The sequence below is a fragment of the Myotis myotis genome, unplaced genomic scaffold, assembly GCF_014108235.1.
Source record: "Myotis myotis isolate mMyoMyo1 unplaced genomic scaffold, mMyoMyo1.p scaffold_m19_p_12, whole genome shotgun sequence".
Lineage (NCBI taxonomy): Eukaryota > Metazoa > Chordata > Mammalia > Chiroptera > Vespertilionidae > Myotis > Myotis myotis.
In genome coordinates this window covers 4,409,409-4,615,099 of record NW_023416316.1, presented here as the reverse complement: position 1 = coordinate 4,615,099, position 205,691 = coordinate 4,409,409, and the positions used below count along the sequence as shown (strand labels likewise).

The 205,691-nt window shown below is 54.9% G+C and overlaps 11 protein-coding genes and 3 long non-coding RNA genes across 38 annotated transcripts; 7 read left to right on the top strand and 7 right to left on the bottom strand.

The window, feature by feature from the left end:
• The first annotated feature begins 246 nt into the window (after positions 1-246).
• On the top strand, positions 247-48,423 carry STXBP1 (syntaxin binding protein 1). 2 transcript variants are annotated; one of them, XM_036329596.1, is made up of 20 exons: positions 247-481; positions 19,708-19,757; positions 21,327-21,408; positions 22,580-22,656; positions 23,508-23,586; positions 24,707-24,810; positions 26,530-26,678; positions 28,222-28,306; positions 29,045-29,175; positions 30,156-30,263; positions 31,617-31,677; positions 33,452-33,517; positions 34,214-34,294; positions 35,750-35,888; positions 36,551-36,660; positions 38,079-38,180; positions 39,950-40,035; positions 40,619-40,773; positions 42,266-42,391; positions 46,499-48,423. In XM_036329596.1, the coding sequence occupies exons 1-19, from the start codon at positions 445-447 to the stop codon at positions 42,373-42,375; spliced, it is 1,812 nt and encodes a 603-aa protein (XP_036185489.1). In that variant the 5' UTR covers positions 247-444; the 3' UTR covers positions 42,376-42,391; positions 46,499-48,423. The 2 variants fall into 2 exon arrangements, with proteins under 2 accessions (XP_036185489.1, XP_036185490.1); XM_036329597.1 differs by lacking the exon at positions 42,266-42,391.
• On the bottom strand, positions 33,983-37,245 carry LOC118667038. The gene is made up of 3 exons (XR_004971136.1): positions 36,745-37,245; positions 35,698-35,916; positions 33,983-35,529 (listed from the first exon to the last, which is right to left on the bottom strand). It is a non-coding gene; the product is annotated as an uncharacterized LOC118667038 (long non-coding RNA).
• A 3,251-nt stretch (positions 48,424-51,674) lies between the features above and the next one.
• Positions 51,675-57,690, top strand: CFAP157 (cilia and flagella associated protein 157). The gene is made up of 9 exons (XM_036331461.1): positions 51,675-51,835; positions 53,281-53,552; positions 54,225-54,378; positions 55,074-55,341; positions 55,939-56,069; positions 56,292-56,514; positions 56,800-56,957; positions 57,115-57,307; positions 57,592-57,690. Exons 1-9 carry the CDS (start codon positions 51,675-51,677, stop codon positions 57,655-57,657), a joined length of 1,626 nt encoding a protein of 541 aa, XP_036187354.1. The 3' UTR covers positions 57,658-57,690.
• PTRH1 (peptidyl-tRNA hydrolase 1 homolog) lies at positions 57,558-59,371 on the bottom strand. The gene is made up of 5 exons (XM_036329593.1): positions 59,221-59,371; positions 58,644-58,863; positions 58,323-58,422; positions 58,134-58,179; positions 57,558-58,034 (listed from the first exon to the last, which is right to left on the bottom strand). Exons 1-5 carry the CDS (start codon positions 59,266-59,268, stop codon positions 57,852-57,854), a joined length of 597 nt encoding a protein of 198 aa, XP_036185486.1. The 5' UTR covers positions 59,269-59,371; the 3' UTR covers positions 57,558-57,851.
• A 104-nt stretch (positions 59,372-59,475) lies between these two features.
• On the top strand, positions 59,476-73,667 carry TTC16 (tetratricopeptide repeat domain 16). Its single transcript, XM_036329595.1, has 14 exons — positions 59,476-59,800; positions 60,845-60,990; positions 61,293-61,383; positions 61,513-61,656; positions 62,945-63,045; positions 63,606-63,735; positions 65,760-65,974; positions 66,574-66,818; positions 67,086-67,227; positions 68,816-68,981; positions 69,514-69,656; positions 69,813-69,981; positions 71,822-71,888; positions 72,884-73,667. The coding sequence occupies exons 1-14, from the start codon at positions 59,783-59,785 to the stop codon at positions 73,519-73,521; spliced, it is 2,415 nt and encodes an 804-aa protein (XP_036185488.1). The 5' UTR covers positions 59,476-59,782; the 3' UTR covers positions 73,522-73,667.
• Positions 73,600-79,554, bottom strand: TOR2A (torsin family 2 member A). Of its 2 annotated transcripts, XM_036329591.1 has the most exons (5): positions 77,862-78,392; positions 77,047-77,312; positions 75,398-75,573; positions 74,605-74,732; positions 73,600-74,361 (listed from the first exon to the last, which is right to left on the bottom strand). In XM_036329591.1, the coding sequence occupies exons 1-5, from the start codon at positions 78,025-78,027 to the stop codon at positions 74,117-74,119; spliced, it is 981 nt and encodes a 326-aa protein (XP_036185484.1). In that variant the 5' UTR covers positions 78,028-78,392; the 3' UTR covers positions 73,600-74,116. The 2 variants fall into 2 exon arrangements, with proteins under 2 accessions (XP_036185484.1, XP_036185485.1); XM_036329592.1 differs by lacking the exons at positions 73,600-74,361; positions 74,605-74,732; positions 77,047-77,312 and having other exon boundaries at positions 75,506-75,573; positions 77,862-79,554.
• Positions 79,555-79,690: 136 nt separating this feature from the next.
• Positions 79,691-108,256, bottom strand: SH2D3C (SH2 domain containing 3C). Of its 3 annotated transcripts, XM_036329588.1 has the most exons (12): positions 108,220-108,256; positions 105,755-106,229; positions 95,334-95,373; positions 89,368-89,496; positions 87,638-88,092; positions 86,341-86,465; positions 84,599-85,134; positions 83,285-83,400; positions 82,677-82,848; positions 81,811-81,922; positions 81,234-81,440; positions 79,691-80,298 (listed from the first exon to the last, which is right to left on the bottom strand). In XM_036329588.1, exons 1-12 carry the CDS (start codon positions 108,254-108,256, stop codon positions 80,123-80,125), a joined length of 2,580 nt encoding a protein of 859 aa, XP_036185481.1. In that variant the 3' UTR covers positions 79,691-80,122. The 3 variants fall into 3 exon arrangements, with proteins under 3 accessions (XP_036185481.1, XP_036185482.1, XP_036185483.1); XM_036329589.1 differs by lacking the exons at positions 105,755-106,229; positions 108,220-108,256 and adding an exon at positions 103,953-104,173 and having other exon boundaries at positions 80,123-80,298; XM_036329590.1 differs by lacking the exons at positions 95,334-95,373; positions 105,755-106,229; positions 108,220-108,256 and adding an exon at positions 92,118-92,302 and having other exon boundaries at positions 80,123-80,298.
• A 6,702-nt stretch (positions 108,257-114,958) lies between these two features.
• Positions 114,959-119,538, top strand: CDK9 (cyclin dependent kinase 9). The gene is made up of 7 exons (XM_036329587.1): positions 114,959-115,662; positions 116,124-116,205; positions 116,963-117,053; positions 117,414-117,580; positions 117,689-117,860; positions 118,018-118,166; positions 118,619-119,538. The coding sequence occupies exons 1-7, from the start codon at positions 115,223-115,225 to the stop codon at positions 118,982-118,984; spliced, it is 1,467 nt and encodes a 488-aa protein (XP_036185480.1). The 5' UTR covers positions 114,959-115,222; the 3' UTR covers positions 118,985-119,538.
• A 3,515-nt stretch (positions 119,539-123,053) lies between these two features.
• FPGS (folylpolyglutamate synthase) lies at positions 123,054-135,754 on the top strand. Of its 6 annotated transcripts, none has more exons than XM_036329582.1 (15): positions 123,054-123,397; positions 130,389-130,517; positions 130,616-130,669; positions 130,751-130,815; positions 131,204-131,330; positions 131,476-131,556; positions 131,670-131,731; positions 131,820-131,949; positions 132,239-132,316; positions 132,502-132,649; positions 132,768-132,857; positions 133,592-133,736; positions 133,885-133,969; positions 134,389-134,455; positions 135,260-135,754. In XM_036329582.1, exons 1-15 carry the CDS (start codon positions 123,278-123,280, stop codon positions 135,667-135,669), a joined length of 1,791 nt encoding a protein of 596 aa, XP_036185475.1. In that variant the 5' UTR covers positions 123,054-123,277; the 3' UTR covers positions 135,670-135,754. The 6 variants fall into 6 exon arrangements, with proteins under 6 accessions (XP_036185475.1, XP_036185478.1, XP_036185473.1 ...); XM_036329585.1 differs by lacking the exon at positions 123,054-123,397 and adding an exon at positions 129,205-129,395 and having other exon boundaries at positions 135,146-135,282; XM_036329580.1 differs by lacking the exon at positions 123,054-123,397 and adding an exon at positions 129,206-129,395.
• Positions 135,755-135,923: 169 nt separating this feature from the next.
• On the top strand, positions 135,924-141,294 carry LOC118667032. Its single transcript, XR_004971135.1, has 2 exons — positions 135,924-136,384; positions 140,478-141,294. It is a non-coding gene; the product is annotated as an uncharacterized LOC118667032 (long non-coding RNA).
• On the bottom strand, positions 136,466-166,065 carry ENG (endoglin). Of its 2 annotated transcripts, none has more exons than XM_036329579.1 (15): positions 165,648-166,065; positions 156,546-156,688; positions 147,653-147,793; positions 146,487-146,646; positions 145,715-145,880; positions 145,292-145,418; positions 144,664-144,844; positions 144,289-144,428; positions 140,877-141,014; positions 140,613-140,651; positions 139,795-139,911; positions 139,218-139,469; positions 138,464-138,515; positions 137,373-137,474; positions 136,466-137,246 (listed from the first exon to the last, which is right to left on the bottom strand). In XM_036329579.1, exons 1-15 carry the CDS (start codon positions 165,712-165,714, stop codon positions 137,122-137,124), a joined length of 1,950 nt encoding a protein of 649 aa, XP_036185472.1. In that variant the 5' UTR covers positions 165,715-166,065; the 3' UTR covers positions 136,466-137,121. The 2 variants fall into 2 exon arrangements, 1 of the variants encoding a protein (XP_036185472.1); XR_004971134.1 differs by having other exon boundaries at positions 137,210-137,246; positions 138,464-138,550.
• A 214-nt stretch (positions 166,066-166,279) lies between these two features.
• On the top strand, positions 166,280-173,319 carry LOC118667028. Its single transcript, XR_004971133.1, has 4 exons — positions 166,280-166,956; positions 168,146-168,268; positions 170,187-170,366; positions 171,528-173,319. It is a non-coding gene; the product is annotated as an uncharacterized LOC118667028 (long non-coding RNA).
• Positions 173,320-175,618: 2,299 nt separating this feature from the next.
• Positions 175,619-183,930, bottom strand: AK1 (adenylate kinase 1). 3 transcript variants are annotated; one of them, XM_036329577.1, is made up of 7 exons: positions 183,839-183,930; positions 181,079-181,115; positions 179,560-179,595; positions 179,223-179,386; positions 178,480-178,596; positions 176,112-176,303; positions 175,619-175,868 (listed from the first exon to the last, which is right to left on the bottom strand). In XM_036329577.1, the coding sequence occupies exons 2-7, from the start codon at positions 181,083-181,085 to the stop codon at positions 175,800-175,802; spliced, it is 585 nt and encodes a 194-aa protein (XP_036185470.1). In that variant the 5' UTR covers positions 181,086-181,115; positions 183,839-183,930; the 3' UTR covers positions 175,619-175,799. The 3 variants fall into 3 exon arrangements, with proteins under 3 accessions (XP_036185470.1, XP_036185468.1, XP_036185469.1); XM_036329575.1 differs by lacking the exons at positions 181,079-181,115; positions 183,839-183,930 and adding an exon at positions 181,929-182,148; XM_036329576.1 differs by lacking the exons at positions 181,079-181,115; positions 183,839-183,930 and adding an exon at positions 179,868-179,940.
• A 4,618-nt stretch (positions 183,931-188,548) lies between these two features.
• ST6GALNAC6 (ST6 N-acetylgalactosaminide alpha-2,6-sialyltransferase 6) lies at positions 188,549-203,923 on the bottom strand. Of its 13 annotated transcripts, none has more exons than XM_036329563.1 (8): positions 203,482-203,501; positions 198,210-198,394; positions 197,524-197,585; positions 196,599-196,689; positions 194,749-194,928; positions 193,783-194,189; positions 190,597-190,704; positions 188,549-189,918 (listed from the first exon to the last, which is right to left on the bottom strand). In XM_036329563.1, exons 2-8 carry the CDS (start codon positions 198,240-198,242, stop codon positions 189,528-189,530), a joined length of 1,272 nt encoding a protein of 423 aa, XP_036185456.1. In that variant the 5' UTR covers positions 198,243-198,394; positions 203,482-203,501; the 3' UTR covers positions 188,549-189,527. The 13 variants fall into 13 exon arrangements, with proteins under 13 accessions (XP_036185456.1, XP_036185455.1, XP_036185458.1 ...); XM_036329562.1 differs by lacking the exon at positions 203,482-203,501 and adding an exon at positions 199,467-199,609; XM_036329565.1 differs by lacking the exon at positions 203,482-203,501 and adding an exon at positions 199,513-199,534.
• Between the last annotated feature and the right edge of the window lie 1,768 nt (positions 203,924-205,691).

The following is a 205,691-nucleotide window of genomic DNA, read 5'->3' as shown; positions in this document are numbered from 1 at the left end:
GGATCCAGGTGCAGAGGCAGCCGAGGGGACTCTAGGACCCGGAGCTCCCGGAGCGCGCGCGAGCCGGGGGCGCGCGGCGCGTGAGGCCAGGGGGTGGGCGCGGCTCCCGCTCCAGCCAGAGGCCGCCTCGCGCCCAGCCGCATCTCGGAGGGCGGGGCCGAGCCCTCGGGCCGCAGTGCGATTGGCGCAGCCGCGTGGGTGACGCTAACGGCTGGCGCGAAGCCCCGCCCCCGGCCGGCCCCGCCCCCGCGCGCTCACGCCGGCGGATCGGCAGCCTCGCTCTGACTGGAGCGGCGCCCCCGCGCGGAGTCCGAGCATCAGTCGGTCCCGAGAGCGGCTTCGGGGCGGCAGGCTGCGGCCAGCGGTGCGCGCCGACCCGGGGAGCCGGCGGTGTCGGCGGGCGTCGCGTGAGGAGGCGCGCAGCCCGACGACTCGCGCAGCGCCATGGCACCCATCGGCCTCAAAGCCGTGGTCGGAGAGAGTAAGTGGAGTCGGGGTCTTCTCCGCGGGCGGGGCTGCGGCTGCCCTGGCGGAGCCGGGCGCCGTACCTGCCCAGCGCCCCGGGCCTGCGGACCGGCTGCTCGCCCCGCCCGGCCCGGCCCGGCCGGGGGCTTGCGGCAGGGAGGGCTCCGTTATTCCGGCACCGCCCTCCGAGGGCAGTCCCTCCGGCCTCCTGCTGCCGCGCCTGCTGCCCCGCTTCCCCCGCTCTCCCCATCCCCACTTCCACACCCTCCCCTCCCTCCCCTCGGCTCCCCTCCGCCCATCCCTCCCTTCATCCCCATCCCTTCCCTTCATCCCCATCCCTCCCTTGCCTCCACCCCTTCACCCCATCTCTCCCTTCACCCCCATTTCTCCTCTTCAGTCCTCCATTCCTTTCTCCTCCCTCTTCACCCCCGGCCCCCATCCCTCCCCCTTCGCCTCGCCTTTACCCTCTGCTGTTCATCACCCTCCCCTTCGGCACCTCATCACCCTCCCTTGCACCCCATTCTTCACCCCATCACCCCCCCCCCATTTCCCTACTCCCCTTCCTTGCTTTCTTTATCCCCAATCCCCCTGATTCCACTCCTTTTTCTTGCTCCAGTCCCTCCCTCTCTCCCACCCTCCTTCGTGAATCGTGACGAGCGAAATCCCAGCCTGTGTCCTCCCCCCCACCCCCCCCACCCCCGCTTCCTCCTCCTTCCCGGGGCGCCGGAGCCGCGGTCCCCGCCGCAGAGACCCACCTGGGAGCGGCTCCGCGCGCCCAGCCCGGCCACTGCGGGGAGCTGGAGACAAGCCCGTTTCCCCGAGGCCTGGCTCTGCGGGGCCGCGGCCACCTCTCTCCTCCTCCGCTCCCCGGGTCTTGGTTTCGAGGGCGGGAGGGTCTCAGGGTCCGGACCCTCCGGAATCCCACCCGCGGCGGGAGGGGCGGCCCTCTCCGCACCGCAGTCTGCAGGCTCCCCGTTGGCGCGGCTCAGCCCCTGCCTGGCTGCACGCTCCGGGCTGCACGATGCGGGAGGAAACGGTTGTTTATGCGTTTGGAGGAAAGGCTCCACGTACATGGGTGTTTGAAAACCGGTGGCGTTGAGTGCGGAGCCAGGGCTGATGTCGGTTATATTTGGAAAACGGAGTCCTGGGGCTACGATTGGTGCTGTGTAGACAAACAGTGCCTCCTCGGGATTCGGGCTGTTTCTTTTAACAAACACTGTGTAAGGATCGCTGTGGGGTTTGCTGCCTCTTTTGGAATTAAGAGAAAATCAAAACCGGGCTTTTCTCTGGAGGAGAGGATAAGAAAGGACATAGGATGAAAATGGTGGAGATTCGTTTCCCTTCCAATGATTCTCCTGTTGTAGCACACATTCTCTTCTACGCCAGAAGAAAATGGTTATAAAAACTGAACCCCAAATGAGCAAGCTTTTAAAGTGCCCACTATGATCCCTGCCTTCCCCTTGCAGTAAAGGTTCTGAATCACAGTGCACCTTCTATTTTCTAAGGCGACTCAAGGTGTTGAGGGCTGAAAGGGTCATAGGGATCCTGTAATGCTAACACCCTCACTGTAACTGTTGGGGGCGGGGGGGATGGAGGCTGAGTTGTTAAGTGACTTGCCAAAATCAGTGTTAATTAATTTTTAAAACCTGGTGTCTATTTCCTTGCAACATTGGTAAAAATAAATAAATAAATAAATAACTTTCTTCCTAATTCCAGATCTACCATTTACTTCCAGTTCCTTTATAAAGTGCTACGGGCCCTGGCCGGGTAGCTCAGTTGGTTATAGCATTGTCCCAACAAACCAAGGTTATGGGTTCAAGCCCTAGCCAGGGCACATATAAGAATCAACTGATGAATGCATAAACCAGTGCAACAACAAATTGATGTTTCTCTCCCCCCCCCCATGTCCCCCCTTCCTTTCTCTAAAATCAGTCGATAAAATAAATAAATAAGTGTTATGGAATAGGAAGAATGTGAATGTTACATTACTTCTTTCAAATGTTTTGAATACGGTGTTTTTAAAACAAAATCCTTAAGTATTATAGAAATCAGGGTTTTGCCTCCTTGCCACTGACTGGCCAAGACCTTGTTCATGCAGGTGGCTCCTTAGTCCTCCCCTCCCCTTCTTTTTTAGAAGCAAGCATAAAGGTAAAAATGAATCACTATGTAATATGGCCAAAATTTCTTTTCTGAAATAAAGCAAAGCCACCTTTTATGAAAATAAAACCAAACTAATTTTACATATAGTTGGGAATGTGTGAACAGTGTTTTATTCCTTTAACAATTGAGTTTGGTATACATTTTGGAAATAAATATTATTGTAATCCTTTGGCAATACCACAGGTTAATGCTGGCTCCTAATTTTGGATGAGGTTTCTAGCTTCCCCTTTTTCCTCTAAAAATAAAAGTGAAATAAAGTTTTTTTTAATACCAAAATGCACCACTTTATTTTTAAAATGTATTTTTATTGATTCCAGAGAGGAAGAGAAAGATAGAAACATCAATGATGAGAGAGAATCATTGATTGGCTGCCTCCTGCACGCCCCCTACTGGGGATGGAGCCCACAACCTGGGCATGTGCCCTTGACTGGAATCGAACCCGGGACCCTTCAGTCCCCAGACTGACGCTCTGTCCACTGAGCCAAACCACCTAGGTTAGAATGCACCACTTTAAATGTCATTGTCAAGCTTGGCATTCCAATATAAATTAAAAACTCATAGTCACTGTTTATCATATTTCCTCATTAATTTTCTTCTTAGGACTTAAAATGATCTGGAATGATCTTCTTCAGTGTTTTGTTTGGTTGTTTCATCCACTTGGAATGTCCAGTAGAGGAAGGTCTCCATCTGACTTGTTCACCACTGTGTCCCCTGCCAGGATTGGTGGCTGGCTCGTAGTCGGCAGGCAGTGAATGCTTACTGAATGAATGAATGAAGGATACGATGGAGAGCAAAATAAATGTAGGTTTGGCTTCTTGTCACATCTTTCTGAGTTGAGTTTTGGAATGCCAGTATGTACAGGCACAATAAAAGTAGAGGAGATGGGCCGACTTTAGTTGTTCATTCAATAAATGTTTGTTCAGAGCCTGTTGGGAATTATAGGGGAATGAAAGGTGACTAACATATGGGGCGCTGCCTTACTGTGTGACAGACTTAGACAGTCCTGAATTCTGAGGTGCTTTCCCTGCCCCAAGTTTTCCCTGTCACTTCCCAACACACTTAGGTATACTCTGTGTTTTGCACTTCTTTGTGTTGGTCTTGCCCTAGACCAGAAGTTTCTTTTTTTTCTTTTGGTTAATCCTCATCTGAGGATATTTTCCCATTGATTTTTAGAGAGAGTGGAAGGGAGGGGGAGAGATAGAGAGAGAAACATTGATGTGAGAGAGACACATCGATTGGCTGCTTCCCGCAAGCGCCAACCAGGGCCCTACCAGGGCCTGGGATGGACCAGGGCCAGGGCCTGCAACCAAGGTATATGCCCTTGACTGGAATTGAACCTGGGACCCTTCAGTCCTTGGGAGGCTAACGTTCTATTCTGTGAGCCAAAACGGCTAGGGCATGACCTTGCCTTATTTTTATGTCTATCTTTAGTGTTGTTTATTAGGTCTTGGTACTCAGTCAATATTGAATGAATGACTTAATCTTATGTATAGCAGTTCAGAGAATGGGCTCTGGAAACAGACTACCTGGGATAAAATTCTGATCTATCACTTATTAGCTGTGTGACTTTTGCAAATAATGGAACCTTTTTGTGCCTCAATTTCTTTATCTACAAAATGGGTAATAATAGCATCTACATTGTGGGTTCTATAGTATTAAATGATATAATGCAGGTACAGCATTTAACATAGTTCTTGGCATACAGTAAATTCAGTAAATATTATCATTATGAAAATATCCACAAAGAAGGTCAGTAGGAGTGTTACGGGATTTTGAGAAGAGACAGACTGCCTCTATCCTGTGGGGCCAGAGTTTGGGGGGAGGAAGTAGAGTCTCGAATATACTTCTTGAAAAGGTACAAACGAACTGGAAAATGGAAGAATGGGCCTGAAGAACATATGGACGATTTGTAATCTGAGCCAATTTCTTTTCCCATCCTATTAATTTATTTACATCTCCCCCCCCCCCCCATAAATGTGTTTTCTTCTGCTCGCTACAAAGAGATTGTACGAGAAAGGAGAGTGACATCTTTTGTGGAATTTATATATATTTTTTATGTTAATAGATTATGTTTCGATTATATAAATCCATGTTGTATAATCCAGAGCTTATTCCTGTTCCCTGAAGTTTTGTCAGTGTGTTACAAAGATGCAAGGATTACAAAATGTACTGTTCGTTTTTCTTTTTCTTTTTTAAATCATTTTACTTTAAAAAAATATTTTTTTATTTAGTTCAGAGAGGAAGATAGAGGGAGAGAGAGATAGAAACATCAATGAAGAGTGGAAATCATTGATTGGCTGCCTCCTGCATGCCCCCTACTGGGGACTGAGCCCACAACCCAGGCATGTGCCCTTGACCGGAATCAAACCCAGGACCCGTCAGTCCTCAGGCCGACGCTCTATTCACTGAGCCAAACCGGCTAGGGCCTGTTTGTTTTTCTTGTCATTTCCTAGCTGTTAGCAATTTCCCCTCATATTTGCTTATCAGAATCATATTTTTTTTAGAAAAGAATGTAGTTGCCATGTGTACATTAAACCCATACCTTTTTCAGATGGGGCCATGATTCATAGGATGTGTCACAAGTTGAGAAGACACCTCGATAGAAGCAGTCTTCATTCATTTCTTATACTTTTTTTTTTTTTAAAGAAACAGCAAGTATATTTTAAACTACATTAAGCATATGTTGCATTTTTCCATTTTAAAAATTAAGGTATAATTTACACACGGTAAAATTCACCCCTTTTAGTGAACAGTTCTTCACATTTCAGTCATTACACACGCATGTAACCACCACCGTAGGCGACCAAGAACACAGAGTGGAGAACCCGAGGACAGACTGCTGTCTGCACATCTCGAAGCTGGCAGATGTCTGTCTGGGCATCACCAGGCACACGGCAGAAACCCATCCACATTGCCGTCAAGACTGGATCGGAGCCCTAGTCGGTGCTCAGTGGTTAGAGCGTCAGCACGCAGACTGAAGGGTCTCAGGTTCGATTCTGGTTTAGGGCATGTACCTCAATCCCCAGCCCCCATAGGGGCATGTCTCTCACATCGATGTTTCTCTCTCTCTGTCTCTCCCCCTTCATTCCACTCTCTAAAAATTAATGGAAAAATGTCCTCGGGTAAGGATTAACTGGAGGAAAAAAGGAATTACAGAGGAATGACACAGAGCACTATATAATTACATATAAAGGGAGGCCTGGCATAAGACTGAGGAGATTAGAGAAAGCTTCCCTGTGGAAGTGACATTTAAGCTACTTGCTTTTAGTTCCAGTTTGCTGAGTTTTTGTTTTTAAAATCAGAACCAACTACTTTTTCAGTTTCTTTACAGATCCGATAGTTTTAAAAATTTAATATAACAATGGAATAGAATTAATTCTCATATTGATCAATCATTACACTTTTTAAATAAACTTTACTTGACAGTTATATATTGTTCTTTTTCTGGATCATTAAATTTTACTCTTTATTTTTGCATCTATATTCATTAACATTTGAGCCTTCTTGTTCTTTGAGCATTCCAAGGATGGTCCCATCTCAGGGCTTTGTCTTTGCTGTTCCTTGTGTCTGAAATGTTCTTCCTTCAGATATCTGCATGCTTGTTTCCTTAATTCCTGTAGGTCTCTGATCAAACACCACCTCACCAATGAGGTCTTTTTTTCGTACTTTATTTTATTTTATTTTTTTAATCCTCGCCTGAGGATATTTTTCCATTGATTTTTATTTATTTATTTATTTTTATATATTTTTTTAAAATATATTTTATTGATTTTTTACAGAGAGGAAGGGAGAGAGATAGAGAGTTAGAAACATCGATGAGAGAGAAACATCGATCAGCTGCCTCCTACACATCTCCTACTGGGGATGTGCCCGCAACCCAGGTACATGCCCTTGACCGGAATCGAACCTGGGACCTATCAGTCCACAGACCGACGCTGTATCCACTGAGCCAAACCGGTTTCGGCTCCATTGATTTTTAGAGAGAATGGAAGAGCGAGGGAAAGACAGAGAGAAATATCCATGTGAGAGAAACACATTGATTGGTTGCCTCCTGCAAGTGCCCTGACCAGGACCCGGGCAGGGATGGAGCCTGCAATCGAGGTACGTGCCCTTAAACGGAATGGACCCCAGAATGGAACTAGACCCTTCCGTCCGCAGGCCGATGCTCTGTCCACTGAGCCAAACCGGCTAGGGCTTGAGTACTTTATATAAAATGGCAACTTTCCTTGATTTCCCCCAGAATTTCCTATCCCCTTCCCATGCTGAATCGTCAAATCTCACATGTCATTCTCACTGGTTTGTTTGTTGATCCCGCCTCCACCGGCCAAATGTAAGCTCCGTGAGAGCTTAGCCTGTTCTGTTCATGCTGTGTCCCCTGCACCTGGAACAGTGCTGGTAATAGCGGGCCTCACTAAATATGTGGAGTGGACAGTTGAGCTCGGTATTATACATAATATTTCTTTCTCTCTTTTAAATCTGTTTTAGATCTTCAGCATCAGAATTTCTCCTTAAACTGATTGGGAAGGTCCCCATCTTTTTACATGTTCCAGAATAGATCAGATAACATGGAAATCCCTTCTTTGAATGTTAGAAATGATTTATCCATAAAACTGTTTGAATTTGTTGCTCTTAGGGGGGAAGAGGATAAATATTGGGCAGCCTTTTACATCTGTTTTATTATGATTTGTTTATTTAGGCTTTCTACTTCTCCTTGAGTCAGTTTTGGCAATTTATATTTCCTTAGAAAGAAGGCCTTTCAACTTAAAAATTTCAAATGTATTGACTAAATTAAATTTGTAGGATTTAAAAAAAATATTCTGCATCAGTAGTTGTGATCTCCTTTCTCAGCTACCCTACTTGTTATTATTTTATGAAAATACTTGCTAGAGACTTGTTTATTTTAATTGTTGTTGTTTTGTTTTGTTTTGTTTAAAAAAAACAGTTTCTTCCACCTATGTTGTGGGTATGTGTTCTTAATTAAATTCTAAATATTTGGTTAATTTTTTTCTTGTAATAAAAACATCAAAGGCTGAGTACAGCCGTGGTTAAATCCCATAGGTTTTATTCCCAACCCTCTGCCATAGTTTTTAATATGCCATATTCTTGCCATTTATTTCTAAATATAGTCTTTCTTTGTATTGAACTAGATGTTACTCTTATGGGGTGATAGTAGTTTAACTTGGGGCAAAATTTCTGTAAGAGGTGATTGGGGACTCAGGTATCATTCATGTGCTAACCATCAGATGTAAGGGAGCAAAGATCTGCCACAGAATCCAAAAAGGGCTTATTGAATATGCACTGAAATATTTCCCCTCTGGCTTTTTTTGGTACACAGCACCTCCTAGGCAAACAGGTATTTGGCAGCTAATGAAGTATTTTTTCCTTAGTGGAGTAGCCAGGCCAAACTTTATAGTTATCACTGGCAACTCAACAGCCATAAATTTTGAACCCTACTCCTGTGGTTGCCTATATGGGAAGTGCTGGGAGAGTCCCCAACTGGGTCCTATTCTTTGATTCCCTCAGTCAGTTGCTTCTGTGCAGGGCCATTGCTGTTGCTAGATAGGGCAAGGTATCTACGACTTCGTTTTAATTTCAGCAAGTATGAGTTTTACTTACATATTTCCCCCGTGCTCATTTAAAACTTTTTTTCTTAAGTTAGCAGGAAGCATTGTTGGGTATCGAGAAAAGTTCTAGACTAGAAGTCAGATTCCAGCTAACAGTCCCGGTTTTAGTGGCTGGGTGACCTAAATGTATTATTTTTTAAAATACATTTTTATTGATTTCAGAGAGGAAGGAAGAGGGAGAGAGAAATAGAAACATCAATGATGAGAGAGAATCATTGATTGGCTGCCTCCTGCACGCCCCCCACTGGGGATGGAGCCCACAGCCCAGGCATGTGCCCTTGACCGTAATTGAACCTGGGACCCTTCAGACCACAGGCCGACGCTCTATCCAAACCGGCTAGGGCTGGATGTATTATTTAACCTTTTTTTAAATTGAGGAGTCTAATCCCAGTATCGCAGAATTCTTTAAAGACTCACATAAAATAATATGCAAAAACATTGCTTGGGAAACAAGAAAGAGTCGCTATAAGGGGTTATTATTTTACAGATATAATTACAGAGATTAGTATACCTGCTCAAAGTTACTGAATAAATCATTAAAAGAATCAAGGAAATTAGTTACTTTTTTGATAGACACATAATCTAATAATCGCTTGACAACAGCCAGCTATTGGCTACTCTGATGCCCTTTGGGAAGGTTTGCATTGGTTAAAACAAAGTAATTTATTCTGATGTACACTGATCTGATCTTAATATACGCCTCTGGGGCACCGAAGCAAGAATAACCACTGATAGCTGAGATTGTAAGCTCTCACAGGCAGACTTCCAGTCGTCCTTCCTTTCTGTTTTTTGTATGCCACTGACATTTTGCTGTAAATGTCAATTAACGAATTATTTGGTCTAAGAGCTGACCTTGTAAGAAGTGAATGAGATATTAAGTATCACACTAGGAAAGCCTATTTTATTCTTGAGGGTGGAAATAGAGGTGGAGAAAAGTAGAGGAAAACAAATTTTAAAAAAATCAGTGGAGCGTGGCTGTGAAGATAATGGATTTGAGTCAGCGTCCCCAGCAGCCGCTCCTTGTCGGGAGGACTTCTCTGACAGAGAAACCCAGGCTGTGTATCCCGGCTCGTTTCCATTGAGCATGCCTGGGAGGGTTCTGGGACCAAACTTTCCTTCATTTGACCAGTATTCATGCAGCCTCTGGGCTGGGGCAGCAGATACAAAGCTTATGAGCAGACCTGGTCCTAGGGGGAGTTAGACAAGCGGGGCTGATACATCGGCATGAGGCCCCGAGGGGCGGATGGTGTGATGACTTTGCCCCACTGTCGTCTTGTTTCCAGTGTTGCCTTTGAGAAGTTGGAAGACATTTGTTTGCAGTGCCTTTGTATGTGGCCCATGCCTTCCCCTCTGAAACCTTCGATCTATCCCCAGAGTTCTGACTTTCATAGCAATTTGCCTTGGTATTTGCGTGTTCTTATCCATTGTGTTAGACCAGGGTCAGAACTTCTTTATTTTTTGCAAAGGGCCATGTAGTAAATACTTTAGCTTCTGAGGTCCAGGTATGATCTTTGCCACACATTCTTTTTTTTTTTTTTTTTTGGTCCTACCCCTTTAAAGTATAAAAGCCGTTCTTAGCTTATAGTGTACAAAACCAGTCTGCAGGCTGCATTTGGCCCATGGGCCGTAGTCTGTTAGACATGCAGTGGCCCTCTGCCGTCCGGCACCTGGCACTTCTTCAATAATTTCACTAATTTCTCTTGAGTTTCTCTTTATGCAATTCCTACTATTCAGATGTTATACCTCTTGGACTTGTCCTCTAATTTTATCTTTTCTCTTCAGTTATTTATCTCTTTGGCTCTTTGCCTCAGCTTTATCTTCCAGCCCTTCTATTTAATTTTAAGTTTCTGCTGTCAGGTTGTGTAAACATTCTAATAGCTCTTTTTAGTTTTCTTTTTTATAGCCCCTATTCTTGTTTCATGGGTGCGGTGTCTTCTTTGATCTCTCTCTCTCTCTCTCTCTTGAAAAATTTCTGCCTGGTCTGTTTCCTCCAGGTTTTACTTTCATCTCTACTCTCCATGTAGGAACTTTCCTCGAACGTGACCCACACCTGGCTGGCTGCTTGTGATTAGGAATGAGAGACATAGGCTGGTTGGGAGTGCTGACCTGGTGGGTGGCTCTGATCTGGGTGGGCCGTTTGTGGGGAATCTCCAATGTCAGTATCTTTAGATTTTCTTCTTGGGCTTGATTCCCCAGAGAAGTCTCTTTCCGGCTCCTGCCTGGGGGATAAAGGTCAAGCTGCCCCAATTCTGAGAGCTGAGTGGATGAAGAGGGTCCGGGACGGAGGGTAGCTCTCACAGTCCCCACATATGGTCGCGTAGGCCCTGTTGTCAGTATTAGACCTCGGTCCCCAGGCCAGGGACCCTCTGGACTCAAGAGGAAGGGTTGGTGTTCTGCTATGTTGGAAGGATGATCACCCAGGGAGGGGAAGTGGTAGAGTGGCCCTAGGATGTGACTGTTTTTCAAATACCTTTCTATCAACATGCCTGTGCCCCCTCCTGTTCTTTTAAGTCGCAGAGGCACCTGGCACTGCCAGTTCCCCAAGCTGGTGAGGGATTTTCTGTGCACGTTTGGTTGGTTTTCGTGGCCCTGGCTTAGGACTCCACTTCAGCTGGATCCTGCTTTCCTGGGCCTGCTAGGTCAGTTACCACACATTGTTACAGGAAAGAAGACCAGACTTGGAATTTTAAAATAAGGCTTTATCATTGATAAGAACTGTGTTCCCGGAAGGAAGGAGGGGAGTGGCTGCCAGCCAGAGGCGGGGACCACCACACCCTGGTTCCTTAACAGCAAAATGACTGGTTCTTTTGGCCACAGTGTTCCCTTCCCGCTGACAGGAGAGTGGAAACAGGCTGCTGGAGCTCTAGGGCCAATTGTCTGGGCAGCAAGCAAAAGTCCAAGTAAACAGAGACAGCTTGGAAAATACTTGGGACACCCCAAGTCCAGGAACTTCATTCTGAATGAGCTCACTAGCTCACTGGGAAGCAGGGAATCAAGTGAAGCCTAAAGGCATATACATCCCCAGTGGAGTGGTCCTGGGCATGGAACTCTTCACTAAATTATATCATTTGGAGAGAGGCTTCCCCAGTCAGTTCTCCACCACCCACCCATCCCCTAGCAGAAGGCAGAGCAAAACCATTGTCCCAGCACACATTCAGAGGGCAATATTCAAATGATCCCAGGTAAATGGGGGAGGGACAAAGAAGGCCCATCTACACACTGTCCTACAAAGAATGACCAGAGAGAATTGCCTCTGGTCTAGGTGATTTGAGCAGAAAAGAAAAAAAAATCTACACGGCATTTTGTAAAAGTTTGATGAGGAAAAACAACAGAAACATGGCATAAAGGCTCAGGTAAAGAATTTGTTTAAGTCACTCTCAAACATAAACATGACAGTCCGAGAGCTCACATGTCAGGTAATGTGAAAAATCAGAATGAAGTGGAAAATGGGCCAGCCAGGCCAACGAAATAGAAAACAAAAAGTGATAGCATGGCAGAAGTAACAAACCAATTTTAAAACATGCGAAGCAGAATATATCCTTTAGAGTATGGGAGGCCGACGAGGAAACCACCGGTCTGCATATCCAGTGAAAGTTCCTGCAATCTCAGCTATTTCTTTTGGACTTTCTGGTGGTTCTCCTCTTCTCAGAGCTCCGCCTTCTTCCCGGTGCGTTATCCTGACAAACCCAACCGGATGTTTCCTTTTCCTGGTATCTCGTTGTAACCAGTTACATGGGTTTGGGGAAAGGAAGCGGCCCTCCTGAAACCAGACCTTTGTGTGTGTTGGGGTGTGTGGGTGGGGGCCTGTGGAAGCTCCCCCGAGGTGTCACGTCAGTGCGACACCTCTAGACTGGCTGTACTGAAGGTTCCAGGTGGGGCTTGAGCCTTGTCATGCTTTGTGAGACTAAACCTTTCTTAATATCTCAGACCTGAAGCAGGCTAACTCTTAGAGCAGAACAGATTGGGCTGGTCAGAATCTTGGATTTCAACATAAGAGGGTTCCTACCAGCACGGTCATGGACAAGGCACTTGATCTCGCTCAGATTCACTTGCTTTATAAAGTTGATGAGGTCAGGGCTTCCCAGCCTCGGCACGATGGACACTTTGAGCCTGTGCGCTGTGAGATGTGTAGCGGCATCCCTGGCCCCTCCCCAGAACATGCCCATAGCACCCTCCAATTGTGACAATCAAAAACGTCTCCAGACATGGCCGAGTGTGCCCTTGTGGGCGGGGTAAGGTCACTCCCTATAGAGAACCACTGGGCTAGATGATCCTAAGTCCCCTGTCTGTTCTGGGTTTTGGGGATTGCATGAAACATTCCATTCTTTCCCCCGCTTTTCAAAGTGTAGTTTTCCTAACCCTTTAGTCCTTAGGGAAATTCACACTTAACTCAAGAAATGTCATTTGGAGCCATTAAATGCCACATCTGCCAATTTAAGATGCTGGCCACAGCTTGGGTTCCTGCCAAGATCATGGTAGATACTGATTCTTGGTCCCTACAGTTCAAGGCGGAATTACTGTGGTCATCATAGAGTGAGTGCGCTTAGGAGGCCGAGCTTTCTGCAGAGGAACAGATACAGGCTGACAACCAAATGGGCCATTCACAGCTGAGCTCTAATGTGTAGGGCCATGTGCTTGTTCCTTTAGTAACTGTAAAAGCTTCCCAAACGCCTGCCTATCTGGTATGAAAATGGGCCTCATTAGTGAGGCCTTTAAAAAAAAAGGCTTATTTGCAATAATAGTGCTTTCTGCCCTGGGACACTAATTGCCATTTTAGCGTTTTTTGGTTTTGTTTGGTCTCTTTGTTTCAAAGTATTAATATAACTCAATAGTTTTTGCTACCATAAGCTATTGATTTTAAGAAGATATAGATGTTTTTTGTTTTGATTGATGTTTCCATTTGCGTATTTTGGTAACTTCACAGCTCCTTTTACCCATGAACATCGTGTTGTAGGCAACCCCTGGAGAAGAAAACGGTTGCTTTGGTGCTGTCGCATCTAAAGTGCAGCTGGGAAGTCCTATTTCTAATCTCCTCTTGTCCCCAGTTTAAGATTTCCTTTATGATCAGAGTTCCAAGGTCCATGGGCTTTGCTTTAGACTTCCTAGCTCCTTAACCTTTGCCTCTAAACCAGTAGTTCTGAACCTTCTGGCCCTTTAAATACAGTTCCTCATGTTGTGACCCAACCATAAAATTATTTTCGTTGCTACTTCATAACTGTAATGTTGCTACTGTTATGAATCGTCATGTAAATATCTGATCTGCAGAATGGTCTTAGGCGACCCCTGTGAAAGGGTCGTTCGACCGTCAAAGGGGTCGAGACCCACAGGTTGAGAACTGCTGCTCTAAACCTTAGGAAGCAGAATAGGGAAAATTAGATAGAAAATGAGGAGTCATTTCAGTAACTCTATCCAGCATCTTTATGAGTCCGAGGTTAGGATTTGGTTTCTCGGAGATCAGGCATTTGTTTATCATCGCGCACTCCTCTCAAATCCTGGCAGCAGCCCAAGGCTGGTGTACAACATTGGACATTTGAGTCTTATACAGTCTCGGTGTGCTTACAAGGGCAGGGCATCAAGTCATCGTTCACCCATCCCTGCACAGTCTAAAGCTGTGACCATTGCAGACAGTGGGCCTCCTCCTTCCTCTCCCACTCCCCATTCCCGAAAGGTAACCCTGAATAGGAGCTTTGCCAGTTGCCATTCAACAGTATGCGGAGTGGGGCCCTGTTCTTGCCCTGTGGCTGGCAATTTGTGGTCTCAATTTTGGTCTCTCTGACTTCCACAAAGTCACACTTTAGATAGAAGTTTATAGGAAATTATAATTTTAGATAATGATATTTTATAGGAGTAGGTGAGGATACCTGTCTTCAGATGAAGACACAATGGAACAGTTTTATATCAAGCAAAACTGCATTTGTTTTTTGAGTTTGAAGGTTTTGTCTAAAATTCTCTGATGACTTTTAAAAAAACCAAACAGCTTTCTTGAGATACGAATCACACACCATACCATTCATCCATTTAAAGTATACAATTTTAGTGTAGTCACAGAATTGTGCACCCATCATAATTTTAGAATACCTTCATTACCCCAAAGAAACTCTGTACTCCTTAGATATAACCCCTAACTCTCCCCCGGCCCCAGGCAACTACTAATCTACTCTCTATCGCTATGGCTTTGCCTATTCTGGACATTTCATAATAATGGAATCACACGGGGGTGGGGGGTAGGGAGGCTCGGGGGGAGGTCAATGGGGGGGAAGGGGACATATGTATTACTATTTGTAATACCTTAAATAATAATAATAATAAAAAAAGGAATCACACAACATGTGGTCCTTTGTGGTTGGCTTCTTTGGCTTAGCATTTTTAAAGGTTCGTTCGTATGTAGCATGTGTAAGTACTTTATTCCTTTTTATGGCTGAATAGTATTTCATTACATGGATATATTTCATTTATTTATCCCTTCACCAGTTGATGAGCATTTGGGGTACCCTTTTTGGCCATAATTAATTGAAAGGGGGTGAGGTTCCAGGGTCCCAGCCCGGCACACACAGGTAACCAGTGCAGCCGTCTTCCTAGAAACTCTGTTGCCTTATCAAAGTCCGCTTGGTTTATTTGTCGTTATTTTGTATCTGCCGCCTCCCTAAATGCTTTTCTGTTTCTAATAGTTTTTCAGTTGATTCCATGATTTTCTACGGCAGATAGTCTGCATCTTTCTTACCATTATTCTATCTCATTTTGTTTGCCTGTCGTAGTGAAATTTCAGAACAATGTTAAGTGAGAGCGAATTAAAAATATAGTCCTGTGTGCCCATGCTGTGCCATGAAATGTGTTACCTTCTGTGGGCCCTGCCCGTGATTCACATTGATACATCTGTTCCTAAATAAACGGAGGTCACTGTCCGCTCCACAGGGGGAAGGATTCTCCTGTTCAATTTTGTATGATATGTACGGTTTATGTGCATTGGCGCATTGGCACCATTATTTCAAAGTGTATCCACATATGTATTGTGGGTCAGAGAAGTTTTAAAGTTTTTGGTGAAATACCCAGAGTTTGCTTTTAGATGCTTTTGTGATTATTTTAAAGCTGTATTTTTAGTATTTACTTCCTTTTAATAGGGCTTTTACATTATATGAAAATTTTCGATTGGTGGAAATGATATGTCATAGTTTTCTTGTCTGTATGAACAACATTTTTATAGTGATATTGTAATTGGTGCCTTTTGTTGAATGCCTCCTATGTGCCTGTAATAGGTATTTTATCTCATTAGTCTTCACAACAGGTCATTAGAGTATTATAATTTTTTTAAAAAATATTTGTATTGGTTTCAGAGAGGAAGGAAGAGGGAGAGAGAGATAGACACATCAGTGATGAGAGAGAATCATTGATTGGCTGCCTCCTGCACACCCCCTACTGGGGAATCGAGCCCACAACCAGGGCATGTGCCAGCAAATGCCTGAACCTGGATTTTCCCTAGTCCAGTGGTCAGCAAACCGTGGCTCTCGAGCCACATGCGGCTCTTTGGCCCCTTGAGTGTGGCTCTTCCACAAAATACCACGTGCGGGCACACACGTACAGTGCGATTGAAACTTCGTGGCCCATGTGCAGAAGTCGGTTTTTGGAAAGGAGATAGACAAAACAAGTATACAAGACGAGTGTGGATGGGAGAGTTGGAAGGGGTCGACCTCAGCGAACGTACCTCAATCAGATTGAGGACTTCTTTAGCAAAGGCCAGCTTAGGAGTACCCTAATTAAGTTAATAACAATGTATCTACCTATATAGTTTAAGTTTAAAAAATTTGGCTCTCAAAAGAAATTTCAGTCGTTGTACTGTTGATATTTGGCTCTGTTGACGAATGAGTTTGCCGCCCACTGCCCTAGTCTAACTGTAGTGCTTCCCTTGGCGTTCTTTCTTAATCGTGCGGGTGGGGAGGACCTCTGCCCGAGTAGTTAGCGTTCACCCTCACACCACCACGGTCTGTTCAGGAGGGTGCCTTTCCCAGGAGCTGCCATCGGGGCTGGGATAACTGCAGTCTCTGCTTCGGGTCGGTAAGAGGAGAGCAGCTGTGAGCTGAGTCCAGCGAAGGGAGGTGCTTCTCCTCCCAGCCTGAGGCCCCTGGCTCCTGGTGCACCTGTGCAGGGCAGCGAGGAGCTCTGGGGCCACAGAGCGGAGAATATTTGAATCCCCGTGGTTTTGATGACTTGGTGATGCTCACATTCCCCTCCAGCTTCCGGTTCATCTGATATTAGTCCTGCTTTTTCTGGTGTTGTGGAGTGCCCTGGGCTCAGGTGTCCTGATACGGGTCACTGCGGAAGGCGGTCATTGCCAAGGCTAAGGACAGGGCTTCACCAGGTGGGTAGGATTTGCAACTGTCGCTAGAGTCTGAGCTTTGGGACTCCAGCTGGTATATCGGGTGCACCTGAAGAGGTCCCAGATAATCTGAGCACCTGCTGTTTTTCTCAGGACTTATTGAGTTTGGGAGTCAGCTAGGATCTAGGGCAGTGGTTCTCAACCTTCTGGCCCTTTAAATACAGTTCCTCATGTTGTGACCCAACCATAAAATTATTTTCGTTGCTACTTCATAACTGTAATGTTGCTACTGTTATGATCGTAATGTAAATATCTGATATGCAGGATGGTCTTAGGCGACCCCTGTGAAAGGGTTATTCGACCGCCAAAGGGGTCGCGACCCACAGGTTGAGAACCTCTGACTAGGGTGTGGTTGAAGGAACCCACTTCCTTACCCCTTTGGCAGTGAGGGAAGCAGAGTCCACCAGGCCCATGGCCTCGTACTTATGGAGAAGTTGCAGCTCCCTGGTCTCTTTTGTCCCGTCTCCTTTGACCAGGTGCGTGGTGGAGTGATGTTTGGCTGTAGGAGCACGTGACTTGGCACACAGAAAGGAGACCAGCTGGCTGGACCAGAGTCAGAGGCTTTATTCTTTCTTTTCACACAAGAGAACTTACAGGGAGATAGACTGTGATCGGCAGCGGATTATTTGTGAGGAAGTAGCCCAAGCGACTTGACTCTCTTAATACTCAGATGGGCTCTAATCCTTGTTTCCTTTTTGGTCTTGGATCAGAAAATGTAGGGCAGGGTTGGAATTGGCTGATGACAATGCCCACGACAAGTTATGCCCCGAGAAGCTCAGAAATGGTCGGAAGGGTGGGTGTGGCAGCTGTCAGTCCGTCTTCACTACTTGTGATACTTGTTTTAATTTTTTTGATTCTACCTCTATCTTCCCTTATCAAAAAGTGACTTGAATTTAAAGCCAGTGAATGAAAATTAATTTTGTGTAGCAAAGAAAAAAGTATTAACCCTCAGTAATAAAATAAAGTCAAATGAAAACAGTGAAATATACCATTTTCTGCTGACACTTTAGCAAAGATTAAAAATAAGCACACCTCAAGTTATTACTTTATCAGTATGTTAATTTGGAAAGTACTGGTGAGGGTATAACGTACTGCTGAGGGTGTAAATTGTGCTTTTGCAAAATAATTCAGAAGAATTTATCAAGAGCCCAGAATATTTGTACTCTGCCTATTCATTCCATACCCAGAAAGCTCTCCTAACAGAATCACTTACATTATTTTTAGACCATTTTTCCTATTACAAAAAATAATATATACTCAATGCAGAAAGCTGGGGAGAACATAGGAAGACAAATTAGCAATCACAGATTAATCATAATCTTACTGCACAAAAATAACATTTTGGTATAACTTTCTCTAATTTTTCCTATTTTTGTATACTTTTAAAAAATAGTTGTAACATGTCCTTTCCCCCCGCTCTTAGCCATATATTTTGAGCAATTTCTCCCTCTGTTGTACTCACCTGGGGAAACCCTAACCCTAAACTAGTTGAAACCAACTCTTCTTTTCTTCCTGGCCTATACCTGGATAGGCGAACATTGTTTGAAAACACACATACACAAAACACAATTGAGCTGCCTGGTTTCACATTAAATTCATGGCCATGAACTCAAATTAGCCCTTAATACTGTCCAGAAGTGCTAAAACATCTCTAAATTCACTTTCCCAGACGTCAGGGAGATATTGGATACCCTCTGTCTTCAAACTTTCTATATATAAGACCACTCTGCCCCCTCTTAGCCAGGACTCATCTCCAGCAAGGAGACCCTCTCCTCTGCCGCCAGATCTTCAAGGTCTCCTCCCTGCTTCCCACTGGGGCCATGTGGTACCTGCCCTTGTTCACGCCTGGTGCTTAATGACTGGCCAACAGTGGCTACGCAACAAATGTTACTGCTTGAGTGAATGAGTGCATATATATAGTTCCTAGATCGTTATTCCTAATGAGTACATAGTATTCCATTGTACAAATGTAACCTAAATGACTTACCACTGCTCTATTACTTTATATATTTGTTTCAAATTTTTCATTCCACTGAAACATGGGAAATAATCTAAATGGCTATTGGACTATTATGGTTGCATTTTAAATCCTAGGAGGCATTTTTATTAACCTGGGGAAATGAGTTTGGTGACTGAAAAAAGCATAATTAAAATTTTATATATATATCATGATTTTAACTGTAAACGTGCAGAGAAAAAGCTAGTAGGAAATAACTAAAATGTTCATTAAGCATTTCAAGTTGACAGGATTACAGATTATTTTTCTTTTTTCTTTTTTTTAAGTAAACAAGTAACACACGATATTTTCTGTTTTCCAAGAGTACTGCAATGAGTGTGTTGTTATAATCAGGAAGACAGTTCTAAACATTTCAGAACACATTTACTGCACATCAGATTATTGCGAGTAGTCAAAGCAGAGTTAGGAACCACTGTGCTCTAGAGAAGGACCTACGTGTTTGAAACACACTTGCTAACAGGCCTGCTCACTCCCTGGGTTTAGAAAAGGTGGTAAAAGTGGCATTTCCTGTGAGACCTGCACGGCTGGGGACACTCAGGTGTCAAGGGGAATGATAGAGACTAAGCAAACACTCTTTGGGGACCTCAATTTTTAAAAGTGTAAAGTAGTCCTGAGACCAAAAGGTTTGAGAACCACCAAATTAAGGAAACAGGAAGAGAACTCTTTTTTGTTGTTGTTGTTAATCCTCACTGATTGTTGGAGAGAGTGGAACGGAGGGAGTGGGAGAGCGAGAGATGAAACGTTGATGTGAGAGGGACACATTGGTTGGTTGCCTCCCGCACATGTGGCCGGGGACCAAACCTGCATCCCAGGTGCCCTTGACTGGCAATCGAACTTGTGACCCTTTGGTTCACAGGCCAAAGCTGTACCACTGAGCAACACCGGCCAGGGCAGGGAGAAAACTCTTTACGGTGGGTTGAGTCTGGCTCAGTGAATAGACATTGAACAATGAGAACAAAGCCTGTGGGGAGAAAAATTACCGAGTCTAGTAGGCAGGAGTTGAAGTCCTTGAAATTACACTAAAGTTTCCTTTCTCCTTTTCTTCCTCCCTCTCTTTTGTCCTTTTTTAGAGATCATGCATGATGTGATAAAGAAGGTCAAGAAGAAGGGGGAGTGGAAGGTAAGCAGACAGTATAATTAAAGGCCTTAAAGGCGAGTTCATGTGGAAAGAACTACGGTGGGGAAAGTGTAGAGGCAGAGAGTGAAGACCTTTGTTGTGTCCAGAGAATAAAATTTTAAAAAGGTAATCTGCTTATGCCTCTCATTTGATAGGATCCTGGTTATGAAATCTCTTGGTCATAGAGCTTATCTGAAAGAGCACCTGCTGGGGCAGGTTCTCAGTGGAACTCTTATTCAAACAGAATCTTACCTGAAACCCGTATATAAGCAGGAGAGGGTGGAATTCTGCCCACTGTGGGAGGGAAAGGCAAGGCCCTTTGGCCGCTCTGGCAGCTTTACAGCATCTCCATGGAGCCCACACAACAGTGTGGAAAGCCCTCTTTTGGCCTGTCCCCATCTGTCAGTAACTACATGTTTATTCATGTAACTTTGAGAACAACGCTGGCCGTTTCACATGTAATGTACATGAAACAAGTATTTAAGTCAATCAAACTGATTGTGGCCTCAGTTCCTGGAGCGGGTGACGCGAGGAGCGGACAGCGTGCTGCCCTCCATTCAGGAAGTCGGCGTTTTAAGGGTCACTTGGTTGCCTGGGGCAGGGCCTTACACTGGCCAGGAGAGCATGCAGTCTCGCTTGAACTTCCCGTGCGCTATTGAAGTTTATTCCAACCACTCTTGCCTGCAAGTTTGCAAGTCCATCGGCTGGTAGCAGCAGAGGTGATGGCCCAAGCGGGTTTTGAAGTCTCCCCTGGACTTGCGAGACTGTGTTAGCAGCACTTCCCCCTCACCACCAGAGCGGGAGGCCATGCGGTGGGAACTCTCCATGCCCGTCTTTGTGGACCTGGGAGTTTTAAAGGGTCTCGAGGAAGCTGCTGCGTAGGCTGAAGCCTGGCCCTCATGCTGCAGCAGCGTGCTTTCTGGGCCACCTCGTGTCTGGCCTCTGTTACCTCCGTTTATATCATTAAAGGGGGAGAGGAGAACTAGCCTTGTTTTAACTGCATCCCCCTGTCCACCGTGCCGACTGGAGCTAGGAAAGGTTAGCTGAAGAATTGCAGGCGTGAAACGTTTAGACCCGATGGCACGTCTTCCTGAAGCACAGTCGGCTCCCGGATGACGTGTGTGCGGGTGGAGGTGCGTCCTGATGACATTGTAACAGCCCTCACCTTCCAGACTGTCCTTGTGACACGAGTGCTCCCCCTCCCTTAGGAAAAAGCTCTGCCCTGAGAAAAGACTCTCCAGCGTAGCTTCTGAGTGTGGGTGCTATAGAGTATTTTTATCTCTTTCTTTGCATTTTTATGAGTAATTGATCTCTTTATCATGAAAAATCAAAAGTTTAATATTTTTAAACTTATAAAGTTAAGTCAAGTCAGTAAGAGCAAGCTCTTAACTCCCAAGTTAGGTTAGCGTGGGGAAGAAAGCTAGCCTGCATTTCAGCTAACTTCCGCTGGCCCCAGGAAATACTGAATCTCAGTGCCCTGCCTTCTGGGCTCATGTTGAGGTCTGGCGCGGTGAGCCGATGACAAGAGCAGAAGGTGCCACACGGGTTGTGAGCTGGTCTCTCTGCTTCCAGGTGCTGGTGGTCGATCAGCTGAGCATGAGGATGCTCTCCTCCTGCTGTAAGATGACGGACATCATGACCGAGGGGATAACAAGTGAGCACACCGTTCTCTCTGCCCTTTAGTGAGGCCCAGGCCTTCCCCTGGTGCCAGCTTTCCTCCTCCCTATTCAGTATTACCTACTGGACTTTAGATTCTTCCACTGACCGGGGTGGTAAGACTGTAAGTTCCTGAGAGAGACCCAAGGCTTCTTGTTCATCACTGAATCCCTAAGCCACTGCTAGATGCTCATTAAATATCTGTTCAAGCAGTGGTTCTCAACCTTCTGGCCCTTTAAATACAGTTCCTCATGTTGTGACCCAATCATAAAATTATTTTCGTTGCTACTTCCTAACTGTAATGTTGCTACTGTTATGAATCGTAATGTAAATATCTGATATGCAGGATGGTCTTAGGCGACCCCTGTGAAAGGGTCTTTTGACCGCCAAAGGGGTCGCGACCCACAGATTGAGAACCGCTGTGTTAAAGGATGCCAAAAGGAAGGCTAAATCAAGGGAAAAGGCAGGCCATCCACTAGGGAAAAAATGGGCAAAAGACCTGAACAGGCACTTAAAAAAGAATAAATCCAAAATGGCCAATAAATACATGAAAAATTACTTGCCCACTTTAAGGGTCAGGGAACTACAATTGAAACCAGAGTGAAATATGGCTGTACACTCACCAGACTGGAATATTTAAACTCTGATACTGCCAAGTGACAGAGAGGATGTAGAAAAATGGGAACTCCTATATGACGGAGTGTCAGTTGGTACAGCTACTTTGGCAGTGTCTAGGAGAGTTGAAGTATTCTATGGTTAGATGTTTTGAGCTTACAAACTTATTTTCATTAATTTTTTAAAACTACATTTTTCTCTATCAAAGCATGGGAATTCTAAAGGAACTTGGAATTTGGGGTACAAATGAACAACAACAGCAACAAAACCTGAAGGAAGGGGCAAATTTTCCATTTTCAATCAGAGCAGCTCAAGGAATTTACTGAAACCGAAATGGGGAGTGGGAAATATTTAGTGTGATAAGGTTTCAGGTCTTCTAAAATCTTGAGCACGGTGGGACGGCGGAAAGTGGTGACTATCAGGAAGGGGCAGTGACGCCCCCGCTCCCAGGTTTTTATCTGCTTGTCTGAAGGCAGCCTGTGCCTGTCACTTCCAGTCTTGTGATGCCCAGTGGAGTTTTCTCACTCACGGTGGGCTGCTGTTTTGTTGTCTAGTTGTGGAAGACATCAACAAGTGCAGGGAGCCACTGCCCAGCCTGGAGGCTGTGTACCTCATCACTCCGTCAGAGAAGGTAAGTCCTCCCACCAGAAGAGCTTTGGCTAAGGTCACACGTGCTGGCGTGGCGTCTGCGCAGCCGTGTCTGCAGTTTCTGGGTTAAGCACGCATGTAACACACTGCTCTGCTTAACCATGCAATTCACAATCGGGGGTGGGAGAGGCAGAGAGGAGTGGAGAGAGCCTTACGCTTTCTGAAATACACCGCTGGCCAGAAAGCCAGTGCCAGGCCATTCAGCTTCCCCCTTGCACTCCCTCTCGGTAGGAACCCGCTTTATCTAGTTAGGGACCAGCCTTCCGAGCTTAGGTGTTTTATACTTTCAGGCGGAATTCATCAAGAGCCCATTAGTGTTCGGAATTGCCTGTCTTATCGTTTTGGAGGCTTGGTTCAAATCAGCATCCAGATAAGGTCCACCTCCTTGCTTTGGGCTAACAGTTGTCTTAGGCTTATCTCTCAGTCCATAAATTGCCCCCAGTTTTCACACTTTCTTTTCACTTGTAAAAGTTGGCTTATGAATGAGTTTCTGAAGATGCAATTACACTGCTAGAACTTCATCGGTGTGAATCTCCTAGAAGGTTTCTGACCAGTTTCCTCTTTTGTGGGTCTCTTCTTAGGAACCCATGTTATGGTGGCATCAAAGAACTGACACTGTCATTCTGGAATGATCTAAGAAGGCTTTTGTTCATCTAAACTCCCAAATAATCCTACTTGCAAATCCCCAAACATGAGTTAGAATTATACATTAAAAATCCCCTGCTATTTTTGTGCAAGTAGCTTGAACGCACTCTTGGATTTAATTTTGACCAGATATAGGCTCCATTTGCTTCTAGAATTGGATTCAGTTCCCTTTTTTATCCCTCTTCACAGTCTATCCGCTCCCTCATGAATGACTTTAAGGACCCACCGACTGCTAAGTACCGGGCTGCCCACGTCTTCTTCACTGACTGTGAGTACGGCTGTCAGATGCTGCCCCACCCTCCAGGGTAGCCTTTCTGCATGGCACGGCTGAGCCAGAGCCAAGCCAGGGCAACAGGGAAAAAATGGGTTGTTGCTGTGATTGTCCTGATCTTTTCTTTTCTTTCAGAAGAAAAATTGCATTAGAGACAAAAATAAGCACACCCACATGCAAACCCTGTAGCCAGTGCAGACCTTTCTGATGACAATAGCACCTCTTCTTAGGACTGAGCACAACGTCCCGGTGCCAGCCTCGGTGTTTCACCGTGTGGACTTCCAGATGTCACTAAAGTATAGTGTATGTCCATCCACTTTCCAGCCTCAAAGGTTTCACCTGGTCTTTATCTCAGCTAGACTGGCATCGTTGTCCTGGAGTCCGTTCTGTTATTTGTGTGCAAGGAGCCCGTGTGCTAACATCCTGGTCAATCTTTGTTAACAGCAGAGAGCTGAGTAAGGCGGGCTAGCTTAAGAGCGCACAACCCTAACAGGTTCCCTAGTGTTCTTCGAAGGAAAACTGGCAGAACTTACCCCTGAGAAAGTGGGGAAAGGTTCTGGCAAAAAATACTTTTATACCATTTGAACGTGGGTGACAAGAGAGAGCAGGTAGGCAGCATGTGTAACGATGAAACAAGAGTGCATTTCTGGGACCCTGCACTGTTTGGCCCAGGAGAGCCGCGTGAACTGTGGTTCCCCACCAAGTGGGTCTCCTGAGCGGCGGAGTTCCTTCGAGGGTCCAAGAAACACCAGCACCACATTGCCCAGTGGTTTGATTTTTCGTTATTTTCTTTTTCATGAGCATGTCGGATGCATGATGTTGTGTATATTGCAGGTCTTTTCCTGCAATATAAAAAAAATATTAAAAACAGTTGTTTTTTTATTAGCTGTCAGAATCTCAGTCTTTATTGCCCATTGTTTCTCTGTTGAGGGCCTTGTGGGTGTTTTTATACTCCTTTTATAGCCTAGAGGTAGTGGATATTTTAGGAAGGAATTAACTTTTTATTTCCTTTGTTAAAATGCTAATAACTGAAGAATCCACCAGACACGTGTGACTATTGAAATTAACCAGCAAATGAACAGGAAAACCTAGTTAGTGTCTTTTGTCATTCCTGCAGCTTGTCCAGATGCCTTGTTTAACGAGCTGGTAAAATCTCGAGCAGCCAAAGTCATCAAGACTCTGACGGAAATCAACATTGCGTTTCTCCCCTACGAGTCCCAGGTGAGGCTGGTAGGGAGCACATGGAACTCTGCATCCTTGTTATTCTGTCAGGAGCTCTGAGAGGGTGGGGTAGGGGTGCAGTACACAGAGTGGGGAGGGAAGGTGTCATATTCTGGAAGACAATGAGGGGTTGTGAGTGGATGTTTATGGAAAGAGGCGGTATTCCTGAGGGGTCTGCCCGGCCTTCATCTTACTCTGTATTTATTTCTGACCTTTTTAAAGCCTTTGTGTGCACTTCTCCTTGCTCCCAGCATTCACCCCAACTGGCTGAGTCCCGAATAACCAAAAGGTGGTCAATCCAAAAAGAGCATGGAAGGAGAGATGGGAAGGAATCAGACAACGCCCATCTGCTGTGAAGGAGACTGTTTCTATGTAGAGATAACCTCAGCCTGTCATGTGCTGAGCGAACAGATGGCAGCCTTCGTCATTAGCCCTTAACACTGCCAGTGCCAGGAGGGCGGCAGCAAGCCGCCTCCTTGGAAAACACAAAGTTGTTAAACCAGTAAAGGAGAAGCTGATTGTGAGAGGGCACAGAATGAATGTCTTAGTCTTTTAAGATTTTTAAAAATCTTCTGGCAAACAAAGAAATGAGATAACAGGACATTTATGCATTTTGTAGAGATAAAAAATGATTGTGGCATATGGCAGCAGTCGCCAACCTTTCGGACCTCACGGCCCACCAGTGGTCTGTGGAGCACCGGTTGGCGACCGCTAGCATATGGAATCTTTTTTTATTTTTGCATATGGAATCACCTGTTCTTAGCTAAGGAGGGATGGAAAAAGTACAGCATGAACATTTAAACACGGTCTCCTTCCCAGCTCACTTGGCCCAAAGCCCATTCCCTGAGGGCAGCACGTTTTTTCCTCTCTGTGAGCCCTGTCACCACCTGGATTGAATGCAATCCACCTTTAGCATGTTCCAGCACACCGTAGTGCATAGATTTTAAAAAGCAATACACTTCAAACACAGCCCTTCGCTTTTCTAGATGATCAGGGCGGTTCACATCATGAGATTCTGAGAAAATACTTAGCTGGTAGGCTAGGTGGTGTAAGAGAAAACTTTACACTTCCGAACTCTCCAAAGAAAAAGAAAAGTAGTTAGAACATACCCCTGAGGATACAAAATTATTCAATCAAAAAGCACCATTTGCACACAGTCACAGCACAATTTCTAGCTTATCCCTTATTTACTTAACCCTCTAATGGCCTCTGAGGTCTGACACTAGCCTCCTCTACTGCTCTCCTCCCGGACTCCTCATTGTTCATCAAACACACTTGCCTCAGGTTTTGGCACAGCCATCTCTCCGTGGGGAAGTCCCTGCTGGTGCGAGACTCTGCACCTCCTCAAGCCCTGTTCAAACGTCACCTTCTCCAGGAGGCCTTGTCCTGCCTGTCCAGCCCATCCGGGCATTCTTTCCCTGCTTTATTTTCTCATACACACACCAGTTTCTCACATGCCATACAACTTACTTTCATTCTGTTTATTGTTTGTTTACTGCCTGCCTTCCCTTCACGCACTCCACGAGGATGATCATGTTCTGGTCACGAATAGTTCCCATGTGTTTAGCACGGTGCCTGGCCCAGCAGACACCCAGCCCAGATCTGAAGGATAAATGAAAGCATGCTCTGTAGACTCGCTATCAGGTTTGGAGAAAATTCTGACGTTTAGCATCCTGGATGCAAACACTATACATGCGTGTATTTTTGCCTCCTCCTCAGGTGTATTCTCTGGACTCGGCTGACTCTTTCCAGAGCTTCTACAGTCCCCACAAGGCTCAGATGAAGAATCCTATACTAGAGCGCCTGGCAGAGCAGATCGCCACTCTGTGTGCCACGCTGAAGGAGTACCCCGCCGTGCGGTATCGTGGGTAAGAGCGCGCTCGGGAGAAACCGTCCCGACTCCTCTGGCCTTAACATTCCTTTGCCAGTTGTCTCAGGGTCAAGATTTGAGTGTCTCGCATTTATAATTATTCTTCCAGCGGTTTTGTCATTTTTTAAATTTTGTGAAATATAGTAATACATACAGAAAAGAGCATGAAATATATGTTCAGTTATGAGTAACTAAAATATGAACCCCTATGTAGTGGCCACCCAAGTTCCCTGTAGTTTTTCATCTCTTCCTAACCTTTAAAAACAAACATCATCTTTGCAGAAGATGTTTCAGAGTAAGGTAAAATAATTCTCTAAAGGACACAGTCAGGTTTTATAAAGTCATCCATGCATCACTTACCTGCTGTGTGCTAAGTGCTGGGGAGACTCCACCTGAGGGCACAGCCCTGATCCGGGCGGGCAGGGAACATCCCAGCAGATGGGCCATACCTGTGCACACCTGCAGTGTAAGCCCTGCGAGATATGACTAAGGGCAGACCAGCCAAGGGCCCTTTGGCCCTTCGAGCTGAGAGGATCAAGAACAGCTCAGACTAGAGGGGTCGTTTGAACTAGGTCTTGAAGGACAGGTTTGGATTTCAAAAGACCGATGAGGACCAGAGGGCCTTTTCTGTGGACAGTTGGCTTTGCCATTGGAATGAGCAAAAGCGTGGAGCTGGGGAAACCAAGGGCAAGTTTGAGGAGGATGGGCAGTCTAGCACAGTGTGTAGGGCAGGGCGAGATGGGGCCATTACTGGAGGCCTCCAATGCCAGCTTTGGGATTAGGTCTTTCAGTGGCTGTCCCCGGGAAACTTTTGGGGGGTTGAGGGGGGAGTGAACGCAGGAGTCAGGGGAGGAGAAACTGGAGCCAGAGGAGCTGAGGGCCTGAACCTGGAGTGCGGGGGTCAGTGTTCCACCCAGCCTGTTGCCTTTGTCTGCGGGACGTGTAGCCGTAGAATGACGCCTCCCTTGGTCTGCCCCAGCGTCTGACCCCTCTGTTGTTGGTGCTCCCTGACAAAAGCTGGAGATGGGGCCGAGGCCATCTCCCCTGACAGAGGAGTGGCGGGTTGGAGTTCATGCGTGGGAGGCTGGGCTGGGAGCAGAGGCGCTCAGCCTGAGCCTGGCCAGGTGGCGGGCAGCACACACTGTGTACAGCGGGTGGGGCCCCGGAAACGCTGTCGGGCTGAGCCCAGGGTAAGGTTCAGAGGTTCTCACTTGCTAGCAAACAAGACCCAAGGGGATTTGAGTCAAGGGAAGTGAGACTCAGGTGGGTCAGGCTCAGATGGCCGATCCCGGGGAAAGGACGGATGGTCAGGACCCTCTGCTGATGTGGGGCTGCTCATCGGAAGCTGCTTTTCACTCATTTCTGTTCCAGGAACAGAGCTAAATATTTGATTCTGTTTGTCCTTTTTAATGATACACGCATATGTGCCTATGTCCTCATTGTAAAAGAGCAATGCAGGTGAAACTCGCGTGCCCCCTGACCTGCCTGCACTGTCCTGCCTCTCTCCCGAGGCCCGTCACTGTGTCTCTCCTCCTCGGCAGGGAGTACAAGGACAATGCTCTGCTGGCCCAGCTAATCCAGGACAAGCTCGACGCCTACAAAGCCGATGACCCCACCATGGGCGAGGTAAGTGGCCGTGGACCATGGGATTCTCTCACCGGGTGATGTGAGTGCCGCTGTCCCTGCTCTTGGCCTCTGGTGACATGCTCAGCCCCTTGGGCAGGCCAATTGAGACTCTGGTCAGTGTAGCCAGGGCGACGACTCATTTCTGTTCTCCGGGATGACCCCAGATTTAGCACTGAAAGCCCTGCGTCCTGGGAACCCCCTCCGCAGAACAATGTCAACTCCAGAAAACTGACTTTGTGCAGATCTCACTAGTTTGCACATGTATTCGTGTGTGTGTGTGTGTGTGTGTGTGTGTGTGTGTGTGAGTTCTATTTAATTGTATCACATGTATAGATTCCTGTAAGCCCACTGCAGTCAAGGCACAGAGTTCTTGTCATCTCGGGTTTACAGCCACAAGTCCCAGGGCCTGGAACCCCTCGGCCCGGGCAGATGCCTGGTGGGCCACCCGTTTGTAGCTGAACCCAGTGGTGCTCTTCTTTGTGTGCTCACCTTGGACCAGCCACCGTTTCAGATCTGCTTCAAAGGACACTCGCTATGAAACAGACATCCTGGGTTCTCTCTCACACGGTGTGGACTGGTATTCTGGTCAAGCAGTAAAGGGACTGTGTTCCGTGCTATTTCAGTAGGTTTTGTCTCCGAGTTCACTTCCTGCTGCCCCTTTTACAGGAGGGCCATGCGTGGTGCAGAGCCAGCACTGTATGGAGTGCTTGTGAAAGTTCCCTGTGTCCTTCCTTCTAGGGCCCAGACAAGGCTCGCTCCCAGCTCCTGATCCTGGACCGCGGTTTCGACCCCAGTTCCCCTGTTCTTCATGAGCTGACCTTTCAGGCTATGAGTTACGATCTGCTGCCTATCGAGAATGATGTGTACAAGTAAGTATACCACCCGGAGGGACTGCAGCTTTGCAAACGAACCAGATACAACCTCGGACTTAGGGAAAGGGCGTCATCAATCCTAGGAGAAGTGGGTGTTTCCATATTCTTGTCAGTTAGCCTGCAAGCTTGTCTGTGAGTTCCCAAAATCCTCATGGCACTTCTAGCCAGGAACCCAGGCCCCTTTTGGGGAGAACAAAGACTTTAGTTTCCAGATCTGTAGTCTGCTCTCGTGTGAGTATGTCGTCGATTTGGGCATGTGTGCGTATCTTTTTCAGAGTTGAATCTTACTTGCAGATCATCAAATATGATGACAGATATATCCACAGGAGTTTCTTACCGAACTCATTTGCAGAGGAGCCGTTTCCTTCATTATAAACATTTTTCTTGGTAGCAATCATTAGAAATTCAGTTTCTAAAAACTAATCTTTATTTTTATGGAAACAGACTGCACTGCTCTCATGTCATTTACATTGATTATAAGGGTAGTGAATGAAGGTTCTGGAACTCTGAGCGGATCTCTGCTCTTCTCCTCTTGGCACCTGAGGTTCTTGCCTTCCTTCGATGTTCATGCTTCACAGGCGTCCTAGGCCGAGGGCCTGTGCCGGTCACTGCTGAAGGTGTCAGGCGCCCGCATTGGATGGTGCTCAGGCCCTTCGGAGAGAGGGACAAAGGGTGGCCTTTGTCTTTCCCTTGTAACTCGCCTATAACCTGACTTCACACCCCGAGCCACATGGCTCAGGTGGCGCTCACGTCAGCTGACCCTGAAGCATCTAAAACGGAACTCCGTGTCAGTTGACCTTGATTGGAGCTCTCTGCCCGAGGAATTGCAGCCATTAGTGCCCATTCCACAGACACCAGATGGTCATGGAGCTTGTAAAGTCATTCCTGGGGACATCTGTCTGCTGAGGACTGTGACCTCTTGTCTGTTGCAAACCAGAGGGGACTTGGATGGATTTTGTGGGCCCTCCCCTCTCTAGGTATGAGACGAGCGGCATCGGAGAGGCGCGGGTGAAGGAAGTGCTTCTGGACGAGGACGACGACCTCTGGATAACGCTGCGCCACAAGCACATCGCAGAGGTGTCCCAGTAAGAGCCCTCCCGCCCTCCTCCAGGGCGAAGCGTTTCTCTCTCCCTAAGGTGTTTCCAGTGTGCGTTCTGGGCAGCTGGGGTGGAGCGCATCAGCGATGAACTCGCTGCCTCAGCAAAGTGGCCAACATGCTAATCTCTGATGATAAATCCCTTCTGATCCCTGGCTAGGGCTCCACCAGCTTCAGGAAGTTAGAAAATTCATTCTGTGTTAGGGGGACTTTAGGATTTTGGAAAGCATTTGTACCTCTCAGCAAAATCCTATATAATAAAAGCCTAATATGGGAAGTGTCCCACCATTCAACCAGTCGCTATGCTGTACACTGATCACCAGGGGGCAGACGCTCCAACCGGTAGGTTAGCTTGCTGCTGGGGTCCGGCCAGGCAAGACAGGCTGGACACACCATGGAGCCCTCCTGTGGTCCCTCCCCAGCCCTGATCATGCACCAGTGGGGTCCCTCGGCCTAGCCTGTGACCTCTTGCAATCCGGGACCCCTTGGGGGATGTCGGAGAGCCAGTTTCAGCCCAATCCCTGCAGGCCAGGCCGAGGGACCCCACTGGTGCACAAATCCGTGCACTGGGCCTCTAGTGCTTTATAAACACTAAGTATGTAAAATGAGTTTGTTCCATTTAAAGGTCCAGACCCCACCATGCAGTTCTCTCTTGTGTAGCTGGTGTGTGATCTTCCTCTTCTGTGGTCATACCTAAAATTTCTGAGCAAGAACTGTCTCCACACACAGAACAGACTTTGCTCTGAAAATGTTTCAAAATGTTTCCAATATGTAAATGTTATAAGACCTTTAAACAATTCTGCTTTTGGAAAAAGACACATTCTGCCACATTGAGTCGGTGATATCCTCAGGAAATTCACAGGCAAGAGTGAGAAAATAATAGTCTTGGCTAGCTCTGCTATTGAGAAGTGGTCTCCACACTTTGGGGATCACTCAACTTTAGAAAATGTTGGTTCACATTTCCAGTATTTACATTTAATTAGCTTTATCTGTGAAGTAAAATACATGCTTTGTTGTACTAATGTGTATATTTTACAGCATATACAAAACATAAATTTGAAAAGGATGAAGTAAAATAAGCATAAGTAGATGTCCTAATATTTTCTTTTCTCTTCTGGAATCATCTCATGCACCCCACTCTGGAGAACCCTGGTTTAAAATATTAGCTAGAAAAACACTGTCTGTCTGTCTGTCTGTCTCAGAAAGTCACTTGAAATGTGTCCCTTATGACAGGAGAAGTCACCACATTTTCCTAAAGGAAGACTCTTGCATTATCCAATATCACTCATACAGAGGCACTTGGTGTTGCTTTGAGACTTAGCTACCTTCTTCTGTCTTCCAGGGAAGTCACCCGTTCTCTGAAAGATTTTTCTTCCAGCAAGAGAATGAACACGGGGGAGAAGGTGAGCCCACCCTGCTTTCTCCCCAGGAGCAGGGAGGACGCCTCCCCGGCATCAGGCTGGGGAGCTGGGGGCCATAGTCCTCCCTTCATCCGTGATCGTTTTGTCTTACTTCTGCATTCAAGACTGAGATCCAGACCCCGTCTTCTGATATTTATAGAGAGCTGCTTTTTGTTACTCTGTGGATCCATATTTGCTGTTTTGGATCATGATTCATTTTAAGCCAGAAGAACTGTGAAGCCTTTTTTAGCTTGTGAAGGAATTAGAATTCATGACCTAACTTTCCTGGGCCTCTCCTTATCCTGCTGTTTACAGAGGTGCTTACCCATCAGCAGAGGGAGATGAGCTCTGATTGTGCCACTCCCTGGCTTAAAACCGTTTATCGACTTCCGGTTCCCAGGAGAATCAAGCCCCACCTGCTGACACATCTGTGGAACCTGGGTCCTCAGGCTCCAGAGACTCTCTGGTCTCGGACATCTCTGTCTCCCTCCTTTTCCCACCGCCTTCCTCCAGCCGCACCTGAGCTCCTTGTCTGGGCCTTGCCTTGTGAAGTCCCAGTCCTTTGCTCAGGTGTCGTGTCTTTTTATTTTTAAAATGTTTTTAGTCCTAATTGGTTTGGCTCAGTGGATAGAGCGTCCGCCTGCAGACTAAAGGGTCCGGGGTTCGATTCCGGTCAAGGGCATGGCATGTACCTTGGTTGGGGGCACATCTCCAGTAGGGGGTGTGCAGGAGGCAGCTGACCAATGTTTCTCTCTCATCGATGTTTCTAACTCTATCCCTCTCCCTTCCTCTCTGTAAAAAATCAATAAAATATATTTTTAAAAATAAAATGTTTTTATTGATTTTTAGAGAAAGAGGGAGAGAGAGAAACATCAATGAAAAAGAAACATTGATCGACTGCCTCCTACATGCCCCCCTACTGGGGATTGAGCCTGCAACCTGGGTATGTGCCCTGACTGGGAATTGAACTGGTGAGCTCTTGGTGAATGTGACACACTCCATCCACTGAGCCACACCAGCCAGGTCGGGTGTTGTTTCTGGGGGAGGAGCAGGAACCTTCCCTGCTCCTCCCTAGACTGGTGCCGTGCCTCTACTCTGTGCACCACACTGACACCCTCAGAGAGCGCCAGGCCACGCAACGGGACAGTCCCTGCCAAACGTGAGCTCTTCAAGGCAAAAGTACTTGACATCCTTTTTTTTTTTTTTTTTGGTCCTTGTATGTCCAGCACCTGAAAGTGTCTGGAATGTAGTAGTAATTCAATAAATTCTTGTTGGATAAATGAGTGGGATTAGGTGGGTCGCACAGTTAGAGGGTAAGCAGACCCCTTTCACCTGTCAGGATGCAGATTCCAGCCTTTCACCTTCTCCCTACTGCCCCCTGTCTACTCAGCTGCAGCCTTTCAACATGAATGTGATGCCAAGAGAGCTTAAGCTGGGGATGCAGAGAGGCAGTGGATGGACAAAAACGTGTTCTTTCCTGGCAAGAGCTATGCTCTCAGTAACTGTCTAGTCCAACAAATAAAACATAACTGCTGGGCTCCGGAGTTCAGCTCTCCACCCATAAGACAGTCATGCTATTTGGGTCAATAATTATTTGAGCAGAAGCTTGGCAGTCTGAACACATATGATCTTGTGTGTAATGGATTCCTTTTGAGAGTTACAGAACACACTTGGGGCTTCGGTGCTGGCTGCTGTCCTGTCCTGCGCCCACCACACTTGCTCAGCCTCCTAGGTCAGGGCCACGGGCGTGAGACCCTCTGCTTTCCTTTCCTTACAGACCACCATGCGGGACCTGTCCCAGATGCTGAAGAAAATGCCCCAGTACCAGAAAGAGCTCAGCAAGGTATGGCGATCCAAAGTGACCGAGTGGGATCGTGAGTGTAATGAGCTTCAGAAAGGCGTCTCAGAGTCCTGGCACACTGACCGGTCCATTGACACCCACGGATCTTCAGTCATCTTCCATTCTTACTAGCCAAAAATGGGAGGCTGGGGTAGACAGCTTCTTTCCTAGGACTTTTCTCCTCTTCATCTTTTTCTCTTTATTCTTCCTTTTCCTCTTCCATCAACCTCGCCACGGGGCTGCCTGAGTGTCATCACAGCATGGCAGCTGGCTTCCCCGGAGTGAGTGAGCCGGGAGAGAGAGCTGGAAAGAAGTCACACGCCCTCCCGGTCCTGATGAGGGACATCACACATCACTTCCTCCGCACTGTTCCTTAGAAGCGAGTCACTAAATCCAGCCCACACTCAAGGAGGGGGAACTAAGCTCCTCCTCCTGGAGGGAGTAATATTGAAGAATTTGTGGGCATGTTGTACAGCCATCAGCCCACCCCATCCCACCCACGAAGGATTCCTCCTTCCTGTTGACCCTTTAAATGTGGTTTGTCCCTCTCTTGACACATAATGCCCTGCCTTGCAGTGGTTGTGTGCCGGCCTGCATGAGGCTGGTGATTCCTTGGTGTCTGGCCCAGTGTTTATGCATCCTAGGTAGGTGGCACACATATCAGCGAGTAATTCTTGATCACAAACTGCTTTTTCCTAGTATTCCACCCACCTGCATCTTGCCGAGGACTGCATGAAGCATTACCAAGGCACCGTGGACAAGCTCTGCCGGGTGGAGCAGGTAGGACCCTTTCCTTCTCTTCCTGCCATGACCACTTACCCAGCAGAAGTTTAACCTCTGACCTTGAACATCCTGCAGAATCATAGGAAATAGAGATGGGAAGGCCTACGGGATCGTGTGGTCTCACCTCGCGAGCCAGTGCCGCACACTCTCAAGGGTAGGGACTGGATGGTCTGGAAGGCCGTGCCGTGTGGATTTTGCATGTCTGGCTTTCCAGAGGTTCTGAGCCCTACAGGCGGGGCCGGCTGAGTTTATATCCGAATGCATTTCCTCCTGCTGCAGCCACAGCAGCTTTGGAGGCCTCTGGTAGTGCAGTAGCAGGTGGGGAACTTGCCCCCGCCTCACTGATCGCAGTTAGGGCTGGAAGGGTCAGAGTTTGGGATTTGAGTTGTGTCTCTGTCACGGATATGTTTGCTGTGCCCATTTCTCTCTGTATTTTCCTCATCTGCAGAGGGAAATGCAATGCTGCCATGACTTCTGGGAGTGTGGTGTGGTGTGGTGTGGGGTCAGTAAGCTAGCACTTAGTTCTTCCATTGTAATACCATGACCCAGCCAGGGGCAGCTTCTGGGGGGGGGAGAGAGCACTCAGCCATCCTGAGGCCTCAGCAGAAGGCCCGCTTCACAGTAAAAACAGCTCAAGTTCTCAGTGAGATGCTGAGGTTACATCTTCTGGTTTGATATGATGGGCTCAGCTTAGGTTTGAGAGACCTGCCCCGATTCATTGCCTCTTCGAATGGACGCAGCCCGGCTGAACCCGTCAGTTTCCCAGGGGATCTTGGCCGACACAGGCGTCCTCTCCGAAAGGCCTTCACCGCCAGAGGGTGGGTTATCTCTGCATCCGTAACAGCGCAGTCGGGATCATCCCTCGGAATTAAGTTGTTGCAGAATGCGCAGTAGTATTTGGTGAACTAGTTACATTTAATCTGCCTTTTGGAAAGTGTTAGAATCAGGTCCTGCTGAACAAACATCCGTGAGGCTGGTGGTGGGATTGAGAGGTGAAGGGGCCTAGGAGAGGTGCCCTGCCTTCCTCCCACCCAGACTGGGAAGAGGCCATGAACTTGAGGTCATAATTGTTATGAACTCCTGGGATCTTGAGGGGAAAAAAGGGAACCACAGAGGAAGTTGCAGCCACAACGGGACCAATAGTTCTTGATGGGCTGAGCCTGCTGCCCTGGCTCGAAGCTTCCCCTGAGGCTGGCACAGGTTCCCTGGCACCTCCTGAAGGGAACAGCGACCTGTAAACAAGGTGGCAAATCATTGAAAGTGAAACCTGGATGGTCTAGAAAGCGGTGCTAGTTGCCCGGGTGCTAGCTGGCGTCGTGAGAGTGGAAGTACCTGCTCAGGACCCTCCCCAACCCAGCACAGTCCCAGACATTACGGACCCGCAGTTTCCCAATAGTTACCGCCTATCCAGACTGTCACCAGAAGTGGGGCCAGCGTGGCGTGTTTCTGCAGGACCTGGCCATGGGCACGGATGCTGAAGGTGAGAAGATCAAGGACCCCATGAGAGCCATCGTCCCCATTCTGCTGGACGCAAATGTCAGCACTTACGACAAAATCCGCATCATCCTCCTCTACATCTTTCTCAAGAATGGTAGGAGTGGTGGGCACGAGGAGGGCAGCTGGGGGGACCAAGCAGGCGGAAGAGTGGTGTCAAAGGAGTGGAAGGGTATTTGACAGGAAGATCCCAGGGGCTTTTTACGTTTGGGGAAATGTAACACAGGCAAATCAGTTTCCACTGGAGGCTGTGCCCCAGTAGTTCTAGGGTTAACCCGTGGTCTGGGACTCATAACCGAGGGCCTAGGGCCTGTGGGGGGGCCCTTAAAGCAGGGAGCGTGTCTGCCAGACACCTTGAACTTGCACCACTCTTGTAGTCTGTGCCTTTAAATAACTGATTTTTATCCCATCATAGTTGCCCATATGTGTCCATTGTGCAAAAAGATGGGCACAGAGACTCCTGTCCATGTTGACCTTGATGTGGGCCCATGGTGGCCGGGGTGGCTGAGGAGCAGGAGACGAGGGAAACATAGACCCTGAGGGGCAATTGCCGATGGCCGCAGCCCGGCATGGGTGGTTAGCGTGGAACAGGAGTCCTGATCTTGTCCTCGCCTGACGGTAAAGTTGCTGCAATGAGCAGGTTAATTTCCAGCAATGCTAAGGAGAAGGGGCACTGTCCCCCTCCCGCCAGGCAGTGGGCTGGGCCTCTGAGTGTGCACTGTGCAGTGGCGGACGTGGTGACGGGTTTTGCTCTCTCAGGCATCACTGAGGAAAACCTGAACAAACTGATCCAGCACGCCCAGATCCCCCCGGAGGACAGCGAGATCATCACCAACATGGCGCACCTGGGCGTGCCCATCGTCACCGACGTAAGGGCCAGCCTTGCGCGGCCAGGGGGGCGGGGGGGGGGGGTGGGACTGGTGGGTCTTTTCTCTTCTCCCCTAACTACTTACTTAGGCAGCTTATGAGGCACACACTCAACACTGAGAAAGAGAGAGCAGGTAAAATCAGAGGAATAAAGATCCAAGATGAGTAACAGGGTTAGCGCCAGGAGCCGCGACGTGCACAGGCAGGCGTGGAGCACAGCGCCAAAGCTGAGCCGTGCTGTGGACCAGCCCACAGCAGGAGCCGCGCCTGCAGGTCGGCCTGGCTCTGCCTTTGGACACCAGACGCAGCTTCTTCCGTGAGAATCAACACTGCCACTGATCCAGGACCAAGTCAGGGCAGCTTGTCCGGGAGGCCCAGCCCCCAGTGGGCTCTAGGAGAGGCTGGGGGTGGGGGGCCCAGGATGAGGAAGAATCCTGAGCACTCTTCACAGCACCCTGCTAGGAGCCTCCAGGCAGGGACCCAGTGGGGGTTCCTTCCAAGCCACCAGACCAGAGGCCTGTAACTGGCATTTTTAGACCCATGTTCACAAGAGGGACCACAGTGAGAACGGAGACGATTCCTTCAGTACATCCTGTGCTGTTGAAACAAAATCAAAGAGTAAGTCTTACCCAGAGTAGTGTTTTCTCCTGGTGTTAGTCGACAGCAAAGTATTCTTTTTAACTACCTAGATTTTTTTTTTTAATTTGACCTGCATTTGCCATGACTTTAAAGAGCCAAGTTTGGCCCTGGCTGGTGTGGCTCAGTTGGTTGGGCATTGTCCCATGCACCAAAAGGTTGCCAGTTCGATTTCCATTCAGGGCATATGCAGGCCTGATCCCTGGTATGGGGCGCACAGGAGGCAACTGATAAATGTTTTGCTCTCACATCAGTGTTTCTCCTCTCTCTCCCTCTTCCTTCCTCTCTCTAGAAATCAATTTAAAATATTAAAAAATAAGCCCTAGCCAGTTTGGCTAAGCGGATAGTGGACCAAAAGGCCCCAGGTTCGATTCAGGTCAAGGGCATGTACCTTGATTGCAGGCTCCTCCCCGGCCTGGGCCCTGGTACAGGAGGCAACCAATCGATGTGTCTCTCTCACATCGATGTTTCTCTTTGTCTTTCCCGCTCTCCTCCACTCTCCCTAAAAATCAATGGGAAAATATCCTCAGGTGAGGACTGACAAAAAAATAAAAAATAAGAATAAAAAAATAAAATAAAATATTAAAAAAAGAGAAGAAAGAACCAACTTTGCTCCAGTTCCTAGAAGGGCATGTTTTTGGCTTTTCCAGGGAAAACACTCCCACTCGTTAGAGTTGGCTGTGCTGCTGTTCTGAAAGGAGGCCTTGGGAGAGGGTTTCCAGAGGCCAGCAGGGACCCCGGGGTCCACGTGGCCTGACAGTCTAATCTTTATGTTTGCATTCAGTCTACGTTGCGTCGCAGGAGCAAGCCAGAGCGGAAGGAGCGCATCAGCGAGCAGACCTACCAGCTGTCACGATGGACCCCGATTATTAAAGACATCATGGAGGTCAGTGCTGTGGGGTGGGTGGGGTGGAGACAGGCTCCAGGCCCAGGGCTCTTCACGTAAAGGCCTGATGCTTCCAGCTCCACCGCCTAGCAGGGGCAGTGACACCCAAAGGACTGGCTTCCGGAGCTCTCTCAGGCCTCATAGCATGTCTTGTCCTGGGGCTGGTGAAGAGCAGGCCCAACAGACGGCCAGGCACAGGTCCCAAGACCACGTGATTTCTAGGAAGCAGGAGGCAGAGATCCCTCAGTGGTACCGCACCCAGAGGAACCCAACAGATCACAGCACCAAAAGGTCCCATGAGTAGCGAGTTCCATACTGAGGTGTGGGTGGGCCTCTGGAATGTGAGCCCAGCCTGCCTCCCTTCTCCCACTTATCCCGCACCTCCGTCCTCCATGCCAACCAGAGAAGCCTCTTCCTTCAAAGCCCCCATCCCGTCTCACTGTGCCACCCACCACCCCACCTGGCCAACCCGCCCCACAGAGGCCGCCTGGACTCCAGGAGCCTATGTTAGGGGGGTTCTTTGAGCACGTATGCCGCTGGTTGTTTGGCTCATCTTTTTATACCTCGGTTCTATGCCCTCAACTGCTGCGTCCTCTGGCCCCATGCTTTGTGCATAGTAGGTGTTTCACGTTTGTTAGGCGCCCGTCCTTCCCATTTCTTCTTGTAGGTCAGGGAAGCCTGCATGGAATCCCACCTGCTAGATGTTGGGGGCGGGATTAGAGCTAATCTGTCCAATTCCTCACTTGACAGGCAGATGGGACTGGGGTCAGAGAATGAAGAGACTTGCTCAGGATCCCTTTGTTGACTCATAGCAGAGCAGGTGTTCGTACTGAATTGTACGTTAAAATAAATGTATTTTAAATATACACAGTGAGTCAGCTTCCTGTTTTTAAAACTCACGAACCAAAAGGCTGGGTGAACATGAGACATCTAGAAACCAAAGACAATTGTTGGCTTGCTGCAGAGATAAAGCCAACCCCTGTCTCATCCCTCCTTTGTTCTCTGCTCCCTTTTCTGCCCCTCCTTCCCGGACCTCCAGGGAGATGTGTACGCTTTGCGTGGTAACTGGTAGGGGGAGTGTAGGTTTCTAGGCAGCAGGAGGTAGGGAGCTGGGATCCACCCACCAGATAATTAGCCCCTTGGGCAACTGAGTGAAGGCTTTCTCCTGCCTGAGAGACTGCCTGTGCCTAGTGTCTACAAGACTGATGGTGTCAGGAATTTAGGGGACAGGATACAGCACAGTCTCACATAGAATGTAAAAGGGGGAGAAAAAAGAATTAATTGGAAGCGAAGCAAGAAAAATCAATGCAATTTTTAAAAATTTCTCTTAACGAGCAGACCTACAGACCAATCTCAGCACGCCGGCTGCTTCTGGAGCGCCCTCCACACGCACTGCCCTGGGCAGCGGCCGCGGCAGGAGCGGGAGCAGTCTGGATGCTGCAAGCCTGGTGTGGTTTTCACTGAGTGACGTGTTCGAACTCTGGCTTCCGCCAGCCCTTTTCTAGCAGGTGGCAGAGCCGACATCGGTCTCTTCTCTTTTTATATATTTGTGTGGATTTCAGAGGGCGCGAGAGGGGAGAGAGAGAGAAACATCCGTGATAAGAGAGAATCGTTGCTCGGCTGCCTCTTGCAGGCCCCGCACTGGGGATCGAGCCCACAACCCAGGCATGAGCCCTGACCCGAAACAAACCATGACCTTCTGGTTTATGGGTCGACGCACAACCACTGAGCCACACAGGCTGGGCCACATCAGTCCCTTTTCTTTCCAGGACACCATTGAGGACAAGCTCGATACCAAGCACTACCCTTACATCTCTACCCGCTCCTCTGCCTCCTTCAGCACCACCGCCGTCAGGTGAGACGCTCGAGCAGGCAGGCGGCAGTGAGGGGCTGGCCCTGGTGGCATGTCAGGTGCACAGCAGTCCCGTTGTGATACCGCGTGGCTGTGAGCCCCTCCCGCTGTGCTCATCGCAGCCAGGTGCAGGCCGGCCCTGACAGCGCCACCCGCCCACTCGGCCCTTCCTCTCAGTGCAGGAGGCCCTGGCCCAGTGAGGCATCGTGCACATTTGCTGTTCCTTTGGCTCTGCTGTTCCTGCTCACTGCCAGCAGAGTGCCCATTCACAGCTAGGAACGTGTACCCCTGGGGGTAGACTCCTGGATGAGCAGCACGCCGGAGGAGCTGCTGAACTTAGCATGTCAGACAGTAAAGCCGACCTGAGCCTGGCTGCTGCCTACATGTTTCTAAGAGACTGAAAGATGGCAGCAGGGTGCTCGTAACAATTCTGCTCCCGGCCCCACTGCGGTTCATTCACAACACTCACTACGCAGCCTCTCTGTGTCACTGTGTGCGGACGAACATGTACACGTGTCACGCAGGTATGAAGTGCAGGTACTTGAGTGCGGGTGAACATTATTAATCTCTCCCCTGCCCCCCTCAGCGCCCGCTATGGGCACTGGCATAAGAACAAGGCCCCGGGCGAGTACCGCAGTGGTCCCCGCCTCATCATCTTCATCCTGGGAGGCGTGAGCCTGAGCGAGATGCGCTGCGCCTACGAGGTGACCCAGGCCAACGGCAAGTGGGAAGTGCTGATAGGTGAGTGGGCCTGTTTCCCAGGGGGCGGGGCTGCTTCTCCGCACTGGGCTCCATTCCACGCTTTGGTGTCTCATTCTGTCCTCGACTCCACTGCCCCTGCCAGGCGTCATCTCTAGAGCTGTTCATGGTCGGCAAAAGCTAAGGGGCGAGGTTCCTTGTGTCTGCGTGTGGTGGGAGGGGCCTGACACAGACTCCAGCAGCCCAGGCCCACTTTCTGCTCTGCCCCTGCCTGTGGGTCACCTGGGCATGCGCCCCACCTCTCCAGGCTGCCATCGCCTTATCCAACCAAACAAGCTAAGAACACCCATTTACAGCCCAAACTAGACCTAAGGTGGGACTTGTCCGTGTCCTGGCATTGGGCCTCACACCGAGGTGCTCGGTAAAAAGAAGGTAAACTGACCCCCCTTACCTCTCCGTCAGAGATGGACAGACCAGACACGCGTGTGAGCAGATGCTGCCCGAGGCGTGCTGGCCTCTGCCCAGGGTTCCCCTCCGGCCCTACTACTTCCGGTCTCTCATACCCTGTCTGCGATTTCCTGATGGTTTTCCAGAAGAAAGGCAGCAACTCACAGGAGCTGACTCAATGCAGCGGCGGTGTTTCTCCTTACCATGCGTGTAGGCACGCCCACAGTTCTAGGGTTGGAAGACAGAGGGAGCTGAGAAAAATCTTGCTTTCTCCACGTTTTCCTCAGTCCCTCCTTTCCCTTAGCAAAATGGAGTGGCACTTGCCCGGATGCCTCTCGACAATAATTGGCAAGAGGCTATCAGCACATACTGCCTGGCCAGGTCCTGCCCTCTCTCCTTATCTCGACAAGACGAGTCAGCTTCGTGCCTCTCCTTTGCAGTGGCCAAGTCACGGTGCCTCCAGGCTCTCAGAGGAGCAGGTTCTACACACCAGTCACATGGTGTCCCTGGTGTCTCAAGATGGACCCAGAAGCACCATTCAGTGGGGAGATTGGACATTCTTCCTCCCGTCCCCGCTCCCTGGAGCTCCCCCGTGTGGTCACCATTTCTCCCTGTATTGTTCCTTCCCGTTCGTTATGTAGGCCCCCCCCCCCCCCCCCCCCGGGATGAAGCTCTCTGCTCCCTGCTTGCATATGTGTTGCATGCGTGTGTTGGATAATTCTTACCTCAAACACAGTTTTCCTGGGCAGAAGCTGTCAGAGCCGGGCTTGGGGGTAAATATCTTCGGCTTTGGCCCTGACCTGAGGTTCCCCATTGGGAGGTGGTATAACCTGGGGAGATGAAGTGACCTACAGATTTTTGGAGGGGTCTCGCTCAGACAGCCGATGTCCGCTGTGTGGCCTCACCTGCTTTTGTGCATGCCAGCCATCCTTGCAGTGCGTGTGCTGTGTGCGTGCCTGTGTGCGTGCGCGTGCTCGTGTGTCTTGCTTTCTCATATCTCACTGGCTGCATAAACGTAGGCCTAAGTTGGCATGTTCCTGTTCCGTACCTTTGTTCAAGCAGTCAGCTGGCCTCTGTTCTCCCGCAGGTTCTACTCATATTCTTACTCCCACCAAATTTCTCATGGACCTGAGACACCCCGACTTCAGGGAGTCCTCTAGGGTATCTTTTGAGGATCAGGCTCCAACAATGGAGTGAGAGCCAAAGAAACAAAGTAAAAGCAGCTTATTACAGAAAAGAAACTCTTCCTCTCTGAAGGGCTTTCTTTGATTATTCCGTCACTCTTTTTATTTTTTCTGTTTTTAGTTTATTATTTATTTGATTTTCCTTTAACAAGAAAATGCTTGCAGTTCTTAACACCGATTGAAAATGTGTCCGATGCTGCCTTCACCCATTGGCCACAGAGCCTCCGGGCCGGCCTGCGGGCTCTGTCCTGCCCTGGGTCCCCTGCTGCTCAGCCCACAGCACAGCCCCCGGGGTTTTAACCTGAGAATGAGAATAATGCTGTGAGCAGCCCTGCAGAGGGGTTGAGGGATGCCAGAGGGTCGCGCCCATGCCTGGTGCTCAGGGATGCGTTTGTGGGCACCAGGAAGAGAGCACCTTGTCCAGGTTGGGGCGTGGGGTGGGAACCTGAGCACGAGGCCGGCAGGCTTCCCAGGGACAGCCCTGGGTGCCCGGTTGTCGGGGAGGCTCTGCGGAGAGCATCAGAGTAGACTCCGAGTCAGTGGTAGTGAGACATGTAAATGCCGCTTTCCCGGACAGCACTTAGCCCGGGGAACAAGGGGTCACAGGCCACCATGTACTTGGTGAGCTCCCGCCCTCCCGCCAGCCACGGGAAGAGCTCCTGTCTCGTGTTCCTCTGGGGAAAGGGCACTCATTAGCCATTTGCTCTTTCAGTAACTGCTTTCATTTTAACCTCCTGTGATCCTTCCGAGAGTTGAGTAATCACCCTCCTCACCCACTGAAGCCCCTCGTGCTGAGAGCCTTTGGGTAGAAATCGCTCTCCCACCGCACTGCACCTGCTCTCAGTCCCCCAGGAACCTGCTTCTGTTCGGTAGATGATCCAGATTTTATTCTTGTCCTTGTCCCCTCCTCTCTCCTTCCGTTCTCCCTACATGCTGGGAACCTCCTCGGATGCGTTTAAATGGCAGACTGATCCAGAACTCCACTGGAACGTTACTCGGGCCTTAGCTTCACTGCCCGTTCTGTGATGAGGCCACAGTTTGTGTACCTGGCTTCATAGACTCCATTGACATGGGCCCTGAAAATGTCCCCTCCACCTGGGCTGAGCTGTGGCCCAGTGAGTCTTCAGAATGTGAGTCACCTTGAGCAGTGGGGAGACCTGGACTCCAGCCCCAGCTCTGCCACAAGGACCTGTGACTAGGTCATTCCCACTTCCTGGGCCACAGTGTATGGGCCACAGGGAGGCTGGACCATAGGGTCCCAAGGCTCCTCCTCAGATTGGTGACTGAAGCCATGCAGCCCTACCCATTCTCGGCTCCCTGTTAACCTCAGGGGAAAGCCATCAGCACCTTGGCTAGGAAACCTGGAAGGTTGATATGAAGGCGAGAAATAGCAGGGGGCTGTGAGCCAGGACACTGGGGCTGGCTATGGCCTGAGTACCTCCCATTCTGCCCAGGCTCCTTCCCAAGGAAAGCCAAACCTGTGGGCACTGAATTAACAGTCATTGTTTCAAAGCATTTTGGGAGGTGGGTAATCAGAATCAGAGCTTCTAGTTCTGTGTGCAGGTGGCAGGTGGGTGGATGGCATTTACTGCAAGGTGTGTTTTTTTAATTGATTTTGAGACAGAGAGAGAGAGAGAGAGAGAGAGAGAGAGAGAGAGAGAGAGAGAGATGGATTTGTTGCTCCACTTATGCATTCATCAGTTGATTCTTGTACGTGCCCTCACTGGGGGTAGAACCTGTAACCTTGTATATCAAAACGATGCTCTAACCAACTGAGTACCCGGCCAGTGAGAGAAGGGTTTTGTCCCAGCAGACATCTGTCTGCCCACAGCGCTCAGTCTTTCGGATGACTCTGTTCTTGGAGACCCCATTCACATTTCTCAACCTTCCAGTTATGTAGACTAAGAGGGACCCTCAGAGCAGTGGGACCCTCTTGCTGATCTAAAGGGCCTATGTGGTCAGCTACCTGTGAGTTCAAAGTGAGAACATTTGCAAATTGTGGTTTAAACCCACCCCACTCAATTAGCAATATTTGTGGTGGTAGAAAGCCTAACCAAGTATTAAAGCAATACAGATGATTGGGTGGTAAGAATGGGCACTCAGCTGCTCTGGGTCCTTTAAAGAGACCAGTGAGCGAGGGCCCAGCACCGTGCCTGGCACAGGGTCCTACAGGCCTCTCTAGTTGCCCAGTACTCTTGGTCCTGGGTGTTCTTCTTTCAGTCAAAGCCTGGGAACACCAGATGGTCAGTGATCAGATAATATCAGAAAATTCTAGAGCTGATGGATTCCTTAACCTCTTTTTGGCCTCCCACAAATCCTGAATTTGCAAGGAAGCAAGGGCAGGGGGAGCACTTTGGGACGGGTTAGGGATGGTTTTCTCTGGAACGAGTGTGCTGCGTTGTCTCAACCTAGGATGCCCTTGAGCTAACCCTGCACCCAGAGCCCAGGGCTGTCTTTCAGGGTGTAGACACACAGTCCGTGTGGATTGCAATTGGAAAGCCCTCATTCTCACAGCTGTTCACTGTTAGGAATTTGTAACATTTAAGTCCTGCTTCCCCATTTGTAGACAGTCTTTGACTTTCTTTAGGACGCGTGGTAAGATGGGTAGAGTCACAGAAATGTGCACTCTGGGGGACATGCTGCTGAAGCCTCTGTCACGTTTGCAGGAGGAGCCTCAGTGTGCAGGATAATGAGTCGGCTTTAGAGCTGGGGCCTGGGGCCTGCGGCCTGGGCATCACTTGGCATGATGGCAGTAGCTGCTCTGAGCAGTGACAGGTGCCTGGGACTTGCACTGCAGGGAATGGGGTGTCGGGAGGAACCCCTCACACCAGGGAAGGCTTTACGAGTTTGCTGCTGGTTTGACTGACCAGGAAGGTCCAAGGCCTGCAGCTCCAGCAGTCACAGGTCAGCTGAGCAAGTAGTGGTCAGAGGCACAGGGACGCTGGTGTGTGGGATCCCGCCCAGCAAGCCAGCCTGAGCCTTCTGTGCCTGCCCGCGCTCGGGCGGGGGTCTGGCATCCTGAGGTTTCTGCTCCCCTTGTCCCATGAAGGCCATGCCTGCACCCGCATCTCCAGGGAGGCACATTTTCAAGTACAGGTCTCTTTTGTTCGGTTCTTCTCTCCCACCAGGATCTTTCTTTGACGGCCACTGCTGCATGCGTGCAGGCCTCATGCTCACACACCAGCCACTTCTGTTCTGTTTGAGTATGTCCATGTCCAAACCACACGATCCATGCATCTTTTTTCACTGCACTTACTAGATCTCTCTCCTTATGAAAAGGACTTCATTTACTTTTATTTATTTATTATTTTGTGGTAGAAGTTATACCTAATTCCATTAGCTTAAATTTTTGCAAGCATTTCTAATCTCTTACAATGCACGGTCTCTATAAGGTAAGGCCTCAGGTCCCCGCCCTCTCCCTTTCACACCTGAGGTCCCGCCCACCACGGCAGTTCCAAGCATCTGCTCCCAGAGGTCAGTGGCTTCCCCCAGGGTGTTCTGCCTACCAACTGCCTCCCTACCAGGCACCATTCTTTCCACACACAGGCCCCGCATAGCCCCCGCCCCATTCCCAACCTTTCCCTGCCATGTGGTTTGGAATTCCTCTCCCTGCTTCACCTTGAGTTCAAAATGCAGCTGCCTCATGTCCTGCAGATGGCGCTGAGCCCTGAGGGGGAGGCCTGGGACCCTGCCTGAGCCAGAGGATTTTAAAAATAAATATATTTTTATTGATTTCAGAGAGGAAGGGAAAGGGAGAGAGAGATAGAAACATCAATGATGAGAGAGAATCATTGATCGGCTGCCTCCTGCATGCCCCCCACTGGGGATCGAGTCCACCACCCAGGCATATGCCCTTGACCGGAATTGAACCCGTGACCCTTCGGTCCACAGGCTGACGCTCTATCCACTGAGCCAAGCCAGCTAGGGCAACCAGAGGATGTTTTGTTTATCCCAGTCCCCAAATGTCTCCCAGCCCCAAATGTGACTTGGCCCCAAAGCCCAATCCCCAACCCTCTCCCTGCCTCCACTGACCACACCAGGGCGGGGCGGGGGAGTGGGTGCAGGTCTGGGAACCTCGAGGAGCAGGGAAGGAGGAAGCGTCCCGGCGAGCTCACTGTCTTCTCTGCCTCCCTCAGGATCCACGCAGATTCTCACCCCACAAAAACTGCTGGACACGCTGAAGAAACTGAATAAAACAGATGAAGAAATAAGCACTTAAAACAATAAGCTGCCCCTCCAAAAAGTGAACCCTCTTCCCCCCATGCTCCACAGCCCTGCCGCTGCCCACTGCCTGCAGTGGTTCCTTTGCTGACCCTCTGTCCCTCCCTGCCTCCCAGCTCTGCACGCCCTAGTCGGCGCTGTTGCCGCTGCGTTCTCGTGTTAATGATGCCCTCTTCTCTTTGAAACAAAAGAAAATAATGCATTGTGTTTTTTAAAAAGACTGTCTTCTATATGTGCCCTGAGAGGAGAGGTTCGTGTGTAAGTGGCGCGCTGCTGGAGAAGTTCTGGGACTGTTCAGATGAATGGACACCTCCTCCCCATTCGTTATGATTCCGTGACCTTGTACATAACCTGGTGCGACACGTGCAGATTGCCTGAGTGTGGGAAGGCGGGTGCTTGAGTGTTTTTAAGAACCTGTCTGGGTTGTTTCTGTTCTTATTGGGACTCAGATGTCTGTTCTGGGAGTATTTCAAACTGAGGCTCTCTCTGTCCACTCCGGTTCCCACGCCCCAGGGCCTGCTCTCATCGGGTAGTCGGGGCAGTGAGGCCCAGGTGGATCTTGGAGGCTGGAGCTGGAACCCACCTCTTTGCTTTCCTCAGTGGCCCATATCCCCAGTGCTGTGGCTGTGGCTGTGGGTGGGGGCTGGTGTTCAGCTTGTCACCGCGCCCTCCCTGGCTGCGTCCACAGCGCTGTGACCCTGAGGGAAGTCGCTCTGTGGTCTAAGTCACTGTGCCCAAACCAGTGAGGAGCAAGCTCCCCCTGGAGACCATGGTCTCCTGGAAAAGGGGTTAGGGCTGATCTTTTGACCAGAGAAGTTCGTTCTTAGTGGAGTCAGCCTGGGAGAGCTCAGGGGTCAGGAAGGGACTAGAACAGAGTGAGCTCTGCAGGACGCTGTCAGAGGGCCTTCCCTGTAGAGAGGGCCCGTCCCCTAAGACGTCCAATAGCCGGGATCATAGCCCAAGGGATGTATACAGACCGTTGCCCACTCAGATGACCCTCAGTGGAAGATACTTCCTGATATTTTATTTTTTGTAGTGCAGGGTCATATGTTGTTGTGCTTGTAGAGAAAAATGATCATTTTATTCCCTGTATAAAAACCTAGCTGTATAAAACTTAGCTCTAATGCAAAACTTAAAGAAGCAAATGCAGGCAGGATGTCTCATCATCCTCAAGACTCAGCAGTTCTCGTTCCTGGGAGTGAGCACACCGTTTGTTCTGCTGCTGTTGTCATGAAATATAATGACAGTGGAAGTCACAAAAATGTCCCCTGTCCAGCCCCCGCCACCCTTTTACTCCTGCAGACCGCGTGTATATTCCTGTCTCGTGATGTCGTTGCAAACGTGGTGTGTGCTAGTTTAACTCGCCCGCTCTCCTTTCAGAACATGTTCCTCGCCCGCCCAGTAGATGCCTGTGGTGTCCTCTCCTCACGGCTTGGAAACCTCTCTCCCCTTTGCACTCAGATTAGTTTGCAGGTCTGTCTCCCCTCTCCCCTTAAGACATCTTATTTCCTTAGGACAGAGCTGTAGGTACTTGCATTGGTTGGTTTCTTACTGTTACTGCTTGTTTTGTCCCCTCCCTGTGACCAATGCTCATGCTTCAGGACCTTGTTTGTTGAACATGTTGGTTTTCCTTTCTCTGTTATTTATAGAAACATAATTTATCAAAAGGATATTTTAAAAATCTAGTCTGTCTTGAAACTTGTTTACCTTGAAATTATCAGAATCTCAGTGTTTGAAAGTATTGAAGCACAAACATGTATCATCTCTGTACTGTTCTGTACTAAAGTACTTGAGTCTAATAAATGAATAATTCGGCGCCCATTCATGGTGTCCAAGGTGACTCTGGGCTGGTTTCACTGTGGGAAGTGGAAAGGAAGGCTTCTGCAATGGTCCATGGCAGAGGAGTCCAGCCACCCCAACCACGGCTTGGAGTCTCCTGGATCCAGGTCTCCGTTACTTGCATTAAGATCTGTAGCTGTTGCACATTTGGGGACAATCCGTGAAGCTTGTCTTGACCCCTAGCTGCAACAGCAAGCTACCTGTAGTTGATATGGTCCTTCCATCGCCCTATTTCTCTGTGTCTAGAATGTCTCCATCTCAGGGCCTGCAGGCTGGAGGTCTCCACCAGACCCTGCTCAGGTGCCTGTACAGCCATGTTGGTGTTACACCAGGCTTTTGTTCCTGGGAGGCAGAATGGCAGTGACAAGTCTGCTTGACAGACCTTGGCATCAAGCAGGCTTGGCTCAAATCCACATGACCTTGATGAGGAACTTTGTCCCCTCCTGTGAGTGATGCCTGTGGAAGAGTAATGCTGAGCTGAAGGATAATTTTGCTGGATATAGAATTCTTGGTTGACTGTTTTTTTCTTTCAGCACTTTCTCATTCTACTGCCTGTGTGGAAACTTAGATTTTCTTTTTTTAATTAAAAAAAAATATTACTCATTTTAGAGAGGAAGGGAGAGGGAGATAGAGATAGAAACATCAATGATGAGAGAGAATCATCAGTTGGCTGCCTCCTGCACATCCCCAACTAGGGACTGAGCGCGCAACCCAGGCATGTGTCCTGACTGGGAATTGAACCATGACCTTCTGATTCATAGGTGGATGCTCAACCATTGAGCCACACCAGTGGGCAGAGTTTCTTAAATGAATGTTTTCCCATTTTCTGTACGCCCTTAGAACAATTTCCAGACACTTTAAATAATTGTTTCTTTTTTTAAATGTTCAATTAACTTGTCTTGCTGAAGGGAAGGTGGATTGAGCTCCTTACTATGCTATTCGGAAAACCCTTCCACATGTGGTCTGACAGTAAGCAGATGTTTATGAGTGCCTACTGTGTGCCAACTTCCATCCTAGGCTCTAGGAATGCAGCCACAAACAAGGCAGACTGGGTCCTCATGAGCTCACACTAGTGGGCGGTAGTACTGTATCACACACACTCACACCCTGGATGAACAAATCTCTCTTATGTCATGTGTTCCATAGAGGTTGGCAAGATGTCAGGCATGTTTAATGATGCCTGCCCCCCCCCCCCCCCCCGTTGCCATTGGTCCTAGGCTTCCTTCCCTCCAGAGCCTTCCAGAGGTGGCAGTGCCCCAGCCCACCGGCCACTGCCCTGGACTGATGCTGCCGCCTACTGGGCTGTGTGCACTGCACCTGCTCCTCTCAGAACACCCAGATCACAAAGTCAGGAGGCCCTGGGCCCACCACCACCAGTCCCCAGTGTGGACACAGGTTAAGAAGCAGCAATGAGATGGTGTCACTGGGAAAGGTGATGACTAGAGACTCTCCAGGCAAACTCCAGAAAGGAGTATCCTTCAACCTGTAGCATTCCCTTCCCCACCCCCACCACCCAGAAGTCTGGCCGGAAAGTCCAGCTGGCCACTTGCTGTGTGACTGCAGCTGCTTTTATAAACCTGGCCCTGACCCCCAGGAGGAAGTACCGGCCCAAGAGCTGATACCTTCTGTGGGCTCTAGGCAGCCCATCAGCCTGGGGATTCAGAACTACCCCTGAGATGGGCCTCAGGTAAAAGGGCAGCAACCCGGGAGGCATGAGGAGGGAGAAGGCAGCTGGGGATTCAGGCACCATGGGGATCCTTTGCCTGGGCGGGGCTCTGTGGGGGAGCCTCCCACGTCAGTGAGGCAGCAATCTCCAGCTCGGGGGATGGCCATGGCTTTAAGCTGGAGGGCCAGTCCCTCTGCTGGCCCCAAGTTTTGGGCACTGGGTCAGGCCTCTCTCCCCTCTGGGATCTGTATTGCCCTGTTTGCAGTCCAGGGCAGACAAACTCAAGCCCACCTTTAACCAACCACTGCTCCAACCTGCCTCATTGCCAAAAATAAACACCCACCTCCCTGTTTCTGAACCTCCCTGTCCCCTGGCACCCACTGCAAGGATCCAGCCACTCAAACCAACCCCTAAGGCGGCAGTAATAGAGCTTCACCTTGTCTACCTTCAGACTTCCGGAGGGACTCTGTCACCTCTTGCTAAGTGCCAAGCCCTAGGACAACAGGGAGGAAGAGGACCTGCCCCGTCTCAGGAGTGCCTGGGCCACAAGCACTGGGTGAATACCACAGGCCTACAGGCATGGTCTCCAGGAGAGGGGAGGAGATGGGGCATGAGGGGCCAGCCGGGGCATCAGCCAGCTGGACACCTACCGTGCCCTCTTCTCCTCCTCCCCCCAGTCCAGGATGCTGCCACCCAAGGCAAAGCTACAGAGTACACCTTTATTTGCCGGGGTCAGCGTGGGACAAAGGGGCACTTTCCCCGAGCCGGGTGGAAAACTGAGCCAGCCTCTGGACAGGGACGTCCTGGGACCCCGTATGGGAGCCTCCTATATGAAACATCTATTTCTTTTTTAAAAATATATATTTTTTAATTGATTTCAGAAAGGAAGGGAGAGGGAGAGATAGAAACATCAATGATGAGAAAGAATCATTAATCAGCTGCCTCCTGTGCCCCACACCGGAGATCGAGCCCACAACCCAGGCACCTGGCCCGACCGGAATCGAACCGTGACCTCCCTCCCGCGTCCTAGGGCGATGCTCACTAAAACACCTGTCCTTACCGTGCCGCCTCCCCACCTGCTTGGGTGAGCCAAGAGGAGGATCCTGCTGTGTAGCTGCGTCACCAAAGAATTAAGCTGGTCTCAGGCCTCAGGGGAGGGGTTTCTTGGCCGGGGGCCTGGTGACCAGCTTCTTCTGGTCCTGGGGAGCTCTGGGGCAGCTGTCCCCTCTGATCAGCACCAAGGGGCAGGGTCGTGACTTCGAGGGCTCAGAACCACTGTAATATTTCTACATCACTTATTGCCACCTGGGGGAGAAGGGGTCTCCCCAGAGCCCAAGAGTGCCCTGAGAGCCTGGCATCCTGGTCTGGAGACACCAGGGCCTAGGAAACCCCAACCTAGAGCCTCTATGGAGGTGCTGTCAGCCTTGGAGGTGGAGACCATTCGCCAGTGCCCGCCTTGCCCAAAATAGGGCAGGGCCCCTTTAAGCCTTGTTTCATTCCTTCAGTTTGTTGCTATGTATGAGACCAACTTCCTTAGCAACCACCTGGTCTTTAAAGGAGTCCTGAGGTAGCGGTGGCTACCAGCCATGGCTCCCAAAAAGAAGGCAAAGAAGGGGGCCAAGGAGCTCGAGGCCAAGAAGAAAGGTGCCAAGAAGGAGCCCAACGTGGCCATGGATATGGTTTTGGCCCAGGAGCTACGGGAGTTCTACCACATCCAGATCCGAGACCTGGAGGACAGGCTGGCCCGGTGGGTGGGCGCCTAGAGGCTGGTCCTGCTGGGTCAGAAGCTCTGCCCAGAGTTGGCCACTGCGCAGGCTCAGCTGGGGATGGGTGTGTGTGTGTGTGTGCGCGTGCGTGTGCGTGTGTGCGTGTGTGCGTGTGCGCGTGTGTGTGTGTGTGTGTGTGTCCATTTTTCTTATTTTCAAACCAAGTTTCCTCCCAGTTAGGATGCACTGGCTCAGTCTCAGGGTCACCCTTAAAGGACCCTTTGGTGATGAGCAAGAACCCCACATGTTGCAGATAAGCTAACGTTGACTCCTCCATGTGTGCCAGGTGGGTCCTGTGCTGTGCTCACTGTGTCCCTGAAACAGAGCCAGGAGAGAGGTCTTCATGGCATCCCTATTGCACAGACGGAAGGTCTGAGGCTCAGGGCGGGGCAGAGGGGGCAGAATGGGAGCTCTGGCCCCCTGACTTCCCTCCACCAGGCTGCTTCCTTGCTCCACAAAGCAGGTCATTCGGGTCTGTACCCTGCAGGGCCCTGTATGCAGTAGCCGTTCAAAAGATGTTGGTTGGGTAAATTATGAAGTAAAACATCTTTCCAAATAACTTCACCAATTATTCCCTTGGAAACCAATAGGTCAATCATATGACACTCTTAAAAATTCACAAGCTTCCTTCAAGCTGAGACACTGGATCGAATGTATTTGGGGAAAATGTGTTTGGGAGACAGTATTGGGTGCTTACTATTTGCTAAGCTCCTATGCCAGGCCCCAAGAATATCATGGTGAAGGAGGTAAGAGGTTGGCCAGGTGGAGAAAACAGACACGTCAGGTCTTGACTGCCCAGTGAGACAAGGGCTCACCTACTAAAGGGCACCCCAGAGAGGGTCACAAATATGGCTCAGAGCCAAGAAGGCTCCACTGAGGAGGTAGCTAACTCAGTGGATGAAGGTAAGGAAGATAGCAGGTGCAAAGGCTAGGGAGGGCACAGAGCTGGTCGACTTGGGCAGTTAAGTGTTGTAGTTGAGCCTTGACTTTGAGGTCAGATTGACGAGAGTTCAAGTTCTGGTTTTGCCACTTACTAGGAGTTTATCCCTCTGAGCCTCCGTTTTCTCATCTGTCAAATGGCCATAATCATCATAGTACCCACTTCCTTATGGGCTATTGTGAGGATTCAGCAAATACACAGAGTACCTGCTATGTACCAGGCACAGTCCTAGGTGTTGGGGACACAGCTGTGAACACAAGAGAGAAAGGCTCTGCCCTCAGGGAACTTACATGCTAATGATGTGATGAAGGTAATGCACTAAGCAGACACTGGCTATGGTCATGAGTGCAGGTCAGGGGGAGATGAGGCTGGATTCTGACCATGAGGAACCTCAAATGCTCCTCTGTGAGAGGGTCTTGAGGAGGTTGGCCCAGTTGCAGGCCTGGCGTGCCCAGACCCCTGGAGCTCTGCCCTGCCTCACCTCAGGTACCAGCACAAGTGGGATGAGCTGGCCGTGCAGGAGAAGCTGTTCCGCCAGGAGTATGAGCAGCTGGCCAGCAATAAGAAGGAGATTGTGGCCTTCCTCAAGCGGACGCTCAACCAGCGGGTGGATGAGATCGCCGACCTCAACGAGCAGCTGCAAAGCCTGCAGCTGGCCAAGGAGATGGAGAAGGACGCCTTTGAAGCCCAGTTAGCCCAGGTGCGCCATGAGTTCCAGGAGACCAAGGACCAGCTCACCACGGAGAACATCATCATTGGTGAGGGGGCCTGGGTGCACCTGCCATGGAGACAGGGAATCCCAGACTCTGGCTCTGTGGGCTCAAGTCCTAGCTCTACCACTATCTCTACGGCCTTGGGCAAGCACTTCTCTCTGACCCTGTTCTCCCACCTGGGAAACGGGGATATGTCTACCTTGAATAACGACAGCGATGTGCTGCTTCCCACACATTATCTTCCATAGTTAATGTCCCAGCAATCCTGTGAGGCAGGAAGTGCTGTCTCCCCATTTGTAGGTAAGGGAGCACCTTAAGAAGGTGAAGTGTCTTGGCCAAGGTCACCCAGGTGGCAAGGGTTGTTTTGAGGCTTAATGACAGCATGAATGCCTGGCCCAGAGAAGGTGTTCAAATGAGTGGTGGTTATCACCATTGCCTTCATGAGACAGGAGTGGAGAGTGTCAAGGACAGCTTCTCAGAGGTGAAACCTGAACGAGTCTTGATAAGATTAGTGGAGGGGAAGAGAGAACTTTCCAGACTAAAGCAATAAAGGTGGGCAGGACTGGGTGTAGGGGTAGGGGTCTGGCCCTCCTGGATCAGGAACCATAAGGCAGGCAAGAGGAAGTGGGGGGGGGGGCATCACTCCAGGCCCTTGCTGCCCCTGGGACCTGCCCTCCCAGGCGGCCCCTCACCAGGCTATGCCCTGGGATGGGGCAGGGGGGAAGCTGGCAGCCCTGGAGGAGTTCCGGCAGCAGAAAGAGGATCTTTCGGAGAAGTTCACATTGCTGGAGGACCAGCTGCAGAAGCAGGAGTACGAGTACAAGGACTACATGTACAACCTGGAGAAGAAGTCGGTGCTGGACAGGGACAGGTGGGCAGGCCGGGTGCGGGAGCCTTCATGGGGGCGGGGGGGGGGGGGGGTAGGGCAGGCGCAGCCCAGTCCTCAGACCTCTGACTCACAGAATTCGGACTGGGGAGCCTGTGCTAGCTCACTGACTCCCCAACCTGAGCTCCCCGGGATCCCAGCAGAGTTATGGAGGGCGTGAGAAAGTAACCAAGCTCCCCAGCTCGTCCTCACATTGGCATTGGAGAATCCCTGAACTTCCTTTTGCCACGTTTTGTGACTTAAGTCATGTTTATTTCATAGCTAATACACTGATTTGGTTCATAATTCAAGGTACAAAGGGTGCCATAGCAGGTTGGCTCAGTGGATAGAGCATTGGCCTGTGGACTGAAGGGTCCCAGGTTTGATTCCAAAGGCACATGCCTGGGTTGTGGGCTCAATTCCCAGTAGGGGGTGTGCAGGAGGCATCCGATCAGTGATTCTCTCTCCTCATTGATGTTTCTCTCCCTCTCCCTTCCTCTCTGAAATCAATAAAAAAATATATGTTTTTTAAAAGGTACAAAGGGTCTACAGTGAGAAACCTCCTGCCCACAGCCCACCCCTCCTGGAGGGACGAGCAGAGAGGTGGCCCTAGGCACTCTGGGCACCTCCACATAGGAAGGGGTGCCTGAGGTCTGTGCCCACTCTGCCTGACCCCCTTCATTCCCACCCATCCCGAGTAGAGTGAAGAAGGAAATCATTCAGCGTGTGAACCAGGTGGCCACTGACTTCCACAAGATGGCCACTAGCCAGATGTGGGACACAACGAAGCAGGCCATCCTGGAGAACAACACTGTGACCCTGCAGCTGTCCAGGGTCTCCCAGCATGGCGTGCAGCTGCTGCGGGAGAATGACCAGCTCAAGAGCAACCAAGACAAGCTGTGCAAAGAGCTGGAGCTACTGCAGAACGCCAAGCAGGCCATGGCCAAGCACAGCAGAAACCACCGTAAGGTGTGCCTGCCAGGCCCTCATCACAGGGTGTTTGGCACCTAAAGCTGGAGGGAATCCTAGGGGCCCTGCCCTGAGGGCAAACACATGCTTGGCAAGGGTGTACCTGGCCTGGAGCCAAGTCCTGAGGGAGCAGCTGTGAGGGGACCAGCCCTACTTGTGGGGGGGCTCTAGGGTGCTGGCCCCAGCTCATTTTTTTTTTTCTTCTTAAATATATTTTTACTGATTTCAAGGAAGGGAGAGGAAGAGAGATAGAAACAACAATGATGAGAATCATTGATTGGCTGCCTCCTGCACGCCCCCTACTGGGGATCTAGCCGCAACTCAGGCATGTGCCCTTGACTGGAATCGAACCAGGGACCCTTCAGTCTACAGGCCGATGCTCTATCCACTGAGCCAAACCGGCTAGGGCAGCTCATTTTTCTTTATTTGATTTAAAGCCCCTATAACTTATTGAAGTGGAACCCACTCCCGGAGCGCTGGGGGCTCTGCTCAGCTGCTCTTCAGGGATGTGACCTCTCTGTGCCATGGGGTGAGCCCTGGCTGAACCTAGAGCTGGGGGTGCGGGGCTGGGGCATGGCCACCTGCTCGCACCCGCAGATCATCCTCATGCTGACGGAGAAGTGCCACAAGCAGCAGGAGGGCAGAGTGGAGGCTGATCAGATGCACTTCCTGCTGGGCGAACTGGAGCAGAAAGTCCTGCAGCTGCAGAAGGAGAAGGAGGCGCTGAGGTGGGGCGCGCGGTGGGCGGACAGTGGGAGTAGGCAGGAGCCCATCTCCTATGGCCACATGACGCAGGCCAGTGACTTCCTCTCTCTAGAAGGGCCTCGAGGCTTCCTGTCAAACGGCCTGAGGCCCGGGGCTGGATGAGGGACCCTGTGGGCTAACGAGCAATGGCAGGGCCCAACACCCTGGAGTAGGGAGGTGGCTGACTCATCGGGTCCCCCGGCCAGGAGCCAGAAAGCCCAGCTGAACCAGCAGCTGGCGCATCAGCACACCGAGGCAAAGCGGCTGCAGCAGGAGCTGGCCAAAGAGCAGAAGATGCGGGCGAGCCTGGCGACGACCCTGACCCACACCACCAACTTCCTACAGAACATTCTGCAGGTGAACCACAAGTGGGTGAAAGTGGGGGGGGGGGGTCGGCCCAGAGGTAACTGGGCCCACGGAGAAAGCCAAGCCAGGGCCAGACGCCCCAACTTTTCCCTGAGAGACTCCTGGCAAGTCTGCCCTTTTCTGAGTCTGCAATTCAAAGATCCCTTCAAGGTCTTGAAGAAACTGGATGGAGTCCTTCTCTGAGGCCCTGGAAGGCCTTGGGGCCTCAGTCTTCCCATTTGGAGAATGGGTATCCCACCACGGCCAGGGAACACTTTTTAAAACAGGCACTGGGGTTGGAGTTTCCCAGAGGTGGGTGTTGGGGCCACTATGGGCCTGCTCCCCATGGGCCACCCCCACTCCTACCAGCACCTGCAACCAGAGGAAGAGGACGGCAACTACGAGATAGTGTTCCAGTTGCACTGCAAGGAGATTCTGCGGCAGCTGCTGGCCATGCTCAGCTCAGGCGTGGTCCTAAGCCCCCCGATGATTGTGGGTCCCCACCAACATCACAGCCACCCGGACAGGTGAGTGGCCTTGTGTGACCTCAGAAGCAGCAGCTATAGGACTTGCCAAGGGCTGTCTCAGAGACCCTGGGCCAGAATTTGGGCTCCCCAAAGCCTTTCTGAACCTCAGCCTCCTCCTCTCTGAAATGGAGGTGATGACACCACCCCCTCCCCGCAGCCAGTCCAGCATCTCGCCACCTAAGACTGGGTTAATGCTCCAACGGCTGTCCGACCTCCAGACCTCCCAGCTGGCAGACCTGGGCCTGGTGCCTCGACAGGTCCGCATCTCACCCAACCCTGAGGACCTCAGGCTGCTCTCTCACTTCACTCGGATGAGATCATTCCAGGCACTCAGCAGCACTGAGGTGAGAGTGCCTGGGACCTCGATGACAGCCAGCCCTGGGTGCGATCATGGCTCAGTCACACTGCAGCTGTGTGGCCTTGGGGATGTGGCCAGACTTCTCTAAGCCTCCATTTCCCCATCTGTGAAATGGGCTGAAGAAAGGTGTGACAAGGTCTCAGTGGCCTAAGGCATGCCCACACAGCCCCTGGGCGGGGGGCTTGCTGGGTCCCTCCTCCACAGGCAGGAGGAGGGTAGGAACCCCCAGAGGAAGCTTCAGCTTCCGAGCAGGCATCTTTAATCTTACAGATCCAGACCTCGGAGTCTTCAAAAAAGATAAAAAAGCTTAGTCTTCCTGAAGTTTCCCTGTTTTCCAAGTAAGACACAGAGAGACGACCAACCCTCATTCCCAAAATGGACCAATCCAGCCACAGTCCCTTTTAATGCCAAGAAGCCTGGAGTAGTCCAGAGAAGAGTTCTATAAAAAGTGGATACCACAGGTTGGCATGGCACCTCTGTGGATGTGGCTGGGTATCTGGGCATGGCAGGTGAGCAGGCCGCTGTGGCCACTGGCGTCAGGTGTCTGACAAGGGCCCCTGGCTTCGCTCACGGATGTGGTCCAGGAGCAGGTCTGTGGCCCGCTCCAGCACTGGCAGCAGCAGTTCCTGCTCCGATGGGGAGAAGCAGCCCAGCACGTGTGCCTGCACGGCGTCAGGGTGCGTCGGGCGCCCGATGCCCACTCGCAGCCGTGGCATTGCCTGTGGGAGGAGCGGAGGGGCCCAGGCAGCTTTGGTGAGGAGTGTTGGGCCCCATTCCGAACAACCCGACCCAGAGCAGGACCAAGGGGGCGGACTCACATTGGAGTTGAGGCAGCAAATGCAGGAACGAACTCCATTATGGCCCCTTCGAGGGATAGGAGAGGGGCAGTCAGTGCTTCCCTGGGTCAGCCCCCTTCCCTCTCCCAGCTCGGCTGGGGTCAGCACCCCCACCCCACTCCAAATGGGAGGCCAACTTCCTGTCCCATCCCGACGTGCTCGGGGCCTCACCTGGCGCTTCCGCCCAGCTTCAGAGCCAGCTTCCCCAGGGGCTTGTCCAGGTCGTCGTGCACCAGGTAGACCTCCTCGGCAGTCAGCCCCAACAGCTCCGCTTGGCACAGGGAAACGGTGGCCCCGTTACCGCTGATCTGCCCGGGGGCGTTTCCCAACTCCCACCTCCCGTGAGAGGCCACAATTTAAAGAAACTGAGGCTCCCACAGTCCCCGAGGCCAGGCGGCAACTGGAACTCTGGAGGGGAACCGTGGCCGCAGCCCCGAGTCCCCTCTGGCCCCTCCGCCCGCCAGGCCGGCTCCCCCGGTGCCCTCCACTCACCGGCCCGGGCCACGCTGCGCCCGTTGGCATTCATGAGCCGCCGCGGCCGAAGCAGGACCAGCTGGGCATCCCCGAGCGCGGCCAGGGCGAGGTCGGCGGCGCAGCGGCGGTCCCGGGCCCAGCTCTCCGCCACGCCCAGCCGCCGCGCCAGCTGCCCCAGCACCGCCATCCCCACGCTGTGCCGCGTGCCGGGCAGCCTGGGGTTCCCCAGGCCGGCCACCTGCGGGCGGCACCAGGGACACTGAGGCCGACAGCTCCCGACCCCTCCATCTCACAATGCCCCCTGGAGCCCGAAGCAGGAGGAGGGTAACGCCAAGCAGCAGCGGAGCGGGGACGGGGCGCGAAGGGGGGGCCCGGAGACCCCGGAGCCTCCAGAAGGCTGGGCGGGCCGGACCGGCAGGGCGCGAGGCGCCGGGGCGGAGTTCCTGGGAGTTTGGAGCCCGTCGGAGTAGAGGACCCATTTCGAGATTTAAAACAACAACAGAGGCAAAGAATCCGGGGACTCTGTCGGGGAGACAGTGGCAAAACTGGAGCTCGGTCTCGGGACCCCCTACGTCGCCCCCCTAACTCCACTCACCAGCCACCGCTTCCCCGGGGGCCGGGGTTCCAAAACGCACCCGCTCATGGCCCGACTCGGCAGCAGCCCCGCCCGGCAGAGGCCCGGCGGCGGGCGGCGCGCTCCCACCCCGAAACAGCCCCGCCCCTGACGTCACCACCCCGCGGCCAATCGTGGTCGCCACCTGCCGCCAGCGTCCAATAGGCGGGCCACGGGGTCGCCACGCTTCTGAGGGGCGGAAGTGGCGGGGCAGTGGCCGCTCCGGGGCGCCCCCGCGCCTCCCGCGGGCCGGCGTTACCGCGTCCCGCTGCGGGCGTGGTGGGCCTCGCAGAGCCCTTGCTTGGTCTCCGGATCGGAGAAGGGAGCTTGCTCTGCCCCCGCTGTGGTCCCGCCTCGCTGTCGTCTCAGCCGCCCCCGCTAATAAAAGTTGGTTGCCCTTTTTCTGGCTCAAACAGCCCTTGGAATCTGGAGGCGTGGCCAGAGGGGCGGAGCCTGTGGGCGTCGTGGAGATGGTGCCTAGCAACGTCGAGGGAGGGCATAGAGGGAGCCAACTCAGTTCCACAGGTCACCCAGGAGGGACCTCATGACCGACCCCAAGCAGGTGCGGGAGAAGGCTACCGCCAGGGCAGGGGGTCGGCAGAGAAGTGACCAAGGCTGAGTTCGCAGGAAAGAGGACGGGAGAGGCAGGATCACTTGTGCAGTTCAAGAAAGTTCCAGGTCGCAGTGCGGGGAACAGGAGTTGGGACGTGTGGCCGGTGGAAGGTCCGAGGGGTGGCCGATGCTGGCGTCCTGGCCGCGATGGCATGGGCCCAGAGGAGAGGGCGAGAGAAGAGGAGGGAACTAAGGTCGTGAGGAAGTGGGACAGACAGGACTTGAGGACTGATGATGGGACATAGGTCTCTGGCTTCAGAGAAGGTGGACTTCCCGAGGCGGCAGAGCTAGAGCAGAAGTCAGGTGCAGTGCTCAGTTGGTCCTGCTGGGCCCGAGGATCACACAGGATATGCTAGGAGCTTCAGGCCGGCGAGGGGTGCGGGGAGCAGGGAGCGGGGAGCGGGGAGGTGGGGGGGGGGGGTGGCCTGAGCTGGAGGCATTAGAGTTTTGGGTGTGGCTGGAGGTGAGTGCTGAGGGGTACCAGGAGGAGAGCTGAGGACAGTGTGAGTATGAGAATCCTAAACCCTGGCCTTGACCATAGGAAAGGGAGAGGCAGGACTGGAGAGAGAGGTTATGGTTCTCAACCTTCTGGCCCTTTAAATACAGTTCTTCATGTTGTGACCCAACCATAAAATTATTTTTGTTGCTACTTCATAACTGTAATATGAAGTTATACCTCTCTGCCTGTGCCCCTTGCCCCCACAGCTACTGTTATGAATCATAATGTAAATATCTGATATGCAGGATGGTCTTAGGCGACCCCTGTGAAAAGGTCGTTCGACCGCCAAAGGGGTCGTGATCCACAGATTGAGAACCTCTGGGTTAGAACATCCCTCAGGGGAATGGGGCTGGGGTGCCACCAGACCTCAGGCTGTGCCTCCTACCAGGCCTCATTCCCACCTCTCCTCCTTCCTGTAAAATGCCTGATAAGCCTGTATAAGTGGAGTGGGGTCATCCGCGAGGCCTGCTCCAGCTTGCTGTCCATTGGTTCTAGGATTCGCCAGAGCTAAAGCCATGGGCGACTCCACTCCCCAAGGAGACCATACAGCGCATCTTCGGGACCAGCCAGGCGTTCCAAAGCTTTGATGAAATAAGACCAACACTCTCTGAAATAACAGTTCCTCTCAAAGTCAGGGAGTAGTGAGTGACTATCTTGCCCTAAGGTCCCTGGTTTCTATTCTGCACAGTAATTGACATGCTGTGCAGCTTTGGGCCAGTTACTCTCCCTCCCTGGGCTCCAGTGAACTCAACTGTATAATAGGGCTCATCTGCCTCAGTGAGTCAAAGGCTGCTACTGGCCTGGATGAGCTCCAAGAATCTCTGTCTACTCTTCTGTTCTCTCCACCCAAGTGCCTCCCACCCACTTGCACAGTCCCGGCCGTATGCCCTTGGGCCAGTCCAAGTCAGGGCCACCTCTCTGCCTGTGCCCCTTGCCCCCACAGCTACCACCGGGGCCACTGGTGCTTGGAGCGAGAAGACTGGGAGACAGCTGTGGTGTTCTTCTCCCGTGCCATCCACCTGGACCCCCAGCTGGTGAGGGGGAGGGTTTTGGGGGGCCCACCCAGTCTGTAGCACACACTTCCCCCTCACTGTCATGCCTTCCAGGTCCCTGGTCTCAGGGCCACCAAGCCCCTGCTGGTAACTCAGTCCCCTTTCCCGCAGGTCGAGTTCTACGCCTTAAGAGCCGAAGCCTACATCCAGCTCTGCGACTACTCCTCGGCTGTCCAGAACCTGCGGAGGGCCCACTCCTTCCAGCCGGAGAACACCCAGTTCCTGAAGCGCCTCACCTTGGTGCTTTACCTGCAGGTGCTGGGGCCGCCCAGGCCCACGCCAGGCGCACACCTCACACCCAGGCCCTTGGGCCTCCCCCCAGCTCTGGGGGCTCTCCTTGCTCCTGGGACTAGTTCTGACACTTCCCGGGGAGTTCCTTAGCCCTGTGTCTGTTCCCCACCTGCTGCCCCTCTCATGACCTCTCCCACCTCCCAAGTGGGCTTCCCACTAGGGCTGGTCAAGTTTAGTAACATCGTCCAATAGAACTTTCTGCAATAATGACAATGACCTGCTCGGCACTGTACAATCTGGTAGCCATTGGCCACGGGGAACTGTTGAGCCTTCGACATGTAGCAATTGTGACTGAGAAACTAATTTTTAAGTTGTGTTTCTTTTCAATTAAATTCATATAGCCACATGAAGCTGGTGGCTATAGTACTGGACAGTACAGACGTAGAATCTAGAGACTCTAAGCACTTAAAAGGGAATACCCATTTGCATTTTAAAAAAAAAAACACACCAATATTAAACCATAAATACCAACAAAGTCTTATTTTTTTCCATTTTGACAACTTCGATATCTTTTAAGCAGTTATTCAATTCTTGAAACAGCTGGGATATCCAAACCACATTCTTAATCTGTCTGTTAGGGTCCCGAGTCCCATACTAACACTTCCTGTGCCACCTTGGGGAAGTTACTTCACCTCTCTGAGCCTCCATTCTTTCATCTGAAAGGGGGATGCTAGTTCGTACCAGTGAGACTGTAAGTTCAGGTTCTTAACACAGGGCTTGGCACCTGGAGCCCTGGGCCAGGCTGGAGCCTGCTACTGTGGGCTCTGCTGTTCTGGCTCACCTCCCACGCTTTCTCTGTTTCTCTTTGTTCCTGTGTCTGTAGTGCTGGCTCTCTCCCTAGCTCTGTATCTCTTTCCATCTCTGTGTCTCTGACTCTTTTTTTTTTTTTTTTATAAATTTTATTGATTTTTTACAGAGAGGAAGGGAGAGGGATAGAGAGTTAGAAACATTGATGAGAGAGAAACATCAATCAGCTGCCTCCTGCACACCTCCTACTGGGGATGTGCCCGCAACCAAGGTACCTGCCCTTGACCGGAATCCAACCTAGGACCTTTCAGTCCACAGGCTGATGCTCTATCCACTGAGCCAAACCGGTTAGGGCTGTGTCTGACTCTTAAAGGCTCTCCAGATCTAGAGAGCTCTGAGCCTGTCTCTTGTCTCTCTTCTCTCCCACCCCAACGTTGCCCACCCCTCTCATGAGTGCTGCTGGGCTGGGGATGCACGCAGAAGGGACTGTCCCTCGTGTCCCCAGGGCCAGTGCCTGTTTGAACAGTGTGCTTTTGCGGATGCCCTGAATGTCTTCTCGCAAGCCTTCGAGCTCCAGCCTGAGAAACCCAGCTTCCGTTACCGATGGTGAGTGGCCCATTTGTGTCCTTGCCAGCCCCGGTTCTCCAGTAGCCCCTTCCTGGGCCTCTAGCACAGCAATTTGCAGCCGGTGTGCCGCAAGAACCTAAAACATGCAATACCTGAGTATTTAGTCAGGAGCACTGACCTCTTTTCCCTTAGGTTGTCAAATTTAAAAAATGACAACAGCCAACACAAAAATAGCCTTCCAGCCTGGCTGGCGTGGCTCAGTGGTTGGGTGTCAACCTATGAACCAGGAGGTCACGGTTGGATTCCAGGTCAGGGCACAGGCCTGGGTTGCAGGCTTCATCCCCAGTGTGGGGTGTGCAGGAGGCAGCCAATCAATAATTCTCTCTACTCATTGATGTTTCTATCTCCCTCTCCCTTCCTCTCTGAAATAAAAAATAAAAATATATTAAAAATAAAATAATAGCCTTCCAGTGAGAACAAATCAAAATATATTGTTTGGTGTGCTGCAGAGTTTTGGTCATTAGTTTATGTGTGCCATAAGCTGGAAAGGGTTGAAAATCGCTTCTCTGGTAGACAGCACCTCTGCCCTTTGCCCTCAGCATGGCCTGTCTCCTGGCCCTCAGACGATATCAGGACTGCCTCTCACTTGTCACCAAGGAGGTGGAGCATGACGCAACCAACGCTGACATCTACATCCTCCGAGCCAGGCTCTATAACTCCATGGGGAAGGTAAAATAGGGAAGGTGGGGAGGGGGTGGCCCTTCCCCCAGCACATCCCAAGATTATAGGAGGCTGCCAGCAGCCAGCAGCCACATCCCCTCAGTGCAGAGAGGATATGGTCCTCCCTGGGCAGATGCCCAGTCAAGTACTGTACCATTGATACTAAGCCCTGGCTCTGTGCCAGGCCTGGATTGGCCCCCGGAAACCACAAGAGACTTATGCCATCACCGCCATCACAGAACTCACAGCCCAGAGAGACATTCCTAAGCAGATAATTAGGTGAAGAATGACTTCGTGAGTCTATGAAACCATCAGAGATCCACTAGATAAAGAGGCCCTTCCTCCTTCCTTCCTTCCTTTCCTTATTTGTCTCAGTAAACATTTTCTAAGCACCCCAGCTGCTGGATTGCACAGGCTGGGCATGGGGACAGACAGTCGAGGGAACAACTTAGGGGCCAGGGAGACGAGTCACAAGGGAGGAGGGGAATTTAGGTATGTGAGGGTATCAGGCAGGGACTTGTGAACTCAGGACGACCTTGACTTCTTCCTGAGGACAGAAGGAGCCTCAAAAGGGTGTTCCTGGGGCAGTGGGCTTTAGAAAGATCCTTCTGGCTGCCAGAGGGAGTGTGAGCTGCAGGGGGCAAGTCAGGAGACCAGGGGCCTGGAGAAGAGGCTAGGTGCCATCCAGCAGAAGAGAAGGGGGCCAGGGGAAGGATGGGCAAGTAGGCAGCAGTTCCACCATCCTTGGAAGTCAGGACCAGAGACTGGGGGAGTGCAAGAGGGAAGGAAGGATCCAGAACAATGGCCGGTGTTCTGGCTTGGCCTGGTGCCTGGGAGCTGGGACACTCAGGAGGGGAAGGAACGGGGTGGGTGGGGCATCCTGGGGGTGGTGGGAAATGTGAGCCTCCCTGTACTGCGGCTTCTGTGATCAACAGTGAGTCAGTGGGAGAGTCTCCTTCAAAGGTAGGAGACTAGCAATTATTGATGATTGTTGACTGTTGGGATTTTAGCCGCTCCCATCACTTCAGCCCTTGCAATGCACATGCTAAGCACTTCACTCATTTTCATCTTTTTAAAAAGTGATTTGAGAGAGAGAGAGAGAGAGAGAGAGAGAGAGAGAGAGAGAGAGAGAGATTTGTTGTTCCACTTATTTATGCATTCATTGGTTGTTTCTTGTATGTGCCCTGACTGGGGATCAAACCCACAAGCTTGGCGTATCAGGACTACGCCCTAACCAACTGATCTACCCCGCCAGTACCTACTCATGTTTACCTTAAAGGCTCACAATAACTGTTTCAGTAGATGCAACCCCCTTGTCCTCTTTTTACAGGTGAAGATACAGGTCCAGAGGGGCTGGGTGACTTGCTCAGGGTCACACAGCCAGTTCTCAGTAACTATGCCCTTGAACCCAAGTCGGCCTACTTGGAAGTCCTTCCTATCTTTCCCCTCTCAACTTCCTGGTGTCCACTGTTTGCTCTGCTCACCCTCCCACCAATTACCTATAGGACATGGGGTGCCTCCCAAAACTGTGTTGACTGGCTGACAGACATGCTCATCCGGTAGAAGGTATTTGCCTGGGAATGTTTTCTGCTCATGCCCAGGCCTGAATCTGTTCTTGGCCAGAGTTATGTTGGGCTTAAAGGTCAAGGGAGCCAGGGAGGAAAGGATAAGAAGGCACAAGCGTCACAATCAGGAGGCCACATCCTCCTCCCACCTCAAGTGAGTTTCACAGAAGTCCTCCAAGGAGGCCGTCCTCCAAATCCCCTTCCATGGCAGAAACCAGCAAGGGCGACCCTCGCTCACCCGAGGTCCCATCTGGAGGGGCCAGTAGGGATGAGATTTTCCCACAAGGTTCCCTGCCTCCTTCAAGAGGCAGAACAGATGGAACAGCAAAGCGGGGGCACTGAGGATGGGTGGCATGGTGCCAGCCTACCCTGAGAAAGGCCCCTATAGCCAGGAGGTTGGCCTCCCCCCACTGGACAGGGTAAGGCTCAGCTTGGCTGTGCCCCTGATGCTACCCCTGGCCCCTGCAGCCCCACCTCTGCTATCAAGACCTGCACAGCGCCTTGGTATTGGATCCCAAGCACACACAGGCAAAGGTGCTGCTCAAGACGATGGTAGAGCAGTCCCAGAAGTCATACCGAGATGCCAGGATCCTAGCCGTGCAGGGCAAGCTGCAGCATGCAGTGCAGTGTGTGAACTGTGCCATCGATAACAACCCTCTGGACCCCAGCTTCTTCCTCTTCAGGTACTGGGTGGGGAGGTGCCAGGATAAGGTCCAGCTGTGTGGTCCCAGGAGGGCTCTTGAATCTATGTAGGCCTCAGTTCCCCATCTAACTGATATTAATCTTTCCCTACTCCCCATTGGGATCAAGGCAGCAGGGGAGGTGGTCTCCGCAGGCAGCAGCCTCAGTTAAGCAGGAATCCTGGACCCCAGGCCTGCTGAGCAGGTCATGCTGGGAGAATCAGCCTGGCTCAGTGGACAAGGCTTGGGTGTGAATGTGACCCCAACACGGACTCACCACAGGATTCAGGACCATTTAACTTCCTTGAGCCCGGGACTTCCCACATGAGCAGTGGAGGTGAAACACCTGTGCATGTACAGCCTGAGCATAGAGGCTGGCGTGCCCTTGGCTCCCAAAAAGAGAGAGGGAAGCTGCTTTTGAGAAAAAATGACTAGTGACTAGCAGGTTACCTGAGTAGCAATCCATGACCCATAGGCCAAACCTCCTGAGGGTTGGGGGAGCCGCCACCACCGCCTCCACGGGGCAAAAGGCCCAGAGCAGCAGCGGCTTGCCCAGCCACCCGTCAGCGCCCTGCTCTGGCCCTCATGTCCCTTCCCCGCAGGGGCACCATGTACCGCCGGCTCCGGGATTTTGATGGGGCGGTGGAGGACTTCCTGAAGGCGCTGGACATGATGAGCGAGCACCAGGAGGACATGGTGCGGCAGGCGCAGCGCCAGCTCCTGCTGGCCTACAACGACTTCGCCCTGCACTGCTACATGCAGGGCGCCTACCAGGAGGGCGTGCTGCTGCTCAACAAGGTCCTCAAGGACGAGCAGCGGGAGAAAGGCCTCTACATCAACCGCGGCGGTGAGAGGGGGGGGCAGCGGGTGGGCGCCTGAGGCCCCCGGGGAGGGAGGGAGGAAGGGAGAAGGGAAAGAGGAAACGGTTAAGAGTCTCAGTGTCCCACGGACACACGTGGGGAAACACTGCCTTCAAGAAACTGGCTACAGCCTACGGCCTGCTCAGAAATCAGGCAGCTGGGAGAGGTGGACCAGCCCCCAGTTTCAGGCCCCGCCCTCTGGGGGGTGGAGAAGGCTGAGCTAGGGTCCTGGACACTGGGGTGGGGGGCCCCAGATTGCTTCTTCCAGTTGGGCTACCTGAACTTTGCTGAGGCGGACTACCAGGAGGCGCTGACGCTGAGCCCGTCGGACGAGGGCGCCAACCTGCGCATGAGCCTGCTGCAGGAGAAGATGGGCTGCTGCGAGCACAGGAGCAGGTGCGCCGCGCTGGGGGCGGGGCCGCGGCGGGGCGGGGTCAAGTGCTGGGGGCGGGGCCTGGGGCAGGAAGCCGCCAGCTGGGATCCTCGGGTCAAAAAGTTCTCCCAGTGATGTCCCCTAAATATAGGTTTTAATGTCCATGTTTTTGCAAAAAATCCCTCACTGTTTTCTAAATATTATGGTAATTGTGCTTTTTATAAAAAACTTAAGGGTTTGATGATTTATAACTCAGAACATGGAAGTTCCTTATAATATCTACCTCCCAATGCCTCCCCACCCCCATAAGTTTGGTCAAGATTCCTCCAGATTGTTTCCTATGCATGCATTAACAGTTATTATCACTTTACAGAAGTGTTTTCATGCTAAATTGTGCTTTTTCACTTCCCATGGCATTACTATGGGACCATCTCATTCTCTTGCTCCTGCTTGCCTAGGGCTCCATTCTGTGGAGGAACCATAGAGGATCGCCTTTTATTCAGTTAGCTACTACACTGCTGCTGAACATTTAGGCTGCTTTCAGTTTTTTTTACTATAAATAATGCAGTAATGAGCACCACACATATGTTTTCATGCACTCATACCAGGAACACTATAGTTAGATTGCTGGAAGTTAAATTGTTCGATAAAAGAGTGTGAAAATTTAGCATTTTAAATAATGTCCAAATGTTCTCCAAAAACAGTGAACTAATATAAACTTTTCTCCCAGGAAAAGAGTCTTGGTTTCCCAGACCTCCCTAGTGTGAGGTAGTAAGACTATTTTTCAACTCTGCTAACCTAATAGGCAAAAAAACAACAAACTCTTTTGCACTTGATCTTGCATGTTTAAGTCGCTAGCGCAGTTGTGCAGCATCTTCTATGTGTTTATTGGTCGTTATGGCCTGCCCAAATCTTTTGCCCATTTACCTACTAAATTGCTCATTTAAAAATTTTTTTGTTAAAGGGTTCTTTGTGCCAATAAATTAATTAAAAAAAAACATTTAAAAAGAGTTTTTGTGTAGGTTAGGAAAATTAGTTTATCATCTGCCTTATGTAGCAAAATATATATGCTATTTATTGCTTTCCTTTGTGGTGGTCGTGGCTTGTGTGTGTGTGTGTGTGCACGCTTAATTTATTGATTTGAGAGAGTAACATTGATTTGTTGTCCCACTCATTTATGCATTCATTGGTTGATTCTTGTATGTGCCCGGATCAGGGATTGAACCAGCAATCTTGACATAGCAAGACGATGCGCTAACCAACTGAGCTACCCAGCCAGGGCTTCTTTGTGGTGTTTTTGCTACTCAGTAACTTAGGATTTAATCACAGTCAAATTATTTTTTTTTACTTTTAGCTGCTGGGTGTATGACATTCTCAGAAAGGACTTCCCTAATCTAAGATAAAAAGAGTGTCTACTCATGTTGGGGTTGTATACTAGCATTTGAGTGTTGGGTCCATCAAGAGCGTAGCCGGTAGAAGGAGAGTGGTGGGGCGTGGTGGCGGGGAGCAGATACCAGCCTGGTTTTCCCCACACTCCTCCGTGGGGCCGGAAGCTGCTATTTCCCACCCAGGTGGCTTCGCTCACTGCAGCCTGTGGCCGCTATTTTGTAGACAATTCCAGAAGGCAGAGAGCCACTTCACACTGGCCATCCAGCACAATCCCCAGATGGCTCAGAACTACCTGCACCGCGCCAGAAGCCGGCAGTTCATACAGAACATTTTTGGGGCCCGCCAGGACGTTGCAACTGCCCTGATCCTTGACCCTAAGCAACCAAAGGTGGGTTCCTCCTGGTGGCCTGGAGGGCGTCTGCAGAGTCAATACTCCTGGCCTCCTAATGATACTCCCTGCCCTAAAAAGAAATGTGGTTTCCTAGCAACTAGTATAAGCTGCTATGCCAGAGCATTTACTGTGTGCCAGGCACTGTTCTAACCTCTTCAGCTCGCATCACTCTAACCCTCTTCAGCCCCTAGGAGACAGGTAACGTTATCACCCGCCAATTTATAGACCAAGAGGGTAAGGCTCAGAGAAGCCAGTCCTCTTGTCCTAGGTCACACAGCTTAGAGCTTAGACCCTGATCTGTCTGGCTCCAGAGCCCTCGGCTAGACGCACTCTGTCAGTGTTTCCTCTCTGAATAGTTCCTTTTTCATGGTCTCCTCACAGTTCTGGGGCAAAACAGCCCTTTAAAGACAACAATTTGTAAATTCTCCCCTCTTCAGCCCTGCAAAGGGACTTTGCAAGGGCAGGGCAGCATCATACCACCGGCCCCTGCCCTGGCCCACACCTCGCTCTGGTCACCCCTTTCCTGCAGCTGCTCTCGCTGATAACCCACCTCTTCCCGGGCATGTCAGCGGAGGAGGTGCTTGGCAGCCATGTGGGCCTCCTGGCCAAGATGCAGCTGAGTCGAGTGGTAGAGAGCAGGATGAAGGATAATGTCTCTCAAGGCATCATGGGGTAAGCTCCTTGAGCAGGAGCCACAGGCCAGGAGTGGGAATGGCTGGGCTCAAGGCTCCTCTGGACCTGGCTGCCTCCTCAAGCCATTGTCCAGTCCTGGGGATGGTGGGTGGGGCAGGGAGACTTACCCCGTGCTCTGGGGCCCTGGCTGGGCAGGCAGCTCTATAAGCAAGAACTGGAGCGCCAGAAGGCCCGGGCCCTGCAGCTTTCGTGGAAGGAACAACAGGTTTTGCGGGAGACCAAACCTCAGAAGCTGGACTCCACGTCCCCGATCCTGCAGGAAGAGCCAGAACACCCAGAAGAGGCCGTGGATGCCAAGAAGGAGGTGAGTAGGCCAACAAGCAGGACCTGGAGCCCGTGAGGTCTGGTGAAGTGCACCGCAGGCCTGGCTCTGCCCCACTCAGCTGTGGGGACTTGCTGCTGTGAGATGCGGATGGTACCAGTCAGGGGACCCCCGGAGGGAGTGCACAGGAGGACATGGGCCCCGCACGGAGAGGCCTCCTCAAACCTTGCCCACACTCACCTTCATGCATGCTGATGTGTGCACTGGCCACTCAGGCCAGAGTTTTCTTAATTCTCCGATTCCTTTCTAAAAACTTGTACTGAGCCTGGCTGGCATGGCTCGGTGGGTGAGTGTTGACCCAGGAAGTCATGGTTCGATTCCTGGTCGGGGCACATGCCTGCATTGCAGGCTCGATCCCCAGTGTGGGGCATGCAGGAGGCAGCCGATCAATGATTCTTTCTCATCATTTATGTTTCTATCTCTCTCCCTTTCCCTTCCTCTCTGAAATACATATATTAAACTTGTATTGAGTGTAACATAGAAAAGGGTTCAAATCATAAAGGAACTGTTTGATGAATTTTCACAAACTGAATGCACCCATAGCATCATTACCCAGATCAAGAAAGAACACTCACAGCTCCCCAGAAGTCCCCAGGAGCCCCCTTCAAGGCCCCTCCCTCCGCCCAGCCCACCCCAGGAGGCTGTCCGGATCGCTCACACCACTCACACGGAAGATGAGCCTAGTGTTCAGGGACAGATCCGTGCGCCCTCCGGTCCCTGCTCCCTTCACTGAACCGCACCGGTGACATGCACCGGGCCGATGCTCACTCTCACTGCCATGGCGAGTCCCATCTACCCCACAATGTACCTACCCCCCGACTGCTGTTGGACAGCACGTCAATAGTGTCCCCAGGAAACCTCGCACAGGGGAAGTGAATGGGCTCCCTGAATCCCTTCCCATAAATGGAAAAGGCCAGCTCGCCCTTCTTCCAGGTCCCATTAGAATACAAAAGACAAAACGTTGGTCCCTGTGCCCCTGGAGTCGCTGTGTGCTCCCTCCCTCGGAGCTGTGAGCTGGCGCCTGTACGTTAGTGCTGTTCGTGCTCCGTACCCTGCCCAACCCCCCGGCCGCAGCTTCTCTCGGCGGAGGCCCTGGGCAGGCTGCTTGGGTGCTCAGGGCCTGATTCCTGGTCAGTGAAATGGTATTAGTGGCAGTATCCTCCCAGGTGTGTGGGGGGAGGAAGTGGGATACGACATGCAAAGCAGGCGAAGCTCCTCAGTCCCTCACTGGCCACTGCCCAGGGTACCGCACCTGGCAGTTTACAGAAGCCTGTGCCATACCTGAATTTACATGTTGCAGATGGGGAAACTGAGGCCCACGTGACCTCTTTTTTTATTGTTGTTGTTAATCCTCACCTGAGGATATTTTTTTGCATTGATTTTTAGAGAGTGGGAGGGAAGGGGAGAGACAGAGAGAGAGAAACATCAGTGTGAGAGAAACACAAGTGGTTGCCTCCCGCACATGCCCCGAGGGCCTGGGGTGGAGCCTGCAACCTAGGTACATGCCCTTGACTGGAAATGAACCCAAGACCCTTTAGTCCACAGACTGACACTCAAACCACTGAGCAAAACCAGCCAGGGCCCATGCAGCCTCTTGAACACTGCCTTGCTCACAGCAGCATGCCTCTCTAGGCTGGCCACTCCCCCTCCTGTCCAATCTTAGCCTCTGCATGTCCCTACCCAGCCCTAACCTGGGACCTCTGAGCAGCTCCCAGCTTAAGGGAACAGTCACTGAAGGCCCCAATGCCTGCTGGCCTTCCGGAGCTCAGCCGCTGGCCGGGGTGTCCTGCAGCCCCACTGCCTAGCCCGTCTCTTGCCCTAGGAGAAGCCGGAGAAGTCCCTGTCCGACAGCTACCCCGACCAGACCTCGTCAGTCTCCATGTTGGACTGTAAGTCCCTGGGGTCCCTTCTAGTCCTGAGTGAGCCAGAGCAGCAGAGTGAGCAAAGGTCCGGGTCAGAGACTCCCTGGCCTGGGTGAGAATGTGGGCTCTGCTGCCTACAGCTGTGCGGCTAAAGCAGGAGTATAATCCCACTTTGCAGGGGGCATGCTGAGCCCTCGGGGAGGCGATGCCTGCACAGGCCTGGGAGCGGCGTTCACTATGGGCACTTCACAGCTGCTGCCTGCTCCAGCCTCAAGCCCCCTCAGGCCCTTTCTCTCTCTGCCCTCTTGCCTCTCCCTAAAATAAGCTCACATGTGCATGTCCAAAGGGCTTTCACCCCCGATTCTGCCGAGCACCAGCATGGAAGGGACAAGATTCAAACACCCAGGAATGCCACTCCTAACAGAGTCCCGAGGGCAGGTGTGAGCAGTCCGGGGTCGGGATAGAAATGGTGGCCAGCCCTGGCCTTCCATTTAGTGCAGTTCAACAAGCCATTGAGTCCCAGGGCTGGGCTTGGCCACACACTGGTCACAGGCATGAACAGCCCAGTCCCCGCCCCGGGAGCTCTTGGTCCTGAAGGGAAGAAGGCGCGCAGATAGACAGATAACCAGGACAGTGTAGATGTGCACTGGAGGGCTGTGGGTGCACTTAGCCGCCTTTGGGGGACCAGTGGGGACTTCCAGGACCTGAAGGAGGGGTAGGGGAGGGTGGGGCAGGGCGAACTACAGGCTGTTGGTTGTGGCTGGAATGCAGAGGACAAGGAGCAGCCAGTACCATGGAAGCCAGATAGGCAAGTAGGACCCTCAGTATCTCCCCCTTATCTTACAGCCCTGGCCCACCTTCAGAGCGCAGGTTGCTGAGGGGGGCTGGGCTGGGCTGGCAGACCTTGCCCTTGGCCATGCAAGGCCTCTGGGATACAGGCAAGGGGGAGGCCTAGGAGCCTCCTTTTCCTGGAACTGCCTAGGAAGGTGGCCTGATGGGTGCTCTTGGCATGCTCTTCCCAGTCAGGACCCTGTCTGTCTCCGAGACGGAGACGTCCACCAGCTGTCAGGAATACAGGAGCACCTCGGCCACCCCTGTGCCCCTCACCTCTGATTCCTCACTGCTGAGGACGCAATCCTCAGACCTGGGAAAAGACAGGGAAGACTCAAGCCTGAACCTCAGCCCCACAGACAGGGGCCAGAGCCAGCTGTTCAGCAAGACCGAGGTCAAGAGGAGCCAGAGCCAGAAGCCAAGCAAGGAGAAGGCCACCCAGGGCCCAAGGCAAAGGCCCACCAAGACCAAGGCCACCCAGGGCCCAAGGCAAAGGCCCACCAAGACCGAGGCCACCCAGGGCCCAAGGCAGAGGCTCAGAAAGACCAAGGTGGTTCACAGGCGGAGCCCCATCAAGGCTGAGGGCACCCGGGGCCGGACCCGGGGACTGCTCCGAAGTTCCAGCAAGACCAAGAATGATGATGACCCAAGCTGGAGCCCCATCAACACGGAGGACACCCAGGGTGAGGGCCAGTGGCTCATCATGGCCAAGGTGCTCGAGAACTGGAACCAGAGCCCAAGTCCAGAATCCAGCAAGACTGATGTCATCCAGGACCAGAGCCAGAATCCCAGCCTTGGCAGTGTCACTGCTCTCCGAAGGGGCCACTGAGCCCCTCACTTCTTGCTGGAGATGGGAGCTATCCTACCACATTGGCATTCAGCGATTAGAAACCTCAGCCAACATTACTCTGGTCCCATGGCTAAGTTTATTGTATTTGTTCTCTTCTTTTACAAAATTAAAAGCATTAAAAACCAGGCCCAAGTGGCAGCTTGAGTCCCTTCACCCTTGGGGACTGAGAAGTCTCAGCCTGGCTTACAATACTGGGACAGGGTGTGGGGTATGGTAGCAGGGCAAGGGGCTCAGGGGAAAAGGCTGAGGAGGGAGGGAGCAGCCAGGAGCCACAGTCCCTGAGTTACAATTCACATTTAAGAAGGCTCAGGCTGCAGGGTGAGGTCAAGACTCACTGAGGTTCTGGGGTGACTAGCACTTTCCCCCGGGGCAGGAAGCCAAGGCCAAGATGTCCACAGACCAGCTAAGAGGCCCACCTGACCCTCTGTCTCATGGCCTAGCCAACACTTCTCCTCATCTTCAATTTGTGCTCTAGGTCCCACTCTCCAGGAGGTCAGGACAAGGGTCCCTCTGGCAAAGGCCCCACGGCTTTCCTGCACGGCCTGGCAGGTGGGGAGGACAGGATGCCAGAGAATCAGAGGAAGAAGGCAATTCGGGAAGCCACAGTCTTGCAGCCATTGGAGGAAAAGAGCTGCTCGTCCTCAGGGAAGAAGGTGGTGCTGTCCAGCACAGCCTGGATAACCTCGTCCCTTGGCTCCAGGCCCAGCTGGGCCAGCTCGTTGAGCACGCAGTGCCGCACATGGTGCCGCTGGAGCGGTAGGAAGGGCACCAGGACATCCAGGAGATGCTCTTCCATGATGCCCGAGCGCCAGAAGCCGTCTGCCGGAAGGGATGATAGGGAAAAGCAGCTGAGCTTCACAGAGCTGGGTTTCTACCCCCCAAAGGCCAGTGTAGGTACACTGTTCTCAGCCACCTTCCGGGCGAAGGGCTCAGGCAGGTTCTGGGACAGCCAGGAGCATAGAGCCTGGGCTGGGAAGTCCTGGGTCAGTGGGCAGAGCATCAGATCCCAGCCCGATGGACCTGGGTGTAAAGCCATCCCAGGGGGGGCTCCTGAGCACTCACGGTGGGGGTTGTCCAGCACAGCCTGGGCGATGACTGGCTCGAGCTCCTGCAGGCAGATCTCCTCGCGGTCCCGGCGGCTGCGCCATGCCTCCAGTACCACCTGGTTGATCTGCTCACCACCAGTGTTGCTAAAACCAGGGGGACCCGAGCCGAGACTCAGACAGTGGATTTGGCCCTGCTTCCCACATGCCACCTAACACAACCGGAGCCTGGGGGCCCCGCTCAGTGCCAGCAGGAGCCAAACCCACCAACACTTTCCACAGGAACCACTTCCCCTTTCCAGAGCGAGTCCACAACCAGGACCCCTAGAAATTCACCTGTAAATGCCATGCACCTTACAGTTTACAAAACACTTTTAAGTCCCATAAACTGACTTCCCCTCACCCAGCTTCTAGGACAGTGGGGCATTCATTTGGCCCTGCTGTTCAGAGAGGAGATGGGTGCTCAGAGAGGTGATGTAATTTGCCTGAGGAAACATAGCAAGGACTCTTGGAGGTGATACTAGAAGCCCAGTCTGTTTCTCCTGGGCCGGTGTCCTCCTGGCCACAAAAGAGGGAAAACTCTTGAGCTAGCAGCAGGGCTTCCACAAAGAAATGAGGACCAGGAAGCCTGAGCCTAGAATGGGCTTCGAGACTGTCAAAGGGGAAGCCAGCCACCTTGAAAGACACCATCAGGGGGTGAGGGGCTTTGGGAAAGTTTGATGGGGCCCTGGGGGACGGTATTCTGCTGGGGGACCACAGACCAAGACTGGATAGCTGAGGCCTCTAAGCATCCCCGTCACAGCGGCACCCACCTGATGAAGATGAAGATGGCTTTGCGATAGTTGGTCCCATACACAACCCAGGAGGAGCCCAGGAAAGGTTGTAGGACCTCCATCAGGCCTGGGGTCAGCTTGTCCATCTCATCGAAGAGGAAGAGGGAGCGGCCACAGACAGTGAGGTTCCCCTGGACCCAGCTCTTCAGATCCTTCTGCAGGAGAGAGGCAGGAGTGTGAGGGGGACTGGAGACACTCCCCCAGCCCCAGACTTCTTCCCAAGCAAGAATTAATCCCCTTCCCTGGAAGATACGGGCGCACAGCGAGCACCATCCCTTCATGGGACTGACGGCCAAACTGTGGCCCTGAGAGGGGCAGAGACTTGTCCAAGTTCAAACAGCAAGTGAGCAGGAGAACAGGGGCTCAAACCCAGGCCCGGCACCTTCGGGGCTCCCTCCCCGACACCTACTGCCTTCTATAAAAGGGAAGGCTCCCTCCTGCCCCGTGAACTTTCTTAGCAGTTTTGTTTTATGTTTTGTTGGGTGTTTTTTTTCCTCCTTATTTTTAAATATCTTTTTATTGATTTCAGAGAGGAAGGAAGAGGGAGAGAGAGATAGAAACATCCATGATGAGAGGGAATCATGGGTCGCTGCCTCCTGCAAGTCCCCCACTGGGAATCGAGCCCGAAATCCCGGCATGTGCCCTTGACCGGAATAGAACCTGGGACCTTTCAGTTCGCAGGCCCACGCTCTATCCACTGAGCCAGACCGGCTAGGGCAATGTTTTGTTGGTTTTTTTAAAACTGATTTTATTTTTTATTTTTTAATATATTTTATTGATTTTTTTACAGAGAGAAAGGGAGAGAGAAAGAGAGTTAGAAACATCGATGAGAGAGAAACATTGATCAGCTGCCTCCTGCACATCTCCCACTGGGGATATGCCCGCAACCCAGGTACATGCCCTTGACCGGAATCGAACCTGGGACCCTTCAGTCCGCAGGCCGACGCTCTATCCACTGAGCCAAACCGGTTTCGGCTAAAACTGATTTTAGAGAGGAAGGGAGAAGGAAAGAGAGAGAGAAACATCGATTGGCTGCCTCTTGCACGACCCCTACTGGGGATTAAGCCGCATAAGGCGTGTGCCATGTCAGGGAATTTAACCAGTGACTTTTTGGTGCAAGGGAGGAGTTCAACCAACTAAGCCACACCAGACAGGGCTCCCGGCAGTTGTGACAGTTAGTTCAGCCTGGAAAGTGCCTTGCCATCAATAACAACAACAACAGTAGTAGTGAAAATAATAATAGTAGCAATAACAGCTTGTAGTTACTAAGTACTTACTCTGAGCCTCAAGGTGGGGCTAAGTGCTTTTCAGAGAGAAGATAATGCAGACTGGCAAAGGTAAGTGCTCAATAATTAATACCTGTAATTCTATAATCTCATGTTCTTCAGAACAACCCTGGCAAGTAGACACCATTAATGCCTCACCCCCAAGAATTAAAGCGAGAACTCCCTGCCAGGTGGAATGGCATCGTCCCGAGCTCTGTTCGGGATGGGTCCTGAGGGCTGGCTCCCACCGACTGTGTGGCCTACAGCAAGTGAACCCCCCTCTCTGGGCGTAGGACTGCCTCCCTTCCTAGGGCATGGCATCCCTGATGCAGGGGGATATGGTCCAGGATGCAGCCAGCCTACCTTGTAGCGCTCCATGTGGCCGGGATGGGGGAAGTGGATGACGGGGGAAAAGTGGTGCACAAAGGGGCTGCGGAGGCCGCCCCGGAAGAGGTGGTGTGCCAGCAGGGCGCTGACATAGGACTTGCCAGTGCCTGTCCATCCGTGCAGGGAGAGCACCAGCGGCTTGGTGGGGGCCGGGTCCTGCACGAAGGCCTTCAGCGCCTTCACCACCAGCGCCTTGGCCAAGTGCTGGCCGGCCAGGTGCTGGGCCAGGTCACACTCCAGACCTAGGGCCACAAGAAGGACAGTGTCAGAGTTGAGGATACGCTCCCGCCGGAAGAGGTTCAAGGGGGAAGTGATGTCTGGAACCGGGTCTAGAGATCCCTATGGCCCGGGACGCTTTCACAAGGGATCGCCGGCTGCAGGAGTCACCCTCCGGCCTAATTCAGCTTGGCAGCGCCCCCTCCAGGCCTCCCTCTGAATTGCGCTCAGCCCTAAGTGGGTGCCAGCTGTCAACAGGGTCTGCCCCAGACCCCTCTGCCTATTCCCAAGGTCAGCCTCTCCCTCGGCGGCCATTCCCCTGGGGAGGCCTAGCCCTGCCCCGCGGCCCCGCTGTCAAAGGCCTCTCCATCCTGGCAGGGCTCTGCCTGGACCCAGACAAGCATCCCCTAACCTTGGCCCCAGGTCCCGAGCCCCAGGCTCTCCACACAGGACCCACTTCCGGCCCGGCCGTCCAGGAGTCTGGGGTCCTTCCGCCCCTCGGTTCCACCCTCAGGTCCAGTCCCGGAGTCCGTGGGGTCTCCGGTCGGCCCGCCCTCCACTCTCCCGCTCCTCACCCTGGAAGTCGGGCTGGAAATCACATTCGCAGAAGGTGCCGAAGCTGCAGCGCAATGACGTCAAGTCCCAGGCGGCGGCCGCGACCGAGACCGAGACCGAAACCAGCCCGAGCAGCCCGAGGAGGCGCGAGCCCCACGGCCGGCTGCCACGCGTCTCAGCCGCCATCCGGGCGAGGCCCGAGCTAGGTCTGGGGCCGCCAACCGCCTCTCCCGAGAACTACAGCTCCCGGCGTGCATCGCTCCGCGGCAGCCACCTCCCTTGGCCTACAACTCCCGGCGCCCCTCTCGCCCCTCTCAAAGGCCCGCCCAGTCATCCCGCTGCAGGACCGGAAGGTGGCCTCCAGGGGGAGCCCGCGAGCTGTCCAAGTCGGGATGGAGGGCCGCGTTTCCATAACCATGGTAACTAGGGGACCGTAGTAGTAGTTCCAAAAAAATAATAAGGAATTATGACCACAAGGGTAATGTAACAATTGTAGTGAAAACTTGTGTGGCACCTTACACCTTGTAAAGCGCCTTTTTCATGCTTTTTAAAAAATATGTGTTTATTGATTGCAGAAAGGAGGGGAGAGGGAGAGATAGAAACATCAATGATGAGAGAGAATTATTGATCAGCTGCCTCCTGCAAGCCCCACACTGGGGATCGAGCCCACAACCTGGGAATCAAACTGTGACCTCTTGGTTCATAGGTCGACGCTCAACCACTGAACCACTACAGCTGGGCCTTTCATGTTTAAGAATACTGATAGCTTTTGGTGAGCACCTACTGTGTGCCATTAGTATTAGGTACCTTATATATCCTGTGTGATAACAGTACCTATCATACAGAAAAATGGTGATATTTCAATGAGGTACAGGCACATAAAGTGTTTTGGATTAAAGTAATCAATAAATGACCATTGACAATCCATCATGCATAAAACATAGTGGTTCCTTACCTAGCAACTACTATGCGCTAACTGCCTCAACACCAATCCTAAGAGATTGATTCTGTTATCGTTCCCATTTTATTGAGGTAGAAATGGGAACCTGAAAGGTTAAGCCTGATGTCCATGGTTACTCAGCTAGTAAACAATAGAACTGAACCCAAGTCTGGCTGCCGCCAAAGATCTAATGCACTGTGTTACCCAGCCTCTCTGTCAAGGGATTCAGAACAGAAAGGACCCCATATGTTTCACACTCAGTGAATGGGCTCCCCAGAGTTCCATCCTGGCAGGGCTCTGCCTGGTCCACAGGGTCTATCCCTCCCACCTATAGAATCAAGACAACCGTGTTCATGTCCCTTTTCAAAGATTATCTACCCCACTCCACACACGCACACACACACACATACACACACACACACACACACACACACACACACACCACTTCTGAGGCCACCTTTCAAAGCCTGAAACTTAGTAGTTCCCGTTACTGAGGAGAGAAGACAACTCCAGTCAGGACACCCAAGTTCCAGCCTCCCTCATTCCACTGCTGTGACCCAGGTCACAGTTCTCGGGTTCTCAGAGAGGTAGATTCCTAGATTTCAAAAAGCCCTTCCATCCCACATATCTGGGATCCCTCACGGTGCATTTGGGGAACCTTTGCTATGGCTTCCTGGGGGCAGGGAATGGAGGAGGAGGGGGGCAGGTCAGAATTTCTCCCACTGCCTCCCCCACTGGCTGTGATTTCCTCCAGGCAGGGACTGGGGTTCAGCATTAGCAGTAACTCCGGCTCCTGGTACAATCTGGAATGTCCCAGGTGCTAAATAAATATTTGTGAAATGGATTTTTTCCCCTTTCGCCTGAGAAAAGATGCTTCCTTCCACCTTAGGGCCTCCTGGGAGACAGAAAAAAGAGACATAAAAGTTTATTATATGAAAGAAAGAGCATGGCTTCTGTACATCTATTTACAGAACGGAGACTTATTTACAGCCAGATGGAGGCCTTGGTGTCGGTGGGGAGCAGATGCCTGGAGGAGAGGGAGGAGGCGTGAGGAGCCTCCCATGGCTCAAACACAGGGCACCTGAGCAGGACGGGGAGAGGCAGAGCTGCAGGGAGGAACAGGGATCCTGGTTCTTCCTGAAGAGAGACCTGGTGAGCATGTAGCAGGTGGGACGGAGCCCAGAATCCACGCAGGACCCCGGGGGCGCAAGGGAAATCTTGGCGTGGAGTCCGGTACATTCTTGGGCTGGTCACAGTGTCCCTGGGGTGCTCTGGAGAAAGGTCTGTGCCCCTCTGTCCCGGATGCTGCCCGCAGCTGCAGAGGGGAAGGGTCCACGGGGGTCACAGCTCGCTGGAGCGGATGGCAGGCTCCAGTTTGTGGGACAGGGCGGTGAGAACCTTGTCAAACTTCTCATAGCGCCGGGCCTGGCTGCTGCTGGCGCCCTGACTGCCCCAGAGGAGGCGCATCTGGAACTCGGTGCTGAACACCTCCAGGAGCTCGGGCTGGGCCTGAAACCCTGCAAGGCGGGGCACAGGGGTTAGGGGACCACCACGCAGCTAGGGAGGCTGGGGCTCTCGCAGGAGCCACCACATCCCTCAGGGCCCCCTCCAAGGGACACCTCCCCCAGCTCTGCCAGGGATTCAGCAAGGTTTATTGATGGACATGGCCTCACAGTTTAGTACCTAGTCTTTGCCCTACTATTTACAACATATAATTTTAAAATGACTGGAAGATAAAATATTAATGTTAATGGGGGCGGTGGTGGACTTGAGTGCCTTTTCTTTTCCTTTTTGTGTTTTTCTGCAAGTTCCAAAATTTTTCCTAAGAAACGTATATACATTTTGTAAGTCAGTGCAAAAAACGTGTTTTTGTGGGGTTTTTTTTTCTTTCTGAAGAAGAAAAAGGAAAGACATGCACCGGAATGCTCACAGCATTTACCTCTGGGTAATTGTGGGTGACTTTTTTAGCTTGTTTTTGCTCGGCTTTCATTTCCAATTTGTCTATAGTAAACTTGTATGACTAAATAATGCCTAAAGCAGTAAAAGATGGATCGTCTGAAGACACTTTCTCTGCTCCTTTCATGAGAGTTCTACCTTTCGACTGGGCTAAGAGCTCCTGGAAGGCAGGGCAGGTCTGTCTCAGCCCCAGGCCCCTAGGCATAGCACTTTGCAAACAACCTTGTAAAGTGGGCCTGTTAGAACACCCACTTCACAGATGAGAAAACTGAGGCTCAGAGAAGCTAAGACACACAGCTCTGATGCTCTTTGAATCATCTGTGTCTACCTGGTGCCTGCCACTAACAATTGCTTGTTGAAATGATGAGTGAGGAAAAAAAGGGATGAGAAAAATGAGTCAGGGAGACAGGGCAGGAAGGAGGAGTGGAAAATGAGAATGAACATCTGAAGGGGAGAGCGAAGCAAGCGGAGGGAGGCCCAGGCCCGGAGGACTCACCCTGCAGCTTGGCCTCGGCGTTGGTGTGGTACAGGCCTCCGTGGTGCGCCACTGTGCGGGCAGCCTCCAGGTGGGCCAGCACCACCTCCACGCCGTGCTCCGTGCTGCCCCAGGGCTCCGGACCCTCGGCCGGGGCCGTGTCACACTCCAGCAGAGTGATGAGCGGCAGGACGTGAGGAAATGTGGTGTTGCTCAGCGGCGGGCCTTCTGCAAGGAGGGAGACAGCAGGCTCTTAGAGACCCTGGAGGGCCCCACTGCCCACTGTGGCCCCAGAAACTGAGACACAGAAGGGGAAAGGGCGGGGCCTGCCTGAGGTCCCAGAAAACCCCCGGGGCTCCTGACTCCTGGACAGACCTTCCTTTCAGATTCTTTCAACTAAATCTATCGCACCCTTGGCCCGGCCCCAAGGGCCACGCCTGGACGGGGCTGACAGTTGCCAGGTGCAGAGTGAGTGCAGGAATAGCTCGCATAGAGCTCAGTCAAGCTCTCATCATCTTCCACACCGGAAGGTCTTGCCGGGCCCAGAGAGGGTTGAAACCTGTGCAAGGTCACACAGCAACATGGGGGGGGGGGGTACCTTTGCCCTCATTGAGGCTCTTGAGAAACGGCTTGAGCTTCTTCTCGTAGAGGATGGCACCCTCCGTGTGTCGCTGTCGCAGAGTCATCCATGTCTGCTCCAGCCGGGCAATCTGGGGAGACCAGACTGTGAGCGACCAGCCAGGAAAGCAGCCAGCAAGGGCCACAGGCCGCCCTGCTGAGTGGATGCCCAGATGTGCGGTTATTATGATCACCATTCATGTATCAGGGACGGTGCTAAGTCCTCATGAAGCCCTCCCACAACCCATTTTACAGATGAGCAAACTAAGGCTCAGAGAAGGGAATGACTTGCCCAAGGTCATTCCAAAAATAAGTGGTAGAGCTGGGAGCTGAACCACGGCCTGCAGGACCCCATTGTTACTATTTACTAGGCAGGCATAGGAGAGGAAGTGCAGTGTGGATGAGGTTTGGGCTATGAAATTAAGACAGACCTGGTTCTAATCCCAACTTTTTCAGCCTCTGACTGTGTGACCTTAGGCAAGTACTGCTCTGCCTCAATTTCTCCATCAGTAAAATGGGGACAATAAAGACATTTACCTCGAGATTGTTTTGAGGAATCCGTGCTTGTAAAATACTTAGTGTAGCACTAGCACCCAGCGCACAGTAAGTGCTCACTAAATGACTGATACTCCTATATGCACCTCATGCATTTTACAGGTGGGAAGACTGAGGCCCAGAGAAGGGCAGACTTGGTGTTGGAGCAGGTCAGCACTTAGAGAACCCTCTCTTCCAGGTGCCCTTTCCCCAGTGCTGCTGAGTTCTTCCGGAATCACTACACAGCCATCCGAGGAAACCAGCCCAGGGCGACAGTCCCCCTGAGCCCGCTCTGCCAGGGCCCCTCCGTACCTGGGCCATATCCAGGGCGCCCATGACCGCAGCGAAGCTGAACATGTTGCCCATGGTCCCCCGAAGCTCGGCGGCCAGCTGGATGGTCTTGTGCAGAAGCGCTGCTCGCTCCTCAGCAGAGCCGGTGCAGCCCAGGATGTCCACAGCCAGCATGATGGACATGGTGTGGAACCTGTCGCAGACGCCAGGTCAGGGGGGCGGGACCAAGGGCGGGACCAGGGGTGGGGGGAGGGTTCCTGCCACTGCCAGGGGTTAGGCACCGAGTGGGTGGAGAGCAAAGCCCAAACTGGGAGGTAGTAGAGTCCACGAGGTCAGGGGGCGTGGCCAGAGTGAGAGAGCTGATGGGCGGAGCAAAGATTCATGGACTATGATTGGTCAGGAGGATGCAAAGGTGAATCCCTAAAGGACTGGGACTTTGAGAAACCAGAATTGCTTGGCGCCAAAGAATGACAAGTTGCACTTGGTCAGTGGGATAGGGGGCGTGGCCACAACCCCTGGGAGCCAGGCTGAGAGACTGTGATTGGCCAGTTGGCCAAAGCAAAAGGACGAGAGTCCCCCAGCATGGGGGCGGGGTGTGTGTGTTGGGATGTGGGGGGTGTTTCCCTTACCTTTCCAGCAGGTCTAGACGTAGCTGCCGGCCATGGGGGAGGGTGAGCAGCTCCATGCCCCAGCGGACTCCCATTAGGGTCTGCATCTCCTTGGTAACGCCCAGTATCCTAGCAACCTGCAAGGACGCCCAGAGGGCTGATTAATTTCCTGTCTTGGCTGGCCCAAGCCATCTGGGAGTCAGAAAGCTTTATCTAGGAGGGCAGCCTGACTGGGAGGCCGGATTTGAATTCCAGCTCTACTGCTAACCCTCCGCGGTGGAGCAAATGAGCCTTCTCTTCCTCATCTGCGAAATGAGGGATAAATGGGAAAATGCCCAGAGGTGCCTGACGTGTTAAATACTCAGTTAAGGTTAAGGACCAAGGACTGCCTTATTCCAGAAGGCCAACCTGAGTCCCAAGGAGAGAAAGGGTCAGTCCAATGTCACACACAGGGCCTAGAACCCAGGGCTGCTCCCTTCACACCTTAGTGCTCTTCATAGAACATCCCTGCACTCTCTCTTCTTGCTTCCTGAGCTTGGAGACCAGTGCGACCCAGTAACCAGTGCACTCCAAACTTCAGAGGGAGAAAGTGAGGTGCCGAGATAGCTGGGGTTCTGAGATGAGCAAAGATTCATTCACAGCAAACACTCTGGGCTCTGACAACTTACGGGCTCAGGTAATGAGTTTTGCTTATTTTGTCCACCAGGGGGTGTGGGGGCGGGGAATCGGGTCATTTACATTCCCTGGACCAGCCCCGGACTTTAGCCAGACTCAAACAGTGAAGTCAGACACCACTGGGTTTCAGGACTGCCCAGTTCTAGTGCCAAGCTGATATCTGGAGGAAGCAATATCTTGCTTTTTCCTTTTTTTAAGTCTCTATAAATTTATTTTTTAGCATTTCTATTGGTTTTGTTTGTTGTTGTTGTTTTAAGAGAGAGAGGAAGGGAGAGGAGAGAGAGAAGCATCCCTGTGAGAGTGAACCATCGACCAGCTGCCTCCTTCATGCCCCCCATCGGAACCAAACACAAAACCTGGGCATGGGCCCTGACCGGGAATCAACCCTTCAAACCTGCAACTCCTTGGTGCACAGAATGACACCCAACCAACTGAGCCCCACAGGCCAGGCCAACTTTTTTAAAAGGGGAAAATGGAGGCCCAGAGAGGCAAAGTGATCAGCCCAGAGTCACACAGCAAGTAAAGGACAGCCATGAAGCCAGAATCCAGGCCCACTGGCCATGTTTGGGGAATTTAGGGGCCAGCTCCTCACTACCCTGATCCCCGTCCTAAAACCAGGGGCCAGGGTGCTGCCCCGTCCCAGGTGCACCGAGCACCTACCAGGCAGTCAACCTTGGTGACATGCTGAGCCAACGTCCGGGCGTCCACCTCTGCCAGCAGCTCCTTGACCCTGCGCAGGAGGCCCACCTCCAGGGGCCGGTTATCCTTGGGGATCAGTAGTGACTGGAAGGTGGCTGGGTTGAAGGAAGAGGTGGCTTCTATGATGGGGACTGTGAAGGCCCTGCCCCAGTCCCCGTCGGGGGCCCCATTTTCTGACAGTTCCTTTAGCCTCTCTCCGTAGCTCTTGCCCTGCCGGCTGGAGGCCTCAGCTGCTGCCCACTCACGGCTGCCGCGGACAGGAGGCTGGAGCTGGCAGTAGTGGCCAGAGTCCGGGTCGCTGTAGCTGCTGAGCGATGGTGAGGGGGAGGCCTTGCAGAGGGTGTGGGAGGGACTGGCGTAAGGGCCCTTGTCCAACTCCCCAGGGGGCTTTGGGGCACTTCCGGGACACAGCTGGGGTTCGCTGGAGCGGCGGGTGACCGGGGAGGCGGGCAGCACTGTGGCCGTGGGGGCTGCGGGGGTGGCATGAACACGGGTCACTGCAGGGAGAGAAAAGGAGAGCACTGGTTACCATGGCTCCACCCAGGGCGGTGCCCCCACCCCCTTCCAGAAGGACAGCCTCCATCTACCCTACAGGGGGCACCCTGCTTCCAACACAGCCCAGGCCCAGCGGGCGCCAGCAAAAGGCACAGCCCTCAGAGAGGCTTGGCCATCACTGGCCCCCAGGGGTCTGCACACGCCCACCCTAAGCTGCAGCAGCCTTGGGGAAGCATGGGGCTGGGGGGGGGGGGGGGGATTTCAGCGACTCAGGGAAGCTAAGCACTTGCTGGAGTTCAGGGAGCCACGTGGAATTATTTCTCGGTGGATTAGTAATGATGGTTTAGTGAGTTCCTGTGTGCCAGGAGCTGGCGATATGTTGGAGATACACTGGTCAACAACAGTAAAACCATCATCAAAATTACAGGTGATGCTAATTGAGCCCTTGCTGCCTGCGAGATCCTTCTTGGCACATTGGTCCATTTAACCTCCTCAGTATCCTGTGAAGTAAGTACTTTTATGATCCTCGTTCTGCAGGTGAGAAAACTGAGGCTCAGAGAGGTGAGCTGACCTGTCCCAGGTCGCCCAGCCAGCAAGCGGGAGAGCTGGGTAGAACCTGGCTCCTGGGTACTTGCGTCCACCATGTTGCTTAGAAATTGTCCAATTGATCATTTCTGACAAGGGATTTTAACTTTCACACTCAGGCCTGCTGATTTGAAGGGGGATAGTTATGACAAAGTTTCTGGCCCGTGTTTAGGGACTCAAACCACTGCAATGAGCAAGCTGTGGAACTGTTTGTATGTCAACATCAATAGCTCTGCTCTAGCCGGCTTGGCTCAGTGGATAGAGCTTCAGTCTTCGGACTGAAGGGTCCCAGGTTCGATTCCGGCCAAGGGCATATGCCTGGGTTGCGGGCTCGATCCCCAGTAGGGGGCATGCAGGAGGCAGCCGATTGATGATTCTCTCTCATCATTGACGTTTCTATCTCTCTCTTCCTTCCTCTCTGAAATCAATAAAGAAATGTATTTTTAAAAAATAGCTCTGCTAGCAGGTTCTTAGAGTAAATTTTTACAGGGCCTAGCTCTCAGAAAAGAGGTAGAAAAGCACATAATCACACACAGTAACAGAACTCATCAAAAGCATGTGCACACACACAATCATTGTCACCAGACCCCCCCACTGGCCCCTCTGCCCGCCGCTGGCCATACCGGTACTGTAGGCGGGGGAGCTGGGGCTCTCGGAGATGGGGGACATAGGCGAGTGCAGGTCTGGGATCTGGTCCATGCTGAGCGCACAGTTGCGGATGGATTCCCGGGGGTGGGGCAGCGCTGTGCTGTGTGGAGCAGACATCTTCGTGAGCAGAGAGTGCAGTTGGGCCCTCAGCCAACCTTAGGACCCACCTCCGCTTCCATCCCAGAACTACTGAACTTCAGAGGCAGAGAAGGCTTGGAGATGATCAAGCCCAACCTCCCAACGGGCAGGTACAAAAACAGCCCCGAGGAGGACGGCTTCTGCAGGCCGCAGCCTGCGCACATGCTCTCTTTTCTGGGGACCTTGCCCCCAGCTCGGACAACTGTCGGGGGATGGGGTTAGAGGGAAGCATGAGAAGCCCAGGGGAGTCAGGCCGACCGAGCGGGGCCCTCCTCCCACACTCTGCTAGATGCCTGGGCACACAGGGTCTGTGGCTCTTGGCACCATTACAGTCACTGCTTCCAAACCACAGGCCAAGTGGCTGCTGCCGCAGGGTATCCAACCACCAATTCCTTGGCGGGCGGCGCCCAGCCCGGCCCAGGGAGATGAGACCCGTCCAAGTGCTAGTGGCTCAGAACAGCTGGTCTCTTTGCAAACAGCCAGGGAAACCACAGGAATTAGGAGCACTGACTGGACGCGCAGACCTGGGTTTGAATCTGTCTCACCACTCACTAGCGAGCTGCTGCCCCTTTCTGGGCCTATTTCCTCCTCCATCAAGTGGGGAATGGACAGGAGCCACCACCCAGGGCGACCGGAGTTGAAGATATGAGCAGGGAGAGCACTCGGCACAGGCTAGGTGCCCAGGAGGCCCCGGGGATGATTCGCTGCTGTGGCTGCTCCTGGGACCAGGCCTGGTCTCACCCAGCCCCAGGGGCAATGGCGTCTCATCCAGATTCCACTCCCTGTGTGGTGGTTTGCACAGCAAAGCCCTCCACTCTGATGCCTGCCTTGGCCTAGCTAGGTGGAGCGGGAGGGCAGGTGGGGAGGGAGAGGTAGGGGGGGAAGGAGGGCGGGAGAGGTAGATGGGGAAGGGGGGTAGGTGGGGAGAGAGAGGTGGGGGGGAGGGGGGAGGGAGGGGCAGGAACCAGGCCTGCCCCCCAGGGGGCTGAGTGAGCCGTGTGCCACACTAAGGCTCCAGGGCAGTCATTCCCCAGGTCAGTGTGCCCGGCCTCCCCTTTCTCACCAGCGCGCTCATGACTGACACGCCCACTTGACAAATGGGGAGACTGAGGCAGAATTAGGGTCCTTGCTTACCTGGTGGGGCAGCCATCGCTGCGGGTGACCTTGTCGGCGGTGAGCCCATCGGTCATGGTGACGCTGCGCCGCTTCATGTGGCTGCCCTTGGGGCCCGCGGGACTGGCGGGCCCGGCAGCCTTGCCCCCGCCCTGGCCCAGCCCATAGCAGGCCTCCAGGTAGCGCAGCGGGAAGGTGCGGTTGACCGGGCAGTAGATGATGGCGCCGCTCTGCTCCGACACAGCCTTGCGGCTGCCCACGTGGTACCGCACGAGGGCGGGCACATGGTCGAAGCTCTCCTGCTCGAACAGGTACTGGATGTGGGTGTAGCTCTCGCCCGCCTTCACCACCACCTTGTTGATCTTGAAGTGCAAGGCCTGGTTGCGCCAGCGGCAGGTGAGCACATAGTCGCCCAGGCTGGTGAGCGAGTCCCGGATGAGAAAGTCGCCGTTGCGCTGCACCAGGGTCTCGGACACCTGCAGGGTGGATGGTCAGGAGGGTCAGGGGCAGGGGGCAGGGGGGCAGGGGGGCAGGGGGGCAGGGTTCAGGGGCAGGGGGGCAGGGGGCAAGGGGGCAGGGGAGCACGGGCAGGGGGGTAGGGGCGGGGGGCAGGGGCAGGTGGGGCAGAGCAGGGGGAGAGGGTCAGACCTGGGGTCTTGGGGACATAGTGGACAGAGATATTTGACTCTTGGGAGGGGACTCAATGACGTGGATGCACAGAGGCCCAGGGGCCCAGAGGCACAGAGGCACAGAGGCACAGGGCCACAGGGGCACAGAGGCAGGCCAAAAGACCCTGGATGAAGTCACAGGAACAGGGGGTCTGGGGAACTCAGGTCCCACACCTACACCTCCTCAGGGCTCATGCTGGGCAGACTGAACTCCCAATCCTTGCTCCTCCACACAGTCCAGGCCCTGGCATATCTGGGTACCCTCCCACTGCTTTCTCTGCCTGGACCATCCTGCCCACCCTGCCCACCTGGTGAGCTCCTATCCATCTCACAATGGCCCCTCCTCGAGGCTCCCCCACATTCCCCGCTAGGCACTTCATTCTTGCACTTCTCCCTCTGGGCTCTGACTGCCTCCTGTCAGCGCCTGCCCTGGACCACCAGCCCCGCTGCTTCTTCTGCCTCCTTGGAGCCCAGCACAGGGCCTGGCAGAGTTGATTCTTGACAAAGATTTACAGTGCGATTGAGAGAGGAAACAGGGGACCATCTGCCCCAGTCTGAGCCTCAGCTCAGAACAGTGGTCGCCAGCCTTTTGGACCTCACGGACTACCTGTGTTCCGCGGACTACCGGTTGGCAACTGCTGGCCTAGAAGCTCAGCTTTGCCAAAATTGAGTAGCCTAAGGACTGATACTTGCTAACCAAACACACAGGAGGCTGATGTACAAACCCTATAACATTAAAAAACAAATAACAACAACAACAAAGGACAATGTTCATTGAGCTCGCTGTATGTCAGACATCATGTTAAGCACTTTACCTGAATTATTTAATCTAATTCTCACAACAGCCCTATGAGGTAGGTACTATTATTATCCTCCATTTTATAAATGAAGAAACTCAGGCTCAGAGAGGTCAAGTGACTTGTTCAAGGTTGCACAGTCACTAAATGGCATAGTTAGACCTCATCCCAGTAGCCCCCTGTGATTGAACCCACCACGCGCTAAGTCAGAGCCTCTCTGGGCTGGGGCTGGCTGAGCAGTGGGGGAAGGGTCTAGAGATGAGGCCCCAGCTCCAAGCCCACTCACCTCTCGGGGGATGCGGCCATGGTACCAGGCGTGGCTGCGGAGATCTGTACTGCTGAGTTTGAGTTCTTCCTCCAACTCCTTGTGTAGTTTCTCAGGCGATGAGTCCAGGATGTACTTCTCCTTGGAAAACTGGGCGGAGACAGCAAGAATTGGCAACTGATCCAAAGCCCTGAGTCTTCTTCCCCTCCCAATCCTACACCAGGTGAACCCTTTCACCGTGGGACCCCGGGAGCACTTAGGCACAGGTGCCAGCAAGGTCCTCACCCAGGAGTCCCTGTCCTGGCAGAAGTAAAGAAATCACAGTTAATTCCACCAAACCGTGCCTACTGTGTTGCATGCCCTCTGCTATGTGCCATGGGTAAGTAAGTGAGGCAATAAGCAACCCAGGCTATGTCCTCAGGAAGCCCCTAGTCTAAGCTACGAGGAGAGAAAAAGCCACGGGAGCACTTGAGTAGACTGCGGTCAGCACCACAGTACTGGACAGCGGCAAAGAGCGCGCAGGTTTTCAGAAGGAAGATGAAGTCTGGGCGAGGTGGGGAGGTCTAGGAAGCCTTCATGGGCGAGATGGCAATAACAGAACGCTCGTTATGCACCAAGGACAACCAACTGATCCTGAAGTGTGGGGAGGGAGGAGTGCTACGGGTAGATCTGGGAGGTAAGGCAGCAGGTGCCCTGGCAAAGGCATGGACCGAAACAGGGCTGGATGGACAAAGAAACATTCTGGGATGGTGAATTATACAGTAGAATGGCAAAAGAGGCAGCTGTAAATAGGGGAGCCGAGCCCCCCCCCCAACACACACACAAATCTGTGTTGTCCTTTAGGATCCCCAAGGCCCTTTCCTCCTCTCCATCTCAAGCAATTCTTGCCTGATGGGGAAACGGCACCCCAGCAGGGAAGCCCAAGGTCACTCACTGGAGATAATGCCCAGGACTCTCCCCTTCCACCTGCCCGAAGGGGGAGAGTCCTGGTTTCCTGGTGACTGTGACTGGGGTTGGAGACCTATGGGAAATGGGAGGGGAGCCTTTCTGTCAGGTGCACCCCCACCACAGAGCCCAGCCCAATCCTCACTGTGCCATGTGAGTCCTCTGGGCCTCGTTTGATGGGTATGATGATAAAATCTGCCTCACCAAGTTGCAAGGGTGAAAGGAGACAATACTCCAGAGCAGCGGTCGCCAACCTTTCGGACCTCACTGACCACCAGTGGTCCGCGGACCACTGGCTGGTGACCGCTGCTCCAGAGTACTGTGGCTAGACCACAGACGTCCTCCTCACGGTGAGGACATGTGACATTGCTTCCTCCTCCTTCCCCCAACTCCCGGCTCCAACAATGACTGCTCCAGGACTGACAGATCTAGCCCAGAGCTGGCCAGATGCAGGTCCGGTGAGGGTGGCACTAAAGGGCCTGGCTTTGGCCCAGGGGGCAGTCTCCCCCAGGAGCACCTACTCCTTATACCACACCACACCCCGAGGAGGGAAGCGGACACAGGCCTTTTGGGGTCCTTCTCCTTGACAAAGAGCATCCAACTGAGAACTAGCCCCAGTACCACATCTGGAGCAAGAGGAACATGGGGCAAAGGGGAGGGGGCTGTGTGCGAAAGACCCTGGCCCCAAGACTCTGCCTGCCACTGTGTGACCTTGAGTCAATTACTTTCCCTCTCTGGGCCTGGGTAGCCTCATCCGTCAATGGGGGTGGAAGACTGGGCTCCACTTTTCCGGCCATAATCAATAGTCTGGGAGAACCTGGGGGGACCACCCGCACACCCGAAGGTGGGGAGCCCTAAGGCCCCTGTGCCCTCCGCCTCACCCTCCACCCGGGGGTCCCCAGCTCCCGGGAGGGGGAGGGCTGGGGCGCGAATGCAGCATCCCCGATGCTCAGCGCCCTGCTATTGGCTGGAGATGATCTCACCGCCTCCCGGCCTGCGCGTGCCTGATTGGCCGGCGCCGGGATGCTGCGCTCAGCCGCGGCCGTCGTTCAGGCGGGCTCGGAGCGTGTGTGAGCCCGGGGAGCGCAGAGGTGATGCGCCGGCGTCCCCCAGGGACCCGGGAGGCAAAAGCGCGGAGACCCCGGTTCAGAGCCTCTTCCCACCAGCCGGCGCCCACCAGGCCCTTCTAGTTCCCCTAGTCTCTTAACCCCGAGCAAAGCCATCCCAGAGGATGCTCCGCAGAGAGGCGGGGTCCGGGTCCTCCCCTCCACCCCCTTCCGTTTAACCCTTTCAGCGCCACCAGGTCCTCCCGCACTGCCCGGCCAGCTGAGCCGAGAGCCCCGCGCCCGGAGCGCGCCCAGCCCACGCAGAGTGCAGGGGGCGGCGGGCGCCCAGGCCCCAGCTCCCGACACCGCAGCACCCTCTCCGCCTCCCGCCCCTCACAGCGCTCCTGACCCCAGCCCAGCGCCCGGTACAATGGGGAGCCAGGCTGCCGGGTCAGCCTCCGGGACCCGAGTGCGCGCGGAGGACCAGCAGGACGCCGGGCCCCCAACTCCTGACACCCCGGGCCCCCGCCAGCTCCCTCCTGCGGAGAAGGCAGGGCCGGAACGGCAGCCCCCACAGTCCCGAGTCCCGGGGGTGGCAGCTGGACGCTCACCCCTAGGAGCTCCCAGAGGTACGCGGGGATGACCCCGCTCCCTCCTACAGCCCTCGACCCTGCCCGGCCGGCCGGACCGGCGCGGCATCGCGGGGCTGCGGCTCCCGGGCGGGACGGAGAGGCTGGCGTCCCTGCCCCGAGCGCCTGGCGGGGCCAAGCCGCCCCTCACCTGCACCTGCACGAAGGAGCCTCGGTAGAAGCAGCAAGCGGCGGCCGACAGGGCGCTCCACAGGCTGCAGCGCTCGGTCATGGTGGGGCCGGGCAGCCGGGACCCGGACGGTGCAGGGGGCGGCGGCCGGCGGGGCAGGGGCGCGGGACTGACCGGGCTGGGCACCGGCTGAGCGTGCTTCTCAGCGGCGCGATTACCTCATCGCCTAGTCGGGGGAGGAGCAGGGAGGCGGGGCGGGGAGACCCCACCCTCCAGCCCGCCCGGGAGGGGAGGGGGCCATTGTTCCTCCCTCCGCCCGCCCCTCGCCCCCCCTCTCGCCCCCACGCGCTCCAGCCCCGAGCGCCCCGGCTGCCTGGAGAGGGGGATGCGCCGCAGAGGACCTGACAAGGGGCCATCACGAGGGATAGTGGGATGGGGTGAGAGCCCCTGGGCCGGCGAGGGCGCTCCTGCCTCCCGCACTCGCTGCACCCCTCACCGACCCTGAGCAGGCAGAGACTTTGAATTAAATCCTATCCAAAGCTGGAAAAATTCCTGTATGTGGTTAACGAAATCCTTTGTGGCCTCAGAAGAAAACGTCCCAGAGCCCAGGAGTTCTCCTCTCTGATTTGGAATCAAGGACTCTGCTGAGAATCACAGGATGGTCGGCTGACAGCAGCCGCTGGGGTGCAGAGAGCCAGTAGCTCAATGGTTAGGGCACCCACCTGGGTTCAACTAGCTGTAGTCCCGCCCCCAGCCCACCAGTCCCTTCTCTTGGAGCCCAGATGTAGTCATCTGGAAAACATACCTGTGCTGACCTCACAGAACTCTTGTGAGCACCGGCCAGGCCTAAAGTACTCAATAAATGCACGCGGTTATTTCCCATCCCCGTGTCAGAATCCGGACTTTCTGTCCTAGAATTACAGGGTCTTCGGTGCAGAGGGAGTCATTACTGGGTTCACACCCTTGGGACAGGCGGGGAGACCTCAGCCACCTCTCTGGGCCTCCGTTATATTTGAGTGTTTTCTGTGAACACATCGGCTGCTCTGAGTGTGGAACTTGGGGTTGTGCGGCCCTGGAACGCTAGAATCCTTGCCTTCGATGAAGTACCCACTCCCTGGTCTGAGAAACCGGGGGTCCTGGAAGCTGAGAACCTCGGGGCAGAAACGGGCTTTTGGAAACTATTGATTCCACCCTCGTCTGAGGCTAAAGCTAACATCCCTCTGACTTCATCCTTAAGGAGACAGTTTAATCCAATGGTTCTCAACCTGTGGGTCGCGACCCCTTTGGCGGTCGAATGACCCTTTCACAGGGGTCGCCTAAGACCATCCTGCATCTCAGATATTTACATGACGATTCATAACAGTAGCAACATGACAGTTATGAAGTAGCAACAAAAATTATTTTATGGCTGGGTCACAACATGAAGAACTGTATTTAAAGGGCCAGAAGGTTGAGAACTACTGGATCAGTTTCAGCGCACAGCTATAATTTCTTTTGTAATAATTTTAATTAATTTTTTAGCACCATAAACTATAAGAAAAGTACAAAGCTCATCATCCTCACGGGGATCTCGCCACCGTCAGCGATGGGGATCTCACTCTTTCCAGAAGCTGGGCTTGCTGGGTGCTGAACTACGCCCCCGTGTGCTGCCAACTGGCTTTGTGCTGATTCTCCCGGGGCTTCTGTCCCCTGAGGGGTAACGCTCTGGGTGAGGAGCCGGGGTGCAGTCCCAGGAGCAGCCCCTGCTCGCCTTGCTGCAGCCTTGAGCTGCCCTTCCCGGGCTCGCCCAGCTTCTCTCTGACCTTGCCCACACTCTTGCCTCTGCCTGGACCTCTCTGCCGCCCATCTCTGCTGACCATTCTCTCCTTTCCAGCCTTTCTTTCGGGGAGAGGATGTTAGTGAATGTTCCTGATCAACTGCAATGGCGTGGATTCAATGTCGCCTCCTCCAGAGAGCCTTCCTTGATCCCCCCTCCCAGCTTCTGAGCTGAAAGTCATCCCCTACTTCTGGAGCTCCAATGCTTCTTACATGAACCTTCTGGTGAGAGTGGGGGGCAGCAATCCGAGCACGTTCCGTACTGCCTCATCACTCTCACTTACACAGAACTGTACAGGCAGCGTCTCAGGTGATGGGTGTCCCTGGGGCCAGGAGCCCGGCCAGCCTGCTCTGTTTCAGGCCCGGCTCCTTCACTGAGCCCATAGCAACTTTGGGTTGGAGGTGCCACTGTTATCCCATTTCACAGAGGTGAACACCGAGGCTCAGAGAAGTCGCATGCACACACCCCGTCATGTGGCAAATAAGTGGCAGATCTGGGACTAAAATTAGAAGCTGCCAGATCACAAAACACAAGCCTGAACCATTGTGTGGTTCTGCCTGGTCCCAACACGGACCAGGAGCCCTTTGAGCACAGGGCCTGGTGCTCCTCGCCCTCTGCTGTGGTGCTATCTCAGCAGGAGCCCTGGACGAGGGTGGGTGCTCCTGAGGTGGAAGGTCAAGGGCTTTGTCCCTGGTCTTGGCATTAGGTAAACTTGGATGGCAATCCTAGCCCCATCCGTTGCCCCCCCCTCCTTTCCCGCCCAGTAGCTGTGTGGCTATGAGCAAGTCACTGCACTTCTCTGGGTCTCAAGTTTCCCATCTGTAAGTGGCCACAGGAAGGCCTCACTGCGCAGTGATGAGGAAGAAGTAAGACCTCATTCATGCCAAGAGCTCAAAACTGTCTCCTTCCCGTGCCGCAGCCCGCACAGGGCTCTGCGAACAGTAGGCACTCAAAATGTTATGTCGGATTATTGTTGTTACCATCATTTCAAAACTGCATTTTCAACATTCCCAGCTCCCAGAACATATTCAGCTTGTGATCAACGTGTCTGTAATGACGAAGAGTCATTCTTCCCTGCTCCCACCTCCCAGCACCAGCACATGCGCAGAAACTGGGCGGGACTGGAGTATGGCCTTTGCATAGAGGCACCCTTGGGGTGCTGTCCAGCCGGCAGTGGGTGAGGTCTGCTGGTCACAAGCATTGGGATGTCCTGAGTGGGGGGCCAGGACAGAATGATGGCACCCATGGGAAGAAGATGCTGGGAGGGAAACCAGACCCAGATGTTGCCCCACCCCCTAGGCCCCTTCCTCCTGGGGACAGACAGTGAGATCTGGCTCCTAAAAAGGCTCAGGAAATGATTTTGCCCTTGGTGGACCAGCTCTGAGCCCTCCCTCCAGTGTCCCCTGCCCAGCCCCTCCTACCTTCACGTAGTCCCCGCCAGCCTCCGGCTCTCCAGCAGCCCTGGAGGGAAAGGAGAGAGGTGAGTGTCCCCAGCCCTTCCTGGCTCCCCAGCTGCCTGCCTGGTGCCAGCACCGGCCCTCAGTTCTCCGGAGGACTCATCCTGAAGGCCGAGGGGCACTGCAGCCGAGAGCGCTTCCTGGAATCTGCTGGCCTGGCTGCTCCTCGCTCTCTAGCTGTGGGGCCCTGGGCAAACCCCTGCACCTCTCTGAGCCTGGCTTCCTGTGAATGGGGCCGCTGCCTCATCGAGTTGTCGTGTGGACTTAAGAAGCTGATGAATGTTTGGTGCTTAACACAGGCCTGTTCCTGGTCACTGTCTTCACCCCACTGTAGGCCACTGCCTACCCCCCATGCCCCACCCCGCTCTCCCTCCACCTTGCCCTGGCTGGAGCAGTTGGAGGCCCCAGGCTGGGCCTCAGCCTCTTCTCCTCCTGCCCTGCACTGGTCCCCAGTGCGGAGTGACCCCCCCACCCCCACCCCCAGCGGCTGCCTAGGACTCTGGTGCCACTGCTGGGACAGTCACTGCGGAATTGATCCCTCTGTCTCCAGGGTGGCCAGGATGGGGCCAGGATGGGGCCAGGATGGGGCCAGGATGGGGCCTGACGGGGCCAGAGACCAGGGTGTCTGTTTTTCCTGGTGCTAAACAAACATCTCCTTCCTCATGAAGGCCATGGTGAGTCGCTCCCCCCAGGCCCTGGCCTGCAATGACATCCCTCCTCTGATACAGCCCTGACCTGTCCCTGCGACACGGGACTCGTAAACCCAGCTGCCTGTGGCATCTCCTCCTGGATGTCTGCTGTCATCCTGACCTTGCCACATCCGAACCAGGCCTGCTGGGTCCCCCTGCGCCGCGCCCTGCGCCCACACCCACTTCCCAGATCAGTTAGTGTCAGCTTCATTCTTCTCGTTGCTTTGTTTGGCCAAGAACCTCCGGTCATCTGTGCCTCCTCTCTCACTCACACTCCACACCCAGCCACCAGGAAATCCTGCGGTCTCCTTCCAGAATAGATCCTGACCATGTCTCTCCATGTGTCAGCCCTGCCCCACCTGAGCCTTCTCACTGGCTGGCTCTCACACCCCTCGGTCAGCTTCCCCTCCACCACCAGCCGGCACTAGGCTGAAAACCTAAGCAGATCAGGAACACACACCACCCCGACCCTCCCATCTCTCAGAACAAAATCTGAACCCTCCTCCATGGCCTGCAGATGGCTGGCCACGTCATTTATCATCCAGAATGCTTCTCCCCCTGTGAGAGTAGAGTGCCATTCTCATGCTCGAAAAATAGGCATAAACTGGGTTTATGCTCCCCAATCTCTAGGGCCCTGTGTGGCCTGGAGGTGCCCAACCACCCATCTTGCCAACCCCGCCCCACATGCCTCCTCACTCATTCTGACCCTCCTGCCACCCCAGCCACATTGGCCTCCCCGCCAAGCTCATTCTTGCCACAGGGCCTTTGCACTTGCTGTCCCTTCTGCCCTGCTTTATGTTTCCCCACATCAACCCCTGCCCGAAATGACCACTTGACAGTTACTTGTTGACTGTTAATTACCTGACACCTCCACTTTGTCTTATTCATTGTTGAGACTCCAGCCCTCAGCCTAGTGCCCTGCATTCATTAGGAGCTCAAGGAATCTTTATTGCTTAAAGGAATGCATGAATACTAACTCTCAAGCAATATTAACCACTATCATGATTATGAATTCTGCCAGGCGGGGCCCTGCTTCTCTAGCGGACACAGTCCTCGCCGTCTATTCCCAGCTGCAGAATAGGGAGGAAGTTTGAACATTGGGGAACTGCTTCCTCACATACAGAAGTGCAATATTTAAATTTAAATGTAGTAATTTTAATAAAATAGATTTAAAACATAACAAAACCAAAAAATCTAGCTTACAAAAATAATAGTGGTTAAGGTATGTGTTCCCAGGGCAGAATTCCTGAGGCCAGGGGGCTCCTCGCTGTGCAGCAGCCTGACAGCCCTCCTTTTTGCAGCATTCTATAGCAGCGGTTCTCAACCTTCCTGATGCCGCTGCCCTTTAATACAGTTCCTCGTGTTGTGGTGACCCCCAACCATAAAATTATTTTTGTTGCTACTTCATAACTGTCATGTTGCTACTGTGATGAATCGTCATGTAAATATCTGATCTGCAGGATGGTCTTAGGCGACCCCTGTGAAAGGGTCGTTCGACCCCCAAAGGGGTCGCGACCCACAGGTTGAGAACCGCTGCTCTATAGTCTCTGCTGCTCACCTTCCCTCCTGTAAGGTCCTTCCTTTAACTATAGTCCCTCAGGCTGCAGCCCGGCCACAGCAGGCTTCTCCGGTCCTCTCTGTCCAACGACGGGGGACCCCTGCCCTGCTTACATCCACTGCTCTTCCCGGGTGAGGCATCCCATTCCAGTGTTTCCGGCCATTCAAGCCCGGAAATCCTTCGACTGGTGGGAACAGATTGGCCAGGACACTGGGATCACCCCAGCACTTCCTCCAGCTTCCTGTCTGCTTCCCCTCAGGCTGTGGGCGGGAGAGGAGCCTTGGGGAGGGAAGGCTGCAGGAGGGGTCAGGTGGGATGGGGTGCCCAGGGCAATGGGGGTGCTCAGGGCAGAGGCCCGGGAAGCTAAGGGCCTGGGCAGCAGTCAGCCCCCATTGCCTGCCCCCTGCCCGCTTGTCTCCCCCGCCCCCCAACTCTACAGCACTCCAGGATTTCCAAGACAGAAGGTGGCTATGTCTGCTTACACCCACTGCCGCCACTTGTTCAGAGTGTGGCCACCACCTCCTCACGGGCCTCCGTCTGTGCCTGTGGCTCCTTCTCACCCCAAGCAGCCCAAGCAGTCCCGTTAAAATAACAGTCAGATCATGGCTTTTCTCTGCTCCAACCCACAGGAGTGGCCCCCGGTTTCACTGAGAGTAAGAGCCAAAGTTCTCATGACAGCGTTCACAGCCTCCCCACCTCCCCCCACAAGTCTGACCACCCTGCTCAGGCCATGCTGGGCTTCTTGCTGGAGTTCACCCCCACCTCAGGCCTTTGCACTTTCTGTTCCCTCTGCTGGAATACTTTCTCCCCCGATTTCCACTGAGCTCCCCCTCCCACCTGCAGGTCTTTACTAAAATGCCCCCTTCTCAGTGAGGCCTTCCCTGGCCACCCACCTAAAACTGTGTCCTTCTCCAGGCTCCCACCTCCCTGCCCTGCCCAGTTCTCCCCGGAGCACATCTGACTGACCATGGGCCTGACTCAAGCGCTGACTGTCTCTTCTCACTATACCCTCAGCTCCCCAAGGGCAGGGATTGAGACCTGCCCACAGCAGCGCCAGGCACCCCGTAAAGATGTTCATGAATGAATGAAGGTCACAGCAGCCCCTGCAACTAGGGTAAAGTCTAGTCCTCACGGTGGCTCCGTGCCCTGGGAGGCCCTCTGCCAGCCCCCATCCTCTCTCCTCTAACGCTTCCTTGCTCTCTGGCCACCTCACACATCCTCCCAAGAGTCATCTCCCTCCAGCCTCAGGGCCTTCGTCCACGCTGTTTCCTCTGCCTGGAGCCCCCTCTTTGCCTCAGGGCCAGGGAAATTCCTACGTAGACTTCAGGTCTCAGTTTGCTTGGAGATTTCTAGAACATTCTCCCTCTTGTTGTAACGAGCAAACCAGGAATCAAAGCTTTCGTTTCTAAACACTCGGCTCCATTCATTAATTAACTTATTCTGTATTTTATGGATTTAAAAGGCACATCCCCTCTAATATTAGTGGTGAAATCAATTAATAAATAATAGTGACAATTGAGCTAAATCAGTCCCATTAATCAGCTGCATTAATTATTTAAATAACCAGCCCCTTTAATTGCCCATATTAACTGATTTGTTCTGATAACTGATACCACTTGGTGCATATATTAACTTAGTTAATTGGATTAATGAACAGTAATTAAAGCCAATTACCTTTTATTCCCCTGATGCAGGTTTAAGTCTGAGTGTCACATGACCTTCAGGACCTCCATCCTGGCCCAGAGGAAAGGGCACGGCTCCAGCTCCCCCAGGCTCCCCGAGGAGAGGCAGTGGAGGGGCCGCCATCCTGCCCTCCCCACAGGCAGCTTTGCCCTCTGTCCCCTCGTTTGTCCCCTTGGGCCTGGAGGCCTGCTCAGAGGGCCCTGAGTGGAGACTTCCGCAGCCGCTGCCTCCTGCTTCTTGGCTTTCCCATTGCCTTCCCCTCTCTGAGGGTCAGCGTCCTCATCTGTGAAAGTGACTCATTAGAACTGTCTTCCCAGAGGGGCCACAGGGATCCTGTGAGAGGGAAGGGTGCGAGGTTCCCCAGCCCCGGTGGCTCCTCTCTCTGCCCCAGCCCCCCTCCCCGAGATCTCCCATCCTGCCCTGGGGCAGCAAGATTCTGTCCTGCCTTCACCTTGACCTTCACTCAGCCCGGGCCCAGAAGCAACCCTGCTCTGTGCTCCTCATGCTTTAAGGGCCCTGGGCTGAGAGCAATCTGGGGCAGAACGCCCGGCTCTACAGGGACACCCTGCTATGGGCCTTTGGGGTCTCCTGCCAGGAAGGCCCTTGGCTTTAGCGCCCGCCCTGCCCCACCACCTCTAAGATGGGCCACCCTGTCCTGGAGGCAAGCCTGCTTCTTCTCCTCCATTCTGTGCCCCTCAGACTCCTTGGCAGGGGTGAGCTCCCAGCGGGAGCTCAGAGAGGGCGGCGGCCTTGTAAGAAGAGGGCAGAGCCAGGGACTCTGAGTTCTGAGGCTGCCGAGTTTCAGAATGTGCAGGAGAAGAGCAGACGGGAAGGCATGCGCTGGATGCTGACTGAAGGCCCGGGACCGGAAGCCCCATGTTCTAGGGAAGGAAACGAAGCTGGGGACCTGGCCCAGGACACACCGCTGCGCAGACTGGGTCGGGGTGGGCTCTGCGCGGTCCCTTGCATGAGGTGGTCCCCCCAGGAAACAGAGGCTGCTCCTGGTGGGGGGAGGGGGGAACTGGGGAGGGGATGGCGAAGAAAGAGATTTCATCCAAACCGGAGCCCAGAACCGATGTCAGAAAGAGCAAAGGGCATGTGGGTGCAGAGGGAAGACCCGCTGGGGCTCTGGGGAGGGCCCTCGGCTGGGAGGGAGGAAGCTGTGTGACCCTGGCAAAGCCCCTCATCGGGCCTCAGTTTCCTCTCCTGTACCCTGGGCGTGGCGGTATGAGCGGCTCCCGTGTACTGGTACTTTCTTGGGTCAAGCCCAGGGTAAATGTCCCACCTGCCACATCTCATCCAATCCCCACAGCAACCCTGTGGAGCAGCTGCTGTTAATTTCCCCAGTTTATAGATGGGGAAACTGAGGCTCAGAGAGGGGAGTTGAGTTCAAGGATGTAGAGTCAGGGGGACTGAGCTGCTGATACATCCCACCCCTGTCCTCCCAGCCCTCACCCCCCGACATAGGTGGCTCATGCACGCTGCAAGCAGGCCCCCTGAGGGCTTAGGGGGATTGTCTCAGCTGGGGGCGGGGGCAGTCCATGTTCCTGACCCAGCACAGTTCCCACAGCCCGAGGCGTCCGGGGGTCTCGAGGACTGTGAGAAAGTCTCCACAGGAAATGAGAGCCAGGAGCAGCTGGGCCCCTTCGGAAGACAAGGACCAGCCGCCCTGAGCCTGAGGAGGCTGAGCAGGCTGGGCCCCCGCCGCCCCCTCCCCCAGTGGGTAATCACTACCAGATGCCAGCGGCTGACGTCACTCCGCAGGGCCGAGAGGGTCGTGGGACTCTGGGGAGCACTGGGAATTCTTGGACCAGAATCAACATTCCAGGAGGAAAGGGGGGAGCTGGCCTGTTCTCAGTGCCTGGCATCAGGGCTGGGGTCCAGGCAACACAGGGTGCCCGGGTCCCCTATGGGGTACCACCTTCCCCAAGTCTCAGGTTCCTTCTGAGCAGCCCTAGGAACTGGGGTGGAGGGGTCGGGTCTCTGGGTCGGAGAAAAGGGCACTTGGGTGGGACCTTTACCATGAGTAGAAGTGCATTCAGATCCCCCTGAAAGGAGAGGTCCATGTCACCCCAAATCACAGTGGGGCCCTCCTGCCTCAAGGCCAGCAATGGCCGCACAGTCACAGCCAGGCCTTATGGTCCCTGAACCCATGTCCGCTCCAGCCTGCCCCCTCCCACTCCTCTCCCCCAGCCCCCCGCCTTGTTCTTAAATATGCCAAGGATGCCCCACCTGGGGACCTTTGGCCATGCTGCTCCCTCGGCCTGGTACGCGCTCCCCCAGATAGCAAGAGGGACTGTTACCTCATCTCCTTTGTTTAAGCGTCCTTTTCTCAGGGACGTGTTTCCTAGCTAGCCTCCCTAAATTGCCACCACTAGCCACTCCCCCCACGACCAATTCCCTTACTCGACTTAAACCTCTCTTCCTGACGCTTTTCTCCTCTGATGGGTATAACTCGCTTTCTCGTTAATCATCTGTCTCCCCCACCCTGGAATGGGGGCTCCGGGAGCCCAGGGTTTTGCCTGCTGTGCCCACTGCTGTCTCCCCAGGACCTAGAATAGTGTCTAGGGCCGAAACCGGTTTGGCTCAGTGGATAGAGCGTCGGCCTGCGGACTGAAGGGTCCCGGGTTCGATTCCGGTCAAGGGCATGTACCTGGGTTGTGGGCACTTACCCAGTGGGGGATGTGCAGGAGGCAGCTGATCGATGTTTCTCTCTCATCGATGTTTCTAACTCTCTATCTCTCTCTCTTCCTCTCTGTAAAAAATCAATAAAATATATATATAAAAAAAAATAGTGTCTAGGGCAGAGTTACATCTCAGCAAATGTTAAAATTACTAAAACTCCAACTCAGCTAACTGTGTGATCTCATGCAAGTCGTTACCTTTACAAAGCCTCAATGCCTTCGTCTGTAAACTGGGCTCCTAACATCTCTCTCCAGGGGGTTATGGGAAGTCACTTGAAATAATGGTAGAGACAGGGTTTGAGCCTTTTACTTGGCCTCCTGGTTCAGGGCTTGGGCTTGGGGTCAAATCTAGGCTCTGACAGTTCATCTCTGCAGTCCCAGGAACACCCCCTCCCCTCTCTGAACCTCAGGCTCCTCACTGATAAATGTGGCAAATAGGAGCCCCCCCATCCCTCTCCCCCCTCCCCCCCACACACCTAGGGCCCCTGTGGGAGACCGTGCCCATGGGGAGCTCCGGGCAGGGCCTGGCCAGTGATGAGCCAGATCTCCATCACTCTGCTGGTGCCCTGGCCTGATGATTCCTGTGTGGGTGTGGGTTGTTGGGAGCCTCCCTCGGCTTCCTCCTCCGGAACATGGACTGAGAGGGAAGGGTGTCAGGGGTCTCTGGTCGGGCTACTTCCCTGCAGAGGGTGCTGGGGTCGGGGCAGGCCAGGCTGACACTCTCCTAAAGGCGCTTCATACCCGGTGTTGTTGGCCCCTCCCTCCTCCCTTCTCCCTCCTCATCCCATGATCTCAACAGGGAACTGGGCACCAGGAAACCCCTGCAGCCTCACCTCTTCCCCTTCCTTCCTTCTGCTCCAGGTGCACCCTGCCTCCCCAGGGGAGGGGGAGGGACAACCAGTTTAGGCTGCTCTCTGGAAACACCCCCTGGGGACCCCCTACGGGAATGAGGCCCCCAGTCTTGCTCAGCGACAGTTCTCAAATGCCTTCCTCCGTAGTTGGATGGATCCTCAGAAACCATCGCAGGCCCATCTGGGCTTCTGGGGAGACGGAGGCGCAGAGGAGGGCAGGGCGAGCAGTGCGCCTGACTCCGGTGTACAGGCCCGGGCTTCAGGGGCTCCTGAAAACGTCCAGCAATTCCTGGCCTCCTCCTTGGCTGAAAGGCAGCGTGGGACACTGGGTCCCAGGACACAGGAGGGCTCAGTCTGACCGTCAAACCCACCCCTCTGGCCCGCTGGACACTCCAGATGATTAGAGGGTGAGGGAGAGTCGATTTCTCCGACAGCTTTAGGCCATGCTTGATGCCAGAGGCACTGCCAGGACCACCAGGCTCCTGCCTGCCGCAGGGGAGGAAGGCTGGGTCCTAGACTTGGCATTCCCAAGGTTTCCCAACAGCCCTGCTGGAGAGGAATGGGTTGCCCACCCTTTAAGGGCACAGACAGGAAGGTGGCGTTAAACCCTGGTTCTGATCTTTGCTGCTGTGTCAAACTGGGCACAGTAACCCTCTCTTTCCTCATCTGTAAAATGGGCGTGATATAGTGCAGTGATGGTGAACCTTTTGAGCTCGGCGTGTCAGCATTTTGAAAAACCCTAATTTAACTCTGGCGCCGTGTCACGTACAGAAATTTTTTGATATTTGCAACTACAGTAAAAGAAAGACTTATACTTTTGATATTTATTTTATATATTTAAATGCCATTTAACAAAGAAAAATCAACCAAAAAAATGAGTTCGCGTGTCACCTCTGACACGCATGTCATAGGTTCGCCATCACTGAACAGTGTCTCTCTCCCGGGGCGGTTCTGAGTAGTAAATGCCCAACTTGTTTCCAGACAGAACGGGACGGAGTTCCACCAAAAGCCCCTGATGCTAACCCAGCACCGGTTTGTCAGTGGCCCCCGGGGCACGGATTTCCCCCTCAGACCACTGCGGCCCCTGCCAGCGCCCCCGCGCCCCGCTGGCCACTCACCCTCTGGGTCCCAGCGTGGGGCACCTTCGGCCCACTGCAGTCATGGCTCCCCGCTGGCCGCCTGAGCACCTCCTCAGCCCCAGGGCTCCCTCCTTTCTCCGGCCACGGAGCTCCGGAGCCCAGCAAGACTTCGGGGGCGGAGCCTGAGGCTTAGGCCACGCCCCACTCCGCCCCGCCCTCCGCCGGCGCCGCTCCGCCGGCGCCGCTCCGCCTGCAGAAAGAACACGCCCCTCCGCCTCCTCTCTCGCCCCGCCCTCTCCCCCGTCTGTCAGCGTCCGGGGCTGGGAAAGCCACGCCCCCTGACACACACACCCCGCCTCGCCCCTCCCCTCTCCAACCCCCACTTCCCCAACTGTCCGGGTGCAGTGTGGAAAGGCCACGCTCCTCCACCTGCCAGGCCCGCTCCCTCAAACTTCCAATGTACATCTCAGACTTGGGGCGCCCCGCCCCGCCATGCAATCCTTGCTCTTCCATGCCCGAATGAGGCTGAATTTAGGAGGGAACAGCAGGGCATCCCGGAACGCGGGGCAGCCAGGGATGGTGGAAAGCATTCATTTTATTCATCATAAATGTAAGCATTCCCATTTATTGTTTGTGGTGTGCCAGGCACTGTGCTAAGATTTAATAAGTATATTATTCTTGAATTATCACCACAATGCTACATGGTCGGTGCTATCGTTATGCCCATTTATCAGATGAGAAAACTGAGGTCCAGAAAAGGGAACAGACGTGTCCAACAGCACGCAGTCAGTCAGAGGCAGAGTCTGGACTGGATTGACTCTGCAGATTTACAGAGTCTTGCTCCCCCCATTGAAGGGGGTGGGTCTGTGTTCTGATCTCTTAGCACACAGAAGCTTTTTTGTCTTTTGTGCTTTTTTGTCTCAGGGCAAAGCCACTCAAGAAAGGTCCCAGCACCAGCCCGAGTTCCTTTGCTCAGCTTTTGTTTTTTCTCTTTATTGCAATGGGCACATCTGATCCCTGTGATTACACAAAGGCTCTTACAGTGGAAAAAGTTCCTTTCATTGGGGTTGAGGAGGGTCTCCCAAGGGGAAGGATGTAGGGTTTAGAAAGTGGTAGGTAAAATGGGCTGGATGAGTGTGCAGCCCCTGGAAGCAAGCCATTTCCTGTTCAAATCCCAGCTCTGCAACCTTGGCTGAGTCTCAGTTTCCCCATCTGTAAAATGGGGCTGATCATAGGTTCTTTAGTTTTCAGTGAATGACCTTTGCTTTGAGAGCCAGTAAAATGGGTGCTTACTAAATGGGAGCTATGACCATATCATCACTCTTTGTATTTTTGCATGAACTCAGTTCACCCTATAACCAAGTTCAATGACAAATATTTTCTAGAGCAGGTGAAGCAGTGTTGTCCAGCAGAAGTAAGGGTGCTGATTTCTGCGTGAGGGCCCTGGGCAGGGGTCCAGCGATCAGGCTGGGAGTCCAGCCAGCAGCGGAGCCCATGCTGGAGGTTGCCTGGGGCTTTAGAGTCAGATGGCTCTTAGTTCAAACCCTGACGCTGTCATTTGTTAGATGTGCAACCTGAGGGGAGCAGATGACTCCATCTCTGAATCTGTTTCCTCAAATGTACATAACGGTATCTCCTCTCCAGTTTTGTTTTTTCCTTGAAAAGTAATTGCAAGTGAAGGGCTAGGCATAGTGCCTGGTTTATAGCAGGCACTGGTTAAGGCATGTTTACTTAGATGTGTGTGTATGGGGTGAGGGGGTCCTCTCCAGGCTCTATTAGCAGGAGACTGGAAACCCCATCCCTGCAGGTCCTGCCCTCACCTTCCCCTGGTGGGCACCTACCTTTCTGGGGGCACATTCCTGGGGACTGTCTCCTCTTCTATGTCTACCCTGGGGTCCTCAGGCTCCTTCGTGGGGCTCGCCTCCTCGGCTGACGGGTTGTGCTTCCCCTCTGTGTCCTCCAGGGGGGCTTCAGTCTCCACCACCTTCTCTTTGGCTGCCTCCATGCCTGGGGGGTCAGGCAGGCCTCGGGGCACCAGGTGGGGCTCAGGGCCCACCTCTTGGGTCTCCAGGGCAGCCTGTCGGTTCTTAGACTTCTTGACGCTGGGCCGAGGCATGGTGCCCATGTGGCTGTACATGTCGCTGGAACGGGCATATGCCGGGGGACTCTTGGGGACCGTCACCATGTCATCCTGCGTGGCCTCAAAGATTTCAGGCTTTAGATTCGGTCGGATAGAGATGTGAGCCAAGGACCGCCTCAGAGTGAAGGACCGGGGGAGATTGGAGAGGCTCCCAAAGCCCTTGAACTTGAAGAACTCTGGCAGGGGGAGGAGAAGGGAAAGGGGTTAATGACGATGCCAGCAGCGATGATAATAGATTCTAGGTACATGCTGTTTGACTCACTGAGGGCTCAGGAGGGCAGGCCTCACCGACACCTCCTCTGATTATTATGGTACAACTTGGCAGCTTTGGAGCCACACAGCCCCAGGCTGGAATCCCTGCTCTTTCGCATCCTGGCTGTGCAACCTTCGTCAAGTCACTTGACCTCTCTGAGCTCCATTCTCCACATCAGCAAAATGGAGATTATAACACCCACCTCCTCTGGTCAGTGGGAGGATTGAAGGAAAGCATGTCAATGGCATGCTTACCATGGGGCCTGGCACACAAATATCCTCAAGAAGTAATGAAGGAGAAAAAAATGGAGGAGCCGGTCATGATGGTGATGACGCTGATCACGATAATGCCTCTGCACTTGTCAAACGTGCAGCACGCATGACCTCACCGAATTCTCAGCACGACTCCCTGCACAGGTTAACCCCCCATTTTCCAGATGAGGAAACGGGGGTTCAGAGACGTGAAATGAACCCCCTGGGCTACACAGCCTGCAGGTGAAGTTGCATGTGTGTGGGCGTGTGTACGTGTGCGTTGGGACCTGGAGGGGGTGGGTGTTTATGCACCTGGGGCGGGGGAGAAACAAGAAAGGGATTGTCAAGAGCCTGAGGGTCCCAGGCCCTGTGGTTCTCTCCTTCCTGTCAGCTGAGCCCTGGGTTCTAACTCAGGCGGCAGTGCTCAGGGCTCGGGTGATACCATCTCCTCCTTTCTGCAGGGGAGCGTGTGGATTCCTCCTTCCGGTCCCCAGCGGTGGGACTGCCCCTTCTCACAGCCACCACCATCTGAGTCCCTAGGCCCCCAGATCAGCAAAAAGGAAAAAACTCCAGCATTTTCCACTTCCTCAGCAGCCTCTGCCTCCTCGGGTCCCTACAAGCACGCTGGCAGATAGGTAAGGTACCTCCAATTGAACAGAGTGGAAACTGAGGCCCAGAGAGGGCAAGGGACCTGCCCAGGGTCACACAGCAAGGCTGAGCCTGGACAAAGGTCAGTGCTTTGGGGCTTTCTCCCAGCCCTGCCCGCCCCTCACTTGGTCTTAGCCTCTGCCTCCTGACAAACGTCAGAAAACACCTACGCTCTGCTCTCAGAGCGCTCTGCCCTGGGGCAGAAACTGTGCCAACAGCCAGAGGGAGGCCTCCTTTCACAGCCCCACTCATTTGTCTCCTGGGCACCAGGGATCTGGAGGAAACAGTAGTGGGGCGAGGAGTGAAACTGAGGCCCAGTCCAGGCACACGAGATTGAGCCCTGGTCTACAGCCCCGCACGATCTCAGGCAATTCTCTGGGTCTCAGGCTCTTCATCGTGGGATGCAGCCGTAAGCCTTGCCCTGGACACACACACACACACACACACACACACACACACATACACACACACGGTGCTGTCAGATCAAAGAAACCAGGGCCCAGGCAGGCAGAAGTCTGCTGGGACCAGGAAGGGACTGACTTGGGGAAGCAGCCATGGGTGGGTGTGGCCCTTCTTGAGTTGCTCTGGGTCCCAGTGTCCCTGCTGATGGGGACGTGGGACAGCCTCCCATGGCACACACACGCACCCCTGCCCTATCGCAGTAACACCCCACCTGAGACCCCATGAGGACCAGGTGTAGAGATGGAGTGTGTAGCGGTCTTCCCGGTCTCCATGGACCCGCAGATGAGTGGAGAGGCTGACACACAGAAGCACAGAGATGGAGAGCCAAACGGGCGAGAGAGAGAGAGAGAGAGAGAGAGAGAGAGAGAGAGAGAGAGAGAGAGAGGCCCAGAGTGATGGAGAGAGGGTGACGTGGAAACCCAGAAGCAGAGACCTCCGGAGAGAGACGGACATGGACCAAAAGAGAAACAGGAAGGAGACAGAGTCATAAAGAGCAGATGCAGAGAGAGGCTGAGATGTCAGGCGGCAGCGGGATGCGGACAGTGCACTCACTGAACTTCTTGCCGGCCTTCTTGGGCTTCTCTGTCATCTTGTCCAGCCGGGCAGTGCTGCTGGCCTGCGGGCAAGAGTCGGCTCGAGGCTCTGGACATCGACTTGCCTCCTCACCTCCCCTTCCCCTTTCTCACCCTCTCACCCGCTTCCTCTGTGTATTTTTAAACCAGCGAACCTCCCACAGCTCTACCCTCCCTATCCTCTCCGCAGGGGGCGGGGGGGGGAGGGCTGGGGCCTCCCCGAGTCCAGGCCCCTGTGGGCCTCCTCCTTGTCCTCAGCAGGGCGGGGGGGGGGGGGGGCAGACCACAAGCCCGTGGGACTGGAAGGTCTGGGGAACAAACCGCTGGCTCTGGGAACGGAGCCCACTGGGCTGGGGACCGCTGGGGACCTGCCAACAGCTGTCAGGGGGTCTGGTCTTTGGGCTGGGAGGGTGCAGGGCGTCAGGCCTGCGCAGAGGGCAGTTTATTCTAAGCCGCCTGGGGATGGACTGGCAGCAGTGGTTAGGCCTGTGGGCGCTGGGAGGACCCAGACCCAAGTTCAAGTCCTGGCTGGCCACCGTGTCACTGTGTGATCGGGCTAAGGCGCTCACCTCCCTGAGCGTTTCCTCCCTGTGGGCTGGGTATGTGCCATGCCCTCCTCACAGTGCCAGGCTTGGTGCAAAGCCTGGCACTAAATTGGTGCCCACCAAGCTACCAGGGACGCAGTGATAATTTGGTCCACCCCATGATTGTAAGAAATGGGGAGACTGAGGCCCAGGCAGGCAGAGGGACTGCCCCAGGTCATACAGCGGGCTGGTGGCACAAACTGGGTTACAACTTGCCCTTTCAAGTCCCTCAGCTCACAGCCTGGTGCTGTCCACCGTACAGCCTGTGTGTGTGCATGTGTGTAAACTCACATGGGCAGGACAGAGATGAGGAAATGAAACCGCCCCTAAACAGGTGATGAGGATGGGGGTGGGGCCACAGACCATGGGCTTCCAGTCCTACTTCTGTGCCACAGACAAGCTATCGGAGCCTCTGAAGCAAGATGTCAGACTCAAAGGCTAACACGGGCCAAATAAACAAGGTTGACGTTTATGTGGCCGCAAAAAAACAAAAGCTTCGATTTTCATAGAAACGTAGGTTTATTTGGATAGAGACATGCTGAATATAAAGGGCTGAAATAAATGAGTAATCGTTAACATACAATAATAGAACATTTTAATAAAAATTAATATTTTTTCTTGAATATTAACTTACCAGACACTGAATAACTGCAAAATCAATAAGCGTAATGCAAATAAACCTATTTTCCTTGCTCTCCGAAAGTGAAATATTTCCTGTTGCGCACACCAAACCAGTCAGCCCAAGACTAGTGACGTGGCAATCAGCTGCTGAAATACACGCTGCTAGTATCAGTGGAGAGAAACGGTGCACCTGTGCATGAGGCGCGTAAGGAAAATGAATGCAACACGATTCTAGTAATCAGTCATTAGCAAATGTTGTAGTTTGTTAATAATTATGTATAACAGGATATTGTAAAAATTATGAAATTTTGCCCTGACTGGTTTGGCTCAATGGATAGAGCATCGGCCTGCGGACTCAGGGGTCCCAGGTTCGATTCCGGTCAAGGGCATGTACCTTGGTTGCGGGCACATCCCCAGTGGGGAGTGTGCAGGAGGCAGCTGATCGATGTTTCTCTCTCATCGATGTTTCTAACTCTCTATCCCTCTCTCTTTCTCTGTAAAAAATCAATAAAATATATTTAAAAAAAAAAAAAAGAAAGAAATTTTTATTAAAACGTTTCTTACATACTGTTATATTGGCTGGGCCGCAAAATATTTGTGGGCCACGGACTGTGAGTTTGACATGCTTACTCTGAAGCTTCAGTCACCTAATCTCTAGAATGGGCACAAGTGCAGGGTAAGCAGTCAACCCCCAGAGGCTCCAGCATGGTGTGGATTATTATCCAGGACTCGGGGCTAAGCTAGAGCTGTGAGAAAAGGAACACAGCCCATGAGGCCAAAGCACCAGCCAGGCATGGAGCTAGAAGCTTCCACTGTGAGGCATATCCTGGTACTGTCCCATTTCACAGATGAGGAAAGCGAGGCTAAAGAAGACCAGAGACTGGGCAGACATGCAGGTGCCCTAGCTCCCGGGCTGGTGCCCCTCCCATTTCTGCGTTGTTGTTGTTAGAAGGAGAGGGGCCTGTGGCCTGGCAGTAGCTGAGGGTCCCTGGCTTCTCTCCCAGGAGGCATCCCAGTGACTTGGACTACCTGCTGAGGCCGTGGCATCAGCCAGCGCTGGCTTCCCGGCCAGGCCCACTCTTACCGTGCGATCCTTCATCAGAGACTTGACCGCTTTGGGTCTCAGTTTCCTCATCTGTGAAACAGGTCCCACGGCTCCGGCTCCCTGGGGTAGTTGGGTGAGAGGAGCCAGTGCTGGCCCAGGCCAGCACGCTGTGGCTTCAGCAAACCTTGGCCGCTGGTGCTGAGGGACGGGAACGGGTCAGGCCAGGAAACCCCAGCATCAGGCACGTGGTGTGAGACCCCGGAGTCCGGCCACCTGAAGGCTGTGTTGGGGGGTGGAGTTGCCTTGTCAGTGCTGGGGGCCCTGTCGTTGGCCCTGGCGCCAGGGCAATTGCAACATCCCTGGGAGAATGAATGGGGCTCAGTGTGGCGGCTGGGCTGAGCTCAGAGCCCCCTTTGTGCTGCCTCGAGTGGCCGTTGGGAGTGCGGCTGGGGACCTGCCGGCGGGTGGCTGTCCCACAGGCCCTCCTCAGCCTGTGCTGGAGGCCAGCCACGCTCGGCTCCACACCCCGAACACACCAAGCTCTCCTCCCTGCGGCCTCGGGCTGGACCCACACCAGAATGCAGCTTCCACTGAGTCCTGCAGGTCGAGATTGAGCCACACGGCCCCCAGGAACCCTGCTCTGATTTCCGTCCCCTCCCGCCTGCCCCAGTCTGTGACTCAGTTGCCTGCAGTTTGGCCAGGTCCTGTTAGGCCTTTAACTTCACAGTCAAAGGCATTTGACTCAAGCAAACCTGAGTTCAGACCGCACCTGCATGGTCTTGGGCATGTCAATCACCTCTGAGCATCATTTTTCCCATTACTAAAATGGGACAAATATAGGGTGTCCCAAAATTCACACAAGATTTGCAAATCTTGCGTGAATTTTGGGACACCCTATATAACATCCCTCGCATGATCCTGTGGCAATGAAATAAAACATTTATACTGAGGCTATCATCTTATTATTTGTGTCTTTATTTGCATGTTCCGGACAGACCTTGGGCTCCCAGAGAGGAACTGGTCTTATGCATCCATACTGGCTGCATGCCTGCTGCAGTTCTCAGTAGATTCCTGTCCCGGGCTGGCCCCAGTTGTCTGGTTTTGGGGGACAGTGTAGGACAGTGAGGGCGAACGTTTTGAGCTCGGCGTGTCAACATTTTGAAAAACCTAACTTAACTCTGGTGCCGTGTTACATATAGAAACGTTTTGATATTTGCAACCATAGTAAAACAAAGGCTTATATTTTTCATATTTATTTTATATATTTTTAAAATATATTTTATTGATTTTTTACAGAGAGGAAGGAGAGAGATAGAGAGTTAGAAACATCGATGAGAGAGAAACATTGATCAGCTGCCTCCTGCACATCTCCTACTGGGGATGTGCCCGCAACCCAGGTACATGCCCTTGACCGGAATCAAACCCGGGACCTTTCAGTCCACAGGCCGATGCTCTATCCACTGAGCCAAACCGGTTTTGGCTATTTTATACATTTTTAAATGCCATTTAACAAAGAAAAATCAACCAAAAAAATGAGTTCGCGTGTCACAGGTTTGCTATCGCTGGTGTAGGACGATGGTAGATAACCCCAGCCGTTGCGAGGACCTGGCTTTGAACTGCAGCTCCGTAGCTTCCTGGCTGTGTGGACTTGGGCAGGCCCCTTCACCACTCTGAGCCTCCGTTTCCTCTTCTGTAACTGGGGGCCCAAACTAGGAACCTCCTAAGAGGGGTGCTGTAAAGTCCCAGGGGTACAACACATATCAACACAGGGCCAGGGAAGTCAGTGCCCACCTAGCTGGGGCAGGATGTCCAAGGTGGTTCAGGGCTGTGGGTATCACACGGCCACTCTCGGTCCTGTACCCCCCTATCCAGAGACCCCTCATCTCCCGGACATACCAGCAGCCAAGAGCAGCCCATTCCATGAACCAGTCTTCCCCTTCCCTCCATACACTCCCCACCCTGTCCCTGGTCATGGGGAGAAAACAGAGGGTCCAGGCCAGGGTCTAACAGCTGGCCGGTAGCTCCCTTTCCTATCCCGTGCCTCAGTTTCCCTAACTGTAAAATGGCAGCAAGACCAGAGGCTCTCTCAGAGCCTGGTCAATCAGCAAACATTTACTGAGTACTGGCCACATGCCTGGGCTCACTGGCTTAGCTGACCCATGGACGTAGGAAAGGTTTCCCTCAAACCAACAAATCAGTCAGTGAAAAATCATCTCCAGGTAGAACCTCACTTCTTCTCTCTTCCGCCTGAGTGGTCTGGAGTCCCGGCCTTCTGGGGGGCTCCTGACCCCTCCTGTCTGCCCTCCTTCCCCGGGAAAGGCTGGGGGCACAGGGCCCCCAAGGGGAGTGACTGGCAATGTTGGGGTTTGGGCCAGAGACGGTGGGGTGGAGGTGATGACACCACCGGAACTCTTGCTAAGCTTCTTCTGCCCACAGGATGTGGGAGGGTTGGTGGGAAGTAGTCAGGGGCCTGGCCTGAGAGTCTGACAGTGAAAGCCACCCCAACCATGGCAGACCCCAGCTGCTACTGTCCCTCTCACACCCCCATCAGCACCCAGGGCCCCCATCCTGGTGCTGTGCCCTGACTGTGCCCAAGCTCCATCCTCAGCCCAGAGGGACAGGGTCCTGACGTGGGTACGTGCTTGGGGTTTGCGCCAGACGGACCTGGTTCGACTACAATGTGGCCACAGGCAGCTGTTTGGCTCTGGCCAGGGGATGTCACCTCTGAGTTGCAGCGTCCCAGGTGTACAATGGAAGTGATGGAAGTACCCGCTTCCTATGGCTAGGTGAGCATTGAGGTAATTCTCATAAAACGCTAAGTGTACGGCTCCGATCACTCATTTTCCCTCAATAAATTACAATTACTAGGATTATTTTCTCCCCTCTTGCCCTCGCCACCCCCAATTTAGCACTGGTCTCGTTTCTAACAGTGTGCCCATGAGGCTGACCCAGGTCACTCCCTATGTCACTCGACTGCTGGCTCCACACTGCCCTCAGGAGAGGGCTCCCTGCTCCTCACCCCACCCTCAAGGCCCTCCCTGGAAGCACCCCCTGCCCCCAGAACAGGGTCTCTTGGAACACCAAGGTCACCAGACCCACTCCTGCCTCCTCCTGCGAGGCTGCTCCAAGGCCTGGAGGGTTTCCTGCAGGTAGGGAGGGTTCTGGGGTGCAACCAGGGAGCACAGCTCTAAAGCAGAAAGGGCTGGGACGTTAGGAAACAGGAGACTGTGTGGCCACAGCCTAGGAGGGGAGCTGGAAAGAGCCTCCAATGTCACCCAGGAATTGGGTTTTCCCTGAAGACAGTGGAGGGAAATGCATGCAGACACTATCTCAGAATGATCAGAATGATCTGGTGGGTGCTGTGAGGGGGACTGACGGAGAAGCCAGACTGGGAGGCCAGAACTCAGCCATCCATGGGCAGGGGACTGGAGAGGAGGTACAAGACAGCTTTGCTGGGGCTGGTGGTTGAGTAACTAGAGCTGGAGGACGAATGAGGAGGCCGCTGGAGCCAGGGGAATATCAGAAAGATGCTGGGGGAAGATTGGGTCAGGGGAAGGGGGCACAGGGTCCGAGGGAGACTGGGGGGGGCGGGGGGGGGGTGAGTGGTGGCTTGGTGCCTAGCATGAGGACAGTAGCCTTCTACAGCGCCATTGCTACATTCCCGGCCAGACTGAAGAGCCTGGCTCAGGAGGGTCCTCTTCACACAGACTAGGCTTGAGTCCCAGCTCTGTCGCTATGTGAACTTGGTTGGGCAAATCACCTCATCTCTGAACCTCAGTGTCCTCTTCTGTAAAATGGGTTTGTGATCCTATGAGGCTGTTGATTCACTTCTGGAGCACACAGGGCTGCTGAGTGAATGCTCGATATTTCTGTGATTCCTGACCCAGGGCTGGACCAGCTCCAGCGCAGCTCGGTGCGGAGGGTCCTGTGGTTTCATCTCTGTCTCCAGAAAACAGGGGGGTCCAAGGCTGTAAGGCCCGAGCATTGCTCGCGGGCCCCTTCCAGTGTCGCCGCGCCCCCTGGCGGCCATCCGTTGCCATGTCAACGGTGGCGGAGGCCTGGGGAGGCGGTGGCGGGGCCGTTCTCTCCTCCCAGGACCTGAGGCCGCTCCCAGGCTACCTCCCGCCTTTGCCAGTGTGTGTGTGTGTGTGTGTGTGTGTGTGTGTGTGTGTGTGTGTGTGAGTGTGTTGCGTTGGGGTGGGGGGGACACTCCGAGCCGGGGAGGAAGGGGCTCCCCGCGGCAGCTGGAATGCGGTGGTAAACTGAGGCACGCGACGAGGCGCCCCGCAGCCAGGTGTCGACTGTGGGCCCCACCTCCGAAGGCGGAGGAGGAGCCGCGGGCGGTGACGCGCCGAGGGCCGCTGGCGGACGGCGGGCGGGCGGGCGACGGCGGCAGGTGCGGCCGCGGAGGGCGGGAGGGAGGGGGCGGGTGGAGGGGGAGGGGAGGGCGAGGTCTGGGCACCTCCCCCTTTATAACGCGCCCCCTCCCGGGCTCTGTCTGGGGCTGCCTCTTCTTCGGCTCTTCCCGTCTCGCCCCCTCTCCCGGCCGCCCCGGGCCCGACCCCGGCCAGGGAGCCCCCAGGCCTCGGCTTAGGGGCCGCCCCCCCCGCTCGCCGCCCCGCGCAGCCCGGCGGAGGCGGCGCCGTCGGAGGAGGAGGAGCAGGGCACTGCGGCTGGCCCGGGATCGGGCGCCAGAGCGGCAGCGGCTTCGGCAGCAGCGGCGGTCCGGGCCAATGCAGCGGGACGCACCGCCTCGAGCCCCAGCCCCGGCGCCTCGACTCCCCGCGCCCCCGATCGGGGTCGCCGCCAGCAGTGGCGGCGGCGGAGGCGGGGGCAGCGGTGGCGGCGGAGGCGCCTCTGCAGCTCCGGTGCCTCCTGGCCTCCCGGGAACTACAAGTCCCAGGGGGCCTGGCGGCGGCCGACGAACGGAAGAGGCGGGGTCGGCGCCGCGGGGCCGGAAGTGGCCGTGGAGGCGGAAGTGGCGCGGCCGCGGAGGGGCCTGGAGCACGGCGGCGGGACCCGGAGCGGGAGCGGCGGCGGCGGCGGCGGCTGGGGGCGGCGGCGGCGCGTTGGAGGCGGCCATGGCAAAGCAATACGACTCAGTGGCGTACCCCTTTTGTGATGAGGTGACCAAATATGAGAAGCTCACTAAGATCGGCCAAGGCACTTTTGGGTAAGGTTGGGCCCGGAGGGGCTGGGTGCCTTGGGCCTGCACTCCTCAAGGCCTACGGCGGGATGCACGGTGCCGGGCCCGAGGCGGTCAGGAGGCCACCTAGCCCTAGACTTGTCTCCTGGACTCGGTAGGCCGCGCTCCATCCCGCCTGGGCCCGACGGAGCTGGCTGGCGGGGAGGAGCCTGAGGCCCGTGATGGGAGGTGGGGAGGGGTTGCAGAGAGGAGCTGGGGAGGGGGGCAGGGTCTCTCCGAGAGCGGCCTGGGTGAGAAGAGACTGCGGGGAGGAAGTAGGGGCTCGGAGAGGGACCGCAAAGAGCTCGTGGCGGGGGAGCCGAGTGCCCTCGGGACCAGGCCCCGCCCCGCCCGGGAGACCCTTTTTCCTGCCCGCCTCTTCTGGTGGGGGAGGGGCCGGCCCCGCGAAAGGGGCCTGATGGGCTTTGGATCCCCCTCTCCACCTGCAGGGAGGTGTTTAAGGCAAAGCATCGCCTCACCGGCCAAAAGGTGGCTCTGAAGAAAGTCCTGATGGAGAACGAGAAGGAGGGGGTGAGTACGGGTCAAGTGGCAGGCGGCCGACTTGAGTTTCCACCTCGCTGCTTCTAGGACTCTCACGTGGAGACCTAACTGATGTTTAGTAGTTCGGGAATTTCCATGGTGCAGGGAACTTGGCTTCCAAATTAAATTTCCTAGTTCAAATGTTTTCAAGTATTTGAAATTTTATTCTTCGGCAACTATGGTTAGGTCCAGGAGGGGGGGCTCATGCTTGCACCGAGGGCAGAGCGGTTTATGAAATTAGGAAGTCTTTAAAACCCTTTTTCTTGAGCGTTTAATTTTGCTTAATATAAAATGAAAAGTACATGCAGTGGGTTTAAAAGAGCGTCTAGTGCTCAACTGAAAAAGAGCAGGTCCCCTCTCCCCACTTAGCCCTAGTCCAGTTTCCAGGGACCTACTTCTTACTTAGCAAGGACATTTCTTCATAGTTCTTGTTGTTTTTGTTCGTGCCCGGCAAGTTAAACACGCACAGAGCCAAAATTTAAAGGTTAAAGAAGCAATGGAGCATTTAGTGACCAACAGTGAAGTGATTAAGTATCACTATTTCGATTCACTGTCCCAAACCAACTCCTTGAGGAGCGCAGACTGCTTTACACCTGTTTTTCAGATAGGGCGTCTGCGATAGCTGATTTCAGGGCCCAAGATTTTAGTCTGTCTCCCAACCTGTGCCCCTTAGTACCGACTCTGTGGCCAGTTCCTTGGTCTACAGCGCGCTTCCTCCCTTGGACGCTCCTCTGTCTTTCTCCCACAGTTCCCCATCACGGCCTTGCGGGAAATCAAGATCCTCCAGCTTCTAAAACATGAGAATGTGGTCAACTTGATTGAGATCTGTCGAACCAAAGGTAAGTTGCTTGGCTCTTATAAGCTTCATTTTCTTCATCTGAAAATGGGAATAAGTTCAGGCTTTGTTGGCAAAGTTGGATCTGGACACACTTCAATTGCTGCTTCTTAACCCAAGCCTACCTGCCGTGACTGCTTTCTCCGGTCCTTTCGTCGTAGCTGGTGCTTCTCCAGGGCTGCCACAGCACCCGGCCCCGAGGAGGCACTCAGGACATGCTTTACCAGTGAAGGAACGCACAGACGGATGCCGGGTGTCCGTGGGCTGGAGGGGTTTAGGAGCTGGTTGTGGAAAAATGAGTTGCGTATGGGATTTTTTACTTTCTTCTTACCCCCATCCCTCTTTCCCATCCTTCCTGCCTCAGCTTCCCCCTATAACCGCTGCAAAGGCAGTATCTACCTGGTGTTCGACTTCTGCGAGCATGACCTTGCTGGGCTGCTGAGCAATGTGTTAGTCAAGTTCACACTGTCTGAGATCAAGAAGGTCATGCAGATGCTGCTCAATGGCCTCTACTACATCCATAGGAACAAGGTGGGGGAGGAGAGACCCAGGCTTGGTCTGACCTTTGCTCCCACTGCTGGGTGGGTGTGGCTAAAGGGCCATTGGGAACCTGACGGAGCCCTCTTGCCCTTCCTACAGATCCTGCACAGGGACTTGAAGCCAGCTAACGTGCTCATCACCCGAGACGGGGTCCTGAAACTGGCAGACTTTGGGCTGGCCAGGGCCTTCAGTCTGGCCAAGAACAGCCAGCCCAACCGCTATACCAACCGTGTGGTGACACTCTGGTACCGGCCCCCGGAGCTATTGCTCGGTGAGGACCCCCGAGTGGGCAAAGGGGGCAGGGGCTAGGCACTTAGCCTGGCCTCAGCCCCCCATTGCCAGGGCTTCTTGAGCCGCCGGCCCTGAGGCATTGCGTCTCAGGAGGCCCTCGGGCTCAAGGGGCCCTCCTGCTGCGCTCTTCTTCCCAGGGGAGCGCGACTACGGCCCCCCCATTGACCTGTGGGGTGCTGGATGCATCATGGCGGAGATGTGGACCCGCAGCCCTATCATGCAGGGCAACACGGAGCAGCACCAGCTTGCCCTCATCAGCCAGCTCTGTGGCTCCATCACCCCTGAGGTGCGTGGCCAGGCTGCAGGAGGCAGAGCCCAGAAGTCTCCCTGGCAGGGGAGGAATGGGGAGCGGGACAGAAGGAAAGCTCCTCTCTGGAGAGGGGGCAGGTGGAGGGACAGGACCTGCTCTTTAGAGCCGCGCAGGCTGGCTGCTCCATCACCAGTCCTGTGGCCTTGGGCAAGGCATTTGGACTTCTCACCTGATTCGAGTTTCTCTGCTGTGAAACAGCGGCCTGTGTCGGCTGTGGCACATGCTCCAGGCGATTTATGTAAAAGGGCCGGCACTTGGGGCCAACACATGGTCACAGCTACTTGGACCTTGGAGGGGTCGAGTTCACCCTCCAGGGGTGGTGTGGAAGCATCTGAACAGAGAAGTTTTAGTCCCTTCAGGTGCTTGACCAATGGACAAGCCACTCGTCTCCTGAACTAACTTCATCCTCTTTCCATGCCTTCCCCCAGGTGTGGCCAAATGTGGACAAGTACGAGCTGTTTGAGAAACTGGAGCTAGTGAAGGGCCAGAAGCGGAAGGTGAAGGATAGGCTGAAGACCTACGTGCGCGACCCCTATGCACTGGACCTCATGGACAAGTTGCTGGTGCTGGACCCTGCACAGCGCATCGACAGCGATGATGCCCTCAATCATGACTTCTTCTGGTCTGACCCCATGCCCTCAGACCTCAAGGGCACGCTCTCCACCCACCAGACATCCATGTTCCAGTACCTGGCGCCACCACGCCGCAGGGGCTGCCAGGTCACCCAGCCTTCCACTAACCAGAGCCGCAATCCCACCCATACCAACCAGACGGAGTTCGAGCGTGTCTTCTGAGTGGCGGCGCTGCTGCTTTTCCTTAGGGCTCTATTTCTGCTCTGTGACTCACACTGTGGAGACAATGGGACATTTGAGTTTTTTCTCCAGTGCATATGTTGTCTTATCCCCACCTGGGCACCGGGAATGCCATCTGAGTGGACTGCAGTAAAGCTTTGGCTCAATGTCCAGGAAGGCACTGAGGGTGCCTCCCTGGTTCCCTGGCTCTGGAGAATGTCCACAGCATCTTCACTTACCTTAGGACAGGGATGAGGTGGGGGAGAGGTGCACCCCACCAGTATCTTTCTAGGTTCCCAGCATGATGGGAGGAGGGACAGGTCCTCACCCATTCCCGGTTTTTCTCTTGGCCTAAGCAACTTGCATGGGGACACAGGCCTAGAATATGGACTGCTCTTGCTCTGAGCCTCAGAGGCGCTGGGGCTGGCAAAAACCTGATTTCTTCAGTAGGAGAATTTTATCATGTTTGTTGTATTCGGTTGTTTAGACATTCCTGGACACAGTTTGACCAGTTACAATTAAAGTTGACTTTTTTTTTCTTTTTTTTTCCCCACTAAGTGGCTGTATGCTTTGTTCTGTGTTCAGGCTCCCAGCTCTTACCCTGCAGCCAATAGGTTGGGCCTCACTGTTGAAATTTGATTTGTCAGATCTTAACTCATCTTTGTCCCAGTTCATTCCCTGACATAATGGTACAGGACTTCTGTCTTTTTTTTCCCCATCTGGTACCTTCCAGACTTGCCATCTTGCTTCCCAAAGGGCATGTACCACGAAGCTCCCCGGCTCCTCCGCTCTGTCAGAGGGAAGACAGGTGAGAAGAGGGCTCCTTGGCGAGGGAACTGGAGAGGGTCTGGTGAGCTGCGTGGGCAGAGACCAGCTGGCGCAGTCCATTGTGGCTGACAGACAGCCGTGTTCAAACTTGACCCATGAGCACGGGCGGCTGAGCCCTATCGATGGAATAACAGTTAGACCTGGAGCTTGTAGAGTTCCTCAGGCTCTTGGGAGACAATGGAGGGGAGATGACCAGCGAGCTGAAGGGTCTGCAGGGCTTGAGGAAGGGCAGGAGCTTGGATAAGGTGGAGGCTGGATCTTGGGGCTCAGAGCTGGGACCTTTGGAGGAGCAGCATGTCCTGAGTCAGTTTGGGGGCAGGAGTGTTTGAGGTGAATTCTCTATTCTTTCCCAGGTGGAGCCTCTTGAAGGGCCCAGGTGAAAAGGTTGGCAAGGTCTCTCACCAGAACTGTCCTTGTGAAAATTGGCCAGCTCACAGCTTCATACCAGTGGGAGTAAAAAGGTTCTTGACTAGTGGGTTAGTTTCTTTTTTTAAAAAAAATATTTTTATTGATTTCAGAGAGGAAGGGAGAAGGATAGACAGAAACATCAGTGATGAGAGAGTCATTGATCAGTTGCCTCCTGCACACCACCCCCCACTGGGGATGGAGCCAGCAACTCAGGCATGTGCACTTGGCCCCAATCAAACCTGGGACCCTTCAGTCCGCAGGCCGATCAGATTGATGCTCTATCCACTTAACCAAACCGGCTAGGGCAGTGGTTCTCAACCTGTGGGTCGCGACCCCTTTGGGGGTTGAACGACCCTTTCACAGGGGTCACCTAAGACCATCAGAAAACACATATATAATTACATATTGTTTTTGTGATTAATCACTATGCTTTAATTCTGTTCAATTTGTAACAATGAAATTGGGGGTCACCACAACATGAACTGTATTAAGGGTCGCGGCGTTAGGAAGGTTGAGAGCCGCTGGGCTAGGGCAAGGATTAGTTTCTTGAGGCTGCCCTACCCAGTTGCCACCGACAGGCGGCTTACAGTAACCTCCGTTCTGTTGGCCCTGGAGGCCAGAAGCCCGGAATCTGGGTGTGGCTGTGGTTCCTTTCGGAGGCTCTGAGGGAGAGCACCCACTCCCTGCCTCCTCGCTCCCAGTGGCTGCCCCCGCCTTGGTGTCCTGGGCTTGTAGACATATCCCTCTGCTCTGTCTGCACGTGGGGGTCTTACGCTCTGTGCTCGCTCTCATGAGGACACCCCACTGGATTTGGGACTCCCCATGACCCAGTGTGACCTCATCTGAACCAGTTCTGTCTATGAAGTCCTTTTCAAACAAGCTCACATTGTGAGGTTCCGGGTGGACATGAATTTTGGGAGGATGCTATTCAACTCAGTACAACTAGTCATCAGAGGACAAAAACAGCAAGGTGTCCACAGATACAGCAGCAAGGTGGCTAGGTTTTAAATGACATGACTAGCAGGAAAGCTCACAGGGCCAGTTTAATTGTTCAAGGAATGGGTTTTTTCTCTGAAGGATCAGGTTTCTATAAAAGGTTCCTATTCTTGGACCCAGCGATTCCACTTAGAGAAATGTCTTAGGAGCAGTTGTCCAGTCTGTTTTCTCATGGAGTCCCCACTGGAGGAGGCGAGACAAGGCCCACGGGGCACGCCAGTGTTAGACGTCGTCTGGGGATTGAGGGCAGCAGATGAAGTAAGAAGTGACAAGAGGGAGAGTGGGTTCCAGGAGGTAAGGGACAGTGATTTTAGGGGGAGGGAGTGGTCATTGACACAAGTTCTGATGGGTCCGACAGAGAGTGACCTCGGCAAGAGCCGTCGGGTGGAGTCCTTCCTCCGAGACCTGCTGGGAGCAGCAGGGTCACTGGAGAACAGGAGGAAGGGAGCGGAGGGCAGTGAATAGGAGGGGGATTAGGGACAAGCGAGTCTCCCTAGGCCAGTGGTTCTCAACCTTCATGGCCCTTTAAATACAGTTCCTCATGTTGTGACCCAACCATACAATTATTTTCGTTGCTACTTCATAACTGTCATGTTGCTACTGTTGTGAATCGTAATGTAAATATCTGATCTGCAGGATGGTCTTAGGCGACCCCTGTGAAAGGGTCGTTCGACCGCCAAAGGGGTCGCGACCCACAGGTTGAGAACCGCTGCCCTAGGCTACGAGAGCCAGGTAGAGAAGGCGTGTGGGATTCTTGTCCCATAGAAGGGCCATGTGGCCACGCCAGGGCTGTAACCTGAAAGGCCGCACCCCTAACCTGTTCCTGCTACCTCCGCCCAGTGCACCCACCCTGTTCAGGGCAGCCCAGCATGTGGAAAGCATAAACCTCCATCAGCTTAAATAAGAGCAGTGCTTTAACCCCCGTGTACATCCTAACCCCATTCGGTGGGGAAGGGCACCTCTAGCGGCTGGTCGGGATCAGTGCAGCCAGGACAGGGCAGGCCCTGGGCTTGAAGCTGGGCGAGGAGAGGATGTCCAGGTACGTGCACTGTGCCGGGAAGTGGTTCCAAAGGCAGCAGGTGGGAAACACGCCACTTGAGCCCATTTTATAGGAAAAATCACGAGACCTGCCCGTGGTTATTTGGAGTGGTTCTGTTCTTTTTCCCCGTGTTTTCTCATATTCCCTGAATTAATGTTTTTATTCATGCACTCAAACCATATTTTAAAACAACCAAAGCAGGCCCCAAACCCTGGAGCTTCTGGCTCTAAGCTCCCCCACACCCCAATTCTCCATAGAACACCCCAGAGAGGCGGTCAGGACCATGGCAGGCATGGGCCCTGTTATTCATCCCAGTCTGTGGAGGGAGGTATGTGTCCAGAACATTACCCTGAAGCACAGTAGTGTCTGGCACTTGTGAATCTCAAGGCAGTGAGTGAGTCAGGCAGCAAGAGATGTGTAAACAGGAAAGGTCTTTACCAGCGGCTGTGTTTGGACGGCCCTCGGGCCCTCAGTGCCACCCTGCAGGCTGGGAAATGGGTCTGTGTCCTGGCTTCTTAACCAAATGGTTTGGAGAACCACAGCCGCTCCCCCCAGCAGGCTTGGACTCACCCCTGAATTCTAATCCCCTGTCCTCGGGGATCCCAGCGGGCCAGGGCCCAGGCAAATGGGCCCTAACAATAAGGGGAGATAGGCTGTGATAAAAGGCCCAACAAAGCCAGCGCCTAGCGCTGCAAGCCTCCCACGCGTGCCTCTCCCTGCAGTGTCCCCGCCCGCCCGCTCACCTTTAACCCCCACCCAGTTGTTATTTAACTCATGGGAACTGCACTCTGGAAGCCTCCAGGAAGGACACGAGGTCCCTGGGCAGGTCCCAGGATGAGAGCAGGAACCTATCAGGTGAGACCTTCCTCCCTGCACAGGGGAGGCCCTGGGCTTCTGGGTGGGGAGAAGGCGGATCTTGGGTATCCTCTCAACTCCCCCTCCCGTCTCCAGCCCAGCTAAAGCCTGGACTTGCAGAGGTGGCCTGCGGTCACTGCCCGCCTGGGTGGGGAGCATGAAGGCCGGGGATGAAAGGTGCCAGGTCCTTCGCTACTTCCTGGCCAGTGGCTGAGAAGCTGTGTGAAGCAAGCATGGAGCAGCCGAGCCCACCCGGGGGGCCTTTCTCAGCTACATCTGCCTCTTTCCAGGTAGGAGAGCGCTGTGACCTTGGGCCACAGCCGGGCCTGCCTCTCTAAGCCTCTGTTCTTTTTTTTGTACAAATTGGTGTGCATGTGCCTCAGGGGTCCGAGATCATCAGCAGTGATGAGCCCACACTTTCAAGGAAAACCTTGTCATTGATAAGCCTTGGTCTGAGGGTGGTCAGGGGCCCTGAGGCTTGCCCCACCCAGTGTGGCTGTGGAGGGTCTCAGAGCAGAACGGCAGGCAGAGCTACCTCCAGGGGCCTGTGTTCCAGGCCTGTGTCTGTAGGCTGGTTTCATCTGATTAAACTCTCAGGACTACTCTGTGAAGAGGACTGCTAGTCTCATTTTAATAATAACAGCCCTGGCCGGTTTGGCTCAGTGGATAGAGCGTCAGCCTACGGACCAAAGGGTCCCAGGTTCAATTCCAGTCAAGAGCACAGACCTTGGTTGCAGGCTCCTCCCCAGCCCAGGCCTTGGTCGGGGCGCCTGCAGGAGGCAACCAATAATGTGCTTCTCTCACATTGATATTTCTCTGTCTTTCCCTCTCTCTTCCACTCTTCCTAAAAATCAATGGGAAAATATCCTCCTGTGAGGATTAAAAAAACAAAACACCACTGATGATCTCAGTAACCTGCAAAAAAAATAATAACAATAAAGGCAACATGGATCAAGTGTTCACTACCTACTGGCCCTGTGCCCACTGTTATCTGCATCTTACAGATCTGAAACCATTATTGCCTGCAGTTTATAGATCTGGTAGGTGTGGTTAAGAGCCGTTAAGGACTTAGTTTGTTAAAGATTTCTAACCTTGGCACATGGTAGAGCCCTGGCTCTGTGCTCTGGGCCCAGCATCTCTCACTCAGCCTCATCCAGCTCCCTGAGGTGGGCACCACTGCAACCCCCACTTTCCAGATGAAGCAGCAGGGCTCAGTGAGGTGAGGCTCACCAAGCAGCGGAAGCCTTCCAGCTTGGCTGGGGCAGAGACTGGCTAGGGCTGGGCATGGGAACCCTGGGCTTGGCTATAAGGGATGAGCGTGGACCTAGGTTCATGTCCTGATAGACACTAGACAAGCCACTTAGCCTCGCCAAGCCTTAGTTTTCCTCTTCTGTTGAATGGGTATCACAAGAAGGTGCCTCCCTCCCTCCCTGTGCAGTCTGAAGCCAAGGCGAGAATGCAAGGCTGCAGTAGCATTGCCTGGGGCTGCACGCCAGGCTGGGCCATGCCTTCCTAGTCCGCTGGACAGAACCTTGTGCCCAGCAGCAGAGGAGGGGCAGGCACAGACACCAGTGTTTGGAAACAGTGTCTCCTAACGGTTATCTGGGCTCTCTCACTTTGAGGCTACAGCCCTAGGGCAGGGGTGGGCAACCTTTGTGTGAGTGCGTGCCAAAAACCAGCAAAATCTCTGACTCAAAATTCTTCTGCGTGCCAATCCTAATTTTTTGAGAACATGTTACGCCTACTTAATATCTCTTAAGATGTACGTATGTGAAGAACCTTGAAGAAATAATAAAATTCATTCGAGCGACAAAAACACAGTATATGATGATGAAAAATACATTTATTTTTTTTTTTTTTTTAAATATATTTTATTGATTTTTTACAGAGAAGAAGGGAGAGAGATAGAGAGTCAGAAACATCGATGAGAGAGAAACATCGATCAGCCGCCTCCTGCACATCCCCCACTGGGGATGTGCCCACAACCCAGGTACATGCCCTTGACCGGAATCGAACCTGGGACCCTTCAGTCCGCAGGCCGACGCTCTATCCACTGAGCCAAACCGGTTTCGGCAACATTTATGTTTTAATGTAAACATGTACACTGATAGTCCGACAGAAAACTGTATGACTCCGTTTGATATTATCAGTGGGACTTTTGCTGCTGCATCACTGATGACAGAGATTTTACATCAGGTTCATCCGTCAGGCTACTCCTATTATGAGACTTAACAAAATTCATCACTGAGAACAAAGATTCACAATTGTAAATGGAAGATTATAAGAGAGGGTTTTGCGTGCCAGCAAAAGTTACTGGCTGCCATGTTTGGCACACGTGCCAGGGGTTGCCCACTTCTGCCCTGGGGAGATGAGGTGACTTGCCCAGGTCACATGGTGTGGGTCCTTTTGGGGGAGAACGAACTGAGGGAAGCCCCCAGGGTTGGTGAGTGTTGCACTTGACAGGGCTCCTCACCAGCCCCAGGTCCTCCCTTTGGAGTAAGAGCCGGCTCAAGGCCACAGCTCTGTTAGCTGGATGACCAGGTCACCTCACTGGGCACAGGGCAGCGAGTGGGGCAGTGTCCAGGGGGTGGCTTGGGGGTGGAGTCTGGTGCCCAGTGAATGATTAAGTCACTTCCCCTGTTAAGCCTTTGTCCTCTCCTCTGAAAAATGGGTCCTGGAACAGAACCTTCCTTGCAGGGGGTGTGAGGATCCAAGAAGACAGGTGCATGTGAAGGGCGTCTGCACCTTGCTGGTGTCTAGAATGCACTCACATTAACTCTTATTTAAGAAAATCCGCCCTGACCGGTTTGGATCAGTGGATAGAGCGTCGGCCTGCGGACTGAAAGGTCCCAGGTTCAATTCCGGTCAAGGGCATGTACCTTGGTTGCGGGCACATCCCCAGTGGCGGGTGTGCAGGAGGCAGCTGATCAATGTTTCTCTATCATCGATGTTTCTGACTTCTCTGTCCCACTCCCTTCCTCTCTGTAAAAAAAATCAATAAAATATATTAAAAGAAAAGAAAAAGAAAATCCAAGTTACAAATGAAAAAAATTAGCCAGGGATCCCCCAGCTTGATCAGAGGGGCTAAGTCAGTAGTTACGGGAATCAAAGGAGCTGCACCTGCTGGCTGGTCCCCTTCGCAGGTGGCTCTTCAGGTCCTGTTTCCTCGCCTGTAAAATGGGCTCAGCACAGCGCCTGGCCAGGAGGGGGCGCAAAAAATCTTACCCCCAGGGAGCAGGTGCCACAGACAATGGTCACAGAGGGTGAGATAACAAATTGAAAAAAAGCATTTTCCCTCTGAAAAGCAGTAAGACAGCTCTCCGGTTCCAGCAGCGAAGGCTTTCCCCAGCTCAGAGGGGAGGAGGCAGGCCTGAGCCAGCCTTTCTGTGGCCTGGCTATCGCACGCCCCCCGCCACACGCCTGGTGCCCTCCTAGGGCCCCTCGTGGCCATGAGTGGCCACAGGGCTTCTGGGAAGCCACGCCAGGTTCCAGGGCAGTTTTGGCCCCTCGCTGGGTCTCAGTGTCCTGACCTATTGGACCAGAAAGTCAGACAAGAGGTGCGCCGAGGTGCAGCCACCCAGAATGGTAGGAATCGTCCGTTCTTTTTCCTAATTATGCCTGCTCCAGGGGAAATTTTATAAAATTCACAGAAGCAAAACGAGGCAAAAGTCACCTCTAGCCTGGCCACCTGGAGCTAATCACCGTTCCCACTTAGGGAATAACTTCCAGGCTATTTCTAAATTATTATTTTAGCAAAAGTGGGATCCCATTCTCCATGCTGTCTCACCAACGGGTTTGACCCCTTAATAGCCTCATATCACAGTTCACACCTCTGACTTTTCAAATGAAAAGCAATGACACAGAGGAGGTGAGCAGACTATGAAGGAAATACAGAAGGTTTTTTAAAATAAGGTAAAGTGCTCAGCCTCCTCCAAATAAAATAAATGCAACTGATAACTAACCCGAGAATGCATTTTTCCACATGTGATACTGACAAGGGTCAAGGTTGGCTAACGTCTGTGTGGGTGAAGAAAGGGCTGGCTCATGCCCGCGGGGGTGGGGAGGACAGTGTGGCAGTAAGTATGAAAGTATCAAATGCAGATCACCTTCAACCCAGCGGTTGCTTGTCTTGGAATTTATGCATCAGATACCCTGGCACATCACTGCTTGTGATGCCAAAATCCTGGAAACCCGAATGTCCTTCCGCAGGAGACTGGTCACATACACAGTAGTACGTCCACACCAGGCAGCTAATGGGGTGGCTCTTATGTACTGACACGGCTCAGAATCAGGTCCAGGATATAAAGGCATGTGGTGAAAGTACAACACAGACCTGCCTATATCGTCTGCTACCTGTGACTATAAAAGAAAAATCTCTATATATTTGTTTTTGTTTATAGATACATGAAATTTCTCTGGGAAGATCACAAGAAACAGAACTTTGATAGCTTTGAGGGGAGGGGAGTTAGGATGCTGGCACCTGGAGTGGGACGGGGCAGAGAGGCTAGGAACAAGGACTCCGGGTGCCAGAGTATAAATCTTGATTTTGTGATTTGGGCATGTCCCTTTATTCCTTTGTGCCTCAGTTTCCTCACCTGTGAAACAAAGAAGATATTACTACCACCTGTTTCATAGGATTGTGATGATTAAATGAGCAACTAGGTAGAAAGTGTTTAGAGCAGTGCCTGGCCAGAGAAGTGCTACTTAACTGTTTGCTAAGTCCTTGTCTTAGAAGAATCCTTATACGCCTATTGTTGAGTAAGTTGGCAAATCGGGGGGGAAAGGAGACATATGTAAAACTTTAGACAATAAAAAAAAAGTTGACAAAAAATTATCATCTGCATTGACAAGGCCCTATAAATAGCTAGGTGTGTCTTTGATTTCATGAGCATAGAAAACTGGGACACACAGTTGTCAATGATTTCCAAAGGAGGAAGTGAGGGGAGGGGTAAGCAAAAGAAATTTAAAACTTTTATGATAATTTTTATGCAGTTACTAAATTATATACATGTGTATGTATGGAGAAAGCTTCAATTATTAAAAAAAAGAAACCAAGAGAGGAAAGGACCTCTTTATCTCCCAGGTGCCCCCACCTGGCCCTGATGTGAAGAGCGGAAATCCAGCCAGCTACCTAAGGAGTCTTCCCAACACCTCATTTGTTTATTTCAAAATCAACCTCATAAATAGTTACCCCCATGCCTGCAGGAAAGGGAGAGAGGTCCTGAAATTCCATCCGTTTTCTGAAGGATTGCCTTTCATCTGTGGGAACTTCTCTACAGGGATGTTTGCAGCCACCCCTACCCGCCTTCCTAGACCTCAGCTGTCAAAAAGGGACTCTCCATACTACTGTTTCCATGGAGGAGAAAGGCGCTCCCCCACCCAGCAACTCTTCACGTGCAAACCTAACCTTGTCATCTCTTTCAAAACACTTTTTTGTCCTCCAAATGTCTTATCAGGCTACACGTGCTGCTGGATGTAGCATGCTGGCACTATGGGGCTCAACCAGGCGGAAGTGCAGTTCCTGGGTGCCTTTCACACATCGTTCCCTCCATTTGCCAGAAATCTGCCTCCCACCCCTACCCCGCGCTGACTCCCCTTGCCCCCGGCCTCCCCTAGGAGGTTGCTTCCTGCCAGAAAGACTTCCCAGGCTGCCCAGGGTCGGCTGGGGACGCCAGCAGCGCAGGGGCCTGGTGTTTGCTCTGTTGCCCACAATCGGGCTGTCAGATTCGCGAGGGCCGGGACCGCACCCCGCTGCCTGCGGTCTCTGTTGATTTGGGACGTTGGGGGCCGCGGTGCAGTGACTGCTATCCGGCCATTTCCCCCGGCTCGGAGCTGGCTCTGGCCTGGAGCGGAGGCTGCGGGCTGCTGGCTGCGAATGGCTCTTCTGAGGGATGTGGCCTTGGGAGGAGGATGACAAAAGCGGTGCAAGTTTACCGGGGAGAGGCCGCCCGGGGGTACTTGCCCCTCATAAACATGGGCGCCCCGGGCTCGGGGACGGCCCCTCACAAGGACGGCATCCGCGGGTTCTCATTGGTCCCGGCGGGCTCCTTGGGCGGCGCTGATTGGTGGGGGGCGGGGCGGGGCGAGGAAGCCGGGGTGGGCGGGGCGTTTCCTCCCGGGGCTCCGCGTGAGGCTCCCCGCCCCGGGACTATGTCGCGGGCGCGTAGCCACCGGCGCGCGGGTCTCTTCCTGGCCGCGGTTTTCCCGCGCGGGGTAACGACCAGGGTCACGGGACGGCGGGAGCTGAGCGCGCGGCCCGCGCCGCAGGAGCCCGGCATGGAATACCAGGTACCCCGCAGGCGGCGGCGGCCGGCGGCCGGATGACACGTGGGCTGGGCCCGGGCTACGCCGCCTCCCGGCCGCCCCCCGGGGAGGGCACCCAGGAACCAGAGACTGCGGAGCTCGGGGGCGGGGACCGCCTGGAGTCGGGGCGTGGGGACTGGGGCCGGGAAGGGGGCCTGCCCCGCCCAGCCTGGAGATTCCGAGGCGGAAGTGCCCCACGGTGGAGTGGGAAGGGGCGCCCGGTGATAGGACCAAGAGGTCCAGTGGCTCAGTTGGGTCCTGGGGTTCCAGAATCTCCGGAGTTGGGAATCGGGGGCAGTGGGGCGGGCGTGGGGCGAGAATCTGGAAAACAGAAAACTTCCCCTGGCTTTATGCCAAGGGCCGGTTGCCGGAGACCAGAGCCTGATGCCAGCCAGACAGGTGGCACCAGTTTGATGGGGTGGGGCCTCCAACCAACCATCAGGGTCCTGGGGTCCTGAGGGAAAATAAATAGCACCCCCACTCTTACCTCCAGTGTGGGCCCTCCTGAGGCTCACCTACCTGCCTTCCTGGCTGGGTGACCCTGGCTGGGCACACCCTTGCTCCCTCCCAACTTCCTCCTCAGGAATTCCTTATGCTAATTCCTCCAGTTCTAGACCTCCAGTTCTAGAGCCTTCTGTGGTTCTAGTCCCAGCCCAGAAGGGGCCCAATACAGTGGTGGACCCCATTGGAGGGAATGAGAGCAGAGGCCCCAGGGGTGCGGCCTGGGGAACTGAAACCGAAAGCAAAGCTAATCCCGTTAGTCTGGCACTCCCTGGGTGGGGCTGAGCTGCCTTAGGCTCCCATTGGCGCCAGAGCTGGAATGATGCCACTTCTCTCTCACCCGTGTCTAACTTCAAAGCTGGGCAACAGGGCTGGTCCGGCAGGCGGGTGCCCTGGCCTGGCCATTGGTACACTGGGTGCCCCGTCCCTGTGGACCCCAAGTGATCCTTAACCTGCCACGGGGACTGTTGTTGCCAGGACGCTGTGCGCACACTCAACAGCCTGCAGACCAATGCCAGCTACCTGGCGGAGGTGAAGCGCCGGCGGGGTGACCTCCAGACACAGCTGGAAACCATGAAGCTGTACTTGGCACGGAGTGGGCTGCAGGTAACGTGGGCAGGGCCTGTGACCCCCCCCCCCGCCCCCCGTTTTTCTTTATCTGTGAGTCCTGTTGCTAAGTTGAGGACCTTGTCTATCTGTTCCAGGTGGAGGACTTGGACCAGCTGAACATCATCCACGTTACTGGGACAAAGGGGAAGGTGAAGGGCGGGATCCGGGGGAGGGAGAGCGTATCCACTGGCTGGGGTGGGGACTGCCCAGACAAGAACTTTTCTTTCTAGGGCTCCACCTGTGCCTTCACTGAACGGATCCTCCGGAACTATGGCCTGAAGACAGGATTCTTTAGGTACTGAGGTGTGGAGGGATGTATCTGTCTCCCAGCTCTCTGGGGGGCTGTAGAACCAGCCAACACCTCAAATAAGTTTTTGGATAAAAACCCAGCCTTTGACCAGAGCCTATGTAACCTTGTGGGCCAACCCAGGGATGCACAGAGGGGCTGGGGCACAGGGAACTATCGAGGGACTCGGGAGCGGTGAGACACCGGCCAGTAACATCAGCCTCACCTGGGCCTGGGGAGCCGGCTGAAGGGCTGGGACTGTCTTGAGGGCGGGGAGCCACAGGAGGGTGTTCAGCAGGACAGTGACACGATCAGATGTGTGTTTCTGACAGACAGGTCTGGTGGGGGTCGGGGGGAAGCCTGGGGGGGCTCCAGCAGGGAGTCCTGATGACCTCAGGTCTCCCGGCAGCTCTCCCCACCTGGTGCAGGTGCGCGAGCGGATCCGCATCAATGGGCAGCCCATCAGCCCCGAGCACTTCACCAAGCACTTCTGGCGCCTCTACCATCGGCTGGAGGAGACCAAGGTATCCATACAGCAGGGCTGGTGGGGGGACAGAAGCGGGCACTGGAGCAGGGGGAGGGACCCAGAGGGCACTGCGCTCTCAGGACCCCACCTCCCCAGAGCAGAGGCTGCATGGACCTCAGGCTCTGGCGTGTTTCTGTCCACAGGACAGCAGCAGCTGTGTCTCCATGCCTGCATACTTCCGCTTCCTCACGCTCATGGCCTTCCATGTCTTCCTGCAAGAGAAGGTCTGTGCCCATTCCCTAGAGCCCTGTGTCTAAGGCCTCGGGGAGGGGAATCTTAAGCAGACTGGGGGCTCAGGTGCCCTGTACCCCATGCCATGCCCTCTGACCCTCTGCAGGTGGACCTGGCAGTGGTGGAAGTGGGTATCGGTGGTGCTTATGACTGCACCAACATAATCAGGTGAGGGCGGCTGCTTGGGGGGAGGGATGATGGTCTCTAGCCCAGGTGGCCCAGGGCAGGGGCATCATGGCCCTTTGGTCTTCTGCAGGAAGCCTGTGGTATGTGGGGTCTCCTCTCTTGGCATCGACCACACTAGCCTTCTGGGGGACACGATGGAGAAGATCGCATGGCAGAAAGGGGGCATCTTCAAGGTGATTGGACAGCCGCAGGGAGGGGAGGTACATGGGCCTGGCCCTTAGAGCTCAGGGAAGAGGGAGTGGCGCAGGGTCCTTGCTATCCTGACTCAGGAGAGGACTTGGGCATCAGTGGGGTCTGGGTTCTTGTCTCAGCTCTGCATGTGGCTGGAGCAAGTTGAGCCTCATCTCCAATCTTAGTCTCCCCACCAAGTTGTTCCCATCAGCACTATGGGGGAGGCTGAATGAGCCTCTCCGACCCAGGCATGCGGGGGCCAGAGATGAAGGTGGAGGACCCTCAGCCGCCCTGTCTCCTTCTCTCCGTCCTCCACAGCATGGCGTCCCTGCCTTCACCGTGCCCCAGCCTGATGGGCCCCTGGCAGTGCTGAGGGAGCGTGCTGAGCAGATCTCAGTGAGTGACTGGAAGTGCTGGGGAGCCGCTTCATCCTTTTGGGCCGCTGCTCACCCAGCCGGAGCACTCTGGGTTCTAGGAGCAGGGCTGGGTTCTTGCTGGTGGGGAAAGATGGAGGAGCTGACGACATCAGGAAGGGCCTCCTGTCCAGAGAGGCAGCAGCAGCTCCTCTGACTCCTCTGCAGTGTCCCCTCTACCTGTGTCCACCGCTGGAAGCCCTGGAGGAAGGGGAGCCACCGTTGACCCTGGGCCTGGAGGGAGAGCACCAGCGGGCCAATGCCGCGTTGGCCTTGCAGCTGGCCCGCTGCTGGCTGCAGCGAAAGGACCACCAAGGTGAGTGGGCAGGGACCCGTGGAGCCTGCCTCTGAGGGCTGGTGGGCAGGGAGCCGTGGAGCCTGCCTCTGAGGGTTCTGAGAACATTCAGTCCCACACCGCCCTCCCTTGCCCCCAGGCATTGGGGAGCTGAAAGCCTCCAGGCCAAGCCTGCTGTGTCAGCTGCCTCTGGCACCCGTGTTCCAGCCCACATCCCACATGCGGCATGGTGAGTTAGACCCTCCTGCCAGCCGGGTCCCCTCAGATGTTTCTCACTTTGCTCTTTGAGAGGTGGGGTCACTCGATAATGGTGCCCAAGAGAAAGGGCTCTGAAGTCAGTAAGCTTCCTTGACCTTGAGTTCACAAACTCTCTATGAGCCTCAGTTTCCCCACCTGCCAGATGAGATGATTATAGGACCCACTGTGAGGTGACATCACCAAGGGACTCAACTCAGCCCAGAGCCTGTCGAGTATGGGATTAAAGTGCCCAGGCAGTGGTAGCTGCTGTTACAGTCATCCCTGTCATCATCATCACAAGACCATGAGATTCTTAAGAACGGTGATGTTTGTCAGGCTTCTTCTCCCAAAGCTTTCAGCACATAGTAGGTGCGCATGGCTGTTAAACCCCTTCAGCCAATGGTTCCGGTGCCCCACTGTGTGCCAGGCCCCATGTCCGGCCATGAAACAGCTCTGGGGCCAGGTAGATCTTGAATCACATCCCAGTCCCAAGACTCATGCTCTGTGACCTAATCTCTCTGAGCTAAGGGCTAATATGTGATAGTAGCCCCCCTGAGGGCTGCCTGGAAGAGGCAGCAGAATTGCTGATCCCTCTGGCACCGGTCATAGGCGCCTGGGCTGATCAGCTCCTTGGAGCGCTCAGACAGGGGTGGGGTGCGTGCTGTGGGGCGGGTTGTGTGCGAGTTGAAGATGGGAGTCTGAAGAGCGGCCTTGCCCGTCCCCCAGGGCTTCGGGACACGGAGTGGCCAGGCCGGACGCAGACACTGCGCCGCGGGCCCCTCACCTGGTACCTGGATGGCGCGCACACCTCCAGCAGCGTGCAGGCCTGCGTGCGCTGGTTCCGCCAGGCGCTGCACCGCCGCCCCAAGAGGTGAGTGCGGGGCGGAGGGGCAGGGGCGGTGTCCGGGGCCCAGAGGGCCGGGGCCGGGCCAGTGGAGGGAGGGAAGTTTCTGCGGGAAAGGTGGGTGGTGCGGGGAAGGTGGGAGGTGTGGTAATTCCCCTATCTCCCCGCCTCGCAGTGGGCCTGAGGTGCCTGAGGTGCGCGTCCTGCTCTTCAACTCCACGGGTGACCGCGACCCGGCGCCCCTGCTGAAGCTGTTGCGGGTGAGAGGCTGGCGGGGGTTGGGCGGCAGGCAGCCCAGCCCTGTTCTGGCTGTGACACCACATCCGGTGGTGGCTTCCCCCTGAACCTCGTTTCCTCAATTGTAGCCTGGGGCTAATCCCTGAATTAGAGCCTGCTTAGTAGCTAGGTGGCCTTAGCTGTACCCCGCCCCCAAGCCTCTGTTTCCCCCTCTGTACAATGGGCTGTACTGCCCAGGCCACAGGCCAGGCGGGGTACTGGGGTAGCTGGGGGGAGAGGGGGTGGCACTGAAGTGCTGTGGCTGGGTTTATGCAGCATCACCCCAGCGGAGGGCATCTCCAGAGATGGGTGTGTGGGGGGACTCCCTGTGCTGCGGGGAAGACAGGGTGGGGGTGGGCATCCTCTCAGGACTCTGACACCAAGCTTTACCCTGGCCTTCTAGCCCTGCCAGTTTGACTATGCTGTCTTCTGCCCTAACCTGACGGAGGTGTCATCCACGGACAACGCAGGTGAGAGGTGGCAGACATGGTCGCTTGAGGTGGGCAGGGCGTGGAGGGCCCTGAGGTGGGCTGCTCTGCTGGTGACTGTGGGGGCTTCCAAACGGGAGGTCTGGGTAGGAGCTGGGTTTGTCTCACTGTATAAATACCCTTTGATACATTCAGCACGTGGCTGCAATACTAAAAAAGAATTATCGGGGAAAACATTTTTCAAAATGCAGGTTAAACCTACTGATGGTCCTTGAAATCAGTTAGTGGGTCTCAACCAGCATTTTGTACTTTAAATGAAATCGAATGGAAAATATCCGTGTATTTGCACAGAGTAAGGGCAGGTACTATTTTATGAAGATTCTGCTCCAGACAATATACACATATGTGAGTACTGGGTTGCCATTGTAAAATGGATTTTTTTTTACTATGGGTCCTATTAACATTTTTTTGAAATAATATAAAAAATACAGCTCCCCAGGCCCCACATCAGGCTGCCTGGGGAGAGTCTGGAGAGCCCAGGAATCAGCATTTCTGGAAAGGCTCCTACACGCCCGTGACGGCCCCTGTCCAGTGAAGGCAGAGAGGCGAGGGTGGGGAGAGGGGAGATGTGCTCCATGGGCAGAGCCCCAGCTTTGGAGCTCAGCTGCCTGGCTTTGCTCGTCACCAGCTCTGAGCCACTGGGCAAGTCCCTGAACCTCAGTTTCCTCGTAGTGTCCCCTCTGAGGACGGACAGTGCCTGGGAAAGGCCCTGACTTACGCAGGTGTCCGCAGCGTGCTTGCCTTCCCCCACCCGCCTCGCTGACGCGCCGTCCCTGTGTCCTGCAGACCAGCAGAACTTCATGGTGACCCTGGACCAGGTGCTGCTCCGCTGCTTGGAGCACCAGCAGCACTGGAGCCGCCTGGATGAGGAGGCAGCCAGCCCGGACCTCTGGAGCACCCCCGGCCCGGAGGCTGGTGGGCCGGCGTCCCTGCTGCTGGCACCCCGCCTGCCCCACGCCCACGGCACCAGCTCCCTCGTCTTCAGCTGCATCTCCCATGCTTTGCAGTGGATCAGCCAGGGCCGGGACCCCGACTTGCAGACACCCAGTTCCCCACGGGACCTTCTCGCCCACCCTGTGGCCAGCAGCGGGGCCAGCGTGCTCCGAGAGGCTGCTGCCGTCCACGTGCTGGTCACAGGAAGCCTGCACCTGGTGGGCGGCGTCCTGAAGCTGCTGGATCCCTCCCTGTCCCAGTAGCTGAGGCGGTGGGGTTGGAGGTGGGGCCTCCCACACCCGCCCTGCGTCTCTGTGAACTCCCACATCAGGTGCCTTTGGTTTTCTGCTTTCCTGGTTCTGTCTGTCTGTCTAGACTGGCCCAGGGGCCTGGGCTCGGGCAGTGAAATAGATAGCTGGTGGGTGGGAGGTGGAGATCGGACCTCCTGTCTCTGAGCTCTGAGCCTGTGGTGCCTGGGCCTCTCCCTCCCTGCTGATATCGCGGGCGGGCGGGCGGGTGGGGGTGAGGTTGGGGGAGGGGGAAGCAGTTCTCCTGGGGGAGCAGGCCCAGCTGTCCAGCCCAGCTCCCACCAGACTGCATCCTGGCCAGGCCTAGGGTCCTGCCAGGTGTAGGTGGCTAGTTTCCCTCCCCTCAGTGGCTTTCTGGGAAAGGAGAGGGTCCCTGCCTGGGGCCCCGTGGGGACAGAGGGTGGCTGGATTAAATTAAAATCTTTACTTTGATTGAGTTTTTGTCCTCTAGCTCCCTCAGCAGACAATAGGGGGATGGGGCTATGGTGGCACAGAGGATGGATTGTGTAAGAGCCTGGCCCCTCCCTTCTGAGCCTCTGGCCTGATGTTTGTCGACACTGCTTTGCAGACCTCCCCACGGAGCCCTTGTGACAGAGTTCTCGTTCCCACTTTACAGACGAGGGAACTGGGGCTGGCGTACAGAAGCCATGGCACTGCCCACAGTGAGCCAGTAAGTGGCAGGTTCAGGATTTGAACCCAGAGCTGCCTCCCCCCATCATTTTAGGGGCCCCTTCCCTTCTCCCAGCCCAGCACTGGTTTCATGGTCTGATTTATTGGTGATGAGTATATCGGGGTGGGCCCAGGTCAGGCAGCCTGGCCGCTCCTATCTGCTGCCTTCCTGATGGGCAAGGAGGGAGGGGTCTCCATGTGACAGTTGCAGGAAGGAGCTAGGCTCCCCCGTTCCCAGGCTGGGCACTCCTAGGCTTCAGTTCCCCTGCCCCCCAAAGTTGTGCCGGCCCAAAGCTGTGCTGCGGGGATCAGATCCGGGTGGTTAGGGCTGGTCACGGAGGAGGCTGGGCAGAGTCTTTTGAGTTCTCACCTCCTGCCCAGCCCAGGTCATCGAGGGCTGGATCCGGTCAGGATAACAGGGGCTTGGATTTCTACAACAATGTGGACATATAGGGCAGCGTTCTGTCTCTCTGTGGTCCTGGGCAGCCGTACCCCAGGCCCACGGAGCTTGAAGGTTCTGCAGGGTGGGGTGGGGGAACCCCAAGGTGTTCCAAGCTGGTGCCCCCGCTGGCAGCAGGCCTCTGAGAAAGAGGCAGCGGGCAGGGTCCATCCTTGGTCGAGTGGAAGGGTTGGGATCCTGGGGTGAGTTCATGATCAGTGGTTCCCAGCTGGTGGCTGCTCAGTCTCTCCGGCTGGGCAAGGGCTGGCCGGGCGGCCCCCGGGGCTCCAGGCTGGGCACTACGCCATGCTGCTGGTGGAGCAGGGGGTGCTCTGGGTGCTCCCGATGCTGTGGTTGGTGCTACTGCTCTCTGAGGAGGCCGGGGCAGCCACTGCCACCACGGGCTCCCGCTTGCTGGGGGGACCTGGGAGCAGGGGCGGAGGTCAGGGCCCCGGCCTGGGCTCCCCACTCCCCCAGAGGCTTTGCTGGGCTCCCCCGGGTGGTGGTAGAGGGGTCCTGAGCACTCATGGTGGGGGCCTGGGATACTCACGTGTGTGCGAGTAGATATACCAGAGCGCAGCGGTGAGCAGGGCCCCGATGAGGAAGGCGCCAAAGGTGATGCCCAGCACAGCGGGCAGGACGAGGGTTTTGCCTGTGCAACCAAGGGAGGGACAGCTGGGTCAGCGCTGCTGCCCCCACCCTGGCTTCCTCCCTGGCTCCCTGCTCCTGTGCTGGCCAGGAGCACAGGTTTTGGTGTGAGTCCCAGCTCACCCACTGCCCTGACTTCTCTAGCAACCTCAGTCTTCTCATCTAGCAAATGGGTTCAACACACCCATGCCTGGTACTTAGCTGTGGTTGCTATGACCGTTTTCCAAGAGTGGCTATCCAGGCCTTTTGGGCCATGCCCTGCCTCCCAGTGCTGATGCAGATGCATTTTAGGGAGGCTGGCTGGCATCATCTGAGCAAAAAGTGGGGTCTGGGATTCCAGAGCCCGTCCCTCCTCGCTGTCTAACCTTGGGTCCGGCCCTGCCCCCTCTGAGCCTGATACCCCAGTAGCAACAGGCAGACCAGCTCTGAGCCCTCTCTAGCTCTGCTCTTGAGCTTTCCAAGCCTCATTCCTTCCACATCCCCGACTCCTGTGTGATCGGGCCAGGCAGCCGCCCCTTGGGTCTGAGTTCCTATCCATGCACTGGGGTTATCAGCCCTTGTCTCCCTGTTGTGGCTGGGAGTGGGGCTCCAGCCTGGCCTGGGTCCCCCCCACATCTGCCTCCAGGGTCAGGGACTCTTCTGTCTGGTGGGGGCCTGGGTCCAGAGGGAACTAACAGAGGCTGGAGGGTGCTGGGCTGAAGGGCCATCCTCTGTACTGGGGGTCTGAGGGCCCCATCCCCCCAGTGAGGTCAACCAGCCACCATGGGGTCAAGAGTCCTGCCCCACAGGGCGGCCAGGAGCAGAGGAGGCTGTCCATCCGGAAGACACAGCTGTGGCTCCGACCGTGGGCAGCCGGGGAGCCCTGGTCCTGCCCGCCCCCGGGCTGCTCTCTTGGGTCCTCCCTGCTGTGCGCCTAGGCCCCATCCCTCTGGGCCGTCTGTTGTGCCCACTCTGACCTCAGCCACGAACCCCAGAGACCTGAGGGGAGCTCACCAGGCATGTCGGGGCTGACGATGTTCAGGCGCATAGAGACGGTCCTGCGGACCTGGGGGAGGAAGAGAGTGGAGTGCGGCCCAGCCGCTGAGGGAGCCTTCAGTTTGCTCGCTGGCACCCGGCCCAGCCCCAGCCCACCCTGGGCCGTGGCTTTGCATCCCACCCACCACTTCCAGCTGGGAGCCCTCGAGCCGGTCCTGGGAGATCTGGGCTATGGGAGTGTGTGGGGGACAATCCCTGGCTGCTACTGGAATGGTTCACACGACCAGAGGCCCTCTGTGCGAAGGGCCTGAGAGGACTGTGTCCAGGCCGAGCGCCTGAGAGTGGGATCCACTGGACGGTGAAGCGCTGTGACTAGTAAATGCAGAAAATCAGAAGGTTGTCTCCTCTCTGAACCCTCTCCCCCGAGGCCTCCTGTTCCCTGAGATTACACTGGTGATCATGCTTCATGGGTGGGTGGGTGGATGACTGGGATGGTGGAAGGACTATGGACGAATGACTGGGAGGGATAGTGGGTGGACGGGTGGATGAATGGACGGTTGCAGCTACGTAGCCTACCAATGCTGAAGACACAGCAAAGTCATCAGAGGCTGTGGGGTTGCAGAAAGAGCACCCCTGAGAGCCAAGAGCCACCCTGACTGGCTCTGCCCTTCGCCACCTGGTCCCACATCCTCCTGGGCTGTGGTGTCCCTTCCTGAAACCCCCACACCCGAAAGCCACCCTTGACATTGGTCCTGGCCCAGGCCCCACTCACCAGGGATGAAGTCCGAAGACGCATGGCTACGGTGCAGCTGAGGGTGCCAGCCTTGGGCGTGGGCACCATGTGGCCACGGAGGAGGAAGCTGAAGCGCATGACACCATGGGGGCTGGAGTCCAGCAGGTTCACACAGCTGCCCTTGGCTGCCTGGTTCTGGATGAGTTCCACGGTGTCTGCCTCAGGCTTCAAGTCCAGCTGGCAGCTGTCCAGTTTGGGCATGATCTCGGGGGTCGGCGGGGACATGCTCACCTGCGTAGGGAGGCAAGGGGTCAAGGCATGAGCGGTTACTCTGAACGCTTCACCCTGCCTGCTCTCATGAGATAAGCTAGATTCATTCTAGAGTTCCTGCCCTGAGCCCGATGGTGGGACCGCCGTGGGCCTGCCTGGAGGAGGCGGTGACATTCTACTCGGCGTCTCTGAGCTCTGCCTTTCCTATCTCTCCCCTCCGTCACGCTCCGTCTGGCTCCCTCCTTTCTCTGAAAAGTTGAATTCTCTTCTTCTCTGTACTAACGGTGGGAAGAAAGGTTCTGAGAAACCCCAGGAGTGGGCAGCCCTGGGCGGTCAAGTCCAGTACCTGCACAAAGCCCTGCTGCCCCAGCTCAATAGCGTTGGAGGCCTGCAGGAACTGCGGGGTGAGGTAGAGGCCCAGCTGGAAGGAGAGGCTCTTCATGTCGATGCACTGCACTGCTTTCTGCGGGAGACGGAGGGAGATGGTCAGGGAGGGTGGGGTGGGGTGGGGATAGGAGCAGGGGTCATGGGCCAGAGATGCCTGACCCTCACCCTCATCTTTAAAAAAACACACCAGCCTGGCTGGCTGGCTGAGCGGTTGAGCATCGATCTATGAACCAGGAGGTCACGGTTCGATTCCTGGTCAGGGCACATGCCCAGGTTGTGGGCTTGATCCCCAGTGTGGGACGTGCAGGAGGCAGCCGATCGATGATTCTCTCTCATCATTGATGTTTCTATCTCTCTCTCCCTCTCCCTTCCTCTCTGAAATCAATAAAAGTATATTTAAAACAAACAAAAAGCCCACACCAAACTAATACTAAGAATCCGCTCCGCACCAGGCCTGTGTGAAATGCTCTCCCTGTGTCCTCTCAGTGGCTGTGATAGGCACCCCCACAGGGGGTCCTCTCTTATGCCACGGCTCACACCCGTGACCTTGGGGCCCAAGGCCACACAGCCAATATATGCTAGAACCTGCTGACTCGCGAGGCTGAGAACATAACTCTCGACAGTCCTGCTTCTACTCTACAGAAGGGGAGGCTGAGCCCCGCTGAGGACACATGGCGTGCCAGGGTCAGGGCGAGTTCCCTGAGGCCTGCTCCCCCCCAGGCCTGGAGGGGCCCCGGGCCCTGGACCAGATGTTCCCACGGTGACCATCCATCTCACCCGCTGCGGTGATGAGCTTGACAGGAAGCTGACGACCACCTGCAGAGACAGAGCCCCGAGCTGGTCAGCCAGAAATGACGGAGGACACCCCACCCAGTTCACCGTTTTACGGAAGGGGAGGCGGAGCCACCCCTGGCTACCTGGGCCTTGTCGTCCTACCGAGCGCCACGCCCACTCTCCCCAAAGCCCCTCAGCCCAGAAGATGAAGGAGGTGCCTGAGGGGGGCACCCAGTAGGCTGCTCCCTTTCCTGCCCCAGCTCTTACCTCATTGTTGACCACACTTTCTGTCACTCTCATGCCGCAGCTGGAGTAGGCGCTGTGCAAGACAAGCTGGTCGCCCCTGTCCTCAGCCTGGCAGCGGTGGTCCAAGAAGGTCAGGCTGCTGATGTTGCACTTCAGAGACTAGGCCAGGGTTGGGGGACACCGTCAGGAGGCACCCGGCTCCCTGGGTCCTGTCCACCCAGCACCGAGGACGGATCCAAACCCAGGGCCACAGCCCTCTGCTTCCCTCTCCGCTTTTGTTAGATTTTGTCATCCTGCACCATTTAAGACGATACCGTTCCTGAATTTGACTTGCTTTTGTACCTAATCTTGTCTTAAGCAATAAAATGTGCGACATGGTGAGTTTGATGTACTATGTACTGTTTTCCTTCTAATATATATTAAAGTAAATGCAGAACTATTAGGATTTTAAAATTCATGTGAGTTCGACATACAATGATGGCTCACAGCCCCAGGGGCATGCAGACCCCATCAGCATAATCCAGTCCCAGAACCATGGGCCCCTGGGCCTGCCTGTGCTCAGCAAACTTTCTTTAAAGGGCCAGGTAATACGTTAGGCTTTGCAGACCAGGTGGTCTCTGTTGTAATTACCCAACTTTGCCTTCAAAGCCTGAAAGCAGCCATAGACCCTATGTACACATGGGTGTGGCTGTGTGCCAATAAAACTTTATTCACAGAAACAGGCAGTGGGCCCTAGTTTGCCAGCTCCTGTTTTAGAAGAATCAAATCTTAAAATTTCTCAGTCCCATTTTTAGCATCAAAGAATCTCAGAGTCTTAGAGGTGAGTGGATAGTTAGAGGCCCCCTTGAGTTCAGCCAGCTCACCCCCAGAACGCTGTCCCTGACTGCCGCTGCCCCTTGCTGCCCAGGACACCTGAGGAGACATCACCCACCAAATACAAAGGGCTCTACATGGTGAGGCCCCAGTGACCGTGGGCCTGGGACTCAAATCCGCATGCACGCTGACCGCTTTCCATAAACCCATGAGAGGCTGCCTGCCCCGTGTTTGGGGGTGAATCTGTTCAGACCCCTTTCTTTGTGTTTTCTTCTATACAGACATATGTACTCAAAGGAAATGTGTGGATTTATTTATTTATTTATTTTGATTTCAGAGAGGAAGGGAGAGGGAGAGAGAGAGAAACATCAGTGATGAGAGAGAATCATTGGTCGGCTGCCTCCTGCACACTCCCTCCTAGGGATCGAGCCCGCAACCCGGGCCTGTGCCCTTGACTGGAACCGAACCTGCGACCCTTCAGTCGCAGGCCGTCGCTTTATCCACTGAGCCAAACCAGCCAGGGCTATTTTTTTTGCATTTTTAACAAATGGCACCATACTGTCCTTTATGCGGTGGCTTAGTTTTCTTACTGGACGATAAATTATATGCATCTCTCTGTGTCTACATGTATAGATCTAGCACATTCTTTTTAGTGCAGTGTAATGTTCCAAAGGTTGATGGGTGACAGTGTAGTCTCCAAGCCCCTTGGGACTGGGTAACAGTAATGGCAGCTATCGCTGGTCACCGCGCCACCTCCCTCCCCCACCTCCCTGACATCTGCTGGGGCAGGTGCAGGCAGGGGAGGAGGCAGCAGACAGATGGAGCTTCATATAGGCCTCTATACCCCCTCCCCCCAAAAACAACCCACAAAAACCTCCCACACGGACTTAACCACAGACTTAAATGTCCTACAAGTCCCAGAGGCCATGGATGATTTCCAAGCTCCAGTAGCAAGGTTTCTGGCCTCAGAACAGCCAGAAGACGTCACAAAAGGGAAGAGGGGAAGCTAGAATGGTCCAATTTTTTCAAATATCCAAAATGTGACAAACAACTGTAGCCAAAATTTAAATAACAAACCAGGAGGAATTATTTCGGTAAGAATGAAGAACAAAGGGCCCACATTTCCCCCCCCCCCCCCCCGTATGTAAAAAGCTCATAAAATCATCAAAAAAAAAAATACCAAGCCATAGTGATAAAGACCCTTAGGTTATTATCAGTCATATGGAGCCATGCCCAGACTCACTGCTAAGCAAAGAAGTATAAATTAAAATAAGACTGGAACACCGCATTCCACCTCCCACACTGGCAAAGGTTTTTTTAAACAAAAATTATAGTCAAGAGAGAGAGAGAATCACGGTGCTCTCATAAATCAGCAGTAAAAATTGGAATCATCTTTTGGAAAGTGGGTTGTCAACATGTATCAAAACTCCCAGAAAGTTCACTCACTTTAACCCAGCAATCTCACTAATGTGGAAATCCAGACTAAGAAAACAATCCCATATTTTAAAAAGTCTGCACAATGACATTTTCTGCATATTTATAATATTGCAGAACTGGAAACAGGCTAAATGTCTAACAAGGGAGGAGGGGTTAATGATGGCCTGTCAATATGATGGAATAACATGTGCTCATTAAATGTGATATTAAGTGCATATGTCGAAGTTCTAAAAATACATTAAGAGACTATAGCTGGAGTCAAACAAGTGCATATATATGATTCCACCATGTAAGAAACACACAGAGGCCCTGGCTTGTTTGGCTCAGTGGCTAGAGCATCGGTCTGCGGACTGAAGGGTCCCAGGTTCGATTCCGGTCAAGGACACATGCCTGGGTTGTGGGCTCAATCCTCAGTGTGGGGCGTGCAGGAGGCAGCTGATCAATGATTCTCTCTCATCATTGATGTTTCTATCTCTCTCCCCCACTCTCTTCCTCTCTGAAATACACACACACACACACACACACACACACACACATATATAAAGAAACACACAGAGAATACATTCTAGAAAGAAACAAACCGAAATGTTGGTAGCCATTGTCTTTGGATGGAGAGATTGAGATTTTCTTCTTTTCTACTTTTTCCACATTTTTTTAAAGCCTGTGTTATACTATATAATCCTATATAATAAAAGGCTAAAATGCAAATTGTCCCCTCCACCAGGAGTTTGACCAGGGGGTGGGGCCAGCCCACCAACCGCCTGCGCCCCTGCCCCCTGGCTGGCCAGGCCCGATCTGGATGGATCAGGGGTGGGCTGGCTGGACCCACCTGTGCACGAATTCGTGCACCGGGCCTCTAGTTTTTAAATAAATATCCTTGTTCTTCATATTGTGGAGGTATTCTAAGTGAGCACCCAGCTCAGCTTGCTTTTAGAATGAATACTGACAACGACCAAGTAGCTATTTATTGAGCACTTACTGTGCACCACAGCTGGCTCAGAATGTCAGACCTTATTTAATTCTCACCACACAGTAGGTACCATTTTCAACCCCATTTTACAAGTGGGAAAACCGAAACTTGGGAAGGATGTGAGAAATCCAGGGTTAGGACCCCAAGGTTCTTAGGTCAGAGGAGGGACCAGCTGCCCTGTCAGCCAGACCAGAGGCGCAGGGATTCCCTTACCAACATAAGGTTTTTCTTGAGTTCCAGAGTCATGGTGTCATCGGAGCAGTTCGGCCGGAGCAGGGTCATGAGCAGCTCCTCGTTGCAGGTCTCCTTGAGAGGCGTGGTCTCCACAGGTGTGGGTGAGGTCTGCAGCCCACCTGCGGGGCAGCAGAGGCGGGCTAGGTGGACAGTCCCTGAGGGGCAGTCACTAAGTGTGTCTGTGGGCAGCTACTCTCACTGTCCCCGTGTTGCAGGAGGGAACAATGGGGCTCTCGCAGGCTGATGCGACCTGCCACTCACACAGCTGAACGGGGTGCGCACCACACGGTGGCACCTGATCCAGGGAGAGGGCAGAGGAAGGCAGGAGGGCAAGGGAAAGGAGCCGGTGCTCACCGCAGCTGCTGGCCTGAAGGGAGATGGCACTGGCCAGAGGGACCTCCACGAAGGACGCCACCCTGCTGGCGTTGAGCCTCTGGGCCTCCTCGAGCAGGCCTTGGGTTGTGTCTGGGAGCACGAGGTGCTCTTCTCTGAAGCTCTTCCCTGGAAAGATCTTGATGGAGTAGTTACCAGTGGCCTAATGACAGGGAGAGAGGCGGAGCAGGGGGTCCGAATCAGGGGCACAGCCTGGCCCGGGGGCCGCAGCCCAGCCAGGGTCCTGCCAGGCCTCAGTGCCCTCTCCTTTGCTCCTGCTGCTTCCTCTGCCTGGGCCCCCTCCCCTCATCTACTGGCTACTTTTTGTCCTTCAGTTCAGCATGGGGTTCGCTTTTCTAGGAACTTTGCATGAGCCTGTGGGTTGGGTTAAGGGCCTCCCAAGGGGATGATGGAGAGCTCCCTGGAGGAGGCGGCCTCTAGGTCTGAAGGAAGGATAGGTATGAACAGAGGAACAGGGTGGGGCCAGAGGTGTCATCATCAGGTGCAAAGGCTCAGGGCTGGGGAGCTGGTGCAGGGCACCTGGGTCCTCCCCTTCGGGAGCCTTGGGGAGGGCTGCGCGCGGCTGTCTGGGTCTGGGAGCAAGACTTACCCTGATCTTCATGTTGTGGTTGGCGTCGATGAGCCAGGACACGTAGGGTGGGCCCTGCAGGATGAGCACAGCGTCAGGATCCCCTGAAGTGCAGCTCAGCTTCACCTCCACCGTCACTGTCCGGGGCCTGCGGGCAGACAGACCGCCCCCTGTCAGCGCTGGCCGGAAGGCCGGAATGGGAGGGTCCTGACGGGTGGTGGGGGGTGGGGGGCAGGCCAAGTGGGTACAGGCTTACCTGGTGGGACGTAGGTGTGAGGAAAGGATGTGGAAACGGGCGGGGCTTGGGCTCATAGGGGCGGGGCCCAGAGATAGGTGGGGCAACTCTGTTCTGGGGGGGGGGGGGGCCTGAGACTTGGACAGGCGGGGCTTAGTAGGGGAGGGGTGCCATGGGGCGGGGCCTGGGGCGGGGCCCGGCACCCTTACTTGGCCTCGGAGCCCGGCAGGACCCTCAAGATGTGCGCCTCCTTGTGACCAGCCACACCCTCCAAGGCGCAGCCGCGGACCAAGCCCTCCGTGTGCGGCCACCATTCGAGCCTGTGGCCCATGTCCATGTTGGGTTGGGGACGGCAGGAGGACGGTGACCTCGAGACTGCAGAGACAAGCGCACTCAGTCCCCTTCCGGAGCAGCCAGGCACCTCACACAGAGGCCCCCCCTTTCCCGCTGTAAAGTTGGGGCCCACAGGATAGAGCATGGGAAGTGGGGGGCGTGGGAGGACCAGGGTTCAAATCTCCGCTCCACCACTCACTGCCCAGAGACTCATGGCAAGTCCCCCGCCTCTGTTTCCTTATCGTAAACACAGGCTCACACAAGGGATGAACATGGCACACAGTAGGGATGAAGCCCTGCGACCAGCAGCACCCCATTGCCCATGACCTGAAACCACGTCATGGACTTATCTGTGTATTTATCTCCCCACCAGGGACTGTGTCTGTTCCCAGAGAGTCCCCAAATGCCTAGCACAGGGCTTGGCACATAGTAGGTGCACAATAAATAATAGGCACAAGTCGCAGTTTCCCATGGTCCACACTCATATTTGCTGGAGGTAATAACTGTCCCGGTGAAGCACTGGCCTGCTCTCTGCGGCCGGGGCAAATCACATCTCTGTTGGAGGCTCGGGGTCCCCATCTGCGGGACGGGCCCAGGAATCCCAATCCCCCCAGCCCGGAGCCCGGAGAGGCTGCTGGGGAAGCGGACCTGGGTCCAGCCGGAGGAGGATGCTTTTGGGGTCGTTCAGCTCAGCGACAGAGGCGATGGCTCCCTTTGACTCTGCCCAGGTGCGGAGCTGGTCCTTGACGGCCGTCAGAGGTACGGCACTGACTCCTTGGGGCATGCCGGTGAAGACATGCTGGTTGTTCTGGGGAGACACGCGGAGACTCAGGGTGCTGTTCCTGGGCCCGAGTCCCCTGTCCCAAGCAGGAGGTCGGAAGGTAATTTGGGGAGGCAGCTGATTGGGCACAGGAAGCAGAGGGGTGCACGAATGGGGTTGGTCTCGCTCCACCCTCCCCGTGGCTCCCGGTGGCTCCCGGTGCTCCTCCCGCCGGATCTTTCATGCTGGCCACCTCTGTCTGTCTCCGTGCTGTCCCTGCTGCCAGCCTGGATTCTTCCCCCGGCCCCGCAACTTCACTCTGCCTCGGGGCCTTGGATTTGGTTCTGTCCGCCCGTCTCTATCTCCCCCACCTCTGCCTCTGGTCTCGGTGTCTGGCTGTCCCTCCCACACGGGCCCTTTTTGCATTTCCATTTTTCTTTCTGCACCCCCCCCCCTTGTTATATTTGCTGCCTCAGTCCTCCCACCCCCACCGCTTTCTCTGGCCGTAAACAACAGCTGCTCACATCTGGGGGTCACTTCCTAGGGCCCCCCCGGGCGGAGGGAGGAGCCCCGAGCCCCCTCACTGGGCATCCCCGCCAGTTACCTCTTCTCTTTAAAAAATAATTTTTCTCCGACGTAGGCCTTGTTAATTAGAGCAAGTCTTGCAAATTCAACCGAGTGCAAAGAACAAAATAAATGTCTCTCACCCTCCCACTTCCCAGCCACAGCTACTGTTAATGCATTGTTAGGTTTCCTCCTGACTCTTTTTCTCTGTACTTCAATATTTTCAAATATACGACTTGGGATTTTTTCCAAGACAGCGACAAGATTATTTTATGGGATGTCTCCGAGTCCAATTCTCCCACCTGACAGATGGGAAAACTGAGGCTCCGTGAGAAGATGGAGCTGGCCAGGGTTGTCCGTCCACCGGAATCCCACCTCCAGGTTTAAACTCTTTACCCCTGACCCTGCTGCTTTTTGAGCCCCACACAGGATTCACCAGGCAGGGGCCCCCCGCGGCCAGGGCCTCGGCGAAGGGCTTGGGGTCACTCACGTAGGCCAGCTGGAGCGGGATCCCGGGGGCCTGCAGCCGCAGATGGACTATCTTGTCTAGGTCGAGGACCAGGAGCACCTCTCGGGCCCGGGTGCCATTTTGCTTGGACATCTGGACAGTCAGATCCAGCTGGGACAGAGCCTGGGGGTGTGGGCAGGGGAAAGACACACAGACACACACAGGCCAATCAGGCGGACACAGGCTGTGCCCCCTAGAGCAGCAGTGACGACCCTTGTCCCATCGGCCTTCCTCAGCTCTCCCTGCCCGGCCCGTCCACCTGCCTCCCAGGGCCCAGCACAGTGCCTGGCCTCAGAGGTGCCCAGGAAATACTTGCTGCATGAATGAAGGAGATTCATCTCAGCAAATCCAAAGACATGAAGAAAAAATTGTGAGGAGCCTGACCAAGGTTTATTCCTGGTGAGTGCCTGCTGCGTCCCAGGCCTGCAAGTGTCTGTGTGACTCAGAGGCTGCCCTGTGCCTTCCCTCTGTCCCTGTGCAGCAGTATCAAGGCATCATCTCCTCCCCAGTTTACAATATTCCTGTTGGCCTTCTTATTTTTTAAAAAAATATATTTTTATTGATTTCAGAGAGGAAGGGAGAGGGAGAGAGAGATAGAAACATCAACAATGAGAGAGAATCATTGATCGGCTGCCTCCTATTGGGGATGGGGATCGAGCCTGCAACCCAGGCATGTGCCCTAACCAGGAACCAAACCGTGATCTGCTGGTTCATAGGGCGATGCTTATTCACTGAGCAACACAAGCCAGGCTGACCTTATTATGTTAAAGTACTAAAATGCTTATCTTTTTGTCAATATACTACCATTGTTTTGATATTTTTAAAAATATATTTTATTGATTTTTTACAGAGAGGAAGGGAGAGGGATAGAGAGTCAGAAACATCGATGAGAAACATTGATCAGCTGCCTCCTGCACACTCTCTACTGAGGATGTGCCCGCAACCAAGCTACATGCCCCTGACCGGAATCGAACCCGGGACCCTTCAGTCCGCAGGCTGACACTCTATCCACTGAGCCAAACCGGTCAGGGCTGTTTTGATATTTTTAAGAATGTGAAGTTGTGATCATTTATATCTTGAGAGATAGGTACTGCATTAAAATTTTTAATTGATCATGGTGTATGTATTTAGAATTTTTCCAGAACAACAAATAACAACAACAGATAATAATAATAACAACAACACATATAGTGCTTACTATGTGCCAGGATTGTTCTAGGTACTTCATCTAATGACTCATTTAATCCTCAGAACAACCCTAAGAGGTAGGTACCATTATTATTCTCACAGATGAGGGACTAGGCACAGAGAGGTGAAGTCATTTGCCCAGGAACACACAGCAAATAAGTATGGAGCTTAGGATGTGGTCCCGGGCAGGCCTCTCCTCTCAACCACGGTCCTGCCCAGCCACATTTCCTATGCCTTTCTATTCCCAAGAAGAGAAGAGAACGCAGCGATCCGCAAAGGCAAAGCTTCCATTGAGGGACTATCTGCTCTACTCGAAGACTTTCTGACCCAGAGTCTACTGAAACCCTAACTCCAGCTGCTCTCGAAAGCTGGAAATCTCTGCAAAGACAGCCTGACCCCAAACATCTCCTCAAACTTATCAAAAACGAGGGAGAGATTTCAAGATGGAGAGATCAGTGGAAAATTTTTTATTTAACCTCTAATTATCTCCTGGCCATTTCCCCAGATGATGTCACAGAGCTGGACAGAATGTTTTAGCTGCTGGAAAATTTGCCGAGAAATGTTTTCCGTTCCTCAGTCATGACACCATAATCACTCTTTGTTTGTACGTTTGTGCTTTAAGACAAAAGAGCAAATAACATTCCATTTTCAGGGTTTCACAAATAACTTTTTTTTTTTTTTCATTTTAGGGAGCTATTTAGGTAGCTTATTTTTGAAGAATTATTTTTATGCTAATTTATAGCAGAATGAGTTTATAAGTTCACAATTTTTTTTAAATTAATGTTGTCTGATGGGTTTATAACTTTTGGCTTTTGAAATCTCTTGTTTCATCAATTTACAAAAATATGATGCATTCTAAAGACTTTAAAAATTAAGTACTGGATTTAATATCATATTTTGGTCAAATATGAGATACAAATATAAATATCAGAACTGCCATTTTGTCCCAGGATTGTGTCACCTCTTAAAGTTAATGGAAGAGAAGGGAGACCCACCTGGTCATGGGGGGAAAGGCCCTGCACAGCCGAGCTGCCAGAACCTTGACAATGGGCGCACCCAGCTTCCTTACCTTGACTGCGTGTGTACTGTCAGCTTCAACAATGGAAAATGACTGCACAGCTCTGTGCATACACTAAAAGCCACTCAACTGTACATTTTAAACGGACTAACTTTATCTCAATAAAGCTGTTCAAATACACAACCACTGAATGCCAGTAATTTCACCTGGGCAGCCTGATCCGTGCCTGGCCCTGTACTGAGCGTGATGCACACGCCCTCACCGAAGCAGGGCTGGGTATTCTCCCATTTTACAGATGCAGCAAGTGAGGCTCAGGGAACTGCCGGAGAGGGGCGAAGTCAAGCACCCGGTGCAAGTCGGCCTGGTGCCAGAGTGGGGCCCACAGCCCCTGGCCCTCTGGGCAGCTTGCCTAGTCTGCTCTTTCCCAAATCTGCCCCATCTGTCTCTCCTCACCCAGAGGAGTGAGCCCTGAGACCCCACACAGGGCAAACCGACGGGCCCCACGGTCTGGAGGTCCATCCTTTGGCCCTAGGTGAACTCCACAGGCCGAGAGCACTGCAGGTGACAGAGCAGCTGGGAGCGCAGCCGCTGGGCTGGGAGGAAAGAGCCTCCTGAACATTCATTCTTGCTGCTGTTCTGCAAATGTCCCTGCTCCTCTGTGCCTCAGTTTCCCCATTTGTGAAACGGGGGTGAGACGAGGTTAGGAGCCAACACCAGGTGGGGCTCTGGATAAAGGAAATAAGAAAACAGAAGCGGAGCCCAGCTGGTGTGGCCCAGTGGACTGAGCATCGTTCCATGGACCAAGAGGTCCCAGGTTCGACTCCTGGTCAGGGCACATGCCGGGTTGTGGGCTCAGTCCCCAGTAGGGGGCGTTCAGGAGGCAGCCGAGTGATGTGTCTCTCCCTCATTGATGCTTCTCTCTCTCCCCCCCCCCCTCCCTTCCTCTCTAAAAATAAATAAAAACGTATTTTTTTTAGAAAAGAGAAGCGGAGGTCAGGGTGGGGTCATGCTGAGGGTGAGGGGACGAGAAAAGTGGAACCTTTGTCATCACCCTCGGCTCTTCTCCCAGAGCTCACACTCCAAACCCCCACTCCGCTCTCACCCTGTGGATCTGGGGGGCTGGAGGGGGTGGGGCCCGAGGCCACACAGTCATGGGCCAGGGCCACACAGCGAGCGAGCAGTGTGGACACTCGGGGAAGCTGGAAAGCGGGGCTCCCGGGGTCTCTGAGCTCCTGGGCCCGGCTGAGCTCAGCTGGCTACGGGAAAAGCCCGGGCTGGGTTTCCACAGCAAACACTCCCCGCCCGTGGCCCTGACTCATCGGCACTGTCACTCACACGCACCGACTTCCCCTCCCTCCCCACCCGGAGCCCAGAGGCCGAGAAAGGGGCCTGCCTTGCCCCCCACCCTCAAGCGCCCAGTCTTCCTAAGGCATCCTGGGAATTCCGGGAGCCTAGCCGAGGCGGGAGGGCCAGCCACCCCTGACCCCCAGCTCTGCAACCCGGGCCGGCCTGGGTCTGCCCCGGCCGCTTCCCTGAAGGGGTGGGCGGGAGACCACGTTTCTATTTTTGTGCCAGTGTCCCACAGATGCCATTGTTGGCCGGGCGGTCGGTGGCGGGAAGGGGGGATTTCGGTGAGGAGGCCCTGAGTACTAGTAGCCACTTATAGAAAGTTGCTTCCAGCAATTCTTCTAGGAGCGGAGCCTCGGGGCTGCCTGCAGCTCCCACCCTCCTAGGGCCAGACTGGAGCCGGGCAGATTGGAGCCAGACGTCCCTCTGTCCAGCCCAGCAGACTCAGATGGTACATTCAGGCGGGCTGGCAGGGGAAGAGGTCAAAGCCACACTGATCTGAATTCAAATCAGTGACCCTGGGCAGTTATGTCTCTCTGGGCCTCGGTTTCCTGATCTGGAAAATGGGCTGAACAATATGCCCACTTCCTAGGCTTGCGAGGATTCAGTGGGACTCTGCCTGCAAAGTGAGTTGGCCAGAGCCCACCTAAACAGAGTAGCAGGCTGCTTTCACTCGCGCCGATTCCCTCCTTGCCCATTCGTCCAGAGATTTCATGGTTTGCGCCCTGTGGAGGTCAGCGCGGAGGTGGGTGGCAGGTAGCTGGAACTGGGACCTGCCTCAGTCACACCTCACTGTGGCACCCCCTCTCTGAGCCTCAGTCTCCCCACCTGTGTAGGGAGGAGCTGGGATCGGGGTGGCCCCTGGATTCCATCCTGCCTCCTGGGGGTTCCAGTGTTTGACATCTGGGAGTCGGGATTTCCAGCCAAGTGGCCATAGAGTGGGCTTCCAGAACCCCCCCGGGAGATATGCTACCGTCCCTACTGAGGGCCCTTGGTCAGCCCCCCCTCCCCCCGCACCCCCACTTCATTTGCCCGTCCAAGGGGCCCAAACTGGGCCCAGCTCGGGCTTCTGTGCTCTCAAAGGGGGACAGAAAGGAGGCACAGCTCTGTCCTTCAGACCTTGGCAGAGAACAAGACGAACACTCCCAAACAACCCATAGTGAAGGACAAGGGACACCACTCACCCCTCGGGAATGGCCAACAGCGAGTGTTTACATGTGTGTATATTTCCCCTCCTCTCTTCCATTATTCACCCGTCCATCCATCCATCCTCCCAATATTTATTCCCAGACTGGCCCTGAGCTGGGGATACAGCAGTGAGAGCAGATGCCATCCCTGCCCAGCCTCTCTGACCCCCAAACCATACCCCTCCACCAAGCCTGCCCCTGATATCTGCAAGGCCTGGGGCAAGAGTACAGATGGCAGGCCCTGGGCACCAGGCCACCCCCTTCTCTCCACACGTTCGCATGTGAAAAACCCAGCTTGGATGCCCAAGCTCTGCCATTCCCGCCCCTGCAATAGTCACCTTGACAGCCTTCAGGTCGAGGGGAGCTTAACCAGCCACGCTGTGTCCCCTTAGACGCTAAGGCTTAGAGGATGGGACGAGAAACACCCCCTGCCGCTCTGGGAGTAGGCTCGGCGCATTTGAGCAGGGATCTCTGGAGTCCTAGGTACCCACAGCTGGAAGAGGGTCAGAGAGGATCTAATTGTGGGACCCGGGCGGATCCCCCTTTGCCCAGGTCGGAGGGCACGACCTCCCAGGACATTCTGGGGGAACCTGGGGCCCCTTCTGCTCTCCCTCTGTCTGAGCAGCCCTGCCTGCCCCTCAGGCCAGGAGTCAGACAGTGCAAGAGCCCAGCAGGTTCCATCGGCTTGTGGGGGGCGTGCTCTGCTCCCCCAGATTACCAGGAAGTGGGGTGAATCACTGGCTGTCCCGGCTCTGGCCTGGCTGCCTGGGGTCTGTTGGGAGGACAGCAGATCAGTACAGTCAGCCTGACGGGAATCTCTGAGACACCAGGCTGGTTTCCTGTCTCCGCGGGTCAGGATGTGACCCTGGGCCCCCTCCCGGAACCCAGGCTCCGGCCTGCCCTTCGGGGACCCAGCGAGATAGAGCCCCAGCCCAGCGGCCCCCTTGTCTGCCTGTAAACCCCCCCCCACTCTCTCTCTCTCTCTCTGAACCTCTCTTCCCTGAGGCTCTTGGCTGCCACAATTCGTGTGCCGCCCACGCACAGGAAATCTGAGGATTCAGAGGCCACGCGGGATGGACGGGAAAACCAGTCGCTGTGCCAACGCCTGCAGAACGCGACCGTAGGTGGGAGAGTGTGGGCTGGTGGCTGAGATGGCCGCCACCCACTCGACCGCTGCCAGTTCGTGTCTCCTGCCTTTAAGCCTTTGCTCAGGCGGTGCCCTCTGCCTGGAATGCCCTTGACCTCCCTCTCTATCTGGCTACACTGGGAGCCGTTTCCCTGAAGTCCCCTTCCCTCCACGTTCAAGGCTTGTCCTCCCGGGGTCCATAGCCCCTCCAGCCGCAGTCCCCCCTCGCCGATTCCATCACTCAGTCCCAGGGCTGACACCCCCCTTGGCCTAGAAGTGGCCCAAGGGCAGGGCCCAGGTCCGCTTTCTCTCAGCACCATCAGTGCCCAGCTCAGGCCAGGCACAGAGCAGGCGCCTGGCAAGGACTGGTTCAGGGGGGCTATGGAGCTGGGGACTTCGTTCTTGGGTGCTGCTTGGGGAGGAAGGTGCTGCCCAAGGAAGCCACAGGCCCTTCGGTGTCACAGCAGGGGGATCCTGTGAGACCTACTGCTGGGCTTGGCCCTCAGGGCAGGGAGGCCAGGAGCACGGGGTGGGCGGGGGGGGAGGGGGGGTTGCAGCAGGCTGGACCTCAGGTCCCCCCTCTGAAAGTAGATGCACAGCCCCGGCCTCAGCTGCCTGATAGCAATAACCTTTGGGGATCACATTGCGTTTTTGATTTGCCATGAGGATATTCTGCAGCCGGCCTGGCAGCATGAGGTATTTACAGGGGGGACCTAGAGCCCAGAGAGGAGCCGGTATACTAACAAGCACGGCCACCGGGTGTCGGGCAGCCCTGGGCAGGCCTGCGCTCAGTGTGTCGCCTGCACTGTCCCACTGGATTCTCACAGGCCCCTGAGAGGGGAGGACTAGGGTCTCCAGATCCCCCGTGGGAAAGCCGTCCAAGGTCACGCTGTCATAAGTGGAGGAGCCAAAGTTCAATTCGAAGGCTATCTGGCTCCAGAGCCCATGGTCTTACGCCCTTCATCGGGTCACAGAGCAGTGCATGTATGTCTTCATTCCTTCACTCACTCAGACATGCAACAGCCATTGGGCACATGCCAGGCCCTGGCCCGGATCCCGATACCCCGATACTCTTTGGTGAGTCCCTGAGCACAAGAAATGTGCGTCTATTGGAGAGTGGGGAGAAGGACCCCCTCAACGAGTCAGGCAGTAAACGAGGTGCTGGCCAGTGACGGATCCAGGACTGGAGCCCCGAACCCTCCAATCCCAGCTCTCTCCCCACCCCTCCAACGCACATGCCTGGCAGTCCTGGAGCCTGCAGCCGGGCCCCTGGAATCAGAAGCCAGACGTCCCATGCACTGAGCTCTCTGGAAGAGGCCGGGGGTGACAGGGAGCTTCTGTTGTCGTGAGCTCTCGGATGACCTGAGTCACAGGGGCACCCGGCCATTCCCCTACAAACCCTCCAAGGATTGTCACTGTCCACAGGATAAAGACCAAACTCCTTAATGCGACGCCAGGGCCTGTTCCATCTCCCCAGCCCTGCCCCAAGGCGAACTGTATGCTCCTGCCACAGCGAACCACATGCCGACCACAGCCTCGGCCCACTTCCCTGCCTGTGCATTCACTGCATCCTCTGCTCTTCCCTCCGCCTCCTTCTCTCCTGAGCTTCTGGCCGCTTTACTGTTGTTGCTTCCTCCAGGAAGCCCTCCCTAACCCCACAACACCGGGGGGACCCGTGCCCTGTGCTGACCAAGGAGGCATCAATCGCCCGGACCCTGGCTGGCTGTCCACACGTCTGCCTCCTACAGAGCTGGGTGCTTGGCAGGTGGCCTTTCTCTGGCTGACTCTGGCTCACTGTGGATTGATGAAGGCGGAGGGGGGAGTCCCGTCACCCCGAGGAGGCACGGGGACCCGAGCAGCAGAACAAGCACAGTGAACTTGCAGAGGGCAGCCTCGTGTCCCACATCATCACCAACTTGAAAAAACTACAATGGCCATGAAAACCACATAACGTGTGTTCGGCACTATCTGCTGTTTGGGGATTATCGAGCCCCACAGTCCTCATGGCAGGCAGGGCGGTGGGGAGCAGGCCCCCCGATATTGGTGGTCTGGGCACTGTCTTATCATCACACAAACGCAGGGCAACTTAACAGTTTCGGGGGCCAGTTGGCCACAAGTTCACTCTGAGCTGACACCATCGAATCGCTATCAGGACCCGAGGCCGCATCGGCCAGGTGTGGTCACCAGCCCCGGCGGCCAGACGACGCCTGAACACTGAGATCCTCTGGGGAGCCAGGTGACGGCCTGGCTTGGAGTCCCTGGGGATCTAGTGTGAACTCCGGCCTTGGACGTGTTGCTTCACCTCTCTAGGCCTGCCTCAGTTTCCTCCTCTGAAAAATGGGGTTCATATAGCAGACCCTGCCAGATGGGCCCGTGGGAGATTTGATATACGTCATGGTTGTAAACTCACTTCCTGTACATAGTAGGCCTAGCACAGTACCTAACACAGTGAACACTTGGTACGTGTGTTATGCGGAGGGACTTAGAAGAACTCAGGGGTGGGCCTCAGGAGGGTTCTCGGGTGGGGGCAGGGGGAGAGTCTCTGACGCTGGCATTACTGGCTGCCAGTCTGCAAGTGGCTGCTTGCCAGGCCACAGGTGTTCGGAGAAGGACATTCCGGGGAGGGAGATGTAGGCTCCACGGAGGAAAGAACTTTCTCAAAGTCAGCGCTGCCTCGAGCGGGGCTGTGTCTGCTGAGGAGCTCCCAGCACTGGGGGCACATGAACCACAACTCACCTGGTCCCCTCCACTGCCCACCTGGCTCTTCTCCACTCGATCGCCGGCCAAACCCAGCCCTTCCTACCTGGGCCTCGTGGAGACGGCCAGAGGACTGCTCCAACGCTGGCCCCAGAAATGCCCCCTTTCCAGGCCCTGTGAGATGGTCGGGTCTCCCTCCTGGCAGGGTCCCCTCGGCCACTGTTCCAGGAACAGCCCCAAGGAAGACCCCCCTCGTCCCACGGCCGGGGCCTGCCTCTAAGTCCCCACCCGGCCCTGACATCTGGCACTCACTCTCGGGAACTCCAAGGAGAGGATGTGAACTTCCACGGTCGCATTGGGGACCTGTGCCACGCAGCCCCGAGGAACCTGGCTTGTGATGTATGTCACCTCGTTGTCCACAGGCTGTAGATTACAACGGACTGCTTCTGCAAGACCTGTCAGAGGAGCAGAGAGAGGGCCAGGTGAGAACAAGGTGGTGACGATGCCGCCCACTTTCTGAATGCCTACTGGGTGCTTGGCGTTGACGAAGGGCTTTATTGCATCGTCACAGCTACCCTGCGAGGTGGATATCATTATACCCATTCCACAGATGAAGAAACGGAGGCTCGGAAAGGAAAAGTCTCTTGCCTGAAGTCACAGTGCTCCCAGGTATACGGTTGATAGATAAAATGCAGGACACCCAGTTAGAGTTGAGTAAGTAAAAAAATGAATAATTTTTTGAAGTATGAGCATATCCCAAATATTGCATGGGATGTATTTCCCCTGAAATTTTTCCACTGTTTATCTGAAACTCAAGTGTCACGGGGCACCCTATATTTTACTTGCTACACCTGGCGACTCTAATTGTGCGGGGAGGGGGGGTGGCACGCGTTCGGCACCCCAGCCTGCAGTCCTGTTCACTCCGAAGGAAGGCGAGAGCTGAGATGGGAACACAGAACGTCCCCTCTTGGCCTCGAGGGGGCCAGGAGGCATGGGCCAGGGAGAGCAGAGAGTGTCCGGGCCCCAGGGGAAGAGGAGGCAGGGGGGCGGCCCAGGTTTGCAGGCGGCTGTGGGTAGGGGGGGCGGCTGTGGGTAGGGGAGGCGGCTGTGGGTAGGGGGGGGCGGCTGTGGGTAGGGGGGGCGGTTGTGGGTAGGGGAGGCGGCTGTGGGTAGGGGAGGCGCAGGGCCTGCCACGGGGCAGCCCGGAAGCGCGGGTCCTGAGGGAATGGAATGGAATTTCACCCCGACCCGGCAGAGGAGGAAGAGGAAATGAGGCCCCTACACCTCGTCCTGAGGAATGTGCCGGGGGAAGGGGGGCTCCGGGGGAGGGAAGGAGGACAGAGGAGGGGAGACTGTTTGGAAGTTTGTGTCTCCATCTTGTCGCGCTCACTTCCTGTTTTCTTGGAGATCAAAGTTGGGCGAGGAGGGACTGGTCGCACGTCCAGCCGTCCAGCCGACGCCAGCTCCGAGCAGGGAGTGGGGAGGCTTCTTCTGCATCAGCCGCTCGGCCGACCCGCCTCGCCCCCACCTTTCCGCCCGCCGCGGGGGCTCAGGACCACCAGGGGTCAGAGGAGGACATGGGTGGCCCCCGGCCGCGCAGCCACCTGCCCGCAGCGGCTTGGGAAGGGATGACCACACGAGGACATCTGGCCGCCACGGGGGCCCTGCCGGGGCCTGTCCTGTGCCAGGGACGCCAGGGAGCCTGCGGAACGCGGCATTTTGGTTAAAAGCAAGGCCCCTGAGCCAGGCTGACCTGGGTGTGAATCTCAGGCCCAGTAGCCGCGGGGCTGTGGTGAATGAGCTCACCACTTAGGGCTCCAGTTTCCTCGTCTGTGGAAGGACAGTAAGAAGAGAAAACACGATCCAAGAGGCCGGGAGGGCTCCAGGAGAAAGAGCATCTGCTCGCCCTTCTATGACATTTACTTGAGTGACTTCACCCTGGAGAATCGACTCTCTGGTGGGGGTTGCGGGGGGAGGAGGGTGCCTGCAGGTGAGGGACTCCAGGAGGGTCTGATGGGGGAGTCAGGCCAGCCAACTCCCTCATCCCAGGAGCCTCAACCCTGGCACCACCCCCGGGACCCACCAAGCCTCCCAGAGCTCCCCACCCTCTCCCTTCCCAATCACTGAGCACACTTCTTGGCTGTTACCTCTGTACAGATGGGGAGACTGAGGCCGGGAGGCTAACGGTGCCGGAGCCGCACTGCACGTGGCTGACCAGGCTGGGCCTCGGACCCACCTCTCCCCACTTGACCCAGGGTCTGGTCCGAAGATTAGCACAGCGCCTTCCTCCTTCCCTTCGGACTTTCCCTGCCCCCTCCCCAGACTTCCAGGAACCCCAGTTCCTCCCAGATTGCCGATTGCCGGATTGCGGGGCCGCCTGCTCCACCTCCTCCATGCCGTCAGCGCACGGCCATTATGTAATGATCAGATAACAGTCCAGGCCGGGAGATCAGATAAGAGGCCCATTTATTTTGGGGCCTATTCGAATCCTGGCCGCCCCCACCCCGCAGACGAGAATGGGGAGACAGGAGGGAGTGTGCCGCCCAGGCCTGTCTCCTGGAGCCGGAGGCGGGCCCAGACAGAGCTGAAAACAATTCCCTGGCACCAAGGGAAACTCCTGGGCCTCCCGGGACCTGCGCCGGAGGAGGCGCCACTGGGGGCCTGGGTGGCCGCCCGCCTAGTGAGAAACTGGGGCGCTACCTTCCCACCTCTGTCCCCTTCCTCCCTGACCGGCAGCCGTGGGTATTTGTGCTCCCTGACCCACGGGCTTTCCAGATGCCACGCCTAGAACCCCGGGAGGCCACCGATGACAATGGTCAGACGTCCCGGGTCAAATCCCAGTTCTGCCTCTTAACAAGCCGGACACCTCGAGCAAAAGCCTGACTTCGCTGAGCCTCGGTTTCCCCGTCTGCAAAACAGCTTCCATCATGCGCACGGGCCACGCACTGCCCCAGGCTTCCCAGGAGCTCATTCCTTCGGTCCTCGCAGCAGCCTACGTGGTGGGTACTGTGATTATAGCCATTTGACACACGAGGGAACTGACGCTCAGGGAGGTGCAAGATTGAGCCCCAGCTTACCCAGCCACTCAGTGGCAGGGCCTGTATTCGAACCCGGACAGCGCGGCTCCAGCACCCAGCACCCAGCACCCACTTCGCAGGCTGTGCGTCCGCAAGGTGAGGAACGCATGTAAAGAGCCGGTACCCAGCAAGTGGTCTGTGGCTATTGAGTAATCAGGGCAGACCCTTGATGACAGGTCTTTTCTGCCTTTTTCTTCTTCAGTCACCCAGCCACCCTTTGTTCCCCTCAGGGCCCAATTGTACCTTCACAGATTCCCCAGCTCCTAGTTCAACCACTCCCCTGGCCTGGCCACTAGCAAGGCCCCCACACACCTTTCTCCAATCTTTCTCATAACTCCCCAAAGAGGCAGGACCGCATTCCACAGCCTAAAGTGGAGTTAACAACTCCAGGGACCTGTCCTGGCTGGCGTGGCTCAGTGGTTGCGTGTTGACCCATGAACCAGGAGGTCACGGCTCCATTCCCGTCAGGGCACATGCCTGGGTTGCGGGCTCAATCCCCAGTGTGGGGCATGCAGGAGGCAGCCGGTCAATGATTCTCTCTCATCATTGATGTTTTTTTCTCTCTCCCTCTCCCTTCCTCTCTGAAATCAATATATATATATTAAAGTACAGGGATATGATAGATGTCAAAGGTTTAAATCCTGATTCCGCCACCTTCCAGCTTCCTTTCCATGGCTTAGTGTTACTGTCTATAAAATGGGAATGATCATCATAATACCGTTCTCACGGGGTTGGTGAGAATGTTGGTTAAGAGGATACGTGCACAGTGCTAAGCAGGAACTGGCAATTGGGGTCACAATTATTTATGCCCAGTCAGTGGGTAGATGTGAGCTTTGCCTTCAAACAGACTTTGTTCTTTGCCTTTGTCATCATGCCCTTTCCCAAATCAATGGTCTCCTTTTATTTGACCACTTAGTCAACTTCTACTCATCCTTCAAAACCCTGCTGTGAAAATCTTCTCATCAGAACTGACCCAGTTGTGTTCTTGGTGGGAGGGCCACTGTAGGTGCAGGAAAGGGACCGAGTGCCCAGGGTGAGAAGACCTGGCAACAGAGAGATCCTTGCCACCTTCCCTGAGGCAGTGTGTACGGTGGTTAGGCCCAGGGCTCAAGCCCCGGCGGCTCATATCTGGGCCGTTACTCGAGCAAATACTTTCACTGGCCTGTGCCCCAGTCTCCTCGGCTGTAAAATGGGGGAGACAGGAGCGCCTGCTTCATCAGGCTTTTGTGAACTTGACAAGGGCTGATAGTACTCATAACAGAGTAGCGTCTGGCATACAGCAAGCACTGAATCCATGCGGGCTCTTACATTTGTCTCTTCCCCGCAATCCTATCCCAGGCACTGACGTCAGCTGAGGCCTGGATGAGGGTCCTCTTCAGCCTCCAGGGCTGATGCCCAGCGCTGGGCTGGAGCTGGGAGGAGAGGGCCCAGAGCCGGGGCTGGAGCTGGGTGGAGAGGGCCCAGAGCCGGGGCTGGAGCTGGGTGGAGAGGGCCCAGAGCCGGGGCAATCAGCTCTTCCCACACTAGGCCCCCACAGATGCAGAGAAAAAAGAAAAAACAAAAAGATGCACAGAAAAGACGCCGGGCTTGGGAGCAGACAGTCTGGGGTTGAAATCTGGACCTGTCGCCCCAGCTGGTTTGGCTCAGCGGACAGAGTGTCTGCCTGCGGACTGAAGGGTCCCCGGTTTGGTTCCAGTCAAGGGCACACACCTGGGTTGTGGGCCCGATCCCCAGGAGGGGGCGTGCAGGAGGCAGCCGACCAATGATTCTCTCTGATCATTGATGTTTCTATCTCTCTCTGCCTCTCCCTTCCTCCCTGAAATCAATAAAAACATATTAAAACGAAGAAAAAGAAATCTGAACCTGTCGCTGGCCCCGAGCCTGTGTCCTCATCTGTGAACTGGATCTGCAGACAGAGCGGCCTGATGCACTGTGGACACAGAAGTGATTCCCTCCCGCTTGCCCTTGAGCAAATAGACCAGGCCTGTCCTCAGCGGGCCCAGCACTGACCCCCCTGTGAGCTGAGATGGCGCTCTCTTTCCCTCTGGGTCTTACTGTTACCATCTGCCTGGCTGAGGGGAGAGAGTCTTAATGGCCATATCCCCACTGGCTCCAGGGACCTAACTTCTCCTGGCTCACACAGTTCCTGTCCCAGCCTCCTTTTCCCCCTGGCAAAAGGAAAGTTGCCTACCCTGGCCAGAGTGGCTCCATTGGTTGGAGGTTCGTCCTGTGCACCAAAGGGTCACAGGTCCGATTCCCACTCAGGGCACATACCCAGGTTGCAGGTTCGATCCCCATCCGCACCTGTTCTGGAGGCAACCGATCCATGTTTCTCTCTCACATCGATGTGTTTTTTTCTCTCTCTCCCTTCCTCCCTCTCTAAAATAAATGTTTTAAAAAAATATTCTCAGGCGAAGATTAAATAATAATAATATAAAGAAAGAAACAAAAAGGGGAGCTGCCACAGAATGCAGCCCCTAAGACATGGATATGTGTGGTCTCTGTCTTGTGTCACTAGCCCCCTCTCCAGAGAGTCCCGACCCCCACCCGGGGTCTCCAAGTCCAGCCTCTGGCCTGTCCTCCAGTGAACACTCATCCACACTTAGAAAAACACCCTTTGATCCCAGCCACCCAACATGGGCCAACAGTCCCAGCACCCTCACTTCTGGGACTCTATCCAAGTGAAATATTACAAAATACAGGAAAAGGTGCATGTACCAAAAATGTGCACGGAGGTGGTATTTATAATTAGCCCCAGAGGGGAAATCACCTAGATATTCAACAATAGTGAATTTATTAGGTCAACGGTGGGAAGCACATTTACGGGAGAGAAGATGCCAGACCACAACGGGATGGTTATGGAGTCCACATGCAACATAGAAACCTCTGGGACATGGGAGGGGTACACAAGGCACCTGAATGTTAATCTGCCTGCATTAAAATTACCTTTAAAAGCTAGAGAAAAACTAGTCAGCGACCCACCAGCATGCTAACATTTTTTTTTCCCGTTATCTATTTCCTTTGAGAAGCAAATGGAAGTGAATATATAGTTAAATTGCTTTTTAAAATCTCTACATGTTGCCGAAACCGGTTTGGCTCAGTGGATAGAGCGTCGGCCTGCGGACTGAAAGGTCCCGGGTTCGATTCCGGTCAAGGGCATGTACCTTGGTTGCAGGCATATCCCCAGTAGGAGATGTGCAGGAGGCAGCTGATCAATGTTTCTGACTCTCTATCTCTCTCCCTTCCTCTCTGTAAAAAAATCAATAAAATATATTTTTTAAAAAAAATCTCTACATGTGTGTTCTTTAAAAAAAATTCCAGCCCTGACTGGTTTGGCTCAGTGGATAGAGCATCGGCCTGCGGACTCAAGGGTCCCAGGTTCGATTCCGGTCAAGGGCATGTACCTTGGTTGTGGGCACATACCCAGTAGGGAGTGTGCACGAAGCAGCTGATCGATGTTTCTCTCTCATCGATGTTTCTAACTCTCTATCTCTCTCCCTTCCTCTCTGTAAGAAATCAATAAAATATATTAAAAAAAAAATTCCATCAAGCTCTAGCCTGTTTGGCTCAATGGATAGAGCATCGGCCCACAGACTAAAGGGTCCCGGGTTCGATTCCAGTCAAGGGTATGTACCTCGGTTGCAGGATTGCAGGCTTGATCCTCAGCCCCCCTCAGGGCATGTGCAGGAGGCAACCAATTGATGTGTTTCTCTCAGCCTCTCCCCCTCCCTCCCATCTCTCTAAAAATCAATGGAAAAATATCCTAGGGCGAGGACTAACAAACAAAACAAAAAAAATTCCAACATAACAGAAACGTGTGTCATAAAGGTGAAAATCCTGATGCTAGCGAGCATCGCAGGGACCTCAGGGTTCTCTACGTATATTGTGTGTTATTGCGGTCTTCCTCTTAAGGAAATGAATCATGTGTCCCAGATACCTATCCACAGCAGTGTAGACACAGAACTAGGTTTTTCTTGACAATGGCTGCAGGCTGTTCCACGGCGTAATCATTCATTTAATGGGGCCCAGGCTGATGGACATTTGGGCCGTCTCCAGTTTTTCTTGAGCTACCTGGGCACTATACATCCTTAAAGAGCCGGGCAGGGAACTCTCCAGGGCTGAGTTCTGAAGGTTGGGCTGTTATTACAAGTTAATTCTGCCCAGCTGTGTCCCCAGAAGGCGGGACCTGGTTTGGACCCATTTGCACCCCCTCCAGCCTGAATGGGATGGAGATCTGGGTTCCATGCCTTGGCTAGACCCCCACCTGCCCTCCATGGGCCTCAGTTTCCCAGACCATGAGTTGGGCTGGATGCTTTGGAATGCCCTGGGACCCTGGGACCCTGGGTACCTGCACCTGCTCACAGGAGCAGACTGGTAAATTATCAAGAGATTTTCCAATTGACTGTCAAACATTATTAAAATTTAATACGCTTACAATGAAATAAATTGTATTTTTTTAAAGGCAATAAATATCAAATTTCTTACTTCCTAATTATTTTACTCCATTTCACTATTATCTGTCCTTTTTTTTTTTTTTTAATTTATTTATTTATTTTTTTTCAGTCGATCAGCAGCCTAGCCGGTTTCTCTAGCCAGGATCTCCAGCCAGGTTCTGTCCTTATCTGTGCTTTTAAGGTTATCTACATCTGGCGCTTGTGATGGAAATACGACATAAGGGTGTCCTCTGGGCACCTGGGACCAACTCTGAGTTTGGTGAGTTGGTAGCTGGAAATCAGCCACTGGGAACATTTACACCACAGAAATTAACAAGTGCTAGCCCCTACCCATCCCATCCTCCCTGTTAATTATTTGCCATCACACCACTGCCTTGGATCCTATAAAACCAGGCCCTAAGGATCTGCAGGGATCTTTCTCTGATGACCAAGAGGAAGAGAATGTCATGAAGCCAGGAATGTGGGGGCTGCGGGAGAAAGGCGGGCAGCTCCCGGAGAGATCAAGTAGGATTCCTATCCAGCTGTGTGAGCTTGGTGGGCCTCAGCCTCCACTTACTGTCCTGTAAAATGGGGCCATAATGGGGAGCTGTATCCAAAGGGGTTGCTGTAACCCCCTGGTTAGGAGCAAGAGCTCCACGGAGCCACAGGCCTGGGGTCAAATCCCTGCTAAGTCACTGAGTGTCTGAGGCTCCGGTTCCCGGTTCCTGTCTCTCAGTGAGGCATCGGTAAGAACTTTAATACTCACCCGAGGAAATATTTCTTAATTTTAGAGAGAGAGAAAAAGGAGGGAGGGGGAGAGAGAGAGAGAGAGAGAGAGAGAGAGAGAGAGAGAGAGAGAGACATCGATCAGTTGATTAGTTGCCTCCCGTAGGCACCGAGACTGGGCATGGAACCCGCAACCTGGGCATGTGCCCTGACTGGGAATCAAACCCACGACCCTTCCGTGCACGGGACAAAGGCCCAACCACCTGAGCCACGCTGGCCAGGGCGGCGATAAGAACTTCAGAGACCAAGGACTGGGGCCCCTAAAATGCTGTGGATGGGGTAAGGCGAGGAGGGGAGGCCGCTGCTGCTCCACTTCTCACCGCCCCCCAGATCCTTGGGAGTTCCTGGGCGCGCAGTGGCTGAAGGGGTGTCCACAGCAAGTGGATGCAGACTCCCCATGGCTCCTCATGGGGAGTTTAAGGCAGCTGAGGTCATGACCCCCTGGAAAAGCCCCCAGGCCAAGGATTCCCCCCAGAAACCCTCACCTGGGACTGCACCCCCACCTGCAGGCTTCTTGGGAAGTAGAGCAGGGGTAGTGGCCGGGAGAGCCCTGGGGTTTGAGGGCGGCTCACAGCCCCAGGAAAGGCGAGGGTGGAGGATTGAAGGCTAATCATAAAACAGCAGCAATAAAACAGCACAGAGCAGCCAGCCTGCTGAGCCATCTCACTACAGGCGTTGCCGCAACAAAACGCCGACTTCCCGGCAGCCGGTGAGTCTGTTACCATCCCCACTTTGCTCAGAGGCCCAAGGTAGCTCCCCAAGATCACACCACCAGGAACTAACCACAGCCCAGAGCCCGATCCAAACATGAGGACTCTCGCCCTCCTTCCCACGCGGTCCTCCGGTGGGAGACGGCCGCCCAGAGAGGGCAGGAGACTCCCGGGGGCTGTACCGCGCGCTGGGCTTCCTGGGGAGAGGCCGGGAGGCCGGAGGCCGGAGGCCAGGGGTAAGGGACAGAACTCACTTCCGTTCGCCCGAGACTCTCAGGGCTGGAAGCTATTGCTCCTGCCAAGCCGGGAGGGTGGTCACCCCATGGCATCTGCTTTGGGCTGTCCACCCCCCAGGCCAGCTCCACCGCGCACGAGCAGGGCCTCCCCACCGGGTCCCTGGGCACCTACTTGTGGGGCTGAGGCTGCAGACGGCCAGCAGCAGGGCCACGGCCGGGCAGAGCGTGCTGCGGTCCATGCTGTGCGCCCGGGGGTCCGTTCGCTGGGCCTTATCCGGTGTCCAGGGGCAGGGCCGCGGGCAGGAGCAGGGGCCGGCGTGGGCTCAGGCGGGGACCCGAAGGGAGCAGGCGGCCGGAGCGACGGCGTCCCTGCTCCAGCCTTCTGAGGTGGCGGCCAAGTTGGTCAGGAGAAGTGGGCGCAGGGCGCAGGGCCGGGCAGGGCGTCACTGGCCTCGGGGCGAGTGGGAAGGGGCTGCTGGGCTCCTGTGGACGGCCGCGGTCCGGGCTGCAGATGGAGGCTGGGGTCTGGCCGGCAGCGGTAGGGAGCTCCTGGCTCATCCAGCCAGGCCAGGGAGGCAGGAAATGCGCTTCCTTAGAGAAGGGGCTGGGCCAGGCGGCCTGCCAGGCGGGAGAGGAAGTGCCACTGAGCTTTGTCGCTGGGTGGGGGGCCCTGGGGAGGGGGGAGGCAGTGGGGTGGGAGGGCCTAGGCTCCAGGCTTGTCTCCCCACGCACCCCACCCTCCCATCCCACCCTGTCCTGGGCTGGCGGGCAGCCCCCGGGGCAGATGGAAACAATCACCCTAATAGCCCACCAAGCGAACCTCTCAGGAGTCAGGCCCTCGCCCAGACGCTCCAGGTGGAGCTCACAGCACCGTGAAGTCAGCGTTCCCATTTTGCAGATGAGGAAACAGAGGCCTAATGAAGTCAGATAATTGGCCCAGAAAGACAGTGGAGCTGGGATTCGAACAGATCTCATTAGGCACCAAAGCTGGCTTAATGCGTAGCATGACACTGGCTGTCCTTTCCTTGTTTATCCAGCCGGGAAACTGAGGCCCAGCATGGCACATGGCCTGGCATGGCTGCTGGGACTGGGTCTTAAGGCCGAGAGAGAACTGGGGAGCTGCCCAGAGATTCACACTTTGGGCCTGTCCCCTCCACGGACGGAAAATCCTTCAGAGACAAAAGGCAGCCCCAAATGAAAGGACTCACTCTAATGGCGTTTCTGAACCCAGATGGCCCTGGGTTCAGAATCCTGCCCGCTTTCCCTGAGCTATGAGACCCTGAACAAGCCCCCTAAGCCCCGGTCACCCTGTTTGTAAAGTGGGTGCAACAGTGCCTTCCTCGCCAGGCTATTGTGAGATTCCCAGAGGTGGGGGCACTTCGTCGCTGAGCCCTGGGCCTGGCACACAGGAAGTGCTCCTCAGCAGTGCTCCCTGAGCCTGGAGACAAGCCCAGAACGGTCCCTTGTTCATTCTGCAAACAGTAAGTGCCAACTCTGTCCATCGTGGTGCTCGTTATGGGAAGCACCTAGGGTCAGGCCCCAAGGAGCTCAGAGGAGGAGGCCTGGGCTGCCTGGAGGAGGTGGCATTTAGGCCCAGTCTTTGAAAGACTGGGTGAGTGGGGGTGGGGTGGAAGAAGGAGGTGAGGGGGACACGCAGGGGTGTGGTGGGGACAGGAAGCTGGAGAGGCAGACGCTGGCCCTGCTTTGGGAGGGGGCCTTGAATGCCAGGACTTTATCCTGAGGCCACAGGGGGTCAGGGAGGGGAACACATGGAGCAGAAGGTGCTGGCCGGGCTGGGCTTTGAGAAAATAAACCTTGATGTGTGCTGGCAGGACCCATAGAGGGGGTGGAGCCAGGGGGTCCTTCTCGTCATACCTGTCCTGAGTCACAGATGGCGAAATCCAGGGCCAGGGAGGGAAGCGAAGGCCGGAGGCCTGGGGGCCTCTGGGAGGAGCGGGCAGGAGTGTGCTGCCCCCCCCCCCCCCAGGAGCTGCCCCAGGCTGGGAAGGGCGGGTGTGGCTCCTCGGGTAGGGAGTTGGGGAAGGCTCGCTCGCCCAGCCCTGCAGCCGCCCGGCTAGTTCCCGGTCACAGGAGATCCAAGATCCAGCCATGCCCGGCCGGCCGGGAAGGCCAGCATGGGGTGGAGGGCGTCACCTGAATGTAGCAGGTCCTCTGCCCTTTGCTGTGGGTGCAGGAGGGGAGGGGGCACCACAAGGAGAGGATGGTCTCAGTGGGGGACAAGGGGTGGCTGTGAGGTGTCCCCAGGCTCCAGACTGGGGCAGTTAACCCAGCCCCAGGCGCTGACCGCTCCCTGTGCACCAGGCCCGCCCTAGGCGTTCACCTTATCAGCTCTGAATCCTCACTGCCACCCTGCAGGCCGGGGCCATTACACCATTCACAGGAGGAACCCACTGCTCCCTGAAAAGTGAGAGACCCCTGGGGTGGAGAGCAGAGACCCCAGGGCTGCCTCCTTCAGGCTCATCTCCTTCTCTGCCACCCCCCGCCCACCCTGCGCTGACCATGAGGACAGAGGTCGCCAGGGCTGTGGGTGTCACAGGATGAGGAGGATTGTTGACCAGAGTGGGAGTCAGGGCACCCGGGGCCAAAACAGGGATCCCCTAGGAAGCTCTTCTCCCACCTCCGCCCTCCCCTTCCCTCCACCCTGCACAGCCCGTCCCCACCCGTGCTGTGAACAAGGCCCATTGAGCTCTCTTGAGGAGGAGAGGCTGCAGGTGGACATGCCCACGAACTTGTAGGAAACGGCCAGGGAGAGGACATCTGCAGGAGCCACAGGTGAGCCTGGAGCTGCCCCCAGAGACCCCGAGGAGGAAGGAGAAGATCGGGGCCCCAGGGGTGGAGGGGAAGCCACCCGCACCACCCCCGGCCTGGGTGGGGTCGTGCTCTGTGAGCCTCTCCGCTTTGATGCCTCCGCAGAGCTGTGTTCCCACCACAGAGCCCAGCACCCTATGACCCTCGAGATACAGCTATCGAAAGCATGCGGTGTCCTGAAAGGCCAGGCAGAGCTGGGGCCCATGGAGGCCTAGGGAACCGGAGGCACCGAGAGGTAGGCCTTGCTCCTGTTCCCCAGTGAAGGGACCGGTTCCCAGCCTGGACCGCCTGTCCCCGGAAAGTTTGATGGTCACTTGGTCTCACAGTTGGGGACAGACCTTGAGGAAGTTACCACCCGGATGCACTCTCTCCCCAGATGGACGCATCTACCTCTCCCAGCCCCCCTCACCCTGCACAGATCAGAGGGGAAGGAGGGAGACGGGGAGGAGGATTCATTCCTCTGGCTCCTTCCCTGCAGGGGCACCAAAGGCCATGGCCCTGACCAGCCCTCTCCACGTGGCCCCTCCGGCCGAGCCTGGCCACGGCCCGGCCACGGCCCCGCCGCTGCCCGCCGGGGACTCAGCACTGTCCCCCTGGCTTCCCCACCCCGGCCCGCACCTGTGTAAACAGACCCCACATCAAACCCTCCCGACCCCAGTGGAGCGTGCCATCTGTTTCCTGCGGGGCTCCCGCCACCAGATGCTTTCAGGTGCCGCCTACCCACACGCCAGAGAGACATGTGGCCGGTGGCCAGGCCCCTGGGCCTGGACCCCACAGCGGGCAGGTGCACTAATTTGCCTCTTCCTCCCCCTCGCTGGCCAGGAAGGCCAGGGCTGCAGGAAGGCACGGAGCACGTCCACCCTGGCCACTGGCCACGGGAGGAATTTTAGGCGGCCCCCAGGGATCCCCCCAGGCGGCTGTCCGGCTCCAGCACAGGCCAGGAGCCAGGGCCGGAGAGCACCGCAGGGTCAGACCCACACGGGCGGGCAGAACGTGGGGGCCGAGGGAAGAGCATCGGCCGGGAGTCAGGGTCTCCCGGCTCTGCCCTGAGTGGCCTCGGGCAAGACCTCTCCATAGTCTGGGTCTCAGTTTCTTCATCTGCACAATGGGAGGGCAGCCTGCCGGGCTGGAGGAGCTCGAAGCCCAGGACCAGAACGGGAGTCCCTCCCCCACTCACACGCTGGCCCAGCCCCACGCCAAGTGCCACCTCACAGCCACCTCAACGAGCTGAGACTGTCATGTCCCCATTTCACAAGGGGGGAAACGGAGGCTCAGATGGGCATGGCAACGGGGCTGAGGAGAAGCAGAGGATCATTCAAATCCAGGCCTCTTTCCTCCTTTGGCTTCTAGAACATTCTGTCCTGGTTTCCCTCCCACCTCCCGGGTCGCCTGATTTGCCTCCTCACCGGTTCCTCCTCATCCTCTCACGCTTGGCTCCTGGGCCTCCCCCCGTCTCTGCTACCTTCACCCCCAAGTCAGGTTTTCTCAAACCTTTGTGACCATGACAACATCACGTCCCCGGGACTCAGGCTCAAATAACCGAAACCAGGTTTTGTGACCCGATGGATACCCATGTGACATGAACCCGACCTGTTCCATTTTCTCTCCATCCTGAGCACCAGCCCCTCTGTGGAGCTCATTACCCGCCCTTAGGCCCTGGCTGCACAATGCAATGCCTGAGACCGTGGTCTTCAAAGTGTGGTCTTGGCAGCTTCTCTCCGGGCCTGCCCAGGCCTCGGGCCAGAACCTGCGTCTTAGCCAGATCTCCAGGGCACTGGTAGGACATCAACGTCCGTCCGTCCGAGAAGTGCTGCTCGGGGTGCCTCGTCCAAGTGGCTTTAACTCCCTTTATTTACTGACGGCTCCCAACTTTATATTCCAGATACAGCGCTCCAGCCAGGACTCCCCCGGGCTCCTGGCTCCGGGATGTCTAGTGAGCAGCTCAGACTCCACGCATCCAACACTGGGCTCTGGGCTCTACTCCTTCTCCGCCAACTGCTCCTGCCTCAGTCCGTCATCTCAGACACTGACAGCTCCCTCCTCCGTGGCTCAAGCCTTGAGGGTGAGGTGACCTTGACTCTCTCTCGCACACCCCTCATCTGACCCACAAGCAAATCCTGTGGGCGGCTCCCCTAAATTCCCATCCCTTCTCACTCAGCGCCCTGTGCGGGCAACTTCTCCGCACAGAAGCCAGACTCCCCCTCCCTTCACCAACCTCCCCCTCTGCTCTGACCCCCTTGCTCCCAGGACCGCAGCCACGGCCTCCTTGCTGTTCCTTGGACGTGCCAAGCACACGTCCACCTCAGGGCCTTTGCACTTGCTGTTCCTTTTTGTTTTTTAATATATTTTATTGATTTTTTACAGAGAGGAAGGGAGAGAGATAGAGAGTTAGAAACATCGATGAGCGAGAAACATCGATCAGCTGCCTCCTGCACATCTCCCACTGGGGATATGCCCGCAACCCAGGCACATGCCCCTGACCGGAATCGAACCTGGGACCTTTCAGTCCGCAGGCCGACGCTCCATCCACTGAGCCAAACCGGTTTCGGCTTGCTGTTCCCTTTTCCTGAAATGCTCTCCCGCTAGATAACCACAGGGCTTGCTCCTTTAAGTTGCAGATCAAATGTCACATGGTCAGTAAGGAATTTTTATTTATTTATTTATTTATTTATTTATTTATTTATTTATTTATTTATTTATATTTTATTGATTTTTTTACAGAGAGGAAGGGAGAGGGATAGAGAATTAGAAACATCGATCAGCCGCCTCCTGCACACCCCCTACGGGGATGTGCCTGCAACCAAGGTACATGCCCTTGACCAGAATCGAACCTGGGACCCTTCAGTCCGCAGGCCGACGCTCTATCCGCTGAGCCAAACTGGTTAGGGCAGTGGTCGGCAAACTCATTAGTCAACAGGGCCAAATATCAACAGTACAACGATTGAAATTTCTTTTGAGAGCCAAATTTTTTAAACTTAAACTATATAGGTAGATACATTGTTATTAACTTAATTAGGGTGCTCCTAAGGCTTAGGAAGAGTCACACTGAAGGGGCCAAAGAGCCGCACGTGGCTTGCGAGCCGCAGTTTGCCGACCATTAGGGCATGAACACAGAATTTTAAATAGCCCTCTCCCTCCTCCACAAATGGCCCAGATCACCCTCTCACATACTATATATTGTTTATTTTTTCTCTCTCTCTTTCTCTCCCTCTCTCTCTCAGAGAAGTTCCAAAGGCCCATTGCTTGGAATAGTGCCTGGCCCCTGGTAGGCATTCCATATGTTTATGCGATAAATGAACGCCTTAACCATTGGGCTGCACAGCTTGAGGTGACATAGGCTGTGGTTCTGAGTCCCCAGGTGTGGGTGTTGGGGGCCCCTGAGCCCAGGGACAGGGTCTCTGAAGAGGGGGAATGACTCCCCATGGGGATAGGGAGCTCACAGGGGTCAGTGGTCCCTCCAGACTCCGTTCTAGAGGAGCAAAGCCCCGCACAGTCTCCCTCTCTTTCCCCAGGGGGTGGCCCGGCAGCTGCTGCCTCCTGGGGAAGTGGGCCTGCCTGGTGAACCCACTCCCAAGGTCGAGGGACCCTGAAGGCCACCTCGGAGGCAGGAGACCCCGCACCAGAACCCAGGAGGGGGGCAGACGCAGGAGAGGCAGGCGGGGCTCTGACCCGGTTCCCCCGCTCGCTGTGTGACGGGGTGGGGGTGGGGGAGCCACACCACCTCTCTGCGTCTGCTGCCACAGAAGGAGGCCCTGTGCTCTAGGCTGCAGGCTGTGCAGGTCCAGGAGGGCTCTGGCCCCACCCTCCGAAGCCCCCCCACCGTGGAGCCGCCAGGCCTTCCTGTTTACTCGAGGCCCCTCTGGAGGCTGGGAGGCGACAGCCTTGGCCTCTTCTGCTCCCCGCTTCCTTCCTCTCCCACTTCAGCGCCTCCGGCCAGGCCCTCAGGGCCCCCGGGGGCGGAGGCTTAGGGGCTGAGTCCAGTGGGGGCATCTGAGGCCACCACCCCGGAGGGCCTCCCGAGGAGCACGCTCTCTCTCTGAGACCCTGAGGTCACAGAGGCGCGCGGCCGTCCCTCTGCTGGCTAGAAGGTTCCGGCACCTTGGGACAGCCATTTCCTGGAGTGCCGCTGGAGACATGAAGACTATGACAGCACCGCCCGTCCGGATCCGACACCACGCCCACCTCTCAGCCCACCAGTAGGGGATGAGCACACGCTGACCTTAGAGGCGCCCCCTCCTCCCCACCCTTCCTCCCCTTCCCCGGCTCCCGCCTCTCTGAGCTGCCCAGTGTGGGCCTCGGCCCAGCGGCCCAGCCAGGCCTCACCACCCAAACCGACCCGCTGCATCAGAGGCAGCTTTTGAGCGAGACCCTGCGGGGATTCGTGTGCACGTAGAGCCAGATGCGGCCCCTCTGACCGTCCCGCCTGGTTTTAAAGCCCTTCGTGAGCCTCAGCTATTCGGTATTCTTGTCCCAAAGGCTTATCCTGAACGTCTGACGCCCGTACACTAACTTCAGGGTACAGGAAACGGGGAACGGAGGAACAAGTCCAGGGACACCACAAGGGAGCCACAGGCACAGGGAGGAGGAATTTTCTGGGGGACCACGGTCCGTCACAGGTCAATCTCAAAGAGAGGGGGTGAGTCAGAGGTTAACGTTCGACGGGCGGCACAGAGGCCACGTGTGGTCCCGGATTGCCTCCCGGTTTTCGCAAAGACACACTTTGGGGGAAACGACATGTGGACTGAGAAGTACCTATGATACTAGTGTTAACCGAGTGTCATCGAAACTGAGTTGTGGTTAAACAGCAAAATGTCCTCACTTATTAGTCATACCGAAGTCCCACTTTCGGAACGAACTTTTTTCATATCTGTAACTTACTTTAAAATAGTCTGACAACAATAAACCAGCCGTGAAGGAAGTATGGAAAAATGTGGGTGATGGTATATGGGTGTTCATTATATTATTTCCTCAAATTTTGTTTGAAAATTTTTATTACAAACAAAACTTTCTGCCCTAACCGGTTTGGCTCAGTGGACAGAGCGTCAGCCTGGGGACTTAAGGGTCCCAAGGTTCGATTCTGGTCAAGGGCACATACCTTGGTTGTGGGCACATCCCCAGTAGGGGGTATGCAGGAGGCAGCTGATCGATGTTTCTCTCTCATCGATGTTTCTGACTCTCTATCCCTCTCCCTTCCTCTCTGTAAAAAATCAATAAAATATATTTTTTTAAAAACCACAAAAAACAAAACTTTCTGAGCCTCCCATTGCCCTTTGGGGAAAGACTAGATACCTGGGTTGGCATTCAAGGCCCTGCAAGCGTGGCTTCTATCACCTGCCAAGCTTGTCTCCAGCTAAGACACCCCCTCTAGCCTGCCTTCCAGCCCCCACTAATGCCTCAGCCTCCCTTCACTCAGTGGGTCCTCTCCACCCCTGCAGCTCTGCAGCGCTGTTCCCTCTGCCCTTCCATGCCCTCTGTCACGTGGTGAAGTGAACTCCTAGGTACTGTTAGGGCCCCACTCCAGAGCTCCAGGTCAAGGAGCCTTCTGCACCAGGGGCCCCTCTGAGCTCTGAGCTGCCCAGAACTGGTCGCAGGTGCGGATGTCTGACGGCGTGTGCGAGCACGGTCCCCTCCCGGTGCCGGGAGTCACAGCAGTGTCCCGCCAGGGCAGGTGCCGGATCGCTGCCGAAGGAACTTCCATGAAGGAAACCCTCCAAAGACGATTAATGGCAATGACTGGGTAACGGTTACTGGAACTTTCAAAGTTTTTGTTTTAAGTTTTCCAGGCTTTTTTTTAAGTGAACGAAGTGATTCTGTGGTGAACAATTTGGGTCAGCGTAGGTTTTCATCCATTGGGACACACCTGAGTTCAGGAAGCTGTCATAAAGATGGTGATTTTGAGGGTGGATTTCCCTAGCCCCTTATCGTCTCTGGCTTGTTTTCCACTCACCCGCACGTGGATCCTCAGGCGGCCCCGGGATGAAGGGGCGCGTGCATGTGAGTGGGAGCGTGTGTGTGTGTGTGTGTGTGTGTGTGTGTGTGTGTGCACGGGGGCCAGTTTGACAGATGTGACATGGACCCCCCAGGTGGGAGGTTACCGAGTTGGGGCTTCCCGCACACCCGGGCCGGCACGCGGAACAGAGAGCAGCTGCGGAGGCCTCACCCGCACCCCGCCCAGACAGGACGGCTCACCCCGCAGGCCGCCTGCCTTCTCTCTCCCCTGTATTACCACTGACTTATTCCGTGTTCTTCTTTCAATAGACCCACCTTTTAGAACTTAAATACGTTTATTTTCGAGGAAACTTTGAATACCTAATGTAAACGGGAAACCAGCCACACTTGCTGGCACAGGCAGCCCGGCCGCACGGGTTCATTCCTCCAGGTGTGCCCGCCGCAGGCTCTCGGCGTTCAGGAGCCTCCAGGCTGGGCCAGGCGGTAAGGACCCTGAGCACCAAGTGGAGCCGTTCTCCACGACGAGGCCAGAATGAGAACAGAAAGGGGAGGATGCTTCTCCACGGGGGAGCCTAGGCCCCCCCCAGCACCGGGGCCTGGCATGTCCCCGAGGCTGCCCTGGTCTCCGGCTCCCACAGGCCTGGTCACTAAGGCTACACCCTTGGCTCAGTGTGTTCTCTTCCTAACCTGGGGGGGGGGGGCGGGGTTGGGGGGACAATGAGCCCAATTTGAATTCTGAAGCAGCTGAGAAAGGACAGGCTGTGACCTGCCCTGGGCCACGTGGTGGGAGCCCTTCAGATCTCACCTCCTCAGGGAGGCGCCAGTGACCGTGACCCCCAGGTCCAGCCCGCAGGCCTCAGGGCTTCTCACATCAAGGAGGCCAACTCACTGCCCACTTGGCCGGCTACTCTGGGTCCCCACCACTACCAGGGAGCACCACCCCCCCTCCCGCTGCCCAGGAAGGCTCCCTCAGCCCGTGTCCTGGCTGCATGAACAGCTCAGTCCCCAGCAGCAGTTAGGCACAGAACACAGGCTCCGAGAGATGAGGGGTCAGGGCCACGGCCACATAGCCAGGATGCAGAGGGGCCCAGGCCCGGGCCCAGCTCTGCCTGACCACGCGTCCCGGAGAGCAAGGACCCTGCCTCGGTCACCCTGGACCCCCAGGCCTGGCACAGCCCGGCCCCGCACGCCCTACGTAAGAAGAGTCCTGGGCCTTCCACCAGAGCTGTGGGGGGAGGGGGGCGGTCCGGCGGGCTGAGGGGGACCGAGGGGCTGGGGAGGAAGAGGGGCTGGGGACTCAAGGCCGGGCGGCCATCCCACATAAATCAACCCCAGTGGAAGCGAAGAAAAAGGAGTAAAACCGAATGTCCTCGGAAATTCCTTTAGTGCTCAGCTGTCCGTGAAAACAGGATAAAGTGGCTTCCTCTGTCTGTGCTCCCGCCGCCGGGCGGGCGGGGTGGAGGCGCTGAGCTCAGGCCAGGACTCCTGAGTCAGGACAGGGGTGGGGCTGGGCTCTGAGCTGGGGAAGGGGCTCCGGGCGGTGTTGCTACTTGAGGGCATCCAGGTGGGTGCAGACCTGGGAGAAGACGCTGTCCACGGAGCCTTCGGCATTGACCTGCAGGGAGACTGGTGGTGAGCGGAGGCGCCGTGGGCTGGGCTGGGCTGGGCGGGCCCCACCGTGGCAGGCCCGGCCTGGGTCGGGAGTCCAGCCGCCGTGGGCAGCAGCCCCTCATCAAACCAGGGGGAAGCCAAGGCCCAGGGAGGGAGGCCGGCCCGAGGCCCCAGCAATTTGAGGCCCGGCCAGGAAAACCACCCAGGTTTCCCAGGGCTCCCTCGGCCCGGCCTGCAGGGGGCGCACCTTGCGCACGATGCCACGTTTCTCATAGAAGGCGATGACGGGTTCCGTGGCCTTGTAGTAGGTATCCAACCGCTTCTTGATGGTCTCCTCGTTGTCGTCCACCCGCCCGCTGGTCTCTCCGCGCTTCAGGAGCCGCTGGGTCATGGTCTCGGGGCCTGCGTCCACATACAGCAGCAGGGTGGGCTGTCCGATCTGTGGGCGGGGCACCAGTCACAGGGGCCCTTTTCCTCCTCCCCATCTTCCCACTTCGGGGGGGCCCCACTTGAGATCCACTCGGACATTCAGGACGGCCTGACAGACCCTCCCCAGACCAATCTGCCCTGCCGTCCCCCTGCCCAAACCTCGTCCGTGGCTCCCCAGTGCCCTGGGGAGAAAATGCGAAGTCCTTCCCTGGCCTCGCGGGCCTGCGCCGTTGGGCCCTGCGCCCCCTCCTCATCGCGTGCTCTCACCCCTTTGCTCTCCTGCTTCAGCCACTGACGGGAGTCTAGGCCGGCTCTCATCACCCTCCTCGTGTGCCAGGCCTTTGCTCTTGCCAGGAGCCTCCCAGGAACCTCTTCCCTCCATGCCAAGTGCTCACCTTCAGATTTCACCTAAAATCTCATTCCTCGGGCGCAGCCTCCCCAGATGCCACCCCGCCACCCCCGCCCCCTGGGACAGGCTCTTCCAGGCCCTTTACTTCTGCCCTCAGCACCTCTGGGAGGGCCTCTGGTTACTTACTCAACATCCCTCTCCCAGCCTGGCCCGAGGCCAGCGCAATGGGCTGTCTTACCCCAGCAGGCCTGGATTAGGACTTGACAGAGGAGCCAGGGCTAAGGGAAGGGGTGAGGGGCCACTGAGCTCTGGGAGGTTCTGAACAATGTCACTGTCACTGGGATGAGTGTTTCGTCAGGAAGACTGGGAAGGGCAAGAAGAAATAAGGTTCACCATCTTCCTTTGGTGAGGACCTGGCGCCCCCTGGTGCCCAGAGTCAAAAACACCAGGTGCTGGGCAGGGCCAGGCGCCCACGCCAGCACCCACAACAGCCCCAGGAGGGATGAGAACTTTCACTAACCCCATCTTCCAGACGGGGCTTTGAGGGCCAGAGGTGACGTCACACAGCTGGTGCCTAGGTCCATGAAGGAAGCCCAGCCAACCCCCATTTCACAGATAGGGAAACTGAGGCCCAGATCAGGGTAGACACTTCCCTGAGGTCTTGCAGCCAGTTAGAGGGCAGGAAATACAATATCCTAAGTCTGGATGTGGCTCAAGCTATGGAAGCCTAAAGATGGCCCCTGTCTCACAGAGTTGGGGAGTGGGGATGAGGGTCTGGTCCCGCCCCCAGCCCACTGGGATGCCTAGTCCTCCTTGCAAGGCCTGGAAGGAGTCCTCTGCCAAGAAGGCCCCCCAAGTCCCCTAATGACCTCTCCCTCCTTGGCACTTACAGCGCCTCTGCTTCCCTCATATGGCGTATAACACCGAGAGATATGGGTGTATGTGTGTATATGTGTGTGCCCATGTGTGTGCATGTGTGTGCACCTCTGTGTATAGGTGCACTGAGTCTGTGTATATGCATTGCCTGAGGTGCATGTGTGTACACTGCCAGATGTGTGCACATGTACACAGGCCTGTGTGCATGGGTGCATTTGCCTGTGGCTTCTGCACACATGTGTGCCTATGTGTTCGTGTGCCTGTGTGTGCCTGCACATGCCTGTACATGTGTGTGTTTGGGCAAGATGCCCTTGCCCTGTGGAAAGTTTTCCTGGTGGGCACTCATTCCAGGCAGCTCAAAGGCATCGTCCTCAGGGCCCACTCTCTCCAGCCAGACTCCCGGTGGCCCCGGGAAGGAGACTGGACTCTTCCCCCGGGGCATCCGAAGCCTCCAGCCAGGCCTGAGCCTCCCTCTCCCACATCATCCCCAGCTGCCCTCTCCCAACAGCTCTGTTCTCTCTACACGAGCCTGGCCCTTCCAGCCCTGTCCATGCTATTCCCTGCCCCTCCCACCATGTGCTTACACTGAAGAGTACATTCTCTCTAATCCTCATGCTGCCCCACAAGGAAGCTGGGCCCCGTCTATCCCCATTTTGCAGATGGGAACACTGAGGTCCAGAGAGGCAGAATGACAGCCCAAGGCCTCGAGCAGCTGAGCTGGGACCGGAGCCTGGCCGCCTTAGCCTGGTGCTTCCCATCCTTCTAGACTTTTTCTTCTGGATTCTAGACAGAATCCCAGAAAGCGCTTCCCTGGTTCCCTCCTTCCCCAGCTCCTATCACCCACAATCAATCAATGTCTCTCTCTCTCTCTCTCTCTCCCCCCCCCCCCCCCATCATAGCAGCCTCTGCCTGGCTGCCCCTGTCACGGATCCTGAAGACCATCCACCAGGTTGTGCCTTACCCGCTGCTCAAACTCTTCGCCCTGCTGCACCTCCCGAGGGTAGCCATCGATCAGGAAGCCTTTGGAAGTGTCCACCTTGGCCATCATGGCGTCTCGGAGCATGTCCAATACTGTCTCCTGTGGGCACAGCAGAAGGAGGAGGGGCCGTGAGCCCCGCTTCCCCACCCTCCTCAGGGGTGCGCTGCCCCACAGCTGAAACGCCCCCTGTGCGGACAGCTCCCAAACCAGCCCCCTCAGGCCTCCCTAAACCATGGGGAGGCGGTGGATGGCTCAGGTCCTGCGTTCAGCTGGGCCCAGAGGACACGGCGGTGAACACAGCAGGCCTCCCCTGCCCTCAGGAAACTCCATTATCAACTTCCAGGCATGACTCAGCTTGTGGGCAGAGAAAGGGGCTACTGGAGTGTCAAGTTAGGGGGTCTGAGCCCAAATCGGGTGAACCAGAAGGTCTGAAAGCTGAGGAGGAAAACCATTCCAGGCAGGAAGGCGTACGATGAGTTTGAGGGGACAGAAAGGCCGGGCTGGTGGGAGGGTGGAGGGGTCAGGCAGTCAGAGTCCTGGAGGCTCCTGGGAGCTTCTGGAAGAAATTCTGTGCCAGGGCAATGGGCACCCACAAAAGGGTTCAGAGCCAGGGAAGGTCATGGCCAGCCTTGCCAGCATGTCATGAGCTTTGCCGGCTGCCGGCCACTCGGGGCCACCATCACCCCCGTTCCCCCACCCCCCACCCCCCGCTGGGGCCCACTCACCAGCGGCACCAGCTGCCCCTTCTCCATGATTTCCGACAGCATCTTGCCCCTGGCCGAGCCCGAGCTGACCTCGGCCCGAAGGAGGTCCCCGGTGGACAGGTGGGTGTAGCCGTACTTCTGGACAATCTTCTCACACTGGGTGCCCTTCCCCGAGCCGGGCCCACCTGCAAGCGCCCACCCGTTCAGAGCCCTGAGAAACGGGTCCTCCGCGGGGACAGGGTCGGCCCAGGTCACCCATCGGAGGGGCAGAGCCCAGGGCGCAGTCCCCGGCCCCGGCTCCCGCCAGTGCCTGCACAGACCCCCCTGCTAGCGCCTCGCCCGCCTGCCCTGGACTCACCCACCACGAAGATGATCTTGGTTTTCTTCAGCTTCTCTGTGGGGGAGAAAGGGGGGCAGAGCTCAGTCACTCGCACGACATGTAGTGGGGAGCACCTCTGATCCCAGGCCCGAGCTGGGCCTGAGGCAGCGGGATCGGCAGCTCACCCTCCTGTCACAGCCCAGAGTGGGTGCTGATGGCGAGGGAAACTCAGAGACTGGGACAGGTCGGGGGAGAGAGGGCGGTCCAGGCAGAGGCTGTAAGAGTGACCCTGGGGGGCTCGAGTCACCCCCGTCCCTGTGGGAGGCTGAGCGGCAGCTGCGGGTCACCTCTAGCCTTAGAGTCTTCCTCGCTGCGGAGGTTTCCCGAGGAGCAGCAGCCACCCATGGATCCGTTCTGCTGTGTCCCCTGCCCTTCCCCTCCCAGGCCCTGGCCTGCCCATCGCCCGCCTTCCCTGGGCGGTATGAGTGCGGAGTTGGCAACCACAACATATGTTGCCCTGGAGACAGTTGCCGGGGAAGAGGGCTGTGGTGGGCATATGGAACCCTTGCCCAAAGGGGGAGGCCGGCTTCCATTTCAACCTCTGCCTTACCACCCTGAGGACTCAGCCGCCCCACAGCCCCACCCACAGAGGGAAACTGAGGCCTGAAGAGGCAGGGCCCGCTCTAGGGCTGCCAAAACCCGACTGGAAGCCGCCCCTTCCCAGGCTGCTGTCTTCCCTTCCCCGGAGCAGGACTGGCTGAGAGGCCGGGAGAGAGGTCCCTCCCCTTTCTGCCCGCCCCCCCCCCCCCCCCAGTCCAATGGGGAGGTGAGCTCAAAGCTCCCAGGGCTTCCCAGCCCTGGGCCAGGAGCTAGGAGCTGTCAGAACTTCTCTCGTGGCTTCCTGCCACCTGCCCGCCCGCCGTGTGATGGGCACAAGCCTGGGTGTGTGTGGGGGAGGGCACAGCCCAGTGGCAGCTGACGTTCAGAGCCCTAGGGGTGGACGGGTGACCACTGGTTTCAGGCAGCCGCAGCCAGGCCGGCTGGGCTTCTTTAAGAACTGCCCAGGCCCAGGCTCAGTGCCAGGGATGGGACGGGTGGTGCTGCCAGGAGACAGGCCAGCTGGGCTCTCAGCCCATGACTCCTTCTAGGCGGGCCCATAGGAGCCTGGAGGGCCCAAGAGCCACCCCCTGGACAATGGGGAAACTCCGTCCCTGAGAGGGGCAGTTGCACCCTTGGGGCCTCTCCACAGGCAGGCCTCCCCTCACCAGTGCCCGCCCTCTCCAGAAAGAGGCAGGGATTCAGCTCTAAAAACACCAGTGCAGGAGGTGAGCTGTGGGGTCCTCCCAAGCCCAGGAGGCCCCGTTGCTTCTAAAATTAATCTTGAAGCTGGCACATCCCATGAGAGGCCCGAGGCGGGTGTGGGAGCTCCCAGGCAAGCCCGGTCTGGCAGCCCCAGAGCCGCCTCCAACCCTCCCAGAGTGTCTCCCCAAAGTGCACCCCCTTAGCAGGTGGGCAGACTGAGGCGCAGGCAGACAGCAGGGGACAGGAGCCTCCGTACCTTCCATCCTGCCGAGGTCCCGGGAGTGGAGTCAGCTCTGCAAGATAAGGTGGGGGTGGGGCTGGTGAGCGAGCGCCCGTCCGGCCACAGCCGCAGCCGCAGGTGCGCCAGCCCTGGCTTGCCCTCGGAGAGGGCCGGTGGGGGCCGGAAGGCCCAGGAGGCTGGGTGACCTTGGGAAAGTCATCTTTCTTCCTTGTGCTTCCATTGCCTCACCTGTCAAGGGCAGCAGCCCCCTCCCGCCCCACCAGCCACTGCGGAACTGCTCTCCCAAGTCCAGAAAACAGGGCGGGGTCCTCTCCAGGTACCTTGACAACGCTCCCCAGGGCGGAGGGCGGGGAGAGCTGCCAGGAGGGGGAGGAGGGATAGGAGCTGTGTGTCCTCATCTCTGAAGGGGTTTGGAAGAGGATGCTCAGAGGGACAGGGAAGTCTGGAGGGAGGAAGCTGCGTTCACATAGGAATAGCCCTGCAATTTTCCAATGAGGGGTTCCCAGGCTCCCCCACACACAGGACCAACTCCCCCCCATGTGGCCCCTGCCCCTCGCCCCCTGGAGGACCTTGCTCCATTGCCCACTTCTCCCCCCAGCATGGAATCAACCCCAACCCCTCCTGGGACCCCACGACTTCCACAGCCCCCAGGGACCTCCCTCACCCTCCCCTTCCCGTCCGTCTCTTCAGAATTGCTGCCTATACACCTGTGGCCTTCACCCTCCAGCCCTCCCCAAGGCCACCTGCAACCATCACAGCCACTCTTGCCTTGACCTTTGACTCTTGACCCTTGGCCACCATTCCTCCTGCCTGGGACCTCACCTCCGACCCCTACTCCACCCTCTCACTATGGGCTTCCTGGGACCTTCCATCCTGCCCAGCCAGCCCAGGGCGCTCTTGCCAGCTTCGGAGACCTGCTGACTGACAGCCCGGCTGTGTCCAGCTAGAAGCCCTTCTCTCACACCCTCCCCATCCTGCATAAGCACGTCCCAGCCTCTTGCTCCCGAACCTCTGATCTGTGTCCTCACGGCCACTTCTTTGTTCCAAGCAGGGGCGAACCCAACCTCCATACCCACCAGCCCATCTGTAGGATTTCCCCCACAAGCTGAAGACCACATCACTCTCCGGCTTAAAACCCTTCCATGTGTGGCCACTCAGCTCCCAAGATAAAGCCTCTCCCCCTCCCCCCTCCCTGCAACTTTATCAGCTGCTGCTTAAACCGAGCTCCCTCTCCCACCGTGGCCGTGTCCCACCTGCAGGCCCAGCTCATGTTGCACCCAATGCCGGAATGCCCTTCCCTAAGGTGTTCATGTTTAGGACTCACTTCAGGTGTCACCTCCTTCAGGAAGCCTTCCTGGACTCTACCCTCCACTCCTACACTGACAGGTACCTCCTCTGAACTTCCCCTGGCATCATACCGCCACACATCGCACACCACACTCTACTGGACCGCTCTGTTGTAGTGCAGGCCTGTGTTCCCCACCAGACTGGGCTGGTCAGAGGGCCGGGGGCCTTACTCCATCCCCAGGGCCCTCCTGGGAGGGAACTGAGGCTTGAAGAGGATAGACTTGCTCCAGGGCCTGGCTAGGTTCCAACCCAGGGCTGCATTTCCTGCTGCTCTGGGCCTAGCACCCAGTAGGTCCTTAAGCAGCTGCCTGCGGGGGCATGAGCTAGCCTCTTCCCTGCTGAGTGTGCTGAAGGAAGAGCAGTAGCTGCCAGCACTGCTCGGTAGCTGGTGGGGGGGGGGGAGTCCCCTAGGCCAAGAACAGCCTGCAGTGACCCCATCCTGCCCCACCCCCTCCCAGTAACCTAAGCCCCACTGTCCTGCTGGAACCTGCCACCTCCTTGGTCCAAAATAACTTGGGTCGTGAGGAGGCCTCGCAGAGGTCAGGGGTCAGGATAGGGTTAGGTTACGGGCTCAGCACCCAGGTCTTACTGGGCCCCTGGATCAGGGCCGCAGTGACTCGGTATGTAACCGGGTGGTCGGCCGAGGGGTCTGGAGAGCGGAGGCCAAAGGGACAGAGACTTAACCTCAGTTACGAGGCGAGTCCAGGGCAAGACCAAGGTCTCCCGACTCTTGACCAAGAGCAGCCATTTTGGTGGCTGGCAACCAACTGGGGTTCAAATCCCAACCCCATCACTCAGCTGTGTGACCTTGGGCAGCGGTGTCCCCTCTCTGGGCCTGCACCCCAGGCCCCGTCCCCTGCTGCTGCGGAGTCCTGAGTGGGTGGCTGAGCAGGACAGGCCCCTGTGCTGCCACAGGGATCCCACAGGGCCCCTGCCCTTTCAGAGGCTGGGGCAGGGGCCAGCACCCAGGGCCTCCTGTGCCCATCCCTCAGTGACTTGACAGGACAGTCCACCAATCACAAAGGCTGCCCCACCCAGGTCCTTGGGGCGGGGAGTCAGGTCACAGCCCCCTTCCAGGGCCCCAGCTGGGACATGCCAAGGACAGGAACCTGGAGCCCCAGGGGTATGGGCTGGGACAAAGGGGTGACTGTCTGCGAGGCTGGGAAGGGCTGCAACGCACACACATCCACAAAGAAGCACAGAGTGCGGCGCACACCCCCGAGCAGCCTCTGGGGGTGCAGACAGGCAGACACTCACAGGGCACAGCCAGGGACACGCACAGGGCACAGCCAGGGACACACACAGCCCCGCGAACGCCGAGGAGACCCTGGCGCACCGAGGCGCATTCCCCAGGTGCCTGCGCTTCCCCGCCCCCCGCACAGGCGCGTCCCCCCACGCGCGCAGACGGACACATGGGCACACACCTACCTGGGGGTGGGGTGCGGGTGGGCGCCGGGGCCAGTGCGTGCCCTGCCCGTCCTCGCAGCCACCCGCCCGCAGAGGCGACTATTTATAAGGCTGTCAGCGGCGCGCGGCATGCCGGGAGCCAGCTCCGCGATCGCAGGAGGGAGGGGGGGGGGGGAGCGCAGCCGGGCAGGGACGGGGCTGGACCAGAGCGGAGCCCTGACGGGAGATCCGAGCGGGACTGGCGCCCTCCACCGCACTGACTGCTCCCGAGGGTTCCCGTTCCCGTGTCACCCCACTGTGCCCACATCACTGCGGGGGGTGGGACTGGGCTTCCCAGGTGACAGCGGGGGAAACTGAGGCCCAGGGAGGAGTGGCTCTTTGCACAAAATCCCACAGCAAATTGGTAGCAGGGAGAGGCCAGATCAGGGAGGGAGGACTGAGGCATGGATTCTGGGGTTCCGCTGGCCACGCCAGTCCCCAGCCCCTTCTCAGACCTGCCCCGAGGCCCCTGGGCCAAGGCCCACCCGGAATGGAAGGGGTTCCAGGAACTCCTCGGGGAGGCAAACTCCCCAGGACCCCAAAGACCATCCACAAAACCCTCTCCCAGCTGGTGGTTGTGTAGATTATTAAAAACCCTAGCCCTGCCCTAGCCGGTTTGGCTCAGTGGATAGAGCGTCAGCCTGCGGACTGAAGGGTCCTGGGTTCGATTCCGGTCAAGGGCACATGCCTGGGTTGTGGGCTTGATCCCCAGTAGGGGGCGTGCAGGAAGCAGCCAATCAATGATTCTCTCTCATCATTGATGTTTCTATCTCTTCCTCTCTGAAATCGATAAAGATATGTTAAAATAAATAAACAAATAAATAAATAAAAATAAAAACCCCAGCCCTGCCAGGCAACTCCCAACGAGGCGAGCCCGAGGATGTGGCCATTCAGAATGCTGCCCGCGATGGGGGACCGGGGTCGATGGTCCTAGAATAAGAACAGCGCCCCATAATGAGCACTCACTGTGGGCCAGGTGCTGGGCAGGGAGAGCACGGCCGCGGGCCACGTCTGCGAATCCTTAAACATGGAGGACAGTGCGTTCCCGCTGCAGGTGAGCTTGCGGAGCTTCCCAGGTGGAGGGTGATGCGTGTCCGTGGGGACTGACACGGAGAGTAGGTGCTCACTAAGCTAGCAGAGCCCAGGACCACGCAGCTTCGGAACTCAGGGACTCGACCGCTAGGACCACACAACCTTGGAAGCAGCAGCCCCAGATCGGGGTGGGTTAAATTTAGAATTTGTCTTGTAGGCACTAGGGAGCCATGAAAGGTGTTGCAGCAAGAGGGTGAAACTACCCAGAGAGAGAGAGAGACCGTTTTAGATGGGTAGTTTCTTAGCAACAACTGCCGCCTAGACCCCAGGAGGCTGGGAGCTAGTCCAGCTCTGCCACCGGTGACATCAGACAAGCTCCTCACTCCTTGGGACCTGAGCTTCCCCAGCTGCGGGAGGGGCAGGTGCTGGGTCGGAGGGTCTGCCTTCCAAGTTGTTCAGAGACCCTCCCAAAGCCGTAGGCGGCCGTGCACAATGGCACCACCTTCGGGGAAAGCAAACTGATGAAATCGGTCAACAATCTAAACATGCAGGGTCATGTGTGTAAGAACTATTCCTCGAAATTCCTTCTTCGCACTTTAACATCTCTGGCACGTGCTCTCTTACCATCACATCGATGGCAGCTCCAAGGGTGTGCAGCGAGGCCCACCCGGGAGGGCGGTGCACATGACCCCCCAGGGGGAGGTGGGACTTGTGCTTCTTTCTTAAAGGCTTCCCCATGCCTTTTTTTTTTTTTTTAATACGACGAGCATCTGTTATTTTCTATATAACACACTTTAAACACAGCTGCACCTTGAGGACATTATGCTAAGCGAAATAAGCCAGTCACAACAAGACAGATACTGTATGACTCCACTTACAGGAGGCACTAACGTCATCAGATTCATAGAAACAGAAAGTGGAAGGATGGTCCCCTGCGGCGGAGGGGCAGGGGAAGTGGGAGTTGGCGTTCAATGGACAGAGCTTCAGATCTGCAGGATGAAGAAGGCCCGGAGCTGTTTCCTAACAATGCATGCACACTTAACCCCGCTGGACTGCACTCTTAAAAACGCTTAACGGCTAAATCTTATGTGCTTTTTGCCACAATAAAAAAATAAATTTAAAAATTGTAAAAACCTATTTTAAGTACCTGTTTTAATTATTTCTTTTGCATATGACCTATGGATTTTCTATCAATCCTGGAATATTAAAGCTTCGGGATTTTTTTCTCCGCTCTGAACTAAAAAAGAAAAAAAGGTGGGAGAGAAGAAGAGAGGCAGGGAGGGATGAAAGAGGGAATGAAGAAAGGAGAAGATGGAAGGGAAAACGGAAGGAGGGGAGGGAGGGGAGGGGGGAGGGAGAGAAAGAAAAAAATCGCACGGAGGAAACACCTGGGAGGGTATGCCCTAGGCCAGCGGTTCTCAACCTGTGGGTCGCGACCCCTTTGGCGGACGAACGACCCTTTCACAGGAGTCGCCTAAATACATCCTGCATATCAGATATTTACATTACGATTCATAACAGCTGCAACATTACAGTTATGAAGTAGCAATGAAAATAATGTTATGGTTGGGGGTCAGCACAACATGAGGACCTGTATTAAAGGGTCGCGGCATCAGGAAGGTTGAGAACCACTGCCCTAGGCTGTTAACAGGGAACAGGACTGGGCGATGCCCTCCCTTTTCATCTCATATCATTTGTATGGCTGAAGTTATAACATTTAAAAAAAAAACCCTAAAAATATAACCATATAAAATGAAACCAATTTTTAAAAACACTTTAAAAATATTCTGGTTAAAGAGAACTCCCAGCCTAGAAAATGAGCCAGCACCGGGGGACAGAGCTGGGTCAGCCTCACTCTGAGTGTCACAGGGAGGTGAGGGGCCGCGCAGGGGGCCTGGCTGGGCTGCTGAGCATCTGCAGGAAGCAGCGGGAGTGGCCCCTCGGGAAGCACCTGCTGGGTTTGCAGCTGGTGGGAGACGTGCCAAGGAGCGGAGGGGACCACAGGGGTGAGGGGGAGACACAGGAGTGCCGCGGGCTCTGGGCCTTAGCTGAGGAAGTGGAAGTGGCTTTGTCTTGGCCACAGCGGGAGCAGGTGAAGGATTCAGAGCAAAACAGGACGGTGAGGAGGTGGGCTCAGGAGGATAACTCTGACAATGAGTATACTTGTCTGGGGGGGACGGGGAGGGCGGGGCGGGCGCTCCGAGGGGGTGAGTTTGTGGAGTTGAGGACTAGGCCCCAGACCTCTTGCCCTCACCAAAGTCCTACCTCCTGATGCTAAACCGAACTTTCGGAGGGTCCACCCCAAGCAACCCACCTTCTCTTGAAGCACTGCTGGGCCTCCCTCCATGCCCACCGGAGGGCAGGCAGATCCCCAGAAGCCTCTGCACAGAGCCAGTGCGCCGTGTTCCGTATCTCCATCCCCACGCAGGCGTGAGGCTCCCCACGCAATGACTTCCCACACGCCCACCGCCACCACTGCCGTGGGCCCCGTGACGTCCCAGCTCCTGCCTGTCCCGCTGCCGTCCAAGCCAGAATGACCTCTCCAAGCAAGAGGGATGGAGCCGGGCCCACTCGGGCTGGCACTCATGGCCTTTTGCCATCTGGCCCCAAGTGGCTCCTCTCCCACTGCTCCCGCCTCCCTGCCTCCCGGGAAGGCTGTGGGTCCCACCACTGCGCATCCTTCCGGCCATTCTTCCCACCTGACCTCCCTCCCTCTTCAATTGCACCTGATAGAGCGCCTGGCACGCGGCTGCTCACTAGAATGTGTACGTGAATTAGAGACGAATGCAGCGCGCCCTTCTCTCCTCCCCGCGCCCCGGCCCCCCATCCCGGCTGGCCCGGTGCCCAGGGAGAGCTCTCTCCCCGTCCCCAGCAGGCCGCCTGCCCTTGTCTCACAGTCACCCTTTGTTAGGCCTCTGCTCCCAAGGGTATCTTATCTGCCTAAACAGGTTGTAATCTCCCAGAGTCACGGACCCCCTTTCTCCTGCCAACCTGGAGTTGTAAACAAGGCCTTTCACTCAACTGCTGCTCACCACACCCTCCCAGGGCTGCAGCCCTGCCTGGCTCCTGCCTGCTGGGCCTGCAGGAAATGTGGGCTCCCAGCCCTCAGCATCCCCAGGCCCTTGAGCCAACCTCTGTCCCACCGCCTGCCCCCTCCTCCTGAGCCCTGTCCGGCCTCCTCTCCTCCCCACCCTCACCCCCAGAAACTCTTGCCCCAAACTCTGCAGGACTCTTCCTCATCTCCCAGGCCTCAGAAGCATGTCACCCACCCGCAAGCCCTCTCACAGCGTCTGCATCCTCGTCTTTGGAGCCCTGACTCCCGGGGTGGCCTCCCTAGGGCCTGAGCTCCTTGGGAGCAGTGTGTGGTCCTGGGACTGGGCTCGGAGAGGGCAAGTGACTTACCCAAGGTCGCAGAGCAGGGGGAGGCAGGACTGGAAAAGCCAGATGGGCTTGGCTTGGGAAACCCACACCTTCCCAACCCCCTGAGCAGCCAGCTCTCCGCCCAAGCTGCAAAGTGCATGACTCACTGGCCAGCTGAAAAAGCTGGCTGTCCTGCTTGTGGGTGAGCTCCCCACCTGGAGGCCCTGGGCCCTGTCCCACGGCGGCCCAGAGCCCAGGGCCAGAGAGCCTCGCTCAACGGGGACACACGGGAGCCGGAGCTGGAGCTCAAGTGCATTTATTCCTGTACAAATCATTACAAAACCAAGTCTGGGGGAGTCACCAGCCCCCACTCCCCACCCCATGTGCAATGGCTTGTGCCGGCCTCCTCCTCCTCTACCTGGCCCCTCCCATTCCGCAACCTCCTCCGGGAAGCCCTCTGGTCTTCCCTTCCAGGCTTCAGAAGAGCAAGGGGCAAACCCACCCGCTGAGGCCCAGCAATAAAGTGCCTGATACAGAATGAGGGGGGACAGGACCCTGGCGACACAGCTCCCGCCCCCCCGGAGAGCTTTCCCAGGCCCAGCTGGAGGGAGACTCAGATGACTCCAGCAGCTGCAGGCAAAGGGGCTGCTTGAAACCTCAGTTGGGCTGGGGTCCCCCCCGTCTCAGCCCCAAAGCCTCCTCCAACAGGTAGACAGCCTCACCGGGGAGAGTTTGCACAAAAATACCCTCATCTCCAGGAAGAGGTGGGGAAGGGAACCCCAGGCCCTAGGGGGCTGAGACCCCCAGCAAGGGGTGGTGGCTGGCGGGGCCCAGTGTTATGGAGGACGGACCCAAGGCAGTCGTGGGAGAGGTGGGAGGGGGTTGAAGACTCCACGTTAGAACCTGACACGGGCAGAAGGATGCCAGAGAGGGGGACAAGGGATTGTCCAAGGCCACTCAGGGCAGAGCCAAGACTGACTCCGGCCCCCCACCTCCGGGACCCTCCAGCCCCCAGTTGCCCCAGCCTGACCTCCATTCACTTCCCACTCCTCATGCAACCTTTCTTTCTGGCTCTGGGAAGTGAGGGGCCAACACAAAGTTCCCAGGTCCTTGGAACAGGACCCCACTGTCTCAGCCAATAGGAAATGATTTGGGGACCATCCTGAGGCTCTGAACCAAGGCCTCATGGGATAGGACATGTCCTTGGCCTCATATTACTCAGAAATACCCTGATTGACTGTGCTCGGACCCTGACTGGACAAGTTCCTGACACCCCTGATTAAGCACACAGAAGCCCAAATCCCTGATGGCCGAGAGATCTCCCAGGCCCTGACCGGCTGCAGGATACACCCTCTTCAAGGCCCTGATTGGCCAGAAGACACTCCAGCCAGCCTTCATCGGCCAGGAGATGGCCCTTGGTCGAGTGGCTGGGCCAAGAGCCACTTCTCCGGTGTCCCTTGTGAGGGCCCCACAGGCAGGGCGGCCTAGGTCCAGGAGGGGTGGGAGAAGGTGATCCCGTACAGCTGGGCCCAGGACGAGAAGACCCTCTTCTCGGTGATGAAGCGGTGGTGGTTGCCCTTGTGGCTGTGCTCATTCTGCACGTAGGTGACACACTCGTCTGGCCCCTTGGGCTCATAGTAGTGGTAAGGCATGCGCTGCAGGCGGGACCGCTGGCTGGGGCAGAGCAGAGGTGTCTGTGAGGGCAGAGTGGGCACTGGCGGGGCCCTTGCCCTTTCCCGCCCCTGACCTACCATAGGACCTTAGTGGGGAAATACCTGCCCTTCCCTGGGCCTCAGTTTCCCCATCCGTAAAATGGGTATAGGGTGGACTAGGTTTTTTGACTTCCAAAACTTTGTTTTTAATGCTGTGGATCTTTTCATGTCCCTGAGAGGGTGGCAAAGCAGGGTAGAGGTAAGGGCTCTGGAACTTGACCCCCACCCTTTACTATTTGTGGGACCTGAGACCACTCACAAACAACTTTCCTCGGTTTTCCTCACCTATGAATAGGGAGAATAACATACCTATCCCTTAGCATCACTGTGACGAGTGAATAATATGGTCATGCTTGGGGCATGGTCAGCAATCAATCAAGAACAGCTGTCACCTCTTGGGCTTTGCATATAGTAATAATAATAATAATAGTTATTATTGATACACAAACTCTGGACTGGCTGAGGTGTGTGTGTGTGTGGGGGGGTTGGCGCTGAGGCAGCTCTAAGGAGCAGACATCTCTGCAGAGGAGCCTGAATACCATCAAACAGAGAATCTCAAAGGCCCCCCAGCCCAGGTTTCCGGGCCCCCGGCTCCATCCCATGGCAGTGGCTGGGCACTGTCCTGGAGGGGCTCACCTGCAGTAGTCGGGGGGGACCATGCCATAGACGTGCACATGGTCACACAACTCCACCGCGATCACCATGGTGAACCAGCCCGTGCTCAACCACGAGTGGGACTTTTCCCTGGAGGCAGAGAGGGGGTGTGATGAGGGCAGGCAGGCAGGGGTGGGGCGGGCAGGGAGGAACAGCCAACCGCCCAGTTTCACAGAACTCATCCCCCTACTTCAGTCACCCCCATCCAGCCCACTGGGGGAGCACGGGTTTGCTGGCAGGGGGGCTGTCTGGGGAGAGGTGAGGGTGTGGAGAGAGCTCCTTTGAGGGAAAGAGTAGGAACAAGGCAGGCTGGGAATAAACTTCTGAGGACACTGGTCAGGCCTGGGTAGGCCAGGAGTGACCATGACCACAGAGCATGCGAGCCGCAGCTGTGCCCATGCCAGGAGCAGACTCCCATGGGGAGACGAAGCAGAGACAGTCATGCTGGAGGGACAAGTTCAGAGCAAGGCATGAAGAAGTAGCTAAGAGCATAGAGCAGGGGTGGGCAAACTTTTTGACTCGAGGGCCACAATGGGTTCTTAAACTGGACCGGAGGGCCGGAACAAAAGCATGGATGGAGTGTTTGTGTGAACTAATATAAATTCAGAGTAAACATCATTACATAAAAGGGTACGGTCTTTTTTTTTTTTAGTTTTATTCATTTCAAACGAGCCGGATCCGGCCCGCGGGCCGTAGTTTGCCCACAGCTGGCATAGAGCCATGCTGTCCACTAACTACAGTGGCCACATGTGGGCACGTGTGAGCACTTGACTCGGGGTTGAGATGTGCTGTGAGTGTAAAACACACACTGGATTTCTTAGTGTGAAAAAAGAATGTGGAATGTGTTGCTGATAATGTTTTATACTGATTACATGTGAAGCTAAAAAATATTTTGCATCTACTTGGTTGAAGGTGGTTCTTTGAAAAAAAAATAAACCTCTCGCAAGACTGAAAAAAAAAAAAGAGAGAAAAGACACAAATTACCAATATCAAAAATGAAAGAGAACATCATCATAGACCCTGAAAACTTTAAAATAAAAAAACCACAAAAAACAACTACATACGTGAAAACTTTCAGTGGTTCTCAACCTTCCTAATGCCGCGACCCTTTAATACAGTTCCTCATGTTGTGGTGACCCCCAACCATAAAATTATTTTCGTTGCTACTTCATAACTGTAATTTTGCTACTGTTATGAATCGTAATATAAATATCTGATATGCAGGATGGATTTTCAGGGTCGCAACCCACAGGTTGAGAACCGCTGACTTAGATGAACTGTGATGATTTCTTGAAAACAAACCAAAACTCACCGAAGATGAAATAAGTAACCTGAATATCCTATAACTATTAAGGAAGCTGAATTCATAGTTTAAAATCTTCTGGGGAAAAACAAAACAAAACACCACTCCAAGCCCAGATAGTCTCACTGGCAAATTCTATCAAACATTTAAAGAAGCAATGACACCAATTCTACACCATCTTTTCTGAAAAATAGAAGAGGAAACATTTCCCAATGCATTTACGAGGCCAGCATTACCCTGAGACCAAGATCAGGCAAAGAATAGTACAAAATAAACCACAGACCAATATCTCTCATGTACGCAGATACAAAAATCTCAACAAAATATTAGCAAATCCTATCCAGCAATATGTAAAAATACACCACTACCAGCTGGAGTTTATTCCAGAAACCAAGGCTAACTCAACATTTAAAAATCAATCAATATAATCCACCATATTAACAGTCTTAAAAAAAATACAAATAGTCTTTTTTTAAAAAAGTCTTAATTGATGCAGAAAAATGTTTGATAAAATTCAATATCCAGTACTGATAAAAAAACAAACAAACAAACAAAAAAAAACCTCTTAGGAAACTAATACGTGAAGGGAATTTCCTCAACCTAATACTTGGCTGGCACCTGTTCTTGCCTGTCTCACCCTGGAAGAGGTAAATATAGGTTCAAAAACCCATAGCCAGCCCCATATTCAATGATGAAAGACTAAACGCTTTCCCTCTGAGACTGGGACTGAAGCAAGATGTCTACTCTTGTCACTTCCAATACATTTCAACGTTGTACTGAAAGTTCCTAGCCAGTGCAATAAGGCAAGAAAAAGAAATGAGGCACACAGATTAGAAAGGAAGGAGTAAAACTGTCCAATAAGTAAAGTTTAGCAGGATTACAGGATATAAGATCACCACACAAAAATCATATTTCTAAATGTTAGCAAGAATAATTGGGAACCAACATTTTAAAAAATATCATTTACGTTAGTTCCAAAATTTTAAATATTTAGGTATAAATCAAACAAAATATGTACAGGATCTATATGTTGGACATATTGAGTTAAATAAAATATATTGAAAATAATTTCAGCCACAGCTAAGCTGGTTTTGCTCAGTGGTTAGAGTGTTGGCCCATGGACTGAAGGGTCTCGGGTTTGATTCATGGTCAAGGGTATATATCTCAGTTGCGGGTTCGATCCCTGACCCAGTCGGGGCGCGTGCGGGAGGCAACCACTCAATGTGTCTCTCATATTGATATTTTTTCCTCTCTCTCCCTTTCTCCCTCCCTTCCACTCTCTCTCTAAAGATCAATGGAAAAAATATCCTGATGAGGCTCAAAAAAAAAAAAAAAAATAGTTTCACCTGTTTCTTTTTACCTTTTTAATGTGGTTACTATAAAAATTTTAATTATGTATGTGGCTTGCATTATATTTCTATTGGATGGCACTAGCCTAGCTTACCTAAAGCAGGACTGGAAATGATGTATATTTAGAATAGAGCATGCTGGGAGCAACGGTGTGCCTAAAGCAAGAAGGGCCAGGAATAGCCAACACTTTCCAGGAGGCACGCTCCGGGGAGCTCTCCTAGAAAGATGCTAGAAATGACTGTGCAATCTTAGAGAAGAGCATGCTGGGAACCCTTCTTCCCTCAGAGCAGTGGGTGCTGGGGGAAAGCCCTCCTGGGAAGATGGGGTCACGCACAGCATGTTGGAAATGACTCGTGCTAAACACGAAGAGAGCTCCCCCAGGAAACCTGACCAGAGGCGGCCGAGAAGTGACCACACCCTCAGAGCAGCGCTTGCTGGGAGCGACAGGCCCTCTGCACAGAGCATGCTGACGAAGAGCCGAGGGCTGGCCAGAGGGGGCAGGCAAAGGCTGGTACCTGTCCTTGCCTGTCTCACCCCGGAAGAGGTCATCAAATTGGCGCATGCGGCCGGGAGAGACGGCGTAGGCCTCCATGTTGGGGAACACCAGGCCTGCCCTCTGGATGATGCGCACAAGGCTGCCCTGGGGCTTCTGCATCTTGTTCGGGGGCCCCCAGAAGATGAACACGGTTTCGGGGGTCCGGTTGACAAACTCCTGGGGCCTCTTTAGGACACGGTAGACACTGGAATGGGCCACCACGCGGAAGGTGGTCTTGTTGCCCACATCTGCTGAGTAGCCCGTGGTGGGCGCGTCATTCATGCGGATTGTGCACTCGGCCCGCTCAATCTCAGGACCCAGCTTGGTGCCCAGCAGGTGGCTGGAGCTGGTGACAATCACGCACTGGTGGCACCGGGAGGGCAGTGTCTGGGGGGAACAAGGAAAGTCAACACTTGTCACAACCACTCTCGGTGCCAGGCCCTGGGCTCTGTACAGTCAGGCCTCCAGGAGGCCAAAATAATTATGCCCATTTTAAAGACAGAGAAACTGACGCCCATTCATTCAACAAACATTCATACCAAGCTGGCTAATGGTCAAGTACGCAGGACAGAGCAACCAGCAAAAGAGACCCCACTCCTGCCTTCGAGAACTCATGGTTGGCCTGGACGGTGTGGTTCAGTGGTTGAGCATCCACCCACAAACCAGGAGGTCATGGTTCGATTCCCGGTCAGGGCACATATCCGGGTTGCGGGTTCGATCCCCAGTAGGGGGTGTGGAGGAGGCAGCTGGTCCATGTTTTTCACTCATCATTGTTTCTATCTCTCTCTTCCTCTCCCGTCCTCTCTGAATCAGAGCCTTGACTCCCAGGGCCCACCCTTTCCTTTAGGAGGGATGGCGAGAGTGGAGAGAAAGGGAGGAGGGAGCAGGGGTGGCAGGCAATGGGGAGGACCAGCTCCCAGGGAGTTCCCCAAAGTGGCTGCCCTGCCTTGTTGCCAAGAATGGGGACGTAGCCATCGGTGATGCTCCACTTCTTGAGGTTGACAGGCCTGCGACTGCGGCCGCGCAGGGAGCCATAATGGAAGACCTCGTTGGCACTGTTGGAGCTGTAGAGGATGAGGATGGTGATGAGAGCAAAGAGGATCACGAACACTGCTGACCGCTGCTCCTGAGAGGGGAGAGGACTGGTGAGGTCCCAGCGACCGTGCAGGCTCCGCGCCCTGCCTCATTACCACCTGCAACACCTGGCTAACGCCTGCTCCTCACCCCAAACACTACCTCCTCCAGGAAGGCCTCCCGCAGCCCCCTGAGCACTGATCACGCTGCCATGAGTTCCGCGGCTGGGACTGGGTCAGTCTCACTCCCCACTGCTTCCCAGCTGTCAGGGTGGGGACCGGAGCATAGAAGGTTCTCAGAAGGAGGGTCTGCCGGATTGGACTGTATGTGGGGGTCAGAAGGCTTCCTTCAGCTGAGAGGATGCTGGGAGACAGGTGAGATAGTCAAATGAGAGGACCCAGGCCTTCCCCACACAGCAACTCTCCATACATGTTCATCATTCCTTTACCCCTGGAGGGGATCTGCTCAGGGACTGGGCTGCCTGGGTAGAGAGTGCACCACCGTGGGGATGACAGGGCAGGAAGGTCATATCCAAATTGCCCACTGTGCCCTCCCCAGGAGGCCGTCTGTGTGGGTCTGCAAGGCTCGCTGAGCCTGTGGAGCCCTCTGTGCTGGTTATCGTGTATTGTTTCTCAGCTCCAAGTTCACCCTTTTTGGCAGCTCTGTGAGAATGGATCTGGGCTCTTGGTTTTTTCTTGCCAGCTAACTGCATGTTAAGCTTTGTCGGGAGAGGGCGCTGGAGAGACACTGCAGGAAGAAAGGCCTTGACTTCCTGCTTCTGATGCTCTGCCTTCTTAGGCACATGCTTATCTCCAGCGCCCAACCAGCAGGCCTGCTAGGAAGCCAGCACCCAGCAGATTCCTCCAGAACCTGCAGTACCTGCCCTCAGGCAGTTTTGATCCTGCTGTGATCACAACCTCTCCAGAGTGGAGCTCGATCTGTCACCCAACCACCTGCAACATCCAGAGACCACCAGCTCCCTCCCTGGAGCAGTTCTGCCTGGAGGCTGGGTGCCTCCTGGGTGGGCTTGTGATAACGTCACCAGTAGGGCACCACACTGAGTTCTCTGCCATCCAGTGGCCCATAGCTGTGCCCTCCCCAGGAGGCCTGGATCTCAGCCCTGGGGCTGGCGGCTGCTCCTTGTACCTGCTATTCCTGTATTCCTTAGAGTTCCAATCCCTCATTACTCCTGCCCGATTATAGTTAATAACTCTTCACATTAAAATTACTATGTGGATTCTCTCTGCCGACTGGACCCAGACTGATACACCCACATCACCCTGCCCCCAACCCTCAGGCTCTGCCAAGGCTCTGCTGCAGTGGATTCTCGGGAGGGGGTATGCAGGACCAGGCATATAGCAGGTGCTCAGGAAAGCATGAATGCGTGGATGATGGGGACACCCTCAGAAGGATGCTCACAACATTCTGTCACTTTTGACTGACCTCTGCCCCCTCCCCCAGACTCCCACTCACCTCTACCTCCCCCCCCCCCCCCCGACCCCTGCACAGCATTCCAAGTCACTTTGGACCTGGGCCCAGAAAGGCAGGAGTTTGCCCAAAGCCGCACAGATCAGTAGTACAGCAGGGCTCAAACCAGGGCCTGCCAGGCATCAGCCTCATCTAGGCAAGGAAGAGAGACTTGTGGCGGCTCGGTCCTTAGAAACCCATCTCCCTGAGAGAAGTAAGAGGTTCAGATGGAGTAAGAAATGAAGAAGGACTTACTTTGTTGCTACTCATCTCTCTCCGGCGTCTGCTGAGGGGCAGGAGCCAGCGTCCTGCACGTGGCCCAGGGGGCAGGGATGTGGGCTCACACCTGCAAGTTACCGAAAGGGTTATGGCCTGAGTGCCCTCCCGGAGGTCCAGCTGGTCAAAGGCTACACCTTCCCTACCACCCCTGCCAGCGCTCCTACCTACCCCTGACTTCAAGACTCAGGGCTGTATCCATTTTGCAGATGGAGACACTACAGCCCAAAAGGCAGAAAACTGCTTGAGGTCACAGGGCCGCGTGGTGGCAGAACCCTGACTCTTCCTGCCCTCTCAGCAGGGTCCTCTCCTTACCCTGGCTCTCCTAGGCAGCTGGCTCCCATGCTGGGGGCCTGCCCCCCATCCAGCAGAAACCCCTACTCTAAACCCTGCTTCAGGTCCCCGGGGCCTTGGAATAAAGCAACATCTCTTGTGGGTCCCAAACTCCTCTGCACCTGCACCCTTCCAGGTCTTGCATAAACTGTCTGCAACACCTTCCAGCACCCTGCTCACGCCCACTCATCCTCCAAGCCCAAGGTGGGCCGGGAACTTCCCCTAGTGTCACCGCCCCAGGAGGCGAGAGCTCTCACAGATCCTCACTCACATCCTCTGCTGTGCCGCCAAGAGCCCTGAGGATGGGTGCCAGAGGATGGCTGTATGATTTCATTCATTAACGGGAAGATCTTAGGGGTTAAGGACACAGACTCATCTGTCAAATGGCGACAATCACTGCCCCACCCTGAGGGTGTGTGGGATCCTCAGGGGACAAGGCACCCTTGGGCAGCCCTTCCTTCCTGCCCCGCCTCAGAGGCCTCTGCTGTGAGGGAACACGCCCAGGTCTGCTCCTCGCTCCCCCGCCGGCACCCCGCCCCTCCTTGTAGGACCCAGATCTCAATGTCCCCACCTGTCAAACGGAAACAAGTACTTGTGTCCAGCCGCCTCCAGCTGATTCAAGTCCAGACGGCTCTGAGGTTGGCAGAGTGCAAAGGGAGAAGCTGGGGGCTCGGGGATCCCCAGCTCCGTCCTCCCTTCCCCGGCCTCCCAGCTCCCGCCACCATCTCCGCCCCCTGACCTAGCTGCTGTTTACTCCTACACCGCCACCAGGAATAGCCAGAGAACCTCCGGCCAAACACACACACGATGCTCCTGATTGGCTAAGCCCTGACTCCGCCCACGACCTAACCCGGCCTCGATCTGCCACGCCCCCCCCCCCCCCCCGACCCCCACCCCCGCCTGCCTCCGGGCCGGGTTTCAGGGCCGGGTTTCAGGTTTCGGGGTTTCTCCCAGGCCGGCCCTCGGAGCCAGTCGGGGAGGCCGGGGACTCTCACCAGGTACAGATCAGGAAACGGAGGCTCATCAGAAGGGAAGAGCGGCCTGTCTTTCGACTCAGAGCCCATTAGAGCAAAAGGTGGGAGTCCGGAATTCCAGGGTCGCCCCCATCAGTCAGTCGCCTCTGGCATTCCAGGCCCTTCATGGCCTCTGCGCTGAGCCTCCTCCCTCACTATCCTTTCCTTCAGATGCCCCAGGCTCCAGACACTCTAGAGCACTCCAGGTCCCAGACGCACACCCCCGCCCCCCCAATTTTCCCACCTTTGCCTGAGCAGTGCCCTCGGCCAGGACCATGGTTCCCCGGTCAGCCCCGTCACAATCCTGCTCTGGAGGAGGCCATGGTCAATACAGCATCTCAGGTTCAAGTGTGAATCCCGGTTCCACCACTTACTGGCTGCGAGGCCTTAGGGCAAGCCATGTACCTCTCTGAGCCTCAGTTTCCTCATCTGTGAAATGGGAGGCAGAAGAGCAGGTAACTCAAGGGGATGTTGGGAGGATTCAAGCCCGAGTGGCAAGGGAGGCACGGGGTTGGCAGGGGCTGGGTCCGTGCCAGCGGCCGAAGGCGGTGATTCATTGTTCGAGGCCTGGCTCACTGAGTTTGTCAGCAAAACATCCCCTCTCCTCTGACCCCGGGCCCAGCGACTTCACTCGTCCAACAGGGATGTATACAGGAGCCAGCGAAGGGTCACCCACTTTCTCACTCTTCCGGGCAACACTGCATGGCAGGGGCTCTCACCCCCCAATTCAGAGAGGAGACTGGGGTTCAGAGAGGCAAAGTGCCTGGCCGGGCTGTCGGAGCCTTGTCTCCAGGGAGCAGCCCAGGGCTGCGGTGGACGGGTCTCCCTCAGGATACCCAGGGCTGGAATGGGCCAGAGGCCCCCGAGTGTGTGCCCAGCTCGGGCCTGGACCGGGAGGCCTGCTGGGGAGCGCTGGCTGGGCTGGGAAGACGGCCGCCCGGAGCACGGGCCGAGCGTGGACTCAGGCCCAAGGCGGGCCCTGCAGGAGGGCTGCGTCCTCAGGGTGAGCGCGGGGACCACACCCTGCCCTCTGTTTGGGGGCTTTGCCTGCCCAGCTTGGGGAGTCCTCCCCCAGGGTCGGGGCGCCCCCACGAGCAGCGTGGGAGGAGGGCTCCGAGGAGAAGGGGGAGGGGCACCTAATTCCCGGTCGGGGGAGCGCCGTGCCCGCGGGTCCACCTGGGGTGGGGGCGACTCATCCTCTGCACCCCCTGGCGCTGACCCACCAACTCCCGCACTCCGGGGGGTCCAGAGCCCAAGGCCCGGCTGGGGGAGGTGGGCGGCCGGGTCCCCGAGCTCCAGGGGGTGGACAGAGGCAGGAGGCCCCGCGAACCCCGCCACAGCCCTTGGGTACCAGGACCGGGACCTCCGGGCACGGGTGCCGAGAGAGTGGGTCTCGGGCCCCCCGGGCCCCCGCACCATCACCCCATCCCCCGGGGCTCCGGCTCCCCCCGGGCGCAGGCCGTGCCCCCTCCCGCTGCCCGCCCCCGCGGCGCCCGCTCACCTCCCCCGGGGAGCGCCCGGCCCCCCGCGGCCCCCGAGCCCCTCACATGGCGCCGGGGCTGAGCGCCGGGTCCGGGATCCCCGCTCCTCCGGCCGCCCAGGCCCCGCCGCAGCCTCGCCTCGCGCGCCGGGTCCTAGCGCCGCCGCTCGCGCTCGGCTCAGGCCCGCTAGGCGCACGGAGCCGCGAGGGGGCGGTCTGGCTCCTCCCCCGGGCGGCGCCCGAGCGAAGGGCGAGGGGTGGGCGACCCTGGGGCGCGGGCCAAGCGAGCGAGGCCTCGCTTTCCCCTCCGGGCCGCGTAGTGGCCATAAAAATAGCCTCCCCGCCTTGGCGATCTCACTTTATTGTCACCACGACCGAAACGGGGAAACTGAGTCCCAGCGCACGCTGCGCTTGGGAGCAGCTGCGTTTCCCCCTGGGCTCGCTTACCCAGGGCCTCGGGAGGCCTGCACCCCGTGATCACCCTGAGTGAGCTCAGGGTCCACCTTGGGTTCCAGTCTAGCTCTGCCGCCCTCTCTGCATGGCCTTGGCGCTTCACTCCCCCTTCCCCGGCCTGCCGCTGGGGTACAGGGAGAACCACCCCCTCGAGGGTGTTGTCAGGATTAAAAATGTGATGACTTCCTATGATGCTCCGGTTCGTTACCATCATTTTACGGGACAGTGAAAAAGAGCCAGGAGCCATGATAGGGGCCTATGGGATAGAGGCGCAGGCCTGCTGAAATGAACGATGTGGATCAATAGGTACTGACAAGAGTTGGCCAGGATGCGCAGAAGATGTTTAAGTGAAGAAAGCAAGTCAAAGAGCTGCATCTCTATAATCCCCTTTGGAAAACAACGGAGTACAAGCATACCCTGGAGAAATTCTTGCCTGTGTCAACAACAAAGTTCCTTAGCAGCATTGCTTGAAATGATACTAAACTGGAAACAGCCCATATAGCTGTCAGCAGCAGAATGGAATTTTCCTACGTGCCGGTACTTTCACGGTGTGGAATATTAAACAGCAGGGGGAAATGAATGAGCTACGATTACAAGGATGAATCTGAGAGACATACGGAATGAAAAAGACACGTCTCCGAAGACAAATGAGCTCCACGATATATTGTTTGAGCGTATAGCCGGCAGCAGGCCACTTCTCATAGCCAGGGACAGGAGAGAGCTTTTGCCTATCAGAGTGATTAGAGTTTTCAAAGCAAAAGTCAAGAAGAACACAGTTGTCTGCTGGGGAGGCAGAGATGTGGGAGAGGGGAGGAGACACTGGGGTGTGGACTTCTATAAAGGTCTGGTCTTTAAGTGGGACATGGGTTCGAGAGGTTCATTAAATTATGTTTTATAACTTACAAGTATGATAAATGCTGTCACTGTGTACCGCCGTATTTTAAAAGAAAGATAAGAGAAATGAAAATAGGGAAATACCTTTTGCCTATCACAGTGATGAAGGTGTTAATAGTAGTTATTTCTGGAATGGTGAGATTAGGAGCTGCTTTTCTCTCTCTCTCTCTCTCTCTTTTGGCTTAACTATATTTTCCAAAAATTTTAAGATAATGGTTACACAATGGTTATACTGAAAACTTATTTTTTTTAATTTATAAAAAATAAACTGCATCCCAGCCAGCATAGCTCAGGGGTTGAGCATCAACCTATGAACCAGGAGGTCACGGTTCGATTCCCGGTCAGGGCACATGCCCAGCTTGCGGGCTCCATTCCCAGTTGGGAGAGCCTGCAGGAGGCAGCCAATCAATGATTCTCTCTCATCATTGATGTTTCTATCTCTCCCTCTCCTTTCTTCTCTGAAATCAATAAAAATATATTAAAAAGAAACTGCATATATAGTATAATTCCTTTTTTAAAAAAACAAAACATATCCGTAGATGTGTATGTGCTTGTAAATGCACACAGAAGCTATCTGGAATAATCTAAGCGGGACTACTGGCCGTAGTTTCCCCTGGGGAGTGGATTCGGGGTGGGATGGGTGGGTGCTACCTTCACTCTCTGCTTTATAAACTTCCAGGTCATTTGCATTGGACTAATTTGATGAGTTAATATCACTTTGTTTTTAATTAAAACAAAAGGGGGCGGGGCAAGGTCCAGAGTCCAGGCTCTGGAGACATGGCCACTAGGCAGTGGGCACAAGAGGGGAGGGCCAAGGGTTCAAGGCTTCCTGTCCCTCTGGTGTCACTTCCAACTGCTTCCTGAGCCTCACCCCATCCCTGGCCCTGCTTGGCTGCCTGCCGGCATGGAAAACCACAGAGCAGGGGCCAGGGCTGGCAGGCAGGAAGCCTAATGAACCGACTGCTGGGGCTCAGAAAAGGGGGAGCCCCTTGCCAGAGGTCACCCGGCAGGCTGGTGGCTGGCTAGGGTGGAGCATCCTGTGGTCAGCCCTTCTCCCTGACCCACGCCAGTGGCCTCTGGAAATGAGGGTGCAGCAGCCCAGCTCCTGGACCAAATCTGGACCTGGAGCTCCCCCCTCAGGCCTGCCATGTCTCAGGACCCAGGCTCGCGCCAAGAGGCTCTGTGGTGGGGGCTGGCTCACCTTTCCCGGGCCTTGAGGAATAGAGTGAAGAAATAAAATGGAGCCACTCTAGTCAGGCTGCTAAATTACTGAAATCAAGTAGGCTGAGGTATGAGGAAATGATTCTATTCTTGCGTTACTGGGAATGTAAGCGTTTAAGTCCGGCATCAATGCCTGTACATACACGGAACCTCCAGACAGCCGTCTGCTTGTGCCCGAAGGATAAGGAAAGGATGCCATGGACCCAGACCGGCATGGTGAGCGCCAGTCACAGAGGATCACACCTGGCACTGCCAGCGCTGAGAGGCAGGAGTGCTTCCTCTCCGGAGTGGACTTGTTACTGAAGGACCCTCAGCTTTCCTTCCTTCCTCGGAACACTCTGGCTATGGCCTAACTGTCTTCCCAGTTTGCAAGCCCTAAGGCTCTTGAATAACCAATTCTTACCACTTATTTCTAGCCAAAGCCTACAGACTCTTTTTGAGTTCACCCGGCAGCCCAAGAACAATAACAACCACTGCAATAACGACGAGGATCAGAAAACATCAGCTCCCACGCGTCACGTGCTCTCTCCTGTGACAGCACTTTGCGAACAAACCTCCTGAATGCTTCCCGCAGCCTGTGAGCTGGGCGCTGCCGGTGCCACCACTCTCGGGAGAAGGGAGGCTCAGAGTGTGCACGGGTCCGGGGGTGACTAACCACAAGCCGTTCCGCTCTGCAGCGCCAGGCCTGCCCTCGCCCATGGCGGGGACTTCACGGATGGGTGGCTGTGGTCACTCCTGGGGTGCCCCCACCCTGAGCCGCTCCCCATGGCCTCGGTTTCAACCCTTCCTGCCCCAGGGCGGGGATCCCAGGCGTGACCTCCCTTCTTGGCACTCAGCAATCTGTGCAGTTAGGATTTTCCCCTCCCACGGGGTCCCGGAAAGAGTCCTCAGAGAGCTCAGCTGCCACCCTCGCTCTCACTTTACACAGACGGAAACCAGGACCCATGGAGGGAACAGGACTTGCCCCAAACTCCCCACTGGGTTCTGGGCGGAGCCAGGGGAGGAGCCGCTCTCGTCAGGTTGCTAACTTACTTACTAAAATCAAGTAGGTTGCGGTATGAGGAAATGGTTCTATTCTTGCTTTACTGGGAATTTAAGCTTTTAAGTCCTGCATCAATGCCTGTACATACACGGAACCTCCAGACAGCCCTCAGCTTATGCCCCGAAGGATAAGGAAAGGATGGCCATGGGCCCAGACCACCTGACGCCCAGAGGCCGTGGACTGAGGCCTCTCCCTCCAAAGAGGCGAGAGAGCCGCTGGGCGAGGGCCTGCACGCAGCAGCTGCTCCACAGCCCTTGTTCCCAAGCCCTGGGCGGTGCCTGGTTCTTCGGGGGCAGAGATGGGAGCCGGCAGACTGGCCCGGGTGCCCTGGACATGGGTGCGGACCCGAACCTGCAAGAACCAAGTCCCTTTCCGCTCCTGGCGAGAGGTTTGGTGAGAGTTCCTGGCCTGGCCCCAAGTTCCTACCTGGACAGAGGCTCCTTAGGACACCTCCAGGCTGTGAGGCTCACCTGGCTTCCCCTCTGGCCCCAGGAGGAGGAAGTAGAGGTCCCAGCTGGCCTGCTGAGGGGACAAAGGAGCCAGGATGTGGACAGAGGCCCGGAGAGGGGCTGCACACCAGGGTGCTCCCACCACACTCCTCAGAGCTGGGAGGCTCCTGCCCCAACTCACCCCCGGAAGCTGCAGGAGCTGCAGTGGAGGGAAGCGGGTCCCCAGCGAGGCCTCTGCAGGCTGGCGGCCACCAGGCCGACCAGGAGCCACCTCTGCAGGCTGGCGGCCACCAGGCCGACCAGGAGCCACCGGGAAGAAGTGTTCCTGGAGGAAGTAGCTGGGGTGGCTCCTGCCAGGTCACAAAGCCCAGAAATACATGTTACTTGGACCAACCCAGCAGTAAACACCCGCCTGGGGGCAGGGCCAGGACAGAGGCACCTCTGTCCCTGCACCCGAGGGTGAAGCCAGTGTATTCCAGGGGAGGGAGTGGGAGGAGGCAACCGCCTGGGAGGGGCGTCAGTTTGAGTCCAACAGGACCAGCGGCCCTGGGCCCTGGAGCCCAAGGACGAGGCTGTGAGCAGGGGGGGGGGGGGTCCTCACATCCATCTGTCACCACCAAGGACAATGGGTGAGCAAGGCCACCCCCACATATCAAGTGTCAGCCCTGGGACAGCCACCTCCCTGAATTCATACTGTGAGGGAAGGACGGCTTTTGTACGACGAGGAAACAGGCCCAGAAAGAGGCACTAATCCGCCAGGATCCCACGGCAGGAAGCAGCGCCAGAATGAGGTGGGTCTGGCTCCAGAAGCCTCCCTCTGCGCCCAGTTCCTCCACCAGCCCCCTGCCTGCCAGGCCACAACCCCCCTTCCTGCTGCCTGACACCTGCCCAGACCCCACCGCTGCCAGGCCAGCAGCTGTGGTCCAGCTGCCAGCCTGCCCCTCCCACCACAGAGCTCCTCTCCCCCAGCTCAGGGCTCTCTGCCCTCCGCCCTCCTCCCACGCTTGCAGGGCCTTCTGGGCCTGCCGGGCACTGGGCAGGCGGAGGCAGGCACAAAGGGCCAGATGCCAGGCCTGCAGCCTCTCTTGAGAAGGTCACCCACAACCAGCTGCAGAATTTGTGGGGCCCGGTACAAACGAAAACATGCTGCCCCTTGTTAAACACACACACAACTCGGTAGAACTGCAGGTCGGCATCAGCAGCTAAACCAGCGTAGGGCCCTCCGGGTCCCATGCCCATGAGGAGGCGACTCCTGGAACTGAAGCTGGAGCCCCGGGCTCCATCCCAGCTGGTCCTCCATTAGCCAGTCTCCCGGTCTCCGATGAAGGAAGGTGGGAGGAAAGGAGGGAGGGGTGTGAAGTCCTGTGGCTCCTTCCAGCCCCTTGGTTCAGGGCCCAGACATCGGGCTCAGCTCTCAGACCCAGGGCTCCATCCTGGCTTCACCTGCTCTGTGAAGTGGGCTCCCAGGGCCCCTCTGCCAGGTGGCTGCACACCCTTGCTAGCTGTTTGCTGGTGGGCAGGCTCTCGCCACATCCCAGGTGAGGGGAGTGAAGCTCAGAGAAGGCAAGCCTCGGGCCTGCCCCTCCCACCCTCCCAGCCTTCCTTTCTTGCAGTGTAACCAACCCCAGTTAATAGGGAATTTAACTGGCCACGTCCTTGGAATGTGACCCTGGACCAGGGGCGTGGTGTGGGGTAGAGGAATTTCCTTCCCACCCTGAGTCGTTTCCTTCCAGGCCCGACTCTCCACCCTCTGCCCACTGGGTGCAGGCGGGCGTCCCAGGGAAGCCTCTGAGTCGGAACACGCCAGCACAGCCACGGGCCAGACTCTCTGACCTGGTGGGGAAGGGGCGGGCTCTTGGGGAAGCAACTCGCAGGCAGATTAAACAGCCAAAAGCCCAGCCAGCTGTGGGTTTGGGGAGGGGCCCAGGACCGGGCCTGCCCTCCGGTCCACAGGTTATGGGATTGTGGCAGGGCGAGGAGCCCCACTTCTTACCCCCAGACACATAACCACACTGCAGACAGGGTTCCAGAAAACACGTTTACCCGTACACTCGAGGTGGCCCTGGCAAGTCACAGTTCAGAGGCCCCTTCACCCAACAAACACCAAGCTCTGGGCTGCCCTGACCGGGGCAACCAACTTGGGAAGTGTGACACCAAAGGTGGGGGAGGGGGAGTGTGGAGAGGAAG

Coding starts and splice junctions, on each gene's coding strand:
- CDK9 (XM_036329587.1), top strand. CDS start 115,223: ATGCAGCGGGACGCACCGCCTCGAGCCCCAGCCCCGGCGCCTCGACTC. Junction 117,054..117,413: donor TGAGATCTGTCGAACCAAAG/GTAAGTTGCTTG, acceptor TTCCTGCCTCAG/CTTCCCCCTATAACCGCTGC. Junction 117,581..117,688: donor ACTACATCCATAGGAACAAG/GTGGGGGAGGAG, acceptor CCCTTCCTACAG/ATCCTGCACAGGGACTTGAA.
- SH2D3C (XM_036329588.1), bottom strand. CDS start 108,256: ATGACAGAGAAGCCCAAGAAGGCCGGCAAGAAGTTCA. Junction 82,849..83,284: donor CGTCTAGACCTGCTGGAAAG/GTAAGGGAAACA, acceptor CGTCTGCGACAG/GTTCCACACCATGTCCATCA. Junction 81,923..82,676: donor GCGCCCTGGATATGGCCCAG/GTACGGAGGGGC, acceptor TGGTCTCCCCAG/ATTGCCCGGCTGGAGCAGAC.
- TOR2A (XM_036329591.1), bottom strand. CDS start 78,027: ATGGCGGCTGAGACGCGTGGCAGCCGGCCGTGGGGCTCGCGCCTCCTC. Junction 77,313..77,861: donor TTTCCAGCCCGACTTCCAGG/GTGAGGAGCGGG, acceptor TTGTGGCCCTAG/GTCTGGAGTGTGACCTGGCC. Junction 74,733..75,397: donor GCCATCTTCATCTTCATCAG/GTGGGTGCCGCT, acceptor CCCTGGTTTTAG/CAACACTGGTGGTGAGCAGA.
- CFAP157 (XM_036331461.1), top strand. CDS start 51,675: ATGGCTCCCAAAAAGAAGGCAAAGAAGGGGGCCAAGGAGCTCGAGGCC. Junction 53,553..54,224: donor CACGGAGAACATCATCATTG/GTGAGGGGGCCT, acceptor GGGATGGGGCAG/GGGGGAAGCTGGCAGCCCTG. Junction 56,515..56,799: donor GGGCCCACGGAGAAAGCCAA/GCCAGGGCCAGA, acceptor CACTCCTACCAG/CACCTGCAACCAGAGGAAGA.
- ENG (XM_036329579.1), bottom strand. CDS start 165,714: ATGGACCGCAGCACGCTCTGCCCGGCCGTGGCCCTGCTGCTGGCCGTC. Junction 147,794..156,545: donor TCTCCTTGGAGTTCCCGAGA/GTGAGTGCCAGA, acceptor CCACACCCCCAG/GCTCTGTCCCAGCTGGATCT. Junction 145,419..145,714: donor CTGCCGGGCTCCGAGGCCAA/GTAAGGGTGCCG, acceptor GTCTGCCCGCAG/GCCCCGGACAGTGACGGTGG.
- FPGS (XM_036329580.1), top strand. CDS start 129,258: ATGTCGCGGGCGCGTAGCCACCGGCGCGCGGGTCTCTTCCTGGCCGCG. Junction 129,396..130,388: donor AGCCCGGCATGGAATACCAG/GTACCCCGCAGG, acceptor TGTTGTTGCCAG/GACGCTGTGCGCACACTCAA. Junction 130,670..130,750: donor TTACTGGGACAAAGGGGAAG/GTGAAGGGCGGG, acceptor TTTTCTTTCTAG/GGCTCCACCTGTGCCTTCAC.
- STXBP1 (XM_036329596.1), top strand. CDS start 445: ATGGCACCCATCGGCCTCAAAGCCGTGGTCGGAGAGA. Junction 23,587..24,706: donor CCACGTCTTCTTCACTGACT/GTGAGTACGGCT, acceptor TCATTCCTGCAG/CTTGTCCAGATGCCTTGTTT. Junction 34,295..35,749: donor AGCTCTGCCGGGTGGAGCAG/GTAGGACCCTTT, acceptor GTGTTTCTGCAG/GACCTGGCCATGGGCACGGA.
- PTRH1 (XM_036329593.1), bottom strand. CDS start 59,268: ATGAGCGGGTGCGTTTTGGAACCCCGGCCCCCGGGGAAGCGGTGGCTG. Junction 58,423..58,643: donor GCGCAGCGTGGCCCGGGCCG/GTGAGTGGAGGG, acceptor CCCTGTGCCAAG/CGGAGCTGTTGGGGCTGACT. Junction 58,180..58,322: donor AAGCTGGGCGGAAGCGCCAG/GTGAGGCCCCGA, acceptor TATCCCTCGAAG/GGGCCATAATGGAGTTCGTT.
- ST6GALNAC6 (XM_036329561.1), bottom strand. CDS start 198,016: ATGGGCTCTGAGTCGAAAGACAGGCCGCTCTTCCCTTCTGATGAGCCT. Junction 197,586..197,947: donor CGTTTCCTGATCTGTACCTG/GTGAGAGTCCCC, acceptor TGCCAACCTCAG/AGCCGTCTGGACTTGAATCA. Junction 194,190..194,748: donor TCCCCATTCTTGGCAACAAG/GCAGGGCAGCCA, acceptor TGTTCCCCCCAG/ACACTGCCCTCCCGGTGCCA.
- TTC16 (XM_036329595.1), top strand. Junction 65,975..66,573: donor CCCAGCTTCTTCCTCTTCAG/GTACTGGGTGGG, acceptor CCTTCCCCGCAG/GGGCACCATGTACCGCCGGC. Junction 69,982..71,821: donor CCGTGGATGCCAAGAAGGAG/GTGAGTAGGCCA, acceptor CTCTTGCCCTAG/GAGAAGCCGGAGAAGTCCCT.
- AK1 (XM_036329575.1), bottom strand. CDS start 182,133: ATGGAGGTTGGGTTCGCCCCTGCTTGGAACAAAGAAGTGGCCGTGAGG. Junction 179,596..181,928: donor CTGGCTGGGCAGGATGGAAG/GTCCCAGGAAGC, acceptor TCTCCCCCACAG/AGAAGCTGAAGAAAACCAAG. Junction 176,304..178,479: donor GCGAAGAGTTTGAGCAGCGG/GTAAGGCACAAC, acceptor CCCCGCCCACAG/ATCGGACAGCCCACCCTGCT.